At 46.8% G+C, this 288,358-nt stretch overlaps 3 protein-coding genes across 5 annotated transcripts; 2 read left to right on the plus strand and 1 right to left on the minus strand.

The window, feature by feature from the left end:
* Window positions 1-25,003: 25,003 nt before the first annotated feature.
* Window positions 25,004-239,313, plus strand: GALNT10 (polypeptide N-acetylgalactosaminyltransferase 10). 2 transcript variants are annotated; one of them, XM_060093700.1, is made up of 13 exons: window positions 25,004-25,268; window positions 105,449-105,535; window positions 122,264-122,366; window positions 124,993-125,131; window positions 147,202-147,368; window positions 197,260-197,445; window positions 201,718-201,901; window positions 207,324-207,441; window positions 222,831-222,938; window positions 228,071-228,292; window positions 231,496-231,612; window positions 234,418-234,567; window positions 235,276-239,313. In XM_060093700.1, the coding sequence occupies exons 1-13, from the start codon at window positions 25,110-25,112 to the stop codon at window positions 235,432-235,434; spliced, it is 1,899 nt and encodes a 632-aa protein (XP_059949683.1). In that variant the 5' UTR covers window positions 25,004-25,109; the 3' UTR covers window positions 235,435-239,313. The 2 variants fall into 2 exon arrangements, with proteins under 2 accessions (XP_059949683.1, XP_059949684.1); XM_060093701.1 differs by lacking the exon at window positions 105,449-105,535 and having other exon boundaries at window positions 25,007-25,268.
* Window positions 239,314-250,847: 11,534 nt separating this feature from the next.
* On the plus strand, window positions 250,848-260,119 carry SAP30L (SAP30 like). 2 transcript variants are annotated; one of them, XM_060093703.1, is made up of 4 exons: window positions 250,848-251,559; window positions 255,926-256,048; window positions 258,243-258,341; window positions 259,876-260,119. In XM_060093703.1, exons 1-4 carry the CDS (start codon window positions 251,362-251,364, stop codon window positions 260,002-260,004), a joined length of 549 nt encoding a protein of 182 aa, XP_059949686.1. In that variant the 5' UTR covers window positions 250,848-251,361; the 3' UTR covers window positions 260,005-260,119. The 2 variants fall into 2 exon arrangements, with proteins under 2 accessions (XP_059949686.1, XP_059949687.1); XM_060093704.1 differs by lacking the exon at window positions 255,926-256,048 and having other exon boundaries at window positions 258,258-258,341.
* An 18,654-nt stretch (window positions 260,120-278,773) lies between these two features.
* Window positions 278,774-281,267, minus strand: HAND1 (heart and neural crest derivatives expressed 1). The gene is made up of 2 exons (XM_060092094.1): window positions 280,716-281,267; window positions 278,774-278,878 (listed from the first exon to the last, which is right to left on the minus strand). The coding sequence occupies exons 1-2, from the start codon at window positions 281,265-281,267 to the stop codon at window positions 278,774-278,776; spliced, it is 657 nt and encodes a 218-aa protein (XP_059948077.1).
* Between the last annotated feature and the right edge of the window lie 7,091 nt (window positions 281,268-288,358).

The raw sequence follows: 288,358 nt of genomic DNA on the forward strand, positions 1-288,358 counted from the left end.
GCTGTCCAGCCACCTGAAGAGGATGTTGTAAAGAGAAGGGAAAGGTTAGACTTGGTGGCCTTCCAATTCTGAGAGTCTGAGTTTCTCATCAGAACAGGAAGTGTCTGTTTTTGCAGCTCTCCACTCCCATACTCCTCATTATTTTTCCGGGAAATCCCATGAAGCTTGAGAGTTTTATCTGCAGATCCAGCCCTCACACTCTAGCCTATTGACTTAAGAACCAGATTTCTTTGAGATTCAAGAGGCTGGGTTTTAATACTCTTTCTACCTCCTATTCTCTACATGATTTTGGGAAAGAAAGTTCTGTAGTTTGTACCTGCCCAGCATCAACTCCCATTCTCTGCTAACAGTTCCTCCATCTCCTTTGGGGACCACTCCTCTCTTACTCTCAGTCCATGTGGCTCTAGTGAGATTGTCTCATCTCCATGGTCAGCACGTGACCTAGGTCTAACCACAGAATGTTCTGGCTCCCTGGCTACAGTAATTGGTTCAGGAATGGGCATCTGATTCAAGTTGGAGCAATCCAAATCCATCCCAAGACTTTTGCTACAACTGCTGAGAAAGAGAGGCTCTTTTTCTGGAGGTTGCTAAGCCGGTAACATGCAAGTCTCGATTTTCTGGGGTCTACACAGGGGCAGAGCCTGCCTGAAAATGAAGTCAACACAAAGCAAAGCAAAGCTAAGAGGTAGTGAGAACAAATCCTAATGACATCGTTCAAATGCCTGAATCCAACAGTACCTGAAGTTAGACCTACTTCTAGAGTTTTTCAGTTATGTTAGCCAATAAATTCAGGTCATGTTTGGTTTTTAAATTTTTGGTTACTGAATTTGTTTGTTTATTTCTTGGGTACATTCGACTTGGATTCCTACCACATGTAACCAAGAGTTCCAACAAACAGCTATCACAATGTGCTAGAGTGAGGACTTCCTGTAGAACATGAGTCTGGAGCTGCTCTCTTCTCTGTATCAAGGTATACCTAGTAAAATCCTTGGTAAAGACTGCTAATTATTATTTTTTCTTTTTTTTTTTAAGACTGCTGATTATTTAATGTGTCACTCTGTGCAGAGAGCCATCAGGATCTTAATCAGAGCCATCAATACCTTAACCAGAGTGAAACTTGGGACCACTTCAATCACCGTCATAGTTATCTCTCATACTCCATATGCAGAACTCTAGTTTTTACCAGCATTTCCAGGAATTGCCCCCAACCCCGCTTTTTAGTGAATTCAATGACCATTCGTCCACCAAATATTAAAAGCACCTATTATGTGCCAAGCGTTATAACAAATTATGTTTGGAATACAATGATGTGTAAGATACTAAGAAGCTTACAGTAAAACCAGGAGGTGGCATTTACAGGGAACTTTTATAAAACCAACCCCATGTGTCTGTCGTTTTACTAATTTTTTTAAATCCCAATTTCATATAGATTTGCTATTATGAATAGAATGTTTTTTCTTTTACATTTTCTAATTGGTTATTACTAGCCCTTAACTTTTTTTTTAATTTATGTATTTATTTATTTTTGGCTGCGTTGGGTCTTTGTTGCTGCGGGCAGGCTTTCTCTAGTTGTGGCGAGCAGGGGCTACTCTTCTTTGCAGTGCGCAGGCTTCTCATTGCGGTGGCTTCCCTTGTTGCAGAGCACAGGCTCTAGGTGCACAGGCTTCAGTAGTTGTGGCACGCGGGCTCAGTAGTTGTGACACACGCACTGTAGAGCGCAGGCTCAGTAGTTGTGGCGCACAGGCTTAGTTGCTCCACGGCATGTGGGATCTTCCTGGACCAGGACTTGAACCCGTGTCCCCTGCATTGGCAGGCAGATTCTTAACCGCTGCGCCACCAGGGAAGCCTCCTTTTACTAATTTTTTAAACTCATAGTAATACTTTATTAATTTCCTATTGCTGCAGTAACGAACTACCACAAACTTAGTGGTTTAAAACACACAGCACAGTCCTGAATATCAGAAATCTGAAATGGGTGTCACTGGGCTAGAATTGAGGTGTCAGCAGAGCTGTGTTCCTTCTGGAGGCTCTAAGAAGAGAATCTGTTTCCTTGCCTTTTCCAGCTTCTAAAGACTGCCTGCCACCATCTTCAAAGCCAGCAGCACAGCATCTTCAAATCTCTCTCTCCCCCTCTCTGATTCTAACATTCCTGCCTTCCTCCTGGAAGGACCCTTGAAATTATATGGAGCCCACCTAGATAATCCAAGATAGTCCCCCCATGTCTGGGTCCTTAACTTTATCACATCTGCAAAAATCCCTTTTGTCACGTAAGGTAACATATTCACAGGTTCTAGGGATTAGGATATGGACACCTTTAGGGGACCATTATTCTGCCCACCACAGATACAAATAAGTAGGTATTATTATTACTATTCCCATTTTACAGAGAGAAAAATTAAGGTTTAGAGAGGTTAAAGTAACCCTCCTGATAACTAGTAGGAGCCAGAGCCTTGATTCGTCCACAGCGGGTCTGATTCGGAGTCCACATGCTTATTCACTGTCATACTCCCTGCCAACCCAAATGATTGTGGATTTTAAAGTCACACAGACCTGGGCAAGTCTCGTAACTATGCTGTGCCTTACTTTTGTCATCTGCAACATGGAGCTACTAGTTTTATGTTTAGGAACAGTTGAGGTTATGCATGTGGCACTCTTCGCTGCACTGTGACTGGCACATAGTAGATGCTCAATATGTGGCCATCATTCCTACAACAGTTTTTCAAAGGTGTCAGGGGCCTGAAGAGACAGATTCAGTGCCCTTGAATGGGGAGAGCGGCCCTGTCCCAGGAGGAAATGCTCACCTTTGGCTCAGAGGTATTATGTCTCCAAGGACACCTGTGGAGCTCAGGTTGGGGGAATACTTTCTGCTGGCTTCTAGAACACTGGTGAGAAGAGAGCTAGCCAGGTTTAGACATCTGGGGAGCAAGCCTAGGGCCAGACACAGGTGGGGTGTGGGCCTCTCATTGCCCATTGGTGGCCAGATGAGCAGATAAAAGAACCTCCTGCTCTCCCGCTCCCCTGACTACTCTCTCACCTCCTTAAGAAATGGCACATCAACCCATCTGCTCAAACAAATGACTGGCTAGGCCCCTCTTTGAGAGAATGTACTTGGGGGGTGACCACACACCCCAGTCCCCCAGAACTTGACTGTTGGGGGCGCCCTCTGCCCTTGTCCCCGGCTGAGCTGCTTTGCTGCAAGGGGCGTCTTGACAACCGAAGGACAGCCGAATTCATCACTCTCCTAACTTGTCCATTTGTCTTCGGCTCAGAGGGTCCTGATGAGGGAGTTTCCAGGGGCCGCACTGAAGCGCACATGATTTCTTGACAGAGACACATGGCGGTGATTACACGCGGCGTTAGGCACAGTCACTGCAGCTTGGCGGCTCCAAGTCCTCTCCTGAGCACAGTCTCAGACTGCCTCCACAGCCTCCCTGGTGTCTAGCTCCTTTTCTAAACCATGTGTGGGGATGGAGAAGGGGGAGAGGCGGGTGGTCAGGGGGTACAAGAGGCCGGAGACAGGGCTTTCCTGCCCAGAAGTCGAGATGAGGGGTCCCTCTGTCGGCACAGTTGAGTGGGGCAGCCTGGAATGAACTTCCTCGCCAGCTTCCTGTCCAGGACACAAACGCGTTCCTTCCATTCTCAAGCATGAGACTCGAACCCAGATTGCCCTGGGAAAGGGAGCATGGTGACACGGTATGAAGGATTAACAGAGCACTTCCTGACATGAAAAAGAAGATGGAGAAACAAGATGGAATCTCAGAGGTTTTCATGGCCATAAACTCCAATTCCTGTGCTAAGGTTTGAGTCCTTGTCTAACTCTGTCAGGTATTTATTTGGCATTTTCTTGCACACCTTCCTTGACGGGGGCTCACTTCTTAGGGCAGCTGATTCCATTCGTGGGCACCTTTGACTCTTAGAAAAGTGCTTCAAATTGAACAGGAACCTGTCTCCTAGAGGCTGCTCTTGGTTTGGCCTTTCAGTCTACTTTCCCAATCACAGTGTTTCTCCAAGAGATGCCTCTTTTCTGAGAATCATATGGGGAGCTCATTAAAATGCAGATTCCTGGACCCAGCCCTGACCTGGTGAATCAGAATCTCTGAGGCAGGAACCTAAGGATCTGCATTGATAAGAATGCCTGATCTGTAAGATGAGCATTGCGGGGCCCCTGAAATGAATTCAGGGCGGTGCCCACACACAAAGAATGTCCAAAGGGAAAGCCAGGAACCCAGAGGACAAACGTTTTCAACTCGTCAAACTCTGCCAATGCTGGAGTTGACTGGGGAGGAAGCCACATCAAATAGGGATGGACTAACCCAGGAAATCCCAAATAACAGCTAATACTAAAAGGCTTTGACATAATCCCTCTGTGTGTACGCACTACAGCTACCTCCATTTAACAAGTAAGGAAACATGTTTAGAGCGGTGACTTGCCCAAGGAAATATATCTGGGAAGTGGCAGCGTTGAGGTTTGTCTGACTCTGCACCCCTGCCCACCATCTGCCAACTTGATGGGAACGCCAGATCTAAACCTCCCAGGTCCAGGCCCCTTCCTTGATCTCAATGAGCAGACAAAGTTGTTGTCATTTAAGTGTGGAACCTGTTTTCACCCACACCTCCAGGGTGAAATCTCTCCAGGTGCTTTTGAGGGGTACGGGACAGTCCCAAGGAAGGCAGGGGTACCTGGGGCTTCCAGGTGATGATTCTGGCCCTGGGGAACAGCACAGACCCTTAGGGAACAGTCCTGCTTCCACAGGCTGCTCACCTTACCCTGTCACTCCCGCAGTCAGGCCCACCCCAAACATTTGCAGGGCCTGAGCAAGGGTATAAATGGAGGCCCACATAGCACATGTCTGAATAGTTAGACGTTAGAAATTAAGGTAACAAACTGTAAAAAACAAACAAACAAACAAACAAACATGTTCTATCTTCCTGTCTTGACAAATATTCTTTCATTGTGACCTGGAAGGCCAAATTCAAATTTAGCCTTTGAAGGAGCTCCTCCCTGGCACTTGGCAATGTGCGGAGAGCTGGCCCCCAGCCCTGGCTCCTGGCACGGCCCCCTTTCTCTTCCACACTTGACTCTGCCCCACACTCCGAAAGCCTCACACACACGTGTGAGGACCACAGGCTGCACATCCCAGGTCTGTCTACGTGCCCTGCAAGCAGTAGCACCCTGGCCCCCCTGGGGCTGAGTAGAGTCATTCTGGGCAGCCTGCTTGGGTCACGACCCCTATCCGGCTATCTCTGCCCCCTGAATCCATTTGCAGCAAGAGCCGATCATGGGGGCTGAGATAGGAGAGGTACACTGCATTAGTATGCCAGTCAGCATCCTGGGGGCTGCAGTCCCCTCTCTCAGCCTGGCACTGGGCCTGGCAGAGGGGGCTGGAAGGCAGCCCCTCCCACGGCAAATGAAGCACTGGACAAGGAAATGAAATCTTGAGCTATCACTCCAGCTTGCAAATGAGAGAGAGGGAGAGGGAGAGGGAAAAAGAGAATCTTATACTTTAGGCAGGGAAGGAGGTCACTAGATCATGAGATCATATCTGCTTTACGCCTCACCTAAAATTTGCTTGTTCGATCTTCTTATCTTTGGATTTTAAAAAGAGTGTGATGCATCTCACTTGGGGATGATATCAGCTCCAACCCTATAGGTCAGTGATTACCAAAGCACCCTCTTGAGCAGCAGCAGCTTCACCTGTCGTTAGACATGCCAATTCTCGGGCCCCAGTCTGACCTACTGAATCAGAAGCTCTGGAGGGGGACCCAGCACTCTGTGCTTAACAAGCCCTTCTGATGATTCTGATGCTCACTGAAGGCTAAGAACCACTGATGCAGGCCAAGCAGAGCCATTGATTGTTTCAGAGCAGAACAGTGATCCGTGAGAGCTGTGTTCATCAAGCTGTATTCATTCAGCAAATATTTACTGAGGGCCCAACACTGTCAGGCACTGGAGATTCAAGATACCTTCTGTGCCCTCAAGTTGCTCACAATCAAACTCAAGAGCAGGCTAGTAAACAGATCAGTACGCTAGGATGTAATAAATGCTAACACCAGACAGGTGGAGAGTGCTGTCCCGTGGAGGAGTGTCAGATAAGACTTCTGAGAGGCAGCTCTGAGGAAACTTGGAGAAGCAGGCATTGTCAGGCACGGAACAGAGAGCAGTGAAATGTTGCTGGTGACAAAGGCTCTCTCCTTGACCAAACTTTCGTCAGGCCCCTCTTAGTCCTCTTCTCGACTAGGCCGTGACCTTGGCCCCCATCCTGTCTTTGATCCACCCAGCCCAGTCTTAGCAAAGACTCCTGCCAAGTCACCCTTGAGATCTGATCAAATTCCTCATCCCTCACCCTTGATGTCTAAGCCCTTGGCCTGACTTTAGTGAGAATCCTGTTAGGCCAGTTTAGCAAGAATCCCCCTACCCTTGACGCCTCCTCTTAATAATTTTCCATACATTGACCCCTTTGCTCTGCTCATTGTTTATAAATTCCCAGCTGCCTGTTGTATTGTGAGTTGAGCCCTAGCTCTCTCCCCTGTTGCAATACCCCTACTGCAATAGTCCTGAATAGTCTTTCTTATCAGTTTAACAAGTGTCAGAATAAATTTTTCTTTAGCACTGGACAGGGCAGCAGTTGTGCCGAGACTTAGAGGAAGGAAAAAATATGGCCCAGCCTGTTTAGGCCCTTAGGCCAACAAGGAGGTAAGCCTGGGGAACAGGGACTTGGGAGGCTCTCTGAAACTTTGGAGTTTGTCCTGAAGGCAGTGGGAAGCAGGAGGGAGTTTTAAGCAGAAGCATAGCATAATTAGGCTTTCATTCTAGAAAGATCTCTCTGGCAGATTGCTTCATGGTGAATGGATTGAGAACCCCAAACCTGGAGCCCTGAGAGACCAGTGAGGAGACTACTGTCCCTGAATCAGAAACTCAAGCATCTGAATGTCTAATACCGTTCCCTGGTCAGTCAGCCGCAGCCAGGGCTGAGAATCACTGAAGTAGGAGGTGAAAGTGAAGAGACCAGAAGAGGGCAGGAGCAACGGAGAGAAAGGAATGTGTGTGTATTCGGGGGGGTTGGGAGGATGTCCCCCAGGAGTCAATGGGAGTCATCGGAGAGTCACTGCATTTTCAGAAGGCAAATCATGAGACTGAACAGGGGTGGTTAGTGTCTGAAAACTTCATCCTCTTTTTTCTAGGAGCAAGAAAGATGCTGGATTTTGAGGAAGCTAAACCTCCCATAAATGAACCATTTGACTTAAGGAGTTTAAGACTCATTCATTGACTCTTTCATTCATTCATTCATTCATTCAAGAAATGCTTACTGAGTACCTACTGTATCCTGGGTGCTGTGCAAGGTGTTGGGGATACAGCAGTGAGCAGAGATGGTCCCAGTCTAGTGGGTGAGGATGACTTTATACAAGTAATGACTCTAGTAAATGTAAAATTACAACTGTGCTAAGTGCTATGGAGTGAAAATACTTAAAGGATATGTAATAGGGGATGTGACCCAGCTGGGGGGATCTGGAAAGCTTCCTTTAGACCGTGTCCCCTGTCCTGAGGTGCAAAAGATGAGTAAGAATTAGCTAGGCTAACAGGGAGGGGTGCTACAGGCAGAAGGACAGCATCAAAGGCCCTACGGCAGGTGGCCTTTAGCATCACCTGTTGGGCTCTTCACAGGTATGCGGGCCCAGATTCTCCAGTCTATGGGAGAAACCTCCCCAGGCTGTAACCCCTGACACCCCTTTCGGAAAGCCCACTGTGGAACTGGTGCTAGCAGAAAACCCCATGTTTCCCACAAGGGGCAGATGGCCAAAGGCCTGTGTGAGTGCCCTGGTGGCCTCCCGCAAGCTGGCAGGAGAGGCCCAGGTGTGTGAGCCCAGACAACCTTGCAGCGAGGTCATCGCTGTCTCCCATGGGGGAAGTGCTTCCTGACAGCTGCTCTGTAGCGATTCTCCTTCAATTTCCATTTTATAGCTCCTTGTTCCCTCCTCAGTGGGAGACCGTGTCTCCAAAGAAGTCAGGCTGACATTGCAGGCTGCAATTATCATACCCTTCCCCTGGCTGAGATTGCCTGGTCATATCCCACCTTCGGTACTAAGTTTCCCTGCATTTATTCTATTGCACAGATATTTATCAAGTACCTGCTGGGTGCTACAGCAGATGGGAATGGATCCAAACAAAATTTGGGATGGCCTTTCCATCACCCAACTCACAGGTGACCCCACATAGCCCATCAACAAATGTTTGTAGAGATTGGGATTGAAGGATTAAGGTTAATGAGTATTATTTAAAGCCCCAAAGGTACCCACAAGAGAACTAAATATTGCAACATATCTATCGAAGATTTGTAGGCAGAAGGCAGAAGGGGTAAGTGAGCTAAATCCTCATTAATCACATTAAGAAGTCAATAGATACTGTCTAGAGTTGATAAATCAAGGAGCACAGGTAATAAAACTTTGACAGGAACAACGAGAGGACGAAGATTAGGAGCCCTCAGGTGTCTGGAGTGTAACATCCCGAGATGAAATTCCATTTCTGTTGCTTACCAACTGTGTGACCTTGGACAGATCACTTAACTTCTCTACACCTTAGTTTTCCCATCTGTAAAATGGGCACAATGATGGTACCTACCTCATGGGGTTATGATGAGCACTTAGGGAAACAATGTACATAAAAGGATTAGCACAGGGCTTGACACACACATGGCACACACTCAATAAATGTTAGCCAAGGCTAAAAGCAGGAACAGTTTAATAAAGGTTGGTCTCTGGGGAATAGGACATGGGTGGGGGGTGGTGTCGGGGGGGAGAAGGCAGCTGCTGTTTATTATAAGTTCTCTGAACTGTTTAATTTTATGACCATATGCACATACCTCATTGCTGAAAATAAAATTTTTAAACATTCATACAAACTGGGTGATTACTATAGAAAACTGGATGTCGACTGAATTTTCTGGCTTGAGTATCTCTGTTCCCACAACATTCAAACTCCTCCCCTTCCCTGTCCCATTTTCACCCTCAGTTGCCCTCATCCCCACCCCTTCTTGTTCCCTTAGTTTCTGTTTGTCTCGATTGTCCCTACTCTTAAGTGCTCTCTGTAGCACTTGGTGTCTGTATTCGTTTGTTGGGGCTGACATAACAAAGTACCACAGAGTGGGTAGTTTAAACACAGAAAGTTATCTTCTTCTGGAGGCTAGAAGTCCAAGATCAAGGCGTTGGTAGGTTTGGTTTCTGCTGAGGCCTCTCTCCTTGGCTTGCAGATGACCGCCTTCTCGCTGTGTCCTCACATGGCCATTCCTCTGTGCACCCATCCCCGGTGTCTCTCTGTATGTCCACTTTTTCTCTTCTCAGAAGGACACCAGTCACACTGGATTTGGACCTACCCTAAGGGCCTCATTTTAACTTAATTGCCTCTTGAAAGGCCCTGTCTCCAAATATAGATTCTGAAGTTCTGGGGGGTCAGGGCTTCAACATATGAATTTGGGGAGCATGCAATTCAGCCTATAACAATGTCCTTGAGCCATTTGGTGCCCTGGGGCCCAGGAGCCTGTTGCAATGATATTATGAGGCCCAGGGCCAAATATTAGGCATATATCTGGGGTAGACAGTACCACCTGTGCTAGCAGGCTGTGGCATCTGCCACAAGGTGAGTGATCCCAGGGGTTCCTAGAAATGTGTACATCCCTCTCCAAGCCCTTTATGCAAAGTCAGATGTGTGACTGCTCACCACATAAGGGTCCTGGGACTCAGGGTGCCAGGGCTCCTCCTGTACTCTGATACCATCTCGTTGTGTGACTGTGGACAAGTCACTTCCCTTTTCTGAGCCTTAATTCCCTCCTCAATAAAATGAAGAAGTCGTTTGTCCTAAGAGACTTGCATTCTAATTCCTGCTCCTCCTTCCTCAATCTTTGTAGTCTAGAAAGCTTGAGTGCTTGTTTTCTGGTCTCTGAGACAGCGAAGTATATCCAACTCATCTGGAGGCTCCTCCACCCCGCATGAGACAGATGCCCTCCCCATCCTCCACTGCTTCACGATCTGGGGGTCTTGCCCAGCCTGCATCTGTCTATCCTTCCTCTGGTTTTCCTTTGGGGCAGGGGTGAGCCAATGAGACTCAGTCCTGGGATTTTTAGTGAAGCTATTTGAAAAAAGAAGTCAGCTTCCCCTGGCATTCCTAGCTGTCAAGATAATGTAAACCTGGAGCTACCAGCAGGCACCCTGTCACCTGGGGAGAGTCAGCTGCCTGAGGGCAAAGAGCATATAAAGATGAAGCAGACTTGAGAAAGTTTCTGGGGCTTGATGACATCTTTAAACACCTGGATCTTGCTGTGCCTGAAGGCAAACTACCCTTGACTTTTCAGCTAAATAAGGCATAAATTTCTTTCCTTCTTTTTCTTTTTTAAAAAAATTTATTTATTTTTATTGAAGTATAGTTGATTACAACATTGTGTCAGTTTCAGGTGTATAGCAAAGTGATTCAGTTTTACATATATATATTCTTCAGATTCTTTTCCATTATAAGTTATTACAAGATACTGAGTATAATTCCCTGTGCTATGCAGTAGGTCCTTACCATTTATCTATTTTATATATAGTAGTGTGTATATGTTAATCCTAAACTTTTAATTTAACCCTCCCTCCCCTCTCCTTTCCCCTTTTGAAACCATAAGTTTGTTTTCTAAGTCTGTGAGTCTATTTCCGTTTTGTAAATACATTCATTTATATTATATTTTTAGATTCCACATAAAAGAGATATGATATTTGTCTTTCTCTGATTTACTTCACTTAGTATGATAATCTCTAGGCCCATCCATGTTGCTGCAAATGACATTATTTCGTTCTCTTTTACAGATGAGTAATATTCCAATAAATATATATATATACCACATCTTCTTTATCCATTCATCTGTTGATGGACATTTAGGTTGCTTCCATGTCTTGGCTATTGTAAATAGTGCTGCTATGAACATTGGGGTGCATGTATCTCTTCAAACTGGAGATTTTGTCTTTTCCAGATATATGCTCTTTCCTTCTTTTTCTCTTTATTTGTTTATTGCCCACATTTAAAAAAAATATCTTTATTGGAGTATAATTGCTTTACAATGTTGTGTTAGTTTCTGCTGTACCCACATCTTTTTTGAACTGGTTTTCTGCTACTTTCTGAGGAGGAATCTTGTCCTTGAACATTGTTTAACTTCAAGAAAATCTTTCCGATGTTCCTTCTTTTTCTTAGCAAACTCCTACACAACCTTCAAGATCCACCCAAACATCACCTCCCAGCGACCTCTCCCATGGGCCCCTGAGAAAAATGAGAAGTTCCCTCCTCTGGGCTCTCATGGCAGCCTGTACATTGCTCCAATAAAACACTTAACAATTTATATCAACTTTTTGCATAGTTGTCTGTTCAGATCCCTGTATTTAAATGTTTGTTCATCTTTGAACCCTCAGTGCTTGGATCAAGGGATGGCACACAGTTTGCGTTTGATGAATGAGGGAATGAATAGTATATAACCTGAATCCTTCTGCTGTGACATCAGCCCTCATTTTCATTGCTCAGAAGAAATAGAAACCAATTTGTCACTCTGCTCTGCGTGGATTAGTCACAGTTTAATCAACTGCAGAGTGGCATGATATATTTACTAAGCTAAGTAAATGCTAAAAAAAAAAAATTCTAATTTTAATGCTGAATTGTCAGTGCTTTTATATGCTTACCCTCCCTTGCTACTCACCCCTCTTTTACTTACTCTGGGGGCCACATGGTGTAATAGACTGGGAGGTTGGAGAGCTGGGTTCTAGTCCCCAGTTTTCTCTAGGAATGTGTGGAGCTCATCATCATGACAGGGGTGGACCACATCAGGAGTTGAAACTTCTAAGACCCACAAGGACTGTAGTGTCAACTTGGCCTCAGTGACCACTCAGCCCTGGTTTGTTATGACCATGTAGGAAGACAGGTCCAGGGCTGCCAGATCTTGCAGCTTTTAAGAGAAGTTGGGAGTGTAGGTTTTTATATAGAATGAGTACTTTAAAAAATGTATTATGGGGCTTCCCTGGTGGCGCAGTGGTTGAGAATCTGCCTGCCAATGCAGGGGACACAGGTTCGAGCCCTGGTCTGGGAAGATCCCACGTGCTGCAGAGCAACTGGGCCCATGAGCCACAACCACTGAGCCTGCACATCTGGAGCCTGTGCTCCACAGCAAGAGAGGCCGCGATAGTGAGAGCCCCGCGCACCGCAATGAAGAATGGCCCCTGATTGCCACAACTAGAGAAAGCCCTCGCACAGAAACGAAGATCCAACACAGCTAAAAATAAATAAATAAATAAATTTATTAAAAAAATAAAATAAAATAAAATGTATTATGTACACCTAGGCTGTGAAGATTCAGGTGCTCTCATACACTGCTGATGGGAGTGCAAAAAGATTGGACCCCTATGGTGGGGAATTTAGCAATATCCTTCAAAACTACAGATGCATTTACCCTTTGACCCAGCAAATCCTACTTCTAGGGATTTCCGCTGAAGATTCACCTCCACGCTACAGAACAAGGTAGGCACAAGGTTATTCATTATGACATTAATAGCCCAAAATTGAAAACAACTTCAAATCTCCTTTTGAGATTTGGGGGACTGTTGAACCTTGGTTTATTCACACACTGTGGAGTAATTTGCACCTGGAAAAAAAAAAGGGGGCAATCTCTCTGTATTTTTATGGCAAGATCTCCAGGATCATTTACATGATAAAAGCAAAGTGCACCACAGTGTATAGAAAGTGCTCTTGAAACTCACATCCCCCAGCTGAGGACAGAGAGCCTTTGCAAAGCCTAATGCATTGGTTCTCTCCTAGCTCTCCCTGCAGCTGGGGGTATGGGCTGTGTGTGTGTGTGTGTATGCCCATGCATTTAGGCCTCCCAGGGTAAGTGGCGGGGACCTGTTTACCGCAGACCTCCTACAGGGACAAGCACTGCCCAGAGAGACATTGGCAAGACAAATATCCCATTAGAATGGCCTAAGACTGTTGGACTGGATTCCAACACTATTAATTTCTAATATCAGTTCTGCCCCCAACAGCCATTGAGGACCTTTCTCCTTCCTCCCACAAAATACAATTGTTATTTGTATTTTTTTTTTTTTTTTTTTTGCGGTACACAGGCCTCTCACTGTTGTGTCCTCTCCCGTTGCGGAGCACAGGCTCCGGACGCGCAGGCTCAGCGCCATGGCTCACGGGCCCAGCCGCTCCGCGGCATGTGGGATCTTCCCGGACTGGGGCACGAACCCGTGTCTCCTGCATCAGCAGGCGGACTCCCAACCACTGCGCCACCAGGGAAGACCTGTATGTTCATTTTTTCCAATGCCTTTTCTACCGCTGGACCGTGAGCCCCGGAAGCCCATGATTAATCTGTTTGCCCACCACTGAAACTCTAGCACTTGTCATAGTGCATGGCATGTAGTGGATTCTCAATAAATAACAATTGAATGAATGACTAAATGACAAAAATGGGTGATGGACATAAAGAACATAGTCCCCAGGCATGGTTCAATTACAAGTGGTAGTAGATTATTTAATGTTAAGATGGTGGTGATTACAAGTTGTATGACTTTAGGCAGATTGATAAAATCCCAAGCCTTGGCTTTCTCATCTCTATTATGGATACAATAATACCTATTCCCAAGTGTTGTTATGGGTGTTAATGAGATAACATAGGCAAATCACTCAGTGTCTGGTTTGGCACATAAAAGATAATAAGCAGTGGTTCTTACTAGAGAGGAACAGCATAAACCAAATAAACTGAAGAATCAGGCAAATCCCTAGATTGATGTTGAAATGCAAAGGGCATTGCACAAACAGGCTCTCTCTGCACTCTCCACCATCCTCTTACGTAGAAGAGCCATCCATTCTTCAAAAAGTGCTGGTTGAACAGATACCACGTGCTGGGCACCATGCCAGCTGCTAAGAGTAGCAGCAAAAAATGACTCATTAACAAGTCTGAGTTTCTTCTCGGGGTGATGAAAACATTCTAAAACTGATTGTGATGGTGGCTACACACAGCCCTGTGACTGTACTAAAATCCATTGAACTGGACACTTGAAATGGGTGAGTGAAATGAGTGGCATGTGAATCATATCTCAGTAAAGCTGCTGTTAAAAAAGCAAAGAAATGAACAGCAGACTTGAGTCCACCCCTTCCTACTGAGGCAGGTCACTTCACCTCTCTGCTTCAGTGTTCTCTTCTGGAAACTAGGAATAAGAATCAAGCCGCCCTCAGAGGGTTTTGGTGAGGATTAGAAGAGAGGATGTTTGTAAAAGGCTAACTTAGAGTTTGGTATGTAAGAAGAGCTCCATCAAAGTTAGCTAACGGCATCCCCATCATCTTTATCAATATGTAAATGCTAAAATAGAAATTACACAAGTAGCGTGGGGAAAATTAACCTAGTAGTATGGGCTCTTAGCTCCACTGGGTGGCAGGAGGAAGGAGTCAGTCAGGAGGTGAGAGAAGAGCAGATGACAGTCAAGCCGGCTGAGAATGCATCCGGAGGGGCAGCCTAGAAGAAGGAACAGCATGAGCAAGGGCATGGGGGCGAGAGACCACAGGGTAAGGAACTACTAGCAGTTTTGCACAGAGTTCAAGGCCAGCAACTTGAACTTTATGGTGAAGGCAATGGGGAGAACACCAGCAGGAAGCAACATGGCAAGTCTGTGTACCAGAATAGTCACTATGGTGGGGAGGATGGACCTTAAGAGATGCAGGACTGAAGCGGTGGAGGAGTTAGGAGACCTACTGTAACAATTCAAGTGGCAGATGATAAGGGCTTTAACTTGGACTCTGAGACTAGGGTATCAAGGCGCCAAGGCTCCTTTGATCATGAGGGACAGAAGCTCACTCATAACTTCAAGGAAATGTTATACAACAGGAAACCCCACAGAAGCCCTAGGGCAGGGATCCGGATCCGGGCAGGCATCCCAGAAACAAGGACTTGAACTAGGAAGCCAGGAGCCAGGGCGGTTATTTTTCATAATTAACTCTCTTAGCATCTCTATTCCTTGCACCTCTGCTCATTTTCTTTTTCTGAACGAATGCATTTCTTGTGTTATTGATGGTTTCTGCTTCCCCATAACTTCTCCTTGTGTGTGCCCAAAAAGTAATCTCCACCCTGATGCCCCCTGAACTTCCACATTCAGGGACCACGACCAACTGCCTTCGTCCCTCTGTGCCACTTGATTCCAATTTCTGAGACAGAATCTGAGTGGCTCTGCTCATCCTTTTGCTCCGGGTCAGGTAAATCATAGGCCAAGGGCCAGCCCATAGATGAGGGTCCACAAGGTAGAGAATTTGGCCATTTGAGGTAGACAGTTTTGATCAGGGATTCTTCTTGCAGGCACCTGAAATATGTCTCATACAGTAGGCCTAGAGGGGAAGGGATACATGTACAATGTATTAGGCAATAAAATCAGCATTATTAGGTAATTGTTTGAATGTGGGAGGTGAGCTGGAGTGGAGGCAGGGATGACATCACGGGTTGGCTTGGGTAACTGGGTGATCTCTCAGCTCCACTTTCCTCTGTGTTGGTGCTGTTCTCAGGTTCTCTGGAAGCTTCTCCACTTGATTCAGTCAGGGTCTCAGCAGAAAATGCATAGTTCTCCCACGCTGGGAAATATGAGGCACGTTTACTAAGAGGACAATGAGAAGGGTATAGGGTAACAACAAAGAACAGAGCAGTACCCTGGGGCTAGAATCCGTGGTGTGCTGTCCAGCCCTGGCCTGAAGGGGGAGGGGAGGGCAGTTCTCAGAATCCAGAGAGGGAGGCCTGCCTGACAGCAGCTGTGGTCTTTAGTGGTGGACGCAGCCAGCCTGTGACATCATCCCAGTAAGGAAGCTGGGAAAAGAGACACCCTGACCTGACTCTGCTCCCTCTTTTTGGTGTCCTGCCCTGGCTCCCCAAGGGCTAACCCCAACAGGAAGACAGAAGGCAGGGAAGCCCACTGATGTATGCTATATAGCATCCCTGGGGCGGCGAGGAACAAGGGTAAGACATCCAGTCCACTCCTCATGGTGGGTCTGGAAGGGACCACTGCATCCTGATAAAAGCCACAGAATTCAAATGCGATTGTTCTATTATATTTTGCCTTGGGTAGGTCAGGTATCCATCCCTGGACTGATCACTGTAGCAGGAACAGAGAGCATACTGTGATTGGCTAAGCCAGAAGCTGAGGGTGGAGTCAGCTCTGATCCAACCTCCCAGCTGAGATGCAGGAAGGTAAATCCCCAAAGAATAATCAGGGTGTTGTTAACTGAACAGATTAAAAGAACAGATGTTGGGACTTCCCTGGTGGCGCAGTGGTTAAGAACCCACCTGCCAATGCAGGGGACATGGGTTCGAGCCCTGGTCCGGAAGATCCCACATGCCGCGGAGCAACTAAGCTCCTGTGCCACAACTACGGAGCCTGCAAACCACAACTATGGAGCCCCGTGCCACAACTATTGAAGCCCTCGCGTCTAAAGCCCATGCTCCGCACCAAGAGAAGCCACCCCAATGAGAAGCCCAAGCACTGCAACAAAAAGTAGCCTCTGCTCGCTGCAACTAGAGAAAGCCTGCACGCAGCAAGGAAGACCCAATGCAGCCAAAAATAAATTAAAAAAGAAGAACAGATGTTCACTACTGCCCATAACGGGACTCATCGAGGACTTCTGAGCGAGGGTGGGAGGTGCGGGTGGGGAGTGGAGGGCGGTGGTGTTCCTGTTAGACTGATTAGAGGGAAGAGACCAGGGTGCACTGGTGAATGAGTGAGCCCGGTAGTAAGGGATGAAGCTGTGCCCTCTCCACGCCTCAGCTTCCTAGCAGGGACGAAATTTAACCTTCTGTGGCTCCAGCGCTCACCAGCAAGTTGTTAACAAACAAGTTCAGCCTCTCATCAAGAGTGTAGATGTCGCCAGTAAAGACCACCAAGTCTTGCTTTCCAAATTCATTCCTTGAAGTTAGACTAGGACGAGACCTCTCCGGACCCACTGAAGTTTGCTGGAAGGTGCCACCTAGTGGAACATCCAATGACATGCCGCTTAGACCAAAGGAAACCGTGAAAAGGGTTTTCGAGCCGAAAGCCAGTAGTTCGTTCAAGCTTGGAATCACCTAGAAATGGCTGAGTCCTACCTCCAGAGGTTCTGACTTAACTGGTCTGGGGTGCCGGGTGGGCATCCGGAGTTTTAAAAGGTCCCCAGGTGATTCCATGTGCAGCCAAGGTTAAGACCACTGGATTATAGAGTACCCAACCCTTTATATTACAGAAGTGCCCCCAGACAATGACACTCCTCCACGAGCCTCAGACTTCTAGGAAGTCTCCTTCCACTGCACCCTACCACCTCTCTGTTTGTATTTTGTACAACTTTCTTCTTTTATGCAAAAATGAAAAGTAATTAAACAGGAAGCCCTTATATTTATTTTAGCGGCAGTGCCAGGAGGAGGGTGGCTCCTTCTACATGTGATATGTGCATCTGACCCTTCTGACTAATACTCTGAGATGTACCCATCCAACGACGTAGTATATTGGCTCTTTGAGACGTATGGCCTTCTCTGTTTGCTTTCAAATCGTCGTATTCTACCTGAGGCACCTTCCGCCTCCCCTGTCTTGATTCAATAGCATTCCTTTATAGTTGGCAGGATAGGTTTAATTGGCATCTCAGTGTGGAAATGACAAAGTAGACTCCAAGTGAGAGACAGGCAATTTTCTGTCTAGAGGTCATTTCAAATAGGCATCCTGCAAACCCTTTCTTTTTGTTCAAACCAGGAGCTGAAATGCCACTAAATGCACACACTGGCCTGAACCACCATGTCTGGCTCCCCCTTTTGCAACCTACCTTGCAAGATTGAATCCCAGAATTTTAGAATTAAAAAAGACCTCAACAAGCATCTGGTTCAAAGGCTTTATTTAATGCAACCATATTCTATATTTATCTAGACAGCTCTAATTCCTGTTACCACATACATTCCTGGATCCCTTAATGGTAAAAGTGATGCTCAGAGAATTGGAGTGACAGGTCCAAAGCTGCACAGGAAGGGAAGGGCAAAATCTGGACTGATCCAGGCTTATCAGAGCCATGTGGGGAAATTTCAGCTCCAGGACTTGGGTTCTCTTGCTCTATGTTTAGAAGTTTGAACCTTGTTAAATGACCAGCCTGGTAGAGCAATTTGGGTCACTGACACTAGTGTTAGTGAGTTTCCTGAGGGCAGGTTTTTGTTTTTTTTTTTTTTTTTTTTTTTTTTTTTCGGTATGCGGGCCTCTCACTGCTGTGGCCTCCCCCGTCGCGGAGCACAGGCTCCGGACGCACAGGCTCCGGACGCGCAGGCTCAGCGGCCATGGCTCACGGGCCCAGCCGCTCCGCGGCACATGGGATCCTCCCAGACCGGGGCACGAACCCGCATCCCCTGCATCGGCAGGCGGACTCTCAACCACTTGCGCCACCAGGGAGGCCCCTGAGTGCAGGTTTTAAAGAGGTGAGTGATTCGTTTCCCAAATGTTTGTTGAGAACCTATATTGGGCCAGGTACTGTATTAGGCATTGAGGATATGCTGGGGAGGAAAACAAACAAATGAACAAAAACAAAATGATCTCTGCCAGTGGAGCTCACAGTCCAGCGGAGGACACAGTCCAGTGGAAGACACAGATATCAAACAATCACCCTGTAACTGGAAACACTGTGACTGTTAAGGAAAGGCACTGCTAAGGGGAGCTTTTTCTGTTCAGGGAACTCAGGCAGGCTTCTCTAAGCGTGTATGACAAGCTTGACAATCTCCAAGAAGAGGAGGAGCAAGAAGGCTTCAGGCTTGCACACACAGAAGTCCAACACTCAGTTTCTTGGGTTTTCCTGAGAGTCAAGCTGATCTCTCTCTCTCACCAGCTTGGAAATTATTTCATTACAGGGTCACGATTATCCTCATTTTACGTATGAGGAAACTGAGGCTCAGAGTAGCTAAGGGACTTGGCCAAGGTTAAACAGTGTTAGAGGTAGACTGATTATCAGGCCAACACCTCCTGACTTGCTGATCCATTCCGCTTTCACACCCCCTCAGCTCAGGCCTAGGCCAGACCAGCCAGAGGGTAGAGCCCTTGACAAATGGGGCCAACCATACTGAGCAAGCCAAGGTAAGGACATCTAGTAGGAAAGGTTTTCGTATCCTCATCAGGAAGGCTGATGGCCTGCACCTGTCTTGTTGCCTCTCTTCCAATTGACCCTTCTTGCTGAAGGATGTCCTGGGGAGACTGAAAGTTCTGCCTGTTACTCATGACAAGTGGAAAACTGAAGAGTGAGCAAGACAATAAGCAGATCATAAAAATAAAGGAAAAGAAAAGAAAGAAAAGGAAGTAAAGATGGGAAGATGGGGGAAGAGAGGAGATACTTACCATTCATCAAAAGTGTGCATTAAACACTTTCTATGTGCCAGGCACGTATGTTCCAGGACGTGGGGATGGAGCAAGAATGATCAGTTGAGATCTCAGCCCCATGCAGCTGACATTCTATTTGGAGGAGCTCAATAATAAACAAGTCAACAAGCAAATACATAAGACTATGACCAAGAGGGATATGCATTATGAAGAGAACAGAGCAAGATGGAAAGTACAGAAGAGAGCACTTTGGGTGGGTGGTCAGGGAGGGTCTCTGTGAGGAGAGGATGTTTAAGCTGAGATCTGAAAGCTGAGAGAGAGCAACAGTGGAGGAAGATCTGGGGAAACAGCATTCCTGGCAGAGAGGCCTTGGGCCTGGAATGAGCATAATGCATTCAAGGACCAGGAAGAAGGTGGGTGTGGCTGGCTTGGAGGGAGTGACAAGGAATGTAACAGATGAGATCGGAGAGGCTCAGGCCAGAGGTGGAGGTTTTTGCCATGCAGCTGAAATCTTGTTCATCCCTCCTTGGTGCTCTTATGGGTGGTGGACTTTTACTTCACCCACAGTTACTAGTTACATTAGGCCAGCATCTGCGGTAAGCCCTTTATGCGAATTATCTCATTTAATGCCCACAATAGGCCTAGAACGGCTCATTCTGAAAGCAACATTTCTTTTTATTTTATTATTTTATTAAAAATTTAAAAAAAATTTATTTTTAAAAAAATTTTATTGAAGTACAGTTGACTTACAATGTTGTGTTAATTTCTGCTGTACAGCAAAGTGACTCAGTTATACACATATATTCTTTTCCATTGTGGTTTATCACAGGATACTGAGTATAGTTCCCTGTGCTATACAGTAGGACCTAGTTGTTTATCCATCCTATATATACTAGTTTACATCCCAAACTCCCAATCCATCCTCCCCCACCCCCTACCCCCGGCAGCCACAAGTCTGTTGTCTTTGTCTGTGAGTCTGTTTCTGTCTCGTAGATGTGTTCATTTGTGTCGTATTTTAGATTCCACCTATAAGTGATATATGGTATTTGTGTCTTTCTTACTTCACTTAGTATGATAATCTCTAGGTCCATCCATGTTGCTGCAAATGGCATTATTTCATTCTATTTTTATGGCTGAGTAATATTCCATTGTGTATATGGTGCCACATCTTCTTTATCCATTCCTCTGTCTACGGACATTGAGGTTGTTTCCATGTCCTGGCTATTGTGAATAGTGCTGCTGTGAACATAGGGATGCATGTATCCTTTCGAATTACAGTTTTGTCTGGGTATGAAAGCAACATTTCTTGTTCAATTTCAGTTGATGACTAGATCAGTTTTCCCAGGAAAACAGCCTGCGCTCACGTGCTGCTCACATGTCTCCAATGGTATTGTCTTGGTGTGTGAGATACAGCACGGAGAGGATCCCTCACACCCAACCCCGGGCCCCACCACCCCATGCCCAGTGCACCCCTGAGATTAAAGCTGGGTTCATGGGCTAGAGTTTCTGTTGAGGACTGAACCGGCTGGTGTGCAGCTTTGATCAACAAGTCACTCAGGTAAGACATAAGAAACAGCTCAAATCCAATTTTGTGCAGGATCCTCCTGGGAGCTGGAAGGGGTGGGGAGGAGAGAGACACGGAAGATTTTCCCATACATGACCTCAGCTGCTATACTTCGCTCAACTGGTAATTATTTAGCACCTACTGTGTTCCAGGCCTAGAAGAAGCCACAGCTTAGCTTCATATGGTAGAGCAGGAGTAGGAGCTGAAATACATGTGCGCTGGCGCCGCTAGCTCTGCTTTGGCCCAGGGGGAGATGGGCACCCTTTTTTCAAATTCCTCAACCTAGAAGGAGCACCAGTTTTCTGATTCACAAAAAGAGAAGTGTATGCTAGCAGAGGCAGGGCATAATGCAGAAGACAAAAAATTACAAAGTTCCTCCTTGCTTGGAGCTCACATTCCAGAGAGGGAAACCAAAAATGATACCTGTTCTGAAGAAAAATCAAGCAGAAGGAGATGATGGAGGCGATCTCTGGTATTTTATCGATAGATCAGCTGGTGAGGGAAGCTCTCTCTAAAGAACATTTTATTTGGTTCCTGAGAGATGGCAGGGAGAGAAGCACGCAAAGGTTTAGAGGAAGAGATGCAATGGCACAGCAAATTTGCAAAGGCCCTGAGACCATTACCAACCTGGTGCATTTGAGGAATATAGCAATAAAATCAGTGTAACCAGAAGGGAAGGGGAGAGGGCACAATCTAGAAGTCAGGCCAGATCACTGAGGGCCTCATGGGTTGTGGTAAGGATACTCATAGACTATTCTAACTTGAAGGGAAGTCATAGGCCAGTTCCCAGGAGCAGAACAAGCCTCGTGTTTGTAAACGGATCACTCTAGCTACTGTTTCTAGTACTGTGTGTGGTGCTGTGGAGGTGCATGAAAGTGTTGCCACATTGTTTTTCCCTCTATAAACTTCCACTTTTGTCAAAGAGACCGGATGGGGCTTCCCTGGTGGCGCAGTGGTTGAGAGTCCGCCTGCCGATGCAGGGGACACGGGTTCGTGCCCTGGTCTGGGAAGATCCCACATGCCGCGGAGCGGCTGGGCCCGTGAGCCATGGCCGCTGAGCCTGTGCGTCCGGAGCCTGTGCTCCGCAACGGGAGAGGCCACAACAGTGAGAGGCCCGCGTACCGCAAAAAAAAAAAAAAAAAAAAAAAAAAGAGAGAGACCGGATGGAAATTCAATTACAGAAACACTACAGCAACTGCAGGATAAAAACCACAGGCTATTCAGTGCAGTATTATTCACCATAGCCAAAAAGGTGAAAATAATCCAAATGTTCATCCATGGATGAATGGATAAGCAAAATACGTATATATATGCAATGGAATATTATTCAATCTTAAAAAAGAGTAAAATTCTGACACATGCTACAACATGGATGAATCTTGAAAACATTATGCTAAGTGAAATAAGCCAGACACAAAAGGTCAAATATTGTATGATTCCACTTATATGGAGTACCTACAATAGTCAAATTCGTAAAGACAGAAAACAGAATGGTGGGTGGTTACCAGGGGTTGAGGGGAATGGAGCAGGGGTGGGAATTGGGGAGTTAGTGTTAAACGGGTACAGAGTTTCAGGTTGGGAAGATGAAAAAGTTCTAGAAATGGAGAGAGGTGATGGCTGCACAACAATGTGAATGTATTTAATGCCACTGAATGGTTAAAATGGTATTTTTACCACAATAAAAGAATTTTAAAAGGCATAGGACTAGGATCTAGCGATGGAAGAGTGGGTATTCTAGGCAGTGGTAATATCAAGTGCAAAGGCCAAGAGGCAGGAATGTGCCTGGTGTGCTCTGAGGAACAGGAAGAAGGCCAGTGGGCTGGGGCACAATGAAGAGAGTAAAGGGTGAGGGCTGTTCATAAATAGCCTTGTAGGACCTTGTAGTTCCTTCTAGGAATCCAGTGGAAGTTGCGAAGCCATTGGAGGGATTTGAGCAGAGGGATGATCTTACCTGATCTTTGTTAAACCAGGAGCATTCTGGCTGCAGCTTTCTTTAATCTGAATCTCACTTGCAAACAAGGATAAGAAAAGCATTTACCTCACAGAGTAACTGTGAGCATTAAAAGAGGTAACGCTTGCCAAGGGTTTAACATGGTGCCTGGCATAGAGTAAGTATTTCAATAAAAGGTAAGCACTACTGTGACAAATCCAAAGACAGCAGCCCCTTGAGGAGGAGTTTTGGAGGACTTCATGGAGGAGGTGGCAGTTCAACTAGACATAGAAGGATGGACCAGGTTTCCACCGACAGAGATGGAGAAGAGCAGGCTTTCTGGGTGGAAGGAGCTGCGTGGTCCACAGCACATGAAGGAAAACAGCCAGCAACTGGCAGGGCAGAAAGCAGGAGAGAATGTTTGATCAGCTCTAGCCTAGGTGATGGGAGTTGGTTTTTTTTTTAAAATTAATTAATTAATGTCTGTGTTGGGTCTTCCTTGCACGCAGGCTTTCTCTAGTTGCGGGGAGTGGGGGCTACTCTTCACTGTGGTGCCCAGGCTCCTCATCGCGGTGGCTTCTCTTGATGCGGAGCATGGGCTCTAGGTGCGGGGGCTTCAGTAGTTGTGGCACATGGGCTCAGTAGTTGTGGCTCACGGGCTTAGTTGCTCTGCGGCATGTGGGATCTTCCAGGACCAGGGCTCGAACCTGTGTCCCCTGCATTGGCAGGCGGATTCTTAACCACTGCGCCACCAGGGAAGTCCAAAGATGGGAGTTTTGAAGGTTTTATAGCAGATGTCAAGATCCGAGCTATGATTGCAGAAAACTGAATCTCCATTGCTCACCCTGGAGCTGGAAGAACTGGGAAGCAGGACTCGTCAGGATGCTGGTCCAAGGCTGGGGGGCTAGCAGCTAGCCAGGCACGGGGGTCAGCGGCTGGGCTGGAGACCCAGAGAATCAAGAGAACGCATGTGGGGATGGCAAAAAGGAAGGCAACCAAGAGGGCGCGTCGTCCCTCGGCATCAGAGAGGAAGCAATTAAGTGAAGAGCATTGTAGGAGCCAAAGGCATCGCCATCGGAGGCGGGCCCCTTGGCGGTCCGTCCGCAGAGCCCAGACGGCCCGACTTCCTCAGAACCTTCACCACGGTTATAGACACATTCGCTTGTCTAATGCGATTATGTGTTTAATGTTTCTGCTCCCGGATGTCAGGGCTCGAGCCTGTTGTCATTTCATCCCGGTGCCTGGCACAGTTTGCTGAGTAGCTGAAGGGGAGATAAGAACCGACAAAAGGTTTCGAGAAAGGGCTCCGTGAGCTGAGTGCCCAGAGGCACACGTAGGACTGGAGGGCATTCCAACTCCAAGGAGGCTGTATTCGCGCGAGAAAAAGTCCTGCAGAGAAGCTCCGGGCACCTCCCCGCCGGCTGGCAGGGACAACAGACAGGTGGCGGGGTGGCGGGGGACAGCACCCCCCAGTTTACAGAGGGCATTCACACCTACTGCCAGGAATTCGGAGGGAAGAAAACCAGGGTCCGCCCCACAGAACCTCGCGCGTGCAGCGCAGCCGCGGCTCCTTTTCCCGCCTGGGAACGCCGAGGCCCGGGGGGCAAAGGAGGTCCGCAGGTCCTCGGGACCGACGCTCTGGGGGTAGGAAGTCACAGTCCTACTCCCAGGCGCGGAGTGTCCGGCCGGGCTCCAGCACGATTTGCATATCCCTGGGGAGCCCGAAAACTCTCGGCTGGAGTCCGGAGCCGAAGTGGCCAGGCGGGACTTTGGGGTCCCTGGGAGCGCGTCCCAGCCCACACCACTTAGCGCCCAACTTGCCAACTCCCCGACTTTCGCAAAGCTCCCGCGGGCGGGGGAGCAGCGGAGGAGCGGGCCGTACCATCGCGGCCCGAGAGGGGGGATCGGTCTGCACTGGGCCCTCGCCGCGTCCGAGCGGAGCAGAAAGAGCAGCGAGAAGGCCGCGGCTCGCGGCGTATGGCTCTCGACAGCCGACCCCGAGGAGGCGGGGTGGGACGCGCGGCTCGGCAGGACTAGAGGGCGGCGGTGTTGGCGGCGACACCCCCCTGCGGTGGCGGCGCGGTGGCGGAGTCCGGCTCCCTGGCCTGTGAGCGGCGGAAGTGCCGCGGAGTTGGAGCGGGGCCGGCGCCGCGGTCGCTTCTCTTCGCTGAGGTACTGCCGCCGCCGGGCGGTCGGGCGGACGCGCGGAGCTGGGGGCGGCGCGGCGGGGCCGGCGGGGCGCGGCGGGGCTGACCGGCCCCGATGAGGCGGAAGGAGAAGCGGCTTCTGCAGGCGGTGGCGCTGGTGCTGGCGGCCCTGGTCTTTCTGCCCAACGTGGGGCTCTGGGCGCTGTACCGCGAGCGGCAGCCCGACGGCACACCCGGGGGATCCGGAGCAGCGGTGGCCCCGGCGGCCGGACAGGTGAGTCCCCCAGCTGCCATGCAGTTGGAAACACGCTCTTCCTGAATTCACATCTGGCCTTCGGTTCCTTACTTCATTGGCCCCTGTCTGCCTCGTCAGAGTCAGGTCCAGAGACTCCTCGGTTCTTCCCATTGTTTTAGATGGGAAAATTGAGGCTCAGGGAAGGATAGAACTTGTCCTACGCTATTCAGAAACCGAACCAACTGATGCCCAGTGTGATGGTCTGTTTCTTACCATAGGTTACCATCCTCTTTTCTGTCCCTGTCTGGTGTCCCCTCACCTCTTCCAGCATCCCTCTCTTTTGGAGGATCCTACAGCCCTGTATCCCAGGATGACTTCTTCTTCTGGAGATGTTGGTCCTTCTGTTTGGTGTCCAGGTCTTTCCCGCTTTTCCCACCTGCTGATCGCGATGTTTCCTACTCAGGTCAGCTCCTTTTCTTGTTTACCCATCTGCCCAAAGAGACACCTGGGCCTTCTTTCTCTCCACCCTCCTTCTTTCCCAGCCGTCTTTCTTTCCCAGATCCTGTGGATTCCTCGGAGGATGCAAGGATCACGCTCTCCTTGGAGCTTCAGGCTCTGGGGGATGGTGGTGGAGCTCCTGGTCTTTGAGGGGCCTGCTGCTTTTGACTTTCTGGGAATCCAGAAGTGGGGGCTGTGGTGGGAGAACCCTCAAATTCCCCAGAGGCTATTTGTGCCCAGTGCTCTGAGGATAGAACATCAGATGCTTCCCCTGTCCCTTCTCAGAGTACCCATGACCCCTTCTGAACTTGTCCAGGCTGATTAGCTGTTGTGTTTCTTGCAGCCAAGACTGAGATCTTAATTATTTTTGCCTCCTCTGAACTCCCCTGTGTACATTTCTGTGTGTGTGTGTGCTTGTGTGTTTGAGAGAGAGAGAGAGAGAGGGAGGGAGGGGTACATGTAGACTGATAGCAAAAGCTCTGTCACATCGCTCCTACTGTCCTAGCTCCTAGGTGCCAGTGAGGCTATATATGCATGAACTGTTTCTCACAGTGGGACATTTCAGGTTCTCTTGTGGGATTTGCTCGGTCCCATGGCAAGTGGGTAAGTTGTGCATCAGGGTTGAACTTGACAGATGGTCGGCCGGATAAGGGAAGAGGTTGACTTTGGATGGTTTTCCTTTCTCTTCCCAGGATCAGGCTGCTGTCTTGAGTACAGAGGGCTCTTTGCGACAGGGCTGACCAGTTTCAGGGCAGCCTGTCATTCTGGTAATTGTTGCAAACCATCCTGGAGGACCTGGTTAATCCTTTTGGTAGAAAGTAAGGCCCCAACTCCTTTCCTAAACCCCTGGTTCAAACCCTGACAGCTGTCTTCGACACCTCTCAAATTCTGTATCTATATGGGTTTTTCCTTCATGAAATCTGTTCCCACCCTGTACTAGCATCAGGGTCAGGAGTTCAGGGTTCTGTCCTCAGCTTTACTATTAACTTGCTGTGTGTGTCCTTGACCACCTCCCATCTCCCTCTCTGAGCCTCCCTTTCTCCATCTGTAAAATGTGGTTACTGGTCCAGCTCCAGCTTTCTGTGATACCGTCAGTGAACCAATGTGGAGGACAATGGCCACTTCTTTTTCCTTTCCTGAGGCAGGAGCCCCTTGTAGCATCCCTAGCTGTGAGGACTCCTTACTGGACACAGCTCCAGATCAAGGGGGCATTGTCCTGCCCAAGTGCAAACTCTCCTTTGGAATAGCTGTAGCCAGTTCTGAAAAAGCTCCTGACATTCTGCCTCTGCCTGGAGAAAGCCCTCGTATTTCATTTGCTGTGGATGCCAGAGAAATCCTGATTTTCATTTTCTATAGACCCAGATGTGTAGAGAGAAGGTCAAGGTTAACTGCCAGTTTGGCCTGAGCTTTCAAAGTAAATTAGTCACTTGCACAAGAGGGGATTGATGGAGTAAGGCAGCCTTTTGGGCAGAGAGAGAGGGGAGCAACAGCTGGACGCTGCTCGGAGCCCTTAACTGAAAGGGACAGAGAGGCTCATCTGGGAAGGTCTAGTTCTTGTTCATTTCTTTTTCTCTGGAATATCATGAAGGGGAAGAGGAGAAAGAAGTGGTAAAAGGGTTTGGTGGTGGTGGTAGGGGGTGCCAACTGATGATCCTTGCTTTAAAGAAAATATCTTAGCCTCCTGGGAGCAGTAGAATGGAGCTGTTTCCCCAACGATCAGCTCTTCTAGGTGCCATAGGATTCAGCATTCATCTGCTGCCTTTCAGGAACACCCTGCCAAATTTCCACACAGCCCCTTTTTGTTTCACTTTCCTGCAGATGCACAGCACTAGGCTTGGCCTCGAGTCCTTTTGAATGTCAGCTGGCCTCAAGGGAGGAGGCTGACTTCTCAGAGTGCTGGTGTTCCATCCCTCATCCCAGAGCGCTGGAACGTGCACGTACCACATCAGGCTGCTATCTGGGGAATCTGGCATCTCAAGCACACAGAGCTTCTTTGACAGGGCTGACCAGTTCTGAGCTCAGCTTGTCACTCCTGTAATTGTCGAGAATTATCCCAGAGCACCTCATTGATCTTTCGAGTAGAAATAACTGCAGAGGCTCTGGAGGGAAGTCAGACAACAGGATTTTATCCAAATGAAAACTATATTCCTTGTGGATTTGAGAGAAGTTTCCTTGATGGTAACATACTCACTGTTTTAGTCCTTTAACTCCTTGGTTTCTCCACTGGATTAAAGAATACAGGATTTTAAATTCAGAGGGTTTATCATCTGCTAGAACGTTAAGTCTGTGTAACTTATGCTAGCTTATGCTTAGTGTCCTACTGGAGCTGGGTAGGGAAGCTGATTTGTAAAGGACACATAAAGCTTCAAGGATTTGAGCATTCATCTGGTCGGACAGCTGGCTCCTTGGAAAGTTGCAAAACCAAGCAAGAAAAGCCAGTCTTGAAGCCACCTTCATTTTAATTTGGGGGTTGCCTCTCATTTCTAGTCCCAATCTGCTTAACAGCTTGGTTTAATTCTCTGGTCTGTTTCATATTCCAGGCTTGGGAACTGGCTATCAAAAACGTGTTAAAGAAATGTGACACAGTGCCTCCCCATTTCCAAGCCATAATCTCTTGTGAAAATGACTTCATTGGGTAATAGCAAGCATGCAATAGAAATTGGTGGGATAATGGAATACCAACGACTTTAATTTTCAAATATCAAGAGTTTTTCTCATTGTTTCAGAGCTGAACTTTATTCTTAGAACATCCAGAAATCAATACTTCCCTCCCCCTGCCCCGTTTTTTTTTTTTTTTTTTTTTCTTTTTGCGGTATGCGGGCCTCTCACTGTTGTGGCGTCTCCCGTTGCGGAGCACAGGCTCCGGATGCGCAGGCCCAGCGGCCATGGCTCACGGGCCCAGCCGCTCCGCGGCATATGGGATCCTCCCAGACCGGGGCACGAACCCGTATCCCCTGCATCGGCAGGCGGACTCTTAACCACTGCGCCACCAGGGAGGCCCTGCCCCGTTTTTTTATTCTTCCTGGTGGCAGAGGCTGACCCATCAGAAAGTTGAGTACTACAGAAATGTAGCCATGGAATGATTTGTTTAATTTTCTACAGAGGGGTTGGGATACTTTAGATTGCTAATCACTTCTCTGTCTGCTTGCCCAACTGAAATCTGATGCCACTGGGGAAGGGTTGTTGATTTACCTGAGCAAATCTGACTACCGGCATTCTTTTTTCATCCTAGGCTTGCAGTTTCCTAGGGAGCCCAACTGAGAAAGGTCTGGGAACAGAGGCCTGGGTTTTAGTTTATTACTCTCTTGCCCTGAACTCACTGTGTGACCTCAGGAAAGTGGTTTAACCCCTCTGGGCCTTAGATTCTCCACCTGTGAAGTGAGGGCTTAGATTCAGAAGGTGAAAGGTAAATGTGTGTCAGAAGAGTGCTTCCACTCCCCTGGCCAGGGCAGACATTGCTAATCAGTCACTTTCCCTCAAAGCCCAAACTTGGCCTCCGACTGTTCCTCAACACTGCTACTCAAGTGGAGTTAATGGCATGTTGAATCTTATTTGCAGTGTAGGGGATAGATACTTTGTTAGGACTTTCCCAACTCCAGCATCCTGGGGTTCTGTGAGTTTGGAAGCTTGTGTTGGAAAGGCCTGGATAGCAGAAGTGTGTTTAAACAGGCCTCCATATCTACCTTGTGATGAGACCACTACTTAGGGATATGTTTATACTCCAATGCCTTCTCTCAGGCTGTGTTCAGCCTTTAATCTGTTGGCTCCAGTGACATGATAACAAAGAATGGAATCAGGAACGTAAAAGCAACGGCCCATTTAAAGGATAACCATCTTGCTTGCTAATTGTACCTTGTCCGCAGTCAGCTCTTACACAGAGATGGCATCAGGATCTCATCACTAAAAGACACCCTGAGGCAAACTTGGCAGCCAGAAATGTGTCCCGTGGCAGCTAAATGCTCACAAGGTGTTTGCAGTGGGCTCTGTATTGTGCATATATCTGACTGTATGTCATGTATGTGTCAGAGCCAGCAAGGGAAGAGCTGATGCCCCCTTGCCCCCGATGCCCCCAGGAAGACTTAAATAATTTGATTCCTGCTTCTCAGAGAACCATTGTCCTCATGCCCAGGAAAGGAGGTAGCCTATACATGCCTGATTTCCTGTGGCTAAGGAGTGCATCGTGGCCTCTCCTCCTGGAAATGTCTTAGAGTAGAAACCACATCCTCTTCTAGCACATAGCTTAAGCCTTGGCACTTGAAAGACAGTCAGAACGTGTTTGCTATAGGATCTATGCGTGTCAGAGCAGGAAGGGTGCTACAGAAGTTATCTAGTCCAAGCCCCTCATGTAGTAGATACGGAAACTGAGGCCCAGGAGAGGGGAAATCAGTTCTCTGAGGGAGGGAGGCAGACCAGAGCCCAGTTCTTCTCCAGGTTCTTGCTCTGTTTAACTATGCATGTTTTTTTCCCTTCACATCCTAATATTTGATCCTTCTCTACGATTATATGCCTCATGAGCCAAGATTATCACTCCCAGTTTTGGAGGCCAGTACGTATTGAGACCGATTATCTGCTGGAACTTACCGGGCTTTTTTGCAGATCTATTTTTGTAAATTTTCTTTCTGAATTTTTACAGTTTTAAAGCAAGTGAAATGTATTAAATTTTAAGGTGGCAGTGGGATCCAGCAGGGCAATAGAGGAATTAAAAGGATGCATAGCATGTGGCACCATTACTGTTCCCCATGGCAGACAGAGCCAATCTGAGTCTAAGAGCCACCTCAGATTCTCTCAGTTGCAGTTAACAGAAGGAATTAAGCCACGTAGGCTGAACTGAGTAAGGGAATATATTAACTCCTCTAACTGCAGTAGACTTCAGGTGTGGTATGATCTAGAGGTTCACATCGTAGACTGAGCCCCCAAGGTAGCAAGAAATGGTTGTAGCTCTTTCTCACCTCGTATCCACACCCAGATCCTACAGGAGAGAGTCTGCTTCTTCTGGTAGCTTCTTTATAAGAGAGTGGAAACTTGTTTCCTATAAACTCTAGCAAGACTCCTTAGGTGTTAATTGGCCCAATTTGGATCTAACCATTCACACTTGTCAGGAGGATGAGCTATGCTGATTGACCTAACCCACCCTGCAGCTAGGGGTGAGGTCAGGCCACCCAAATCATAGGAAGAGCAGTTTCCAGCAGAAAAATCTGGATGCTGTCATGGGGAGGAGGGGAAATGAAATCTAGGGATGAAGCCAACAAATGTCCACTCCAGAATCCTGCTGACACAGTGTCCCGGGCAGTCACTGCTGGGCATCAGACCTGGGCCTTGAGATAAAACCTCTCTGCCATCTTGGACTCAGTTTTAGTTACTGAACCTGCAGCCTGGAGGTCCGTATTGTCATCCCAGCTCTGCCACCCCCTGGCTGAGATGATTCACTCTGTGGGCCTCAGTGTCCTCCTGGGGAAAGCCCGGGCACAAATGCTTCCAGCACAGGGTAAGTGGAGGGTTAAGATAAGGAGCAGTTAAAAGCTGCTTTTATTTAATCTTATGAGTCCTGCTGCCACCTTCCTTTCCCCTCACTGGTGCTCTGAGAGCTGTCCCTCTCCCCCGCTCCCACACCCCCCATTCAAAGGCAGTTCATTGAAAATTTGTCTCAAGCTGAAAAAGAACTTCTGTCTCTTCAGCTTCGACTTTTTTTCTGCCTGGCCCTTCTTAGCTGGAGGAGGCAGAGTGTTCATACTTTGGAAGCTAAACAATTCCACTTGCTGTGGTGGGTGGGTGTGTATTTATGAGTGTGTAGCTTTCTCTCCATGTGTCTCTCTCCTCTCTCTTATCTTTGGATGGTTCCTGTTTGCTGCCCTCTGCTGAGTATAGATAGGAGAGGGAAGGGGAAAAGCAGGCCCATTTCTTCCTTCTCTTTGGTTTTGAGAGAATTCTGAGCTTCAGATGCTGAATGGTCTTCAGATTTCCTAGGTGATAAAAGCCACAGTATGAAATGACACTAACAAGAAAGATGATGATGTAGATGATAAGATGGTAACGTCAGTAATAATTAATAGCAGCTACCATTTATTTAGCACTTATTCTGCTAGGCATTGGACTCATAAGCCCTTTACCTGTATGTCTTGTTAAATACTCACAATTATAGACAGGTGGGAGCCAGTGAGGGAGTGGAGGCTCACAGAGGTGCAGGTATTTGCCCAAGGATGGCCCAAGGATGCACAGCGTGTGGTTGTGGAGCTGGTGTTTGAGCCTGTGAGTCTCTGACCCAGCGCTGAGGCAAGAGAAAGACCCTGCTTTCCACACCGCCCCTCCACCCCTCCTGTGAGGCTGCCATGGGAGCCCAGATGTCTGCACAGAGGGGAGTGACCATTGCTCTAAGACTGAACTTCCTCGGTGAGCCCAGAAGGTCATTTGGTGACCTTGAAGAGGAGCCTTCGCCCCACCGCTGCCGAAGCCCCATTGGCATAACGGCTCCCCAGTCTCACTAGATTGAGACACTGTGGAGCAACGTGTAGGGCTTTGGTTTTGGAGCTACACTGCCTGGTTCAGATCTCTGGCCTTGGGCAAGTCACTTGACCTCTGTGCCTGGAATTCTTGGCCTGTAAAATGGGCATAATGTTAACTCTATGGGGGTGGGCATTCTGAGGGTTGGATGAGTCACTGTGGGTGAGACCCTGAGCACCAGGCCTGGTACAGAAAGCGCTCAGTGAGTGTGGCAGTGCCTGGCTTAGAGTAGGGATCCATTCTTCTTGGCCTCCCTGTGGCGGAGGTAGGGAGGGATGCTTATATTGTCTCTGTCTGGAAGGTGGAGGATAGGTGGTTGGCCTCATGGCACAGGCTGCTCTTTGTACCCCACTCCCTGACTCTTTGGAATCTGAATCAATCATTGGGGGTGCCCACCTACTTCCTCCCCGAGGAGAGAACACAAATCCTCTGCATCCTTCTAGGCAATATTCTTTGCCGCTTCCAGGAAGTATTCTTTGGTCACTCTAGCCCCCAGGGGTCTCTCACCCTGCTTTAGTTCCCCTGAGCCCCCGGCTTTCTCTGCCCATTTAGACCAGAGGCCTTTCCAGGAAGGCATGGTCCTGTCTTTCTTTCTGCTTCTCCCTCCCTGCCCCGTCTGTGTGTTCTGTGAGCCTCTGGACCTCCACACGTGTTGCTCCCTCGCCTCTGACACCCTTCTTCCCTGCCATCTTGCCCCTAAACCTGACTCACCCCTGCTGGGGCAGCCTGGGCTAGCGGTCTCTCCTCAGGGGTCCAGAGCCCCTTATGAAAACATGCAGTGTAGTCATCGTTTTTGATCTGTCCAGCCTGTCTGCTCCTGAAGGAACCTCCATCCCAGTCACCCTCTCTTGATTGCCCAAAGTATTTGCTGAGGGACTGAAGGAGCAGGTGAGTGAGTGAATGATGTGTGGGTGCTCGGTGACTGCTGGCTGAGTGCAGGAAGCCTGGCCTCAGGAAATGGTTCTTCTGGAACTGCAGGGCGCTTTGGCGTCCCTGAGGAGCCTGGTAACAGTGGAGGCTCCAGGACCCGTGCCCAAGGAGCCTGCTTGGGCCAGTCTGGGGTGGGCCAAGGAGCCATGTATTCAACAGATCCTACTGAGAATCCAGCAGGGAAATCTCTCCTCTCTGCCCATGTCCGCAGCTTGTCAGCACCCCAGGAGGCAAACCTTGCCTTCCTCCCCAGGTGCTTACTCTTTTCCCCCCAGGAGCACTTCGAACATCTATTCCTGGGGAGTGTGTTTAGCTGCAGCTTCCCCAAGTTGCCAGCCAGCTCTCCCCAGGGGACTCTGGTGCCTGTTAATAGTGGCACTGTGTCAAATGCAAACAGCTCAGAGTCTGGGATTGGCATCTGGGATGGGCCGTGCATTTTGCAGATCCCTCTGTAGTGGGCCACAGGGACTGTCTGGGGCCCTAAAGGTTTGCTTTCCGCTGGTGCCTGTGATCTGTTGCCTTTCTCAGATGGGTCCTCTGCCTTCCTGCTGTGGGGGCAAAGGTGAGATGCCCACAGAGGGGGCAGGTATTGAACTCAGGGTCTTCCCAGGAAGGGTCACATTATGGAGACCCTAGGGGCCTATCCTTTGAGTTGGAGAGAGTGTGTGATTGGGAACTGAATCCCTGATTCCCAGTCCCAGCTCTGCCTTCTCCTAAAATGAGCACAATCAGCATTCCTTCGTCTTGTCGTGGTGATGATTAAATTACATTAAAGGTAAGAAAATGAGCAGAGAGGTTCCATGACGTATCCAGGGCCACACAGCTGGGAAGTGATGGAAATAGGGTTCCAGCCCAGGTGTCTCCCTCGAGCAGAGCAGAGCTCACAGCCCAAGGCTTCCTCCTGCTGCCTTGCCATCCTCTGACCTTGAGTGAGTGCACTCTCTTCCCCAGACGGACGTGGGAGGTTATCACTGAGAGCCCCACGAGCCTGGTTCTTGGATCCATTGTGTTGGCTCTGGAATGCTCTTCTGCGAGCCGAATGCCTCAATGCAGTATTGCAGCAGGTCCCACAGGCCGCCTGGGAGCCTCACTCCTGGGCAGCTTCCCAGTTAACTGGGGTTGTATGTTTGGGCTGGTCTTGCCCTGTTACAAATGTCAGCCTCCTGGAAGAGGGAGAGGCCAGGGCTGCTGAGCAGAGGGGGCTGGCAGGGCTTTGGAGGAAGGTGGTTTCATAAAGGGAAACAGGTTGGAAACATCTTGGCGGGGGAGTGTGTGAAAATTACTTCCTGCTGCTAAAGCACATTGTATGTGCTCAACTGAAAACTGTTATTTTTGCATGCCTCCTCCTGAGTATTGATCAGTCGGCTGCTGACAGTTAAAATGCGTACCTGTGTGCAGGCATCTGTGAAATAACCAGTTTCTAAATTCAGCATCTAACTTTACTGAAACATTAGTGACTGTTTTTGGGGCACCAGGGGCTATAGTTTGAATTCCTGGTTGTTTTATTGGTAATAAACCTTAATGGCTGTCTCCTTCAGATAACTTCTTTTATTACTTTATTTGACGTTTGTATTACTTTAAAAAAAAACAACAACCTTATATGGTATTTAATTGGAGGTTGCAAACTGGTGGCCTGTGGGCCACATGTAGCCCAGAGACATGTTTTGTGTGGTTCATCCAGTGCTGGCCCATAAATGGTTGGATGTCTTTATTTTTAAATGTTAGTAAGTTGTTGTCAGTACCTAAACATTGGAGTATCTCACATTTTAAAAAATTATCTTTTCTGGCTTTTGGGGGAAAATGGAAAGGTCTAGCAGCTGGGGCCGGGTTACAGCATCACAAAAAGTGGCTGGATCTTGAAGCTGCCCCGTCTAGACAGTCTCCGGCTCTTGAATCGGCCATGGTCCCCCGCCACATTTTGTGATCTCAAACCTGGGTTCCTCACCCTTTCCTGTAACTGTGCTGGCCTCTGGAGACATTTGAGTTTGGGAGCCCTGCTTTATAACCTGTGTCCAGTTTGTCACTTGACAGATGAGCCAGCCGAGGTTCAAAGAGCATAAGTGACAGGACAAGTTACAGAGCCAGTAAGCTGAGGCTGGTCCTTCTGACTGTAAGCCTAATGCACTTTCCAGGGGGGAAAAAGGTGGTTACTTGGAAATGTAAAATATAAGCCTTAGGCTCTTGAACAGACTCACTTAAGTTTATATCTGGATGATTCCTGCTCTATGTGAGACTAGGAACCATTTGCCTTGCCTCTCTGTGTCTCTAGGGATTCTGAATCTGAGGTCCACCCTGTCTAATAGCTTGTTCCAGCTGTGTCAGGGGCGTGTAGGTTCATTAGCAACGACGTAAGCACAGAGTCCACTTTGTTTTCTGCCTTGGCATGTCGGGGAGCCCCAGTATGTACACTCCTGTTACAGGGGGAGTGTTAGGAGTCTGTGAAATGAGAGGGAAGATGGCTTTCCCAGCAGAAACGGCACATGCCTTTTGTGTGTGTGGGGGGCCTCAAAGGCATCCGGAGGGCACTTCTGGGAAAGAGCCTCTGTGAAGGCAGTTCAGCTGCATGTAGCCACCCAGGTCTCTGAGGACAGGGCCCTTTGCCAGGGCAGGAGTGGCTGCAGCTCCATCCCCCTCCCTACTGGAACCTTCCCTTAGAGGTTCCAGGTGGCCGCTGGTGCGACAGTGGGGTGTGGAAGGACAGGGCACAGTTGGCGTGGTGGCCAGTCCTGGGCTGAGACTTCCGTCACTGTTTCCGCCCTGGCACCACAGAGGTACCAATAACCCGCATTAATCCTTGTACTCTTGCTGCCTGCCGTGCCTGGGGCCCACCTCATTTCTCCACTGTTATAAGTGCCCTTACTGTGGTCATTTTGCAGATGGGAAAATGGGGGCTCAGGAAGCGTTAAGTAACCTCTCGGGGCTGCAGAGGAAACAAGTGAGTGGTGAGACTCAGACTCAGATTTCTGACCCTCAAACTTTGCTTAACTGCCTCTTCACTACCACGTTTTACCTCTCTTGGCCTCCATTTCCTCATCTGTAAGGTGGGGATAATACCTTCCTGGCATGTGAGCAGAGCACAAGTAAAAGGGCCTCGTCAGCTTTGAGACCTGAACCTCTTCCTGCGCCCCGCACTTTGGGCAGTTGCCAGATCTTGCCATCTGGTGTGTTCACTTTCCCACTGGGGTCTCCCCGCGGGGTCATCCCTGTGCGTCTGGGGTGTGCCTCTCCGGGCCTCCCTCCCCAGCCTGGATCCTGGCTGGGCCGCTGCTCTTCCCCTCCCCTGGCAGTGGGAGAGGCAGCCAAGAGCCCTGCCAGGGAACAATGGGGCACATTAAGAAGGCTGCCAGGTGCCAAGCCAGAGGTATTAAAGGGACATTTGATTAGTTTTAACTAATTGTCAGGGTTTTGCTCTCTCTGTTTTTCCTCTGTAGCAGTTAAGGAGGCAAAAAGCCCTGGTGTGGATTTCCTCCCTCCGTGGTTTGTGTGGGCTCTCTTTGGCTTCGGGTGTGAGTTCGCCTCTTTCACCCCTTCTGATTCTCAGCCCTCTCTTTTCTCTGTGTATGTCTCTCTCTCCCTCCACCCCGACTCCCTCCCTAGGTGTCTCCCCTCTGCTGTGTGTGTCTCTCTGAGCAAATATGTTGAGATATGAGACTGAAGAGGCCATCCGCCTACCACTGTGGAATCCACAATTCCGAGGGACTGTCTTTCATCTTGCCCTGTCTCCCACAACTGCATCCCTGCCAAATGGTCAGCCATCGTTGGCTTGAACACCTCCAGTGATGGGGAACTCACTTCCTTTAGCTGAGCAGAGTCCTAGGTAATATGCTGTGGCTCAGTGTGGCCTAAAGGATTTCTTGAGAGTCCACTATTCATTTTTGCAGGCTCCTCTCAAGTCTTTCCCTTCCCAGAAAGTCTTCTTTGACCTTCCTGTTAGAACTAATCTCTGTCTCTCAGAAATGCTTATAGAATTTAATCTGTACAGCTTCAGTGGCACGAATGTTGTAGTGCTATGTTTTGCCATTCCTCTAGGCAGAGGGAAGTTATATTGAAGGAGCTTTCCTAGCAGGACAGCTGAGAGGGCTTCCAGCTGGAGAGAAGGGGTCCCAGAGAGCTGCCATTTGGGCCTAGGCTTCCTCCTGTCTCTAGAAATTCCACCCCCAAACGTGGCCAGTGTATTTTATGTATTCTTGTAGCCCAGAGACTATTTTAGGCTTTGCAGGCCATATGATCTCCGCTGCAGCTCCCCAGCCCTGTCATTGTAGTGTGAAAACAGCGGAGACTACGTAAATGAATGGGCATGCCCTGTGCCAGTAAAACTTTATGTGCAGAATCAGGCAGCAGACTGGTTGGCAGGCCCTGGTTTGCTGACCCCGTGTTCTGGTGTTTTCCTGGTGGAGGAAATGCCTTCACTTGCTGTGTGACCTTGGGCGGGTCTTTCTCCAAGGACCACATCTCCCATGGATGAATGGACTGCTGTGGGTTGAATCATGTCCCCCCCGAAAAGCTACGTTGAAGTTCTAACGCCAGGCCCTCAGAATGTGACCATACTTGGTCGTTGCCGATGTATTTGGTTAAGATGAGGATGTGCTAGAGTAGCATATGGCCTTGTGTGACTTAATCATGTGTGACTGCCTGGTGTCTTTATAAGAGGAGGGACACAGTGAAGGAAGGCGGCCCTGTGAAGTCTGAGGCAGAGATGGGAGCTGTGCTGTGTAAACCAGGAGGACTGGGGCGACCAGCAGCTGGAAGAGGCAAAGGCACATCCTCCCCCAGAGGCTTTGGAGGGAGCCTGGCCTTGCCAACACCTCACTTCTGAACTTGTAGCCTCCAGAACTGTGAGACAGTAAATTTCTTCTTTTAAGCCACGTAGTTTGTGGTAATTTTTTCTGGCAGCCCTAGGAAATGAATGCATGGACCATTTTCTCGTCAGATTGTTTTATGTGTGCTCATGAGTATGTTTATATGTTGTGTTTGTGTGGAGATGGACAAAACACTGTTGGCAAAGGCAGGGATAATTGTCTTAATCTCTTCCAGCTACTTCAATTCCTTTTTAATTCATGGGAAAAATCCTCACTTCCTGTGGAGGATTAGCTTATTACCCTGCACATATGTATTCTTTAGCTAAAGCCATTCTCCTTGTTAAGAGATCAACCTCTTTCAAATTTTTTTTTTAACACTTAGCTATTAGCCTTGAATACCAATGAGTAAACACATGTTACATTCTGCCTTTTACTTAACTGCATTGTCTCTTTTTTTTTGAGTTCCCACTACAGTGGTTTCAACAATTTGTTTTTGTTCTGGGTCCCACCTCAGTTGATTTGGGGCGGGGCTCATTACTATGTGATAGTACAGAAAACAGCCCCTGCCTTCAGAGAGCTCCTAGTCTACAGGGTACATAGTCAAGTTCACAGTGATGTGGCGCACAGGCAGAGCAGCCTAAATACTGAGGGAGGGGTCAGCCAGGCGATGCCAGGAGGAAGAGGTCAGGAAGGACTTCTGAAAGGCAGTGACTTATAAGATGGCCCTGAGGAAGGTTAGAAATTTAGCAAAGCACCCATACTGGGATCGGGGTCTCTCAGGTGGCAGAGTCACTGCACCTTTGGATGCCCTTTAGAGAATCACTGCAGGGAGTGAGGGCTGTGTCACAGGGGCTCTGAATGGGACTCTGGGAGGCTAGTCCTCAGGACACAGGGAAGCCGGGGATAGAGTTTGCACAGATGATGGCCTGATCCGAGATGTGCCTCAGAAAGGTGGAAGTGGCAACGCAGGAGGCACCGGAGGCCAGGGCAGCAGGTTGGAGGCTATGGGAGTGGAGGGAGAATGAATCCGTTCATCCATACACTGCACCCTGCTGTAGAATGAATCCATTCGTCCGTACGCTGCACCGTGCTGTGGACCAGATGCCGTGCCAGGTAGTGAGGCCACCAAGCTGTGTGACTCTCAGCCACTGAGCTTCAGACACTCATGATGGTAACTCCTTTGCAGGCTGCTTTGGCCAGACATGGTTTTAAGCACCTTACATACATTATTGTTCTTAATCTTCATAGCAATCCAATGGCAAACACGCTATAAATATCCCCATTTTATAGATGAGGGCACTCAGCACCAAGGAGATGAAATATTGCACCCCAGGTCACACAGCTGGTCACTGATGGAGCTGTGGTTGGCCTGCAGGGTCCTGAGCTTTCACCACCACACTTGGCTCCATGCGCCAGCCGAGTCACTCGGGATCCAGTGGGATCTCGCTCTGGTGGCCGCAGGTGTGGGGTTATATGTGAGCACAGTTAGCCCAGTTAGCCCAGATGGATGGAGGGGGAGTGCGGTGGGAGCAGAGAAGGCTTCCAGAAGGAGGAACTCCTGACCTAAGTTTTTGAAGGCAGGGGCAGGGCTGGGGAGGGGTGGGGAGCATAGGGATTCCCAGCAGAGGGGAAACACAGTCAAAAGCCCAGAGTGGGGAAAACCATGCGTCGTGTGCAGGGTCTCCCAGGTTCAGCGTTGCTGGCCCCTAAGGAGTAGAGCCTGGAGTGGGCCTGGGAGAGGCTGGGGTGTTGGTGAGGCCAGGTCCATGGGCTGGACTCCACATGGCGGTTCCCAGAGACGTGAAGGGTGTCGGGCAGAGAAATCATGTGATCAGACTTGCTCTCTGACGAGTCTGGAGGTCTAGAGTTGAAAAAGACCTAAGAAGTCATTTTGTCAACTGCTGTCAGGTGTCTGCACGTGAGGCCAGGCGGGACAGAGGAGCTCCCAGGACAGCACTTGCGGGGCCCGAGCGCTCCAAGCGCGGGATGAGACCCAGGAGGCTCAACCTGTGGTTCAGCTGGCTTTGGGGCCTATAGTTCTATTTCGTTCAACATATCATTGATCCAGCAGACTTTGACTGAATCCTGAATGTGCCCAGGAGGGCTCTCTGCTAAGCACTGGACATTCCAGGAGGAAAGGACATGGTCTCTGCTCTCGTGCCCTTAAGGACCTGCTGGACCTCTAGGCACACAGTTCCAGGGCAGGGTTGTGAGCAGTTGGTGGAGTGGGCACGGGGCCCTGAAGGCATGATAGAGGATGCACAGTAGCCTTTGAGCTGATCTCTGTGCTGCCCCCTCTCGCCTCGCTCCCTCCCCACCTCAACCGCAGGCTTATAAGGCCACAGGTTTGCCTGGGTTTGAATCCCAGTTCTGCTCTTTACTAGCTGTGAGACTTTGGGAAAGTTATGGAATCTGTTTCCTCTGTTAAAATTTTAATTTAAATCAGGATTAAATTAGTTCACAAACACAAAGCACTTGGAATAGTGCCTGGCATATAAAAAGTGGTACATAGATGCTGTTATTATGTCAGATCCAGAATCCCTTAGCCTAACCCCTCTGTATGAGGCATATTTTAGGATTCACAATTATGTTAGTCAGGGTTCTATCAGGAGAGAGAAACCACCCAGTAATCTGGACATGGAACTTTGAGTATAAAGAACTATTAACTGTGACAGGAGATTGGAGTAATGAAGGATTGGCTATTACGAAGTGAAGAGAGCTCTAAATATGTTCTAAAGAATGTGGGAATAGCAGATACAGGAACAGCCACTAGCCCTCGGGCAGAGATCGAACAGCAAGAAGCACACCCCCGACTCCCGTTGAGATAGAATTCCTAAGGAAGATCTCCCTCCTGGGCCGAGATAGAGCTCTTAAGGAAGAGGGCTGAGATCTTGACTTTGTTGGGGAGGGAACAGCTGTGCTTACTGAATGGCAGAGAAGTAGCTCTGGTGCTACCCCAGTGAAATGTGCTGGAGAAAGCTCTTTGTGGTGGGGTAAGCTGTTCTTGGTGAGGTGTCTCATGGAACACATTTAGCTACCAGACCGTCCAAGGGAGTAGGTGTTAGGGGGAAGCTGCCAGCAGCTGGATGCTGCTGGTCACTGAAGCTGGACGATGGAGAAGGTGTGCTTGCTACAGGAGCCTGGACCGGAGAAGTCATCCATGCTGCCTGCCTGACAAATACACCAAAACCAGGATGAAAAACAAAGAAACAGAAAACCCGTCCTTCTGCAGTGTCTCTCTAGCATCTACTGATCACTGTTAATATCATGTTATCTGGCAAGGGAAAAATGTTTAAAGGGCCCAGATCCATTTTCGCACAGCTGTCAAAGAAGGTGAATTTGAAGTTGAGAGGCAACAAATTGTCGAGTGGCATAAGAATCTTTCTGAATTAGGAAAGTTAATACAGTGTACACACTGCATTATATAATAGCCCCAGCAGGGTCTATGGTTGCGCCCTATAATCATAACACATTTTTTTCCCTGTGGCAAAAATGTGAGAATATTCACACTAAGTGAACAAATAAAAAATAAAGACTATAAGTAGCCTCATGTCTGATCAGGTCAGGTTTTGTCATTAAACGAGTTCTAAAAAAAGCTTTTGGATTCTGAAATCAAGGCTAAGGGATTGTTGACCCATATTATTTTCACTACCTTTCTCCAAGTGGCAGCCAGAGTGGTCTTTTGGAAATATGAATCGTGCCACTGGCTCTCCTCGGACCCATCAGTAGCTTCCTGTTGTTCTGAGATACAGACTAAACTCCACTCCAGGTCCCTCCCCACATTGCCTTCCCCCTCTGCCCTCCATTCTACTGACCTTCAACAAGCCGTGCATTCTCCTGCACAGAGTCTTTCTCATCGCATGGGTGCTCTGCCAGTTACCCTACCACACACACACCCCATGCCTGCATGCATGCAAACGGCTTGGTTAATGCTGCCCCACCCTTTAGATCTCAGCTCAGGTGTCCCAACCTCAGGGGAGCTTTCTAATCCAACACCCCCAGCACCACATGCACACCCGCCAACCCTCACCCCAGTCGAGGCTTTTTTACTTTAAAGCACGTGTCTTAGTTTGTGATTACACAGACTTAACTGTTAGTGTGATTATTTGATTAATATGTCTCCCTACTAAACTATAAGCGCCAGGAGGACAGTGGCTGTGTCTGTTTTCCCCCTCATTATTTTATCCCCTGTGCTTTACCCAGTGCCTGGCATATGACATATTTGATCAGTGAGAAAATGAATGAACAATCTTGGATTGGATCCTGAACCAAAAAAAAAATTAGCATGAAGGACATTACATCAGATCAATTGGCAAAATTTGGATATTGACTGTAGATTAGATAATAGTGTTGCTTCAGTGTTAAACTTCCTGATTTTTATGTCCTTAGTCACAGGAAATACACACCAAAGAATTTAGGACTCAAGGATTATTAAGTCTTCAACTTTCTCTCAAATGTTTCAGAAAAAAATTATAGATACAGATAGATGGCAGAGAGGGGGAAAGAAAGATAACAGGAAGGTGGAAAATGGTGAAAGCAAACATGGTTGAAAGATTCACTGTGCTTTTCTTGCATCTTCTCTGTAAGTTTGAAACTATTTCACAACAAAACATTTTTTAAAATTTGGTGAATACAATGGACAGATCATCCAAAATGAAAATAAATAAGGAAACACAAGCTTTAAATGTTACATTAAACAAGATGGACTTAATTGATATTTATAGGACATTCCATGCAAAAACAGCAGATTACACTTTCTTCTCAAGTGCTCATGGAACATACTCCAGGATAGACTATATCTTGGGTCACAAATCAAGCCTTGGTAAATTTAAGAAAATTAAAATCATATCAAGTATCTTTTCTGACCACAATGCTATGAGACTAGATATCAATTACAGGAAAAAATCTCTAGAAAATACAAACACATGGAGGCTAAACAATACACTACTAAATAACCAAGAGATCACTGAAGAAATCAAAGAGGAAGTAAAAAAATACCTAGAAACAAATGACAATGAAAACACGACAACCCAAAACCTATGGGATGCATCAAAAGCAGTTGTAGCGGCTTCCCTCGTGGCACAGTGGTTGAGAGTCCACCTGCTGATGCAGGGGACACAGGTTCGTGCCCCGGTCCAGGAAGATAACACATGCCGTGGAGCGTCTGGGCCCGTGAGCCATAGCCTCTGAGCCTGTGCATCTGGAGCCTGTGCTCTGCAACGGGAGAGGCCACAACAGTGAGAGGACTGCGTACCACAAAAAAAAAAAAAAAAAAAAACAGTTCTAAGAGGGAAGTTTATAGCAATACAATCCTACCTCAAGAAAAAAGAAACATCTCAAATAAATAACCTAACCTTACACCTAAAGCAATTAGAGAAGGACAAAAAAACTTCAAGGTTAGCAGAAGGAAAGAAATCATAAAGATCAGATCAGAAATAGATGAAAAAGAAATGAAGAAAATGATAGCAAAGTTCAATAAAACTGAAAGCTGGTTCTTTGAGAAGATAAACAAAATTGATAAACCATTAGTCAAACTCATCAAGAAAAAAAGGGAGAAGACTCAAATCAACAGAATTAGAAATGAAAAAGGAAAAGTAACAACTGACACTGCAGAAATACGAAGGATCATGAGAGATTACTACAAGCAACTATATGCCAATAAAATGGACAACCTGGAAGAAATGGACAAATTCTTAGAAAAGCACAACCTTCCAAGACTGAACCAAGAAGAAATAGAAAATATAAACAGATGAATTACAAGCACTGAAATTGAAACAGTGAATAAAAAAACTTCCAACAAACAACAGCCCAGGACCACATGGCTTCACAGGCGATGTCTGTCAAACATTTAGAGAAGAGCTAACACCTATCCTTCTCAAAGTCTTCCAAAATATAGCAGAGGGAGGAACACTCCCAGACTCATTCTACAAGGCGACCATCACCCTGATACCAAAACCAGACAAAGATGCCACAAAAATAGAAAACTATAGGCCAATATCACTGATGAACATAGATGCAAAAATCCTCAACAAAATACTAGCAAACAGAATCCAGCAGCACATTAAAAGGATCATACATCATGATCAAGTGGGGTTTATCCCAGGAATACAAGGATTTTTCAATATATGCAAATCAGTCAATGTGGTACACCATATTAACAAATTGAAGGAGAAAAACCATATGATCATCTCAATAGATGCAGAAAAAGCTTTCAACAAAATTCAACACCCATTTATGATAAAAACCTTCCAGAAAGTAGGCATAGAGGGAACTTCATCCTCAATGGTGAAAAACTGAAACCATTTCCTCTAAGATCAGGAACAAGACAAGGTTGCCCACTCTCACCATTATTATTCAACATAGTTTTGGGAATTTTAGCCACAGCAGTCAGAGAAGAAATATAAAAGGAATCCAAATTGGAAAACAAGAAGTGAAACTGTCACTGTTTGCATATGACATGATACTATACATAGAGAATCCTAAGGATGCTACCAGAAAACTACTAGAGCTAATCAACGAATTTGGTAAAGTAGCAGGATACAAAATTAATCCACAGAAATCTCTTGCATTTCTATACACTAGTGATGAAAAATCTGAAAGAGAAATTAAGGAAACACTCCCATTTACTACTGCAACAAAAAGAATAAAATAACTAGGAATAAACCTACCTAAGGAGACAAAAGACCTGTATGCAGAAAACTATAAGACACTGATGAAAGAAATTAAAGATGATATAAACAGATGGAGAGATATACCATGTTCTTGGATTGGAAGAATCAACACTGTGAAAATGACTATACTACCCAAAGCAATCTACAGATTCAGTGCAATCCCTATCAAACTACCAATGGCATTTTTAACAGAACTGGAACAAAAAATTTCACAACTTGTGTGGAAACACAAACGACCCCGAATAGCCAAAGCAATCTTGAGAAAGAAAAACGGAGCTGGAGGAATCAGGCTCCCAGACTTCAGACTATACTACAAAGCTACAGTAATCAAGACAGTATGGTACTGGCACAAAAACAGAAATATAGATCAATGCAACAGGATAGAAAGCCCAGAGATAAACCCACACACATATGGTCACCTTATTTTTGATAAAGGAGGCAAGAATATACAGTGGAGAAAAGACAGCCTCTTCAATAAGTGGTGGTGGGAAAACCAGACAGTTACATGTAAAAGAATGAAATTAGAACACTCCCTAACACCATACATAAAAATAAACTCAAAATGGATTAAAGACCTAAATGTAAGGCCAGACACTATAAAACTCTTAGAGGAAAACATAGGCAGAACACTCTATGGCATAAATCACAGCAAGATCCTTTTTGACCCACCTTCTAGAGTAAGGGAAATAAAAACAAAAATAAACAGATGGGACCTAATAAAACTTAAAAGCTTTTGCACAGCAAAGGAAACCATAAACAAGACGAAAAGACAACCCTCAGAATGGGAGAAAATATTTGCAAACGAAGTAACTGACAAAGGATTAATCTCCAAAATTTACAAGCAGCTCATGCAGCTCAATATCAAAAAAACAAACAACCTAATCCAGAAATGGGCAGAAGACCTAAATAGACATGTCTCCAGAGAAGATATACAGATTGCCAACAAACACATGAAAGGATGCTGAACATAACTAATCATTAGAAAAATGCAAATCAAAACTACAATGAGGTATCACCTCACACCATTCAGAATGGGCATCATCAGAATGTCTACAAACAAAAAATGCTGGAGAGGGTGTGGAGAAAAGAGAACCCTCTTGCACTGTTGGTGGGAATTTACATCGGTACAGCCACTATGGAGAACAGTATGGAGGTTCCTTAAAAAACTAAAAATAGAACTACCATACTACCCAGCAATCCCACTACTGGGCATATACCCTGCGGAAACCATAATTCAAAAAGAGTCACGTACCACAATGTTCATTGCAGCTCTATTTACAATAGCCAGGACAATGGAAACAACCTAAGTGTCCATCGACAGATGAATGGATAAAGAAGATGTGGCACATATATACAATGGAATATTACTCAGCCATTAAAAGAAACGAAATTATTTGTAGTGAGGTGGATGGACCTAGAGTCTGTCATACAGAGTGAAGTAAGTCAGAGAAATACAAATATCGTATGCTAACACATATATATGGAATCTAAAAAAAAAAAAAAAGGTTCTGAAGAACCTAGGGGCAGGACAGGAATAAAGACGCAGATGTAGAGAATGGACCTGAGGACACGGGAGGGGGAAGGGTAAGCTGGGACAAAGTGAGAGAATGGCATGGACATATATACACTATAAATGTAAAATAGATAGCTAGTGGGAAGCAGCTGCATAGCACAGGGAGATCAGTTCGGTGCTTTGTGACCACCTAGAGGGATGGCATAGGGAGGGTGGGATGGAGGCACAGGAGGGAGGGGATATGGGGATATATGTATATGTACAAATGATTCACTTTGTTATAAAGCAGAAACTAACACACCATTGTAAAGCAATTATAGTCCAATGAAGATATTTTAAAAAATTTGGTGAATAGAAATAAATGAATAAAAGGGGAGAGGGATGTAGGAGGAGGACACATGCCCCCCCCCGCCCCCCCAGGTGGGAAGGCAAGAGGGCAGGAAGAGGGGCTTGATCCCTTTGGGGGAACTTTGAGGAGGGCTTTGTAGCTGGAATGTGCCCTGGGGCTGGGGAAGGAGTTGGGGGGATGGAGCTGGAGCCCTCATCTGGTCAGCCTGAGGGAGTGAAGTGCTCAGCTGGTCAGCCAGCCTTACCTTGAGTCATCCACATCTACCCCCTCTACTTCCCTGTGGTGATTTCTGAGCAAAAACCTGCCTACCTGGGTCTCCTATCTGATTTCTCTTTTAGTTTAATAACAGTGAAGCTCTCATCCAAGTATGAGGATTACTCCTACCCTAAAACTGTAACTTTCCTGTTGTCTGCTTGCTGTTAAACTCACCATGTGGTTCCTGTTTTGGTTTTATATTAACACATAACAAATTATCCCAAAGTGTGGTGGCTTAACACAATATTGATTACCTCACAGCTTCTGTGGGTCAGGAATTTGGGCGTAGCTGGGTGGCTCTGGCTCATGGTCAGTCTCTCACGAGATTGCAATCAAGGTGATGGCTGCAGTCCCCTGAAATCTTGACTGGGCCTGAGGAGTCTGCTGCTAAGGTGGCTCACTCACCTGGCTGTTGGTGGGAGGCCTCAGTTCCTCAACTCCTGGACCTCTCCCTAGAGAAGCTTGGGTGTCCTTATTGCATAGCAGCTAGCTTGCCCCAGAGCAGGTGATCTGAGAGAGAGAGCAAGCAGGAAGCCACAAACTTCTATGACCTAGTCTCTGAAGTCGCACGTTGTCAGTGACACTTTATTCTCTTAGTTAGAAGCGAGTCACTAAGTTCGGTCTACATGCAAAGAGAGAAGAGTTAGACCCCACCTTTTGAAGGAAACCATCATACAGTTCCTGAAGGCCCTACTGTGTGCTTGGTACTGTAGGTGGTTGAAGGGATCCAAGGCATGGATCAACGTCTGTCCTCTAGAAGTTTACATCTGTTTAGGGAAGTAAGACATGCTCTGAAACTGGTCATAAGAACCAAACTATCCTTGGCAAACCAAATCAGACTGGATAGCAAAGGAGAGCTCTTTGGAGCAGGTGACACCTGGGCTGAGCCTTCACGGGTGAGCAGTAACTCCCTAGGTTTCTGACCATGATTGTTGGCACCATTGTACATGATAATGAATACTGATGGTAGCATTTGGTGCTTTCCCCATGACAGGCACTGTGCCAAGCAGGACTGCCTTATAGCACATCTCCATTTGTGAACAGCATTCCATAGAATTGTGAAACGAAGCAGTCCTGTTGCCAGGCGCTTCATTTATGTTACCTCGTTTATTGCTTTGAACTGCCTTATGGTGTCACTGTTATAACCCCCATTTTACAGATGACAAGGATATGGTTTAGAGAACTTAAGTAACTTATGCAAGATCACACAGCTGGTAAGCGGCAGGGGGTTAAACCACAGGTCCTGTAGGTTTATTTTTAATTTATTTAATTTACTTAGTTTTGGCTGCGTTGGGTCTTCGTTGCTGCGCACAGGCTTTCTCTAGTTGCGGCGAGCTGGGGCTACTCTTCGTTGCAGTGTGTGGGCTTCTCATTGCGGTGGCTTCTCTTGTTGCGGAGCATGCGCTCTAGGCGCACGGGCTTCAGTAGTTGTGGCACGTGGGCTCAGTAGTTGTAGCTCGCCGGCTCTAGAGCACAGGCTCAGCAGTTGTAGCACATGAGCTTAGTTGATCTGCGGCATGTGGTATCTTCCAGGACCAGGGCTCGAACCCGTGTCCCCTGCATTGGCAGGCGGATTCTTAACTGTGCCACCAGAGAAGCCTGGCCCTGTAAGTTTAACTTCCAGCTCCCCTACTTTAAACTTTCAGAGCCTCAAGCAAGCGACTTTAACCTTTCTGTGTCTCAGTTACCTCATCTGTAAAATGCATATACAACTATTTAATGTTCTCCACGCAGGGCCTGGCATGGGGTAAGCATTAGCCACCACTGCTGTCATTATCAGCTCGGAGTCAAACATACAGCTACGCTGTCCTCAAGTTCTTCCCATTAGTTTGTTGTAAAGGGTTGAGATGAGAGACGCAAGTGGTGACTACAGCCACCCACTCTTCATGTGCAGAGATCATGAATTTGAATGGAAAAACAACTCGTCCAGGCTGAACATGCCACCAGGGCTTAAGTGACTGATTCTGCCATTTCCGCTTTATTTCTGTGAGAGAGTGACTGCTTCGAGAGGGATACATGCTTGTTCCCTCCTCTATGTAGGAGGAGGGCCAGGTAGTGGCCAAGCTGGGTTTTAGGAAGCTGAACTTGAGTTGGCGACTTTCTTTGGAAGTGCTTTCCCTGTTGGGAAGCAGTGAGCATCGTATTGGATATAGGTCAGCATATAAGTCTGTGCTGTGTGTCCTTGAGCCAATTATTAAATCTTTCTGGGCTCCAAGGGCCTCTTTTACTGGAAGGGCTTGGCAACCCCTCCTCTCCAGGGTTCTCCATCAGCAAGAAGATGGAGAGGGTGTTTTGAAACCCATAAAACTCAGGTGCTAGGCTTTGGGACTCTTCATTCTCTTCCAGCCGTTTGAGGACTTGTGGCTGCTTTAAGCGCTTGGAATACAGAAAGGCTGTTTGATGGGAGTTACTCCCCACCCCCGCCCCCCAGCCATGCACACCCTCTTTGCTGAAACATTCTAGAGAAAAATCAGTTTCAGTCTTAATTCTGAGGATCAAAACAGCCTCCAAACAAAATCAAGAACCAGGTGGTTCTCTTTTTGAAAGTTCAAACCCGATACCCAACCTAGGGGACTTATCTTTTAGAATTAATCTTTTTTCTTCTTTAACGAATTGGCATTTGTCTTCTGTGCCTGTTCGTTATGGAATTTATCCAAGTGCTCCATTCACTGTGACTCAGAAGCAGTGTGCACTCACACCGCCCCCCGCCGCCCCCCGCCCCTGTGAGAAGGGCAGAACCTACTTTGAAAAAAAAGTCTTCCTCCTTTCATTTTCTCATTTTAGACTAAAACGCTTCCTTTTTTGTAACCTTAAAAAAAGGGACTAATTTTCTCTTTTTAAAATTCGGATGTGCACGCACCAATTTTTAGAAGGATCATTGCACATCTCAATATATTCATTACCTGCCGAGGTTCTGAGTGAGTCTCCTCTGAATCATCTGGTGGCACAAAGTGATGGCAGGGGCGTCAGGCAGTTACCTGTACTGGAGGCTCCTTCTCAGTGTCTCTCCTCCATTTTCTCCCTGTTAAACTGTACCAACCATGAGACGAAAAGGGGAGAAGCTGAGGAAAGAGGAGGAGGGAGGGGGAGAAATGTCAGCGAGGGGCTGTCAGGATTTCTGCTCTCCCGCTGTATGACCCCAGAGCAATTACTTAAACTCAGAGCCCCGTCCCACCTCTAAAATAGGGATAATGACAGCATTCGCTGTGTCTCAGGACCGTGGCCATGATTACCTGGGAAAATACATGTGGGAAAAACGCGTGGTGAATGTATTATACTGTAGCTGGTAGAGTTGGGGCTGTGTAGACGTATAACTCATGTGATTAAAAAAATTTTTTTTAAGGGTTGCTTTTATTTTTAGAAACAGAGTTTGAGTTGGAAGGGAACCTTAGGAATCATTTAGTACGACGTCTCACCCCAGAGAGGAGTCCTCTCTGCAGCAGCCTTCAAAGGTAGTTGTCTAGTCTTGGCTTGAATAGCTCCAGGGATGTGGAGGTCACCACTTCTCCCTTTTCTTCTTTCTCTTCATCATCCCAGCCCTTTCGTTCTTCTAGATACAGGATATACCAGTGATTTTTCTTTTCCCTAAAATAGACAGCAAAAGAATAATGTCACGGTTAAAAATGAATGAGCGTGCCGTGGCGTGCATTATGCAGATCTGCTGTCTGTACACATGGCTGCTGGAGGTATAGTCACCGCTCTCCGGAGTATTTGAATTGCTTGTTTGGGGTGGGGGAGCGGATCTGGAATTCTTTTTACCAGAAGCTACTGAGTTATCAGGACTAAGGTTGTGGCCTTGCAGCAGAGGGAGGACCGGGTAGGGCCCTCTCTGCTCTGTGCTCTGAATCCCTTTCTCTTTTTCAGCTGGTGGTTTTTCTGGCTCTAGGTAGATACAGATTTATCTGAGAAGTCTAGTCTGTGGCAGTAATCGTTACCTTCTCTCCTTCCCCTCTTCACTTTCCCCTCTGAAATGGGAAAGCGGGGAGCACTTGGTGTAAAGCCCCTTTGCTTCAGGCCTGCTTCTGCCACTGGGGTTCTCATACTTTTCAGTTTAGGATGTAATGGTGAGGAGGCAAGGGCCAGAGCTGGGAGGATCTCAGACATCATCCCAGCCAGCACTTCACAAACTGTGCAAGTCCAAGTGGGTGCTTCGGATTCTGTAAACTTTGCTTCAAATTGTGTTAATTCTTTTTAAAGCTGTAATAATAAGGAAAAAAAATAATAAAACCACTCATCTGTGGGGTTTTTTTTTTTTTTTTTTTTTTTTTTTGGCTGCGCTGGGTCTTCATTGCTGTGCGCGGGCTTTCTCTAGTTGTGGCGAGCCGGGGCTACTCTTTGTTGTGGTGCGCGGGCTTCTCATTACGGTGGCTTCTCTTGTTGTGGAGCATGGGCTCTAGGCACGCGGGCTTCAGTAGTTGTGGCACGTGGGCTCAGTAGTTGTGGCTCGCGGGCTCTAGAGCGCAGGCTCAGTAGTTGTGGCACATGGGCTTAGTTGCTCCGCGGCATGTGGGATCTTCCCAGACCAGGGCTCGAACCCATGTCCCCTGCATTGGCAGGCGGATTCTTAACCACTGCGTCACCAGGGAATTCTCTTATCTGTGTTTTATACTACATTTTTACATGTCGAAGATTACCAGCTTATTCTTCCACATTTGTTTGATTGAAGAGAATTCTGACGTTATAGGGCAGGTTGCATTAAAAAAAATGCATCTACTGTCCATTACATCAGAAAAATTTTCTCAACATTGGGCAACTAAAGCAAAATAGAGAAACGGTACTTTGAGGCAGGTGTAAGCTGCAAGCTGTTATCTCTAACTCCTGAGGTCAGATTATTTATATTGATCAAAACAACCTCATTTGTCCCATTGGTTAACTTCACAGTAAGGAAATGTTATTAATTTGAAATTTTTAAATTTATGATAATAAAATGTAACTTCCTAGGCTTAGTAATGAAAGATGTTACTCATTGAAAATCTACCACCCTTTCAAAGAACATAGAACTGGCATCCCTCAGTGTAGTTTGGGATGTCCATCATCACTTGCTTATTAAATTATGTCCCAGGTAGGTTGGATAACAACATGATATTTGTATTAGAAGGCCTGCCTACTGGCAGCTACATTCATATTTTCATGTTCATGTGCAGGCAACTGCTTTTTACTTCTGAGTAGACCCTGGCAGATTTTCCCCTTCTAAATTTTGTTGACGTCTGAAAGAGAAAAATTCCCCTCTCCTGTCCTCATGCATGAGAAATTCTTTCCTCTGCCCAGCACCAGGTGGTCATGCTTTAATTATAAGGGCAAAACCTTTTACCTCTTATCTAGTTTCTTTCCCATGTACTCAGAGGCCTGTTGGGCAGTTTGCCCATAAAAGTCACTCCAGCAGCCATGGAGCACCTAGGATGATAAATAGATCACCCCTAGGCCTCCTGGAGGCTGAGCAACCCCAATTTCCTACCTCTTCCTCCTTTCACTGGGTCACTTTTCCACCCTTTTGGTCTGTCTGGCAGACCTCTCTGCCCCCACTCCTCTCCTTCCCAACCTTTGTGAACTACAGTGGCCCAGCCTCAAGTCCCGTTCTCCATCCCAGTGATGCTGATGGAGCCCAAGACTTGTATGTTCTGTGACCCCTGTGGAAAATGAGGATATCACCCACCCTTCCTGCTCACAGGGTGTGTGTCAGGGGCAGGGGGGCAGTGGTGGTAGGGGGCACTGAGGGCTGAGGGGCTTGGAGGTTCTGCTGCCTCTTCTCCATGGAGCTGGTATGTGTGCTCTTTAACCCTTCGGCACCCCAGTCCTGTCTGCTGGCATATCCGTTCCCTCTCTTTCTTATCCCAAGAAAACAGGCAGAAGAGAAAGGAGATGGAGAGAGTTCCAGCTTGCCTTCTAAATGAAATGAAATCAGTGAAAGTTCCCCCCCCACACAGAGTCAGCACATTCCCCCGCCCCATCATCAAAACAAAGCTGGTTAGGGGACCTCTCCCTCAGATATCACCCCCTCCTCAAGCGGAACACAGGCTCAGCAGTCACAGAAGCCTGGATTTGAATCTTGGCTCTGTCATTTTTTATAGTTGTGTGGAACCACAAGGAAGATGCTTGACCTTTCTGAGCCTCAATTTTCCCACCTGTAAAATGGGGATAATAGTTACCAACGTCATAGACTCACGCTAAAGATTCACTGTGAGACTATATAGACAGGGCTGTGCCTGGCACCTTGTAAGGGCTCAAAAATAACTATTAATTTTTTGGCGATAGTTGACGTTTGGAGCCTGTTTTCCTTTCTACAAATAAACTGTACAGTGTTAATTTACCTGTCTTGCCCTGGATAGAAATGTTGGGGTGAGTGTAGAAGAAAGGGAAGCATACCATGGGATTTGTCCCTTTACTCCTCCTGCCAACTCCCTTTTCCCCGGGCCCTCCTGTTTGATCAGGAGCAGGACTGTGCCAGTCTCAAGAGCAGAGAAGGGCCAGGGCTGCACATCTAGTCTTCTTGGAGCGGGTGTTTTGCAGCCAGCGATGCCATTTCTTAACGTGCTCTTGGCATCTTCTCCCTCCCCACCTTGTAGGTCCCTCTCTCATTTCAAAAGCCCTCCCAGGACTTCAAGATAAAACACTTCCACCCTGGGCAAATCGTTTTCATTGAATTCTCCAGTTCTCTGTCTCCAGTGCTGAAGAGAGACATTTTAATTAATTACAGTCCCTGTGGGCTCAAGGATCAATAGCAGTAAAGAGCCGTGGAGTGAATTTCTAGCCTCTGCTCTGTTTCCAGCTCTCTCTGTGACCTTGCACTAGTCGCTCAAAGCCCTCCAGGCCTCGGTTTACTCCTCTGTAAAATGGGAGTACCTGTTTTTTCCCGGAGTGCCGGGAGCCTCCAAAAAGGTAGGGTGATCAAAAGTATTATAAACTGTAGCGTGCTGGGCACAAGTAAATTAGTATTGGGATTGTATTTATTCGAATCAGGGATGTTTCTCTTCTGAGCCATTTCTGGAACCTTCTTGCTTTTGTTTCTTTGATGAGACCAGCTGGTAGGCTCCATCTCTCTTTCTGAGTCTGAGAGAAGCAAGCAGCCCAGACAGAATTAGGCAGGTGGATGTGTAGAGAGGGTCCTGCTCTCCCAGCCCTAAGTTTCTCCAACAAGGAAGGGTGATCATACTAGTGGGACCTGGGATAAGAAGCCAAAGCCTGGGATTTTTCCGAAGAGTCCTGGCGCCCAACTGTTCTGACATTCACTTCTCTGGCCACCTCTGGCACTGAGCCTTTATAACCATGGACAGAAGCCTTATTTATTCCAGCCTCTTCTTCCTTCTTCCTGCAGTGTATTCTAAACACAGCAGCCAGGGTGATCTTTCTGATGATGTACAACCCTGCTCAGAGCCCTCCCACGGCTTCCCACAGCCTTTAGGACAAAATCTCGAGTTCTTGGTGTGGTGGCCCAGGCTCCGCGTGACCTGGCCCTGTCAGCTTCTCCAGTCACCATCTCCTGCTCCCCCTCCAACTCCCTTGGGTCCAGCGTAGCCCACCCACCGTCCCCAGACACACATTCTCCACCTGGTCCACAGGCCTCGGACATGCTGCCCAGTGGGAGTTCCCCTGGCCTGGTCCTCCACATGCTTCGGGTCTCCGCTGAGACGTCTCCTCCCCCAGCAAGCCTTCCCTGACCACCCTGCCTTCCCTCAGTCTGGGTGGGTTCCCCTGGCACCCTGTGCTTGGGGAAGTCATGGCCCCATCCGTATCCCAGGACAGTTCCTTTCCTTGGCAGTTTCCTCTCACCTTGCCTACTCCCTACCAGGGCGTGAGTTCCTTGAGAGCTGTGCCTGTATGACTTGTGGACTGTCATAACCCGGGGGCCCTAGCATGCCTCGTGCCACAGAGTGCATACCAAATAACAGAGTGAAGAGTGGACTTAGAATGTGACCATTGGATGAGAAACCTGGGGGTACACCATCACCTGAGCACTTCTCAGACACCAGCTTCCTGACCCCACCCCAGCACGGATGCAGGTTCCTGTGGGTGTGCCAGGAATCTGCGTGTTTAACAAAAAGCACACACGCAGGTGGTTCTGATGCAGATTTGAGGTCCTCTCAGCGATCTGGTCCAAGCCTTGCATTTTACAAGACAGGAAAGTGAGGTTCCGAGATAGACAGTAAGTGACTCCTGCAAGATCTCAGTTCCCACCCCATCCCTCCCTCTCTTTCTCTCTCTCTCTCTCTCTCTTTCACACACACATTTTTGTGAGATAAAGTAAGGGTCCGCACTTTTTTCACTCCCAAAATGTTGATCTTCAAGAAAGCCATGGGAAGCACAGGAGAGAGAATTTTGTCTTTTGTCCCTGTTCTAACCTTAGATCTGAGCTAGGAAACTTTGGCATGTTTTTATTTCCTTTCCATAAAAAGTACCTACCTCAGAATATGGGCTACTTATTTTTAAAATTCGAAACACTTACTTTCAGTCTGAGATGTATGTGATTTTTTAAAACGTAGGAAATCCCTGATGTTTCATTTTTCCCGTTTCAGAGGTGATTTGTAGAGAGTATGAATTATCCTGCCTGGTGCCACGAGGTCTATTTTTATCCACATGGGGATGCTGCGAGTAAACTGAGAGGACATATTTACTGTTGCTTATAGTACCCAGTGAGGCTGCCTCTCTTTAAAGCTCGCTAGAGAGAAGCCATGTAGCAACATGTGTTTGTAATTCATTCCATCAGCTCATTAGGACAAAATGGGGAGGAAGGCTCCACCACCTCCACATGGGACAGATAAAGTGGAGCGTGTTCAGGGGAAAGCCCTGGGGACGCCAGGGAGTGAGGAAGGACTAAAGAAACTGGATGTTCAGGTTTTCATAGAACCAGAGGCTGCAAATGCCTGAAGTGCTGGGATGGCAGGGAGAGGGCATGAAAGGCAAGGAGAACCTGGACCTGAGGGTGGGAAAGGCCTTCCACTGGAGGACAGGGAAGAACTTTCCAGCAGTGGAATCCTGCCCGTGAGTGTCCTCAAAGGTAATGAGTTTTCTCATCAAGAGAAATGTTCCAGGCTGGGGCCGTCTTACGCGCCTGTCACAGGATATCTTGGGTGAGGGCTGGTCCGGACTAGATGAAGTGCAAGTCCCCTTCTTGCTGACTGGAGAGCAGACCCAAAGGCACCCAGGCCACCCAGGGAGCTCAGTGAGGGAAGGGTTCTGTGATGGAGGCTGTGGGCAAGTGAGATAGTTGTTCATTCCTCAGCTCCAGCTGATGGCTTGGGAATGTGGCGCCTGTTCTTCGGGTTTTTCAAGAAAAGACAGACTTCTGGATTTTTTTTAGGTGGACTTTGCATTTTAAATATTGCACGAGCCAAATGAAGCCATCTGTACCTGCTGGGTCTCGGCTGTGGTCTGCCAGTTTGACCCCTCAGTTCCAGGATTCTCAGGGTTATGTGCGCTTCAGACTTTGGGGGGCGGATGGGTGTGAACTGAGTGGGGGGTGGGGTGGGGTAAGGATTATCTCTGCTTCCAGCAGATGGGGAAACAGGACACCTGGAGGTTCAGGGGCTTCCAGAGAGACCCAGTGCAGGGTAATAACAGTTGAGGGCTAGAACTGGGCGAAGCAGGGTGAATGGGCATGGTCACAAGTGCAGTTTCCTGACTTGCCCATTCTACTGACATTTCACTTTTAAGCTTCTCTCTTAAAATAATGTTCGATGAAGAGAGCACTAGGAAGGCAAATACTTCCTGGGGGTAGGGCTGGAGCAGGGAATCCAGCCTCCCAGGGCTACTTTCCTTCCTGGTCCTGCACCCTGCAGAGGCACCACCTGCTTCACAGGGACTATGAATGGCGCCCCTGGGGTTGTGCTGTGCTCAGTCTGCACGTTTGTGCCTCTCCTGTCCCCCAAGGATCTGTGTCTTTAGGCCTCCAGCCATGCCTGAAATCTCCATTATAACTCTGCTTTTGGGTGAAGGCGTCAGGGCACTCAGAAGTCTCTTCTGAAACGCACGCAGGAAAAGAAGAAAGCCCACAGGAATGCAACCTGACATCTGTCTCAGGCTCGAAGTACTGGACTGCCAGGGACTTGGGCACTGAATAAATTAGCTTTGCCACGAAGCCAGCCTCAAAGAGCCAGTCATATCCAAACCACATTTATGGCGCTCCCCACTGCAATTCGAGGCCTGTCTGCCTCGCTTCCTGCCTCTATTTTATGCTGAGATGGCACTTTCAGGAGCAGCTTTCAGACCAACTTTAGGCTTTGCTCCCTTTGCCCGTGAATGGCTCACTTGCTTTATTTTGTTGTTGTTGTCGTTAAGTTTTTTTTTTAAAGTATCAGTACTTTTTTTTCATACATCTTTGTTGAGGTATATTTGAAGTACAGTAAACTGCACACTTTAAAAGTGTGTAACTTGATCAGTTTTAACATATATATAAACCTGTGAAAAGATCATCACAGTCATAATAAACATTCCTATCATCCCCCAAAAGGTTCTTTGTGCCTCTTTGTAACCTATCTCTCCCTCTGTCTCCACATAATCACTGACCTGCTTTCTGTTTCTGTAGATGAGCTTGCATTTTTCTAGAAATTTATATAGAGGGACTTACACAGTTTGTGTTCCTTTTTGCCTGCTTTTTTTTTTTTTTTTTTTACTAAGCATGATAATACCGAGATTCATCCCATTCACCTGTTGAGAGACATTTGAGGTACTTCTAGCTTTTGGCTGTTACAAATCTAACTCTTTTGAACATTTGTGCGCTAGTCTGTGTGGATATATATTTTTGTTTTCTTGAGAAAATACCTACAAAACAATAGAATGGCTGGGTGGTATGGTAGGTGTATGTTTAATTTGTTAAAAAACTACCAAATTGTTTTCCAAAGTACTTGTCCCATTTTGCATTCCCACCATCACTGTATGATAGAGTTCTTGTTGCTCAGCATCCTTGATGGTACTTGGAATGGTCAGTCTTCAATTTTAGTTGTCCTTATGGGTGTGAAGAAGTGAAATTTACATTTCTCACATGTAATTTACATGCTCTCATGAAGAGTATCTCTTCATGTGTTTATTGGCCATTTTGTATCTTTTGTGAAATGTCTATTAAAATCTTTTGTCGGTTTTTAATTGGGTTGTCCTATTGAGTTTTAAGAGTTTTTTAATATATATTCTGTAATACAAGTCTCTTGTCTGATATATGTTTTGTGAATATATTCTCCCAGCCCATGACTGTGCCTTTTTGTTTTCCTAAAAAGGTGTCAGTATCATCTAATAAAATCTGGAGCATATAGGGTTTCCAGGGATAAGAAAGACATTGAATGTTTAACAAATGTGACAAACCTTAAGAATTCTGTAAAATCTTAATGTGGTACCAACATGAATGAAAGCATCTTTAATATCACATTAATTCTTGATTTGGAAATTATTTTGCATAATTTGAAAAAAAATACCATACTAGGTGCTAGAGGAGATAGAAAGGTAGAAACATCATCAAACATGGATACTCTTCTCGGGAGACTCATCCATGGCAGAGGGGGTATGACACATGTATTCTGATAATAATTATTGTTATAAGCTATGGCTTTACTGGCATGATCTTATTCAATCTTCAGAATAGTCCTCTGATACAGATTCTCCCCACTTTGCAGATGAAGAAACTGAGGCTTAGAAAAGTTAAGTAACTTCCTTAGTTCATACAGATAGGATATGGCAGACCTGGATTCAATGCCAAGTCTGTCTGACTCCAAAGTCCATGTACCTAACCTTTAGGCTAAATTGCCTCCCAAATAGAGCATAAGATAGGATGTGTTAAGAATCATAAACAGTGTTGTAAACAGGGTGTTACAGAGTAAGAAGTGAAAAAATTTATTTTTGGCTCTGTACCAGGAAGCACCATGGAAGAGTTAACATTTGATTTGGGCCTTGAAGAATGTACCCAGCCTCAGTAACAAAGGTGGCAGAACGGGAATGCTTGAAGGGAACAGTGTAAGCAAGGACTCAGAGGTGAGAATGGTCATGGGATCTATTGACTAAAGCCTAGTATTCTTCAAGGATAATGGTGAGAGAAAGGGTGATGAAAATCAGTTCTTAAATGGCCTTGAAAATCAGGCCAAGATGTATGAATTTGATTCTGGAAGGCAGTTGTGATCCATTGAATCATTTGAGCAGGAGGGTGGTGGGTAGTGATTTCATGGTGGCTGTGTATCATGATGGGATGAAGTCTAGTCTAGATGGACAAGGCTGTAGAAGAGGGACAGAAAGCAGTTGAGGACCTTGTGGTCCCTACTGTAGGTACTGAGGGCCCCAACTAGGGCATTAGCCATAGAAATGGACAGGAAGGGATAATTACATAATTCAAAACTGGAAGCTATCTCCCATCCATACATGAATTTTTAATTAATTAATTAATTAATTAATTATTCTTGGCTGCATTGGGTCTTTGTTGCTGCACTCGGGCTTTCTCTAGTTGCGGAGGGTGGGGGCTACTCTTCGTTGCGGTGCTTGGGCTTCTCATTGCGGTGGCTTCTCTTGTTGTGGAGCACAGGCTCTAGGCGCACTTGCTTCAGTAGTTGTGGCATGCGGGCTCAGTAGTTGTGGCTTGCGGGCTCTAGAGCGCAGGCTTAGTAGTTGTGGCGCATGGGCTTAGTTGCTCTGTAGCATGTGGGATCTTCCCAGACCAGGGCTCGAACCCATGTCCCCTGCATTGGCAGGCATATTCTTAACCACTGCACCACCAGGGAAGCCCTGTGATTTTTATTCTATCAACTTTTCTGTAATCTGGGATTAATTTGTCCCAGTCCCTTGCTGCCTCCTCCTTCTTTGTCCATCTGTATCTTGCATACTTCATTGCTCCCAGACAGTGGCCAGGGAAAAGAGAGAAACTCCATTTGTCCTGTCAGTAATTTGTTGGCTAATTCTGATAAATGAAGTGGTGCCTGGGTGCCTGGAGAAGGCTGAAACTTCTGGCCAAAATGAAGCTTTATGTTATTCATACATTTCTGTATTCATTCAGTTAACCATGTTCATTCATTTACCATTCTGATGTGTTTTGTCCAACACCACCAAGCAATTCTCCAATTCTTAGTGGCACTGAGTGTCCTACAAATTTAACTCAATTCTGACACTTTTCTACCTAGAGTTAGTGTCAGATGCCACAGGTTAAGGGCTCAGTCCCACAAGACTACCCCACTTCAGATGCCAGTCACAAGTCCAGGTTGTCACCTGTGCTTCTGACTATCTAGCTATAAATCAGAGGTTCCCATGACCCCTTCCTCGGGTTCAATTAATTTGCTAGAGCAGCTCACAGAACTCAGAGAAACATTTACTTATGTTTACCAGTTGATTATAAAGGATATTATAAAGGGTACAAATGAACACCCAGATGAAGGGTAAGGTCCAGAAGGGTCCTGAGAGGAACCAGGGTATGCCACCCTCCTCTCATGTTTACCAACCCCCAGAAGCTCATCAAATCTCCTTATTCAAGAGCTTTTACAGACATTATTCTGCAGCAGCCCCTTTCCCCTTCCCAGAGGTCTGTGGGTGGTCTTCCTAGTGATCAGTCCTGTCCCAGGGCTACCTGGGGGGGTCCCACCCTAAGCAACCTTATTAGCATAAGCTCAGGTATACTCAAAAGGGCTTCTTATGAATGACAGAGGACACTCCTATGACTGGAAATTCCAAGGGTTTTAGGAGCTTTGTGCCAGGAACCTGAGACAAAGACCAGATATGTTTTTTATTATACCACAACCATCCATTCATCCAAACATTTACTCATTCAGCAAACTCTCAGTCATTTGATATTTATCAAAGTGTCTACTATGAGCCAGACACTATGATAGGTGCTGAAGATACAGTGGATAACATAGCACAGCCTCTGTCCACAAGAAGTTCACATTTTAGTGGAGAATTATTACTGCCATCTTCTTCTGGACTTTCTTATTGTCTCACCTTTTCATGTTTTTTTCTCCCCCTGCCCTTTCTTACCTTCTTTTGGATTTTTTTTTCTCATTTTACTTTTTTCTTCTCTTCAACTAAGAAAGTTCAGTATTCTGTTTCTACACTTTGAGTAGTAAACCAAGAAATTTTTTTTTTTTTTTTTTTTTTTTTTTTTGCGGTACGCGGGCCTCTCACTGCTGTGGCCTCTCCCGTTGCGGAGCACAGGCTCTGGACGCGCAGGCTCAGCAGCCATGGCTCACGGGCCCAGCCGCTCCGCGGCATGTGGCATCCTCCGGGACCGGGGCACGAACCCGTGTCCCCTGCATCGGCAGGCAGACTCTCAACCACTGCGCCACAAGGGAAGCCCTAAAGTTTGGGTTTTGATTAATTTTGGGTTTTATTTTTCACCATGGGCGTATTAGAATGAGAGTGAAGCCCGCTCTCTTGGGAGGAACGAGGCCATGGGGGGGCAGTACCTTGGTCCGTCATCTCAAAGTCATGCCCGTGTTTTCTAGGTCATGGTTTTGGTAGCAGCCTTATTGATAGCATATCTCTTCCGTGTACACTTTTTAGTTCTCTGGGATACAGATAAGTCCTTTGATACTTGGATGCTTGCCTTTGCATTCCAGAATCCTAGAAACCCAGGTTTTCCTGCCCATCAGCTTTTCTGCATAGGATTCTGGATACTTTGGGTTGTGGATTAGCTTCACTCCAGAGAGGCGGTTAATTCACATTCCCTTGCAGTATGTCAGCTCAAAGAAATGCTGCAGGCATGGGTGGCTCTCTGCCCTCATGGGAGGGAGAGCCAGAAGGCTCAGCAAACAGCACAGTGACCTGTGAGAATCTTTAAGGCAGTGGGAAGAAACTGAAGGAAAACTATTTTAAGCAGATTTTTATAAAATGTGACAGTATTAGAAAGCCAGATCACGGGTGAGTTCAAGGTCTAGCTCCATCTTTTTCATTGCTGTATGGCTTCAGACAAGCTGCTTAATTTCTCTGGGCCTCTTATTTTTAACCTTAATAAAAGTAGAAGGCTGTTATCTGTCCTTCTTCCTATATTTGATTGTTTGAAGGTTATTTGGCTATTGTATGTAATTTGGTTATTATAAATGAGCTACTGTGGGCTATAACAGTGGTCAAATGCCAATAAGATTTATTGATTTATTCAGCGCACAAGGCATAGTACTATGGGATGGAGGTGCACTGGTGCAAAAACCACTCCCTGCCTTCAGGAAGCTTGCATTCTAGTGGAAGAAACAGACGATAAACAAGCGAAAAACATTAATAACAAAATGATGATGGGTGCTGTGAGGAAATAAACAGATTGGTGTAGGAGAGTCAGGGAGAGGGTTCAAGGAAGTTTCTATGAAGAAGTGATGGTCAAGCTGTGACCTGAAGTCTGGAAAGAAGCCAGGAGAAGAGTTTTAGGCAGAAGAAACAGCAAGGACGGGGCCCTGAGGCCACAGAGAGCTGGCTTGCTTGAACACTAGAATGGAGTGCACCATGGCTAGAGGGTGGGACTTGTACTGGATACATGGTTAATTTTATACAGTGTGCAGCAGCTTCAACTTCCTTTCACATTTTTTTCCCTATTTTTCAAGCTTATTTGTCTTGGGAAACAAAAATTAATTTGTAGATATGTTCTGGATATTAAAAATCATTCCTAAAAATATCTTTAGAATGCAGAAGGGAGAATACTATGCGGTAGAGTGTGGGCTGTGGAGTCAGTTGCCCCTCGGGTTCTCATGGGCTCTGCCACTTAGGAGCTGTCTGACCTTGGACAAGTTACTCAGCCTTCCTGAGCCTCAGGCTCCTCATCTATAACATGAAGATAGTAAACCCTGAGCTCCATCCCTCAGAGGAATGTTATGTATGTAAGATATTTTAGAGGAAATGATAAATATGAAAATGTGTGGAGTGTTTAAAGAGCATTATTAATGGGAGAGAGCATGTCTTGTCTCTCGGTTGGCTCTTTACAAATCCCACGCTTGTTGGGCTGTCGAAAATAGACAACTCAGAAGCCATGTGCCTTGGCTGGGGTGAATCAGTGCTAGCGCGCAGGTAGGTGGGAAGTCCATTCCAGGGCCGAGTCCTTCGCGTGCTGCAGCAGCAGTATTACAAGGAAGTAAATGAATAATAAATGAAGGGCTCTGAAGTCAGGCTGCTCCTGTAAGATTTCTGTGCTGAGGAGACTCAGCAGAAAGGACACGGCCTCACTGTGCCATCTCTGCAAGGAGAGGCTGGCTCTCTGCTGGCGGCACTGGCAGAGCCAAGGCTCTGGTCTCTCTGAACACAGTGTGTGCCCCCAAGGCGTGGAGGCCTGGCTGTTGCCCTGGGTTGTCCAGTGGGTTTTGTGGCAGCGCTGAGATGGGGCTGTGGCTCTTCAGAGCCCCACCCCAGTGCTCGTGGCACCGTGGCCCTCTGTGTTTGGCATTCTGAGATGCTTACTCATTCAACAGCGCATGGTGTTGCGCACCTAACCATGCTTCTGATACTGTGCTAGCCCCAAGGATACCGGCTAGGCAGGGCCCTCCCTCGTGCCATGCCCAGCCTCATTGAGAGCCAGGTTGTTAAGTACTGTAATGGCAAGAAGGTGACAGAAGCGTTTTTGTGGGTCACGTGGAGGGTGCAGTGGGAGCACACAGGTGCCAAACTCGGATTTGTTTATGCTTTGGGGGGCCCTGGGAAAGCTTCTTGGGAGAAGTACCGTTTAAGCGATTATCAAAGGATGAGGTTAGCCAGGTTTGGAGTATGGGGTGAGGAGAGGATTCCAGACAGAGCATCCTGCTTGTCTGACTGGGGCTTGACCTTGAAGGGTTGAACAGTAAGGTTTGGGACCAGAAAGCATGGGTGGGGGTCTTGGAAGGAAGATGTGCTCCGTGCTGAGGAGTTTAGATTTTATCCCAATGTCGGTGAGAAGCCGTTGTAGGGTTTACATGGTCAGGCTTGCATTCTGCATGGGTTGCTGCAGCTGCTATGTGGAGACTGGCCAGGAGGGGACCAGGGTGCCAGTGGAGCAGCCATCTGGGAGCCGTGAAGCCCAGGCAGGGGACGATGGAGAGGAGTAGACACCTTCAAGAGACAGACATTTAAGGGTTGGAATCAACAGGACCTGGGACTGTGCCTCGCTCCTTAGGGAGTTTACTTTTCTACTGAGTATCTTATGCAGACATCATGAGTCATGGTACCAGCATCAGGTTTACCGTGAAGCTTCACGGCCCCTCCCCTCCACGGCCCTGGGAGGGGCCTAGCAACATGTTCCATGGTCATATGTTCTCTCAAAATTTGCAAAAGCGAGATGGTTTAACCACACCCAATTAAGACCGCTGCCTCTCTCAAATCTGACCCCCCCTCCTGGTCCGTGGTATTGGGGTGACCACAGGCATTTTTAGGATCCTGCAGTGAGAAAATTGAGTTGGGACTACATCTAGCAACATATAAAAAATACGTCATGTGCCTGTCTTCATTTCATATTCTTTCTCTTAAAGAGACTCTCCTCACCCCTATCCTCACCCCCCAAAACACAAACATCAGGTCCCACAAAACTGGATCTGTCCATGATGGTGGCTGTGATTGTTCCTACCTGTGCCCTTAGTGTCTGGCAGTGGTGGCAAGAGCCAGAAACTCTGCTCCAGGTAAAGGGAAGGCTTACGAGGCTGTAAGCACCGTGTGTAGATATCAAAAGTGCTAGCGTGGAGAATGCCATATGGACTTCTTTTTCTTTCCGTAGTTGCGTCTTGGGCACAAAAATGATGGCGTTTACTCTGTGCCAGGTTTTGTTCTAAGCCCTTCACATCGTGACTCATGTCATCCTCAGAAACAAGTTTCTGAAATAGATAGCATTACCTTCATTTTACACGTGAGGCTAGTCCTGGTTAGTAAGTGGGATCCGAACCCTTGGAATCGGCCATTAGAATCAGGCCACATGGGCTGCGACCAGTGCAGTTATCCAGGGCCCTGTGCTTAGAAGGGCCCTGCACTTGGTTCATTGCTCTGCTCTTGCCACCTTGAAATTCTTAATTTTTGAACAAGGTCCCTGTGTTTTCATTTCGCCTTGTCATTAGACCTGGGCAGGGTCCGTGCTCTCAACCTCTCACTACATTATTCAGAATATGGAACAAGCTGCCTCATAAGGTAGTGTGTTCCCCGTCCTTGGAGGTGTTCAAGCAGAGGCTGGATTACCCTTTGGCAGGAATGCTTTAGAGGGGACCTAACTGCCAGATGGGAGGAAGGGGTGGGGGTGGGAGGTTCAGGTAGACAACCTTTAGCATCTAAGATCCTCTGAGCTGAGATTCTACGACTGTAACTTTCCTTTCTACAGCTTTATGAAAGTCAGAAACTAGAGGAAACAGGCCCTGAGGGAAATGGCTTAATGCAAAGAATTTTGTGAAAATGTGGGACAGTTCCCAAAGGAATGAAATTTGTGGAAGGACACAGAGCCTGGAGACATGTCCTTAGACAGCTGGTGGTGGCACTGGGCCACAGTCCCCTCACAGCCCAGCACAGACCTGCTTCTCTCCCCATGCTCATCAGAAATGTCCCTGACCAGCTGCACATAAACCAAATAAGCGTGAAATGGGGGGACCTCTTGGTCTTAATGATGGGTCTGCAGGTTCCACCCCTGGGTCACAGGCCACAGCGGCAGCTGTACACACTGCTTAGGGCAGAACAGATGGGCTATTTCTGACACCGCAGTGACACCTGTCCTCAGGCCGTGCTCTTTGAGGAACTACCTCCTGGAGACAGGAAAACTGATTTGAGCTCCATCTCTCGGGGGACCTGTAGGGGTGACTTCCTTAGGAGGTCTTAAACTGTGTTTTCTGGAGCCCTGGGGCGTGTGTGTGTGTGTGTGTGTGTGTGTGTGTGTGTTGGGGACTGAGGGTGGCAAGTGAGAATGGGAGGAACAAATAGCCCTCCAGATGCTCTCTTGTGGCCGAGCCTCTGCCTCTCAATTCCGAGACCCTGAGCAAGTTATCTCATCTCTCTGAGCCCCAGTCTCTGCCTCCGTAAAGGGGGACAGGAGAGGAGGCGTGTTAACGCTTGACTTGATCCATTTTATCTCGGTGTTTTCATTAACAACACAGTTTGTACAGTGCCTTGGGGTTTTCAAGAAGCTTTTCACATATGTGATCTCACCAAATTTTCCTAACTGCCAGAAGGTCGTATAGCCCTCATTTTATTGATCAAGGCACGGAGGCTACAAAGTCAGGCCTAGAAGTTCACAGTTGCATGAAAATAGGGATCCGTTGTGTTTTCTAAATGTTTGCCCTTTTGTTTGTTGTGCTGATGACAGGGTCCCACAGTTTGACATTTACGTACTCCCAGGCCTCTCTGAGTGCACAGTGATGTGTGTTGAGATTTGGGAGCCCTCAGTGTGCTCCGTCTTAGGTCTGCTGTGGCTGGAAGGGGACTGGCAGGGCCCTCTGGATCCCGAGCTCTAAAGCTAGACCCCGCGTGTTCACAGCTCCAGTCTGTCAGTCACCACCTTGCTGCATGACCTGGGACAAATGGGTTAATCTCTTGGAACCTGAATTATCACGTGTGTAAAATAAGGACAGCCATAGACCGACCACATGAAACTCTTGTGAGAATTCAATAAAATAATCCAAGTAGGATGCTTAGCCCAATGCCTTACCCAATACATCTTAGCTCTTGTCATTACTATTATTGTAATCATTAGCACTTTCACACTAAATGTCTCCATCTTCAAATGAGCCACTTTCCATATTTTGGCCATTATACATAAAGCATTTTTTTTTTTTTTTTTTTGCAGTACGCGGGCCTCTCACTGTTGTGGCCTCTCCCATTGTGGAGCACAGGCCTCCGGACTCACAGGCTCAGCGGCCATGGCTCACGGGCCCAGCTGCTCTGCGGCATGTGGGATCCTCCCGGACCAGGGCACGAACCTGTGTCCCCCGCATCGGCAGGCGGACTCTCAACCACTGCGCCACCAGGGAAGCCCCATAAAGCATTTTTAATAAACTTGCTTTTAGGTTTGAAGTGGCAGGCTTTTCTGGTTTTCTTTTTAGCATCTGTTAGAAGTATTTTTAAAAGCTCTGTCTGAATTCATGGGGAGCCCCTGTAAATCCACTTGAAAGCAGATCTTATCACTAAAAACCCACAAAACACCTACGTGAGAATGGAGGAGTTGGACCGTAATTTATGGCGTCCGCTTCTCGCTGCCACTTGGCATTTTGCAAACTGCCACTGCCATTAGCCATCACTTTTGGTATTTATGATCTTGTGGTTGGAGCACTTTGATTCTCATAACAGAAACAGGGTCATATTTAGAAAATGTACCCTATGCCGAGCTGGAAAATTAGATCCCTGAGGGTGGCTGACGGATGGGGCCACACAGGGGAGTGTGGCCTGCCAGCCAGGCCGAGGTGTGCCCTTTCCATACACCCCAGTTGGATGCTGTCTTTGTGTCTCAGGCCTCAGCCTGCCAGGCCTGGGCTTTCTGCTTGGCAGTGACCTGGGGCTGGGGCAAAAGATGTGTCGCTAAGTACCAAGCCATTTTCCACGTGGTTGCCCTTAACTGCCTTGAGGTTGGCAGAGATAGAGGTAGGATTTGGCCGGAATTCCTCCATGGCCCTAAACTGGTTCTTCACATCCAGGTAGTGCAGAGCGTTTGGAATATTGCAAGTGAGAAAGCGTGAGTTAAGTGTGGCAGCAACGTACTGCACTAGCAATAGGCGAGACACTGTCTCCTACTTTGGGCCTCAGTTTTTCTTGTGCTCAATGGGAAGATGTGATCTGAAGGAGCTCTGAGGACCGTTCTTCCAGCCCACTGAATTTCCTGATTCCCATGGGGTGCTTGCCCACCAAATTTTACAGGACTTTTGGGCAATAGAAGTTGAGGGTTGTCAGAGGAGGGAGGAAGTCTCATCTAAGTTGCAAATTAAAAAGAAAAAATCAAGATATTCACTGTGTATGAAAAGGAATACAAGGTCCATCATTCTTTAGTACATCAGCATGCTTCTGAGAGTCTGTCCACCTGGAGGGTCTCCAAGACCTTGGACGGGTCTCTCCTCCTAGACCCATTTCTCCCTCTGTAAAATCCCTCTAGGGTATGACGTTACATTAAATATCCATGTCTACTTAGGCTCCTCTTGGCTGTGATGGTTTCTCAGAGTTTCCTTGTTTCTGATGACCTTCACAGTTTCTAGGAGTCCTGGTCGGGGATTTTCGTAGAATCTACTGGAATTTGTCTGATGTTTTTCTGATGTTTAGACGAGAGTTATGGGTTTTTGAAAGGAAAACGACAGAGACCTAAAGTGCTATTTTCATCACATATATCAAGGGTACATACTATCCATGTGATCTATCACTGCTGATGTTGACCTTGACCACCTGGCTGAGGTATGGTTTGTCAGATTTCTCCACAGTAAAGTTACTCCTTTTTTCTCCTTTCCATACTGTACTCTCAGGAGGGAATCACTGTGTGCAACCCTTCCCCTCCTCTTTTGGGGTCATTCATGTGTTTCGTGACACTATTGACTACCCTCTACGTGCCTGGTGCAGCACTGGGGACCGGAAATAGGAAGGAACGGAAGATGGGGCCTCTGCCTTCAGGAAATTCGGGGTCTAGGAGGCAAAACAGAAAGTAGGCTTGCAGTCACAAGCCCTTGTGGTAAGCGAGAAGGTTCTGCAGGAACACAAACGAAGTCCCCTCACACCAGGCTTTCCTATTTTATGTTTCTGTGCTTTCAGTGAATTTTCTTAATTGCCCTACATTTCCTTCAACCGTAAAATTTTAAATGTTAAAAAAGAAAAAAGAGGCCAGCTTATTTCCTTTCCATACTTACCCTGTGACTCCTGGATGTTATTTTTTTAAGCATCCACGTCACACTTTCCCTGTTGAAAGCATTTTTTAGTCATTAATTAGTAACCCACATTAATATGCAGATTGAATTAATCTATTTCAGGCAGAAGTTTGTCTTGAGGAAGCAAAATAGCTTAAGTGTTATTCCTCCCCACCTGCACCTTCTCTTTCTCCCCAGCCTCCCACCCTGTACCCCGATCATTATTAGAATCATTGCCGTGATTATTTAATGCTGATGGGGTACCGCAAGTGGCTGCTGTGCTTCCAGGAACTCGGGGGAGGGTGCGTCCCTGTGATCTGGACTCAGAGCTGCACAGAGGCTGCCGTGGGGGGTTCATTAGCTCTCAGAAGCTGAATTTGGCCTCATAAATAGTCATCCTCAGGAAACGGTTTCGGCTCTCCTGTTTTTGTTTCAGTTGCACTAAGCTGAATTCCTGTTTGGCTCTGTTATTGTCTGAGGAGACTTTTACCTTCAGGAAAAAAAAGCGTATCCTCCATAATGTACCTTACCATTTATTGAGTTCTCACTGTGTACCAGGAGCTCAGCACACCTTACTATGTACCAGGAGCTCAGCACACCTTATATTCGATTCACAGTAGCCTCCTGGGCGTGGCTCTGTTGGTTTGCCTCCTTGTAGAGATGAGGCAGCTGAGGCCCAGTGAGGTGAAGGCTCAAGGCTGATAAATGTCAGAGCTGGGACTTGAACCCTAGACTGTACGGCTCCAAAGCCTTCCCTCTTCATGCCTGTCTTTGGCCTACCTTCCAAGGCCTTCCCAGCCTCTCTGCCCACTTTCCCCCATGTCACCATGTCCTCCTCTTCTCATTGTGTCAGGTCGGAAAGGCTTTCCAAGGCTATTTCACTTCTGTCTCATTAGAACTCTGCAGGGTATGGGCTGGCTTCATCCCCACTATAGACGTGAGTCTGGCTCAGGACCCCTCTCCTTGCCCAGCTCAGAGTCACCATCCTGGGCAGGAAACGTCTCTGTCATCACCAGCCACCTGTGGAACACCATTTATTGGCTCCTGCTGGGGTTGTAGATGTAAACGTTCCTTCCCTGCCCTCAATGAGCTCATATATTCTACTGGGCAAACAGAACACCTGGAGTTCCAGGTGTCTCATTTAATTGGGCACTTCTGTTTCCAGCCTTGGAGAAATAGATGTCTGCTTTAATAGCAATTACTACATGCCATACCTTTTGCTCAGAGATGGCTATCCCTGACTCTTGTTCATTCCTCATACCCTCCCCAGGAGGTGAGTTTGTTGGAATCCCCATATAATAGGCGAGAAAATGGAAGCTCAGAGAAGACTGAATTGTTTAAAGGACAGACACTTAGGACGTGGAAAAGCTTTTGTTCAAACCCAGATCTGGCTGAATCCAGAGCTCCTTATTGAGTTACCTTGACTGCTTCCCTTTTAGTATTGCCTCTTGTGTGTGTGTGTGTGTATGCACATCCATATGCAAGCTTACACTTACGTGTATGAGGTACAGGACTAGGTCAATGAGGGACACGATTCTAAACAAGATGTGTCCCTATTGTTTTGGGCCTACAGGCTGACGGGATGACAGACCCCAAAAAAACCCTCAAGTGCAACTGAGTATGATAGATGCTACAGGGCAAGTCCTGGTTCTGGGTGACCTTGGGCAAGTCTCTCAACTTAGCCCCAGTTTCCTCACCTATAACATGGTGAGGCATATCTCCCAGGGTTAAGATAAGGTTTAGAAGAGAGGAAGTACATAGAGCACTTGGTATGTGGTAGGTCCAATGAATGGTAGGCCTTCCTGCTGAAGTGTTAGTGAGACCCTAATCACTGGGTCGACTACTCAGTAAGGGTCAGCTGGACACAATTTTGGGGACCTCTCAGTCTGTTGGTCTTGTATCTACAATGAGATGTTAGGATGCTTAAGGACATGGACCATTTCTGATAGTTTTTTTAAGGACATGGACCATTTCTGGGTTGAATGTGAGCCTCCCTAGCACACAGAATAAATGCTCATGGATTAATTGAAAACAGTCCTATTTTGTGGCTGGGGAACAGAGTCTGAGAAGTTGTGAAAGGGGTAGCTGTCAGTATTTTATTTAGGAATCTCAAGTGTTGACAAGAGTCCAGCTCCATGGATGAGGAAAGGGAAATTCAAGGCCAGGTACACCGAGGTCTACTAAACCATTGAGAAGATGCTGTTTCACTGTGTGCAGCAGAGTTAGACTTGGGGTTGAGTCCCTTTGGCTCCCTCCTAGCTATATGCCCGGAGCCAGATACGGCAGAGCCTCAGGTGTCCTCACCCATGATTTGGGGGAAGAATACCGGCCTTGCAAAGTTGTGAAGATCAAATAAGATAATGATCAGAATACATTTAGCATAGCTTTCCTGGGCAGGGCAGCGCTTAAATGTTCAGTATACGGCTGGAGATGTTACTTTGAGGAGGGCTCCTTGCCAAGAATCTGAGCCCCACAGAGTTCTGCCTGAGGGATGGTCTATTTCAGACACGCGTCATTCTCACTTTTGACTGCGGCTCTTTCTGGAAATGCCCATGAAAAGAATGTGTGTTTGCCAGTTAGATGAGGCTCCTGTGGAGAAGCCCCACCCCAGCCCATTCCTGAGGAGTCTGAGCTTGGAGTTTGGCAATTTCTTGGAATGCTGGGCCAGAGCTGGGAAGCAGAGCTGCAGGCTCAGCCAGCCCAGAGTTCTTGGATTGTGGACAGAGACATCTGGGGGGAGAGGGAGGGTGTTGCAGAAGGCTGCAAGATACAGGCAAGCTCAAACACAAAAAGGTAATCCTCAGGGATTATGATCATTCAGAGACAACCACAGTTATATTGTAGTATCTATCCATTCACAGTTTGTTATTGTTGTTGTTATGTGTCTTAGTTCAGGCTGCTATAACAAAGTACCAAAGACTGGGTGGCTTATAAACAACAGAAATTTTTTCTCACAGTTCTGGAGGTTGGAAGTCTGAGATCAGGGTTCCAGCATAGTCTGGTTCTGGTGAGGACCCTCTTCCACATTGCAAACTGCCGACATCTCGTTGTATCCTCACATAGAAAGACAACCAACGTGATGGTATTTGGAGGTGGGGCCTTTGGGAGGTAATTAGGTCACGAGGTTGGAACCCTCTTGAATTAGTGCCACTCTTGAAATGCCTTTAGACAGCAGTACTCTTTTCCCAAAGGAAGTTTGAGAAAACATAATTATTTTTGTCTAGTGCTCACTCTGAGGCAGACCCTATTTAAGGAATTAACTGTGTTAACTATTTTAATCCTCACGATGACCCCATAAGATAGAACTGTTATTGGCCCTGTTTTACAGATGAGAAAACCAAGACACAGAGCAGTTAAGCAATTTGCTCAAGGTCACACAGCTCCTATATGACAGAACCAGGAGTCGAGCCCAGGTTGTCTGATTCTGGGTTGTGCATTATTAACCATAAGGAATATTGCCTCCTTTGGTTAAATCCCAAAGCAAGGAAAAGTTGTTTATATGGGAAAACATGGCTGACTCCAGGAACACTCGGGTCCTCATGGCACAGGTCCTAAGTTAAAGGGTACCTGGGTGAAAACAGGAGGAGTCAAGTCATTTGTTCAATGAATACAGTATCTCCCATCTGTCCCCTCTGTGAACTGCCAAGTGCTCAGGAGGGAGTGAGGGTGGAAAGCGAGAGTCATCCCTGCTCTCTTCGAATAAGCAGCATTTAAATTTCTGAAATGCTCAAGTTCTGAGCTCTAAAGGGTACTTAGGGAGCTTCTAGTCCATAGCCCTCGTTTTACAGACAAGGATCAGCGACCCAAGGACGGAAGGCGTTTGCCCAGCAAGCGAGTGGTGGTGCCGGGAACCAGAAGCCACGTCTCCAGCCCAGTGCAGGACCGTGATAGCAAGCTCTTAGTTTCCATTGCCACATTCCACACCAGCTAGGGGTGAGAAGGCTCATTTTCTCCTGAACGGGGGCTTTGACCATCCTGGGCACTGAATGGCTTCCTGGTGATGGATAGATGACAATAGTTAGATATCATGCATATGGCCTGCTTTACGTATTGCATGATCACAGCCACATTTGAATCGTGAATTATTCCAACCTGCTTCATCAAGAGATGGATTTCAACCCCTCAGGGGCTTTCTTGGGGACTACAAGAGCAGGTTTGTTCTGTGAGCCCAGAGGGCAGCGCTGGGACTGGTGAGACTGGGGGAGTCCAGCACTTACCCATTTAATAAATAAGTTTAGAATGCCTTTTCTATGCCAGGGAGAGTGCTCAGGAAAGAGTGACAGTCTGGCAGACAGCAAGGGTGGCAGATGTGGAAACATGTCCAGTAAAATGGAACAGGTACTGTGAGAGAAGCAGGTAGAGCAGCCAGAGAGGGCACAAAACAGGGACAGTCACTTCCGCCTGAGAACAAGACTTTAAGGAGGTGCCAGCTCTGGGCTACGTCTGGAAAGATGAGTGTGGATTTGCCAGGCAGATGGTTGAGCATTCCTGGCTGAGGGAACAGAGCACAGTGGTGTGAAAAGTCCACAGTTTTTGTGTCCCAAAAGTAGTTAGGTGTGGAGCATGCGGTCAACTTGGGGGGAACCCAGGTGTAAGATAAAGATGGGGTGCTGATCCCCAGGGACCTTGTGGGTTCTGCCCAGGAGCTAGAACTCGACCCTGAAGATGTGGGGACTTGGGAAGCTCACGAGGAAGAATGAGCAGCTCATCTTTGCAATCTAGAAAGCTCACTGGACTGTAAGATGTGGGGACTTGGGAAGCTCACGAGGAAGAATGAGCAGCTCATCTTTGCAATCTAGAAAGCTCACTGGACTGTAAGCCCAGAGAGCAGACTAGAAGGGGGACTGGAGGCCAGGAGACCCTTTAGAAGACTTGTGTGGTGGTGCAGGAGCACGAGATGAGGACCAGAACATAGTGTGGCAGTGGGGATGGACATGCAAAGACAGAGAAGAGGCCAGATGTGGGAACAGTCAGAGGTGGAGTCAGCACGACTTGGTTGTTAGGGGGTCATGGGGAGGAGGGGCAAGGTGATGCTGAGGAGAGCAGTGACAGCTGACATGCATGGATTACTTAGCTGTGTGCCAGGCGCAGCGCTTAGCACCCAACACAGGTTATCTCATCTCAGCCTCACCACAGGCGTTGTCCCTGTAAATACGCCGTCCTCACGTTAACAGCTGGGAAACTGGCTCAGAAAGGTGAGAACTTGCCCACAGTGACAGAGAACGAGTAGCGTAGCTGAGGTTTGCCCCCAGGCAGTCTCCTTCCAGCTCCTGCTTTAATTATTCTGGACCACAGTTGTTGGGGTCTCTGGCTTCTGTCACTGGGTGAACGTGGGCACTATCCTCTGCTGCCGGCCACATAGAGGAGGCAGAAGTGGGTAGGGTGCCCTGGTCTTACTGTCCCAAATTAGAGCTCCAGAGAAGCTGTCGGGAGGTATGCAGAAGCACTGGGAGTGGCTGAGCATGGCTTTGAAAGAGCTTGCAGCGGCTTTGCGGTGGCACAGCTTTACTTTCTTTTCTGATGTTGTGGGAAAGGCTCTAGACTGGGAGTCAGACTAGTTTAGCCTCTGCTGCTTTTCAGCCACAGGACCCTAAGTAATAAGTCACTTCAAGTCCCTGGGCCCGCCCTTTACCTCCCGGCATAATGAGGTTGTTGGTCTGGTCTTCCTGTGCATGAAAATCACCTGGAGGGCTTGTTCAAACACATATTTCTGGGACCCACTCCTAGAGTTGTGATTCAGTCGGGCGGGGCTGGTAGGGCCTGAGAATTTGCATTCCTCATCACTTTCTAGGGGATGCTGCTGCTGCTGGAGTGGGGACTGCACTTTAAGCACAACTGTCCTAGGTGCTCCCTCTGTCCCTTGAGCTTACTGCTCCATCCCCGTGGACAGGGACACACTAGGTAAATGGACACTCTCACATTAATACCATAGAACATTCAGTCCACAGCACAGAGCGTCAAACCAGTGAAAGGAGTGGCATTTTGAAATGACAACAGGGTACAATTCACCCTGCCCTTCCATCTTCTTCTACTCTTGTTTAACCTTTCCCCATCACCAGTCACCCCAAGTCCAGATCCTTCGAATAACTTGTTTCACTGTGTGGTTTTGGGGATGGATGTCTCAGTGGAGGAACCCTATATACCAGCTATTGTCAGGGCTAAGACACCTGCCCTGAACAGCTGATGGGTTGAAAACACCCAGGTTGGGCATAAACTCCTAGATCCTAGGGGCTCCCCAGCTTGAGAGATCAAACTCCTAATAGGGTAGGTAGCCAATAGGCTAACTTTCCACCTTGGTTTCAGTGGCCTGTGGCCTGAGCTTTGCCACTGGGGCAAGGAAAGGAAAATCTTCTCTCTCTTGCTCTCCACCAGAGCACTCATCTTGGCCCCCTTGGCCTTCAAGGGCATATAAGGGAATGTTTTTTTTCCTGATCAAACTCCAGGCATGAGCAGCATCACGCCTCTCTGTGACCACAGGGTCACAGAGAAATTGAAGAAATTCCAGGGAAACAAATGGAGATTACATGAAAATCAATAACACGCAGCTGGTGTTCTCTGCAGGCAACTGTTCAATTTTATTTCCTTTTCATTTTTCTCCCCATTCCCTGGGATCAGCTCCTTTAAGAGCTTGATACCAGCTAGACTTGTGTGATTAAGTGGTAAACTTAAGCTGGCTGCTGGAACCTTCTGTGTGTTTCTGCAGAAATGGGAAATTGATTGTTCAGGGCAACCAATGGGTCATGAGTCCTCTGGACCACTCAGAGCATGGGGACTGTTTAAAGGTATTTCTTGGAGTGGTCTTTTTTATGATTTCCTCTTAACACTTATAATTTGGGCTGCTTTCAGCTGCACATAATGATATGGAGATTCATTATCTCACATAACAAGAACCCTAGCAGAAGGACAACTGTGAGATTAATTAATTCAGTGGCTCAGCAACATTATCTGAGATTTGTATTCCTGCCATCTTTCTGCTTTGCCATACTTGGCATGTTCTCCTGAGGTTAAAGTTCCTCATTGTCTCAAGATGGCTGCTGTACCTCCAGCTATCACCTGTAGAAACAAAAACCTGCAGGATGGATAACTGGACAAAAAAATCAGAGCTTTGTTAGGAAGGAGGAAGGGGTTGGAGTGAGAAATGACCACCAGGCTTGCTCAATCTAGGAGTCAATCCTTGTTCAGAAACATTTATCCTTTCTCCTCTGCCTAAGACTAATTAAGTACAGACATCTTGTCCTGGCATGATGAATCTTCCACAGTATGCCCTCAACTTATATTTCTTGGTTTTATTTCATACTGTTCTCTGTGTAGAACCATTGGGCAGCCAAACAGGACCATTTTCTGTTGCCAGAATTTGCCACAAACCTCATTTCTACCTCCTTGCCTTTGCTTAGGCTGTGTCCTGTGTCTGGAATACTACTTGTCTGTGATCCTTGTCTCTCAACACAAACATGTCAAGGGAAAGGTATAGAAATGGAGCCTTGGGAGTTCCTTGGTGGTCTAGTGGTTAGGATTCAGCGTTTCCACTGCCGTGACCCTGGTTCAGTCCCTGGTTGGGGAACTGAGATCCCACAAGCCGTGCAACATGGCCAAAAAAAAGAAGAAAAGAAATGGAGACTTTCTCTTCTCCTTCCCATCCCTATCTTTTAAAAAGTCTTTTTAATGCAAAGTAAAATACAAGATACAGAAAACCACACAAAACAACTTCAAACTTAATGAATTATTATGATGACTCTCCTTGCAGTGACCACCTGCCAGAAAATAGAACATTGCCAGTCCCTCCAGAAACCCTTCTTGTGCCCAATTCAATCATCATTCCCTTTTGCTCCCTAATAGTAACCTTACTTTTACATCAGTCACTTCCCTTCATTTAAAAAATAGATTCATCACACCACTGTGCATCCCTAACAGTTTAGTATTACCCATTTTTAAATGTGATGTTTTTATAGTCTCTTTTAATCTACAGGTTTCCACTCCAGTCCTTTTTTACTTATAATTTATCTATTAAGAACCCCGGCTGGTCAAGTTTCCAACAGTCTAGATTTTGCTGATTGCACATTCGTGGCTCAAGTTATCATGTTTCTTCGTTTTCTTTATTTTCTGCAAATCGGCAGCTGGATCCAAGCCTCAGTCAGACTGATGTTGATCCCTCTGGCAAGAATACAGGCAATATTGGGCTTCCCTGGTGGCGCAGTGGTTGGGAGTCCGCCTGCCGATGTAGGGGATGTGGGTTCGTGCCCCGGTCTGGGAAGATCCCACATGCCGTGGAGCGGCTGGGCCCGTGAGCCATGGCCAGTGAGCCTGTGCATCCGGAGCCTGTGCTCCGCAATGGGAGAGGCCACAGCAGTGGAAGGCCCAAGTAACGGCAAAAAAAAAAGAATACAGGTAATATTATGTTTCTTTGTCAGGAAGCACATAAAGTCTCTTGGTATTCTGATTCTATCATTTCTTCTTCATTTATTCGTTGGAAGTCTCTTCAAGTTGGATCCCGAGTCCTGTGGCATGCCGCACTAATCTTTGATAGCTTCCTTTCTCTCTGCTATATAACGGTTTCAGATTCATCTGGTACATTTCCTCTCTTGGACCTAGAATCAGTCATTTCTCAAAGAAGCCCTTTGATTTCTTATAGTAGGGAATGATATTTTAAGACCATTATATGGAGACTAGAGATGCTCTTTGCCACTGGACTTGCTCCTGACCTTTTCATTGGACAGGGGTGGAAGATTATAAATAAGTTTATATTTATATTTTATTTACATTTAAAGATAAAATACCCAATGACATTGGAAATATATGTTTAATTTAAATTCAAGATTCTAGAGGTTTTTTTTTTTTTCTTCTTTTTCTCTATTACATCTGTTATCTCCTTTCTTTTTTTTTTTTTTTTTTTTCGGTATGCGGGCCTCTCACTGTCGTGGCCTCTCCCGTTGTGGAGCACAGGCTCCGGACGCGCAGGCTCAGCGGCCATGGCTCACAGGCCCAGCCACTCCGCAGCATGTGGGATCTTCCCGGACCAGGGCACAGACCCGTGTCCCCTGCATCGGCAGGTGGACTCTCAACCACTGCACCACCAGGGAAGCCCTGTTATCTCCTTTCTTTACATCAAAAACCCAGGCTTTCAACAACATGAGATAGTAGAATTAGACTGTTTTTTCTTATCTCACATTATATACACAGCAATATCAGAATAATAATATTACTAAAATATGATTACTCAAAACCTAAAAAATCTTTTTTGCATATACACTCCCCATTCTCACCCCATTTTTTTTTTTTTTTTTTTTTGCGGTACGCAGACCTCTCACTGTTGTGGCCTCTCCCGTTGTGGAGCACAGGCTCATAAATGTTGAGGTTATGCAGAGAATTGTTCCTGTTGGCAGAAGAAATATTTATCTGGAGGTATTTGTTTTATGCAGCCCTTTTGTTAGCAAAATTTCTGTGGAGTGTTTTTGTCTTCAGACAACTTTTATTAACTAAAAGGGATAACATCCAGTCAGGAATTATTTACTGGCATCAATGCCTCTTTGAAAAATGTACATAACCCTAGGAAGACAAATAAATTTTTATGTCAGATGGTGATTCTCATTGGTTGATAATGACTTTCTGAAGCCTTATGTTTAAGAAACAGTCTAAGACCACATCACAGCTCTCCAGGTTTATAAGTTAGGGTGCTTTGGGCTGCAAGTAACAGAAGGTCAACTCAAAATAACTGAAACAGTAAGAGGGTTTAATATATTGCAATAACAAGGAGTCCAGGGTTCAGGCTGCTTCAGAGCTAGTTAGTTTAACAGCTCAAAGATGTCATCAGAGACCTGTTTTTTTTCCATCTTTCTTTTCTTTCAGCCTCAGCACGTCTGCTTTTTTTTCCCTCAGAGATGCAAGCTTCCTACAGGAGCTCCTGCCAGGAGTAGAGAAGACAGTGTTTTCTCCCTGTCACCTTTTAATCAGTGAGGAAATCCTTCCCCAACCTCTGCCTCTAACCCCAACAGACTCCCTCAATTGGTTCTATCCTTGAACCAATCCTTAGTAAGGAAAATGGGACCACCAAGATTGGCCCAGACTCACCAAGATAGATTCCTCAATTATGTGAAGGAAATATGGTAACTATAACAAAATTAGGGCTCTACCAGCATGGCATAAGGGGAAAAAGGCTCTTAGATAAGCAGCTGCAGTGCTTGCTACCATGAGATGTTCATGATTGATTAACTAGCCTACCATGGGCATAGGACAGAGATGCCGGTGTCCTGGCCTGTATTTGTTACACCTGGCGTGACCCTTTACAATTTACAAAAATGCCTTCTCATCTCTTTTCTCTCCTGTTGGTCTAAACTACCCTTGATCTAAGCAGATCAAGGATTATCAATCATCCTTATTTGATAGTAGTGACACTGACACCCAGAGAGGCAAATTGCCCCACACAGCCAGGAAATGACAGAGCAGGGCTTCCAGACTGCAGATCCAATGTGCCTTCTACCTTCTCATACTTTCCAACTCTTGTTACTGGCTGAAAACCAGGTTCCTTTTCCACAGGCAGGAAAGAGCCACTAAAAGGGAACCTGGGAGGTTACCAAGGCTAGGCCTTGTTAGTGTTACAGTCTAGTCAAGACCTTGCCCTACAGGAAGCCTTTGTTTCTTCTTCTTTTTTTAAACAGCTGTATTAGGGTACAATTTAATAAATTTACGATACCATACCATAAAGGTTGCCATTTTAAAGTGTATGTTTTAGTGGGTTTTAGTATAGTCAGAGTTGTGCATCCACCACCACTAAAGCCTTCATTTCTTAGTAACCTTTGCCTCTGGAGTGGGTCAGTTGACAGAGGAAGAGCCTTATGATGGCTCCCTGAGGTCTCTGAGCTACTTGTTTTTCATGGGTAACAAATGCAGATTCCTGAAGGGGTTCTGAAGGCTCCTTGCATGAATAATGCCTGGCTGTGTAAGGGAGTGGGGCAGGTTGGGGAGAGTGTGGAACACACCCCCTCTAGTGGGGCCTCTGCTGGTTGCTTAGCTGCTGTCAAGAGCGGCTATGCTGGGTTGCCAGGTCTTCTGGTTACGCAAGAGAAGCTGGACATTTGGATCTTTCAGAGAACTTTCTGGATTTCTGGTGGTTGTCAACATATGGTTTTGTCTTTAAAAAGCACTGTGTGTGGTCCCTTGTATTATAGATTGGAGGTGACCTTAGACCTCTAGTTTGAGACCTCTTTTCTTTGACTGTGTCTCATTTAATCTATTTTCATTTTTTAACTCATCTCTTTCATCTACTTATTATTTCATATCACCAAGGGAGTGAGGTTTTCCTTGTGGGTCACAAGAGCCAGCCAAGTACCAGGTAAGCCCTTAGAAGTTCCATTAGCTGAACGTAATTGTGTTCTTAAATGTTAGGAGTAAACAGTCGCATGAAAGAGGGAGGGTTTATGATGATCTGGTTCTTGTATTTGTCTTCAAACACTGTCACACTGTTTGGATGAGGTGGCTTGGTTTCCACCCTTGTTTAATAGTCAGCCACTGATGTTTTTGATGTTAACACTTCTATGTGGGCTTCAACAGCTGTCTCCCCAAACCCAGCTGCTCACGCCATCCCCACCCATCTTATCTTGCACCCTAGCAGAGGAAAGAAATGATCGTGTTTGATTGGGCAATGCTTTGCTATTTCACCTCTTTGTGTTTTTTTTTTTTTTTTTTTTGCGGTATGTGGGCCTCTCACTGTTGTGGCCTCTCCCGTTGCGGAGCACAGGCTCCGGACACGCAGGCTCAACGGCCATGGCTCATGGGCCAAGCTGCTCCGCGGCATGTGGGATCCTCCCGGACCGGGGCACGGACCCGTGTCCCCTGCATCGGCAGGCGGACTCTCAACCACTGCGCCACCAGGGAAGCCCCTCTTTGTGGTTTTTACACTAACCCTGTGAAGTTGTCACTTCCATTTTAGATGTGTAGAAACTGAGGCCCAGAGAGGTTCAGCAAATGCCCAAAGCCTCTCATCTGGCCACTTACAGAGTCAGTTTTGAATCCTGTCTGCTGACTTCAAAACCAGTGTTCTGTTGACTCTATGCTTTCTTGCCCTTAGGATTGTACTTTTATCTGAGTGAAGCTGCCTGATGCTAAATCTTAAAGTTGAATTTTAGAGGTTAGCAAACCTCACTTCATCTCTGCCTTCCTAATATTTTCTATTTTTTTAAAGATGTTTGTATTAGGACTCTTTGAGTTGCAAGTGACAGAAACTTCTCAAACTGGCTTAAGCGAAAAAGGGAATTTATTGGATTATGTAACTGAAAAGACTGGGGATGCACTGCCTTCAGGCGTGGCTGAATCCTGGGGCTTCAGTGTCTTCAGTAATCTATGCTTGATGCTGGTTGCTTCTCCTCACACTGGCTCCCGCTCCCGCTCATGGCGGCAGGAGGCCTTTGGCAGCTCCAGCAGCAGGAGAAAGGCCCTTTCCTGATCCTTGTACTCATAGTCCCTGAGCCAACCTCCTGTGTCCACTCTGGTTTATGACTTATCTCTAAACCTTTGTTTGTAGTCAGGAGGAAACCATACTCTGGTATATGAGTCAAGTCGTCACTTGTGGAACTGATGGGGAGGTCAGCTCCCTAAACCTCATGCACTTACAGTGGGGGAGGGCTGGTTCCCCAAGGTCAGCGTGTAGCTTCTAGAAAAGCAAAGGAATGAAGATTGGGAGGGCAGTTGCCTGCTCTTGTATTTAAAACAGCAGATATTTTAATGTTCATTAAGTGTGCTTAGGACCAGAAAACACTATGGATAAGAATCGGGCTTTCCAAGAAAAACGGGCCAAATACAGAATTTTAATAGCCCTTCAAAAACAGGTAATATGTTATAAGCTATTCACATATACTCTTAAAAAAATAAAAAGACCATTGGGACATTTGCCAAACCCATACCTTTCATAATAGAAAAAGAAAGGGCAAGCTTTATTTCCCCACGCATAACTAATATGTGTACAATATAGATTTCCTAGGGTCTTAACACAGCTTCCTAGCAGAGCAGTGCTTCATTTTTCTGGCATCATTAGGGAGTGAGGTTTTGTGGATGAGTGGATTTTACAGATATATTTGTGCTTTTAAGATTTAAATCTGTAAAAGATGTATTTCTTAAAACACTTCTTTGTACCAACAGAAAATGCTGATACATGAACATAAATAAACGTTTTCTAAGCCATTTTGCTCCACGCTTCCAGAAGTTAGGGTATATGTCAGTACGTATGAGAATCCACAGAATAAACATGACCCTTCTCTGCTGGACATGATTTAGTAGTGGTGGAGATCGGGGGGATGACAATACTTATATGAAAATAACTGTGAGTACATTATGGAATAGAAGGCTAAATTCTTAGGAGTTTTTCAGAAGAAACCTGAGTTGATTCAATTGCTAGCTGGAGTCCATCTTCCCTCCCTACCTATCCATTTCTCCCATTCATGTCCATGTGTCTTGAGGGAGCAGTAGACCTCTAATGCATTCAGAGGCTACTTAGGCTCTTTGCCTCTTCACCAGTATCTCTAAGCTGCTTTTTGCTTCTTCAGTGTGTATTGTCTTGAGCTGTTCCTCATCACTGCTTGGTCTCAGGAATAATTGAACATTGCAAGGAGAGACCAGACAGTCAAGCTTTTAAAAATGAATAACATTGAAATTCACACATATACCTAAATTCATAGACTTGGCAAGACAGGCGTTCTGTTATTTTTCTATAAAATAAATCCAAGTGCTATGGGACTTGTTCAATATGGACCCATACTGGGAAGAGATTGGTGAAGGCTTTGGGACTCTGACCACCAGTGGCCTGGCTGTTCATGACTATTCAAAACTCATGGTTTTTATCATGAAGCTGAATAATTGTTCCCCAGTGAGGCCTGCCTCTGTCATATTTGATGACAATCCAAAAGTGCAATTGTTGTTTCTCTTGGATGGTAGTTTTTTAAACTTTATTTAGTTCAGAAACCTTTTTTGTTTTACTTTTTATTTTGAAATAATTTTAGATTTACCCCAAAAAAGTTGCAAAAATAATCCTTTGTACCCTTCGCCCAGCTTCCCCGAATGTTAACATCTTTCACAACCATAGTACACTTATCTAGACCATGAAACAGTATAAACCAATCTATAGACCTTATTTGAACCTTGCCCACTAATGTCCTTTTTTCTGTTTCCAGATCCCACATTACATTTAGCTATCACATCTCCTTAGTTTCCTCCAATCTGTGGCGTTTTCTCAGTCTTTTTGTTTTTCATGACCTTGACACTTTTGAAAAGAATAGCCAATTATTTTGTAGAATGTCCCCCAGTTTGGGTTTGTCTGATGTTTTATCATGATTAGTTTGATGCATTTGAGCAAAAGTACCACAGAAGTGACATGTGCTTTTCTTGGGGCATCGTATCAGAGGTACAGGATGTCTTATTACCAGCGATGTTAAGATCATGTAGGCCAGGTTCCTCTAGGGTAAATTACCATTTTCCCCTTTGCAGTTAATGAGTCTCTTACAGGGAAATACTTTGAGACTGTGTGAATGTCCAGTTTGGGACATTTTTCTTCAAGGGATGTTTTATGTGAAAGTCTAGCATAGAAAACAGGTAGAAGTGACTTGTTTTTAATGAAATGGACATGGGGTGGGGGCAGCAGCCCAGCAGCCTCTTCCCCTCTCCCTCCCAAACACTACTCCTGAGCCCACTCTCTTGAACCCCTAAGCATCTCTGGATGCTCTTTGAAAATCATGGCTCTGGTTTTGGCTTTTGGTTTTTACAATATGTACACATTGTATAAGCCCCTGCACTCAAAATATTCTGCAAGATGATATTCTTTCAAATTGAAATTAGCCAAGTTATATTGAACTTAACATGAAGTATCAGCAAACATTTATGTAGCACCTCTGTGTACCAGTCACTGTTCTAAATCTAGGGAATAGAAAAATCATAAAACACAGCCCCTACCCATTAATCGTGCATCTTTTCTTTCAGAACAGAGAGGACTTTATAATCTAGACCCAAGAAAGAACTGTGAAAGGAGGAAACAAACACACAAAAAATCGGCTTTTTGGTGAGGGAAAGATACTTGAGGATTTGGGGTTTGTGTTTTGAGTGAGTGCAGAGGCCACTGTGACCTAACTAGCCATCAGGCCTTGGTCATAAGCAGTACTTTCCCTCTGAAAAACATATGTACTTTAGTGGGGAAAAAAAAAGAGAGAGAAAGAGAGACAGTTCTAACCACTCCTGCGCAAAAAAGAGCCACTGTTTGGTCTTTCGATTCTTCTTCCTGTATTTGAAAGACTCCAAATTCTCGTCCTTCATGGATGAGGTGTTTTAGCTGTCCATAATTACATTATTATTCCAGACACTGTCGGAACGCTTCTTGCTGAGGAGGGAGGATTAAGCCAAGGAGGCTGGAGCGAGCGTGTAGCCTGTCAGCTGCCCCTCGCCTGGCAAAGGAGATTATGCCTCCGAAACGGAGGTTTCTGGCTGAGCCTTTGTTACTTAATTAGTCTCCTGTCTCTTTTCCCTTTATGACAGTGGCAGGATCCAGGACGCACCCCCTTTTAGACGAATGCAAATGCCTCTAACGAAGTTTTCTAATCGTTCCTTTTCAACAAATCTGAAAATTGTCAAAACCACTCTAGTCACTGGGAATTCAAGGGTGGAAAATAAGTTTTAAAGGCATATGTTTCTCAAGGGAGGAGAGTAGCAAATACCATCTCTTTAAATTCTGTTTAACATGAAGCCTTTATTGACTGCTGTCGATGGTTCTGCACAGTTCAATGCTCTTTTGAGTGAATATTTAGCTTCTTCACCAAGTCAGTGCGGCCTTGTGGATCTGTAAATTTAGATGCTGATCACCACCAGAAGTCAATGTATAAAACGGTTACAGTTTAATTAAGTGGTAATAGATCTTATGCAGTATCATGTTAAAGGGAATGTATAAATACTGCTTTATGAACCAGCTTCTGCAGAAAATAGACACCGGTTGCTCTCTCCCCTCTCTGTCTCATAGGATGAGTTACGGGATGGCCCTATTAACTGCACTGGAATGTGAGGTGGGGTGGAGGGGGTGACCCATTATTAAGCAGCCGCATCCAGCCAATGAGTCTTAATGAATTTGACTTCAGAGGTCGGTAAAGATTCGCGACACTGTTAATTTTATTTTATGAGGCACCATTGAAACACACCCACTCATGCCTTGTCTTTGGTTTTTGATGGAGAAAAGGAAGAGATGAAGTTTTGAAGGGTCCTAATAGATTTGCCCTAAAGAGCAAGCATTAGTTCAACCTGTTCATGTCACAAGTTGGGGACCTGGGAAACGAAGGCCCAGAAGGAGAGGGACCTGGCTCTTGGCGCTGTCCAGCAGCGTCACATGCTGCTGGTGAAGTCAGGGACCTCAGGGAGTTTACTCAGAACCTAAAATCCCTGACCTCTGGGCTCTTCAGGAGTTGAGGCCCTTGGGCACCGGAGTTTGCCCATTCCGCAGCTCTTTGTTCAGTGCCTAGGGAAAAAGTGTTCTGTTGCCCTTCTCCCACAGGCCAAGTAGGGCCCTGGCAAGAGTTTTATTCTTCCGACCTGAGGCATGTGGCTCCCTCCACCTTGGTAGACCAGAAAGCCCTGGACTCAGAGTCATGCCCTCTGTGAACAACACCTGAGGCAAATCACAAGCCCAGGTTAGGGGCCCTGCGCGGACTCTGCGGTTCCCTCAGCTTAGCAGTGCTCACATTTTGTTGTTGCTTATTTAATTGTTTGTCTCTCCCGCACAACTGAAAGCTCAGGATGGGACATTACCCCCTACCTGGCTCACTGTGGTGCCCCCAGAGCCTGACATGGCACCTGGCACGTGGTGGACCCCTCGTGATTGTTGTTCAAGAATGAATGAGGTCACCCCAGATCTGTGAGCCTGCATCTGCAAAATGGGGATAACTTGGCCCCTTTCTACCCTCTACGGGGACAAGTAAGATAACATACCTGGAAGAGCCATGACATGCTACAGAAATGTGAAGAGGTAGTTCACGTGAGTTACTGGTAGTAGTGTGACAGCACAGGCTGTAGCTGGATTGCATTTAGCTCCTAGAGATGAAAGACACCTCACATGTGTTCTCCTCCCCCCTTATAGATTAGGGAGGGCCCCAGAGAGGTTGATTTACCTGCCAGCATCATGCAGGGATTCTGACGCTAAGCCAAGACCTGGTTCCAGGTTCCCTGATTCCTTCCCCTCAGCTCGGTGCTCCAAGTCTTCACTCCTGCTGGAGAAACTGTGGAGTATTTAATTGGCTAGTCTGTGATGTTCAGCATGTCAGAGCTCATTACTGTGGTGGGGCTGGTGGGTGTCCCTCTCCAGAGCCAGCCCCTGTTGTAGTTCAGCGGCCCCAATTAACTTCAAAACTCGAGGCAGCCCAGCTGCGCAGGTGTCCCAGATCCCCCAGGGCCCTGAAGACGCGCCGTCCTCCACCTCAGCCTGACCTGCTGCCCTTTCCCTGAGCTCCTTGTTGATGCCGAACAGAAACATTTCCCAGTTAAGAGGCACGAGATCATTCTGCTTGGCACTGAGCTGGGCTCCCAGCCAGAAGTCTTAGCAGGCTGGGGTGGTTACCTCCCCGAAGGCTGCATGCTCAGTGCCCCAGGCTGTCAGTGCAACAGGTAAGAGACAGGTGCAGTGGGATCCACCAGAATCAGGGGTGAAGGCCTTCTCTGGACTAGGCTCTGTTTTTATTCCTTTATTTTAATGTTAACACCAGGAAAGGCAAAAGGAGGTTGGGGAATTGGCCCAGATTCAAGAAAATGAAAAAGACATGGGGAGTAAATACGATGCAAAACCGTGATTCTATCTTGGTTTGAGGAAAAGATACCTATACAAGCGGTTTGGAGACAGACAATGGCAAGTGTTGGTGAGGATGTAGAGAAATTAGAACTTTTATTCAATGCTGGTGAGACTAAAATGGTACAGCTGCTTTGGAAAGTAGTCTGCAGTTCCTCCAAACGTTAAACATAGAGTTACCATATGACCCGGCAATTCCTCTCCCAGGTATATACCTAAAAGAAAGGAAACATATGTTCACACAAAAACTTGTACATGAATGTTCATAGAAGCATTATTCATAGTAGACAAAAGGTGGAAACAACTCAGATGCCTGTCAAATTATGAATGGATGTACAAAATTTGGTGCATCCTTACTATGGAATATTATTCGACTGTAAAAAGGAATGAACTACTGAGCCATGCTACACCTTTATGCTAACTGAAAGAAGTCAGACACAAAAGGCCATTTATTATATGATTCCATGCATATAAAATGGCCAGGCTAGGCAAGTCCATAGAGATGGGACATAGATTAGTGGTCTAAGGGCCAATAGGGAGGGAGAGATAGAGAGGGACCGATAACGGTGCAGAGTTTCTTTTTGGGGTGATGAAAATGATCTAGAATTAGATAGTGGTAAAGATGGCACAACTTGGGCTTCCCTGGTGGTGCAGTGGTTGAGAATCTGCCTGCTAATGCAGGGGACACGGGTTCGAGCCCTGGTCTGGGAGGATCCCATATGCCGTGGAGCAACTAGGCCCGTGAGCCACAACTACTCAGCCTGCGCATCTGGAGCCTGTGCTCCGCAACAAGAAAGGCCGCGATAGTGAGAGGCCCGTGCACTGCGATGAAGAGTGGCCCCCGCTTGCCACAACTAGAGAAAGCCCTCGCACAGAAACGAAGACCCAACACAGCAAAAATAAATAAATAAAAGATAAGGAATGATATTAAAAAAAAAAAAAGATGGCACAACTTTGTGAGAATATTAAAACCCACTGAACTGTACACTTTAAAAGTGTGAATTTTCTGTTATATGAATTATGTGTCTGTAAAAAATAATTGGGGGACAATGGGGACATTTGAATATAGAGTGTATGTGAGACCACAGTTTATATCAATGTGGCGGTGGAATTGTGGTTATGTGAGAATGTTCTTTTGCTTGAGAGATTGCATGCTGAAGTACTTAGTGGTCAAGTGTCATGACATCTGCAGTTTACTTTCACATGATTCAGCAAAAAATACATAAAAGGTTGGTGAGCAAATGTAAAATATTAATAATTGGTAAACATAAGTGATGGGTGTACTGGTGTTCTTTTTACTAATTCTTACAACTTTTCTGTTGACATTGTTCAGATGAATAGGTTGACAAATAATATTTTTAAAAGGCAGGGAGGTGGAAATGTTAGGATTCTAAGGGACAGAGGTAAGTCAGAAGGCCTTTGGATGGTCCCCCTTGACCCTTTAGTCTCTGTCCAGGATGAGGCTAAACAAACACTTGTCTCAGCCTTCCTCGGGGGAAATGAATTCCATTTCTGAGCAGTACAGACCCCCACTCGGCTGTTCTTAGGGACACTTAGCCAAATGCTAAGGGCCCACGTGTTGACTGTGAAAAGAAGAGGCTTTCTTCTGCCCTCCCGTGGGCCGGAGAGACGGCCAAGGGGGCCTCTGCTCACAGCTCCCTCCCTGACCTCATTCCGAAGTAAAACAGAGTTTCTTCTCTCTCTCCGTGGGAGACGCTAAATCACCAGCAAGCATAATTTCTCCGGAGAAGGAGTTCTCAGTGAGTTTTCTAAACCTGACATGTTCTTCCCTTGTTGGCAATATTTAAATTTAGGGAACGATATAGGAAATCTTGTCAAGTCTTTTGTTTCTTGTCCCAGTCCTCCAAGTATGAAAACAATCAGCAGGGTCTCAGGCGGTCTTTAGACTCATCCCTTCCAGAACAAATGGTAAAACCAGTCATGGAGAACGTCAGACCTGGCGGGGACCTTGGAGCTGTCTCGTTTTCTTGATGCCTCCAAGGCCTTCCCCAAGCAAAACCCACCACCCTCACACCTCGTGCCCATCCAGCAAATATAGTCAAGAGCGCTTGCAAAAAAGAGCCTTTAAACCAACAACTGCTTTTACAGTGTGCAAACTGATTTTTCAATGTGCAGATTTGCTATGAATTTATAGAGTGTTTTGATTCTAAATTCACAATGTGCATCTTTAATGGCTCCAAGTTGGGATAATTTCATGCTGTTTATATCCTAGCAGCAGTGGTTTATGTATATTTCCCAAGTTATTACCCTCCTAGGAGAAGAGTGAACAACCTCCTTTTACAAAAGACAGTCTCATATGCCCTGGTTTAGTGCATCTCTCTTCAAAGACCATTTTGCATTGAGATGTGAGGAAAGCATGACAGCTGTTTGAGGCACCCACCCCACTTTGCACGCAGGTGGGTTTGTGGATTTCCTGGACCCTCGTACTCAGCTCCCAGATGGCCCTGCATTTGAGAATCACCAGTAAGGCACTTTGCAGTCTCCTGGAGTTTTCCTCTTGAGAAATTTTTCAACCTTATTTCTGGAAAAGAAAAAAAATATTGCCCACCTCCATCCACTCCCATCAGGGAAGAACTTTGTTATTGTGCAACAAGAACCTTTAAAAAATGATGTGGGAATTTTCCTTCTGGGAGTCCAGCCTGAGGAGGTAATCAGAAATGTGAGATGTAGAGGATGTTTATTGAAACTGAAAATAGTTTTTTGTTGTAGTAAAATACATGTAACATGAGAAAATTTTAATAGTAGAAAATTGGAAGCAATTAAACGTCCAGCAGCAGTGGATATGATTCATCCACGTATTAGAATATAATGCACCCTTTGAAAACACTTTCAAAGAACTTTTATAACAGAAAATTTCTCTTGACACAATGATAGGTGAAGAAAGCAGTTTCCAGACCTCCAATTAGGTCTTCAGATTTCAGACACATGCATTGAAACAAGATAAAAAGGGTAACCACAGAATTATTAACGGTGGTTCTTATTGGCTGGTGGGATTATGAAGGATTTTTTAAATTAATTTTTTAAAATGTTGAGATAATTGTAGATTTCACAGGCAGCTGTAAAAATATTTCAAAGAGATCTGGTATACCCTTTACTGAGTTTCCTATAGGGGGGTTAATTTTTTTTGTGTGTGTGCTTTTCTCTTTTTCAAATAATCTACGGTCAAAAAACAAAAAACACACACAAAAAATCTACAAGGAGGGAACATAAATTTAAGGACTATCATTTAAAAAAACCCCAACAACAACGTATTCATCTGTCTGAAGAACCTTGCTCCAAGTTGTAATCAATGTCCCCTTTGCTTGTATCCCCACAGCCCTTTGCCTGGCCTTTCGGTCCACTGTAGATCTCGACACCTACTAATATTGTAGTTAATTGGATCTTTGCCTATGTATGGGCTTCCATATGGTGAGTTTACGTTGGAGAAACAAGGCATGCCTTCCAGAAGCATCAGGTTTACTCACACTCTTTGGAGAAGAGAGGACAGAAACACAATAATCTTATATTAAAATAAAGTTAAGGGCTTCCCTGGTGGCGCAGTGGTTGAGAGTCCGCCTGCTGATGCAGGGGACACGGGTTCGTGCCCCGGTCCAGGAAGATCCCACATGCCGCGGAGCGGCTAGGCCCGTGAGCCATGGCCGCTGGGCCTGCGCGTCCGGAGCCTGTGCTCCACAACGGGAGCGGCCACAGCAGTGAGAGGCCTGCGTACCGCAAAAAAAAATAAAAATAAAAATAAATAAAGTTAAAATAAGACATCCATATTATAGAGTGGAAAGTAAGGTTTGAGACGCAAGATGAATATTTAAGACAAAGTCAAGTCGCTGTTTGGGAAGCACAGCTAGTAGCTGTTGAAGAAATGCTTCTTGAATTGAACTGTGCCGTCTGCTCCTTCAGCTGACTTCTTGGGGTTATGTCAGGGAACACACAGCACTGTAAGAAATCACTGGGGAAGAGAATGATTGGAGCCACTATCCTTAACTATAAAAAAAACTCTTTAGATTTTCTCTCTGCCCTAGGGCCACGTCTTGCTGGAGCGCACACTACCAGGGAGTCAGGGGCCTGGGCTTGGATTTTTGAGCCCAGCATTGACCTCGGTGGGAGCCTGGCAGGACATCACGTCTCTGGGCCTCCTTCTCCTCGCCAGCAGAATGAGCTGTTCAGACCATTGCTCAGGGCCCTCTAACTAAGGTCAGTCAGCCTGTAGCATGTAACTTTCCCAGGCTTCCCAAACTCCTTCCACCTAATTGAAAGTGCACAATGAACCTGCAAGGATTTTAGCATCCTCAGAAGTTAGTCTTCATTGATTTGAGTATTTCTCTACCTCTTTGGTGAACCTTCCTGTCAACAGTTCTCTTTTGTCATTAAAAAAAAAAAGGCTCATGAGAAGGAAGGTTGTAGACATGAACTAAGAGAATACCCCTCTTTTTTTCCCCCCTTTTCATTCCCCTAAAGATTATCTTGGGGATGTCAAAAGCAATTTTTATAGGCAGGTTGTTCTTTTACAAGAGATGTGTTTACAAAGCATGAAATTAACATTTTTGCACAGAGCCAAATAATTGCTTATAACATGGTGACTTTTGTAAGTTTACAGCTTGAGCAGCTATTAGCAAGGTCAAATGGTACATGCAATAATGCAATTAGCAGACCTCATCATCAAAGCAAAGTTAACCAGGTACCTTGTGAGGGAACAGGTTCCTCCTGAGGAGTTTGCCCACGAGGTCATTTCAGATATTGGGAACAGTACAGTCCATTCACACTGCAGTCCACCGAACACTATAGTGTTACAGGGCCACTCCACTCTTGGAGCTTCAGACTCCTATGAGCCTGCATACAAGCCTACACTCCCAGAGGGGCTGAAAAGGCTGACCAAGCAAGGTCCAAGCACTTTATTGCTTATGAGAGGGTTGGCTTCACCTTAGACTAAACATCACATTGGAGTTAGGGAGTACCAGATGACAGCATCTCTGGGGAAGAGATAATAGAGCAGACAAGTTCAGGCCAATAGCTTGCACATTCCAGTAGCAATTCCATTCAGGAAAATCCACTCAAGGAAGCATGTTGATGTGTGATTTTGGACATGCATTCTTACTGGTAATGTTAGGTGATACAACAGATCAACCCTGAAACATCAATGTCGTAACCCCACAGAGATTTATTTCTCACTCACAAGTTATACTCCGGCCTTGGTCTCAAGAGCATCCAGAAGAGAGAGGGAAGTCGGGGGGAGATGGAATTATTGAGAGGTTCTCGGGGAACTTGGCTAAAATTCATTTGGGAAAATATAAAGAATCTGAGGGGCTCTCATCTTTTTGTGGCTCAGGTCCAGGCATGTGGAGAGAAGAAAACTCTCTCTTCCTCTGTGTCCACCCCACTGGCAGAGTTTGTACTCTAAAACAAAGGGAGCAAATAACTGTTGGAGATGTCCTCTACTGCCTGGCTGGGGATCAACTTGCACAAAGCAAAGAGTACAAGCCTTGGAGACCTACAGACCTGGGTTTACCACTTGCTACATCTTTGGCTTTGGGCAAGTTACTAAACCCTTGTAAAATCCTGGCTACTGTCTGCAACTTGCAGATCATACTTGCACCCACCTCCTAGGGTTGTTTTGAGGATAAAATGAGGTAATGCACTGAGAGGGAATTATTCCAGAGACCAGCACATAGTATACACCCATCATCCATCCACTCATTCTGTTTATCCCGCTAACATTTATTGAGCACCTCTGTATGTCTGCTGCTGTGCTAGGTGTTAGCAAGCCAGGTGTACAGTGAGCTCCTGCCCTCCTGGAGCTTACAGCCCAGGCACAGATATGCATGAATTAAATAATCACCCTAAATGAAGGTTTCCTTACTAACTTGGTGCTCTGAAGGATAGGACTGTGCTGTGTTTGCCAGAAACCTAGGCTGAGAAGTCAGGGAAGACTTCCTAGACAAAATGGCATATGAGCTGAAATGTGAAGTTTGTTTGGTGGAGCAGGAACAGGTTGTGACAGGTGTCCTTGAGGAAATAGCATGTGCAAAGGTCTCATGGTAGGAAAAAGGGAGGTACCTTCGAGGAACTTAGGAAAGTGACTGGATCTCTGAGACCCAGGGAAGCATGTGGAGGAGGGACTGGAGAGGTGGGCAGAGGCCAGGCCATGTAGAACCTTATACGGCTGTTAAGGAGTTTGGTTTCATCTTAAGAGGCGTGGGAAGCCACTGAAGGTTTTTAAGCAGGGGCTCAAAAACTATTAAACTCAATAAATGTTAGCTATTATTGTTCCTTTCCGGGAACTTTTATCCTACGTCCCAACAATGTTAGCTCTCTTATAGGATTTTGTGAATACATAATTTTAAAAAGCCAACAAGCCTATCGATCTGTTTGGCGGTCTGAGAGCAGGATCTGTAATATGCCAGAGCCACTTGGTCCATTAGGATGTGCTTCCTCCTCTAGGTGGGATTGGAAGGGCACTAAAAGCAGCCAGCATCGAGGACAGAAATGTGACACTGTGAGAATTGGAGCAAGGCCAAGCTGGATGTGGCCAGGACCAGCAGACTCTACAGGCTGAACCGGGTAGGCTTCCACAGCCCCCACCAGGCCGCCTCCAGCCCTGTGACAGTGGTGGATACAGGCTGGCGGGAGGACACCGGTACCAGGGAGGGAGGCTGACAAGGTGAAAGCAAACACGACATCTGCCTTAGAGAGTCTGGGAGGGAGCTCAGGGCTGGATTGGCAGAAGGCAGGGGGAACTGGGCTGTGGGTCAGAAGACCCAAGGGAGACAACCCAGATGAAGGTGGGCCCTTGTCTGAAGGAGGAAGAAGTCTGGGCTCTGAAACTAGTATACGAAGTCCAAGTACCTGACCAACATGATGATGCTGAGTCCCCAAGTCTGGAGTCCAGCAATCCTACTCTTTCTCCTTCCAAGGGCCAGATTGATCCCCAAATCCAGGTGGCTTGGCTGAGACTCCTGGTGGGGATCAAGTGATCCCAACTCTCAGAACATATTTGACACTTTATCTGGGGGGCTCTTGTCCTTTATCTGGTTCAAAACTGGAGCCCCCAGAAGCTCTGCTGCCTAGTAAAACTTGTGTTTCACGTCTTCTGGCCTTTATCCACTCATCTGTCTATTTCCTGTGGTGAATCCTGAAGTTGGAAAAGGACAGTATGTGTTCCTCATGCCAGACTTCTATCTAGCTCCAGTCTAGTTGTGGGACTGGATAACCAGTTATAGAGTTCCCAAACTCAGCATCATTCTGCTGAAGAGCAAGGGCAGGGCTAGACTGGAGGATGACTCAGCAGGCTTTTTACAGAAAAGAAGTGGATGGGCAGAGCGACTTCTGCACTGGTTTCGTGGGTGACCCAGCTCAGAAGATGGTGAGGACTGCCTCCACGCATGTGGCCCTTCATAGTCACAAAATGCTTTCGTGTCCGTGGTCTCCTTTGAGCCTCCATATGCTGATGGAGTAGCGTGGGCAGCTGTTACCCTCCCCCCTTTCCAGGTGAAGAAACTGAGGCCTCGTCATGAAGGGTCCCATGTGAAATCACAGCTCCTGCATCAAGAAGTGACCAGTTGGGATTAAGCTGCTGGGAGGAGCTTGTGTTGCCCACTCTGTGTCTTAAAAAAGAAGAGAGAGAGAGAGCAAGAGAGAGAGGAGAGAGAAAGTGAACTTGGACTAGAGACTTGATGGGAGAAACAGTAGCCTGGACAAATGTTTAAATCCTGTAAATGAGGGCGGGGCTATATGTAACGTAGATAGTACTTCGTGTGGGGTTAACAATGGAGTCATGGGTTTCTTTGGATGATTTTGCTACATTCAGGCTTTCCAAGTCCAAGGGCATGTATGGGTCTGTCTGTCTGTCTGTCTTATGTCTATGTCTGTCTGGCGAGGAAGCTCAAGTTAATCTGTCTATAAACTTTGCATTCGTTGAGCCCTGATATATTTCAGACACTGGCCCCATAAGTGCCACATGTCCAGTCATCTGTGACTCCTTTAGGAAACTAAAACCCACACCAAGAGAGGGAAGGAAGAGTTGAAAGCCAGAGATGCAGGTAGGGTCCACGGCACATTCAGGTCAGCCGACAGAGCGTGTTCTTAGAAAACCAGCCCTCTGTGGGGTGAAGACAGAGACTGCCCCGTTCACTCTGCCCCCTTCTCGTGTAATTTTTAAAAGCATGAGAAATGAAATGGGGCCCTTCCCATCTGAGACAGCTATTTTCTCAGGTCTCACGCCTTCCTTTTTTTTTTGAATTTTTGAATTTTATTTCATTTATTTTTTTATACAGCAGGTTCTTATTAGTTATCTATTTTATACACATCAGTGTATACATGTCAATCCTACTCTCCCAATTCATCCCACCACCACCACCACCACCACTTTCCCCCCTTGGTGTCCAAACGTTTCTTCTCTACATCTGTGTCTCTGTTTCTACCCTCCAAACTGGTTCATCTGTACTATTTTTCTAGGTTCCACATATATGTCATGCCTTCCTTTTGAATAGCCTGAATATACATCTTATAATTATGCCCTGCCTGGCAGCGTGTTTCTGCCTTCTGAGTGATAGCTGAAATTTCTTGGCAAGTGAATGCCATCCACAACCAGCCTCTCTTTTCCCACCCTGGTTCCCAGTGGCCCCTCTGTGGCCGTCTTCCCATCCACACTGGCCTCCAGGGCTGCCTGCCCCACAGTACTTCAGTCATTTCATCAAGAAGGGTCTCCCAACCTCCTTGTTTATGCCAGGGGCACAGGGAGGGCTGAGCCCCACTCCAGAGGGAGCCATACCAATCTGATTAATGAAGGTAAATAGGGGCATGATTGGCAGTGGCTTAAGCTCCAGATGGGTAACTAGGCAACAGCAAGGGTCTGCACCTCCACTGGCAAGTCAAGTGGGATCAGTTTCTTCACAGGTCCATGGACTTCTCTCATGCTCAGAGTCCACTTCAGGAGCCTTGAGAAGGAGCTGGGCTGTTGGATAACAGGGGGAGGGGAATTGCTGATAGTCTGCCAGAGTTGCCATGGGTGTTTTATCCCCTTCAGGAACATGATGTGGGCAGTGTAATGGGCAGACATGATGTCAGAGGCCTCAGGGTCAAAGGCAACTCCCAGCTTTAGGAACTTGAAGAAGGCCCTCCTGAGCTTTGGGTTGATAATAGATGACGATAATAGTGTCACCTTCCAGGCTTGTGAAAATAAGACTTGTAAATTGCCTAGCATAGCCTGGCACATAGGAAGCCCAATAAACGTTGGCCCTCTGGGTTTTCTCTAGGAGAGAAAGAGGCTCTGAGTGATCTGTCTTCCAATACACTCTTTACTATCAGGAAGGAAATGGGCTCAGCTTGGAGATGGGTCCAGGATGGGAGGCAGATAGGAAAGGGGGCCACAGATGGGCATTGCCAGGGGAAACACTGAGGCACAGGAAGCAGACAGGAAGGTTGGCAAATGTGGGCGGCTGCCTGAGGGCCAGGAGACCAGTGGAGAGGTCGGCAGTATACCCAGATAGGCAGTGAGGCTCTTGACAGATCTCTTGAGGCCGAGGATATGGAGATGATGCCCCTTTTAGAACTTCGATTCAAGCCTGAGTTCCAGTCCAGCAGCCCCAACGGCTTGCTGAACATGCACTTTTTTAGGCTTGAACACTGGCCAGTTGAAAACGTGTTTCTGGTTATTTCTCCATCATGTGAAACAAAGACTGTGGGGAAATAGTCACATGAAAAAGACATGACATGAAATTTTCCTGTTCAGTGAATGAGGGCAGAAGATGTGTAATGTATGGTTTCTGAAGCTGCAGGTGGTTTAGGGAGAGAGTTTGCAATTTGGGGAGACATTTAATACTTTTGCAAGTTACAAAGGAACAGAGAAATCCCAGGAGCTAAATGTCCAAGATAGCCCTGGATGAATACTGTCAGACAAGCCAACCTCAGGGGCGCAGTTTCCTTATTAAAAATTCTGGAAGGGAGAGGGCAGACAGCAGAAGCAAGAAGAACTACCATCCTGCAGCCTGTGGAACAAAAACCACATTCACAGAAAGATAAACAAGATGAAAAGGCAGAGGGCTATGTACCAGATGAAGGAATAATATAAAACCCCAGAAAAACAACTAAACGAAGTGGAGATAGGGAACCTTCCAGAAAAAGAAGTCAGAATAATGATAGTGAAGATGATCCAGGACCTTGGAAAAAGAATGGAGGCAAAGATTGAGAAGATGCAAGAAATGTTTAACAAAGATCTAGAAGAATTAAAGAACAAACAGAGATGAACAACACAATAACTGAAATGAAAACTACACTAGAAGGAATCAATAGCAGAATAACTGAGGCAGAAGAACGGATAAGTGACCTGGAAGACAGAATGGTGGAATTCCCTGCTGCGGAACAGAATAAAGAAAAAAAAGAATGAAAAGAAATGAAGACAGCCTAAGAGACCTCTGGGACAACATTAAACGCAACAACATTCGCATTGTAGGGGTCCCAGAAGGAGAAGAGAGAGAGAAAGGACCAGAGAAAATATTTGAACAGATTATAGTCGAAAACTGCCCTAACATGGGAAAGGAAATAGCCACCCAAGTCCAGGAAGCGCAGCGAGTCCCATACAGGATAAACCCAAGGAGAAACACGCCGAGACACATAGTAATTAAATTGGCAAAAATTAAAGACAAAGAAAAATTATTGAAAGCAGAAAGGGAACAACAACAAATAACATACAAGGGAACTCCCATAGGGTTAACAGCTGATTTCTCAGCAGAAACTCTACAAGCCAGAAGGGAGTGGCATGATATACTTAAAGTGATGAAAGGGAAGAACCTACAACCAAGATTACTCTACCCGGCAAGGATCTCATTCAGATTCAATGGAGAAATCAAAAGCTTTACAGACAAGCAAAAGCTAAGAGAATTCACCACCACCAAACCAGCTTTACAACAAATGCTGAAGGAACTTCTCTAAGTGGGAAACGCAAGAGAAGAAAAGGACCTACAAAAACAAACCCAAAACAATTAAGAAAATGGTCATAGGAACATACCTATCGATAATTACCTTAAACATGAATGGATTAAATGCTCCAACCAAAAGACACAGGCTTGCTGAATGGATACAAAAACAAGACCCATATATATGCTGTCTACAAGAGACCCACTTCAGACCTAGAGACACATACAGACTGAAAGTGAGGGGATGGAAAAAGATATTCCATGCAAATGGAAACCAAAAGAAAACTGGAGTACCAATACTCATATCAGATAAAATAGACTTTAAATAAAGAATGTTACAAGAGACAAGGAAGGACACTACATAATGATCAAGGGATCAATCCAATAAGAAGATATAACAATTATAAATATATATGCACCCAACATAGGAGCACCTCAATACATAAGGCAACTGCTAACAGCTATAAAAGAGGAAATCGACAGTAACACAATAATAGTGGGGGACCTTAACACTTCACTTGCACCACTGGACAGATCATCCAAACAGAAAATTGACAAGGAAACACAAGCTTTAAATGACACAATAGACCAGATAGATTTAATTGATATTTATAGGACATTCCATCCCAAAACAGCAGATTACACTTTCTTCTCAAGTGCGCACGGAACATTCTCCAGGATAGATCACATCTTGGGTCAGAAATCAAGCCTCAGTAAATTTAAGAAAATTGAAATCATATCAAGCATCTTTTCTGACCACAATGCTATGAGATTTGAAATCAGTTACAGGGAAAAAACATAAAAAACACAAACACATGGAGGCTGAACAATATGTTACTAAATAACCAAGAGATCACTGAAGAAATCAAAGAGGAAATCAAAAAATACCTAGAGACAAATGACAATGAAAACATGGCGATCCAAAACCTATGGGATGCAGCAAAAGCAGTTCTAAGAGGGAAGTTTATAGCTATACAAGCCTACCTGAAGAAACAAGAAAAATCTCTAATACACAATCTAACCTTACACCTAAAGGAACTAGAGGAAGAAGAACAAACAAAACCCAAAGTTAGCAGAAGGAAAGAAATCATAAAGATTGGAGCAGAAATAAATGAAATAGAAACAAAGAAAACAATAGGAAAGATCATTAAAACTAAAAGCTGGTTCTTTGTGAAGGTAAACAAAATTGATAAACCATTAGCCAGACTCATCAAGAAAAAGAGGGAGAGGACTCATATCAATAAAATTAGAAATGAAAAAGGAGAAGTTACAACAGACACTGCAGAAATACAAAGCACCCTAAGAGACTACTACAAGTAATGCCAATAAATGGACAACCTGGAAGAAATGGACAAATTCTTAGAAAGGTATAACCTTTCAAGACTGAACCAGGAAGAAATAGAATATATGAACAGACAAATCTCAACTAATTAAATTGAAACTGTGATTAAAAATCTTCCAACAAACAAAAATCCAGGACCAGATGGCTTCACAGGTGAATTCTATCAAACATTTAGAGAAGAGCTAACACCTATCCTTCTCAAACTCTTCCAAAAAAATTGCAGAGGAAGGAACACTCCCAAACTCATTCTATGAGGCCACCTTCACCCTGATACCAAAACCAGACAAAGATACTATAAAACAAGAAAATTACAGACCAATATCACTGATGAATATAGATGCAAAAATCCTCAACAAAATACTAGCAAACAGAATCCAACAACACATTAAAAGGATCATACAGCATGATCAAGTGGGATTTATCCCAGGGATACAAGGATTCTTCAATATATGCAAATCAATCAATGTGATACACCATATTAACAACTTGAAGAATAAAAACCGTATGATCATCTCAATAGATGCAGAAAAAAGCTTTTGACAAAATTCAACACCCATTTATGATAAAAACTCTCCAAAAAGTGGGCATAGAGGGAACCTACCTCAACATAATAAAGGCCATATATGACAAACCCACAGCAAACATCATTCTCAATGGTGAAAAACTGAAAACATTTCCTCTAAGATCAGGAGCAAGACAAGGATGTCCACTCTCGCCACTGTTATTCAACATAGTTTTGGAAGTCCTAGCCACGGCAAACAGAGAAGAAAAAGAAATAAAAGGAATCCAAATTGGAAAAGAAGTAAAACTGTCACTGTTTGCAGATGACATGATACTATACATAGAGAATCCTAAAGATGCCACCAGAAAACTTGTAGAGCTAATCAATGAATTTGGTAAAGTAGCAGGATACAAAATTAATGCACATAAATCTCTTGCATTCCTATACACTAATGATGAAACATCTGAAAGAGGAATTAAGGAAACACTCCCATTTACCACTGCAACAAAAAGAATTAAATACCTAGGAATAAACCTACCTAGGGAGACAAAAGACCTGTATGCAGAAAACTATAAGACATTGTTGAAAGAAATTAAAGATGATACCAACAGATGGAGAGATATACCATGTTCCTGGATTGGAAGAATCAATATTGTGAAAATGACTGTACTACCCAAAGCAATCTACAGATTCAGTGCAATCTCTATCAAATTACCAATGGCATTTTTACATAACTAGAACAAAAAATCTTAAAATTTGTATGAAGACACAAAAGACCCCAAATAGCCAAAGAGCAGTCTAGAGGGAAATAAACGGAGCTGGAGGAATCAGACTCTCTGACTTCAGACTATACTACAAAGCTACAGTAATCAAGACAGTATGGTACTGGCAGAAAAACAGAAATATAGATCAATAGAACAAGATAGAAAGCCCAGAGATAAACCCACACACCTATGGTCAACTATCTATGACAAAGGAGGCAAGGATATACAATCGAGAAAAGACAGTCTCTTCAATAAGTGGTGCTGGGGAACCTGGACAGCTACATGTAAAAGAATGAAACTAGAACACTCCCTAACACCATACACAAAAATAAACTCAAAATGAATTAGAGACCTAAATGTAAGACTGGACAGTATAAAACTCTTAGAGGAAAACATAGGCAGAACACTCTTTGACATAAATCACAGCAAGATCTTTTCTGATCCACCTTCTAGAGTAATGGAAATAAAACCAAAAATAAACAAATGGGACCTAATGAAACTTCAAAGCTTTTGCAAATCAAGGGAAACTACAAACAAGCTGAAAAGACAACCCTCAGAATGGGAAAAAATATTTGCAAACGAATCAGCGGACAAAGGATTAATCTCCAAAATATATAAGCAGCTCAATATTAAAAAACAAACAACCCAATCGACAAATGGGCAGAAGACCTCAATAGACATTTCTCCAAAGAGGACATACAGATGGCCAAGAAGCACATGAAAAGCTGCTCAGGGCTTCCCTGGTGGCGCAGTGGTTGGGAGTCCGCCTGCCGATGCGGGGGACATGGGTTCGTGCCCCGGTCCGGGAGGATCCCACATGCCGCGGAATGGCTGTGCCCGTGAGCCATGGCCGCTGAACCTGTGCATCTGGAGCCTGTGCTCCACAACGGGAGAGGCCACAACAGTGGGAGGCCCGCATACTGCAAAAAAAAAAAAAAAAATGCTGCTCAACATCACTAATTATTAGAGAAATGCAAATCAAAACTACAATGTGGTATCACCTCACACCAGTTAGAATGGGCATCATCAGAAAATCTACAAACAACAAATGCTGGAGAGGGTGTGGAGAAAAGGGAACCCTCTTGCACTGTTGGTGGGAATGTAAATTGTTACAGCAACTATGGAGAACAGTATGGAGGTTCCTTAAAAAACTAAAAATAGGGCCTCCCTGGTGGCGCAGTGGTTGAGAGTCCGCCTGCCGATGCAGGGGATACGGGTTCGTGCCCCGGTCTGGGAGGATCCCATATCCTGCGGAGCGGCTGGGCCCGTGAGCCATGGCCGCTGGGCCTGTGCGTCCGGAGCCTGTGCTCCGCAACGGGAGAGGCCACAACAGTGAGAGGCCCGCATACCGCAAAAAGAAAAAAAAAAAAAAACTAAAAATAGAATTACCCTATGACCCAGCAATCCCACTACTGGGCATATACCCAGAGAAAACCATAATTGAAGAAGACACACACACACACACACACACGCACACACACACACACACACACACACACACACACAAAAGAAGACACATGCACCCCAATGTTCATTGCTGCGCTATTTACAATAGCCAGGCCATGGAAGCAACCTAAATGCCCATTGACAGATGAATGGATAAAGAAGATGTAGTACATGTATACAATGGAATATTACTCAGCCATAAAAAGGAGTGAAATTGGCTCACGTGTAGAGACGTGGATGAATCTAGAGACCGTCATACAGAGTGAAGTAAGTCAGAAAGAGAAAAACAAATACCGTATATTAACGCATATATGTGGAACCTAGAAAAATGGTACAGATGAACCGGTTTGCAGGGCAGAAATAGAGACACAGATGTAGAGAACAAAGTATGGACACCAAGGGGGGAAAGCAGCAGGGGGGTGGGGATGGTGGTGGGTTGAAGTGGGTGATTGGGATTGACATGTATACACTGATGTTTATAAAATGGATGACTAATAAGAACCTGCTGTATAAAAAAATAAATAAAATTCAAAAAAATTCTGGAAGGAATACTCAGTAAATGATTAATAGTGCTATTCTCTAGGGAGTGGGTCTAGGTGTTGGAAGTGGGAAGAGATTTTTATTTTTCATTGTATACCCTTTTGAGTTTTTGAATCTTTCACCATGTGCCTTTATTATTTTTATAATTGCAAATCGACTTACAGGGTTTGTCTTTTAAAAATGCAGTGAAGGGTTGGCTTAGATCACTGGTTTTCAAACTTGTATTTTAGCAGTAGAAGACTTGTCATATAATCTTACTTGGAAGCCTAATGAATGTAGGACGAAGAAGAAATCTGATTCCTTCTTGCCCAGGGTCCCCCGCCCCCAGCTCCTGGTTGCTGCATCTCTAAGCGATCCATTGAATGCAGTTTGGGAATAACAGATCTAACTGATTTCTCTCAGGCCCCTCCCACCTCCCCAATCCTATGCTTCCCTTCTGCTTAGCAAAGAAGCTGGGGCGTCCTAGCCCTGAGGTACAAGCTGCTGCTTCACTGCATAGCTGCAGATGCCCCCTACCGCCCTGGGGAGTCAGCACCTGGGAAGGCTGAGCTGTGCACTGGCTGAGTGTCATTCAGACTCTGGGGGACAGCAAACAGGTCACCCTTAGATGGGTTGAAATGACAGAGAAATGTTAACAGGTGGATTTTGCAGCTCTTCTAGATAAATCTGAACCTGGGGCTTTGATAGGCAGGATGCTAAGGGGACGGTGAAATGGTATGAGGTGGGAGAAGACTCATTCACCTTGTAAAAGTGTGATTAGGAATGTAGACCCACTGCTTGTTTACACTATGATTTTGGCGAACTACTTAGCTTCTCTGAGTCTCTTGTTGAATCTGTAGAAAGGGGGAATACTTGTGCCTACTTTCCAGGACTGTCAAAAGGATTAAATGAGATCATAGGTCTAAGTGCCTGCCATAGTGCCGTGAACATGGTAGGTGTTCAATAAATGTTGGTAATTCTAATCATCATCATCACCAAGTTCCTAGACAAGTCAGAAAATGGCCTTGCTATCTCTTCCTGTATATTCTTAGTTAAATCTTTAACCTCTCAGGACCTCAGTTTCCTTATTTATAAATTAGAGGTGCTCAGGAATTGCAAATTGGTGGCCCGCTGGACCAAATCTAGCGTGCAAACATATTTGTTTATCCAGATAGTATGTGAAAAATCAAGAAATAGTCTCCAGAAATCTGAATTTTCCAGACTCCTTTAAAAACTGAGCATCTGTTTTCACTGACCATCACTTGGCAACTTTTCACCAGCCTCCATCCTCTGTATTATCTTACACCTGGCCTCCCCTCTTCACCTGCAGGCAGTTGAGTTGGCAAAGCCTAGACTAGAAGGTTTCAGGAATTCTGTGGCTCTGCCACTTTTTCATCCCATGACCCTGAGTATATCCCTTCATCTCTCTGGACCACCACGTTACCATCTATAAAATGAGTGAGTTGAGCTTCCAGCCTTGGCTTTCTTTGAATGTTCTATTCAGTCCATAAACCTTTACCGAATTCCTGCTATTTCCAGGAATTTTACCAGGCATTTGGGAGGATGTAGAAAAGAATAAGAATGGGTGTGGCCCAGAGATCTTTTACAGCCAGGCCTCCCCAAGTGTAGACTGCAGAATGGCGCCAGTACACAGTGGAATAAACACAGAAATTGAAGACAAGCATTTAGAAACTTTTATGGCAGTTGGACTTTGCCACGACAGCCAAGTGCGTGCTCAGTGGACGTGCTTAGTTGAATAGATATGGATCAGTTCACGTGTTGTCAAATTCGTGGTGAGTTACAGGCGCAAGCTGCGTACTCAATTCAAGCTACTATTGCTGCTTTACAAACCGCCCCAAACCTTAGTAGATTAAAACAACAACTGTTATTTATTTGCTCACAGATCTACAGTTTGAGCAGGGGTGGACAGCTCAGGTCATCTCTGCTCCACACAGTGCCTGCAGGGTGGCTGCACCGGGGCCCATGGGTCCACCTCCAACATGGCTCACTCATAGAGCTGGCAGGCTGCTGCCTTGGTCACCTTTCCACGAGGATGCTTCTTCTGAGCAGCATGGCTGGGTTCCACTGGCCAGTGTCCTAAGGGAGCTGGGTGGAAGTGCATGGCCTTGTCATGATCTAGTCTCAGAAGTCACATTGCTTGAAGGATTCACAAAGTTCTACCCAACTTCAGAGGGAGGGGATCTAGATTCCATCTCGTAATGCGCTTGTGGAAAGGTTCTAGAAGAACATGTGGGACATAAGGTTTTGTTGCAGCCGCCTTTGGAAAATATAATCAGCCACTCTATATGGAGATGTATTTGTTTTCTGTTGCTGTGTAACAATGAGCACAAACTTGTTTTATTAAAGCTTACTGTATTAAAGCAATACACATTCTTTGGCTCAAAGTTTTATAGGTCATGACTCCAAGTTTACTCAACCGGGTTCTCTACTCAGGGTCTCACAAGGCTGAAATCAGGGTGTCGCCAGTCTGGGCTCTTGTCTGGAGGCTCTGGGGAAGAATCCACTGCCAGGCTCATTCGGCTTGTTGGCCGATTCAGTTCCTTGTGGTTGTAGGTTGGGGTCCCCATTTCCTTGCTGGCTGTCAGCCAGGGATTGCTCTCTGCTCCTAGAAGCCACACACATGGCCCCTGGATCTTCAAAGCTAGCAATGTCACATCAAATTCTTCTCACTCTTTGAGTCACTTTGACTTCTTGTACTGCCAGATGCAGAAAACTCTTCTTTTTTGTGTGGCTAGATTATGTCGAGCTGGATAATCTCCTTTTGCCACATAACATAATCAGTAGAGTAATAGCTCATCACGTTCCCAGGTTCTACCCACACTCAAAGGGGAGGGGAGTGTAAGAGGATGAGGGTGATTGGAAGGCATTCTTAGAATCCCGCCTGCCACAGATGGTTTGGTTCGCGATGAATTAGAAATTAAAATGAAGTGGTTCTTCATCACAGATAGTTTGAAAGCACTGGTTTAGGACCCAGTAGAGAGGAATGACGTGTATGCAAATGGCTGTAATTTGAGACCTTAAGGGCTAACTTCCCTAAGGAGAAGGGTAGAGAGGGCACAGTGAGAGGTCAGTGGGAGGGAAGATTATTGTGTAAGTGGAAGGGGATAGAATTAGGGTTTCTTGAGGATGTGGTATTTGAACTGAGCATTGTAAGACAGGTATAATTGGGATCTTTTAAAAATAAGGCAGGGTGGCAGGATTGCAACAGTTATATTTCTGTTTGGTGCCTTGGATGCAAATACAGAACTGACTGAATCTTCTGAATCCTCTTTAAAGTCATTTTATCGCTCTATGACCACAAACAGTACTACATGACAAACGACCCCAAAGCTCAGGGGCTTCAGACAGCAATCACGTGTTATTGCGTACGGGTCTACAGGTCAGTTGGGTGGTTTCTGTGGTCCCGGCTGGGCTATCTCGTGCATCTTGGACCAGCCGTCGTGGGCTGGGCGGCTCTGCTGGCCTTGTTGGGCTCTCATATCTTCGGGGGTTGGCTTGCTGTCAGCTAGTCCGGTATAACCTTGGTTGTTCTTCACACGGTTCCTCTTCCACCTGCCCCTCCCCTCCTTCTAGCATATACTAGCCTGGGCTTGTTCCCTTTGAGGAGACAGACGAACAAACACGAGGGTGGAAGAGTGCAGGTCTTAGAGGCTTGGGCTCAAAACTGGCACGCTGTCACTTCTGCCTCCTTCTTTTGTCCACAGCAAGTCACCAAGCCTGCCCAGATTCAGAAGCTGGGGAAACAGACTCCATCTCTCGGTGGGAGGAGCCAGAGGATCCCACTGCAAAGGGTATGGACACAGGGAGGGCTGGAGGATTGGGGTCACTCTCTCAATCTGTCTGCCACAGGCATCCTGAGAAATCTTACTAAATTCTCTAGATGAAAAGAACAAGAACCCCCTCCCGACTTCAACTCCATTGTTTCTCAATCTAATCAAAGGTTTTTGGAGAAATTTATGTGTGAGAAACCATCTGGAAAATGTACAGTGGTCCATTAACCAGAGTTATAAGAAGCCAGGCGTCTAAAACAGTCTGCAGTCTTCTGTGTGAGTAGAAGGCAAAAGAGGAAACTTTCTGGGCAACCTGATCACCTTTGCTTCTGTGGTACTTTCACCAGCCCACATTATACTCATCCTTCAATGCCCAGCCCCAGTGCTCTCTGCAGAACTGTTCCCAGAACAATTATTTTGGGAGAATAATTCTTTTCCCAGGTTCCAGTAGCAATTTTTAGAATGAAATGGTGTCAAATTTGGCCTTTGATGTAGACAAAAAACATTTCTTTTATGTTACTTCCTGAAGCACCTAACCCAAGACCAACAAATAGTATTTGCACAATAAACGATCATTAGATGAATAGATGAATGAACGGATGGCAGATGCTTCCGCACTTGACTGAAGCTTTCTTTTAAAAGAATCTGATATTATAAACTTTATTTCCTTCCCTCCAAATCAGTATGTCAACTTGAAATCTTTTGTAGTTGTTCCATGTCTATGTGCTTTAAAGAAAAACCCAGAAAACTGCACAGGGGAGGAACCCTGTTGTGTTCTCCCTCATAAACCCTGTCATTAGTAGCATAGCATTGCAAACTGAGGTCCATGGGTTCCCGAGGATATTAATCATTCTCTAGCTGAAGGGGGTGGCGGGGCGGGGGGGGGGGGGGGAACTTCTCATCAGATAAATTTGTGAAATACTGGATTAAACAGTGAGGCAGCTTTCTTTTTTGTGAGACTTCGCAGAGCCTTTAATATGCTAATATACATCTAATGTATCTCCAAGAGAGCATTAGAATATGTAAGCGTTGAAAATTGGAAGGATTACTTTTTGTGGGCGAGGCAGGGCAGGGGTGCAGGGAGGAGGGAGGTATAATTTTTTTATTGTGGTAATACATAACATAATACTTACCATTTTAACCGTTCAGAAGGGTACAATTCGGGCTTCCCTGGTGGCGCAGTGGTTGAGAGTCCGCCTGCCAATGCAGGGGACACGGGTTCGTGCCCCGGTCCGGGAAGATCCCACATGCCGCGGAGCGGCTGGGCCCGTGGGCCATGGTCGCTGAGCCTGCGCGTCCGGAGCCTGTGCTCCGCAACGGGAGAGGCCACAACAGTGAGAGGCCCGCGTACCGCAAAAAAAAAAAAAAAAAAGGGTACAATTCAGTGGCATTAAATAGATTCACAGCGCTGTGTAACCATTACAACTACGCCCAAAACTTTTTCATCATCCCCAACAATAACTCCATTTACACAATAACCCCCCCTTCCCGCCCCCCACCATTACCTCTCTTCTGCTTTCTGTCTCTGTGAGTTTGCCTATTCTAGATCCCTCTGTTGACTAAAAAAAAAAAACAAAGCACAACGTGAGAGTTGTGAGTTAAGTTTTATCTGGGGTGAAATGAGGACTATAGCCTGGGAGATAGCATTTCAGGTTGCTCCGAGAAACTGCTCCAAAGAGGTCGGTGGGGTGGGGGGGGAAGTTAGTATATATGTGATGTGGGTGAAGGGGGGTACATGCAATCAAGAACACATGTTTGCAGAAGGTAGCGCTGGTCACAAGGAGCAGATGTCTCCATTAATCATTTTAGTGCTCTTCTAGATATGAGGAGATGCAAGAATTAGGCTCGTAAAGTCTTCTCCCGAAAATATCTACCTGAAGACCTATTCTGCCATTTTTTCCCAGAGCACCAAGTGCCTCATTCCTGATCTCCACCCTGAACCGCTTTCAGGGTGTGTTGAAGGTCAGTGGCTGCAGTGGCTAGCTAGTGACTTCATCTTTGTAGAGGCAGATGGCAAGTGCCAATTTTTAGTTGGCACCTCATATAAGTGGAATCATATGTGTCCTTCCATGTCTGTCTTATTTCACTCAGCATAATATTTTTGATGTCCCTCCTTGTTGTAGCATATTTCAAAATGTTATTCTTTTTCTGGCTGAATAATAACTATTCCATTGTATGTATGTGCCGCATTTTGTTTAATCCTTTTATCTGTTGAGGGACACTTGAGTTATTTCTACCTTTTGACTGTTATGAACAATGCTGTTCTGAATGTTGGCATAACAAATATCTGTTTGAGTCCCTGCTTTCAGTTCTTTTGGATACATACCTAGGAGTGGAATTGCTAGGTCATATGATACTACTACATTTAAACTTTTGAGAAACCACAAAACTTTTCCACAGAGGCTGCACCATTTTACATATCTACTAGCAATGCAGGAGGGTTCCAGTTTCTTTGCCAACACTTGTTATTTTCCATTTTTTAAATTATGGCTCTCCTGGTAGGTGTAAAGTGATATCTCCTTGTGGTTTTGACTTGCATTTCCCTAATAACTAATGATGTTGAGCTGTAAGAGTCCTTTATGCATTCTGAATATAAGTCCTTTATCAAATGCATGTTTTGAAAATATATTCTCCCAGCCCATGGCTTGCCCTTTGAAGAACAAAGGCTTTTAATGGCAATGAATTCCAACCTACCCATATTTTACACTTTTTGTGTCCTATTTGAGAAACCTTTGCCTAAACTTAGGTCACTAAAATTTGCTCACATATTTTCTTCTACAAATATTATAGTTTGGCTCTTATGTTTAGGTCTGTTGTCCATTTTGAGTTAGTTTTTGTGTACGCCGTGAGGTGTTAGGGTTGAGGTTTATTTTTTGGCACATGATACCTAACTTTTTGACACCATTTGTTGATAAGATCATCCTTTCCCCATTGCATTTCCTTAGCACCTTTGCTCATAATCAGCTGATTATATACCTGGACTCTCCACCCCATTCCCATTGATCACATGTCTTCCCTTGTTCTAGTACCACACTCTCTTGGTCACCGTAGCCCTTGAGCAGGCCTTGCAATTAGGACGTATTAAGTTCTCCAACTTTGTTCCTCTTTTTCTAAATTGTTCTGGCATATTCTTCTAGATCCCTTGCATGTTAGTTTTACGAAGATCGCGTTGAGTCTCTAGATCAATTTTGAGAAGATTGACATCTTAACAATATCAGGTCTTCTGATCCATAAACATGATATATGTCTCTGTTTATTTAGATCCTTGATTTCTCTCAGCAGCATTTTGTAGTTGTCAGTGACTAGGTCTTGCATAGTTTCGTTAAATTTATCCCTTCAGTATTTAGTATTTTTGATGCCATTGTAAATGATATTTTTATTTCCATTTCCAACCTTTCGTTGCTGATATTTAGAAATACAATTGATTTTCATGTGACAACTTTGTATCCTGTGACATTGCTGAACTCACTAGTTGTACTAGTGCTTTTGTAGATTCCTTAGGATTTTTTAACGTAGATAATCATGTCATGGACAGACATTGTTTGACCTCCATTCTGCAGTCACAACATGGAGACCTGGAAAGACAAGGGCCCTGGCTGCTGTCTCACTGTTCATAAATGCAGAGACAGGAGCTTGAAACCTGGATCTTCCGGATCCTCCTTCAGGGTCCTCTCCACCACACCAAGTTGCTTCTCAGGGTTTCGGGCCTCAAGAAAAGAAGCTTGTGTCAGTTGAGATTAGATTTGAATGGCTTAAACACAAAAGAAGTTTATTTTTCTCTCACTTAAAAGTCTGGGGGTTTGCATCCCAGGGCTGGTATGACAGTTCTGCTTCATAAAATCCTCAGGAACCTAGGCTTCTTCCCACAAGTAACTTCACCGTCCCTAGGCCATGGACCTCCATCTCGTGATCCAATATGGTGGCATTTGCATTCTAGACAGCAAGATAGAAGGAGTAAAGAAGGAAAAGGTGCACACCAGTGGTGTCTTCAGGTAGGTTCCGTGGACTGCCACACAACACCTGCACCCACATCTCTTTGGATAGAACCCAGTTGGGCCACACCTAGCTGCAAGGATGTCTGGGAAATATCATCTTTATTCTGAGAAGTCATATTACCAGCTGAAATTTCTGTTACTGTGGAAGAAAAAGAGAACAGCCGCTGGGGGATAAACAGCAACTTCTGCCACAACCTAAAGGGTAGGAATCCAGAAAGGAAACAACTTGAAAATTGTTGACGAAAAATTAATCAGTCGATCTAAGAAAGAATTGGAAAATTTTTTTCAAGCCGAATTTGAGGATTATAACCGGGAAGAGCATCTCAGAAAGCTCTGAGAACTGTTCTGCCAGTTAGAAATCAAGGCACAGTTATATAAGTTTTTTGAGACAGAGGGCTGTGTATCAAATGATGTATTATTGACAGTTTACATAATCTAGATTTGAGCGTCATCCTGGTGGGTTGTGTGACCCCCATACGAAATCAGGAAGGAATGTTATCTTTTAAGGAGTTGTCTTGTTGATGGTAGAAGAATGTTGCTCTTTACGGTTGAGCAGGTATTCCTGCAGATGGGGGAGGTTTGGTCGATGCACAATGAAGATACACAATGCACAATGCAGATACACAATGCACAGTGCGGGGAGAGGGGAGGCCAAAGGGCAGAGAAGACTTTTTTTTTTTTTTTTTTTTTTTTTTCCCCGTACGCGGGCCTCTCACTGTTGTGGCCTCTCCCGTTGCGGAGCACAGGCTCCGGATGCGCAGGCTCAGCGGCCATGGCTCACGGGCCCAGCCACTCCGCGGCATATGGGATCCTCCCAGACCGGGGCACGAACCCGTATCCCCTGCATCGGCAGGCGGACTCTCAACCACTGCGCCACCAGGGAGGCCCCAGAGAAGACTTTTTATGTTTAAATTTTTCTCGTCTTGCTATAAAATATGAATTGTATTTCACAAAATGAAAGGAGGAAAAAGGTGGCAGAGTTCGAAGTCGGTTGCATCTTTTACAGATCGTTTTAGGATCAGGTGAGCCAGCTCTCTTTAGTTTTTATAGCCCGTTAAGTTGACCTGAAGCCGTTTAGTCAGAGGATAAAGTTAATCCTCAGAACGCCTTATGTTATTATATCCTTGTGACTATATCAGACATGTCTAATCATGGATGACCTTCTTTCATCTAGAAAAGATAAAACAAAAGATGTCTCCTCATTCATTTGGTCCACAAAAATTGCTATCTCCTACCCTCATGGACCTCACAGTTTGAGGAGAGATAGGCAGTAATGAAACAAGCACGGGAATGAATGTGAAATCACAAAGGAGCCATAAGGATATTACAGGGGCACACTCAGGGACTGTGATCTAGTCAGGGAGGTCAGGGAAGGTTTGCCTGAGGGTTTGGATTCATTTCTGCAGGAGAGGCTACTTCCATAGCAGAGTGGTGTATTCTGAGAAAACCATCCTCTGTGCCGTTGTGGTTACACCTTATGAATCCTGCCTGGGGCACTGTACAAGTAAGAGATCGTTATTTAAGAACAAGGATGCCAGAGTGAGAGTAGGGTTGGGGTAGGTGAGGTGGGAGGTGGGGGAACTGCTCAGGGACTTTGAGAGAGTCCTTTGTGGCTTACACCCCAGGAGAAATGGAGAAGAGGAAAGGAGTTCAGAGGTTCCAAGATGGCAGGTCGAGGAGGCCAGGATCATAGTCCAGTCAGAGACTTTCCTTGGGGGCCAGGAAGGAGCCCAAAGAATTCTGGGAGCCCAGAAGGAATTTTCTAATAACTGGAGTCACCTGTATGGAGGAAGAGAGCTTCCCATTCTCTAAGCACCCAAGCCAGGCTCAGGGACCATCCATGTGCCGTAACAAAGAAAGGGCTACTGGGTCCAGTGGACCATCAGGGGAGGTAGCATCTAACCTCCCACTCAGCGTCTAGATTCTGTGACTCTGAGACCTGGAACAGGGGAAGGTCCTAGCAGTTGTGGATGAGGGGAGGTCAGTACCAGAGGAGAGGCCAGCCATCCGTCACTTTCTGCTTCTCCACTTCCTCCTGCTTGGGGAACCTTTGCGAGCAGCAAGCAGCAAGAGAGCCTGAAGAAATCAGCCAGCAGACTGCAACCTACCAGGTGTACTTCCAGCTTAAGGCAGGCGTGGTAGATGGGTCCTGTCCTCTGGCCAGCACTGGTTAACTGGTAAGGGCCGCTTGGAGCACAGTGTTGAGAAGGATTCTTGGAGTCTGGGACCCATAAGGAAAAGTATTACAATAGGTTGGTGATGCCTGCCTTTATCCTAGTGTGATTGTGAGGAAGGAATGGGATGATATATGTAAAAAATGCTTTGTAAATTGCAAAGTGCTATCCAAATAGTAACTAATAATGGTAGCTATGATTTTAAGTGCTTCCTAAATACCAAACACTGCTAAGAGCTTTACTTCTCACAATAACCTTTATGTTAGATACTGTTAATATCCTGCCTTTTACAATCGAGGAACCACGGCTTAGAAGAACAGTGTAATTTGCCTAAGGTGGCACAGCTAGTGAGTGTAGAACCGTGACACAAGCCTAGGTGTTTCTGACTCCAAAGCAAGTGCTTTTATAGACTTTGTTTTGCTGTCTTCAGAATATAGGGGATTATAACTGTAATTATTACTATTAATAGAGCAACTATTCTATTACTTGGGGGCTCAGCCCTAATCCCCCAGCTAACGGGATGTGTTTGCAGCAGTTTTTTGGTCTCTGGAAAGGTTGGAACTTGCCTTCTGCTCAGCTTACCAATTCTGCCTGCCTTTCTCCTGACCCGTCCGCATCCGCTCTGCAGAGCAATGTAATGACCCTCTGTTATGCTCCATTCGCCGAGCCTCTTCAGAAGAGCACTTTTTCGCAGGCTGCCTGCGGTTGTTCAAGACTCCTCGTGAACAAGGCACAGAAGGATGATTCACTTCCGCAAGTCGTGCTTTCCTGAGAGCCGACTATGCTCCCCAAATCTTTCCAGGCACGGAGATGTGGGGAGCAGCGGGCCGACGTGTGGTAGGAACTTCTAGCTGTGATGATTACACGCATGGGGTGGTTGGCAGTTTGCAGAACACTTTCATATCGATTTTCTCTCCAGGCCTCAGTTTTGTCATCTACAAAGTGGATGTAATGACGATAATGATACAGCGAAGTCTCATCTTTCGAAAGGGTTAGGTTATAATAAACTTACCAGTTAAGGTGAAAATAACATAAAATCAGAATCACCCTTGACAATTGCCCATGGAATATAAAGACAAACCACCTCTCAAAAGCCCAACTGAGGCAGTTTTTCCTCCAGCATTGAAACTGATGACTGTTTCTCTGGTTGAAGTCATCACGATGCCTTCTGAGGTAATGAAAATACTTATCTTCCAAGAGTAGGCTCACTTGGCACCAAAGTGCTCACAGTACCAGAGGCCAGAGGGAACTAGGCCCCTGGGGACATCATCCAGGATACAGGCTCGCTGAGCGTGGGGACAGGAGGATCACCAGTCTCCCTAGTTAGGATTCCTTTCTCTTTCTTTTGGACCATGTGTCACTGAATTCCTGAAGCTTTAACTATATATATGATACAGTTCTATTAGGTCTGATTTCCTGACTTGCTGTCTATGAACAGGATTAAAACTTGAAAATAACATGTAATGAAGCAAACACCAGGCTGGGTGAGGGGAGATCTGGGCTCAGGCCCCAGGTCAGCCCCACCTGCATCCGTGGCATCTTGGGCCTATGGACCTTCAAGATGAACTTATCACCCGAGTGTCCAAGTCCTGAGGCTGCATTTCTTGACTGCAGACTTGCAGGACCCTCGTGACTCTATTTAAAAAAAAAAAAAAATGCTTATGTCCATCCCAGCTTCTACCTTCCTGCCTAAACTGGTGTCATCTCTGCCTGTACCACTGTGACGACAGCCTCCTCCCTGTATTCCACCCTTCCTCTTGGCCTCCTAATCCTTCCTCCAGTGGCTATAAGAGAGCTTTCCAAATGCAATCTGATCTTGCCACCTTCTATAAAATACTTCACTTCCAGATGCTTCTGGGGAAAGACAAAATTCTCATCCCTGCCCACCTCTCATCCCCACCAGGCTTCCCCTCCTTCTCTGCGCAACACACACCCTGCTCTTCTTCTTCTTCTTTTTTATTTTTCTTAGTTCATCTTCCTGATCATTTTTATTGATTTTGACTTTCCTGAGTTCTGGTTCACAAAAGTAAATGGCATATAATAATTCTGGAAAAACAGTGGTCTAAATGTATATGGTCCATCCTAGGAACGTAGGTGAACTTCTGAAGACTTTTGTATTTCTTAATGTATAACTCTTCTCTGTTGATATCTGAAAGATGCCTAGCTGGCCTGCTCTTCTTTTAGTCCCTCCGGTTTCATATTTTCCCAGGCAAATATGGGCCTTTGCACATCCTCACTTCACTCTCTGTCTGAAATGCTCTGTTCTCTCTCTGCTGAGTTTATTCTAATCATACTCCATCCGTTTCCTCAGGGAAGGCTTTCCTGACTTTTCTGTCTGGATAAGACCCTCCTGATCTGATCTGATCTGATCTGAGAGAAAAGGACTCTCTTTGCACCATGTATCCTTCTATTCTGCACAGGCCACTGTAACTATTTAAATTTATTTGTGGTTCTGGATTAAAGTCTATATTCCCTTCTGCCACACACACTACTATAAGCTCTATGAGAGCAGGGCCCTTACCTGTCTTGCTCACCAGTGTATTCTTTATACCTAGTACGGAGCCTGGCATGTGCTTGTATTCATTAAATATGTACGTGGATGGACCAATGGATGGGTGAGACACCCAAATGAACATTGTCAAATGATCAGTGTTGTTGTTTTGTTTGTTTTTCCAGTGATAAACTCTTTGGAAACTTCCTCTGAAGAAAATGGTACAAGTTGCAATCCTTCTTTTAGAATGAAAGAGAAAAGTTACTGAAGGCTCCATTTGCCCTTTAGATAGTAGGTATTACAAACAGCTTGGCTCTTTTTCTCTCTGCTGTTTAAAAAGTCTTTTAATGAGCTTTCACACCGTATGTAGCAAATGACCTTTTCTAGAGCCATCTGTACAAAACAAAAGGGTGAATTGGACTAGTGGGTTGCTTCTGCCCTTGGAAGAGCAGCATCAGCCTTTTTAAACAAGGGTTACTATTTGTGAATGACCTTACCCTCTTAGGGAATGGGGCCCCGCCCAGATTTCAGATTCCGACATCCTGGTGTTGAGACCACAGAGTTATTGGAGCGAGGAAAACTGACATGCCTGATTACTGGGTGGAACAGCAGGACTTGCCTGACGTGGGCCCGGCCGACTTCGTCAGTCTTGTGGTTGCTGGGTTATAGTGCCTCTGTCCATTCATAAACAGTGCCCTTTAGGGGCAATTGTTTTCTCATACTGCTTGGTCCTGGTTGTAGTGGAAGGTAGGTTTTCTCAGAACAGCGGCCTGCCAGGTGAGGGCTGGGCTTAGGTCAGCTCATTTCAGTCTGACCTCTGGAATGGTGGAGAGTGATCCTCAGCCTACAGTGAGGGTACATTGCTTCTGAATGAAAACAAAATCGTGTTTCTCTCGGCATCTATCCCAGGAAGAGGGGGACTCTGAGGTTAATTACACGTGGATAGGTAGTCACGTTTTGTTCTTGGGCCTCTACTCCAGCCTATTCCTTGCTCAAAGACCTTCTGTGGCTCCCACCTGCCAAACAGCTCAAATGTAAGGCCCTCAGATTCTGGTCCAGACTTCCTGGCCTCCTTGTTCCTGACTCTCTGTTGCATCCCACCCACCCCAGCCAAATCAGTCTCCTTGCCACTAAGGAAACAGGTCCCTTACTTTCTAACCTCCATCTCTTTGCACATGCTTCCCCTCCAACTGGGCTCCATCCCCCCGTGGCTACCAGTCAAAATCCTACCCATCCTTTCAGGCAGCTATCAAAGACCTTGCTTCTGCAGGAATTTTTCCCTGATGGTCTTAAGTAGAATTTAACCTTTGGCTCTTGTAAATACCTTTAGAATTCATCTGTACAACTTTCAAGGCACTCACATTACATACAGTGTTGAGTGTTTTTTCCTTTCTTATATCCATGCTGTTTGTTGAGGCCAAGAATTATCTTATTTTTCTTTATTTTCTCCACAGCTCTTTGGACCTAGTAGGTCCTTAATTCCTCAGTGGAGTCATTCTCTTTTATGAGGTGATTGAAGAAATAAAACAATTCAGCTTATGTCCTCAAAACTCATGAAGAAAGTACATTTATCAGTTGTCCAAACTCCCTTGCTTAAATTAAAGTAACTTTATGCTTTTGGCTAAATTAAGTCCTCCCTGGCCCTCTTTGAAGGATAACCTTGAAGGCAACCTTGAAGAAAATGCTTTGCTGTGTTGTCTGTGTGTGTGTGTGTGTGTGTGTGTGTGTGTGTGTGTGTGTATGAAGGTTATTAGAATAATCTACTTATCAGATAAACAAATGTTTGGAATTACATAGAGTCATTTAAGCCTCAAAGCAAAATCATTCCAGCGCCTTTGTAGGATTATTTGAGAGGAGGGTTGGGGGCAGGGAAGCTATCCTAAAATTTGCAGCAGAATCTAATCCGTTATAGTTCTCGGACCCTAGATGAAGCAGATGCCCTGCTCAGTTTTCCTTTCTGCATTGCCGTTTTTGAACATACAGCCCTTTTTCCATTGTTTTGAAGACACTAGCCAGCTCAGCCAGAGACACAAGTGTCCTCTCTGAGCGGTAGTTGCCGAGTCGGCAGCGCTGGGATTAGAGTATGTGCTTTAACAGACCTTTCTCCTTGGGCAGAATACAGCTGGCTCACTTCACCACCTTTCTTCCTTCCCTCCAAAGGATGCCAGGCACGCTAAATTGTGATTAAACAAAAGATTAAAATTCCGTGTGTGTGTGTGTGTGTGTGTGTGTGTCTGAACACTAATCGATTCTTTCAGTGGAATGTTAAGTAAAAGCATGCAGATACCAGAAGCAGTTATTTAGAGCGGCCAGTCAGAATCCATTTCCAATTTACTGTTTAATGTGATTTCCACCATCATTCTGCCAGCCTCCTCCCTACACTCTCCCTCGCCTCCCTTGCCCTGTGCTCCTTTCCAACCTCTCTGCTTCCTGTAGCAAACGGACATCTGGGAACAGAGGGGAAGGAAAGTAGCAGAAGATGGTTGCTGAAGGAAAATAATCACAGCTTTTATAGACAAATCTGTGAGTCTGCAGAATTAAAGAAACTTAAAATTACCTCTGGATTGACACCCAGACATGCTTTTTTGCATAACATGAAGTGATTGCCATTGCATAAGAGTCGCTGTCTTTTGAGAAGCATTGTTTGTGTTTTTCTTGTTGCGAAAGGTCTGTGGCATTTGTTTCTGCTGTAGAATGCCACTATTAACTAAGGACTTTCTTCTTTCCTCAAGAACAGCGAATTTCCACATGGGCACATAACCTGCTGTTAATGAGGAAACTCTCTAAATCCTGTTACCAGCAATAGCCAGTTGAATTGGCTCAGGTGTTCAGTAGGTCCTTCTGCACGGCTCCCAGTTTTATTATTAGATTCCCATCTCTCTCCTTTTCCCTCATACATGACCATCACATACACCAGATCATAATCCTTCTCCAAAAATAATGTATTAATAGTTGCACTCCTTTACCGAAGGGGCCTAACTTTGTGCCAGACACTGAGCTTGATGCGTTGTATAGATGAGTTCAGTTCATCCCCTCAGGTGCAGGTTAACCTGCAAGTTATTCTGATAATTTCCCCTATTTATCAGTCAAGGAAACTGGGGTCCACCTGCCCAGGAAGTAAAACCTATGTTTTTCCATCTCTGGAATCAGAATGCTCTGAATCATCCAACTAGACTTCCTGCCCCATTAATGAGCAATCATTCATTCTGTCATTCACCTGATATTTACTGAGGGCCTAAGGTATTGACCTAGGAACACACAGTGACAGCTCAAAACAGATGTGCCCCTGCCTTCAAGGAGCTCACAGTCTAACCCAGGGAGAGAACAGCCAGATCTGGTTTGGTCTTTTGGGCTGACAAACTATGGGATTGGGGGCAAGTCTGTTCTACTCTGTTAGCTGCAGATTTCATATCTGCAAGTGAGACAGCTGGATTTTGACAAATGGTTTTCCACCTTTATTGTGAGTCACATGGGGAATGTGTTTAAAGACATCTTCCTGGCCTCCTATGCCCAGATATGTTGATTTAATAGGTTCAGGGTGGGGTCCAGGCATTTGTATCTATAATGAGAGCTCAGGTCTCCCAGGAACCATCCTTTGAGAGAGACTGATCTGGTTATAAAGCCACTAGCATCTACAAGGGATCTGTGTTGTCATGCCTGTATCCCCACACACAGAGTAGATCTTGATAAATATCTGGCAATAGTTGGAATGATCTATCTGTGGGGTTTCCATGGGAGACTCCTGATCAAAATTTTCATAAAGGTTTCTGGATAGGATTCTAAGGGCCCTTTGGGCTCTGAATGCTCAGTGGTTTTAGGATCGAAACCAACTCCTTTTCTGACCAAAAGCTCAGACCTATTATTGGAAATCTTTTAAACTTGTATAGTAAAATTTGAGTCCTGTATCAAGGTGATTTGATGAGATGTCAATTTACAGTAGATTCTTAAAATCCTAAAGGAGTTGGTACCCACATTGATGTGTAAACTCTGAAAGTGCTCCCAATAACACAGTTTGTGATTTTTCTCAGTTGATCTGAAAGTACCTTTTGGGCAGGTAGTGCTGTCTCTGTTTTCCAGGTAGGAAAATCGAGGTGCCTGTGACTCTTATAGCTTGTCCAAGGCCACACTACAAGGGCTTTCTCCACTAAAACCCAGCGTGGGAGTCAAAGAACATAGCTCTTATTCTCTGGCCTGCTTATGTGGCCTTGGTTGGGTAGCTTGGCCTCTTTGGACCTCAGTTTCCCCACCTGTAAGATGGGAGACAGGTGGACTAATTGTTTCTGAGCAGCTGCGTAGCTTGGTTATTTGAGGACCCCCCTAGTAACATGTTTAGACATGCAGAAGTCCCTATGGCAGCAAGCTCCGAAGCCCTCTTAGTTTAGGGAGGAAATAAGAACTAATGAGACCACCTAAAACAGGCCACCTCTGCAGATCATTCCAGAGGGACATGCATCATTAAGGCAAAGGCAATGAAGTGGTAGAAGCTGTTAAGTGTGAAACTCCCAGAATTTTGGAATCTTAATTCTCTACCCTGTTGGTTCAGCAATTTACTGTTCATTCAAGGGAGTTTACCTCTATGCGGTCACAACTGTGAGATTCAACCCCGTGCCCTATTCCCAGCAGTGTGAGAAGACTTTCACAAACATATGGAGGAAACAGTGTCCTTTCTGGACTCTTAGACTCTTGAAATGTCCTTGTAAAGGTCGCCTCACCCTTGCTGCTCAAAGTGTTTTTCGGGGATCAACAGCATCAGCCATCCCCTGGGAGCTCTTTAGAAATGCAGAGTCTCAGGCCCAGCCCCAGACCTCCTATATCAGAATCCATGTTTAACAAGATCCCCACATGATCGTACTGCACAGGAAAGTTCGAGAAGCGCTAGTCCTAACCCCGCACTTGATTCCGCTCCTTCACATCCTGATGAACAGGCGAGCATCCTGTTCCTGGCCTCCTCTATCTTCTTCCAAGTGCCCCTGTTTCACCCTAATACCAGTCCAACTTTTAGAATTTCTTCTCTATCTTAAACTAATCCCTCAGTCATTCAGTAACTTCTGCCCTCGGCACTCACGCTAGCCTCAGGGCCTCAGAGAACAAGACAGATCCTCCTGTGTCCCCCATGGCTTCCCATCTCCCGGTCCTCCTACAACACAGTTTCTAATCTTCCTCACACATACCTGTATGTGGCAGCCTGTTGCAAACTCCCTGGGGCCAGGAAAGTAAGACAAGTGAGAGATGAGAGCCAGGTGAAATGCACTAAGGAATGGCAGGGGTCTGTGGCAAAGTGGAGAGCCATGTGCTGGCCCAGCTCGGTCAGAGCATTGACGTGTCTTTTGAGTTTTCAGGAGAAGCCAATGAATCTTGATAAAACAATAAGAAATCCCTCAATTTTTTTCATGCTGGCAGTTAAAAAAAAAAAAAAAAAGATCCTCAGAAGCCACCAGATTGTGTTTGCCAGTGATCACATCTAAGGTTTTTGTGACCATTGATGATGAATATCTGCTCAGCTTGGATACAATAGCCCAGGTGTAGGCTGACCAGCACAGAGGAGGCAGGATTATGGCCTCCTTCATTCTAGACCAGTAGTTCTCAAATGGGAGTGTGCATCAGAATCTCTTGGAGGACTTATTAAAACCCAGATTGCCAGGCCCCACCCCCAGAATTGCTGCTGCTACTTCCTGGGCAGGGTTTGGGAATCCACATTTCTAACAAGTCCCCAACCGGTGTGGTTGCTCCTGGTTCACGTTTTGAGAACCACTTTAGATTGGTTCCTCCCATTAAGGCAGCTGCGGTTTGCAGAACCTCTTTAGGTCCACCAGTGACCTAACGTCGTCAGTGGAAGTTCCCAGTCTTTGGGTAGCAGAAGAGGGAGAAGAAATTGGGAGGGAGGGCTGGAGGAAAGATTGCTAACCAGCTCTTGACCGACCAATCCTGACATCTAGAGGTAGAATATTTACTTCGGGTAGATCCCTGACCCATTCCAAGATTCAGTTTCCCTGTCTGTGAAATAGGGCAGTGGCCCCAGCTCAGTTTCCAAGTATATGTGTTCGCTAGTTCGGAGATTTGATTGTCAGTTTGTTTTTAGCAGAGGACCTTTTAAAAATGAAATCCCACATGGGACCCCGGTATAAAAAACAGACAGATGCGTTGCGGGTCTGATTGAAGGAGGGGAGACAAGCTCTTACTCTCAGCCTCCACCTTCCGAAGGCAGCACTGAAGGGTCTCCTGTAGAAATGTAGCTCACCACAGTTGAAACCTGCTGAAGGAACTTCCAGCTCAGCTCCTGTGATTTCTAAGCCTCCGAGAACTGTTTACAGGCATGTGACCTTTGTTTTTGCAGTTTTCTTTCCCTCTCTGACCACAACATCTGGCAGGCCCACTTTCAGGGTTTTCTTCTTGCAACTCAGAGAGGTCTGTAGGAGAGGGAATGCCAAGGATTGTCATTATCATTAGAGCCGTTGTGGAAAATCTGCTAATGTGAGAATCAGCCGGAGCCTTAATAAACAGGCGTGGGGATGATTTTATTCCAGTGGCTTCTTGTTAGTGCTAATGTTCCAGCACACCACGCATTCAGGGCCTAGTTAATTATATAGGAAATAGGACTAGTGGATTCTGCATGCCACAGTGACAAGAACAGGTGTGTGGGGTTTTTAATGGGCAAGGTGAGGTGGAAAACTGTTCTCATGTAGGTGAACACAGGTATTTAAACAGCCGTGTGGAGCAGTGTTACCTTGGGAAGACTCTTACTGAGCCCTGGGACCAAGTCCTTAGACTTGACTCTTGGCATGGGAAAGCATCTGGCACCATCTGATGACCCCAGACACTGGAATGCGGCCTCCTTTAATTAGGGGAACTGCTTCCTAATGGGCCCACCAACATGGGCTCACCTTTCGGAACACAAAATAAATGCCTTCCTCTCCCAGCCCCTGGGGCTGCTCTCCTGTGGCTGCTCTATATTCCTGTTTTCTTTCAGCCATCCAAGTGCTTGTTCAGACCTTCCACACACATTTGACAACTGTTCCCCCTCTTTGGGACTGGGCCTTCTTTGGGACTGCAGAGATGACCAAGACCCGGCTTCTCTTCCTGTGCTCCGTGCTCCTTGGGCCCAGCCCAGCCCTGCCATGCTCCACCTGCACCTGGAAGTCTATGCCCAGGCCATGTGCTCTGCCTGCCTCTCATTTCGCTTATCTGAAGCCCAACCCAAAGGCCCCCATGTCCATGAAACCTTCCCCAGTTCTCCCAGGCAGAAGCGAAGTCCTCTAGCACTTTCTCCAGACCTCTCACCCAAGATTCACTGCCTCTGCCCTGTCTAGTATGGAGCCACTAGCCACCTATGGCTCCTGAGCACTTGGAATGAGGCTGAACTGAGATGAACACAAGTGTGAAATACACACTGGAGTTTGAAGACTTAGTACAAAAAAAAAAAAAAAAGAATGTAGAATACCTCAACACTTTTTTCCACTGTGTGTTGAAATGACAATACTTTAGATGGAGTATATGGAGCTAAATGAAATATATTATCATAACTCACTTCACCTTTTTTTTTTTTTAATTTGGTTGTGCCAGGTCTTGGTTGCGGCACGTGGGATCTTTAGTTTCTTCATGCGGGATCTAGTTCCCTGACCAGGAATCAAACCCGGGCCCCCTGCATTGGGAGCACGGAGTCTTAACCATTGGACCACCAGGGAAGTCCCTCACTTCACCTGTTTTTAAAAAAATTTTTTAATGTGAATACTAGAAAACAAAGTTACATGTGCAGCTCACCTAGGTGGCTCACGTTATATTTCTGTTGGACAGCATCACACCTACCTCTTTCTCTCTTCCATGAAAGGAATGTCTGTCCATCTGTTTTCTCTGCCGCGGGTTTGTAAGTTCCAGGAGGGTGGACACTGTGTGTCGTCTTTCTGAACTTTGCACACCTGGCTGGCACGGAGCAGGACTAACAAAGCTATACTGAGGAAATTAATAAATGAACCAATGATGACAGACGTTCAATCAATACTGAAAGCTCCCTTAGGCAGTGTAATTTCTGGGTCTCTGTTATTAAACTTATTTCCCCTTTCCTTCTATTTCACAGTTTTTGTCTTTTTTTAAGGGCTCACACAATCAGCAAAAGAAGACCTTTTTCTTGGGAGAGGGGCAGAAGCTGAAGGACTGGCACGACAAAGAAGCCATCAAGAGGGATGCTCAGCGTGTAGGTACGAGAGCAGAGCGTCCTTGGACGGTCCCCTGGAGGGTGTTTGCACACGCGCATGTGTGTGTGTGCACGTGAATGTGTGTGTTTAACGGGGGTATCTGGACCTCCTGTTGACTCCCTGTCCGTTTGCCGTCATCCTTCCCCTGGTTCCTGGGATCCCCCGCTTCACCTGTTAGCTGACCCCTTTCTCCACTCACATCACCAGATCCACTGCCTTTGGGACTTTGCCCTGCTACCTCTGTGGTGATAGAAAATGTCTCCCTCCTCGAAGATATTTTACCACTAAAATGAGGAGCAGTAATCATAAGCGCCAACACTTACTGAACGCGTATGGTGAACAAGGCCCAAGGTCCACACTTTTGTTGGTGAAACTCCTAACCAACCTTTGTAGCGCATTTGATGAGAAGGGACCTGGAGCTCAGAGAGGTGGGGTAATTTGCCTATAGTCACACAGTGAGAAGGAGGCAGGCTTGGGACTTGAACTCAGGTCTAGAGGGCTGAGTTGATCCCTACCCAGCACCATAGCCACAAGGTTGAATGAATCTAGTGGGCTTCACCTGAAGTTTTCTTTGCCTAATTAGCCTTTGGAACTGTTCCTGTTACACTGCAGAGTTGGGAAGGGGTGGCGTGACTCGCCACATAATTTCTGTGGCGAGTCATCTCGAGAGAGAGCCTGGGCTAGGAGCCAGGAGAGCAGCTCAGACACCACCTACCAGCCATGTGACCATCAGATAAATTCCATACTCCTGGAACCTCAGTTTCCCCCTCTGTCAGCGGGGCTCCTGCTTCCTACTTTGATAACCTCAGGATGTTGTTGTGAAGGTGACAAGTAAAGTACAATTTACAATACTGGAAAGCACCACAGAAATATAAGGGATTGTATTTTATTCATTTTTATCTCAGTTAGAGGTACCCACCACTATTGATTTTTTTTTTTTTTTAAGTTATACTCTGACAAAACTAGATGACAATAAGGCTCTGAATAGAGCTGATGTAACAACTGACGGTCGGGGAAATCGAAGGCAGGACATGCATTTTTCTATACGCCAGTGATTTAAAATGAAGGGGAGGGCAGGTGCTGCCTAAATTAAGAAAGGAAACATTTGAAAAGAGCTAATTTTCCAGGCAGTTATACCGGAATTATTGGAACATGGGGCTAACTAGCCAGGAAAGAGTAAGCAGTGGCGACATTATTGAGAGTAATAATAACCAGCACATGTTGAGCACTCACTGTGTGCCAGGCATCTTGCCCTGCATTCCCTCCTTAATCATCACATTGAAGCTTCTCATCCCAGGGAATACAAAGGGCAAAACTCAAGATGTAGAAAGGCTGAAGGCGCTCCTGAGATGGCACAGCTGGGAGCAGCAGGGCTGGGCTTCAAACCCCTCCCTGCCCAGCTCCAGGGCCTGAACTCTGAATCACACTCCCCTGCACTGCCTTCCCGAAGCTTCCCTCCCCGCCCGAACAGATGCTTCTGCTCTTCTTTTTCTGCCTGTTGCATTTGTGTCCCTTGGGACCTGTGCTGGGCACTGGCCAGCAGTGTCTTATCACAGAGCAATGCAAGTTACAGGTGGCGGAGTCCTCTCTCTCATTGGGCTGGATTGGAGTAGACACCACCCCTGGGCTCCCCTCTTGGCTTGCACCTTCTCACCAAGCTGATGTTGTCAACATTTACTTTGCAAAGTAAACGGGGTGTTGCTCAGTCCATGGGCTCCAGAAGATGAGGTGATGTTGGATCAGCTGACTTTTATTACCCTTTCTTCCAGACCCTTGCCAATGGCAGATGCTTCGGCTATTATTGCAGGGGTTGGGGGACATCCCCACGTACCATCTGCACCCTGGGAACCCAGAGAGTAATTTCCTGGAGCATCAGGGACTCTTTCCCCAGATGGATTGTAAAGAGAAAGGAAAACTGGTACTGGATCCACCCAAATCCATTGCTCAGAACAACACTTTTCAGGCAATCCAGGCCTCGGCTAGGCAAATCTTAATTTGTTTGCTGGCTTAAAAAAAATCAAAACATCTTTGATCATTTGTGGCAGTTTTGATTTATGTATAAAGCTTGCCTTGCCTGGAGAGTAATCATAGTATTTCCTCACATGGTTAATAGGGTTTATAGTTTACAGAAAGCTTTCATGTATGCAGCCTCTCATTTGACTTTCTCAGCGTGGTGTGGGTACCAGACAGGAACAAGCTACAGTTCAGAGAGGTAGTACTGGCCCAAGGTTGATCAGCTCATAGGCAAGTGACCTGGCCTCCCGTCCAGGTGATCAGACTTCAGGGTCAGGGATGTTTGGGGCTCCTGGCAGAGTGGGGGAAGCATGGGCTTTGGAGCCCAGAGACCTGGTTTTATAGCCTTTCTGAGTCCTGGTTTATCTGTCTATAGAATGAGGGCTCTTATGCCTACCCTGACAGCTTTGCTGGGGACATTACATGAGAACAGGTCTGAAGTGCATGACACGTCCATGGCTGAGTCTCATTCCCCCTCACCTCTTTAGCCCTGCAAAATCTGGAGGAACACTGTATATCAAGTGTAAAGTTCTATCTTGGTGATTTAACCATGTTTTTCATCTTCCCTTCCCCACTCCACTTAATTGGCAACACTGACTTTGCTCTTTGCTCCTAGGAAACGGAGAACAAGGGAGGCCCTTCCCCGTGACCGATGCTGAGAGAGTGGATCAGGCATACCGAGAAAATGGATTTAACATTTACGTCAGTGATAAAATCTCCCTGAATCGCTCTCTCCCTGATATCCGGCACCCAAAGTGAGTGTAACATCTCTCATCTTCTGGGATCTAAGGATTTTGCCCTGGGCTCTTGTTGAGAATTAATTAAAGAAAAAGGTACATAAAGCACTGCTGGAGGAGATTTCCTCCTGTTACCCAGGGCCTTCATGTACAGCTTCGTGTGATCAGATTCTCCTAGAATTTAGAACTGGTGTGGCCGAGGGACAATATTGTCTCTCCAAAGGAGCTGGTCTCATTCCTCTTTTCAACCAGCGGAAACCATGACCTCTTTATTTCCTTTTTTGACTCTGGCCCACAGGGAAGTCCAGACCTCAATTTGCAAGACAGTTGCAGCAGCCGTTTCAACCCTCCCTTTTTCCACCTTCTGTGTGTGACATTTTTATTTTTTATTTTTTAATCTTTATTTTAGCTATCCTGTGCACCTGTACATCTATATGTTGGTTATAAGCTATCTCAACTAACTCACTTTGAGAGAGGACATATCATAATGATTATAAAGATAACAGCGGCAGCTAACATTCTTTGAACAGGTAGCGTGTGTCAGGCGCTTCGTTTGCATTGTCTCAGGTCCCTGTGATGTAGGTCCTGTGATGATGCCCATTTTTACGGATGAGGAAACTGAGGCTTAGAGGGGTATTATAACTCATGTAGGGCCACACTAAGAAGCTGAGCCAGTTCTTGAGCTCCAGTTCAACCGAAAACTATACTCTGGATCTTAAGCCATCCTGCCTCCCCTTTTTAATAGGAGTACTGTAGTGGTCATGGTGATTTTCTAGCAGAGGGGTACCTCTTAAAGTTGCTGTGCATTAGAATCACCTGGAGGGCTGTTAGTTCGAACACAGGACCTTGAACCTCACATCTATAACCCTGATTCAGTAGGTCTCGGTCGGGGCCCAAGAACTTCATTACAAGTAAGCTCCCGCGTGATGTTTGTGGGGTCACACTTTGGGAACCACTGCAAGCAGAAGATTTCAGAATTGTTTCTTCACGAAGGCAGTACTGAGTAGAAGTGGAGCATAAACTGTTTCGCTCAGGCACTAAGAAATTAGAAGCCGGGAAAGGATGATAACAGCTAACACTTATTAGGTACTTACTGTATGCCAAGTATTATTCTAAGCCAGCTGTTCTCAGAGTGTGGTTCCCAGGCCAGCAACAGCAGCATCAACTAAGAGCTTGTTAGACATGCAAACTGCTGGATCTCAGCCCAGGTCTACTGAATCAAAAGCTCTGCACAGGGGCCCAGCCGTCCGTGTTTTAACAAGCCCTCCAGGGGATTCCGATGCAAAGCTGAAGTTTTATATATACATTCTTTTTTTATATTCTTTTCCATTATGGTTTATCACAGGATATTGAATAGAGTTCCCTGTGCTCTACAGTAGGACCTTGTTGTTTATCCATTCTAAATGTAATAGTTTGCACCTACCAGCCCCAGAACCAAGGGTACTTTAAGTGCATTAATTCAGCCAAACCTTCCAGAAACCCTATAAGATAGGTACCTTTATTATCACTATTTTACAGATAAGGAATTGAAGCCAAAAAAAAAAAAAAGGTTAAATAGTTACTGTGAGATGATACAGCTGGTAAGAGGTGGCGTTAGAATTTACATGCAGGGAGTCTGACCTAGAATCATAAGTCATAAGATCTTTCCACCTATAATGACTCAGTTGGTAGAATGTAATAATAAAGAATCTTGATAGCATGTGTGGCTACTTACAAAATGCTTTCTGCCCACTTAACATCTTTCAGTTCCTGCAATAGTACTTTGAGGTTGGCATTTTTATTATCATCTCCACTTTGTAGATGAGGAAAGCACACAGCTAGGAATCCCCACCCGGAAGGTGTGCTGCTTGCCCAGGACGGGGCCCAGTTCGCAAGGATTTCTAGCAGTGACCGGGGCGAGCGAGGGCCTTGCAGGGCTTCCTCGGGGGTTTGCTCTTCGTTTCATGGTCTTCACTGTCAAACCCGGGATTTTTTTCACCTAAGTCTGAGAATGTAGTTCAGATATTACTGATGTTGTTGGATTCAGAACCGTGACCTGACTCTGAGGGTCAGAAACTCAATTTATATGTTTAGCCCCTCACAGAGTTCAGAATTCTGCACTAATTTCATCTTTCTAAGTCTGGGAAAGAAGTTTCATCTGGGAGCATTATTCTTACCTCAGCTACTGCTCTGTGGTTCTGTAGGTTCTCAACTCTGGCTATACCTGGGGTGGTTTTAAAAAAATACAAAAGCCGGGGCCCTACCCCAGCCACTGGAGTCTGAATCTCTGGAGGGATAGCCTGGGTCTGAGGATCTTCTGAAATCTCAGAACGTGATTCTCGCATATAGCCAGGGTTGAGAACTGCTGGTGTGAAATAAGGAATATTTTTACAGTGAGAGAGAGATGCTTTCATCCATTCATTCATCTGTTCATCCAGTAAATGTATATTCATGGTCTTCTGTGTACCAAGCCCTGTGCTGAATACCAGGAACACAATGATAAATGAGCCATTATTGCTGCTTTGGGCAAGAGCGGGGGTGGATGGCAGGAGCAGGTCATTACACCACAGGTGAGAACCAGTGAGGGAGTAGGCACAGGGTGCTTTGGAATCCCAGGGGACACCCCCACCCGACACCAGCCTCTGCGGGAGGACATTGCACGTAGAGGACTAAGCAAGACGGTGCTTTGCCTTAACTAAAGGGGCAAGTCTCCCAGCTGTTAGAGGGAGAGCCAGGGGCGGGGAACAAACCCTTTTGTCTCCCAGTGCAGTGCTCTCTCCCGACAGCCCAGAAGAAGAAAGGTCTTCATAATCAAGGCGTCCTAGGACCCACAGATAGGTCTGTGAATAGAATTCAGGAGGGTCTGTAAACTTGGATGAGAGCAACATTGCATTTTTCTTTTCATGAACCTCTCACTGAAATCTGGTGTTCCCTTCAGTTATGACTGTAGACAATGAAGCACCTATGATATTTTCACCAAAAGAAATCATTTACTTTCCCATCACTTTACAGATATCTTGAAATGTCACAGATACTCATCACTGCTTTGGAATGAAGGTAGTTTTTAGAACTTCCACTAGATCTTGTCATTTAATGTGTTAATGAAGAAGCACATTTATGACTCTATTTCAAATTCTTTTATTATTTTGATAACAGTATTTCAGTCTAACTGGTTTCCTTTACAAGCTCATCTATTTTATTTTATTCATTGTACACACTGTTCTGAGAAGTGACGATAGGCTTCACCAACCTGGCAGAGAGGTTCAGTGTTTGGGTTTAAGGGGAGGAGGCCCAGTTCTGGGTGGATGTGAATTGAGCCTAAGGCCCTCCTGTATTACCAGCCCACCCACCCAACCAGTATCCAAGTTATGGCAAAAGATGTCGCTAAATCCAGCGCTCCTGACACCCACCCTTTTTTAGAATCCCGTTGTGGAAGCTGACTTTTTTTTTTTTAATGGTAAAGATGGATTTTATAAAATCATTAAGCTGCTTTACTTTACAATTTGAGGGAAGGGGCTACAGTGGAATTTTGCAGAGCTAAGAAAATTGTTTACATTGCTCTGATAAGAAGCAATTTAATATGAACATCTATAAACATCCATTTCATATTTGCCGTAGTTTGCTGTTAATTTTTTCATATGAAAGTTTTGTTTTTTTGCTTTAAGTCTTGAATATGTATTCATTAAGCACTAGAGCACTAAAATTCCCTGATTTAAAATATCCAAGTTTCTGATTACATAACAAGACCTCAAATATTTGGCACCTATACAACTGGCACCTTTCAACAAATGGAATTCTAGGCAGAAGTTAAGAAGAGCTATTGAGAAAAGCCAAAGACACTGAGTTCAGAGAAATTTCCTGGTTGGGCAGGTCTCTGTAAAAGCAAAGTGTTCTGGGATTGATTGGAAAGACAAACATGCAGCTAAGCACACTCCATCCTGTAGGGTCACAGGGCAAATGAGCATTGAAGCTGAGCTGAAGAGGAGTAGGAGAGCAGTGATGAGCAGGCAAGAGAAAGGGCAGCAGGAGGAAGAAAAAATATCAACAGGAAAGGAGGGAAAGGAGGGTTAAAGCACGATTGGTATAAGATAGACCAGTATGAAGAACAGGAAAGGAGACATCAAGAAGGGAAAGAAGAAAGCAGAAGGACAAGGGTGTGAAAAAGAGGAAATAAAAATATGAAAGATCCAAACCAAGGAAAAATGGAATCTTATCCAGAATATCCTATTATAATACCTGAAAGTTAAGAATTAACTCTATTTAATCTGTATTAGTCCACACTGGCAAATAGCAGCACTTACTATCTTTTTTTAAAATTTATTTATTTATTTATTTATGGCTGTGTTCGGTCTTCGTTTCTGTGCAAGGGCTTTCTCTAGTTGCGGCAAGGGGGGGCCACTCTTCATCGCGGTGCGCGGGCCTCTCACTATCGCGGCCTCTCCCGTTGCGGAGCACGGGCGCTGGATGCGCAGGCTCAGTAGTTGTGGCTCACGGGGCCCAGCTGCTCCACGGCATGTGGGATCTTCCCGGACCCGGGGCACAAACCTGTGTCCCCTGCATCGGCAGGCGGACTCTCAACCACTGCGCCACCAGGGAAGCCCAGCACTTATTTTGATAAGATAAGAACTCAAATTGCTTACTCAATTGCAAGAAACTGTCTCACATGGATTATCCCATTGGGAAGCTAACTTTTCATAAATGAGTTGACAGATGTCTTGAAGAGCTTTTCTTTTTTTCCAGGGGAAGTGGGGTGGGAGAATCTTTCCTGCAGTTTGACAGCAGAAATGTGTGAAGAAGTTAGAGAAGTCAAGCCACTCAGCCCTTCCTGTTGCTTTTAGCTTAAACAGCTTCTCTGGCAGGAGCTGAGGTTTATGTTTGCCTTCTACTCCTTCAAACTGAATTTTGGCAGCAGCCTGTCAAGGACAGGACCAAGGGGCTGTTTGTCTGCACCAGCTGCATTTGCTTCCTCCAGAAGCTGCACCAGGGAGACTAGGTGGCCCGGCCCCACTTGCTGGGTTTGCATGTGGGAGGTGGCCAGCTGGCTCTGAGCAGGCCTACCCTCGGCCCCTCCTGCCAAGGGAACAGGAACAAGGATGGCTGGTGGGCTGGCCCACTTTTCTTCTCCCCAGGGGCCCTGCTGGGCTGCTTGGTAGCCACACATGGAGGCCCCCTCCAGGGCACAGAGCTGGTAGCAGCGGAGTCCCAACTGCTGGAAGTTGCCCGGGTCTAAAAGTTCCTGGGCACACCCCTCTGTTGGATGATCAGCTTCTTCCGTGCAAAGATTATCCACGGTGGGGGTAAAAGCAGCCTACAATCCTGACCTGCTTTCTCCAGTCCATGAATATAGCTTCCAGTAATGAATGAACCTGAATGGCATCTTTGTCACAAGAAAAGGCCCGAGTCTACCAGATTCCTGGTTCCATGTTCCTTCTTGATTTTTCCTTTTTGTTAAATTAACATGGTTACTTTATGGTATGTGCTCAATTTCCTCAAAAGAATTTATAAGCTCATATTATTATAATAGGCCTGGATTCTGTTGAGTGCCTTTACATCCCCAACAGGCTACAAAAGCAGCAAGGGATCTTCATTCTCAAAGAATGAAGATCACTGGAAATAGTAACTATTTGGGTAAATTTATACAATTTTTTCTTACTGTTTAAATCTTTCAAAAAGACATCTGACTGTGTAACCCAAAATAATAACATATCCTTGTGTTTAAAGCATAGATAAAAGTAAAATATATCCCACCATAAAGGTTAGAGGGGAGAAATGTAATATAGTAAGGTTCTCCTACTTACAAAGTGGTATAATGTCATTTGAAATTAGACTTTAAAAGTTAAAAGCATATAAAAGTATATACTATAAACCCTAAAAGGAGCACTCAAATGACAAAACAAAGAGTTGTAGCTAATAAGCCAACAAAGGAGATAAAAATGGAATCATGAAAAATATTCAGTTAATCCAAAAGAAGGCAGAAAAGGGGGGAAAAAAGAACAAAGATCAGAAAGGAAAAATTGAAAGCAAGTACCAAGATGATAGATTTTAACCTAACCATATCAATAATCACATTAAATAATCACAATAATTACTTTAGTGGAAAAGCAGCTTGTCCGATTAGATAAGAAAGCAAGATCCGACTGCATACTGCCTGCAAGAAACACACTTTAAAGATAAAGATACAAATAAATTAGAAGTGAAAGGATAGAAGAGATCTTCTGTGCTAACATTAGTCAAAAGAAAACTGGAGTGACTATGTATTAATATCAGTCAAATAGATTTCAGGACAAAGACAATTACCAGGGATAAAGAAGGTCATTTCATGATAAAGGTATCATTCATCAAGAGGACATAGCAATCTTAAATGGTTAAGCAACTAATAAGAGAGTTTTAAAACACATGAAGCAAAAACTCATAGAACTGCAAGGAGAAATAGACATAGCCACAATTATGAAATTTCAACACTTCTCTCTCAATAATTGATACAAATAGACAGAAAATCAGCAAGGATATAGTAGAGTTGAACAGCACTGTCAACCAGTGTGACCCAGTTGACATTTGTGGAACACTCCACTCAATAACAGCAGAATATACAATCTTTTCAAGTGCATACATAACATTTACCAAGATAAACTATATTCTGGGCCAGAAAACAAGTCTCCATAAATTTAAAAGGATTCAGGTGATACAAATTATGTTCTCTGACCACAGTGGAATTAAATTTAGAAAGCAATAATAGAATAGTGTCTTAAAATTTCCAGATGTTTGGGAACTATGTAACTCACTTAGGAATAACAGATGGGTCAAAGAAGAAATAAAAAGGAAAATTAGAAAGTATTTTGAACAGAATGGTAATGGAAATAGAATATGTCAGAATTTGTGGGATGTCACTAAAGCTACATGTAAGGGGAAATTTTGTAGCATTAAATGCCTGTATTGGAAAAGAAGAATGAACTCAAATTAATGACATCAGCGTCTACTTTAAAAACTGGAAAGAGTAAGTTAATCCAAAATAAACAGAAGAAAGGAAATTTTTTAAAAGATCAAAGCAGAGATCAGTGAAATAGAGAATAGAAAACCAATAGAGAAAAATCGGTGAACCCAAAAGCTGGTTCTTTGAGGTGGTCAATTAAATTGATGTCTTAGCAGCCTGATAAAGAAAAAAAAGAGAGAAGACACAAATTATCAATATCAAGAATGAGAGAGGTGACATAACCACAGATGCTATTACTGTTGAGAATAATAAAGTAATATTCTGAACAATTTTATTCCTGTAAATCCAACAACTTAGATGAAATGACAAATTCCTTAAAAGATACAAACTCCCAAAACTTACTCAAGAAGAAATGATTCATTTAAATAGCCCTGTATCTAGTAAAGAAATTGAAATTATATTAAGAACCTTCCCACAAAGAAAATTCTGGGCCCAAATAGATTCCTCGGTGAATTCTACAAAAAAATTAGGAAATAATACAAATTCTACGCAACTCTTCCAAAAAGTTAAAGAGGATGGAGTACATTCCAACTAATTGTGAAGAAGCCAGCATTACTCTGATACCAAAACCAGACAAAGACAACACAAAAAAGAAGATTACAGGCCAATATCTCTGATGAACAGAGATGCAAAAATCCTCAACAAAATATTAGCAAACGAAATTCAGCAATACATCAAAAAGATCATACAATTGTGATCAAGTGGAATTTATTCCAGGGATTTGAGGATGGTTCAACACCCACAAATCAATCAACATGATACACACCACATTAATAAAATGAAGGATAAAAACCATATGTTCATATCAGTAGATACAGAAAAAGCATTTAACATTCAACACCCATTTATGATAAAAGCTCTCAATAAAGTGGGTGTAGAAGGGACGTATCTCAACATAATAAAGGCCATATGTGACAAACACACAACTAATATCATACTCAGTAATGAAAAGTTAAAAGCTGTCTCTAAAATCGGGAACAAGACAAGGATACCCCTTCTCACCACTCTTATTCAACATAGTATTGAAATCCTAGATAGAGCAATTAGGCAAGAAAAAGAAATAAAAGGCATCCAAAACGGAAAGGAAGAAGTAAAATGGTCACTATTTGCAAATGACATGATTTTATATACCGAAAACCCTAAAGACTCCACCAAAAGACTATTAAAAATAATAGAATCCAGTTGGAAATGGATTTGTTGTCGTGGTTTGCTAAGCATTGCAGTATCCACAACATCCGGATAAAAGGGTAGGGACTCAGGAAGAGGGAGAGCACTGAAGGGAAATCGCTCCCTGGACCCAGAAGAGCTAGAGGCTGAGGACCTATTGAGGGACCACCACCTTCCTCCCATGATAGTGTGGTCTTGGTGTTGCTGGGGATTGAGAACCAGGAAAGCCTGATGTTTATAAATATCTGGAGAAACGGACAGGGAATCTTCTGGAATGGTGATGAAAGTCCAAGCAGGAAAGGCCTGGGATGTAAAAGAATCGAGTTTTTCTGGCCCAGAAGGCATCACCAGTTGTGCATTCATGGGACCCCAGGGGACCAAAGGAAGCTGTTGGCAGAGCTGCTGTCTGTGTTCTTGGGCTCCTGCTGCATGGACACCTCATGAATGTATTCAGAGCTAATTAAATCAGGAATTTAAGGCAACCGTGTATGTGTGTTAAGGGCTCCTTTCTCATTTCTCCACCCCCAATCTGTTGCCCACCTAAATGCAGCCTCCTCCTACTCATTTATACTAAAATGATGAAATGTCAGTCCCTGCCTTGAAGAGATCTCAAGCCTATTAGTCAGTTGAAACTTTCTCTGCAAGTCATTCACTCATTAATTGAGCAAATACTTATTGGGTGCCTACCATGTGTGCTTATTACTTACTAACCTACTAGTGTAGGCTACTAGCCTACTAGTGTAGGCTAGTCCCTGGGAAAACAGCAATGAACAAAATGGGCAAAATTTCCTTCCCTCCTAGAGCTTACGTTCTACTGGGCTGGGGAGGTCATAAACGAACAAATGAATATATTTATTTTCCAGTGATGTAGGGAAAGAAAGAAGCAAAGTAAGAGGTAGAAAAAGTGATGGGAGAGGCTTCCCTGGTGGTCCAGTGATTAAGACTCTGTACTTCCACTGTAGGGGGGCGCAGGTTCGATCCCTGGTTGGGGAACTAAGATCCCACATGCCGCGGGGCACGGCCAAAAAAAAAAAAAAAAAGTGATGGGAATAAGGTGTATTTTATTTCAGTGGTCAGGGAATGCTTCGCTGACATGTGAAGATGACATGTGACATGTGAAGATGACATGTGAACAGAGAAATGAAGAAGTGAGGGGCCTAGCAAGGCAGTTAACTGGGGGAAGAGCCCTGCAGGCAGAGGAAACAAGTACAAAGGCCCTGAGACTATCATGCTTGGCTGTGGTACCCAGTGAGCCAGGAGGAGTGATGAGAAGCAAGGCTGGAGGAGTGTCAGGGTCATGGTGGGGCTTTGGCTTTTACCAAAGTGAGTAAGATGGGAATCCCTGGAGGGTTTTGAGCAGAGAGCGCCATGATCCAATTTTCACTTTTGAAGGATCCCTTTGGTTGCTATGTTAGAATAGACTGAGGTGGCCAAGGGTAGGGACAGGGAGAATAGTTAGGGGTATATTACAGACTCAGACCACAGTGGGAATAGAGATAACCAGTGGCCGCATTCTAGATATACGTTGAATATGGAGACTACAGAATTTACTTACAGACAGTATAGATATGAGAAAAAGAAAGGAGTCAAGGATAACGCCAAGGTTTTTGGCCAGAGCGACTGGGGAGATGGGGTTGCCATTACAGAAACGAAGACTTTGGGAAGAGCAGGCTTGGGGGAAATCAAGATTTGTATTTCAGTCAAGGTTAAGATGTTCTAAAAACATCCAAATGATGATGTCAAGTAGGCAGTTGAATAAATGATGCCATTTGTGTTGTGAAACATGGAAGTGGTGGTGGGATCCTTTTTTGATTATATTATACATTATATTGTGGTTTTAATTAACTCACTTTCCTTGAATAGCCAGAAATGTCTGAGGCATAACAGATAGTAAATCTAAAAATGACCCAGGATCAGCTGTGGTCTGTGGTGTGGTGTGCAGGATGATAGTTTGTGTGCCACATCCAGGTCAAAGTGAGGGCGGTGCACACCTTCTGCCATCTACAATGGGAGTGAATGGCTGGAGTCTGTGCCCACCCATCTCCCACCCCCGACCCCCACAGTGCCAGGAGGTATGTCAGACCCTCTGTACAACAGTGACAGGCTTGGAAGATACGTTTAGTATGTATTAGCAGTTCTTACCCTTTTTATCTTGATTTGTCTGGTGGCGTAGGCTCCCTTGACACTTTGGTCGTGGAGTGCTTGAGTGTAAGGTTAGCGCCCCAGAGATCCTCAGGACGAGAGCGATCCAGACTCCCTAGTTTGGCAGGTTGTTAGCAAGGCAGTTGTGTAGGGAGGGGCAGGGGGCAGGAGGCTGTAGCCTGAATGATTTGTGAGCTGGGAAAGGAAAAAGTCCAGGTTTCTTTGTAGCATCACTGATTCTACAGGAGACTTCAATCGGCTCTCCTCTGAAATTAAATTTCTCTCTTCTGAGCAATAGTGTTTCTCCTAAGACAACAGTTATTGATCCATCAGACCTCATATTGGGATTTAAAGGTGCTCATAAGCCTTAAAATGAAATGGCAGCCAATAAAATTTCTCAAATTGACTCCTTTTCTTGTAATTTTTAAAACAGATTTCAGTGAATTCAGCCCTTTTGTTGAAATTACGGAGATAAATGGCTTATACACAAAAATGGCTGCCTGTCAACTGAAAATCAAACGGGCATGTGTCCCATATGATTTATGCTGGGTGAAAAGCACTCGACATCCACGTGAGCTGTTGTGTGGTTTGTGTTCTTTTATCATTTCTGCAAAGAGATGCGTTTTCTAAGTCTTCTTGAAATGGGTGCTGTGTTCTCCATGAATAATAACAATGCCTGCCATTTATCTAGTGCTTGTGTGCCAGGCATCGTGCTGAGCACTACACCAGCCTCAGCTCACTTGTTCCCACTTTGAGGTTTGGTGTGACGACGTTTTTCTTTCCTTTATGTCTCAACATCATCTTCTCATTTACAAAAACTCTGTCACAACTCTTTTGTGATTCTGGCCTCTCTGAAATCGTTTGTGTCTAACGGGGATTACTAGCTCCATTTTACAGATGCATACACTAAACCTCAGGGAAGCTGAGTTCTTTGCTCCAGTTCACACAGCCTGTAGAAGGCAAAGGAGACTCACACCTGGACCCCAGCCTGTGCTCATTCTACTGCATCACACAAGACCGAGACCCATTCCTCACAGGGAAGGAAGCAGACATTTTTACATTCGAATCCTTTGTGCATGAAGGTTTTTGGGCCAGGCGTAGCGAGCAGGGTTGGCTAGATAAATGGACACAGCCCGGACACTGCTTGAGTTGCCTTTCACTCCCGCTGCTGAAGGTAACATATGCCTGTCCAGGAGCAGATAAATCACCCTCAGTAAAATTGGTTACAGAGATGAGTTTGATTTCTAAGTGGTATTGCCCTCAAAAGGATTTAAGGAAAAAGAGAATAATGACTGGAAGATAAAGACAATTATCAATTCTCTCCCTTCATTAAGATGCTATCACGGGCAGAATGATGATAAGAAAAGCGAAGCAGCTCAGCTTAGGAGCAATGTGACATAGACTAGAACATAACTCCCTCCCAATTGTAAGCCTCCTTGTCCACACCTTTTTGGGGGACAAAATCAATAGTGCCCCCACCCAGCCAGCTACCTGCAACCCTGAATCTGCCCAGGTAGTGAATGGTATCAGTTTAGCATTCTGTAGACTTTTCCTTTGCTTATGCAACATATGGAGACATAGCAAGAGGTTTGGGGTTTTTTGGGTTGGGGTTTTTTTCTCCCACAAAAATGTGGTCATACTATATGTATTTTATTCTACATGTAGCTTTTTTTGCTTATATTATGGTCACTTTTCTAAGACATTTCTAATAGCTGTATAATATTACACAGGAATCTCATAAATTCAACCATTGCTCTGTTGACAGGCATACAGGTTGTTTCCATTCTGGAAACACTGGCAAAAACATCCTTGAACATGTTTCTTTACATTTTAGTTTTTTCTTTTCTCCTCTGTCATGAATCATGAAGAATCTTGATATTAAAGCCCATTTCCTCCTTACCTTGTTGGCCTGGCATCTGGCATCTAACGGGAGGTGTGGTCCTTATGGTTGTTATTTCATGCTGATAATTCCGGGCCTCTTGACCTCACCTACCATATTGATTAACCAGAGTTCCTCCTTCCTGCTGTCAGCCTGTGTTTAAAGTTTGAGTACGTGGAACACTTTGCATGTTACGTCTGCAGAAGGCCCAGTTTTATCATGTGGGACAGCCGTGTGAAGAAACTGTTGGGTTTTGCTGTGTGCTTTAAAAATTTTTGCTGTTGTTGTTGTGGTTTTTACGCCTGTCTCAAAACTAGATATGATCTGAACAAAGGGCTTTCCAAAATGTGAGTTCAGAGGGAGAGGCAAAGACTGCACAAACCAAGATCCTTTAAATACTGCTTGTACCTGAAGTCTCTGGTACACGTTAGGGGGCACAAAACTGGTGACGAACTGGTGGCGCAGAGGTGCATAATTAATACTAATAAACTTTGTTATTCTCTTAACTGCCTGTTGAGAGGAGGGAAGAGCAGGTGGGTGCAGCAAAGCCTCCTCTAAATGGAAAAGGACCTTCAAAAAGTTGTCAGCCTCAGCACATGTTGTCACACTAATTTTCCGGCTCCTCTGGTTCCAGCCAGACTGTGTTAAAGAGAAACCCACGCCTGTCTCATCCCCCACAGAGCGGGAGAGAAGGGCTGGGGAGCCGAGCCTCAGCTGTAGAGAAAAGGCTTGCTGTCAGGTATGTCAGGAGAGGGCCCAAACCTGCATCTGGAGGGATGATGAGGGTGAAAGGCAAGAGCTTTTCACACTCTGCCCACTAAGGTCCAGTTTCTTCCTTTTGTTCCAGAGCCTGGAGCTATTTATAACTTCCACTAAGCTTCTTGGGGGCTCCAGAGCCCCTAAGACATAGTCTTTCTGAGAATGTTGTATTATAAGGAACTGTCCTTTATACAAAATACAGAGGGGAGAATTTCAGAATTTTGAACTGAAACCATTTGCTGGAAAATGACCTACACCGTGGCCTCGGGGAAGTGGAAACTCACATGTCTGAGCCAGATGCTATACCAGGTACATTCACATATGGTATGTCATTTATCCCTTGGGACAGCCTTAATAGGAAAGAGTTATATCCCCGTTTTACCCACATAGAACCTGAGGCTTAAGGAGGCTGTGACCTTCCCCAAGTGACACACTTCTAAGTGACAAAGGTGAGATTTGAATCCGGATCTGAGGGTCTCTTCAGCTTATGCCCCTTCCCTTACCACAGTTTCCACCTTGGAAAGTACCCTTACCGAAGCCCCTTGCCCTTTCCTGGGATGGCCATCCCTGATTCCAAGAGGATTGAAATCAGGAACATTCTCTTTTCTGTGAGTTCTCCTCCACATTTACCTGTCTGCAAGGCCGGAGCTAGCTACTTCTCCCTCCTTGTGGCTGTTCTAATTGTCCATTCTCACCTAGTTCTCCTGTCATCCTCGTGGTGTTACCATCCCCACTTCACAGATGAGGAAACTGAGTCTCAGCAAGGGATGGAAAGCTGCCCCAGGTCTCACAGCTGCAGAGTAGCACAGTCAGGATTTGAACCCAGGCCCAGAGCACTCTTGCTCCCTTAGGCACATACAATATTGGGTGTGTTCATGGACTTGCACTTCTTTTTTTAAAAAAATATTTATTTATTTATTTTGGCTGTGCTGGGTCTTAGTTGCGGCATGCAGGCTCCTTAGTTGCGGCATGCAGACTCTTAGTTGTGGCATACGGGCTATTTAGTTGCGGCATGCAGACCCTTAGTTGCAGCATGCGAACTCTTAGTTGCAGCGTGCATGCGGGATCTAGCTCCCCCGACCAGGGATCGAACCCGGGCCCCCTGCATTGTAGCAGGTAGTCTTATCCACTAGACCACAAGGGAAGTCCCTGGACTTGCATTTCAGTTTGGTCTGTGGATAGTGTCCCATGTTAGGGAATTAAATGTTTTTTTTTTTTTATGTTCCCTTCAAAATGACTGGATTGTTCTTTTTCAAGGATGACTTGGAGAGAAAATTTTTGAAATGCTTCCCTTTGATTTTGACTTCTTTTCTTTTTTATTCTAGTGCTCCAGCATTAAGCCCTGAGGGTGCATGTTAAGGGCCAGTATATTAGATTCATCTTTATGCCCAAGGGCTCAGAATCCTTTAGGGAATATTCAACTGGGGGCTGCTCAATCCCCAGTGAGTCCTCCTACTGCCTCCCACCCCCGACCTCAGCCCTCAGCCCAGGCCACTTTCTCCTAGTCAGTGAATGATCAAAGTTCTCTTCCTGCAGCATGAGAGAGGCTGCCCCCTTCAGGTCAGAGGGAGCACCTGGGGAAGTTCCTGCCTCTGTCCTTCAAAAGCCATCCTTAGTTCCAAAACAGATTCATGTGACTGATGGGGCTTAGAGATGATCCAGTTATATCAGCAAGATCCTTAATAGTTACAAGTGACAGAAACCTAACTCAAACTGACCGAAGAAAAGACAGTGTATTGACTCACGTAACTGAAAAGCCCAGGAGTAGACGATGGCTTCTGCCACAGCTGGATCCAGGTCCCTAAATGATGCCAGCAGGAACCTCTCTCTCCAACTCTTGGCTCTGTTTTCTGTTCTGCTAACTTCATTTTAAGATAGGAAACAGTCTGTATGGTGGCCCCAGGCAAATCAGGCTTCTATCCTCCCACGTTCATTTTCAGCAGAAAAGAGCTTCCCCCTCTCTCAGCTGTCTCAGCCAAGATTTACTCTGATTTACAGGTGCCCATCCCTGAACCAACCACGGTGGCTGTGGAGCTGTGATGCTCTGGCCGAGCCAGGCTCTCTTGCCCACCCTCAAGGCAAGGCAAGGACCTCCGCCAAACCCTGTGAAATTGAGGGCTGGGAGATTCCCCAAGGAGAATCAGGATGCTCTTACCAAAAGAAGGGGAAGGAATACAGAGCAAGCACGCCAGACTTGCCCTTTGTCCAGCTTCCTTATCGACATAAGGGAAACCTGGGGTCCGGCAAGAAGATGGGACTTGGAATGTTGCATGGCAGAGCAGAAACCAGAAGCCAGGATTTCAGACTCCTACCTAGTTCCCTCAGTTTTTGTTTTTTTATCTATTAATTCTTCTTTTTGCTTGTATAATTAACAGTACATTGCCCCTATAAAGATATTTATGTATACAGAACAGAAGGGTTTCAATCCAGGCTCCAGCTCTTACCAGCTGTTTGACCTAAGGCAAGTTATTTGACCTCTCTGCCTTGTTTGCTCCCCATTGTAATGGGACTAATGATAGTCCCTACCTCATAAGAGCATTGTGACAATTAAATGACTTAATGCATAGAAAGTGCTTAGAAAGTGCTTATTATGCCCAACATAATAGAAATCCTTAACAGATACATTCTATTATAATCATTGTCATCTTCCAGCTTTTTTTTTTTGCGGTACGCGGGCCTCTCCCGTTGCGGAGCACAGGCTCCGGATGCGCAGGCTCAGCGGCCATGGCTCACGGGCCCAGCTGCTCCGTGGCATGTGGGATCCTCCCGGACCAGGGCACGAACCCGTGTCGCCTGCATCGAAAGGCGGACTCTCAACCACTGCGCCACCAGGGAAGCCCCCAGCTTATTTTTTAACTGCTATCAGTACTCTGTAGTTCGAATTTTTCATCATTTATTTAATCTTTCCCCATTGATGAACATTCACTCTGTTTCTACTCTTTTCACCACTTCAAAGTGTGTCAAGAAGCACCCCTGACCGTGCCTCTTGGGCCTCACGCCGTGAACCTGTAACTCAACTTTGTCCTGTTGAGGTTGGGACCTCATCAGACTGGGAACCAGATAACAAGGGAAGTGCTTGGGCAAGCGGTGGGATGTTTTGCACTCAGCTCATAGTCGTAAGGTTTGAAATACCACAGTTGCCTCTTCCTTGATGGTGTCTCCTGGGGCCAGAAATACTGAGCCAGGGGGGCACCAAGATTGACGTCATGTGATGGAAATGTCATGGTGTCTCTGCTTTGACCTTCTGTGAAGGCATCGCTCTGCCCGTTCCTGCCCCCGCATGGCCCCTTCTAAGTGTCTCTGGAGCCCACTCTGTATCCGGGGACCCATGGAGACTGGGAGGCCATCAAGTCAGTGTGCCATGTGCCGTGTTGTAGAAACAAATATTTGTTCGTAGAAGAGCTTGGAGGAAGACATACCCTAAATGTTTCACGGAGGTCAGCCCCCGGTGTCAAGATGTTGAAGTCATTAGCGGTTGTCTTTTAGCCTTTCTGTGTTTTCCAGCCTTTCACAGTGAGCAATTACCACTTTTGTCATCAAGAAAAATATTATAAGCATTATTTTAAGTAAATACTCTCTAGATTTGAGGCTTGGACCCAAGTCACTTTCCACTAGGGGCTCCATTTCCTCATGTGGAGAATGGGGTTAGCACTCCCAGGTTTGTCTCCCTCCCAGGGGTTGGTGCAGCTTAGAAAAAAGGGAGAGTGCTCTATAAACCGTCGGGCACAATGAACTGGGGAAGGAGGAGGTTCTTATTGTCTGGTCGTAGCCAAACCCAGCCTCTTTGCATTGGGAGCAGTGCCCCAGTTGCCCTGTCCCGGAGACCACACTCTGAAGGCATCGGGCAAAGGGATGCTTCGTGTTTATCACACATACAAGGACTGAGCATACTCTACTGTCCAGTGTTGAGATCTTAAGACACAACATGCAGACAGGTCTTAAAGGTGACAGCTAAGATGGGGGTGTCACTGGGGTGGGTGGTGGCCTTCTCTCTTCCTCCCTGCCACCCCCCAGGCCTCCTCTGCTGCGACCTGAGGCCTTATAAGAGGAGGAGAAATGGGGCTTTTCACACGGTCTCCCAACAGGGAGGTGGCCTGTGGGCGAGTCTGTGGAGCCAAGTTTCCTGCTGGATACTGGAGAGATTCATTTCAGCATGGCACACAATTTTTTATTTGAACCAGTAGACTAAGCTGGGACCAAACTAATGACTAGTGCCTGTGGCAAAAGTCGAAGTGCCATTTTGTGTTTATTTAGTAAATAAATGAGTGGATGGTTAGAGGAGGGAGAAAAAGAGTAGGCCCTCCTCGCCTCCCCAGAAGCACATGATCAAGGCTGAGCCTTTTATTTAAGTTCTGAATAATTTTTAAATTCAGGATTGGGTTAATCTAGAAGTGAATTTAGTCTGTTGTCGCATCGTCTGCTTCCCTTAGTACATGATGGTGTTTGTGTATCTAGCGGCAGGCTGTGGGCCCCAGCTCTGGGGTTCAAGAGAGCCAGGGCTCTCTGTGCCGTTTTAGCGCTGTTGTATTTTCACCCCATGGACTGCAGGCAATGTATTACAGCTAACCCCCGCTCCAACCCTGCCGCAGTGAGTGGGCCTCCTGCGAAATTGGATGGAAGGCAGGAACTCTTGTAGAAAACGAGATAGCACCTGTCTTTCTTGGCCACAGAGGGCGCAGCCAAATTAAGGGAAAGGGATTTTTGAGAAGAGGTGCTTTCGTTCATTTGTGAAGATCGACATAATGAAGTTGGAAAAGGCTCCCCCAGAAGACTGGCTGAAATGATCAAAGGGGTTAGAGAGGTGGGGGAAGGGGCGGAAGAGGGCCCAGAGGTGGGGCCTGGATAAAAGCAGCCCAGCCAGATGCAGGAGCAAGAGGGGACGTGAAAGAAGGGGAAGGAGAGAGACTGACCTGTCCATCAAAACTGGACTGCCAGAATGAGGGGCACCCTGTCCATGAAGCTGTAACTGGCCTCACAGCCACACACCATGGGTTCATTCCTGCCCTGTCCCACCCCCCAGCTTCCCTTGGTGCCACTAGCAGAGGTAGAATTTAAAGCTAAGGAGACTGTGGACCCTGACCTGTTTTTTTCCTCCCAGCATTTCTTTCTGAAAATTGTCAAACATACAGAAAACTTGAATGAATTGCACACAGAACACTCATCGAGATTCCCACCATCAAGATTCTGCAATTAACATTCCTCTAATGATTTTATCACATATATTATATATTTTTAACGATTTAATTTTATATATTATTTTTGGCTGTATTGGGTGTTCGTTGCTGCACGCGGTCTTTCTCTAGTTGCGGCGAGCAGGGGCTACTCTTAGTTGTGTTGCACGGGCTTCTCATTGTGGTGGCTTCTCTTGTTGCGGAGCACAGGCTCTAGGCGCGCGGGCGTCAGTAGTTGTGGCACGTGGGCTCAGTAGTTGTGACGCACGGGCTCAGTTGTTCTGCGCGTGTGGGATCTTCTCAGACCAGGGCTCAAACCTGTGTCCCTTGCATTGACAGGCAGATTCTTAACCACTGAGTCACCAGGGAATTCCCAAGGTGGGCAGTTTTGTTATTCCCTCTTGGCCTGCCTGGTCCTCGGCTCCCCTTTTCTGGGCCCTGGGAAAATCCCTAATATCTCTGTTGAAATATACCCCAAAGATGAAAAGAAATGAAGAACAAAAGGAATCTTAAATTTTCTGAAATCATATTGTTAGAAATAATATTAGTATTGCTTTTCTGAAACTGTTATATATCATAGGAAAAAAACAAGCAACTGTTAACGTTAAGAACCTAGATTTTTAGCAAAAGAGTTAGAATATGTAAAACCAGACAAAAACCTAACAAGAAGAGAAAACTACAGACCAGTATCCCTTATGAATATAGATGCAAAAATCCTCAGCAAAATACTAGCAAACCAAATTCGGCAACATATAAGGAGGATTATACACCATGACCAAATAGGATTTATCCCAGGAATGCAAGGTTGGTTCAATATATGAAAATCAATCAATGTAATACATTATATTAATAGGATAAAGAACAAAACCCATATGATTATATCAGTAGATGCAGAAAAAGCATTTGACAAGATCCAACACAACACTTCTTCATGATAAAAACATTCAACAAACTGAGAATAGAAGGGAGTTCCCTCAACCTGATAAAGAGCATTGATGAAAAATGCACATTAACATTATATTTAATGGTGAAAGATTGAAAGCTTTCCCTTCTAAGGTCAGGAGCAAAACAAGGATGTCTGCTCTTGCCACTTCTATTCAACATTGTACTGGAGTTTCTAGACAGTTAGACAAGAAGAAGAAATAAATGGCATCTAGATTCGAAAGAAAGAAGTAAAACTATCTCTATTTGCAGATGACACTGTTTTGTGTATAGAAAATCCTAAGGAATCCACACCAAAAAAAATATTATTAGAACTAATAAGTTCAGCAAGGTTGCAAGACACAGGCTCAATATAAAAAATCTATTATATCTCTGTACACCAGCAAGGAACAATATGAAAATGAAATACATATTTACTAGTCATTTCTCCAAGAAAGATATACAAATAGCCTATAAGCACATGAAAATAAGCTCAACATCATTCATCATTAGGAATATGCAAACCAAACTGTAATGAGATAGCACTTCACACCCACTAGAATGGCTATAATCAAAAAGATGGACAATAACAAGAGTTGGTGAGCATGTGGAGTTATTGGAACCCTCATACATAGTTGGTGGGAATGTAAAATGGTCCTGTCACTTTGGAAATAGTTGGCAGTTCCTTAAAAAGTTAAACAGGGGGTTACTTTATGGCCCAGCAATTCTACTCCTTGATATATACCCAAGAGAATTGAAAACATATGTCTACCCCAAAACTTGTACATGAATGTTCACAGCAGCATTATTCATAATAGCCAAAAGGTAGAAACAACCCAAATGTCCATCAGTTGATGAATGAATAAATAAAATGTGTTGTATTTGTACAGTGGACTATTATTCATCCATGAAAAAGAATGAGGTACTGATGCATGCTACAACATGAATGAACCTTGAAAATATTATGCTTAAGTGAAAGAACCCAGACATAAAGACCACATGTTATATGATTCCATTTGTATAAAATGTCTAGGATAGGAAAATCCATGGGAACAGAAAACAAATTAGTGATTTCCAGGGACTGGGGGCAGTGGATAATGGGTAGGGACTGGGGGAAGTGGATAATGGGTAGTGACTGCCAATAGATATGAAGTTTATTTTGGGGGGTGATGAAAATGTTCTGAAATTAGATAGTGGTGATGGTTGTACAACTTTGTGGATATATTAAAAATATATTAAAAATGACTGAGTTATACACTTTAAAAGGGTGAATTTTATGTTGAATTTTATGGTATATGAATTATATCAATAAAAAAGAGATACAATATAAAATTAAAGTTTAGTAAAACTGTAATTTTATGTTTATGAAGTTGTATATATATATGAAATTTTAGCATAAACTCATATCTATTAAAATATATTTGTAGTGCTGACCACTGTAAAGGCATAGAAGCCATAACCAACATAATAGTAATGAATGCACTTAGTGACCATATTGCAGCATCTAAATGGTTATGTTGATAATATTAAAGAGCCAGGGTTCCTTGGCAGAATGGTTAGAGCAGGAAACATACAAGTTGAGCCTGGAGAATCTTTTGATACCTTTTGTCAGAAAACAAAGAAGCTGTCAGTACTCTGTGACCATGTGCAAAGGACTAAGAGCCAACTTGAGAAGACTGCCTTGGGCTAAAAATAGGCTTATTTGGGAACCAAGAAGAATAATACTAGCGTTGAATTGAAACATATTAATTATGTTAAAATTTATGAGTTAATAAGGAAAACAAATAATTGGCCATCTTTGGAGGATGCTCGGGAACCAAGTTCTTCTGAAAATCGGTAAATTAAGAATCAAGAACTTAGCCTATCTTTCCTATACGTCAGTGTAGCCAAATAGTTGACATGGTAAAGTTTTTCTCCATGGAAGTATTCCAGCTAGTAAAGAAAGAAAGAGTTAGAAATCACCATTTTGCAAACCCCTGATGAAATAAAGGATTTAGATGCAAATCATCTTTGGCCACCAACATCACAAAAGGAGAGACAACTGGACATTATGTGTCTCCCAAGGAATGCTCACACCAGCACCTATGAAGAGGCTGCCAGAATATCTCATCGAATTAGGTCAAGCCTCTAGATCTAACTACCAGTTTACAGGAGGCAAAGTGGGGCAGACAGAGGAACATGTTGAGAGACACCACATCAACGCAGGAAGCAAAATGCAGACTGTGGGAAATACTATAGAACAAATGACCCAGTTTCTTAAACAAATGGTAAGGGGAAAAGAGACTTAGGAGATGCATCAGCTAAAAGCAGTAATGTGGGCCCTTGTCTTGATGCAGATTTAAACAAACCAGCGGTAATAAGACACAAAAACATCAGTTAAGTTAGAACGCCAACTAAATATTTGCTGATATTAAGTAACTATGTTAATTCTCTGGGGTATTACCATGATATTAAAGGCCCACAGGAACAGGGCCTTCTGCCCCCAAGCTTACCATGGGGCTGGGGAGAGCAAAGGAGAAAATGTGCCCTCTGCCCACAGAGCCTAGGGAGGGAGAGAAGAGGGGCCAAGCCAGTGAAGCCCAGTTTATTCTTCCAGGTTTAAGGACACGTGGTTTCTCCTCCATAGAGAGGAATGTGCAAGGGGTGGGGAGAGAGACAAGAGGGTTACCGAAGGGCTGTCTTCTACATGGAATCATGAGGATGGACAACCATGTTCCTATCACAATGAGGCATAAACAAGTTAGTGCATGTAAAGCACCAAACCCCGGTGCTGCTCCGTCACCGTTGGGGGTTGTTGTTCTGTAACTGCTCACGTACAAAGCTGGGTGGGGGGGTCGTGTGTGTGTGTGTGTGTGTGTGTGTATCCCTGTGCACTCTGTGTGCAGGGATTAGAGGCAGGACTTTGGGATGCCAAGTAGAAGAAAGTTGTGAAGTGACCGTGGTGTCCCCAGCTTTCACTCATTCCCTGAAGCCTGGAGAGGAAGTAGGAATTGCAGTTAACTGAACCACGTGTGTGAGTTCTCCTGGCAACATGAGAGCTGAACCTGTCCTCTCCCTGTCCCCCCGTGTCTCCCTCTAGCTGCAACAGCAAACGCTACCTGGAGACGCTCCCCAACACCAGCATCATCATCCCCTTCCACAACGAGGGCTGGTCCTCCCTCCTCCGCACTGTTCACAGCGTGCTGAACCGCTCGCCCCCGGAGCTGATCGCCGAGATTGTCCTGGTGGACGACTTCAGTGACCGAGGTAGGGCCCATTTCACCCAGCTTTCCACCCTCCATACTCCGTTCAGTGACTTGCCAAAGGGGTGGTAGGTTTTCCCATCTTCAGCAGCACCAGCATGTGGGCCACCATGTACTGATGCTTGAGGCCATGAACCTGGCACTGAACACAAGTTATCTTACTTAGTCCTCACAACGACCCATGAAATAGGTTCTGTTTTTATCCCATTTGTATCAATGTAGAAGTGCATTAAACTGCAAATAATAGAGAACTTTAAATAATAGCTCAAACAAGTAAGGGGTTTATTCATTTATTCATTCATTTGATAATGAGATCCAGGATTGGTACAGCTGCTCGAGTCTATCATTGGAGAACCAGACTTCTCTCTTCCCACTTCCTCATCTTCATGGTTACAAAATGGCTGCTGTACCTCTGGGAATTCTACCTTCCAAGCAGGAAGAAGGAGGAAGGGCAAAGAGAACAAAGCCTCTTCCTTTGAAGACTTTGCTTTCTTATTCAGGAAAGTCTCCCCAGAGACTTTTGGCCAGAATTCTGACATTTGGGCACCCATATCTGCAAGGGTGGCTGGGAATGTGAGTGTTCTGAATTTTGGCCTCTTTAGTAGAAATAGGAAAAGAAGTGGATTAGAGAAGGTATCAGGACAGCCCACCTACAGTATCTGCCACACCACTTTACAGATGCAGAAACTGAGGCTCAGAGAGGTTAAGTGACTTGCCTTTGGTCACACAGCTCTTAGATGGTGATGTGGTGACTAAGCCACGTCTGTCTGACCCCACGCGCATGATTTTAACCACTAGACCACACTGCAGGACCTCTTCGCTATGAGCCTCATCCATGGGTTTAAGAGACACAGAGGTGGAGCCACAAATGAAATCCAAGAAGAATTTGCCCTCCAGCCAATGGTCTCGAGCTTATTCTTTGCATCAGAGCTTTCACCACTTGCAGCAAAATCAAGAGAAGCCCTTTCCTCTCTCACTTTCTTGTAGAGGCACTAATAAGTAGTGAAGAGAGGGAATCTAAGTACACTCCAGAATAATCAAAGCTGAGCTGCTTGCCGCCCCGTTTTAGTACTGCACCCCACTTACATAGTGGGGTGGGTGTGTGTGTACACACATATACATGCACACACATTTTGAACTTAGTTCCTACCATCTCTAATTCTCCCCGTAACTCTTTTTTTTAATTATTTATTTTATTTATTTATTTTTGGCTGCATTGGGTCTTCATTGCTGCGCGCGGGCTTTCTCTAGTTGCAGTGAGCGGGGGGCTACTCTTCGTTGCAGTGCGCGGGCTTCTCATTGCAGTGGCTTCTCTTGTTATGGAGCACGGGCTCTGGGTGCCCGGGCTTCAGTAACTGTGGCTCACGGGCTCTAGAGCACAGGCTTCAGTAGTTGTGGCACATGGGCTTAGTTGCTCTGCGGCATGTGGGATCTTCCTGGACCAGGGCTCGAACCCGTGTCCCTTGCATTGGCAGGCGGATTCTTAACCACTGCACCACCAGGGAAGCCCTCTCCCCTAACTCTTGACATACACTCATTGTCATGAGACCCTTTACTTTTCCTTCTTTGCTCTTATAACATCAGAATTAAAATATAAATAAGTGTAACACGTGAGCATTGTGTGTGTAAACATTGGCCTGTCGTGTGTTTCCTCTACCAGATTCCACATTCTGAGAGCTGGGACCACCCCATCAATCTTATTCACTACATATCCTCAACTCCTTAGGCATATAGTAGGTGCTTAATATGTGTTTGACAACTAAATGATCAGAGCTCGTTTCCTCTGTTCCCTTAGCACTTCCACCATGGTTACAATAGCATCCATTATATGAGATTTATTTGTCCCTGAAGCGAGGTCTGTGAAGTCACCTGTGGGTGTGTCTCCTTGTGTCTGTAGCACCATTCTTTAGCAATAGTTACCTCTTTGATCCTGGCCCTGTCACTTATTAGCTCTGTGAGCTTGACCCAGTCATTTAATCTCTCTGTGCTTCAGTTCCCTCATCTGTAAAAGGGAATCTACCTCTTAGGTAGCTATGATTATTAAGTGGGTTAATACATGTCAAGTGGTTAGGACAGTACATGGCACAAAGTGAACATTAGAAATAAACATTTAAGGGCTTCCCTGGTGGCGCAGTGGTTGAGAGTCCGCCTGCCGATGCAGGGGACGCGGGTTCATGCCCTGGTCCGGGAAGATCCCACATGCCGCGGAGCGGCTGGGCCCGTGAGCCATGGCCGCTGAGACTGCGCATCCGGAGCCTGTGCTCCGCAACGGGAGAGGCCACAACAGTGAGAGGCCCGCGTACCGCAAAAAAAAAAAAAAGAAAGAAACATTTAAGCTTGGTATTATGATTATTACTGTTAACATTATTTATGGCTAGTTTGTTGGAGGGGGTGTCAGGGATAAATGTACAGACATGGAGGTACGGTCTCCCCCTTTCCATGGATGAAAGGGCTTTGCAAATTGTAAAGCACTAAAAAAATGTGCTATTGTCCCACCTTCCGCCTAAATTGTCTCCCCATCCATTCACCATTTCAGGGACTATTTCTATGTGCCAGGCCCATACATTATCTCATTTATTCTTGACGGCAGCCTCTGAGGGAGGCCCTGGGGTCTCTGTGTCTCCGATGAGGAGCTGGGGTCAGGAGACTTGCCCAGACTCACACAGCCAGTGAGCAGAACACCCAGACCCGTGGACTCAGAGCCCCAGACCCGTGCTCTACCGCTGCCTTTCCTGCCTTTCGTCCTTTACCCCTCCTCCTCTCCCAAATTCATCCTTCCCCCAGTTTGGACCCGCCACCCCCAGGCCACGGGCTCTCAGCCAGGTGGTGAAAATGAGCACATTGCTCAAGTCATTAACTGACGTCCATTTACTGTGCTGGGGCAGACACAGCCCCTGCTGCTCGGGTGAGCACCCAAGCCTTCCCTCAGGTTTTTGAGAGCCACAGCCGTGAGGGTTGCCCTCTGCGCTTTGCTCCCCTTCTTCGTGTACCAGCCGCAGCAGGGCCTTCTGTTCTGGAGCACGCCAGGCTCCATCCTGCCTTGGGGTCTTCTCGTGTTCTTCCCTCGGCCCGGATATCCTCTTCCCAGCGCCTCCCGCGGCGGGCTCCTCTCCATCTTCACTTCAGTCCCCCGCCCCTGCCGCTGTGCTCTCTTCTCCACGTGGGGTCACAGGGCTGTTTGCTGACCTGTTCATTATCAGGCTTCCTCATTAGACCATTTGTGGTTAATAAATGTTTGTGAACTAGTGAATGAATGAATGGGGGGGGCAGAGAAGAAGGGAAAACATATGGCAGCTACAGCTGTATCCACACACGGGGAAAACCATCACTCGCAACAGGGTCGTCTTCAGTCAGCAAGATAGACGTGGCTGTGGAAGACACAGCGGTTCCTTTGGTGACCGGCGCTGGCCCACGTCTTTGGGTTTCAGATTCAGGTCCCTGTCGCCTGTTTTCTGAAGCACGGGGCAGACCCATAACACGTGACAAGATCCATCTCTGAGCGTTACAAGGCATTAGTCCTCCAGAGGGAGAGTGAACCCGGCATCATCCAGATTAGAAACAGCAGTTCTACTTGTTGGGTTAGAAAAGAGTTTCAAGGTCATCCAAGGCTACTGGCTTTGAACATGTGCCTCTGAGCCGTAGGGAGCCCAGGAATGCGTCAGGGAGCACTGTGAGGGCTGTGAAGAACCTCACAGGTGCAGGTGGGGTTCACATACCTCTCCTGGCATGGTCTATATTTGGTTTCTGGAAAATTGTTCACTAAGAGGAACTCCAGTGCTTAAAAATGTGTGAAAATTGCAGATGTAACAGCCTACTCATTGTACAGATGGGAAACCTGAGTCCTGGAGCAGTGGACAAGCGTAACTAAGAGCACATGGCCAGCTGGTTGCAGAGGAGAGACAAGAATCCCCACTCTGCACTCCCAGTACAGCCTGTCCCTTCGTCTTAGCTGTTAATGTGAAACATCTGCAGAAGCACATTACTGTTTTCTGCCCCCCAGGATGCTTCTCAATACATCATTTTCCATTGTGCTAAAGAGCAAACTTCTTGCTAAAGAGAGCTCATTATCAAACACGACCAATCCTGGACCATAATGGTTTATGCTCCAATATCCCAATTTCCTCAGTGTTGTACTCAGTGATGAAAATAACGTGATTCCCCCTCCCCCAATAAAAAAAGACTGTAACAATCTTGAGAAAGAAAAGGTAAATTTTATAATGACACTCACCAAGTAACATCTGTTTCTCCAGAGAGCAAAAACATTAACCCAATGCAGTACCGTTCCCAAACCCTAATAAGATAGAGAAGAGAATGAATACTGCCCCATTTCACAGACAAGAATGAGAACTGAGGCCCCTGACTGTTGCCCTTTTTTCTCAGTGAATCGGGCATGGAACGCAGAGGAGAACTCTTACCTCTTGCCCCTCAGTCCTGCACATTAGCTGTCAGATTTTGCAACCTGCGTTCTTCAGAAAAGCAATCATTCTTCTTGTTTCAAGAAGAAATTCTCAAGGCAGCTTTGGAAGAAAAACTTAGCAGTGATTGTTTTAAAAATGAGATTTGAGAGAAACAACTTCAGAATTATAGAGAGGCCTGTCTCAAGTACGGCAAATATGGGCCATCGTGAAAGACGGATTCCTCTGGGCCACGTGAGCAGAGGCAGTTCTGAGTTGAAATTCATAGATGCTAACTGCAGGCTTGATTGGCGCTGCCTGGAAGAAGGCATTTTCCTCTGAAATGAGGCTCTTCTAGGATCCTCAGGGCAACTAATTTTAATTTGGCTGAGGGTCGAGACCTCGGGTAGGAGACAAAATTGGAGCAGATGAATTCTTGAAATAAGATCCAGAGCTTTGTGCAGGCAGCACTGGGGACTAGAGTGAAGGCAAACGTTGGCCCCGGAATAATCCTGGCCCTGCTTGCAAATAGAGCACTGCGGAGTTTTCCAGGGGGCTCCCAAGGCTCTTCAAATGTGGGGGCTTGGCTTGAGGATGAGGAGGACATAGAGGTGTTTTTACACTAGTGGGAGAAAGGTGAGAGTGTAGGGTGGCAGACCTGCCTCCAGATCACACTGCCCAGATAGGAGATCGTTATTAGGAAAATCAAGAGGGGTCTTTGTTTATTCGTTTCTTTCTATTCTCCTTCCCCTCCCCATTTCCAAACAATATTGGTTTTCCAAAAAAAAACAGGATATGTAGACGTGGATGGGATTATTGTCTTTGGATGAACTGTGGGCTGCCTGGAATGATGAGGTGCAGAAATGAAAGGCTCTGATATGATCTCACTGACATCATTTCCCCCAACTCAGCTTCCCATCAGCAAACAAACAAAAACATACACATGGAAGGGTTCCCTGAAAGGAGGTTTCTAGCAAGCAAGCGTTTGTGGAGCTGTCAACAGATTGTTGGCAGTGATTGGTGCTGGAGGGAGTATGGGCATTGCAGGGCCCATTAGTACACGTGGTAGAGGCTCTCCCCATTGAGACCAAGGTCCCAGCTCTTCCCTCTATGATGGGCTTATTAACTCTGACCTGTGCTGTCACACCACGCCAGTCCTGGAGACACGTCAAGGAGATCCGTTTGCCCTGACCTGATTTGCGTTGCAACATACCACTCTTGACACGAGCCCATCAGCATCTGTTCCTCGTTTCTTGTCATCTCTCTCGAAGCCTTAGTTTGCTTCCAGGACCACCACAACTGTCGGGATGGCCATTCCCCACTTTCACCATATGGTTTGGGTTCTCTTCACCTTGAGTTTTGTGCTGCTGATTTTGTTTTTCTCTACATTTGTCCTGATTTCATTCATATTCGTATATTCAGCAAAATTCATGAAATGACTCTGCCCATCGCTGCAGCAGGTGCTGGGGCTACAACGGGAATAAAATAGACTTCTAAGGCTCACATCCAGCAGGGCAGACAGACAAGGTAAGGGGCAATCGTAAGACCATAGAGTACGTGCCCCTTGGTGGAGGTCCAGGTGCTGTCGAGCACGGAGAAGATCAGGGAAGACTTCCCAGAAAAAATTGCAGCTGAGCTCGATCCTAAGGATAAGCAGATACTTCTCCTTGGGGTAGGGAAGGGAGAAGAATATTCCAGGCAGAGGGAACATCATGAGCACAGGCTAGGAGTCAAGACGGCAATGTGGAAAGCGCAGAAAGAGCCATCCATAACCTCATCACCTGGAGGCAATTACTGTTAACATTTAGGGTTCTCCCCTTTCCCAGTGTGTGTGTGGTTTTTTTTAATAGGCCTTATTTTTTAGAGCAGTTTCAGGTTCACAGCAAAATTAAGCTGAAAGCACAGAGAGTTCCCATCCACCCCTCCACCCCCTACACATATCCCCCCACACCCACTCCCTCATCAGTGTCCTGCACCTGCATCAGAGGGGTACATTTGTTACAATGGATGAACCTACAGCAACCCATCATTATCGCCCAAAATCCATAGTTTATATTAAGGTGCACTCTTTTTTTTTTTTTTTTTTTTTTTTTCGGTACACGGGCCTCTCACTGTTGTGGCCTCTCCCGTTGCGGAGCACAGGCTCCGGACGCGCAGGCTCAGCGGCCATGGCTCACGGGTCCAGCCGCTCCATGGCATGTGGGATCCTCCCGGACCGGGGCACGAACCCATGTCCCCTGCATCAGCAGGCGGACTCTCAACCACTGCGCCACCAGGGAAGCCCAAGGTCCACTCTTGGTGTTATATATTCTGTGGGTTTGGACAAATGTATAATGACATGTCTACCATTATAGTATCATATGGAGTAGTTTACTGCCCTAAGAATCCTCTGTGCTCTGCCTATGCATCTCTCCCTCCCTCCTAACCCCTGGCACCCACTAACCTTTTTACTGTCTCAGTAGTTTTGCCTTTTCTAGAATGTCTAATAAAATTGGAATCAGACAGCATGCAGTCTTTTCAGATCAGCTTCTTTCACTTAGTAATATGCATTTAATGTGCCACCATGTCTTTTTATAGCTTGTAGCTCATTTCTTTTTAGTGCTGAATACTATTCCATTTTCTGAATGTACCACCATTTATTTATCCATTCACCTACTGAAGGGCATCCTGGTAGGTTCCAAGTTTTGGCAATTATGAATAAAGCTGCTCTAAACATCAATGTACAGGTTTTCGTGTGGACGTAAGTCTTCAGCTCACTTAGGTAAATACCAAGGAAGGTGGCAGTTGCTGGATCATGTGATAAGAGTATGTTTAGTTGTGTAAGAAACTGCCAAACTGTCTTCCAAAGTGACTGTGCCATTGTGCATTCCCACCAGCAATGAATGAGAGTTCCTCTTGCGCCACATCCTTGCCAGCATTTGGTGTTATCAGTGTTTTGGATTTTTGCCATTGAAATAGGTGCGTAGTGGTTTCTCACTGTTGTTTGGATTTGCACTTCCCTGTGACATTTGCTATTGAGCATCTAATCTGCCATCTGAACATGTTCTTTGATTCCCAGTGTCTGTTCATTTCCATTTTCTCTTTCATACCCTCCCAATCCCCCTCTAGTTGCAGGCCAACTGAAGTAACTCACGTCAACAGTCTGGTGTGTATCCTAGACCACTCTGCATCATAACACTAACGTGTAGTAACAAGAGCTAATACCTACTGAGCATTCGTGTTCAGTGCATTTACCCATTCATCACTTCAGCACTGTTGTGGCTTCTGTCATTCCCAGTGTGAAAACCACTGGACTCAATGATCTCAAACCTCCTTTTTCTACTTAATAAAGGTAATATTTTATCCCCATTTTACAGATGAGAAAACTGAGATACAGAGGGGTTAAGTAAATGGCCAGTCTACTTAGAACAATGAGGCAGAACTTTGATTCAAAACCATGCATTCTGATTCTAGAACTTTTGCCCCTAATCTTTACAAGTTTTTTTCTCCCCCTTTAATGGGATCATACTGTATATATTGCTGTTCTTTTTTTTCCCTGTTAATGACAGACATCCCTCAGGTCAGTAGGTATAGTGCTAACTCATCTGTTATTTACTAGCTAGACAATAATCCATAATGTGAATCTACATTTAGACCCTTTACATTACGCTTTGTGTAGTGGACATCCAGTTATATTTAACTTTGTATCCAGGTTTCTTCCACTAAGTTTTCTACAGTCATTTCCCCCTTGTCATTATAAAGTGACTATCACATCTCTCCTCCTCTGAGTCAATTGTGAGATAGAGACAGGATTCACGTGACTCCAGAATATTAGGCGTATTGTTGGAGAGGCTGATCCAGAGAGCACAACACGGATCTGTCCCTACTACTTTGCTCCTGAACTGACTGATGCAGGGACAGGCTGAGCAGCGAGGAGCTGTGGGCCTCCCTGGCAGGGCAGAGCCTGTACCGGTGAGTTCACCACAGCAGGGAAAGCATAACTTAGCAGGCCGTGTGGGCAGCATGAGCATTCGTACTTTGGCCTGCCCTGTGTCCCCTCTCCTGGCCACCCCAGAAATGAAATATTGTTCCTTCTTTGGAACTGTGAAGGCAGGGGAAACAGTTCCATCTTACAGATGACAAAACTGAGGCTCTGAGAGATCGATGGGGGGTGTCCTAAACTGCTTACCTGCCCTTAGAGGAGTCTCCTCCTGGTTAGTCATCCCATTTGACGGGAGGGATCCGTCTGCCCCATGATGCGTTCCGTAACCTTAAGAATCACACTTCCTATGTATCAGTCTCTAGGGTGTCTTACCACTAAGAAAATCCACAGGTTTCTTGATTCTCTTCTCCTTTCATATAACATCCTGAATGCTTCTCCCCTCAGACTCCAAAGGAGACAACTGCTAAGAAGATTAAAGCTGTTACAGACTATCAGTTAGTTTATAATGGGGGAAATCTATAAACCTTTTGGTGGCTATCTGGCAAGAACACAGCATGCAGGAGTCGATATGCTTATGGTATGTTTTGTGCATCTTAAAAAAAAATCCAGAATTTTGTGAATCAAGCACTATATAAATGATTTACTGGCACAGCAAAAAAAAAAAATCAAATAAATCGCTCAGATTGCATCTGAAGCATCAAAAGCTCTGATGTTTGGGAAAGAATCGTTTCTGTGGTGGAAAATAGCTGCATTATATTTTCAGAAAGGTGATGCTTCTATAGCGGTAGGCGAGCCTTCTATATTTTAAAAACTTGGTGCAGCAAAACTGTGCTAAATTGCTGATACTCTCCTCATTTTCTTGTGAGGATTAAAGTCTAACCTTTTCCACTGTTTTAGTGTTCCCTTAAAAACTAAATGGGGGGAAGCAAAACCCAATGAAGCAGGTGACTGGAGGTCCTTGGAATAAGGTCCCCAGGGAGAGAGCAACAGAGCTGCCCCCCTTCTGTCATAGTCTTTCTTCAGAAAGCTCCTGGGCCTTTCTGCCAGCTTAGGTTTGACGTGAATTGCTATTTACTCAGGGCCTAGAGGGAAATGAGATTTGAGGCTGAAAGAAAAGAAGGAGGTCCCTTAGTATCTCACTTGATCGAGTGCAAACCATCCAAGTCCTGTTCCCACCCTTCTTTTAGCTCAGTAAATGGGGAGCTGAAAGAGCTGGTTTTGTCTGCCTCATAGAGGGGAAGAAGCAGTAACAGCGCTAATAATAATTCTGTGTAACACCTAGATAGCACTTACCATGTGCCAGACACTGTTGTAAGCAATTTAAACATATTATACTTAGTTTTATTGGGAGCCTCTTAGCCAACGTTTGCCTAATGGGAAAATTCACATTTAGTAGAAAATTCAAACCCAAGTACAAGGAATTCACCTCCTCTCCATATCCCACCCCCTAAATAAAACAACTTTTAGGTAAAAAAAACAACAAAACTGCTAGGTAAAGATATGAAATGCTCAGTCATGACATCTGATATACATCCATATGTCTAAGGAAGTATGTTCTGCTGTTTTCATTCACAATCAGTGTAACTGGACAGGGCTGGTACCCAGCTCAAGTTCAGCTGCTTGCCGCTCAAAAGGCAATACTCAGGAGACAAGTGTTGGCAGGAAATAAAAAGTCTCTTTATTCAGGGGCCAGCAACCTGGGAAGATGGTGGACTAATGTCCTAAGACCATCTCCAACTTGCCGGTTAGGAGATAAAGATTTTGAAGGCAGTGTGAAGGAGGGGACTGCAGGGTGCATGATCAGCTCATACACAATTCTTGGATGGGTTGGCATCAAGATGAAGCTTCAAGCATCACCCCTATTCTGGTTTCACCCGGTCTGAGGTCTCTGTGCTTGCTGTCAGCAGTTTTCTGGTGGAGGTCTGCTTCCTGTAAAAACAACTTAGGAATGTGTGTCAGGCCTTTATCTGTATCTTTCAGGGACCTGGGAGTTCAGTGACTCTGGGGCTGATTTATAGTCTCAATTGTTACCAGTTTCCCAGACCAACAAGTATTGTTAGTTTCTACGTCTTCACATTTCCTAATCATTAACTCCTGAGCCAGCCTTTTGAGACTCAGGTGGGGGGCCTGGGAGACTAAAGCTTTTCTACAAAGAAGAGGCAGGTGGAGGACATGGTTGGGGGGTGTCAGGGGGTCTGTCCTGGGAAGGCCCCATAGGGTCCTGCTTGGTTACATAAATATTAGCCGGCTCCTCTAAATAATATTGGTTCTAGCAGGTTAACGAAGCACGTCAGCCAAAAAGTAGGCATCAGCTCTAACCTACTGACCAACACCAGACCCATGGGCAGCTGTGAAATGACTCATTGGCAAAAGGTATCAATACTTCAGGAGTTCTTTCCAATTTCCTTGCAAAACTTCCAGTCCCGGAAAGGTTCAGTCACGTCTTTATCAGGCAGCCACAGCTCCAGAGCCAATTTTGGTTTGATTTGAATCCAGAGGCACCTTCAGATCTGTAAACACCGGAGGCTTAAAATGTTACCAGTTTTCATAGCCAAAAACAGGCAATGCTTGACAGTTCTAAAGATCAGGAAGGCCAGATCCAGACATTTATACATCTCTTATTTATTGAAAAAATTAAAAGGAGAAGATTGCAGCACTGTTAATCAATATAGTGTTCGTGGGCATTGAAGTTTTCATTTCTCTTTTCTCTCTTTATTCTCCTGCTTTCCTATCTGAAATAGAAAAATCTCATGAAAATGTAATTCTTGCATCATTGTATAGAACAAAGAAACAGGCATGCGAAGACCATAGTAACACTCTTTCCTCTTGTACTATGTAGGGACGTTGGGTCCTGTAAAGTGTTAACAGATGCAGACTGCCTTTTTCAACCTTTGGGATCCTTGTATACACTCAGGTCCTTCTCCTGAAAGACCAAACTACTCATTCCTCCCAGAATAATAAACATATATATATTTATTTGTTAGCTTCATGAATGCAGACCTCTTCAGAGATGCCCAGATTGTTTATGAGCAACCGGGAATCTCAAAATAATTAATAACTCCCACCATCTACTGTGCTAATTAATGAATGGGATTTATTGGGCATTGCTAATAATATGTAGTGAGGGTGAAAACAGGTGGAATTATAAGGCTGTTTTCTGCCCAGTCTTCTCAGAAACTTTTAATTTTTTTTTTCTGTGTGCTGTCAGAATATATGGTCTGGAATATTCTAAATAATAACTGCACTCCAGTCTCCATTAATGGAAAACTCAAACTAACAATTACCTTCCCAGAAACCTCCACAGCAGCCAGCAGATCTGGTTTTTTTTGTTTTGTTTTGTTTTGCGGTACGCGGGCCTCTCACTGTTGTGGCCTCTCCCATTGCGGAGCACAGGCTCCGGACGCGCAGGCTCAGCAGCCATGGCTCACGGGCCCAGCCACTCCGTGGCATGTGGGATCCTCCCAGACTGGGGCACAAACCCGCGTCGCCTGCATCGGCAGGGGGACTCTCAACCACTGCGCCACCAGGGAAGCCCAGCAGATCTGTTTTAACCAGGCAGGAGGAAAGACCAGCCCTGACCTTTCCCAGAAAACATGTTTCTGCTTCCTTATGACAGAAGAAGCAATACTTTTAACTCATGAGTGAATGAAGATGACCTGTAAATAGACCTTCCTCCCGAGCAGAGTTGACTCTCAGCGTTCTTTGTCGTAGACACAGAACCCTGTCGCCCCCATCTCCCACCCTTTCCAGCTGAGGGAAGACAGGGTGGCGTAGTCAGTTTGGTGGACTGCTCCTCACTGACCACTCATTCCTTGTGATCTTGAAGGGACAGCCGGTTAGTAATACCACCCAGCCATGAAGGAGGCTCCAGCCCACCTGGCCAGTGCTGTCCCAACCCCATGGCCACGGTGATTCATCCAAGGCGCCAGTCTGTGATGCCAGCTGAGCCTGACCTAACTCCAGGCCAGTTCCGCCCCTGTCCTTTCCCCTCCCGTGAGCCAATACACCGTCCTCTTGCATAAATTCATTGCGTGTGGGTTTCCGTCACTCCCAACCCACGAGCTGTAACTACCATCCTCCCTTTCACGGGTCAGGTGAAGATTAAGTGAGGTAATGCACTAGAGATAGCGCAGGGCCCAGCCCACGGTCGGCATTCAGTAACGGTGCTTACCAGTGACCCTGTTGTGGTGATGGGGGTTATCATGACTGTCCACAGGGCGGTGAGCGCTCAGCTACCTCATCTACCTCAGGAGTCTCATTACAGGGATTAGATGAAACTAGAAATGTGATGAAAGAGCCTAAAGAGCTCAAAAGTGCCATAAAGACATAGAGGAGGATGCTGATTTCCACAGAAGGCAAGAACCCTGAGGAGACCCCTCCAGTCAGGTGGCCAAGGAGAAAGTGACCTCAAAGGCAGGCAGTCCACGCCGGGAGTGTGTCCCACACCGTCTCTGGTTCCAGCTAAGTTCACGTAGGGCTTCTTAACTCTTATCCCTATCAGCACCAACTGAGGAGCTTGTTAAATTGCAGCTTACCAGGGCCCGCTCACAGAGATTCTGATTCGGTGGTTCTGGGGTGGGCCCCAAGAATCTGCATTCTCAACAGGCATCTCAGATTACTTTGATAGAGTTGAAATGCTGCTCAGACTTGGAAAACACTGGATTATAGGAATAGAAGACCGTATATCACAAATAAATGCTTTGTGATACAGTTGGATGGTGATATCTTTGGATGTAGGTCCTGGATTACCTTAAGTGCAAAACTGCATGGCCCTTATCGGAGGAGCTAAGTTAAGATGCCTTCAGCCTCAGTCAGACCCCTGTTTTTCAGGATGCCTTGTATAAATAATTGCCTCACTGTAACAGGCCTGTGCGGATTTATGGTCCCACATTTAATTTCAATCGCTCTTCATTACTCCTGATGATCTCACTTAAATTATTAAGCAGTCATACTCCAATTTCGAGGGCACTAATTATATCCTTGAGAGGCTGTTATTATCTGGATGATCACATGCACTCAGCCAATACTAGACTGTTTTCTCCCCACTCATCAGAATTTTATACTTTTTCAGGATTTTGTTAGTTGCTGAGTGTGTGTGTTTCATATGACAGGATCTCACTGCTGAGGAGTTATGAAATATTAGAGCAGGGGTTCTCAAATTCTGGTGCACATAAGAATCACCTGGAAAGTATGTTTAACATACAGATTCCCAGGCTCCACCCCAGCATGAGTCCATGTTCTCTTGTCTGGGTGGAGGCTGGGAATCTGCATTATAACCAGCTCTCTGGGGATTCTGATCCAAGCAGTCCTGGGAGCACTATAAGGAAACTGAAGCCCAGAGAGGGGAAAACTCTCATTCACAGCCCCGCAGGAGAGCCACAACGTACATCTCTGGCCTGTTGTAAGGACCAAATGAGATAATAGAAGGGAAGGCACTTTGGAGAGTATTCAGCACTCTATAAATACAAGGAGGCACTATTGTTTTCAAGCTGGAACGGCTTTGTGACAGAAATGGCTTGGCACTTTCCCTCTAAATTACCATAATCACCTGTTTGAGGCCCCAACCAAGCCCATAACTCTAAATTCACCAGACGTGGAATAAATTCCTCCTGAAATGTCCAATAAAATGTTTTTTGATGTGAGAATGTGCTTGGGTCCCTGCCTGGTCCTCAGTCAGAAGCACCCTGCCTTCTCCACTGCTGTCCTATCTATTCTGGGGTAGACCCACATCTCCAATTTGGGGGTACCTGGCTTAAAAGCCCTGCTTTCCAGCACATGGATTTTGATCTTTCCTGGGACATTTAAAACTTACCAGTGAACATTTTTGCCCCCAAAAGTGCTTTCTCCGTATGAGCTCACTTCTAACCACTTTCATAGCCTTAGAAATAGAAAAACTCAAGTCAAGACAGCCGGGTTCGGGTTCTTTCAGCTCAGGGTACTCACCTGCTTATGTGTGCTGGAGTGACCCGTAAGGCCGGGTCAGTAATTCTGAGAGCTACCTCTGTGCACCTGTTCCACGTCTGTCCTGCTGTGTCATGATTAACTGGACAGCTCTTAGGAAAGCGTTTCCTCATATTGAATTATACTTCTCCTCGCCACACCCATCAACGGAGTCTACCTCTGCCCTGATCTTCCCATGACTCCCTCCAGGTTTCTGAAGACCCTGTTTGTATCCCTACCCCCAACTGCCTCCCACTGCAAAATAAGTTCCTAAAAAAAATGTGGTAGAGTGAGTTCAAGAACAGGCACTCCGGTTCTATTCACATTTCAACCTTTATTTTTAAATATTTCTTCCACACTCCCGTGGATCCTATCTCTCAGCAAGCTCTCCACATGTAAAACCTCGAGTTCAGGCTTTGCAAGTTACACACACACACACAGTCTATTTTTAAATCTGGAAGAAATCAAGGCTTTCCACTGATGGAAGAGAGCTTAGTGTTCCCAGGCAGCATGACTTCAGAGTTCAGGGAATCTCTGCCCTGCTTTCTGGAATCTTCACCCAGCCTCTACATTTTATAGCGGAGGAAGGGAGGCTCACTGGGTACTTCAGTCAGGTGACTGGTTCATGACCAAGTCCTGCTCCCAATCAGGGAGTGCCTGTGGCTGGCGGGGTGCAGTCCCCACAGCTGTCTGGCGCCTCCAGAGGTCAGGCACACAATCACAGCCCTCGGTCCAGACTGTTCCCGGTCAGCAAGACCATCCATTGTGCTCAAAGGGCAAGGCTGCAGCAGCAGGTATAGACACCCGGTTTGTCCTTTTGTTTTCCTTCACTGACTTAATACATGAGCCAAAGCTCATCCTTGAATACATTTCAGGCCCAACTAGTGCAGTCAAGTATCCACCCCATTTTAACATTTTAACTGATTGCTAACACAGCATATACACTGCACTCTTTCAACAAGACTGGACAACAGTTTTAGTCATCTAACAAAGGCATTTTCCCTTTTGACAATTTCTTTGGATGCTCGCCAGTGTCTATAGCTAACTTAATTACCCAAGCCCACCTTGGCAGTACCAGGAACCAAATTTTATGGCCACTAACTCCCCTGTAGATACAGCATAAAATTATGCATGTGCAAATTATTTTTGAAAAAACTAGAGGCAAAACTTTAAGTTGTTTGGGCTTTGAATCCTTGGGTTCTAAGCACCCTAGGTTTAGAGTCAGACAGTAGGGTGACATTGAATGAGTACTTAACCTCTCTGTGCCTCAATGAGTAAAACTGGGCTACTTCCTTCAAGAGTTATGCAGATTAATTGATATATTGCTCGTGGAGGGCTTAGAACAGTGGCTGGCTCAGAGTAACCATGGGTTAACCATACCATAAGCATTAACCTGGATGCCATAATATTCCTTGATTATGAAACTCTCTGTGTTCATCTGTTCCTTCTTTTTCCTTCATCCCCCTTTGTATCTGCAGCTTATGGACCCCAAAACTTAAACTTCATTATTAATAATAATAATGTATGAGAACAATAGTAAATGCCACTCTTTATTAACACTTAATATGTGCCAGGAAGTGCTAATTCATGATCTCACTGAGTCCTAGGAGATTGGCATTATTGTCCTGATATTACAGACGGTAAGACTGAGAGTTAGAAAGATTCAGTTCACACAGCAAGCAAGTGGCAGAGTCAGGGTCCAAACTCAAGTTTATTTGGATCCAGAATACTACACTATTATGTATTATTTCGTCTATGATTGTAGGAATAGCATGGAAGGATTTTATGCTTTATATTTTCCTATTTTATTTCTTATAGATTCATTCACTCTTGACTCCTTGACTTTGAAAATCAGGGGGCAGGTTGACCTGGGATGGAATATCCACCTATCAGGAAAATGAATGAAAAACTAGACATTTTTCTGCCTGAATTCCCACATTTGATTTGCTAAGGAATTTTCCTCCTCTAAAGCAAAGTGTGATTTTCTTTCCCTTCAACCTTCATGCCTCTGGAAAATTTTAAATTATTCAACACATTGAAGGTTTATTATCTACTGCAAGGCGGTAATGTAATTGCAAGGTATCATTTAAAGAGCTGTCTGTCTGTATGAACCACCTTGTTCTGAATGCCTCCTGCTCCTGCTTAGAGTGAGAAGATGTGTGTTTATCTATCAGCGGTGGTTTATAACTGCCTTAGATCAACCGTATTATTCTTTCTCCACGGCCCAAGCCCCCAAATAAATGTCTGGTGATGCACGGAGCATTGAAATCATTTGTGTATCATCAGTGGTTTATTTCTCTTCTGTCATTTGCATCTTGATGGACAGCCATGTGTTTGAGGGATTTCATTTTCGTTACAGACTTCGATCACATTGCCCGTGTGTAATACCAATTTGGATATTAACCACCCCAATTAGGGAATGCTCTTTCAAATATTATATCACCCCCAAGTCGTGCTCTTCATACCATGTTCGTCATGAAGATATAAATGCCAACTCGTTTTATTCTTGATTTTGACACCTGTTTCCATATAGAGAGGTAGCCTTTCCCAGTGTTAATCATCAGTGACAAGAGAAAATATCTTCATGTGGGCGTGGGTGGGGAAAATACATCATTTTTTCCTCCGTAAATGTCTCATCAATTCAGTGGCATTATGGAGTAAAAAGTTCATCAAGTGACTTTTCCAGGTATTGATATGGAACAAATAGACCAGCTTTGGTTCCAGCCCTGCCGGTAAATAGCTTTGTGACCTTGAGCAAATTGCATCATCTCTTTGGGCTTCAGTGTCTGCATCTATAAAGTATGGATGACTTCTAACATCCTGTCAAGCTTTAAATCCTAGAACTTTAGGATGACTTTCCTCACTTCTTCCTTAGATTTTAAAGTTAGAATTTGTTGCCTTATAGTTGTCTTAATGAGTATCAGTTATTAGATACAGCATTTCCCTTAAGAACAGCTGAGGTCTGGAAAAGTATTTGCCCTTGCACAAAATGACCCAATGGCTCTGCTTTCAGAAACCCAGGTTTGGTATTTATATTTTTTTCTAAATCTTCTTCCTTGTTGCGTGACTCTTAGGTGATTTTTACTTCTTGTCACTTCCAGTGTGTCTGACCCTAGGAGTCTTTTCCCCTTCTAATTTCCTCTTTCAAGTCAGCTTTGGAATCAGAAATCCAGTTATTAAAGTTATTAGAATTTTATCTAAAATGGGGGTAAATAGGTCCTATGTGGGTGACTCAGGGCTCTCACCTAAGCCATGATCGTGGGCGCCATGTTTAGTGGCCTCACAGAGGGGCCACTTAAATTCACATTTAATTCTCAATGGGAACAATCAGAGAGGGCTTCCTAGTGGAGGTATCATGGCCTAATGAAGGGGGTTCCTGGTCTAAGGGAACAGCATAAGCAAAAGCACAAGGGCAAGATGGTCTGTCAGCAATAGATTGATAGTAGTGATTATGGGGAGACTGCCCTTTGAGTGAACAACTTCTGTGCTTCTCTGCTGAGCTGGGAGCTCAATATTTCTCATTTCCTACTGGGACATAATCTGACAAAGGGGTCCATTCCCTACTGGGACATAATCTGACAAAGGGGTCCACACAGGAAATACAATCCGGGAGATTGTAATTTAAATTCTGAAATATCAGAATTTCCAGACGTTTAAGAACCAGCATGTCCGTGTTTCTGGGTCAGTGGGAACAGAATGTTTGAAAGCAGAGCTGGTGCAAATAATGCAGGATCTCAGGTCACCATGATTATCAATTACAGAAGAACCATAAGTCACAGTCCCTCCTGAATCCCTAGAGCAGTGCTAATACAGTAGCCACTAGACTACTATTTAAACTTGAATTAATTAAAATTCAATAAAAGTAAAAATTCAGTTTTTCAGCCACACAAGACACATTTCAGGTGTTCAACAGCCTCACATGACTAGTGGCTGCCGCGTAGGACAGCACAGACACAACTCACAGAAAGTTCTACCGGATAGTGTGTCCCTCTAGACCTTCACCCCCACAGAGCAGGAGGTGGAGGAGGGGAGGGTGGGAGGCGGAGCTTCGTACACAATGTCAGGATTTGCCCCGTTCTTCAGCATGGCCAGGGCTGGTGCAGGATCCTGAGTCCACAGTCCACAGCTCCAAAGTCCACTGTAGCCCATGCAGGGGAAGCTGGTGGGAGTGTAAGCTGACCGTGTGAATCAAAACTCCTTAAAAACATCCTTTGGGCTTCCCTGGTGGCACAGTGGTTAAGAATCCGCCTGCCGATGCAGGGGACACGGGCTCAAGCCCTGGTCCGGGAGGATCCCACATGCTGCGGAGCAACTAAGCCTGTGCACCACAGCTACTGAGCCTGCGCTCTAGAGCCACGAGCCACAACTACTGAGCCCACGAGCCACAACTACTGAGCCCGCATGCCACAACTACTGAAGTCTGTGCGCCTAGAGCCTGTGCTCTGCAACAAGAAAAGCCACCGCAATGAGAAGCCCGCACACCGCAATGAGGAGTAGCCCCCGCTCGCCGCAACTAGAGAAAGCCCGCACGCAGCAACGAAGACCCAACGCAGCCAAGAATAAGTAAATAAATTTATTTTTTTAAAAAAATCCTTTGATCTAGCGGTTCCATCTCTAGAAGTTTTTCTGAGGAAACAATCAAAGACGTGCAAGTAGTTGTATGGACCTGTATGTTCACTGTAGTGTTGTTCATATAGCAAAACCGTATGGGACTAGCCAGTAGTGTGCTGGGAAAAGATAACCAGCTGGGGTGGAGGTGGGGAGCCCTAATTTTTGTAGCACTTGCTGATTTCTGTGGTGTGAAAACTCCTCCTGTAGCTGATTTCAAGCTACCAAAATAACATAGAGTTGAGAATATTTACACTTGCGTCTCATGAGCCTGTACAGCCCACTTCAGCACCCCACTGGCAAATAGCCTAAATGTCTGAAAAGAGGCAACTGATTAAATAAATCATGGTAGAAAATGCTGTGAAGCCACTGAAATCAATGGTTCTCAAACTGGAGTGATCATCAGAATCACCAGGAGGGCTTGTTGAAACCTCGTTGGCTGGGCCCCCCGTTTAGGGTTTCTGATTCAGTAGGTCAAGGTCTGGCTGAGAATTTGTACTTCTAGCAAGTTCCCAAGGAAGACTGATCCTGATGGCCCTGAGTCCACACTTGGAGAACTACTGTTGCAGAAGAAAATTTGATGACATGTTTGTTACCAAAAAGATCCATTTTGTAAATAAAAATTTTGTGAGTATATATGTATGTATAGTAATAATTATAATAATAGCTACATTTGTCGAGTTCTTAGAATGTGATGAGCACTGTGCTGAGTATTTTACATGCATGATCTTGTTTAATCCTATTATCTTATTTAACTGTTCTACAAAGAAAGTTACATTAATGTTATCCCCATTTTATGTACAAGGAAACAGGCGTAGAGAAGTAAGGAGTCTTCTCTGGGGTCACACATCTGGTGGGAGGTGGGACTGGAGTTTGAACCTGAAGCTGACCTTCAGGTCTGCCCTTGGACCACTCCAGTACGCTGCCTTGTGTACACTCGCTCGTGGTTCACCTGTGGCTACACGACACTGAAACACGACCCAATTCCTGTGGTTATTTCTAGACAATGGCATCACAGGAGATTTCTGTGTTTTCCTCTGCACTTTCATGTTTTCCAAATTGTCTACAGTGCAATATTTTTGTAGTCAGGAAAAATATCCCACTTAGTAAACAAATAGGAAAGGCCATTGTACCCATGGTTTACTGTGTATACACCTTGCCCTTGGCATCCTTTGGGCTGGGCATTTCCATTTCTCTTTAGCCCAAGGTCCTTCTTGGCTCTGCTCAGCCACCAGCATCTGTTTACCACTTTAGAGTTTACAAAGTTTCCACTTGGGGTAGCTTGCCTGATCCTCACGGCAAGCCTATGGGTTAAGACATTTGACTGCTTCCATTTTACAGATGAGACAGCTGAACCTTAATAAAGTAAAGTGACTTGTCCAAGGTTACACATCTAAATAGAATAGTTTTCCCTTCAGTTATGACTCGTTTATTTTCTGGTTCCCACTGCAAGTTCACAGTGCAATTTAGTAGTTCCCATTTACTGAACACCTACTTTATGTTAGGCATTTTACTTACAGAACTGCACTAACTTCCCAACAACCCTGGAAGGAAGATATTATTAGCACATTCTTAGGGATGTAATGGAGACTCAGAGAGGCTAAGTGCCGTGCACAAGAGTACACAGGCAGTTTTATGACTCCAAAGCCCATTGATTCATTTGGAGAACATTTGTAAAACACCTGCCATCTAACTTGCTCAGCAGATGCCTGAATTTCTGAGACCAGCCGGTCCTGGCCTGACTTTGTACCCAGCACGTGCACCTGGCAGGGCTCACAGTGGGAAGGCTTGCTCTGCCAGCCCTGGGCTCAGACCACTCTTAAGCACCCTGAACTCAACGCAGCAGCTCTGGTAGGAACAATTCTGGGTGCTGACAGCCCCTCCCCAGGTGAACACAAAGTTCCCTCTATAGGGGTGTTCACCTAAGGAGACTGGCCTTCGATTGAGTGCTTTCTGTGTGCCACGCTCAGTGTTAAGTCGTTTGCACTCACTTCTCCATAATTTTTCACAGCAGGCCTATGAGGTGGGGATAGTGTGATCCCCATTTCGCAAGTGCAAACCCTGAGGCTGGGAGAGGGGGAGTGACTTGCCCAAGATCACACAGCTGGTAAGTGTAGAGCTGGGAGCTTCTCTGGACTGGGCGGGCCCCTGATCCTTACCACTGCTTTCTGCCATGATGCTGCCTGCCCCCAGAGGCCTTGTCTGTCATTCAGGCAGCAGAATGGAATTGGCCTTGGACCTGTCACTGATACATGCCATTTTTTTTTCAGTTATGCCAATTACACGTCTGTTTTTGCAGACACCTGTTTAGTGGCACTTAATGCTATGAAGCCTTGTCCATGACTGGTGTCCATTGGATAAAGCCTGAGTTGAATGGCAGAGACACCAGCAGGTGTGTGAATGATGGATAGGCCACCAAGTACGGTGATGGGGAGCTCTGAGCCCTGCCAAGTGCCTGAACATGTCACGTCAGCCACCACAGCTGCACTGTCATTATTTTCTGGATATGTCAAGGGGCCAAACTTCCATAGCAGCTTAAGAAATTTTGTTCACAATTTTGGGTTGAAGAAGCCTCTGATCACACCAAGGTTTTATATTAGGACATAGTTATAGCGGGGAAGAAATTTCACAGGGCCTCCCAGTGCAGGCAGGCAAGCAAAAAGTAAACTTTTTTAAAGAACGGAATTTTCTTTTGTCATAAGCTCGGCGTCATATAAGAATGATGCTTGGGGGCCTCCCTGGTGGCGCAGTGGTTGGGAGTCCGCCTGCCGATGCAGGGGACACGGGTTCGTGCCCCGGTCTGGGAGGATCCCATATGCCGCGGAGCGGCTGGGCCCGTGAGCCATGGCCGCTGGGCCTGCGCGTCCGGAGCCTGTGCTCTGCAACGGGAGAGGCCACAACAGTGAGAGGCCCGCATACCGCAAAAAAAAAAAAAAAAAAAAGAATGATGCTTGGATCCAGGGACCCTCACCGGCTCTGACCCGCCCCCTCCTGTCTGGTAACTGCCCAGTCAGTCCCCAAGCCCAGGCTTGGGTTTAGCTCTGGGGAGAGGTGAGGGCTGTGAGGACTCACTCAGCGCATGTTCTTCCAAAGGTATCATCTCTGTGCCAGGACCCTGGCTTTGCCAAGAATTCTTACTTTTGTTTTCCGGTGTTGGTTATGGCCTCCGTCTCCAGGGGTGGTGTGGGCCATGGTGGTTTTCGTTTTGCTTTGTTTGGGGAAGGGGAGGTGGTGATGGTGAAGAGAGCGAAGCAGCAGTTGAGAGTAAAAAGGGGTAGCAGTGATGCCAGCACCCCCCAAAATAACCTTTTTTAGATATTATATTATCCTACCACACATGATTTAATCATTAACCAAATCCCGGGCCAAGGTTCTCACGGGAGAAGCACTTTCCACCCGACCCAGAGGAGTGGAACCAAGTTGCCGAAAGGCCTTTTCTCACTTCCCACCCTCCACCCGCTCCCTGGAGGGAACCTGGCTGTGGGGGATCGCGGTGGCCCTAGGCTGCAGTGAGCAGTGTCCCTCGGGCACACTGGCTGGAAGGGAGAGCTGGAGTCACTGAGCCAGGCCATCTGTGCCTCTCCATGGCTCCATGGTCTCCACTGGGTCCTTGCTGCAAGCCAGGTCTCCAGTGGGACTTTAGGGATATCCTGATAAACCACAAGCCACAGTCCTTGCCCTGAGGAGCTGGGGTCTAGAGGCAGATGAAGTCTGTGCTGCCAGCAGAGAATGGGCAGCAGGTAGTGGGAGTTCAGAGGTAAGAGTACCTTCTTCCCGCTCACCTTGTCCTCCTAGCAAACTGTTCATCCTTCAGGACCAAGCTCTGTGAGCCGATCTCTTCCCCCATCTCCCATCCTCAGACAAGACAGGGAGGGTCCTTACCTCCTGTCTGTGCCGCCCCTGAATCACTCAGCTGTCACACAGCACCTACCCCAGTGTTTATATGTCTCCCTTACTCCCTGAGGACGTGGACCACGTCTTAGTTACCTCTGCGTCCCTGGTACCCTGTGCAATGCCAGGCACCTAGCGACACTGTGAAAGGTCTGTGGAATTAACAGATAACGAGAGCGCCCTTGAGTATTTGAATCAAAACCCACCAGTGCTCTCTGTCTCCTCTCATTCTCTTCTCTTGTATTGGGACACCATGGGTTGGGATGTGTGATAAGCTGTGTTGCACACAAGTCATTTTGTTATTGACAACTCTTAAAGCACCGATGTTTGTGAGTGACGTATTTTTATTTTACAAAGTAAAGCAAATATATGGTTATTCTTTGCCTTACTTGGCCACTGTCCTCTAGAAAACAGAACCTAAGCTATGATTAAGGCGTTGCAAGCCCAAGGCAGTGAGAGTAAGGGTAAAGGGAGGAAATGAGGCAAGAAAGGAGAGGCCATTACAGCAGTGGCTTCCACTGCACAGTGACCTCCAGCATCAGCGGGTGTGCTCTCCCTAGGGGGACCTCTCCCATGGGTTGCAAACAAGGAGCAACATCTTGGTGTAGTCTATGGATGAGAGAGAAGGGGGGGATATTTTTCTACTTGGCTGTCTCTCATCTCCTGTTTCTCATGGGGCCAAATTCAAACTAACTTCCAGCCCCTTGGCAGCTGTTCAGAAAGCCAGATTCCATTCCCTGCTTTGATTTATGAGGTTTCATCTAAGTCTCCGTGTGACCTGATGTGGATGGGGCAGGGGATTGGGAGAGAGTGTGAAAGAGAGAAGGGGAGGGGAGGGGAGACAGCTAGGGACCTCTGAGAAAGCACACAGCTTTGCATCCAGTATATCCTTATAATAATGGCACTCACACACCTGCCACCCCCATGCTTTCCTGGGTGGGAGAACAAATGGTGGCATCACAGCCCTTGAGAGCTCCGGCCGTGGGCATTGTGCCTGACCCTGGGTGTATCCATGTGGTTCCGTCACTTCATGAACGTCGTCAGTCATGAGTGTTATCATTTCAACTTCAAGTCCACCTGATAACTTGGGCGTTGTTTTTGCTTGTCTCATTCTCGTCTCCCCAACCAGACTGTCGAGTTGTTGTGGTGCTGTCGGTGGATCGTGCTGAATTAGGACATGTGCGTGATAGACGTAGGGCACTCCTTTGAGATGTACTGAGCACATGCTGTCTGTCTGGCACTCTGTATGGCTGGGCTGGGACAGAGGCTGCAGGTCAGGGTCACATGTCTGCCCTCACACGGCAAGATCCGACATGGCCAGGAGAGCGAGGCCCAGAGCCCAACCTACCTGTCTAACCTCACACCCCCCCAGGGCCCCCCTCTCTCCTCATCATCACTTCCTTTCCGCCTCCTCCAATTCCTCCTCACCTTCCAAGTCCAAGGTGATCGGGTCCTCCCGCCTCCGAGAAGGCTTCTCTGATGCTCTAGCCCAGGCTAGACTCCCCTCCCCGGGGTCCTGAAGCTTGCATGCCGAGCCTGCAGGGTGGACCCTCAGTGTCTGGTCCCTCCTGTTCCAGGCCTGGCACCTGCCCCTCCAGCTGGAGAGTGAGCTCCTGAAGGACAAGGGCACAATGGGGGTGGATCTGCCAGAAACCTTGTTGGCTATATGAGCACCTGCTTAAAAATGATGTGTTTGAGGCTGCAGCTGCTGTTGAATGTCCAAGAGTTGATTTGGGGGTATCCTGACTTTTCTTTTTAAGCGAGAATCTCTGATCCATTCACTCCTCTCCCAGCATGAATAAGTTGGTTTGCTCCCATTTTGCAGATGAGGTCACTGAAATGCAGAGGGTAAGCGACAAACACATCACGTTGACTCCAGACACCATCCTCCATTTCCGCTCTCATTGTAATCCAGCAATGTTGGCTACATGGGAGTAGCCACATTTTAGAGATGAGGAAATTGAGGCCCAGAAAGGATAAATGTGTGGTCTGAGGTCACACAGCAAGTTCAAGGCCAGACTCACTCAGGCCCAGAACCGGGCCCACACTAAGGTCCACCCTGCCTCTCAGGAAGGGGAAGCCTTCCTCCCGTCACAGACCCAGGGCCGCCTTCAGGCGTTCAGCTGCAGGACTGAGGGAGACCTCGTCTCCCGAAAGCCTCTGTTCTGATGTTTAGAACAGGAATGGACTCTGAATTCATTTCATCTTTTAGCGGAAGCATAAAGATGTCTCCAGCTAAGAAGATTACGTCTGCATTTATAAGACTTGCTGAGTGTGCCAGCCCCTTCTCTCACACGTGCTGGAGACCCCACAGCTGTGCACATCTCTGGGAGGTTGCCAGTGTTCGGTGTGGAGACGCCCCCAGATTGCCCAGATTGTCCCTTGAGCTTTGTGCCTTCCCATCTGCACGTGAGAGGAAATACATGGGAAACCCTTGAAACTTGAAGTACCTGATGCTTCTTTTAGGGAGAGCAGGGAGATCAGGCAGGCAGGAATGGTGTGAGGGTTCAAGGATGAGAGGGAGAAAGGGTCTGGGAGGGGAATCCAGGGCATGGGGCCGAGGGAGGGAGCCCAACCCGTGGGGAAACAAGTCCTCAGGCCCTACTGTCGCTGACTCACTAGTCACCCAGCCAGTCCTGTCCCTCTCTGGGTCATAGTTTCACCCTCTGTGAAGTGAGGAGAATGGCCTGTATCTATGATTTTCTAAATTTTTCTCTTTCTTCAGTAATGAAACTTTTTTAAATTAAATAAGTTTCAGGTGTACAGCGTTCTAGTTCCGCGTCTATATGCACTACAGAGTAATCTCCACCGCAAGTCTAGTTACCACGGGAAAACTTTTTTCAAAGGAAATTTTACCCAAGAGCCTGATGTGAACATGTTTTTAATTAGAAAGTTTTTAATTGAAAAATTTTAAATATATTTTAATTATATTAATTAAAATAATTTAAAGTATGGCTTCTCCCCCATGAAGGTGGGAGGAGAACCTGGGTTCAACTCTAGGGCCCACAAGTGAAAGCCATTGACCTCTGTGGTTTCCCAGCCATGGGGTCTATAGGGAGGAAGGGCCGGCAGGGGTGGTTCCAGATCAAGAGGAGCTTCAGAGGCTGAACTCACAAGGGCCTCGGGTTCCAAGGCACCACTTGTTGTGCCTGAGACCAGTGTTTCTGAAGCTGGGGTTCAGTGGATCCAAGAGTTAGGCAGGTTTTATTTAATTTCCTTTTTCCTTTTGGTTTTTAATCTTTTAAACTATTATTTTAGCAACTGTAGAGACACTTTGCCGGGAAAATTCACACTTGGAAGTCAGAAACCTTGGTTTCCTTGGTTAGTATTTCTCAGATAAATCCTTGGGTATGTTTATGGAAGAGGTCTCCGTAATATTTTTCTTTTAAGAGGTATTGTTCATCACTTAAATTGGAGAATCCTTGGCTCAGTTCGTGCCAGAAAAACTGCCGAGTGAGCACATTTTGACCGGGAAGAGGGCTTGGTGTGAGAGAGTGGCCCAAGGAGGAAAGGATGCAAAGGTGATTGCAATATAAGGGTAAGCGCAGGAGAGCAAAGGCTGCACATCAGTGTGTGCGTCTGGGCCCGTTCCTATGCAATATAAAAACCAAGCAAAACATCTGTAACCATATGTTTTTTCCCCCAGTGCTTGGAAGTATATAGATCCAAGTGGTAATAGTGGCCTGGGTGGTGGAATTACCCATGGTTTTTATTGTCTCTCTTTTCTGATCCGTTAAACTCCTTTGGTCTTAGAGAACCCCATTTGGTAAATTACTGCTCCTTTGCTCTAGGTCATAAACTTCTAGCTCTGAAGAGTTTATGTTCCTTTCAAGGTGCTGGATACAGCCCCATAGACCTGCTTGTTTGACCTTCAAAATAATTTTTTAAACCTGATTGAATTGAGAATATTTAGAAGTTAGGAGAATTCCACTAAAAATCTGGTACTCCGGTTCTCCTGATATCTCTGGGCCCACATTCCCATGTGACCCCAGCTGGGTTTGTGGGTTTCCATCTGGTCCCTGTCACACACATCCCTCAGCTGCCTGGCCCTGGAAGCACGTGGGCCCCCTCTTGCCTCCATCCTGGGACCCTTTAAGCATTCCGTAGGGTCTGCTCCCACTGTGAGCTGAGGTGGAGACTTACGTGGGGCCCAGGGTGCTCCAGAATTTAGGAGTTAGGGGCAGTGACTGGGTTGGAAGAGAAGGTTTTGAGACCCTTTTGTACAGTGCTTTACGTAAGGTGAACGGGGGAATAAAACAGTGTTTGGGGGAGCTTCCTCTGATTATATCCTCAGTAAGTACTGAATATTAGACCAAAAGCATCAGTGAAGTGTTGGTACCTCTACCTAGCAGTTCATCTTTCTGAAAAGGCCAAATGGAAAACTGTCTTGACCATTTTTCTCCTGAGATGAAACTCACAGAACCCTGGGAAGGAGTTGCGTTTAGGACAATCAGGTGCACTCTGGCCTTGATAAAACAGAAAAAATGGAATTCGAAGTGTTGTGTGTGTGGAGGGGGTGTCTTTAGAAGATGTAAATTGGGGAAGTGGGGTTTCCTTGGGGTCTCCAAAGTAGAAGCCCTTTTTCCTGGCTTTTGGTGTAACCACAGTAATAATAACTATGGCTAACAGTGTTACTACCCAGGGCTTGCTGAGCACTCGCATATGTGATCTCGTTTCATCCTAACACCGTAAGAGAGGAGGTTCTATATTATCCCCACTTCTCAGATGAGGAAACGGAGGCTCAGAGAAATTTAAGTGACTTGGCAGCACTGGTCTGTAGAAAAGCAAGACATTCGACCTAAGTCTCCCTGATTTGGAGCCTGGCTCTTAACCACTGTGCTGTATGTACTCCCACTCCCACCTGTGTGTCCCCTTTCATTTTCACAACTGCCAGTAATGATGATGTTCCCATTCTCCGCATCTTTAAGCACCCTCTTATGTAAACAATCCTGCCTGGTGAGCAGGAAGAGAGTTACTATCCCCATGTAACAAGAAAGTGAGGAAAGCGACATTTGTGGGGTCCCACAGCTATTCCTAATTCTAATTCCTCAGAGCATTCCCAGGACACTGTCCCCTTTGGTGGTGGCCATGCCCTCCCCAACAGTCCCGGTCCTTCAGAACTTGTTTCCACAAGCCTCTGCCTCATTGGATGTGCAGTCGTCAGAGTTGAGTTCCCCCGGCCCTGTTTTCTGCCTGTGTGTATGAGCCTTGCCACCAAAGCCTTATTAATCATTCGGAGTTGAAGGTTACCAAGAAGAATATGCCAGAGCGTGACAGGCCATTAGTATTTGTGTTGTAAGGAAACCAGTAATCATCTTAATTGGTGCACACTTCAGAGCAGAGCCGGGCTCTGTTCTGAAGGCTTGTCTCCTCCTTCATATACCATTAACGCATCAAAAGCCACGGAAACACGCCTCCCTAACCACCACTGTCCCCAGAGGCAGCTTTCACCCCTGAAGTTCTGGGCTGGCCAGGTTAGACAACCTTCTTCAGTCAGACCAGCTGAGCGGCAGTGTCTGACCCTAGGAGAGATTTATGAGGTTGGTGGAGGAGCCCCGCCTCTGGGGAATTCAGGCCCAGCCCTGTGGTTTGGTTGGTGACCAGATTTACCTCCTAAGATGCACGTCTCCCCGGAGGGCAGGAGCAGCCCGCAAAGGGAGAGCTTAGTCCCCCTCCCCTGTTCTGTTCTTCCCAGCAGTTATTCAGTGATGACCGCCCCCGCTCCGCGCGCCAAATCCTAATAAGGTTCTGGGTTGTTTTGTTTTTCTTTTCTTTTTCTTTCTTTTTTTGAATATTTACTTCCCTTTAAAAAAATATGCAAGTCCTCTCCTTCCTCACCTCTCTCACCAGAGACTCTTGGAGGAGCAGGGCCTGGCCCACTCTTTGAGAGCATGTCTTTTATGTATCACTCCCAAAAAAGATGTTGTCCAGCCCCACTTTATCTAATCTGTATTATGACAACAGAAGCGATTTTTCTAAATCATTATTTTATTATATCCAATATGCCATTTAAAATATACCCTCTCTCCTCTCTCCTCCCTCCACCTCACCCTCCTTCCCAAGAGTCTCACCATTCTAAACAGGAACTGCTGGGGGGACAAAAATTGGGAATTCCACTTTGGAGGGAAATTTGGAAGTACCAAAAAAGTTTTAATGTGCACATCCTATAATGCAGGAATTCCATTTTTCGGTGTCTGTCCTAGAGAAACAGTCACCATGTCTATACCACGAGGCACATACAAGGATGCTCACTGTAGCACTGTTTGTAATAGCACCAAATTAGAAACAACCTAAGTGTCCATCAGTAGAGGAAGGAGCATAAACTGTGATGTATCACTAATATGGAATATGAGGCAGCCATTAAAAACAAGGCACGGGATCCAAATGACATAAACAGAACTCTAACATGTACTATAAAGTGTAAAGAAAGCAAGCTGCAGAACCATTTATTTATAAATGCACACACAAAAGCAATACTTTATGTTTTCAATGTGTATGCATATGTTTGAGTAAACATATTAGAAAAAGGCATGGAAGGATATACTCCAAACCGCTAACAGCCATTACCTGTGAGGCAGGGAAGTGAAGTAGGATTAAGGATCATAGCAAAAGAAACTAAAGAAACTTTACCCTCTTGTATCTGTAGTTTTGGGGGTTTTTTTAGCAAGGAGAATATGTGTATTATTTCTTATTTAATTAAAAAACAATACTGTCTTAAAGAAAAGAATTTGGTTGACCCAGCGATTTATTTCCTGAAAGGTTTGAGAGATTTTAGCATGTTCCCTTTCCAGGGTTCGGGGGAGGGGCGGGGTGGGAGGACGTTTATGTCTTAAGCCTTTATAAGCTAAATTTTTGTTTCTTAGCAAAGCCTCTATTTGATACTCATACATACTTAAGAAATATCCCTTTCAATTGAAAGAAATCATGCATTACTTCTTCAGTGTTTATTAACAAGATTTTTCACTGGTGAGAAGACAGTGGACTCTGTATAGTTATGTGGATATACTCGACTGTTTAAGGCTCTGTTTCCCTTGCATGGTTTCTTTCTACCTAGGATGTCTTTCCCCACCTCACCACCCTAATGATTCCTTTGAAACTCTGCTTGGGAGACCTCCACTCCCCTTGGTCCCCTCCCCAACATTAATCCAGTCCTCGGGTGCTGCTGCTAATGTTTGCACATGCTTCCACTATTAAAGGAAGGCACGGTGGTTAGGAGCACATGCTCTGGAGTCACACAGACCTGGATTCAAGTCCTGCTCTGCCGCTTACTAGCAGTGTATAAGATCCTCCAACTCTCCAAGCCTCAGTTTTCTCATCTGTAAAATGGAGATGACAGTCCACCTTGTAGGATTGCTGTGGGTGTTAAATGAGATAATACTTGTAGGATGCTTGGCACCATATCTTGTACAGAATCACTGTCACTGTGTGTCAGCTGTTGATGTTATTCTTGTAGCAGAAATATCTTCCTTGATAGACCTGAGGCCTGAGCTTTGTTGTCTTGGCTTCTCATCTGCTCATGCCCTCCCTGGCAGATAATGGAGGCTCAGTTAAATGTTATTTTGTGCTGAACTGTGCAATAAGGAATATGGAGGAATGGTGTTCCGGACCACAGGGATTTTCTACGAAGGGGACACGGAAGCCCCAACGAACATAAAATATTAAAAGAGGCCACCAAGACAGTGGGTTAATTGGTGATATTTCATTTATTTTCACATATCTGATTTGCAAAATGAGCACGTATTGTACACTTTTTAAAATGCGTTCCCGTGCCTAGAGGAAGGCAATGGTAACCCACAGGAACGGGGCCACCAGTCGGGGAGAGGCAGGCCTGTGACAGACCCAGATAGAAAAGGCACTGAGGAGCCAGGGGCTGTTGCTGTCATGCCGCAGACCATACCACCTGGCTCCTGGGGGATGCCAGATGTCCATGGCTTTGCAACCCAGACGGCCATCTGGGTCTCTGCATGGGAACAAGATGCCTCACCAGGGTTGAGAGCCTCTTGCCACAGCGGTCCTAGGCCAGTGCTTTCTCTTTGGTCTTAAGCTTATGATATCCCAGATATAAGCAGCTCCTTCTATTCTCCCCAGCAGTAAGCATTAGAGGTGTGTGTGTGTGTGTGTGTATTTGAGCACAGATTAACAAATCACATACATGCATCGAGCAGCTCATACACAACCAGAGTACTGGAAAAATCTGTCCAGTGCTGCTCTGGGTTCAGAATACACAAAAACCCCAGCCCATGTTGCCTCATACATACCCACCCTGTGGAGTTCCCTTGAAGGCAGCATTCCATGTGTTTTCTAGCCCTTGACACACTAAAAAAAAAAATACAACAGTGATGTTTAGAGAATTCATATGAAAAATTTAATGAATGAAATCATATTGTGTTTAATATTAGGTTCAAGCAGCTTTGCCAGTGGTTGATTTTGAGAGTTTGGGTTTAAATGAAATAAGATTGACTATGAGCTCGTCATTGTTGAAACTGGGTAATGGATACAAAGAGAGAGTTCATTAGATTTTTGTGGATATTTTTGTATATGTTTGAAATTTGCCAGAAATAAATTGGTTGATTTTTTTCCCTGAGGTTCAGATTCTCCTTTGAGAACATGTTTTACTTTAATTTGTACTTTTTAAAAGGCTTGTTGGTGGTGGGAAATAAATTCTTAATGAAACCTTTACTGATTTGAGGGTAAAATCAAGATTATCTTCTGTAATAGGGACATACAAGTCAGTAAATTGATTAAAAATATCTAGTTCAGTTTAAACAACAACAACAACATTGAAAGTACAAGTTACTCCACTGGGGCAGGGAGACAATTACAGGGGCAGATAAGATATAGGCTAGAGCTTATGGAAAGAAAACCACATTCTCTCCATGCTGATTACTAAATGCATCTCAGAAGGAGCCACTGGGTTAAAGGATTAGGTCCACAGAGCTGGATCTTCACCAGTCTTAGAGGCTTTTGTATGGACGGGCAGGTTGTATTAACAGGTATGTCATCTTGGAACCATAGAATCACACAGTCCCAGGGCTGGAGGGGGGCCTTCAAGGCCATGCCATCTTTCTCCAACGTTTGAGTTTTTTCTATGGTTTGCATTATAAGTTCAGCCTCTGAATTCTTCCAGTTATGGACAGCTCACTGTCTTATGAGCTATCTCATTCCTTTACTGGACAGCTCTTATTATTAGAAATCTCTTTCCTTACTTTGAGCTGAACTCGCTGTCTGCAAACTTTTTCTTCTGGATCTAATCCTTTCTTCTGAAGGCAGACAGCACAGTGTCAGAGACAGGACATGAGCTACAGAGGCAGAGAGCCTGGTCTTCTAGTCTACCAGTTGTTGACTTTGGCCAAAGTACTCCATCTCTCCCAACCTTAGTCTCCATGTCAGGCAAAATGGTGCTGCTCCCCTCACCTGGGTTAATTGGTAGATCAAGAGAGATAGTAGGAAAAAGGTCATGATAGATCTACATGTACTGATACAGAGAGATGACTATGACATATTGTTAAATGGGGGGGAAGAAAGCAGGTTTCAGAAGAAATAGATAAATAAGCACAAAAACACTGGAAAATTGGGTGAGCAGTACACTAAACTATTAAGAATGGCCATCTTTAGTGGATGAGACCAGAGCAGCTTTTTACTCAGATGTTACCTTCCTCCATGATGGTTAAAAAAACTTTTTTTTACAACAAATGCATCATATTTAGGATCACAAAAAATTAGTAAAGACTTCTCCATTTTAGAAAGAAAAAGATAAAACATTCAGAACACTTTACATCCAAAAATGAAGTCTACCTGTATCAGTTGCGGTGTTTTTTTCCCTGCGGTCTGTCTGAATTGTTGAGGCATGCCCTATCAGGATTCCGTGCAAGTGTCGACCTACAGGAAATGGCCTTAAACATTAACCATTGTTAATGACTGCTTTAGGTTCTGCGCCCACCTGCCTCAGGGCCTTTGCATTTGCTGCTCCCTCTATAGCACCTTGTAATCAGTTTGCATTATACTGAAGGATGGTCACACCTGAAACACAGCCATCTCACAAGCAGACTTGGATATGACGGGCAAAGATACACCCTTTCATTACGTGGGGAGTGATATTTGAGTGGGAATTTCATGAGTGGTTAGTTCACTGATAAACATCAGCTGTGAAGTTGACTTTTGCTTCCCGATGCTACCTCCTATGCTTAGAGACTCACAAGTGAATACGTAGATGGCAGTGCCCCCTGAACATGCTTGATGTCTTCCCTTGGGTGACATGTTGAGCCATGTCATGGTGATATGGATTTTAAAAAATAAAAGCAGCAAATCACAAGGAAAATATATCAAGCCAGGATCACTCACCAGACATCTTTTAGCACCTGCTACATGGCAGGTGCTGTGAGGGATGGGAAAATAAATCACACTCAGTCCTTCCCTCAAGAAGCTTGCTGCTGGGCAGAGAGACACAAGTCCTGAACCCAAACGTGCATGGAAAGCAGAGCACGTGCTACACTCAGTGGCATCAGAAGAGCATCGTTCGCACGATTGCTAATTCAGGAGCACTTTGAGCTGATCCTGGAGGGAAGCATAGGATTCCATGGGACAGAGAAGCAGAGAAGGATGCTCTGAGCTGTGAGATTTGCAAGAGTAAAGGAACAAAGGCAAGAAAATTAGTCAAGTGGTGTCTGCAGAGAGAGGATTGGGTGCAGGGTTGAGATGGGAGATGGATCTGGAAAGGTGAGCTCTGGATATTGCTGGGAGGCCTGAAATGTCACCAGATGACATCAGTAGACCTGTGCTATGGCAACAGTGTGGATGGGAGGAGAGGTAAGGGATTAGAGGCCAAGATGACCTCTGTGCCCAGGTTAGTTCCTGATGTGGAAGTTTCTGTGAATAGCTGAAGATACCACGGTTCCTCCTCCGGTGCTAACCAATTAGGAAGCAGAGAGGGAAGAGACCCGGATGAGGTCTCAGGACTCCAAAAAGCAGAGGTTTCCAGAGGTTGGGTTGGGATTTTGGGGGATAGGGAGCAGTAGTTAAGCTGGTGAGGAAAGCTTTCCCTTCCTGCGCACTGAGCAGGAAAATCTCCCCCAGGGGAATACTTTTGCCCTTTAACAAATACGAAACTGACGGGCTGACACTGTTGCTAAAGTGGAGATTTTTTTTTCTTTTTTAATAACATCTTAAACGATAGGCATGGAAGCCGGCATCCTAAATGAAACACATGTTGCTCTCCAGCACCTGACAACCTGACATAATTTAAGAGCAGCTACCAAGAACACACAACTGGAATTGCCCATGAATCTGCTCCCCTGGATGGGCTCCAACTGGGCGAAAAAGTGGGGGTGGCCAAGTCCAAGGGACCCAGCCTTGTCTTCTCATTTGTAGCTGATTGGTGGGGAGTGGCTTTCAGAAAACAGGGGATGCTATAATTAACTTGATGGTGGTAGTTTCTGGTATGTTTTTATTTGGCATCTGATTATTAAACAGATTTATGGCTCTACCCACCCACTGAAAACGGACCAATGCATTTAGTTGAAATTAAAAGTGGAGATAAGGCTGCCTGTTTAGATAATAGCATCTCTTTTTTAATAGATTACTCATCTTCTGTGAAAGAGGGGAGAGGAGTTAATTTGTGCGATGAAGTGCTTTCTATTTCTGGGAGCTGGCTGGTGGATGTGATTGCTTGAGGAAGGAGTGTAATTCATTCTTGAAATCACTAAAAGCATGTTCAGGCCAAATACCTGTGCCCTGAGGAGTGGGGTAATTTGTAATGTGATACCAAGGAACAGAGGGGCTTGTGGTTTCAAAGCAACTGTTTGGGGAAGGTGTACAGTTAGTTTGTCTTTAGGTTGGAGGTCAAATTCCCATTCATTCTCAGAAAAGCGCCAGAGAAATACAGGCAGATCTCGGAGGTACTACAGGTTCAGAAGTGAAACACATGGGGGCTTCCTTGGTGGCGCAGTGGTTGAGAATCTGCCTGCCAATGCAGCGGACGCGGGTTCGAGCCCTGGTCTGGGAGGATCCCACGTGCCGTGGAGCATCCGGGCCCATGAGCCACAATTACTGAGCCTGCGCGTCTGGAGCTTGTGCTCCGCAACAAGAGAGGCCGCAAAAGTGAGAGGCCCGGGCACCGTGATGAAGAGTGGCCCCCACTTGCCACAACTAGCGAAAGCCCTCGCACAGAAACAAAGACCCAACACATCCATAAACAAATAAACTAATTAATTTTAAAAAAAAAGAAGTGAGACACATGAATTTTTTTGGTTTCCCAGTGCATGTAAAAGTTATGTTTACACTACACTGCAATCTAATAGGTGTACAATAGCAGTGTGTCTAAAGAAAACAATGTACATACCTTAATTTCAAAAGTATGTTATTGCTAAAAAATGCTAACCATCATCTGAGCCTTCAGTGAGTCATAGTAGTAACATCACTGTTCATAGATCACAGTAAAAAAATATGAAAAATGAAAAAGTTTGAAATACTGCAAGAATTACCAAAATGTGACACAGAGACACGACGTGAGCTGTTGGAAAAACGGCGCCGACAGACTTGCTTGACGTAGAGTTGCCACAAACCTTCAATTTTGTAAAAAACGCAGTATCTGCGAAGCTCAGTAAAGTGAAACGCAATAAAATGAGGTTTGCCTGTAAACCTAACAAGTTAATCTAAGCCATCAGACCAAGAGGCCACTGATTGTAAGGGATGGTGAAAAGAGACACATTAGGGCTTGAATTCAGAGAAACCACCACTAGTTGTGTGATCATGGGCGGTGACAGACCCTTCCTGAGTCTCAGTTTCTACATCTGTAAAATAGGGTTACCCCTCATAGGGTGGCAGTGAAAGATGTGTGTGGGATGAGCCAGCCAAGTACCTGGGACAGCTCCTGGTGCCTAGTAGGTGTAAACCCGAGTCTGCTACCCCCTTGGCTTCTGGCTTCTGCTCAGGGACTCACTCTGTTTCCACTCTGGTTGGAGAGCGCCCGGAAGAGTCCATGTGCACAAAACTGGAGGGCTTTAGACTTTACTGAACACTTGATGGAAGAGGCAGAGGAGGGGTTTACATCATGTATGCGCTTTGCTCTGACTTTTCCCGCCACACGACGCCCAGCCTACTGGTTCCCCTCTCCTCCTCCCAAAGGTTCCCCCCCCGAAATGCATTTTGTTACTGGAACGTGCCCATGTGCATTTCACCCAACTTCTCCTCCCCTCTTGCCCACTACCACTCGGAACAGCTTACACACATGCCTCCCCAAAGTGAATTCTCTCCCCTCCCCAGGTAGGCCACGGTGCTGACTTTTCTAGGAACACATGTATGTCAAGGGAAGATTTGCTTGGGGGGGTTGGAACGCCACCAAGTGTTATCCAGTGTTTTAGGCAATTACATCAACAGCAGCGCTGATCATGGTACCTGAGTTGCCTACCCACTTACCTGTGCTGGTCTGTAAGGTGAACCAATATGTGTTCAGTATATGACACCTATAAGTACAAGTATTTGGCTACTTCTTTATCTTCTTGTAGCAATTCCAAGCATTTACATATTGAAAAACATGTTACTTTATTATTTCTTCTTTATATCACAGTTGGGGCATTATATAGAATTCTCCCCAATTGGGTATTAAGCACCTTGTATTATTTATGAATTTTATTTGAAGATATTAAAGGGGACCATACAGAACAACTGTCACATAAAGGGACATTGAGTAGGATAAGGTTGAAACCCCTGAATCAGAAGATGTTGGCGCGATGTTGGCTTTTGATAAAGGGTTTAGGCCCAGTTCCCTTAAATTTGCTGTGTCCTTGATCTTTTCCAGCTGCTTGAGACAATAGGCCCATAGATGCAAAAGCCCCCATACACACAACTTCCCGGCAGCTCATAGGGTGAAAGGAAAGACACCTAAAATATGCTCTCTGAAGTTTCTGGTAGAAGGAAGTTGGCCATTTGGGAGTAATGACTTTTCTCTACCCATGTGGTGTTCCAGAGATCTCAAATCAACACACAGGAATTCTAGTAATGACCTATCAAGGTAAGCAGTGCAATTACAATCTTGCTTATAGAACTGGATCATGGGTGCATTTTTGTACATTCTCAAAAGCCCAATAACAATAACAATTAACAACAATGGGGTGTTGTGCAAAGAGCACTAGCCTCGGGTCAGGGGCCATAGCCAAGGACCTCAGGGTCAAGTGGGGCATCTTTTTCTAATGGTGTAGGTTCCAGACTGGGCCCTAGGTCAGGGTTTTTCACACTGTAGTAGACTCATTACAGTGTCATGAAATCAGTTTCTGGGGTCATGACCAGCTTTTTAACAAAAGTGAAATCCAAGAGGATAGAATAGAAAAAACATATCCGGGTGCATCACACCTTGTATTTCAGTTATGTGTATGTGTACCAGCTCATGATGTAAAATGTACTTCTGTTTATGGGTCATAGTCAAAAGATTTGAAGGCACTGTTCCCCGACATAGGGAATCAGAATCTCCAAGGCTGCCCAGGTAGGTGTGTGAAAACCAGTTCCCCTAGGGATTCTTAGGGCTGTGGTTTGAGAAGCCTTGCTGTGAGCCGCTCAGGAGGTGCATTCGTTTGTCAAATCTTTTCTCACTTGAAGGTGAGAGGAGGGTCCTGGTGGGAGGTGAAGGGGAGTCCAGGCCAGGTGGGGACCACTGTGAGTCTGAGGAGGAGGATGAGAGGGCACCCATCCCCTTCACAGTTTTGCTAGGGTCAGGAAATTGTTTTGGATTCCTTGGAGAGCTTTAGTTTTTCTGTTATTCTAGCAGGAAACGTGGGGTTCTGTCTCTAATCACTTAGAGATCCTAAAACAGTCATCCCTTGGTATCCATGGGAAGATTGGTTCGAGCACCATCACCACCACACCCTGCCCTCACAGATACCAAAATCCCTGGATGCTCAAGTCCCTTTTATAAAATGGCGTAGTACTTGCATAAAACCTATGCTCATCCGGACGCTTTAAATCGTCTCTGGATTACTTATAATACCTAATGTGATGTAATGCTATGTAAATAGTTGCCACAACACAGCAAATTCAAGTTTTGCTTTTTGGAGCATTCTGGATTTTTTTTCTGAAGATTTTCTATCCATGGTTGGTTGCATCCCCAGATGCAGAACCCGCAGATGCAGGGGGCAGCTGTATGATCACAATTGCCTAGGTTTATTTCTCTGAGGTCACCGTCTGCATTACGTTGGACTTGGACCAGTGTCCCTCAAATGTTTACATGCGTCAGAATCACTTGGAGAGCTCATTAAATTCCAGATCGACAGCCCCACTCCTCTGATCCGGTCAGTCTGGAGTGAGACCTAAGAATTGGCATTTCTCGTAAGTTCCCAGATGATGCTGTTGCAACTGGTCTGGGGATCACATTTGAAAACCACCCTGTTAGATCAACAGAAAGGAATGTGCCCGGCAGAGTTCCTGACACACAGCAGGAGTGCAGTAAATGCTTTCTTGATTAAACTGAACTGAATTCTCCCTGGCAGAAAGACCTTCACTAAGGGATGGTTGGTTCGCTACTTTCAGCAGTACAAGAAATGGCTCCTTGGGGCTTCCCTGGTGGCACAGTGGTTGAGAGTTCGCCTGCCGATTCAGGGGACACGGGTTCGTGCCCCGGCCCGGGAAGATCCCACATGCCGTGGAGCGGCTAGGCCCGTGAGCCATGGCCACTGAGCCTGCGCGTCCGGAGCCTGTGCTCCGCAATGGGAGAGGCCACAACAGTGAGAGGCCCGCGTACCGCAAAAAAAAAGAAAAAAAGAAAAAAGAAATGGCTCCTTGATAGTGAACTGTGTGCTTTTTAAATGGGTAAATTGTATGGTATGTGAATTATATCTCAGTAAAGCTATTATCAAGAAGTGGGGCAGGAGGGGAAGAGGGAAGGGAAAAAAAGAAAGAAATGGTTGTTTTTTCAAAAACACACATCAAAAGTGTCTGTTAGGGGCTTCCCTGGTGGTGCAGTGGTTGAGAATCTACCTGCTCATGCAGGGGACACGGGTTCAAGCCCTGGTCTGGGAGGATCCCACATGCCACGGAGCAACTAGGCCCATGAGCCACAACTACTGAGCCTGCGCATCTGGAGCCTGTGCTCCGCAACAAGAGATGCCACGATAGTGAGAGGCCTGCGCTCTGCGATGAAGAGTGGCCCCCACTTGCCACAACTAGAGAAAGCCCTCGCACAGAAACGAAGACCCAACACAGCAAAAATTAATTAATTAATTAGTTAACTCCTACCCCCAACATCTTCTTAAGAAAAAAAGTGTCTGTTAATGCCTTAGAATGTATTATAAGAGGACCCGTGTCAAAGGAGAATGTAAAAGGCCTTCTAGCTGAATTCGGAGGCCCCTTTCAGCTCTGCCACTCTCTGAACTTCCTGCTGGGACTCTGGGCCAGAAAAAGGATGTCTCTCCTGAAGGGCTCGTCTGCTTTCCTTTCCTAAACAATAAATGATGCCTAAATACCTGTACGTTTCCCCCGCCAAAGACCCATCCTGGTGCAAACATAGCTTTCCTTCCTGACCTCTCTTTTAAATTTTCCTGCTATTTATATTTACCTGTCTGCAAGTTTTCCAAGCAAGTGAAAGCCCTGGACACCCCAAGGGGTAGGAGATAGAGTTGAGGTTGTGGGATTGGAAAGTGTTACCCACCTGGCAGAATGGAGAGACCAGGGACTTCGAGGGGTGGTGCAGTTTCATGGTTAATAATGCCCGCTTTGGCATCAGAAACACCTGGTCTGATTCCTGGCTGTCACCTCCTAGCTGTCTGAACATAGATTGGCACAGAACTTTTCTAGGCCTCAGTTTGCCCTTGTCTAAGATACTTCACACTGCCTGCCTTAGAGAGTTGTTGTAAGAATGAAACGAGACAGTGTGTGTAGGTAACAGTGCTTAACACAGGCCTAGCACACCCAGCAGTAACCATGACACTGACGGTGACGATAAAGATGAGAGGGTCTACCTTATGTTAACAATTGTCCTTTGGCTAGAAGCACCTGAGTATCAAAATAGGACAAAGGGTTTTGCCTGCTGTTGTGAACCCTGCCCACCTCCAAGTGGATTGACAGTGCCTTAGAATACAGTGGCTAAGACTTACAAGTGAATAAATCAATCCTGGAAACAGATGAGCTATGACACTTTAATAGCCAGAAGCCCAGCGGAGCTGAGACGTGACAAGACCCAGAACACCTAGAAGTCCCAGAAGCCAGCCCAAGCGTGCGGAAGGCAGCCTCTCCCGCTGCGACCTCTGCACTATTGACAACACCCCCGAGGCCAGAGAACCAACAGGGATTGGTCTGGTTTGTGACTTGTTCCTTACTTCCCCCCTCCCCTTCTTCCCCCTCTCTCTCCTTCCCCTCTCCTTCCCCCTCCTCCTCTTCCCTTGGGGTCCCATCCACGGGGCCCTCTCCCATATGCTTGGTGTCCTGCCAGCTCTGGCGACACACAGAGCTCCTTTATTTTGGGTGCCCCTCAGCAGGAGTCTCTGCAAGGCTCGATGGCACCAGAGATTGAAACTCTGGACTCTCCTTGGGAATTAATTTGATTACACACAGCAGTAGAGCAAAGATTCCTGAACAGACTGAACTGGATTTGAGTCCTGTCTTCACCACTTACCCGGCTGGCTGTGTAACCTTGGACCAGAAACGTCTTCTGAACTTGACTTCCCTCATTTTGCAGTGAGGATGATGAGCCGTGACCTGCTTCCTTCACAGGGAAATCACATCAAATCAAATCAAATGAAACGATGGAGGAGGAAGGCGTGTGGATTCAGCGGGGATTTACAGATTCCTCTGGCCCCCCACTAGGCACGAAGGCTACACTGGCAAGCAGAGCAGTTACAGAGCTCTCCCTCCTACAGCCTAGAGTGGAGGGAAGCAGACTAAGTCAATCCAAGGGTATGGAACCATGATCCGAGCTGAGCGGCATGAAGGGCAAGGTCCAGGACTTCTGTGGCTATCTGCCCTAGGGACCTGCTGTGGTCTGGGAGGTCAGGAAAGGCTCTAGTGAGGAGTCGGAGGTGTGAACCAAGGTCTGAAGGCTGAGCAGGAGTTAACTGGGGGGATATGTGAAGAGGCTTAGACCTCAGCAGTCCAGATAGAAGGGCCGGCTTGGATACAGACGCTGAGGCAGAAGGGGTGGGTCATCATGGGGCCTTTGGACGCCTGAAAGAAGATGACATGGAGCAGGCAGGAAGGAAGGGAAGGGCAAGATGAGGCTGAAGAGGGGGCAGGACCCACCATCCACAGCTTGTCATCCTTGGGAAGGATTTGGGACCTTCTTCCGAGAGCCACGGGAACCGTGGAAAGGTTTTAAGCAAGAGAGCAGAAGGGTGCCACGGTGCAGTCCTCTTCTCTTCCAAGAGGCCCCCTGGACTGCTGCGTGCAGCCTGAAGAGAGACAGAGTGGACGCGGGGACAGCAGTCGTGGCTCTTTTGGTTGGCCACAGACCACAGTGGTCCAGACAAGAGACAGCGGTGGCCAGAACCGGGGCCATGTTCTTGCTGTGTCACTGTTTCGATGCCAGTGCATGAGAACCTCTCTTCTGTCTCGGCGTCCTCAGGCTGCCGCAACAAGGCACCACAAACCAGTGGATTAAAACAACAGGAGTTTAATCCCTCACAGTCCTGGAGCCTAGAAATCTGAGATCAGGGTGTCGGCAGGACGATGCTCTCTCTGCAGGTTCTAGGAAAGGATCCCTCCTCGCCTCTCCCTAGCAATGCTTGGTGTTTCTTGGCGTGTAGAAGCATCACTCCAGTCTCTGCCTCTGTGGTCAGTGGCTTCTGGTGCATCCAAATTTCTTCTTCTTATAAAGGATACCAGCCATTGGATTAGGGCCCACCCTAAATCAGTATGACCTCATCTCAACTCGATTACAGCTGTAAAGATGCTATTTCCACGTAAGACCACGTTCCTAGGTACTAGGAATTCAGCAAGCCTTTTGGGGAGGACACAGTTCAACTCTCAGCAACTCCTCTGAGTGCAACTCCTCGTGTGCAGCCCACCACGGAGAACCATCCTCAGAGTCCTAAGTGCCCTTCCGAGCAGACAGGAGGGAAAGGCTCCACTAAACACAGGAACCAGGGAGGCTGCAATTCCCGGGGAAGTATGTGCATTTTCAGGTGGGATATACAAGGAGGACCAGGGAAGCACAGGCCTTGGGTTCTGGTCCTCACTCATACCTCAGTAGCTGAGAGACTTAGGGCAAGGCCTTCCCTTTGCTGAGCCTCAGTTTCCTCTCCAGTAACACCAGAACTGACGATACCTGCCCAGAATCGGTGACTGCGGGGAGTCCAATGAGATAATCAGCAAGAATTTGCTGAGAAGATACTGGGTGCCCAACATTGGGATAACTCACTGGGCGTGTTCCTAGGAGAGGGACCGCTAGTCCAGAGGAAGCTGTAATATCCTTCCACGTTAACCCCCCACGCTTCTCCCCTCTAATGGCACGATGGTGACAGGCACAAACTCCATCAGCGCCCATATCATCCAGTGGGCAGGGGCGGGGATGAAACGGGAGAGGCCAGCAGTGACAGTTCCCAAAGCTGAGTGATGGATCCCTGGGGCTTCGTTATTCTATTCTACGTTTTAAAAAATATGTTTGAAATGATTCTTAATTAAAAAAAAAAAGTTTAACAAAGAAGCCTACAGACTCTGGAGCCAGATTGCCTGAGTTTAAATCCAAGACCTGCCACTTACTGTGTAGACCTGGGCAAAGTTATTAATCCTCTCAGTGCCCCAGTTTCCTCATTAGTAAAACAGGGATACCAACCTGCCTCGTGGAGTGTTTGTGAAGATGCGATGCGTAAATGCATGTCGGGTGCTTGGGTTCATGCCTGGGAGGGAGTGTACTAAACACATGGTGACCATTATTTACAGAAATAACGGTTCCAAACATCATCGTGTTGCTAATCCAACGTCATCACCTTCAAGGGATCACACCCTCAGCCTTGCAGATCCTCTAACCCATGACTGCCACTTGGACACTGTCTTGGTTTGGGTTTCCTGAAGCAGATCCTGAGACAGGATTTGAGTGCAAGGAGTTAGTCTGAGAGGAGATTGCAGGAAACAGAAGCAAGAGAGTGGGGAAGTGAGAAGAGGAAGGGGAGACAGCCAGGAAGGGTGCCTATGCCGGGCACCACGGCAGGCAGCCACGGTGACCCCACTGGGAGCCAGCACAGAGCACGTGCTTGGGGTTAACCCGCCTGAGGGACGAGGGAGCCGGGGCGGTTGTGCACACACACGACGGCCCTCAGTCGAGGTCTACCACGTGGATGCCAAGCCCCAGGCAGTGGCAGGTGCTGGCGGGTTGGAGGCAGGCAGGCAGAGAAGAAAATGCTGAAGGGCTGTGGGCAGGGCACCCAGAATCCACCTGTGAGCACTCTGGTCAGTGCTCTTTGAACACCTGCGTAGAGACTTACCCTGAGGGGGACTCACCTTCAGGATCAGCCTCACTGCCCCCATTGAATGGCTCTGGCTCCTCGTGAGATTAGGGATAATAAGGGCGAGAGCAATTCTGTACTGCTGTGCCATCAGAGCAACCCCTGCAATGGGAATAATGCGTCTGTGGCATTAGGACAGCTGCCTTCCTGCTGCATCAGGGCAGACATCTCTCAGCCCTGGCATTTGCACGCTGAGCCAAGGTATAGCCTCAGAGTCTTTCTTAACATTGCTTTAGCTATCCATTACACACCTGTGAGCACAGGCACTTCCATGAAGCCTGTTTGCTATCCCTGCCTTAGGGCTTATGAAGGTGGGGGGAAGTCCCGGTGTGGAAAACGCCATGCCACAGACTCACTGTATGATTCTGGGCAAGACCTTTAACTTCCGGTCCTAGCCGTCCCTCTCTGGGTAGAATGGAGGGTCTGACGGGAGTGAGGCGGAGATGGGGTTTGGTGCTCTCTTACAGTCAGGCAGGGATGGGTTTTAGACCTTGGCTCCATCATTTATAAACTGTGCTCCTTGGGCGGGTGACACCACCCGCTCTGAGCCTCATGGTGTCTTTTTGTATAAAAGGTGCCATAGTACCCCATTTGTAGTGGTGGTGTAGGCAACAGAGATTATGTATATACAGTAGAGAGCTCCGTGTGTGAGCAGGGCCTCAGGAATTGTTCCCTGTAATTGTCATCGTCAGAACCATCATCATCTTCATCTAAAGCCCGTTCCAGCTCTAAAATTCTATGACTTTACAGACTGTCCTCATCCAAGAAGACAGCGTGGTAAAATAAGGCAACAGTCTTGATTTTGTGTAAATGTTCTTTCTAATAAGGACAGGAGGAGCATAATTGCCCCTAAAGAATTGTGCCGACTTTGCCACAAGCTGTCAAAAGGCCTTAATTGGTCCATCTGTAATGACTGCGGCCATCTGTGTTTGGGGTGATTTAGCGATGGGGCTCTGCCCGAGCAGGGCCCTCAATGCTTAGAGCCTGACGGGGATATATCTCCCTCTGTTGGGAGTAGTGGTGTGTGGTATAGGAGATTATCTCATCCTCGTGTTAATGACCTACCAGTTGAACCCAGCCAAGAAGAAGCGCTGGTCACAAGACAATGACTGTGGATTTTTTTTTTCTTTTCTTTAAAGATAGTGTTCCTGCCTGAACAGCAGCCTATCTGTAGCGTGATCATGCCTCTTGCTATCTTGTCTCACTGCCCAAGAAAGTCTCTTTTGGAAAGATTTAGTCCTTCAATTAGGGCAAATTGATTTCTGCTCTCTACAGAGCCACTGTTCCAAAGAGAAGTGGGAAAGGGCCGAAGAAGCCATATTAATCTTTGCAAGCAAGCAAGAGGCGACCTGGAGTATTTTTCAGCCTTCCAGCCTCAGGTTGTATATGGAGTTAATCTTTCCTCTGTATATCTTTTAATTGCTCCGACTTGCAAGGTACCAGACAACACAACACAAAACACACCTCATCTCCACTCTTTAAGTTTCTGGAGACTTAAGTGTCTGGAGCAGTGTTTCCCCAAGTGCGCCAGCACAAAAGTGATTAAGTGGTACCTAAGATGATCTCAGGTGGCCCAGAGACTTTGCATTAAGTAACATTGGCTCATGGGGAGAGAATGCTTCCTCTTTTCAGCTCTCTTTCATTTCCTCTGATTACCTCAGATGGAAGGTCTTGGCTGGCTGCCCATATCTCCCTTCTTGACAAAGAGGGAGGCAGGAAGGTCTGGCTAAAATCTAGTAACGTCGCTTTACTCTTATTTGTTTGGGTTTTTAAATTTATTAGCTCTTTATCACAAATGGTACCGATTTTCCATTTATAGTTTTTAACGCTTCCTTTTAAAATAAATTAAATTTTTAATTGAAAAAAAGTGAGCTGGGACTTGCCTGGTGGTCCAGTGGGTAAGACTCCACACTCTAATGCAGGGGGCCCGGTTCAATCCCAGGTTGGGGAACTAGATCCTACATGCATGCTGCAACTAAGAGTCCACATGCTACAACTAAAGATCCCTCATGCCACAACTAAGACCCAGTGCAGCCAAAATAAATAAATAAATATATATATATATATATAAATTTTTTTTTTGCGGTACGCGGGCCTCTCACTGCTGTGGCCTCTCCCGTTGCGGAGCACAGGCTCCGGACGCGCAGGCTCAGCGGCCACGGCTCACGGGCCCAGCCGCTCCACGGCACGTGGGATCCCCCCCGGACCGGGGCACGAACCCATGTCCCCTACATCGGCAGGCGGACTCCCAACCACTGCGCCACCAGGGAAGCCCAAATATATATATATTTTTAAGTGAGTTGATTTAAAAAAGAAAATCTTAAGTAAATTGTAGTGAGGTAGGCAGGAGTGGCAAAAATCGTGCCAGTAGTATATGATTATGAGAGATAGGGAAAACACAGCTAGAGAGGGGAAATCCTCATGTTTCTACAGAGAACCCAGCAACTTACTGGCTGTATGACCGTGGGCAAGTTTCTTAGCTTCTTTGAGCATCAGTTTTCTCATCTGTCAAATGGGGAGAACTGTAATGCAGAGTATGATTTTATGAATCAAGGGAGATAAAATATGTGAAGCTCCTTTGCAAGTCATAATCTGCCTTACCAGTGAAAATGATTCATTTCTATACAGGTTAGAAAAATAAAAGGTTCAGTGGGTTCTGGATCAAGCAGTCAAGGGGCCCTGGCTCTACTGTTAACTGTTGCACCTTCCCTTCTCTGGACTTCAGCGTTCTGTCTATAAAATGAAGAGACTGAACTACTCCAGTGCTTTCCAGGCCTAGCTGTACATCAGAATTACCTGTGGGTCAAGTAAAACCAAAGATGCTGATGCTGCCTTCAGTTTACCAAATCACAGTCGCCTGAGAGGATGCCCAAGCAGCTGTATTTGCAGCCAGCTCACCAGGTGATTCAGCCACAGTCCCTGAATTAGGAGGGCCCTTCCAGCTCTAACTCCTGATGGAGTGAATTCAGAGCAGAATTGTCTGACTTCTTTAACCCAGCAGCCTCGTTCATATTATTGCAAAAGCTCATTCTTTTTCATTGCTGAATAGTATTTCCACTGTATGGATATACTACATTTTATTTATCCATTCATCTGTTGATGTGTATTTGGATGATTTGATTTTCAATTTGGGGATATTATGAAAATTGCTGCTATGAACATGAGTGTACATGTTTTCATGTGGACATATATTTTCATTTCTCTTGGATATACACCTAGGAGTAGAATTGCTGGATTGTATGGTAACTGTGTTCAACTATTTATGGAGCTGCCAGACTGTTTTCCAAAGTGGCTGCAGCATTTTACATTCCCACCAACAGTGTATGAGAATTATTTCTCCACATCCTTGTCAGCACTTATTATCTTACTTTTTCATTATAGCCATCCTAGTGAATGTGAAGTAGTATCTCGTTATGATTTTGATTTATATTTCCCTGGTGACTAATGATGTTGAGCATCTTTTCATGTGTTTATTGGCCATTCATATATCTTCTTTCAAGAAGTGCCTATTCATGTCCTTTACCCATTTTTTTAAATGGAGGTAAAATTCACATAACATAAAGTTAACCATGTTAAAATATACGATACTATGTTAAAGTATACGATTCATTGGCATTTAGTACATTAATAACGTTGTGCAACCATCACCTCTATCTAGTTTCAAAATATTTTTACCACCCCAAAAGGAAACCCCATACTTATTAAGTAGTCACTCCCTATTCCCCTCCACCCCAGTTCATGGTAATTACTGATCTGCTTTCTGTCTCTGGATTTTATTCTAGAATTTCATACACGTGGAATGATATAATATGTGACCTTTTGTGTCTGGCCTCCTTTACTTAATATGATGATTTCTAGGTTCATCCTCACTGTGGCATGTATCAGTACTTCATTTCTTTTTTGGCTGAGTAATATCCCATTGTATGGATATATTCCATCTTTGTTTATCTATTTATGAGGTGATGGAAATTTGGGTTATTTTCACCACTTGGCTATTGTGAATATTGTTGCTATGAACGTTCATGTATAAGTAATCAAAACATTTTTTAGGGACTTCCCTGGTGGCGCAGTGGTTAAGAATCTGCCTGCCAGTGCAGGGACATGGGTTCAATCCCCAGTCCGGGAAGATCCCACATGCCTCTGAGCAACTAAGCCCACGTGCCACAACTGCTGAAGCCTGTGTGCCTAGAGCCTGTGCTCTGCAACAAGAGAAGCCACCGCAGCGAGAAGCCCACACACCACATGAAGAGTGGCCCCCGCTCGCTGCAACTAGAGAAAGCCCACGCGCAGCAACGAAGACCCAATGTAGCCATAAGTAAATTAATTAAGTTAAAAAAAGAACCCAAATATTTCAGAGAGAAGCAAAAACAAAAAAACATTTTTTAGCTGTCCTGGATTCCTTGATCCCTTACATTTACATAAAGTTGAGGATCAGCTTGTCAATTGTCAATTTCTGCAAAGAAGCCATCTGTGATTTTTTTTTTTTTTTTTTTTTTTTGCGGTACATGGGCCTCTCACTGTTGTGGCCTCTCCCGTTGTGGAGCACAGGCTCTGGACGCGCAGGCTCAGCGGCCATGGCTCACGGGCCCAGCCGCTCCGCGGCATGTGGCATCTTCCCGGACTAGGGCACAAACCTGTGTCCCCTGCATTGGCAGGCAGACTCTAAACCACTGCGCCACCAGGGAAGCCCCATCTGTGATTTTTTGATCACATTGAATCTGTATATCAACATAGGAGGTATTGCCGTCTTAACAACATTAAGTCATCTGATCCACGAACGTGGACTGTCTTACCGTTTATTTAGGTTGTTCATTTCTTTCAACAGTGTTTCGTAGTTTTCAGTATACATTTTTTTGTGTGTGTGTGTGGTATGCGGGCCTCTCACTGTTGTGGCCTCTCCCGTTGTGGAGAACAGGCTCCGGACATGCAGGCTCAGCGGCCATGGCTCACGGGCCCAGCCACTCCGCGGCATGTGGGATCTTCCCGGACCGGGGCACGAACCCGTGTCCCCTGCATTGGCAGGCGGACTCTCAACCACTGCGCCACCAGGGAAGCCCCTTCAGTATACATTTTGTACTCACTTTGTTAAATTGTAAATGGTATTTTTACTATTTTAATTGCATTTTCAAATAGCTTTCTTATTTGCTAGTCTATAGAAAAACAGTTGATTTTTAAATGCTGATCTGTATCCTGAAATCTTGCAGAGTTTTCCTATTCTAGTTTCTTTGTAGATTTCTTAAGATTTTCTGTGTAAACAATCATGTCATCTACAATTAAAAATACTGCTACCTTTTTCTTTCCAATGTTTATGCCTTTTATTTCCTTGTCTTACAGTTGCACTGGCTAGGAATTCTAGAACAGTACTAAAGTGTAGAGAAAGTGGACAGCCTTTCTCCTGCTCTTAGGAGAAAAGCATTCAATATTTCACTATTAAGTAGGATATAAACTATAGGGTTTTTTTGTAGCCATACTAGAGTTTTCATAAAGGGCCGTAACCCTGATTAAAATCAAGAGACACTAACGTTAAGGCTGGCACTTTTAGTAGAAAGAGACTGTCTTTGAGATTTATTTATAACAGCTTTTCCAGGCGTGGGCCAGAAGCCAGCCTACATTAGAATAAGCAAAAAGAGGAATTGGCTGTTATGTGTAATAAGAACATCTGGGAGTCTCTCTGCTTCAGGCACAGGGGGATCTGGAGAATCAAAATGTTATCAGGATAATATCTCTCTCCATCTTTTCACTCTCTTTTTACATGTTGACTTCAGTCTCAGCAGATCTTCCCACCACCTCTCATCACCTCATTTTGCTAAAGATGTCACAAGCAACTCCAGATTTAGGGCCAAACAACCTAGCAACTCTAGTAAGAAAAAAGGGCCTCTTTTTTTTTTTAATTTATTAGTTTCTGCTTTATAACAGAGTGAATCAGTCATACATATACATCTGTTCCCACATCCCTTCCCTCCTGCATCTCCCTCCCTCCCACCCTCCCCATCCCACCCCTCCAGGCGGTCACAAAGCACCGAGCTGATCTCCCTGTGCTCTGCGGCTGCTTCCCACTATCTATCTACCTTATGTTTGGTAGTGTATATATGTCCATGCCTCTCTTTCGCTTTGTCACAGCTTACCCTTCCCCCTCCCCATATCCTCAAGTCCATTCTCAAGTAGGTCTGTGTCTTTATTCCTGGGGGCCTCGTTTTTGAATAGTTCTGAAAACGAATTCTCAGGATTCATTGTTTGGACCAATTCAGACCACATGTCCATCCCTGAACCAATCACTGTGGCCAAGGAAATGGAATGCCCTGATTGGTCAGGCCCAAGCCACATGCTCCTCCCCCTTGGAGATGCAGTCAAGCCCACCCAAGTCTGAAGGACTGAGAAGGGGAGGGGCAGTTTCCCAAAGAAAATCAGAGTACTGTTGCTAGAAAATGAGGGAATGGGTCCCCGCCAGACATAAACCACAGCTGCTAACGCCCTCGTACAGAAGGTCTCTCTGTGTTCCAGGTCTGGCATTAACACTGGACCTCTTTAAACTTCAGTTTCCCTCTTTGCAACACACATGCAGTTATTCCTGCCCTTCTTGACCCTATCTGAAAGGTCCAATGAGACAGTGCACTGGAAAGCTCTATCTAAACTGTAAAGTGCAGTGCACATGTAAGGAAGGGGTCACAAGAATGATTACTCACCCATCTGTCCATCTGTCCTCTTCTCTCTCCCTCACAGAGCACCTGAAGAAGCCACTTGAAGACTACATGGCCCTTTTCCCCAGTGTGAGGATTCTCCGAACCAAGAAACGGGAAGGGCTGATAAGGACCCGGATGCTGGGGGCCTCAGCAGCAACTGGGGATGTCATCACATTCTTGGACTCACACTGTGAAGCCAATGTCAACTGGCTCCCCCCCTTGCTCGGTAAGGGAGGCTTGCAAGGTGAGGTAGGCGGCCTGGAGTGAGCCACTGGCCTCCGGTCCTGCTTTCTGCAGGGAGTCATCTATACTACAAGGCTTCCCTTGCCTGCTTGAGATGCACCCAGCACAATGCCAGGCACCACGAGGGTATCAGGCCCTCAGGGGTGCTCAGAGCAGCCTTAAAAGTTCTGTCCCTTCATTTTACAGAGGAGGAAGCTGAGCCTCGGAGAGGGGAAGTGACTTGCCCAAAGTCATAAAGCACATTAGTGTCTAGTGACATGATTGCTTCTCCCAGGTTACTTCAGGTGTTATTGGAAAGCAAGCCAAGGCTGCCTACTGCTAAGAGCCAAATTGTAGGGAACACCATCATACCAACTTAGAACAGTTATCATTCACTGCACTGCTGCTGTGAGCAGGGAAGGCTGTAAGCTTTATCTTCAGCCCTCACAAAACCATGCCAGGTCGAAAGTGTCCCCTTTTTATAATAGAAGAGACTAAAGTTCACAGATTTTGAGTGACTCACTTGTTCCCTTGGGCAATAAGTGTCAAAGTCACCATCTTTCTGGTTCCAAAGTGTATCTTCTTTCAGGATTCCACACTGCCTCCCTAAATTCATTTCCTCTTTGGAGAGTTTCTGACAGCTGTCAGGTAAGGGCTCCAGACAGAGGGCAGCGTGATCCAGGAGTCGTCCACATAGGCTTGTGGACAGAAGGGAGACACGAGGCCTGGCTGCTGGGCAGTGAGGTGCCTCATGGCTGGTTGAAGAACCAGGTCTGAATCCCTAGGCTCTGAGCTTTGAGGAAGGCATTGAGCTGCTGCTGACATGTGGATGCTGAAGAGGAAATGTCCTACTGGGGCTGGGAGTCAGATGAGGGACAGAGATGGAGGCAGGGTGGGGAAGATCTGTCAATCCAGAGAGAAAAGTGAACGCCTCAAAATTGGATGGGTATACTCTCCGTAACAGAAAGCATAGGGAGCAAAGAGGACTCGAGTTTAGGGCAAACTTGAGTATGTATCAGAATCACCTAGAAGACTTGTTAGCACACAGAGTGCTGAGCCCTGCTCCAGAGCGGTTGGTTCAGGAGGTCTGGGGTGGGGCCTTAGAAGCTGCATTCCTAACAGCCTCCGGGTGGTGCCAGTGCTGCTGGTCCAGGGACTATACTTCGGGGAGCACTGGTTAGGCCCCCATTCAGAAGTGAGGACAGAAAGCAAAACCCACACGGTTTAATGGGATAACCTAGCAAGTTTGTTTCCTAACACAGATCAGCATGAAACTAATTAATATCAGATGATATGCTTCTGACCCCAAGGGTCCACGATCCCACTGGGTTAGGAAAAGGATATAACTCAGATCTTCTGGTAAACTGTTTACCTAATTAAACGAAGAGATCTGCATCTGCCTCTCATGACAGAAAGAGAACAAAAAAGAGAAAAGGCTTCACTGTAAATCACCTAATTGGGACTTCCCTGGTGGTCCAGTGGTTAAGAATCTGCCTTCTAATGCAGGGGATGAGGGTTTGATCTCTGGTTCAGGAACTAGGATCCCTCCTGCCATGGGGCAACTAAGCCCACATGTCGCAACTAGAGAGCCCACATGCCACAACTACTGAGCCCATGTGCTGCAACTAGAGAAGCCCGCATGCCATGACAAAAGATCCTGCACGCCATGAGGAAATATCCTGCGTGCCGCAACTAAGACCCAATGCAGCCAAATAAGTAAATAAAATATTTGTTTTTAATTTTAAAAAAATAATAAATCATCTAATTTATAGTCCTGAAGGAACATCACGTTTTGGGGGGGGGGGTCATTCAGTGACTCATAAAGAGACTGAAGTGGTAGAACACGAAGCTGAGCTTGCGGTTAACAAGCCTTAACCCTTGTGTTAACAGCCTTAACTCTGTTTCTATGGAAATATATGAGGGTAATTTTCATAATCTGCAGCCATACATGGAAGAAATATTCTTCCTCTACTTTTTCCCTTTTTCCAATAGAAATGTGAACCACTGGTCTAGATGTAAAAGTCTGTCCCTGCTAATATGAGCAGCTGGCTGAGCCCATCACGGCTTTTGTCTCTGAAACCATGAACATGCACAGTTCACTCTGCCTTCTTTGGAGAGTAGGCATTTCTGAGCCTGAAAGGGATTCAGCTCCCCTGAAAGGAAAGCCACTGTTGTTCATCATTTTCTTCATCTCTGTCACCACCATCATCACTGTCATCATCATTATCATCATCGTCGTCATCATCATGCCTCTGCTAGTCCCTTATCTTTTTTTGATCACAGCCCACATTTGAATGTGACTGGTAAAGCGGACAGGGCAGGCCTTATTATCCACATGTTGCAAATGAGAAAACTGAAGGGCGGAGAGAATGAGGGGGATGCTCACCCTTCCAGCTCCTGCTTCTGAGCTGCTTTCAGCGATCCTGGGCACAAAGGTTGCCAGCAGAGGGTTGGTCAAGTGCTCGAGGCTAGGCTAAGCATCTTGGCCCCATCATCCCACTTGGCCTTCACAGAGATCCCAGGAAATAGGTGCTGTCTTCCTCCATTTTGTTGGCCAGGAAACAGAGGTTCAGACGCATCAGATAACCTTTTCCAAGGTTATACTGTTCATAGATGACAAAACCAGGGTTTGCACCTGGGCATTGTGTCCTCAAGTGAGTACAGCACCGTGGAATGCTACCTGTGATACCACCGCCTTGACCTTACACCTCCCCCAATCAGCCAGCATCCGGCAGAGCACGGTGTCCTCAGCACACACCCTCTGTGGAAGGGAGATCCCTCACGTGGCCATGAATTATCAGGAAGGGAGGCCCTTTTCTAGATCTTTCCCTGGGAAGATTCTTCTGCTTCTTTAATCCCTAGGGAGCATGTCCACAAGGCCGATCCAGGCTCCACCCTAAGAGATCCTGATTCAGTGGGCCTGGGGCAGGCCAGCCCTAGGGGGTTTTTTTAAACACACCCTCGGTGCTTCTGGCACTGGTGACCCCAGATCTACACTTGGGGACACAGCATCAAAAGCACCATTTCTCAGTTTTTTGACCATGTGCCACAGAAATACATTAGACATGTCAATTCAGTACACAAATGTACACACTGATGCAGTATGACTGAAATACTTCCCAAAACTACCTTCCCTCATCACCTAGAATGCACCCTGACATTCTTTTTTGCTTCACTACAAACACACACACACACACACACACACACACACACACACACACACACAGTTTCATGACCCACCTATGGATCGTGTCTTGCAGTTTAGAAAAAGGCAAAACTTTTCTTTGCTTTCTCTCCTGGAAGAAAAATCTGCTATAGCTTGATGAAGCCTGGGCCCTAGGCAGCTACCCGCCTACCCTGGCCCTACCAGGCTCCCCATTCCAAGACTTGGACTTGACTCCTGGCCCAAGCAGCCAGGCACCCAAGCACAGCCCACTTGCCCCTCATGGCAGATCATCTGCCCCAGTCAGTGGCACCTGCTGGCTGTAGTCAGGGCTTCTTGGCAGGAAGCACACTGAAGGGCAGAGAGTGAATTTTATACAATCAGCCTCTCCCTGGCTTGAAAGGGACATAGAGCCATCTAGGTTAAGACCACCATTTGCTATCTTCAGTCACCTTGCCTGCAGCATTCCTGCAGGGCAGAGGTCCACCAGGCCCTGCTTGCACACCTCCAGTCCTGAGGAGCTCATGGGATAGTCTGTTCCCTCTTCAGTAGTTCTGACTGTTGGAAAACATGAGCTGGACTCTCTTGCAAGGACCATTTGTTCTCTGACAGCAGCTAAGAGGTGTTGGGGAGCTTCAGGGACAGGCAGCCATGAGGGGCAAGTGCTGGAGTGCCTGGCTGCTGAGCCACAGGTCAGGTTCAGGACTCGGAATGGGGAGGGCCAGAACAGGGACCCTCCCAGAAGGAAGTTAATCTCTTTCCATAGCAGTGCTGAGCATGATAGACACCTGTGCTCAACACCTTCAAGCATTACTATATCCAGTACTCCTGCAACCAGACCCTCTTCTCCCCATTTCACAGAGGAGAATGCTGAGGCTGAGATGTAGCTGGCCCAGATGTAGCTGGCTCTCGTGGATGGCAGGATGGGCTGGGAGCCCTGGACCATCTTGCTTAAAGCTAGTGTGCTTTCTTCCTCACGGATTCTCAAACTCGTGTGTTAAGAGAAATCACCCAGGAAACATGTTAAAAATGTGAATAAGTTGCAGAGCAGGGTCATGCATGTAGCTGCTCTCCCATCCGGCCTCCTTAATGGGCATCTCTTGGCTTCTTCAGACCGCATTGCTCGGAACCGCAAGACCATTGTGTGCCCAATGATCGATGTGATTGACCATGACGACTTCCGGTATGAGACGCAGGCGGGGGATGCCATGCGGGGCGCCTTTGACTGGGAGATGTACTATAAGCGGATCCCGATCCCTCCAGAACTGCAGAAAGCTGACCCCAGCGACCCATTTGAGTAAGTACAAGTGACCCAGGCCGGTCCCAGTGGCTGACCCCAGGGAGCCCTCCCCAACACACACAACTCAGGATTGCCACCTCCCCCAAAAGTCCAGTGCAGGGGAGCCAGGGCAGACGTCCCCAACGGAAGCACAGTCCCTCCCAGCTTGTCACGGAGCCTTGGCTCACGGACCTCCAAGCTGATCACCTCTTCCTTGCCCACCCCGAGGACTGCCAGCCGGGGGTGGCAAGCCTAGCACCCAGTTGTAATCATCATCATCATCATTGTCATTGTCATTGACACCACCATTTGTTGCACACTTTCTAAGTGCCAGGCGCAGTGCTGAGCACCCTATGCGGTGATCTTATTTAACCTCCAACAGCATATGTAGTAAAAATTAAGATCCATGTTTTCCAAATGGGGACACCAAGGCTCCATAAGCAGCCTGTCCAGATCACACAGCTGTGAAGCGGCAAAGGCTCAGTGCCTTGCAGGTCTGTCTGCCTCTGGAGCCGACTTTCCCATCCATCAGCTACACCCTCTTGGAAGTATCAGGGAAATAGCTTGTCTCACGGTGGAAGTGTGGGGTGCGGGTGTGTGGATCGGACCCGTAGCATCCTGGAATGGCAGAGCTAGAGGGAGCCTACAGGTAGTGGACTCCAACCTCTTGCAGATGAGGAGACTCGGGCTCCAGGACAGGGAGGGGCTTCCCTGGGGACACAGTGGGCTAGTGGCTAAGCCAGAAACAGAGCCCAGTGCCCCTCTGGTACCCCAAGCTCCCACAGTGGGCTCGCCATCCCTGCAGCTGTCACGTGAGCCACTCCAGCTCTCCTGCCAGAGGTGTGGAAAGACCTCTGGGTACAAAGCCAAAGTCCAGCCTCTCCAGCTGTATTGGTTTCCTGATTAGTTTCCTAATTGTCGCTGCAGTAATAAATTACCACAAGCTTACTGGCTTATTAAAACAACACAGGGACTTCCCTGGTGGTCCAGGGGTTGGAGCTGCGCGCTTCCACTGCAGGGGGCGCGGGCTCAATCCCTGGTCAGGGAACTAAGATGCCGCGCGGCACAGCCAATAAATAAATAAATAAAATAAAATGACACAGCTTTATTCTCTTAAAGTTCTGGAGGTCAGAAGTCTGAAAGGGTCTTACTGATTTAGTGTTGGCAGTGCTGTGTTTCCTCCTGGTGCCCCAGGAAGGGATCCATTTCCTTGCCTTTTCCAGCTTCTAGAGGCTGCTCACATTCTTTGCCTCATGGCTCCCTCCATCTTCAAAGCCAGCAACATAACATCTTCCAGTCTTCTCCTCCTCCCTCTCCTTGTCTCCCCCTACACCTCCCTCCCCCTTCCCTCTCCCAGTCTCTTGCTTCCATCATCACGTCTCCTTCTCTGACTCTGACCCCCCTGCCTCTTTCTTCACTTATAAGGACCCTTGTGATTACATTGGACCTATCCAGGTAACCCGGGATAATCTCCCCATCTCAAGATCCTTCACTTAGTCACCCTTGCAAGGCCCTTTGCTGTGTAAGGCAGCAGAGTCACAGGTCCCGGGAATTAGGACATTGGCTTCCTTGGGAGGCCATTATTCTGTCTACCACCCCTGCCTAACAACGGCTTGGCCCCAGTGAAGTCCAGCCACTCTGCCTCACCCTCCCCATCTGAGAAAGAGGGGCTGCTGCCGGCTCAGCCATCTTCATGGGCGCAGTGCACCCAGGGTTTCTGGGGGGCCCCTAATGCTGTGAGCCCCAGGGAAGGCTCAGAGGTAGGAAGAGGTGGGCTTGCTTGAGGAAATGGAAGGTGACCGGGGCAAGAGAGTAGCATGAGCTGAGAGTGGAGGGCGTGAGTGGATCCCCTGTGTTTCCTCAGCAGGCCAGACGTTTGTGCTCTGGTCCTGACCTCTTGTATCCTAAACATGGTCAGACACTACTATTAGCCCTTCTTAGGCCACAGATACGGTCTAGCCAACACCACATCGTGCAGCCAGGTCCTACCCCAGTATGCCCCAGAGTCAGCCCCCAGTTGTCCTGAATTCTTGGAGAAGAATGCTAATAACAGGAGTAACTAACATTTGGCCTGACTTGGCAAAGCAGTTCCAGCTGACATGACCGTGCTTGATTCTCACAGCATGCCCTTGGGTGTTGGTGGACCTCTCTCCACTTGACTGATGGGGATCCTGTGGTTCAGAGAAGAAGCGACACTTGGCCAAGGTGACACGTAGCAGAGGCTGAGGTTAGGCAGGCTGCTCCAGAAAATGGGATTTTTAGGGTAACCAGAACCCCCTTTTATGGTTTGAATCTTTGCCATAAGCCAACTCATAGGCCCTAGATTTAAAAGGTACGTAATGGTGGGTCTTGGCCCATTCAGTCTCCTCGTTGCAGGATATGGGAGGAGTGGGTGCAGGTCGTGCAGCTGGTTAGAAGCAGAGGCCCAGCTAGTTTTGTCTGCAGTCACAGTCTCCTCGTCTGGATATTAAAGGGGTTGGCCCAGCCCTAGAGCAGGGACTCTCAACCCTAGCTGCATGTTGCCATCACCTGGGGAGTTTATTTAAAACAAAGAATAATAAGATGATAATAATAAAGTTATTAAAATAAAGTTAAAAATAAAAAGAAGCAGCAGCAGCAGAAGAAGTATAATAGATTCACTTTGCTGTACACCTGAAACTAACACAACATTGTAAATCAACTGTACCCCAATAAAAATTTTTTAAAAAGAAGAAGAAGAACCACCCAGGCTGCCCCTGAGTCCAGTTACACCAGAGTCTCAGGGTGGGGAATTCAGGCGTCAGTTCCCAGATGATGCTGACATATGGCCAAGTTTGAGAGCCACTGGCCCAGATGCTTCCCGAGGGACTCTCCATCCTTTGTACCCTCCAGTTCCTTCCAGAAGTCTCTCTTCTGTGTTGCACTCGGACAAAGCCCCAGGAACAGGCCACTAAGAAATCCTGGTCATTGTCTGCACACCTCCCCATGGTGCTCGGCAAGTGGTCTGCAGGCACAGAGCCGTGTCATGATATTTGAAAGACACAGGCTTTGGTGGCAGCTCACCCACTTACTAACTACATGCCCTTGAGCAGAGCATATAGCATTTCTGAATTTCAAATTTCTCCATGTGAAAAGAGGGCTAGTAATAGGGCTTTGTGAGAGCTGGTGATGTTGGTGAGGTGAGTGGCACACAAGAGATGCTCAGAATTGTTGTTATTATTACTGTTGAACACAGCAGAAAACAGACCAGGCTAGGGGAGAGGCCTCCCTCTGGAGGTGAAGCCTCAAGCATCCAAAAATGCCTTACAGCGAATATCCTACCTATCCTACCACGGCCCCTGCCACTGGCTTCCACCCAGGCTGATGTTTTTGTGCAGAGTCTTAGGTTTGATTTCCCATGAAGCACCGAGCCAGAAGCACTCTCTGGCCCTCCAAGCATCATGGCTCCAGCCAGAAAAACCGGAAACCCTACAACCTTCATAAGACAGAAGAAGGTTGATACTGCTAACACCTTACTTTCCTATAGTACTGGCTACTTTCAAAACTGTACTAGCAGTGTGAGCTAGCAAGTGTAGCTCTACGTCCCTGTGTAGATGGGGAAACCAGCTCAAAGAGGCTAAATCAGCACCGTCCTGTAGAAGTATAATGCGACTCACATACGTACTTCTGAATGTCCTCATAGCCACGTTAAAGAAAGGTAAAGGGGAGCAGATAAAATTCATTTTAGTAATGTATTTCATTTAACCCAGTATATCTAGAATATTCTCATTTTAACATGTGACCAACGCTTTCAAATTATGAATGAGATCTTTTCTGTTCTTTTCTTCACATTAAGTCTGGGAAATCCAGTGTGTATCTCACACTGCCAGCACCTCTCAGTTCAGACCAGCCACACTGCAAGTGTCAGTAAGCCGCATGTGGCCAGTGGCTCCCGTACCCAGCAGCACAGGGTTCCGGGGCTAAAATCTTCACCCCAGGCCCGACCACAGGTTTGGGGAGAGCTGAGGTTGCAGTGAGGATTTTCCCGTTTCTAATCCGGGCTCATGAGGTCAACGTGAGGAGTAAATTCATTTTGGTAGTAATTTAGTTCAGTCCACGCCTGGCAGATTCAAGGCCTCGGTCAGTGATCAAGGGAGTCCTTTCTAAAGGGGTCCCCTCCTGTGCTATCAGGGCCCACCTACTGCAGGAAGCCTCGCAAGGCGTGTGGGTTAACTCACCTCTTTCCAAGTCAGTCCACTTCCCCTGAGCGTGCGTTTCCCCAAGCCAGGAGGGGCCGCGGAGGTTGCTGCTGGAATGGTTTTCCTTGGAGGGTTTGGAGTTTTCCAGTGGAGTCAGGCAAGGCCACAGCCACTCAGAGAGCTTTTCGCACAGAAAACACTGGTGGCCCCTCCCAGGTGCTGGCCCCACGGGAGGCGCCGTGGGGAACTTGGGCAAGCCACACCCCACGCTTGATCATCTCTGCCCCCGAGCTCGTGCTTTCTCCTCCTGGGTGCCTTCCCCTCCCCCAAGCTCCCACTTTGTTCCTAGCCACCTCGAATGCCACCCTCTGAGCATCCTTCCTTGACTCTTGCCCCAGCTTCCCTCCTCACCCCAAAAACCTGGAGGCAGACGCTCCCTCCTTTCCCTAGTGCTGGCTGCGCCTCCCAGAGGTCCTTGTTACACCCCACCTGTCTTCTGGGTCCTCCTCTCCTGAGGTGGCTGCCCTGCCATGCTGGCATCCCCTGAAGATTCCGTCTGACCCTGATTTACCTCCAAATTCTTCCAGCATCTGCTTCTCAGCTGGTACTCGATGAAGAAACAAATGAGAGAATGAATGAGCGGAGTTAATCTTATCCCAGTTTAACTGAAAGAACAGTGACTGTGGCTTCTTCTATAAACTCTCAGCAGAAAAAAAAATATCTATGCTGGGATTACAGAGTGAGAATCATCAAACAATCTTATCCAAAAACACAGACTCCTAAGCTCCATTCCCCCAGAGAGTTTTATAGGTCTGGGGTCGGGCCCAGGAAGCTGTATGTGTTTTCATCTCTCTAAGACATTCTACAGCCTAGACAGGCTTGGAAAGACCTGATTCAGATCATTTAACCAATGGGAAGACTAGAGATTAGATATAGATATGTATATATATATATATATATATATATATATGGTACAGCTACAAGGCTCACAGGGAAAAAGCACTATGATTTCATTTCACGGGTATTCTTAGGTGTTAACCACGTAAAGGAATTTTGGGTCCATTGGTTAAAATGTAGCATTTATGAAGAAGTATAGGCAAGAAGGAAGAAAGCCAGGGGCCTCACTCAGAAGGGCTTTGGATTCCCTGCTGGACAAGTGGGCTGTGTTCACAGAGTAGCGGGGAGCATCACCCCTGGGAGAACAGCAGTGTCCGAGAGCAGGATACCCAAGGAGTGCACGGCCAGGACGTCCCCGTCTTCACACCAGGTTCTTCTTCCCGCAGGTCTCCCGTGATGGCTGGCGGACTGTTCGCTGTGGATCGGAAGTGGTTCTGGGAGCTGGGCGGGTACGACCCAGGCTTGGAGATCTGGGGAGGGGAGCAGTATGAAATCTCATTCAAGGTGAGCTCTCGGGAAGCCCCCTTGTTCTTGGCAGGGTGCCCGTGGCGCCTGTCCTGGCAGGCTGCCTGCTTAGCATCTGTCTGAGCTTGGTGAACAAGTCAGGAGCCGCCAGCCACTGCTTGCTGTGTGTGTGTTGGTAGCGGGGGCGGAGCGGAGGTGGCAGCATGGAGATCCTCAGGTTGCCAAAGGCTGGCCTCAGCCACAGCTCTGGCTGGTGTTTGCCTTGCATTGTCCCTTCTCAGATGATAGTGTTGGAATAAGACAGTGCTCTCTCACTTCCACTAGAGATGGTGTGTCTCCCATTGAGACGCCCAGCAGACCAGCAGAGGGGAAGAGAGAGCACAACGGCCGAGCAAGACACGTGGGCCGGCAGGAAGCTCTGCTGTGAGAATGGTCCCCTGGCCTCACAGAAACCAACTTGTCTTTAATGGTTCCTGGCCACCCCTCTCGAGTCTTCCCTTTGTATCTGTCTCTGCTGGAGTTTGATGTACAGAGACCAGGGGCTAAGAGCTTGAGTTGTGGAGTCAGAGAAGCCTGGGTTCCAATCCCAACTCCATCACTCAGTAGCTGTGTGACTTTGGGCAAGTTAGATTACCTCTCTGAGCCTTCTTCCCTCATCTAAGAGAATAATCATACCTACTTTACAGAGCTTTTGTGAAGATTAAATGAGATAATATCTAGAAAGTGGTTAGCACCCAACCTGGGGACACAACCAATTAATAACTGGTAGAAATTATTAAAGGGTCAGTGAAAATATATTTACTATAACCTATTAGACCAGCCCATGTGCTGTAGAAGCTTCTGACAATGGTGGTGAAGGAGGTGATGGTTACTAGTTAACGATGCAAACTTCTGAGGCCCCATTCCTCCCCTTTTTGTGGGATTTTTGTATTGATCTCAAGTGAAGAACAGAGGCTTAGTCCCTCTGAGGGGAAGGTTAGCTTGTCCTGTGCCCCTGTGGTCGGCCAGGGCCTGCTTCTAACACTCTTAGAACCCCTGGTAAGGCATATCCCCAACCCATGAGGGATGGCCAGCAGCATAACTGGGCTGAGCCCTGTGAATACGCAACCCGGATGCCTGCCAAGTCGGGCATCAACTTCTTATGCAAAGGACCGTTGTCACACACGGCAATTAAGGTTTCGGCGCTGGGGTTAGATTGCCTAGGTCAGGTCGTAGCTCTGCTACTTCGTACCAGCTGTGTGATCTTGCACAAAGAATCCTTAACCTCACCGAGCCTCAGTTTCTGCTTCCATAAAATGGGTTTAATGATACTTTAATTCTCACAGGGTTGTTGAGAGGATTAAATAAGTCCATTCTTGTTAGGTGCTTCTTAATAAATATCCTAAAAATTATTTTCATTATTGTCATTGTCCTTGTGTATGCCACTGGGTGAGCAGTTCAGAACTGGGGGACATAAATTCTTGATCAGCAAGAAAGCAACCTGGAATTCTACTGAAACATTATTTTGGTTTGAAAGGCAGTCTATGTCCATTTCACCTTCAGACTTCTGAAGTTGTCTCCCATAAGGGGGCCAGCCCCCTAAATAATGACACAAGTACCAATCAGTCAGAGCGGATGCCAGCTGTCAGCAACTGTGCATCCACCCTGGTGTGCAGCAACTCAAGTCCAGCCATGATCAGAGCTGGCAGGACCCTGTGTGGAGCCCTTCACAAGTATTGGCTTATTTAATCCTCAAAGCAACCCTAGGAGGGTGGTATCATTATTATAAACACTTCACAGGGGGGCAAGTGGAACTCAGACCCAGGTCCCACACAGTTGAAACTAACAGAACCAGGACCTGAACCCAGTTCTGCCCAACTGCAAAAGCCCATGCTCTCACCGCCGTGTTGTATAGGCCTCTGCAGGGACGTGAGAGCACTTGAGAGGAAAACTAGCCTAAGAGGTTGGCTGTAATCTCTTGCTTTTTCTTCTCAGTTTTTGCCTCCTCCTGGGGTTAACTTACTAGGATATCCTGCAGCCTCTCAATGAAGTGAACTAGTAACAGTCTAAGTCAGAAATAGGTTTGCTCTCCCAGCCAACTCTGATCCATTAGTAGGAGCTGCCCCAGTTCTGTGTTAATATGTATTGCGAGGCTGTGTCTGAGCTTATCAGAAAAGGAGTGGTGATTGATTAGTGATGTCTGCCCTGGGTGCAGGTTTGGCGAGTGATAGCACATATGACATTTATTTAGTATCCCTAGCCCATGCAATCTAATTTTCCAAATGTCACATCCTTACAGTGGAATCACATACAAGGAATCAGAAGAGTTTTGACTTCACAGTTCCTCAATCTGTCAATTAAACAAACTTAATTTATGAAGTTTTCTACTAAGTTTGTTCCCAGAAATGGGCACATCAGTGTTCTGAGTTCTCACCAGACTGTAAACTTCAGTAGGGTAACCATCTTTGTCTGTTGTATCCCAAGAACCAAAAGGGTTGCCTGACAGGGAGAAGGCACTTAATAAATAATTGTTGGTTGAATACTCAGAGCAGGTGTAATACTGGCCAGTACCAGCCTCCTTGGTCAGGAAGTTCCCCTTCAGAAACTCCCTGTGTGGAGAAGAGTGATTGGAGAAAAATGAGCACAAAGGAGCTTCTAAACCCAAAATGATTTCAGTCTGTGCATTTCAAAGACCCATTTGATGATGCTCATCAGGCAATTATGGCAGAACAATTGGCATTTTCCCACCACAGTTTATTTACAAAAGACACGGTAATGAAGCCGTATTGGAAGTCTCTCATCGGGGAGGGGAAGGGAGGCTGGCTTCTGTTGCCATTTGATCCAATTATCTCCTTCACTCTGGAGAGGAGATGAGACAGTGTAACGAGGAGTCCCCCAGGTCTGAAAGGGAGACATTTCTCCCTGGGCTTTCTCTCTCCGGGCTTTGAGAGTGCCGAGTTCCTGGAGCTGGCGGCAGCCCCTCTGCCTGTGCACTTTCCCCCGGGCTCCCGCGGAAGGCCTGCCCACAGCGCTGAGGGCACAGGAGAGCCCCTTCGTCTTCGTCTGCCGGCGACGCCTCCCTTGAATGCCGGGCATTATGTTTCAGCCAGAGCAGGGCATTTACAAAGGGCCAAATTCCCTCTGATTAACCTCTGCTGAGATCCCTTTTCTTCTTGGTGACAGAGAAGAGAGACTGGTCTGAAAGACATGAGTGTATTTTCAGAAATTAAGATAAATTGATACATTAAAAAAAAGGCTGGGCCTCCCTGATGGCGCAGTGGTTAAGAGTCCGCCTGCCGATGCAGGGGATACGGGTTCGTGCCCCGGTCTGGGAGGATCCCATATGCCGCGGAGCAGCTGGGCCCGTGAGCCATGGCCGCTGGGCCTGCGCATCCGGAGCCTGTGCTCCGCAACGGGGGAGGCCACAACAGTGAGAGGCCCGCGTACCGCAAAAAAAAAAAAAAAAAAAAGGCAAATTGATACGTGCCATCAGGGCTGATGGATTAATAATTTGGCTCCAATTTCAGACCAGGCCATCTATCCTGACGGGAAAACCCCAGAAAAGATGTTCCGAAGGCTCTGAAATTTCTAGGAGAGTCATTGACTCTTTTTTTTTCCCCTCTCTCTCTCTCAGCCAACAGAGCTTCTGTTTCCAAAAGGCACGGTCACATATGAGAGTTCTCCTGCTTGGCAGTTAGATTCTTCCCGGTTCTAGTGGTCGGATAAATCTCTAACCCTGTGCCTGGCTTACACCCACCTCCACGAACTGCTTACCGTCCCTTGCTTTCTCTCCACTCTCCTCCGCATTGCGTTAGTCTGGACTCTTGGTAACAGGTCACCAAAATCCTGGTCAGTCTGACCCCAGTCTGACTTAAGCAAAAAAATTAGAATTGATTGGCCCACATAACTGAAATTCCAGGGTAGATCCTCCAGACCCGGCTGGATCCAGGGACTAACCCATCTCATCTAGGCTCCATCTCGCTTAGTCCCTCAGCTCTGCTTTCATCTGGGTTGGCTTTCTTCTCAGGCAAGTTTTCCCTTGTGGAAATACCCAGCAGCCCAGTGGGAAAAAGAGTTTCTATTTCCCATCATTCCTGTCGTAAGTCCCCAAGTCGAGTCTCATTGGCCTTCTGGTCCCTTGCCCCTCCCTGAGCAATGTTCTGATCTGTAAGCTGCAGCCTGAGTCTGATTGGTCCCATGCCCATCCTGGAGCTGGGAAAGTGCGATGAGCTGGCTCCCTAAAGGAAAGCCCAGGCATTGTGTGCAGAAGGGGGAATGGAGGCGGGGCAGGGCAAACCACCGATGTCCACCTGACCCAGCCATACCGAACTGCTTACAAGCCCCAGGCTCACATGCCTGGCTATCTTTGGAGGCACGCACTGTCCTGAAATGCCCTTCCTTAGTCTGGCCAGCCCACAGTCATCCTTCTGGGTTCAGCTCATCTATATGGCATCCTCTCAGCCTTACCTGAGCTCCCTGTGATGCTTAGGGACCACCCAAAAGTCACTCCCAGCATGGCACCCAGTACCTCCTGTTGACAGGACCCAAGGGTTGGCCTGTCTCCCCCACTGCACTCTGAGCTTCCTCGAGGCAGGGAGTGGGTTTTGTCCATCTCTATACCCCAGTTTCTGGCCCAGAATAGGTGTTTTAGATAACTGTTAGTGGCATCAATTCCTATCTGATACAACTTCCTTCATCCTGCCCTTCCCAGGCTTATATCTGCATCTTTGGGTAATGGTGATGTGGCGGGAAAGGTACTCAGTGAGAAGGCAGGGCACTGGCTTCTCATCTCTGCTCTCTGTCCACCTGGAGACCCTGGACCAATTGCTTGATCTCTCTGGCCCTCACATCCCAGATGGTGCTGATAGAGTTTTCCTTCCTACCCAAGAGAGGCTCAAATACGGTGCTGTGGAGAAAGCCCTTGGCCTTACATGGACGCAAGGGTGGTTGGATTAGAGGTGGTGGCGGCAGGACCAGCAGAAAAGGGACCTGCACAGTGTCCCCAGGAGGCTGAGGCGAGGATGTCTTCAACTATGAGGTCCAGGAGAGAAGTGTCCACGGGACAACATGGCTGAGCTGGCGTGAGAAAGATGTGGGCCTTGGCGCAATGTAAGTGGATATATCTTTTGTTAGCAATTTGGCAGAATCCGTTACATTTCAAAGCAAGCACATTCTTTTACCCAAAATTTCACGCCCAGGAGTTTAGCCAAGAGAGACAGACCAAAGATTGAGGTAGGAGCTATCTGTTGAAGCATGACTTACGAAAGGGGAAGACCGAAAATGACCTAAATGTACATCCCTAGGGGATAAATAAGTTAGAGCACATCCCAACAGTGAAATATATGTAAAAGAAGTTAGATGCCTCCAAAATTCAGTTTTAAAAAAAGATGTGAAAATTTTGTTTTTATGTATGTATATATAGTCCCATGTTTAATCTTAAAAATATGACAAATGCAAACAAACAAACAAAAAACTGAGAAGAATCTCTTTCTACCAGCTAACGTTTACTGAGCACCCACATGCAGTAACGTGGGGCCCCGTGCCTCCCCCCCATTTTATAGATGAGGAAACTGAATCTTGGGTTAAATCCTTCCACAATGTCACGTGGTTGGAACAGAGCTTTCAGCCCTGCTGTCTGACTTCAGACTGATCCTTTGCCTTGATGTACTCTGACCCATGGCGTGACCCATGGCGCCACGAAAGCTTCCCGTCCCTTGGGGCATCGGGGGTGGAAGGGCTACAGTGTGGCTGTCCCTTTCTGCTTCATTGTTTCTGTAACATTGAATGTGTTCATCATCAGTACATATCACTTCTGTAATCAGGAGAAAAATTAATATTTTTTTAACCGAGAAGAAGGGAAGACTGTTGTTTCTTCAGCCTCCCAGCCCACCCCCTCCCCCGCCCCCATACACATCCCAGTGCTTCGTTTGGGCCATTTGCAAGTGGGATGAGATTCTGCCCTAAGTGAGGTCTACAGAGAAGGGAGTCACGGTGAGGAGACCCCCAGGGAAGGATGGAGACCCCAAGCGCACCTCTGCAGGGTCTGTTCCAGGAGGCAAGGGCAGCAGCCTGCTGCCCTTGGAGAGAAAGATGGAGACATTCAGAGGGTCCCTTGGGGCAGGCTCGCTTGAGCAAGGGAGTGACAGAAAGCCACATGAGGGAATGAGGGAGAGCCTTGTTCCGAGAGGGAAACCCACCACATCTGAGCAGAGGCAGGAGGCCTCAGTGGTGGGTGGGTCTGCATAGTCCAACACTGTTACAGTTACCAAAGGCCAACCCAGCCCCATACTGCTGTGGGCAGATTTAAAAACAGGAAACTCAGATTTTCCTTCCTTGGAACTCACGTGTCATCAGGAGGGTTGAGTGAAATAGGGTGTATGAAAAGAAAGTAGCATGCACACCAGAAATGGGTGAGGAGTGATGTTGTGACCTGATGCCCCAGGTTCTTAGGGGACAGGGCCAGGGTCCCTCAGCTGGAAGGTGGCAGAGCCAGGGCTAAATCCCAGATGTCCTGCCTCTAAGCCCAGTGCTCATTTCATTCCACCTGGTGGGAGGGGGCAGCCTAGAGAGAGGCCACTGCTACAGGGAGGCCCCAGAAGTCAGGACCAGCCCTGAGGGGGTTAAGTTGCCACCCAGGAGGGCCTTCGGGGCCGCCACGCAAGTACCAGCCTGCCATCGCCTCTCCCCATCCCTTCCACCACCCCCTCCCAGCCCCCTCTGACTCAGACCAGCTGCAGTGTCGCTGCCGGGAACCCGGCGCTAGCTCCTTCCTTCGCTGGGTTATCCGAGGATGCTGGGATGGAAACTTGCTCTGCCGCATGTAGCATTTTCCTCCCAGCCACATGTACCCAGGCTTTCTAAGAGCTGTCTGCCAAGAACAGGGAAGGCATTCTGCTCCTGACTTTGAGCAGCCATTTGAAACTCCATGGGTGTCTCTGTCTGTGGGCACCTGCCCCTCCCACCATTCCTCCAGGAAGATGGCTCGGAAGCACGGGAAGCCCGAGGGTCACCTGTGGTACATCACTCCCTAACCAGCCACGTGCCCATCTCTTCATGCCTCGGTCTTTTATCGCTAAAAATGGAGATAACAACTTCTTCAGAGGTTTGTTATAAGAACTAAATGGTAGGGACTTCCCCGGCAGTCCAGTGGTTAAGACTCCGTGCTCTCAATGCAGGGGCACAGGTTCGATCCCTGGTCAGGGACCCCACATGCCACAAGGCGAGGCCAAAAATAAAAATTAAAAATTAAAAATTAAATGGTATAAAACGTTTGTTTAGCCTGGAGACAGACAAAAAGAAGGCAGTCAGTGAGTGGTAGCTGTTTGGATCAGAACCTTCGTGTTAAAAAAGGAGGCAGAGGGCTTCCCTGGTGGCGCAGTGGTTGAGAGTCCGCCTGCCGATGCAGGGGACACGAGTTCATGCCCTGGTCCGGGAAGATCCCACATGCCGCGGAGCGGCTAGACCCGTGAGCCATGGCCACTGAGCCTGCGCGTCCGGAGTGGGTTCAGGTGAAAGCTCCATCAGCTAGTGTCTGTGTGACCTTGGGAAAGTGACTTAACCTCTCTGGGCTTCTTCATCTGTAAAGTGGCAATAGAATGATCCTTATTGCATAGTGTCAGTGTGAGCATGCTATTAATCAAAATGTGTTAAAAGCTTAGCTCAGTGCCTGGCATATTGTAAATAATCAATTATGATAGCTATAACGTCGGCATTGTGCTCGATGTGTATGGGCTGCAGTTGCAGGAAGACAGGCGTGGAAGGAGCTTTGAGGCTGGCAAGACAGAGGCCAAAAACCTTGGCTCCGGGCCCAGCTCTGGAATGAACTCTGAGTGAGACCTGGGACAGTTCACCTGCCCTTTCTGCTGAACCTTTACTTCCTCATTGAAAGGACACTAATAACCCCAAACTCACAGGGCTGTCTAGAGACACAGTGTGAACTGGCAGGCACCACTGTCCTGAGAGGGGCTGTCACTAATCCAGGAGGCACTAGTTCTCAAAGTGTGGTCCCCAGCCCAGTAGCACCAGCATCACCTGGGAACTTGCTAGAAATGTAAATTCTCAGATCCCACGGAGACCTGCTGAGTCAGACATCCTAGGGGTGGGACCCAGCAGTCTGTGTTTTAGCAAGCTCTCTGGGTGATTCTGATGCTCACTCAAGACTGAAAATCGTGGCTGTAATCAGTAGGTAAGGTCTTGTACAGAGTGGATGCTCAGGCTGGGGTGTGGAAAGATAGAGTAATGGGTAGGTTGGTTGGCAGGTTGGCCCACAGGTACCAACACCTTCACCCCACTTTCAAGGCTGTATGCCATTGGTCCACCCTTGGCTGCCAGTTTCTGTTCCATCTCTTCTTTTTTTTTTTTTTTTTTTAATTAATTAATTTATTTATTTGGCTGTGTTGGGTCTTCGTTTCTGTGCGAGGGCTTTCTCCAGTTGCGGCGAGTGGGGGCCACTCCTCATCGCGGTGCGCAGGCCTCTCACTGTCGCGGCCTCTCCCGTTGCGGAGCACAGGCTCCAGATGCGCAGGCTCAGTAGTTGTGGCTCACAGGCTTAGTTGCTCCGCAGCATGTGGGATCTTCCCAGACCAGGGCTCAAACCCATGTCCCCTGCATTGGCAGGGAGATTCTTAACCACTGCGCCACCAGGGAAGCTCCCATCTCTTCCAACAGGGTTTTAGAGCAAGACTGACCAATGACCAGGCTATGTGTGAATGAATGAATGAATGAATGAATGTTTGTACTGGGCTGCATTGTTCATGGAAAGAAAAGCACATGTGCCCAAGAGAGTGAGTGCACTGCAGCTGGCTCCCAGCAGCATCCACATGTGGTGTCCAGTGGGTGTGGAGGGGATCGGAGGTGACCGGAGCAGGGGGCAGAGGCCTTGACTGCAAGCCCAGGGTGACCCCTTTGTCCTGCAGATAATACAAGTGCCAAGAGGGGTCTTTGTGGAAGACCATGATAGGGTTAGGACCAGGCTTTAGAAAGATCAAAGGTGCAGTCTCAGATCTGCCTAGTTCTGGGGGCCCCCACCCCGGATTCCACTCTGGGCTCTGCCACTTTTGAGCTGAGGAGCCCTGGGGAAGGCACTGGACCTCTCTAGGCCTTGCTTTCCTCATGTGTAAGAGGCATGCCAGTACCTCCCTCACTGGGTGGTTGGGAGATTGTGCTATTTCAAATATGAGCCAAAACCTAACAGATCCTTCAACTTAAGTGAATTCATTTATTAAAGAAAAAAAAAGCCCTAATGTAAGGCAACCACCCCCCATTTTTTGGCCAAGTTGACTATAAACACCTCAGGAGGGCTTCCCTGGTGGCTCAGTGGTTGAGAGTCCACCTGCCGATGCAGGGGACACGGGTTCGTGCCCCCGTCCGGGAAGATCCCACATGCCGCGGAGCAGCTGGCCCCGTGAGACATGGCCACTGAGCCTTCACGTCCAGAGCCTGTGCTCTGCAATGGGAGAGGCCACAACAGTGAGAGGCAAGCGTACTGCAAAAAAAAAAAAAAAAAAAAAAAAACCTCAGGGTATTGTTTTTCTTTTTTTAATTAATTAATTAATTAATTTTTGGCTGCATTGGGTCTTCGTTGCTGCACGTGAGCTTTCTCTAATTGCGGTGATCAGGGGCTACTCTTTGTTGGTGGCTGCTCATTGCGGTGGCTTCTCTTGTTGCAGAGCACGGCCTCTAGGTGCGCGGGCTTTAGTAGTTACAGCACGTGGGCTCAGTAGTTGTGGCTCGCGGGCTCCAGAGTGCAGGCTCAGTAGTTGTGGCACATGGGCTTAGTTGCTCCACGGCATGTAGGATCCTCCCGGACCAGAGCTCGAACCCGTGTCCCCTGCATTGGCAGGTGGATTCTTAACTACTGTGCCACCAGGGAAGCCCCAGGATATGTTGAAACAGTCAGATATTCAATTTATTAATTTAGATACACATATGCTTAAAACTATATTATATAAAATCATATATTAACCTAGAAGTAAATTTAAATGGATTTTTAAAAGAAAAATAAAATTGGGTTTTTTCCTGCTCTTTTACCAACTGTACCCTGTAACCAGTATAAGCATCTAAAATGAACATGAGTGAGATCCTTTCATGCTTGTGAGACTTCCTGAAACAGCATCTTGTTGTTCGAAACAAACTAATATGTTCAAAATCATATGAACTTACAGAGGACATGGATCCAATGTCATTCCTTCTTTTCTAAAGGGAAACTGCGTGGCATATTTGTGGCACCCACCACCCGTAGCGCCAGCCACCATGTGCCCAGGTAGCACCATTAGGATTGCTCAGAGTCCTCTGTGCTTCAGAATTACCTCATTCCAGCCTCATCACAACCCTAGGAGGGAGGCACAATAATACATCCCATATTGCAGGTGAGGAAACGGAGGCTTTCAGATTCATGAAACTTGCTTAAGAGCCAAGCTCATCACGGCTCCCCTGTGTTCTTCCTAAGCTCAGAGATAATGCAGGATAATTGGTGATGATTATTCTTTTAATTGCATGTTAATGGTGCAACTGAACAGGGTTTGGACTTCATCAGGGTCCTCAGCCAAGCTGCCAGCCGCAAAAGCCATGCCTGACTGGTGTCTTCTCCCCTCCCTGGGCAGGAGGGTGCCCATCCATTACTGATTGGTTTCCAGGCAGCCGTTTCCTTGAGAGAGAGGTTTCGCCCCACCCCTGCTCACTCGCAGTCCCCTCCGCAGGACGGCCCCTTTGCCACGCACTCACCGGGGCCCACTGTGTCTTCCTGATGCTCATCACCACTCGTTTCTTTCCTCCTCAGTTTAGGAGGTAAGAGCGAGTAATTGTCTTTTATAGACACTGTAATGAAGCCTGTCATCACACAAAAGATGTTTGCTAATAAAATAAATCAAAGCAGCAATGAAAATGAATGGGGAGCAAGCTTTTACAATTGGATTTATACTTGTCTAGTGGCATGGTGCTTCCAGGGAGAAGACTGCTCCACAGGAGAAAACAGCACCAAGGAACGAGATGGCAGGGTGTGTCTGGAAACTCCTTATGGTGGAACAAGGCTCCCGGAGCAGACAGCTGCACCCCCTGCAGGGATGGAGACTAGGAAGGGCATGGAGGGGAGGGAGGGAAGAAAGCTGACAGCAGAGAGGGGCTGCAAGATGTCATCTCAGTGGCCTGTCTTTGTCCCCGTCCATACATGGTGGGGTCCCGGCCAAACACGGTTGCAGCTGCTGCCAGCTCTGCAGCTCCCCTTCTCTCTGCCACCAGCTAGGCTCTTCTCCTGCCGGTGTATTACTTGGGGGAGAGGAGAAGACCCTCGGGCAACCAAGCCCCGTGACTGTACCCCACCCGCCTGGCACTGTCATTCTCCTGGTCAGTTGCAGGTTCTGCCACGAAGTCTGTTTGAAAAACTACATCATGTCTCTGAGCTTCACTTTATCCATTTGGGAAATCAGGCCATAGGATAAAAAATACCATGGTGTTGGGCAGAAGGGCAAATACTGTATCATTTCAAGGTGCTGGTATTTCTCGTTCTTTCGCAAATAGAAATGACTAAACGTTAATCAGGTTTGCTACGGCCAGGCATCAGGCTGAGAGCTCTTCACAGCTTGTCTCAGTCCATCTCAGCAACCTTGCAAGGTAGCAGTGACTGTCCTCCCCAGGTCACGCGGCTGCACTGGTGGCGTTGGGATCGGAAAACAGTGTCTGCTTATAACCCCCCGTGCTGTGGTTTTTGTGGGTCTCAGGTGGCTGCTGCCTCAGCTGTGAAGGGAGGGAGGTGGGGGGCCTGAAGGTACACAGGTAGGTGACATGGGCCATGAGCTGAACCTGGAGTCCAGGACCAGATCTGCCCAGCTCCCCAGCCCACGGCAAGTCATGTTGTAATTGCATGCCTCCAGCTTTTATCATGTCCCGGGATGGAGAGTCCCCTCCAGTCTTGGGATCCTGCTAGATAACCAGCGAACACCATGGGGGTGGTGCCTGCTGTGTGTGTATGATGTGTTCTGGGGGGTCAGAGGGAGTTCTGAAGGGTTGAGTGTACCCTGAGCTGGGCCCCTCTCAGACTGCTCAGGTGCTCCCAGAGGACTCAGGGCTTGGCAGCAGCTTTTGCTGAACAGGTGTGCGTCTCTCTAAAGGCAGTTCGAGTTCTGACTCAGCCGTCAGAGAGTCATGTCCAGGGCAGGGAAGCCGTGGAGTAAACCCATTGTCCAAAGCCAGCACTCCTCCTGGGCTGCAGACATCCCAGGAATCTGAGGGCATTTTGGATGCCTCAAACCTGTGAGTAGATCAAGGTCACCCTGGTCCCTCAGGAACCTTCCGGCTGATGGCCAGCGTGGTCAGGGCCAAAGAAACCCGAGGTCACAGCACAGGGAAGGATTTGGAAATTGATAATCTGTCTGCATAAAGGAAGGTTCCCTGCCAAGCAGAGCCAGAGACACAGCCTCATTAGCTAATGTGAGTTTAATATGGAGTCGAGAGAGCTGGACACCGGCCTAGTCAGCTGCCCAGGAGACATTCACAAATAGAGCAGGGTAAGGTGTCCTCCACCTGCTCAGTGTTGCTCTGCCTTCCAAAAGGCAAGGGCAGCGCAGCGGCGACCTGGGCAGTATCCACCAGACAAAAACATTGCTTCCACATCAGTCACTTTGTATAAAGGGAGAGTTATTGTTACAGGATGCTGGCGCCTGATCAATGTCTCCTGCTTTGAAAATAAACTTCTTGGCTCGGCCTTGACATTAATCTACCATCAGGAGCCCATTATCTCAAGACCAATGTTCTGTTCTATTGACTTGCTCGATTTTTTTTTTCTCCCCCAAGATCAGAATATAATTGCATTTCTCCAGGCAGCATTTCCACTAATTGCAGCCCCACGCATACCTAACCCTTGTGGGGAGCCCAGGACAGAGTACATCTGGGGTGGGGAGGAGACAGTTGCTGGTGGGAAGTGATGGGGGACTGAGGCCCCTCAAGTGTGCAAGGAGCCCTTCTAGAGCCCCTGAATTAATCAAGATACGGAGCTGAATCCCCGGAATCCTGTCAAGCAGTTCAAGGTGGAAAAGGCGCTTTTGCACGGAATCGGGGTTGTAAATATTCCCACTCCTGCTCCTCACTCCACAAATGAGGGAATACAGTAATGAAATTAATAATAAATGTCCCAAATCCAGCCATGTCCCACCATCGCCACAGTCCCACAAACCCTAAGCCATGACTGCTTTGTATCTACAAAAGCCCCCGAGACCTTCCCTCCCCCAATCCTGTACCCTACAGGCCATCCTGCACTCCACAGAGTCATCTTCGTAAAAGAGAGGTGGATTGTGTTGTCTCCCTCACTGAAGACTTTCAGTGAAGACTCCTAGTTCTGCTGCAAGAGACCCTTATGACTGTCCCACTCACCTCTATGACCTCCCCTCCCCTCACTCCTGCCTTTGCTCCCTCTGCTCCAGGCCTCTGGCTCCCTACCCCAGGGCCTTTGCACTCGCTCTTCTCTCCACCTGCTCTCTCACCCTTCAGATCTTTATTTTATTTTACCTTCTCATCATTTAAGTCTCGTCTCAAATACTCCCTTCTAGGTGAGGCTTTCCCTGACAGGTGGGGGTAACTCAGCATCCCATACATCCATCCAGTGAGTCCATCCAGTTACCTTGCTTTGGCTTCCATAGATCACACATCACCATCTGAAAGTCCCTGTAGTAGTTATCTACTGCCACAGGAAAAGATAATCTTAAAGCCGTAACAGACAGTTATTATCTCAAAGTTTGTGCAGGTCAGGGATTTGTGAGTGGCTTAGCAAGATGGTTCTGCCTGGGTCTTTCATGAGGTTATAGTAAGGGTATCAGCCAGGGCTGTGGTCATCTGAACGCTTGACTGGGGGTTGGAGGAGCCTTTTTTTTTTAAATTAATTTATTTATTTGGCTCACCAGGCCTTAGTTGCAGCACATGGGATCTTTAGTTGCGGCATGCGAACTCTTAGTTGCAGCATGCATGCGGGATCTAGTTCCCCAACCAGGGATGGAACCCGGGCCCCCTGCATTGGGAGCACAGAGTCTTAGCCACTGGACCAGCAGGGAAGTCCCTGGAGGAGCCACTTCTAAGATTACTCATTCACATGGTGGGAAGGTTAACACTATTAGCAGGAGGTATTAGCACCTGTACCTCTCCATGGGGCTGTTTGAGTGTCCTCACAACATGGCAGCTGGCCGCCCCAAAGCAAGTGACCCCAGGGAGCAAGGTGGGAGCCACAGTGTCCTTCATCATTTCTGTAGTATCCTGTTGGTTACACAGGTCAGTCCTCATGTGCTTCATTTGGGAGGGTGCAAATACCAGGAGGCAGGGATCACTGGGGGCATCTCGGAGTCTGGCCACCACACTCCGCCTCCATGAGAACAGGGGCCTTGGCCAACTTATTCACTGCTGTATGTGCCCAGCAGCATGTGTGGCATGTAGGAGGCACTCCATAAATATCAATCAAATGTATGAATCCATCATTTGTAGTATCTCACACTGCTGTGACTGGGTGCCAGGTCCTGTGCTAAGCACCTTACCTACAATACCGCATCCCCTGAGCCTGCCTCATTTAATCCTTTACAAGTGAGGAAACTGAGCCTCAGAGAAGTTAGGTGCCTTGATCCAAGTCACAAAGCTGTATAGTGGCTGAGTCAGGATTTGAACCCAAGACTGCCAGAGGGGGTCTGTTTAGGCTGGGCCCCTCAGTGGGTTGACTGTACTTGTTAAGAATTCCCACACTGTTGTCAGACCAGGGTTCCAACTCAGGAGATCTCTGTGATACCGGTTGTGGAGGGAGACACAAGGAGAAGCATCAGCTCCCACACCACAGGCAGCCTTGCCCGTGAGCCACCCTGCAGGAGAGTCAGGGCAGGGAGGCAGGGGACTGCTCAGGGTGACCCAGCAAGATCTAGAAGGAAACAACTGCATTTAATGCCAGAGTCGGCAAATACACAGCTTGTGTGCCACCTTGTCCCCCGTCATACCTCCAGACAGCACCACGAAGTGATCATCACAGTCTTTCCCACAGAGCCCCCGCTACCCCCTCACAATTCTCACACTTGTCCAGAGCTCAGACTCTAGAGTCAGCCCAAGCTGGCTCTGAATTCTGGCTCTACCATGTACCAACCCTGTGACCTTAGAGAAGTTTCTTAGCTTCTCTGAGCCTCGGTTTCTTCATCTGTAAAATGGAGCTCCGTTACTACATACTTTATGGGCTTTCTGACGAGGCTTCCGTGCACCTGTACGTGCGAAGCCCATATCGTAGTGTTTGGCCATGAGTAAGCACTCGATGCCGTGAGCTGTTTTTACTGCTGTTGTCACTGCTGTGTTTTCCTACATCCCTAGTTCTGTGAATGGGGGCTTTAGTACACAGTCCACGCCGATGCTTCCGATGAATGCACAAAGGAACGCTGCCCTTTGAGGAGGCCTTGAATTGGAGGCAGAAATATCATCTTCTCTCACTTCTCACCCTGCAGGTGTGGATGTGTGGAGGCCGCATGGAGGACATTCCCTGCTCCAGGGTGGGCCATATCTACAGGAAGTACGTGCCCTACAAGGTCCCCGCCGGAGTCAGCCTGGCCCGGGTAAGGTGGTGGCTTCCCTAGGGGGTGAGAGGTTGGCCTACGACCATCAGCAGAGCAGAGACACCCCATATCCTAGGCCTAATGGTCCCTAGGAGTGAGGATGTGCCCCTCCCCCCACCCTCCAGGTGAAATCCAGTTTAAAAGAACTTACTTACGCGAATTCCTTGGCGGTCCAGTGGTTGGGACTCCACACTTTCAATGCTGAGGGTATGGGTTCAAGCCCTGGCCGGGGAACTAAGATCCCACAAGCCTCGCAGTGTGGCAAACATAAATAAACATAGAAGAACTTACTTAAAGCCCTGCTTAATCACTTATTAGCTCTATGACCTTGGGAGGGTTGCTCTAAGGCTCTGTTTACTCCTTTGCTTCAGGGAAGCTCATTTTTTCCAACTCTTAGCATGGCCGGGAGAATTAAGGAGATAATGCAGTTTCCCAAAGTGTGACCAACGAGGTGATTTTAGCTGGTCAACTTTTTTATTTCCATGTGTAGAAATTAATGTGGATTAGAAATTAATGTGGATTAGTGTAGCAAATTCATGATTTCACAGACATTATTACTTAGGATAAAGCTAAAGTAGGTACAAAGTTAGACTAGGGGTGATTTAAAGAAACACGTTGGATAAAATTTAATACAGGTGGAGTGGTGTGTTTGGGGAAGTCTGAGATGGCATTTAAAAGCTCCTGGCAGGCTTCCCTGGTGGCACAGTGGTTGAGAGTCCGCCTGCCGATGCAGGGGACACGGGTTCGTGCCCCGGTCCAGGAAGATCCCACATGCCATGGAGCGGCTGGGCCCGTGAGCCATGGCCGCTGAGCCTGCGCGTCCGGAGCCTGTGCTCCGCAACGGGAGAGGCCACAACAGTGAGAGGCCCGCGTACTGCAAAAAAAAAAAGCTCCTGGCACAGCGATGGTTAATAAGTGTTAGCATCTTTCTCTTCTCCTCACCCCCTCTCCACTTTCATGCCAAAAATTCTGCGTCAAACTGTTTTAGTGCCTTAAAATGGTTTATATCAGTCATTGGTCGAATTAAAGTGGCACTATCTACAAATGGAAATGTAAGCCAGAAGTTTTTGTTTTGTGTTATTAATATTTCACTAAACTTAATAACAAAATTTTAAAATCTTAAGGGTCTTGAAAAAAATCAAGGTGACCCCAAAAGAACAATGAAGGGGTGGGAGGGCCCCCAGAGGGTAAAGAGAGCCGCAGGGAGGTTTGGTGGGATCTGGAAAGGTCACCACACAGATTTGCCTGTTGGAGACGCCCCACCTCAACCCGTGAAGACCCCTCCCGACAGCGCCCACCCCTCCACCCCCCCGCGAGCCTGTTTGGCTTCAGTCCACACAACTTCCTTCTGCCCAGGCCACTGCCCCCGCTCCCCCATCACCTGACAATCAACGACATGCAGAATTGTAGCCTCTGGGTCTCGGAAGGGCCCTTGTCCTGCGACTTACAAGAAAGACCAAGAGGCTCAGAGAGGCAGCTGTCTCCCCGGGCTCCATCCAAGGGTGGGATGCTGGGCTCTGGAGGCGGCCGGGGCTGCTATGGGGACCGGCGTTGCTATGGGGACCGGCGTTGAGGAAAAAGAGAACCAGCAATGCCCTCTAGTGGTCGAAGATTCCAACGACAGCCATCCGCGTTTGGAACAGCCCTCTCTTACGCGGGGTGCGAGGTGTAGTTCAGCAGGAGAGGCCGGAATCACGTTTCATCTGAAATACCGTTGGCAACTCCAGAGGAAGGAGCCACGCGGGAAAACCGCAGAGTCGCTCAGTAAGCCCAAGACTGCGACTCTTCCAACTACTAGGGACTGTGGGACCATTAGGACACCTCTGACCCCTGAGCAGGACCACTCCCAAAAGCATCCTTTCCCTATCCAGAGCTGTCACGTATTGATATAAGATTCGCCCGGTAAAGACACACCACCACCTCCTGTTTATAGATCCACAGATGAACTGTAGTTAACACATTAAAAACTTCCTGAGCCAGGCATTGTGAAAAGCATCTTACATACTTATCTCATTTCGTTTTCACTTGTTTTTAATCCCCATTTTAGAGATGAGGACAGTGACATGTAGAGACACAAAGAAACTAGAGCCAGAATTCAAACCCACTTAGGTCTGACCAGTGCCTGGCACAGAGTGGTTGTCTCTTAAATAGCGACTGCTATTGTTATTAGCAGTATTAGTGTCAGCATCAATATTAGCAAGACTGGAAAGTTGATTTCAGTTCTTATCTGAACTCTGTTTTCACATTTTAACTCCATTTTTCACCTGATTTTTCACCTGATTCAGACTGAATCAGTCTCCTGTTGACTTTAAACCAGTTCAGTCTGAGCAGTGCCCATGTAGGTTGGTAGGACCAAAGGTGCCTGAATCAAGCTCTCCTAACTTTTTATTACAGTATCTAACTACCCTCTCTTAGTTGCACATCATATTTTACATGTTTGTTCAGTGTTTTAACAACCAGATCCTTCTAGAGTATTGTCTCCTAGAACATCGTATTGATAGATTTGAGGAGAGGTATCCTAAAAGCCCCAAGAGAGCCAGATAAAGAGGGAAACCAAAGTCTTACTAAAGGTGTACAGATTCCAGAAGGACAAATAGCCAGGGAGCAGTGGAGCAGCAATTCAGGAAGGCTGAACTGGCCCCCAGCTTGCCTGCCTCAAGAAGAAGTAGCCAGTCTTTATTTACTAAATTTGCTAAGATCCTTCTTGTCTGTGCCTCTGGGCAACGGGTCTTTGGGAAGGCAGTAACAGAAACCCACTCAAACTTGGCAAAACAAAAGTTGATTTTTGTTTGGAGACTTATTCCAAGATTCTGGACAATTCTCTGTGATCCAAACTCAAGAAAAGCAGGGGGGGCCTCAGACAGGACTGGGACCCAGAACTAGGAAGGTGTTAGGAGTAGGGATAAGAGGAGCACACCACCTGCTAAAATCCTAGAGTCTTTTTCATGACTCTACCAAAAGTAGGTAATAGAAATAAATGTAAAGTCCCTTACTTTGGCCCAGTAACTGTACAAAAGTTCAAGATCTGGGAGAAATGACTTACTAAGCCATGTCTGGAAAATGCAATATTCATTAAAATAGTAATTTAAGTATCATTTATAATTAGAATATTATTTGATTTGATCCTTTAAAAAGAATCCTGGTGAATTTCAACACCTTTCCTTGGTCAGACTGGCCATCCTTGCCTGTGGTTGGAGAAGAAACCACAGTGGTCTCTCATCGTCCCTGTGGCTTGAGCAAATCAGACAGTGAGCCAGAGGACCTGGGTGGCAAGGCAGGAAAAGGAGACTCTTCAGATGTGCCGGCCCCCTTAGGCCTTCAGCTTCCTCTGGGCACAGTTTTAAATTAAACCCAGCCTCTGCTCTGCAGGGGCCTGGAGGGGATAACAATGTTCCTGAACTGATTTCTGACCCACTGTTGACCTCTTCAGCACTCAGAAAACACGAGACAGCGTCAAGGAAGTTTTGTAGTTTCCCGGTCCCAGACTCAGAGCCAGCAAAAGTGAGGAGTTGGTGGATTTGGGCTTCGATACCAGGGCCTTCCTCCTGTGAGCTTCCTTCCTCCTTACTCAGGAGTTGGCAAACTATTTTTGTGTGACCTGTAAGCTAAGAATGGTTTTTACATTTTTAAATAGCTGAGGGGGGGAAAAAATCAAAAGAATAATAATATTTTGTGACACATGAAAAAATCAAATTTCAGTGTCCATAAATTTTGACAGCCACACCCATTCACTTACATAGTGTCTAGGGCTGCTTTATAGCTACATCAGAGTTGAGACCACGTGGTCTGCAAAGCCTAAAATATTTACTGTCTCACCCGGTACAGAAAACATTTGCCAACCGCAGCCTTACCTTCTGCTTCTAGGGCAGTCATTTACACTAAGGTGTGAGTGATTGATAACAGCCTCAAGTGCTAACTCGCTTTTACCCTTCATAAGGAAATCTGGATTGCAGTAGGGGGAAAATGATATGATAAAGCCTAGAGAATTAAAGCGGGGGGGGGGGGAGGTATCCTGGCAACAGCCTGGGGTTGGAGGAAGACGTTGGGAGCAGGGAATTTCCCCTGAACCGTGATGCTTTGCTCTTCCAAGAAAAGTAAGAGGTTCTCAGCAGATGGGATCTACACTGCAGGTGGAGTGAGGGATTTTCATCACAGTTACACAGAAGAATTCACTTTTCCTCTTTCTCCAAGTCCTCTCACAAACAGGATATTTCCACACCTGCTGCTGCCTCTACTTGCCAGTAATATGGTTGTCATTTTTTATTGATTATCTTTGTGTTTTGTAATCACAGTAGCAACCTTAACACCTCAAAGGGTTGTTAAAAATTCCAGCTGCTGAGGGAATTTTACCTTCTGGTTGCAAATTATAATTCGTTTTTACCAGGCAACTTGGGCAGCACTCTTAGCTGAATGTGACAAAACCCAACGCAAACTGGGTTAAGCAGAAAGGGAATTTACTGACTCTTGTAAATGGAAAGCTCTGAGGTAGTTCTGGCTTCAGACATGGCTGGATTCAGGAACCAAAAGAAGCAATGTGTTCCTGGCTCTAACCCTCAGCTCTGCCCCATTCTGGGTTGACTTCAACCTTGGACAGGCTTTCCAAATGCACCAGCAGCTCTCGGCATCTTACCCACCAGATCTTACCCAGCAATTCTTCCCCATAGTTACCCGGAAAAAAGAAAAAAAAAAAATCCGGGACTGATGCCTCTCGATTCTGATTGGCTTGGCCCAGGTCACATGCCCACTACTGACCAATCCCTATGGCTGGGCTATCTATATTCCCATTGGCCAGGCTGGGTCACATGCCTTTCCTTCAGCCACAGGAGATCATAGTGAGGCAGGGGTGGGTCCCCAAAGGAAAATCAGTGGGAGGTGATCTGTAGAAAAAGAGGGGATGCAAGATGGGCAAGAAAACCAGCAGCAGTGTATTATTCAACCGTAAGTTGTAGAGTCCTTAAAACATGCATAAATAATAAACAGAAATATAGAAGACTTAAAAACACAGTGGGGCTGTGGTCCTTGATGCAGCATAAAATAAGAAAGGTTGACCTCCACCTCCAGGACCCTTTGTACCCACTTTTCTCCTCGGCCCTTTGGAGACCCTGACCCTTGTACCTGCCTATCCCCTCCAGAACCTGAAGCGAGTGGCAGAGGTATGGATGGATGAGTACGCGGAGCACATCTACCAGCGCCGGCCCGAGTACCGCCACCTCTCCGCTGGAGATGTAACTGCCCAGAAAAAGCTCCGCAGCTCCCTTAACTGCAAGAGTTTCAAGTGGTTTATGACCAAGATCGCCTGGGACCTGCCCAAATTCTACCCACCTGTGGAACCCCCGGCCGCAGCGTGGGGTGAGGTGAGTCTGAAGGGCCAGGCAAGCCACATAATTGGGGCTCGGCGCAAAATGCACGTGTAGACCCCAGGTCCACAGGTCAGAGAAAAAAGTGCCGGTAACACAGCATTGTAAATCAACTATATTTCAGTAAAAAAAAAATTTTTTTAAGCAAAAACTTATCGTCATCTAAAAAGTGCCAGTAGAGGTATAAAGTATAAAACTTTTTACTTTCTTTCGGTGGTCTCTCTTAGCCTTGTGGTGGTGTTTTTGTTTGTTTGCTCTTGAATGTTATAAGTAGAGAAAAATTAAAACTTTAAATTATTAGTGTGAATTTTACCATTCATCTTTATATTCTGCAGTGCCAGTTTTAAAGGCAATGAGAGCATTTAACTCGTGCACAGTTGGTGAAATTTCACAGTCTGTATTTCAAACCTTGTCCATGCGTTTGTATTTTTTACCAGAGCAGTGGAAACACTGCACAAAACTAACTCAGCTGTTTCTGTTTCACTTCTTGATAATGTGCACGTCCTATCAACAGTCTCTACCTTGGGCTTACTGATGAATGAGAAAGAACTGAAAGGAAAGGAACTGTGGGTAGCCCCCTCCTTCCCTTTGCTTCTGTGCTGTTATCTGCTGCTGAAGTAGTTGGCTCATCCAGGGAAGCATCACAGAAAGGACATGATAGGGATCCCCAGTCCCTCCTGTGTCTGACCAGCATTCCTCTTTGTGCAGCTGAAGCCAGTTCTGATTGGAAAGGAGGGCGTGGCCTCTGGGACATGCCAGCTCCCCCACTGAGTCACAGCCACGACACACTCACCCTGTTCTCCCCTTGAGTCCTGCTGAACTCCCCTGCATGTGGAACTCCAGGATTCTGTGCTTGCAGGGACTCACAGTCGCTGTCTGTGAACTTGGCAGAAAGGAACGGCAGATGCTCATAGAGCATGTGTCACCTCTGCTCACGTGCATGCTCTATTGCCCCATCAGATTTCACTTGCAGGTTTCAAAGATAAAATTACTAGAAAGTTTAAGACAGTGACAGCAGAGCTTTAAACCAAACACAGGACTTCCCAGGTGGCGCAGTGGTTAAGAATCCGCCTGCCAAGGCAGGGGACACGGATTCAGGCCCTGGTCCGGGAAGATCCCACATGCCGCGGAGCAGCTAAGCCCATGCACCACAACTACTGAGCCTGCGCTCTAGAGCCCGCGAGCCACAACTACTGAGCCCTTGCACCACAACTACTGAAGCCCGCGTGCCTGGAGCCTGTGCTCCGCAACAAAGAGAAGCCTGTGCACCGCAACTAGAGATAGCCTGCGAGCAGCAACAAAGACCCAGCGCAGCCATAAATAAATAAATGAATGAATAAATGTATTGAAAAACAAACAACAAACACAGACTCTCAGTGAGAGACCCTGTGCCTTTGCCCTTGTCACACACCCATGAAGCTGGTCCTGCTGGAGGAGGCAGACAGTCCGTCACCACACCTTGGGCGTGGCTCCTGGCTCCAGTTGAGAGCACCCACTCACTTAGAGATGGATATATGGGGGCTTGTGGAGGGGGAGTATAAGCATTAGCGCTCCTGTTTTAAGTTACAGAGGTCCATTTTAAAGTGAAAAGGGGGGATTTATTGATTCTCATAGGAACCTTGGATAGCTGTGGCTTCAGCTGTAAACACCTGGATCCAGGGAGCTCAAATGATGTCAGTCTCTTTTTCTCCTGCTTAACTGTGCTTCCTTTTGTGTTGGCCTCACGCCGCGAGTAGCAAGATTGGCTCCCAGAAGCTTCAGGCTGAGAAATCCCAAGCTTGGCCCAACCCAGCAGAAAGTAAAGACCTCTTGCCCAGTAGAGCCAGCAAAGGTCCAGGATTGAAGTCTTCTCCTTGGATCCTGCACCAATCACTGTGGCCATTGGAAGAAGGGGGAAGCAAGGGTAGGATGGATGCTCTGGCCACGGGATGGGCCAGGAGCAGTGGCGCCGTGGAAAATCAGGGCATTTTTACCAGAAGAGGAGAGACACGCGTTGGGCCGGCAGAAACATCAGATGTTACTTGTACAGATTCACACAGCAACTTAGAAGGACTGTTCCCAACTAAGCCATCTGCCTAGCCCCGCCCGACACCAGCACGAGTTTTCTAGACAAGGTGTCATCTTGATTTCCCTCATGAAGCTCTTCATTTCTTTGCCACTTTATTGGCTTTCTCCCCCATGTTAGTTTAGGTCCTCTGAGAAGCAGACACCAAGATGGGACTAAACATGCAAGAAACTTACTGGGGCAACGCTTGAGGAAAGAATTGAGCAGGGCGGCGGGGAGAGCCGTCAGACCGTGATGCTGGGGAGGAAGGGTCCCAGCCTGCAGTGAGGCTCTGTGGAAGTCTGGCCATGTTTAACAGGCAGTCTTCTGGCCAAATCAACTACCAGAGGAGCGTGCATCTCCCGGGGGTGGGCCTGCCTCCCTGAAACGCTGGCTGGGGGCGGCGCCGGGGAGTGTGGCCTCCTCTCGGACACAGTGGTGGATGCAGAACACGGCAGCTGGGTGGTCAGACCCCTGCAGCCGGACATTGGAGTTGATCTTTTCTGAGCCCCGACACCCGCTACCCCTCAGTCAAACGAGGAACCACGTCTGTGAAGTAGGAGCTGCACGATGTGATGCCAGCACCTGGCACGGTGGCTTGCCTGCTGTCCGTACTGCTGGCCACGCGAGGGCCGGGGCCTCCACACTCCCACGGTGTTCTTCCCCGCACACCACCCCCATCTTAGTGAGACCACTGTTCCTCTTTGGATCCTCCCATTCACCCGCCCTAAAAGGCAGAGTCTCCAAGGTCCAACAGCAAAGACCCTACACCTTTTCTAGAGTGGTTTTCAAGGCATAGTCTCTAGATCACCTGGAATGAGGGAAAAATTTTATCCCTAGACCTGTTGGGTCAAATTCTCTGGGAGAGGAGCCAGGGAGTCCTCCTTTCAACAGTGCCTCCCCGCCAGGCACCCGCCACCACCCCAGGACTCTGCATGCTCTAAGACAAAGCAGGGTTTAGCAGAGCGGCTCTCTGTGTTCATTTATTGAGAGGCTCAGGGCCCACCCACCAACCCAGGACAAGCTTTATTAGGACAATTCAGCACTCAGCCCATGTGATGCCTCTGCCTTGTTTCCCTCCCCCGGCCCCAGCCGGGGCCCAGGCAGGTATCTCGAGGTGGCTCACTGGTCCACTCTTTGCTTCTTTCTTGTCCAGATCCGCAATGTGGGCACAGGGCTGTGTGCAGACACGAAGCATGGGGCCCTGGGCTCCCCACTGAGGCTGGAGAGCTGCGTCCGGGGCCGAGGGGAGGCCGCCTGGAACAACATGCAGGTAAGGGGCGCTCCTCAGGACCAATAGTCGGGCTCTCTGTGCCATCGCGGCCTGCAGTGCTCACATGGTCAGGACTGGGAGGGAGAGGCCACGGGTCAACAATGAGTCTCGGGACTTCCCTGGTGGCACAGTGGTTAAGAATCCACCTGCCAGGGCTTCCCTGGTGGCGCAGTGGTTGAGAGTCCGCCTGCCAATGCAGGGGACACGGGTTTGTGCCCCGGTCCGGGAAGAACTCACATGCCGCAGAGCGGCTGGGCCCGTGAGCCGTGGCCGCTGAGCCTGAGCGTCCAGAGCCTGTGCTCCGCAAGGGGAGAGGCCACAACAGTGAGAGACCCGTGTACTGCAAAAAAAAAAAAAAAATTCTACAGCTAACATCATATTTCATGGTAAAAATCTGAATGCTTTCCCACTAAGATCAGGAACAAGACAGGGATTCCAACCTTATTATTTCTATTTGACACTGTTCTGGAGGTTCTAACCTGTGGCAAGAAAAAAATAATTTCATCCAGGTGGGAAGTAAAGAACAAAAACTGTCTTTATTTGCAGAGTATGTGATCATCTATGTAGAAAATTCAATAAAATCTACAGAGAAGCTACCAGAACTAATAGCTGAGTTTAGCAAAGTTGCATGATACAAAAGGCAGTTGTTTCTCTATGTACTAATAATGAAGAATCAGAAGTTAAAATTAAAAACAAGCATTTACAATGATAAAAAATATGAAATACTGAGGTGTGAAACTGACAAAAGATGTGAAAAACCTGTGTACCGAAAACTACAAAATATTGCTGATAGAAACTAAAGAAGTTCTAAATAAATGAAGATACATGCCATGTTCATAGGTTGGTAGACTCAATAATTGATATCAATTTTATCCAAAGAAATATATAAATTCAACAGAATCCTAACATTCTAGTAGGCTTTTTTGTAAAAATTGAAAAACTGATTCTAAAATTCATATGGAAAATGGACAGGACCTAGAATAGCCAAAACAAAATTTCAAAAGAAGTACAAAGTTAAAGACTAACACTGATTCAAGATATATCATAAAATGTCAGTAATTAAAGGTGTCATATTGACATAAAGAAAGATAAATGGAATAGAATAGAGAGTCCAAAAATAGACCCAGACGTATGTGGACAACCAACTTTTGCAGATGTTCAAAGGAAATTTAGTGCACAAAATATAATCTTTTCAACAAGTGGTGCATATCCATATGCAAAAAAATTTTTTCAATGAATACCTTAGACTATATACAAAAATTAACTCAAAATGGAGCATTGACCTAAACATAAAACCTAAAACAAAATATTTTAGAAGAAAACATAGGCAAAGTGTTTGTGACCTTGGTAACCCAAGCCACGATTTCTTAGATACAACACCAAAAGACAATTCATAAAAGAAAAAAATTGATAAATTGGACCTCTTCAAAATGAAAAACTTCTGTTCTTTAAAAGGTACTGTTGAGAAAATAGAAAAGCAAGCCACAGACAGAGAGAAAATGTTTACAAAGCATATGTATGATAAAGAACTTATATTTAGAGTATAAAATTTCTCAAAACTTAATAAGAAAATAAGCAATGCAATTTTAAAATGGGCAAAAGGTATGTACAGACATTTTTAGCAAAAAAAGGCATGTCAGTGACAAACACATGAAACATGCTTAACTTCATAGTTATTAGAGAAATGGAAATTAAAATGATAATCTATTAAAAAGACTGACCATACCAAGGGTTGGCAAGGATGTAGATGAATTGGAACCATGTACACACTGCTGGTGGGAATGCGACTGGTACAACCACTTTGGAAACCAGTTTGGCAGTGTCTTGGAAAGTTACACATGGATCCAGGCATCCCTTTTCAAGGGATTTATCCACGAGGGAAGAAATTATGTATACATCCATACAATGGCTGGTACACACGTGTTCATAGCAACTCTATTTGAAATAACCAAAAACTGAAAACAACCCAAATGTCCAAGGACAGGTAAACTGAGTACCATGCAGTGAAATAATACTTGACCATAACAAGGAATGAACTACTAATAAATGTTGTTATAACATGGATGAATCTCAACAGAATTGTGTTGAGTGAAATAAATCAGACCAAAAAAATACATAGTCTGATTCCTTTTATATAAAATTCTAGAAATTGTGAACTAATCTCTAGTGATGGGAAACAGAGGAGTGATTGCCTAGGGGCATGAGGAGTGGAGAGGGACAGGAGGAAAAGATTACAGAAGCGCCTGAGGGTGCTTTTGGGGTGATGGATACGTTCACTACCTTGATGATGATGATGGTTTCACAGGTGTCAACTATGTCAAAACGTATCAAACTGTACACTTTAAATGTGGGCAATTTATCTCATGCCAAATATTGTTCAGTAAAGCTGCTGAAAAGAAAGTTTATCGACCAAATACCATATGTGAACCTGGTTTGGATCCTGATTCAAACAGACTGACTGGGAAAAGAGGTATAAGGCAGTCTGAGAACACTTGAACTCAAGATATTTGATGACATGGAAGATTCTGTGATACCTTTTCATTGTTATCATGGCATTTACTGAAGTCATGACACCTGGTGTGGTAGGATGTCCAGGATTTGCTTCAAAATAACGTTGTGGGTGGGATATGGTGAGGGGAAGGCTGTAACAAGATTTGCTGTGAGTTGGTAATCCTCGAAGCTGGGTCACTGGGACAGGTGTGGTCAATAAACATTTTTCTGGACTCCTGTGTTTAAAATTCCCCATGATTACAAAAAGAGTCCCCTAGCTTTGCTATCTGCGTCACGATGTGCCTGTGTGTACAGGTGTTCACCTTCACCTGGAGAGAGGACATCCGGCCTGGAGACCCCCAGCACACCAAGAAGTTCTGCTTCGACGCCATCTCCCACACCAGCCCCGTCACCCTCTATGACTGCCACAGCATGAAGGGCAACCAGCTGTGGAAGTACCGCAAAGTAAGACAGGGTGTGGGGGGAACAGGGAAGCCTGCTCGATTTAAAAAACAAAAAAATGGGGCTTCCCTGGTGGCATAGTGGTTGAGAGTCCGCCTGCCGATGCAGGGGACACGGGTTCGTGCCCCGGTCCGGGAGGATCCCACATGCCGCGGAGCGGCTGGGCCCGTGAGCCATGGCCGCTGAGCCTGCGCTTCCAGAGCTTGTGCTCCGCAATGGGAGAGGCCACAACAGTGAGAGGCCCGCGTACCAAAAAAAAAAAAAAAAAAAAAAATGTGGTGCCTCATTCCTGCTCCCCAGAGCCCCTCCCTCACGTGTTTGTTCCACAGACCTACCATGCCTGACTCTCCAGTCATCAAGAGAAAGCAGAAATTCAGCTGTTTATTTGAAGGCTCTGGAATCTTAAATGTTGGCAGCTGAGCCCATTTCTTTAAAAAAAAACCACCTTGAAAGCCAATGAAATTTGACTGGAGATGGGCAGTGATTAGGGCCCCGGCCTGGAAGTGGCAGGCATCACTTCTGCCCGCATCCCAGCGGGCACAGCTCAGGCACATGACAAGGCCAGCTGCAAGGGAGGCAGGCAGTGCCCCCTGTGTGCTCGACAGGAGAGCCAGACAGGTCTGCGAGCCTCCCTGCCTCCCTGCTGTTACTGCTGCTGCTGTTTGTTCACCTCCCCAGCGTGGCCCGGCTGATAACCTGCCTGTTTTGCAGGACCAGACCCTGTATCACCCCGTCAGCGGCAGTTGCATGGACTGCAGTGAACATGACCACAGGATCTTCATGAACACCTGCAACCCCTCCTCTCCCACTCAGCAGTGGCTGTTTGAACACACCAACTCAACAGTCTTGGAAAAATTCAATAGCAACTGAGCCTTCACGTTCCCGTGGCGGGCCTGGCAGGGTCCTCTCCGGCATTCACTGCAGCCTCCCTCTCCCAAGAGAGGCAGGGCTTCTGTGGACTCCGTCACATAAAAGCTGCTGGCCAGCCGGGCCAGGGCAGAGGGGGCGCTTGAAGCTGGGCCAGGTGTCTGCCTGGCCCTGCAGGCCCCGAGTGGTGGAGGCGGGATAGAGAGCAGACCTCACAAGAGGCCCCGCTCAAAAGCAGAGCCTGCTGCACCCCTGGCGGCATCATGGAAATCCAGGAGAGCCTTTTCAGCTTTGTCACCACGTTCCCTTGAGCATTATGCAGGAGGACTGCCAGGGCAGCCCTAGACCACCCTAAAATGAGTCCTCCGAGGCTGCCTAGCCTTCAGGTGGCTCATACATGACAGTCCTGCAGAGAGAGAGGCAAATTCTGTCTGTAGCGGGGGCAGCTTTTAGCACCAGTGCCACCCATCTGCAGCAGAAGGGAAGAAGTCTTTCTCGGGGCCACTGGTTTCAGCCTTTGAATTTTTACCTGCCCGGCGTCTGTTCTCTGTCACAGCCCCAGGAGATGCAGTCAGTCGAAAGCCGTGCCTCGGGCTCTCTGAGTGTTCAATACTGACCACTGGCCAACTGCCAGGCCTGGGGGCAGCAGCGCGACCCGCAGATATTCCTTTGCAGCCGTGGACAGATGGGATGTCTCGCCTTGCTCTCAGGGTACTCGAAATGCCCATTTTAGTGCTCTCCGGGCACAAGGACAGCCCAGCCGCCAGCTTTTCAGGACTGTGTTTCAGATGGCCTTGGGCCTGTGGCACGGGCCCAGTAGAAAACCTCCAAACTAGAAATTCTGGCTGAATTTCCCTCGTCAGTGCTTCCATCTTTCTCTCTCTCTCTCTCTCTCTCTCTCTCTCTCTCTCTCTCTCAGCCAATTCCTCTCCTGGCTCAGGAGAGGAACAGAGGTGCGAGGTCCGGAGCCCTCCAGGGTGGACCGTGGGCGCGATGCCTAGCCTCTGACTCATTGTTCTGGTTCTCATACGGAATTCTAGAATTTTTAAAGAACTCTGTACTCTGATCACAAACTAAATGCCACATAGGCTTCTGGTATTCTAGCATCCAATATGGATTTCTAGGATGCTGTGATTAGCCAGCCAAGTGTAAAACATTTGAGGCAGCCCCCAGCCTAGAGACAATCTGTGAAGTCCAAGGTTGGTGGTGCTGGGGAAGGGGGAAGGGGACCCGTGTCCATCAGCTCATACCGGAGGCCTTGGTGTGACACGGTCCTCAGCCCAGATCTGAAGCCCTGCCAACCTGCCACCATGGTCACAGCTGCCGTGGAGAACAGATCCCAGTGTCCCATGAACAGACGTGTACCTAGCTCCATGCCAGTCCTTTGTGTTTACCTTTTGCTTTGTTAATTATGTGTCAGCCTCCCAGAGGGCTCCCAAACTAATAGGAAGTGTTTCTGTAACCAGCCTGCCACCCACTGATTCAGAAATGGAAATCGCAGTCTACAGCCCAAGGCTTCTGCCAGCTAGCCCAGGAAGTCCTTGAATCAGTGTTCCGTTAGAGTCGAGCCTCCCGATTGTGTAATTTGCCAGTGAAATAACTGAGACATAAACCTGGGAGCAGAGCCACGAATCTGCCTTTGAGATGCTGGCTGATCTCAAGGCTGTCAACTATCTGGGGAGGGAAGTAAACATTCCCGGCCACGCAGCGGGCAAAGCGTCACTTCCACTTCTGCCTCAGCACAAGGCCTGCTCTGGCCACCTACCCGCAGGAGAGGCAGCCCTGTGCTTACAAAGCCTGCTTGTCGACCCCTGGTGTCTTTTCCAAGGGAGTACTGTATCTTTAGAAGTGGCCCTCTGGAGGAAGGAGTCGAAGATGAGACCCCTTCCAGAATCTAGGATAACAAGAGTGTCGCAATTTGGGAGAACTGAGTTAGGATTCATCATCAGAGAGTAATTCAGCTTCATTAAAATAAAAACTGTGCCTTTTAAAAAGAAAAAATGCAAATGTACAGCCAATCCCTAAACTTGAATCATTTCCTAGTGCCTTGCTAGACATAAAGGGGTGGGGTTGGGGGGAGGGGAAACATTTTTGGTGGTGTGTGCAGTTCCTGTTGGATGAGTGTGTGTTTCTTAATGTCTAATTTTCAAGCAGGAGGCGTTGGGCCTAGAGCAGGATCTGAGACAGCGATGCCTCCCAAGGGCCAGAGGCCAGAAGCTATTCCATTTAATGCAAGTAACACCCCAAATTTAAAGGGTAACTGCATGGCTTGTTTAATCTGTGACCAAGAAGGGCCTCAGCAGCCCCTGAGAGAGGGCCCTGTTTGGAAGCCACGCCTGCAGCCCCCAATCCCACGCCCAGGTGGAGGGTGGAGCACTGGCTAGGTTTCCAAATGGTCCCACTCCAAGTGGGTGACAGGACGCATGTGGAAAGCAGGAGCAGTGGCAAGCAGTCCTCAGTCGTCCTCTTTTCCATCCTTTTGTTCTCCTTTTGAGTCTGGTTTTGCACCCTCAACAAGGGATGGGCAGGTCCTCTGAGCACTCTGGCATTTGTAATTGCTGATCCCACATCTGTAGGTGCCGAGACTTGACATAGCCTGTAATCAAGGAAGGAAGGAGAGAAGTCCATTTGGTAACTGGCCAACTGATCGCACATACTAGCCACCCATTGTTTGGTCTTCATTTTGGAAAACCACCTGGCTCAAGGATCCAGGTCCCTGCTCCACCCCGGCTGATGCTCAGTCAAACAGCCATGAGCCTGTGGAGGTGCTGTCAGCCAGGTAATGTGTGAGACTGTGGACGCTTTTTCCTTTAGAGCCTTTCTTCTGAGCATGAGGTCGCAAAACAGGGTGTGGCTAGAAAGTATCATGCCTGTGTGGCCCACCAGCAGCCTTTCCAAAGGGGGACTCCAGAAACATTTTGGAATGCAAAGAGCATCTTCACTGTCAGTACAAGGCCTTGGAGGAGGCGGCTAAGTGTGCAGGCACGTGTGAAAAGCCATTCCACCTTGTGCTTCCAGTTGGAGCTTTCAACTTTTAAAACAGTCCAGGAGCTATCAGTTCCCTATTTTTGGAAGAAATAGCTCAGAGGCAGAAGGGAGTACATCCACAAAAGGGATCTAATGGGAAATACGACCTTAGGACCTGGGGAGAAAGAGCAGTTCTTGTTGAAGATGTAGTTCTTGTTGAATCTTGTTGGATTCCCAAAGTCCACATTATATTTGCCACCTGTTGAATTTCTTTTTCTCCTTGAAGATGGCGCCATATTTCTTTCTGTGCATCCCTACTTTTTGTTTCTGAAGTTTCAAAGGAGTGGCGAAGCACTTTACAGTAGTAACTGAGAAATCTGGACTCCTTGCTTCAGGGATCTCTTGTTTGCACAGATTGGGTGATCCTTTGTAATTCTTAGAAGGCAATGCATTTTTAATTGAGTTTTCTGAAGATTTCTAAGTGCGGGAGAAGGGCAAGGAGTGAGTTCTGTCCTGGAATTCTTTTCTGCTTTCAACTGATGCATTTTTGTAAAAATCCAAGTAGTATGTTTGTTCAAACTTGATCTTGAGCCAAGGCCCACTGTCACCTTTGGGGTGGGAGTTGGACCTACCTTCCAAGCAACAAGGTCCTCTTAACATCCACTCCCGGCTTTGATTCAGCCATGCCAACCAACAAGGTCAGGGTCCTGCTCTGTTACAGGCTTGAAGGTGGATCCCAAAGGGATTACAAGCAAGGAATACTTGAGAAGTCAGACCTGGGATTCCATAGAGAAAGCTCGAGACCGCCAACCTCTCATCTCCTGCCTGGAAAAGTGAGCCTTTGTGAAGACCTGACTTACCATGTACAACTGTGATTGTGACTGTTGTTGAGTAAACCTCCAGACTTTTCTCTAATGTGGTCTCTGGCTAATTCCTTGTCTGCGCCATTCTCCAGTCCATCGTTCCCCGTGTATTCGTCGAGCACCCGCTCAGTGCCCAGGGCCTCTGCTAGGTCCAGAATAAATTCCCAACAGCCATCGTTCTAGAGAGGAAGGCAGACCTCAGACAACTCACCACGATGATTTCAGGTGTGAATAGGGCTATGAAGGATATAAACAAGGTATTTTAGAGACTGGGGTAGGGATCAACGTGAGGATAGTCAGGGAATGCCTGTGTGAGAGCTGGATGATATGAGGAGGGAGTATGAACCAAGAGGCAGTTTGGTGGAGGAGCATTCCGGGCAAAGGGAACAGGCAGTGCAAAGGCCCTGGGGCAGGAAGGAGTTCCCGTGTTGGAGGCACAAAAGGAGTTCACAGACTTAGGCGGGGTAGCCCACAAAGGGTCTTACACCCAAAGACCACACCCACGAGTGGAGGATTTCAGTGAAAATATGAAACAAGCTTAGCCTATGTCTTATGTTCACCCATGAGCCACAAGTCCCTGCTTACCAAAGCGTTGTGATGCTTCTGAGTATTCGATTATGTAATACCATGTAGTGGAAAGAACACTGGTTGGCCCGGCTCCGCAACAGACTCGGTGAAATCTTGTGCAAATCCTGCCCCCTAGCTAGGTCCCAGTTTTACACAGTGGAGTGTTTTTTGATGATGCTTTCAGCTCCACCTGTGCTCCTGTGGCTGAGTCTTCGGGTGGGGCTGCAGGAGGGCATGAACAGAAGCTATCCTGGTGCTGTCGTTCAGGGACCACTAGAGGGCGCTGTGGACCGCGGCTTGGAGAAGGCTGATTAACAGAAAGGGGTCTCTCATCGCTGGCCACTGCGGCAGGTTTGAGCCCTGGAACACGAAGGTAGATACTGTCTTTTGTAACTCGTGTTTTTTGTTGTTGTCGTTGTTTGAAAAATCTTTTACCACCCATGAATTCTAAACATTTTAATGGTTTCTTTAAAAAGATTTTACTAGGAAATAAAGGGAGGGAAGAACGTTCCAGGTGTAGGGGCAGCCTGGGCAAAGACCCTGTGGGGGGAGCATGACAGGTATGAAGGTCAGTGAGCTGGAGCAGAGTGGGAGAGACAGAGGAGACGAGAAGGAGGGGCAAACCGAGCCAGGCCCTGCGGGGCCTTGCGGGCCGTTACGGACGGAGTCTCTGATCTTTATTATTTATTTATTTATTTATTTATTTATTTATTTATTTATTTATTTTGCGGTACGCGGGCCTCTCACTGTTGTGGCCTCTCCCGTTGCGGAGCACAGGCTCCGGACGCGCAGGCTCAGCGGCCATGGCTCACGGGCCCAGCCGCTCCGCGGCATGTGGGATCTTCCCGGACCGGGGCACGAATCCGTGTCCCCTGCATCAGCAGGCGGCCTCTCAACCACTGCGCCACCAGGGAAGCCCCACTGATCTTTATTTTAAAAGCAGCAGGAACCATTAAAGGGTTTGGGCAAAGTGCGAGCGTCAGTTGTGCCTTTGACGGACGTCTAGAGCCAGGAATGAGTTGCTCAAGGTGCTAGGCACGTACTAGGCACCTGGAGCCCGCAGAGTGAGAAACAAATCCAGCGCAACTGGCCCTCAAGTGCTCTTCAAAGTCACTGACAGCTGAGGCGGGGGAGGGGAGAAGATCACGTTTCTCATCCATTTTAGTTCCTCATCCTCCCAAGTCTGCAAGCGAGAGGAGAATCCAAGGTAAAAATGCGCTTAGCGGGACACACAGTGGGAGCTCTTTTGTGTTGTTGGCATACTTATTGGGAAACTGATTTTGCCAGTGTGCTCAAAGGTTTGCATTTTCCTTTTCTCGAGGTGGGGTTGGGAGGTGGGGTTGGGACTTCGGGGCTCCTGGCACTTAGGACTCAATAAGTATTTGATGAATGGACAAATGGATGAATAATCTAGTTTCAGATTACACTTCAGGCCTTTTTTTCCTCCACTCTCAGCCCACCGATCCTATAGTGAGTTCTACCATGTTTGCTATATGCTATGTGCCCTTGAGAAAGTCCCTTCCCCTCCCTGGGCCTCAGATTCTCCTTGCAACCATGAGAAGAAGGGGAGCAAATTAGATAATGGTCAACCCGGAATCTTCTAGTTCCACAAATCTTGCATCCAGTATTTTGCAATGGCCCAGATCGTGTTAAGGATTTATTTTCCAAGTTCAGCTACGGGATGGGATCCCCTCCTGGTTCTATTATTGGTGCCTCCCACCCTCGAGCTTCTGGGCTTCTGGTGAAGTGGGTCCAGGACTCGGCATCCAAAGCTTCCTTCCTGCAGCTGCTCACAGCTCTGCCAATCTCTGGCCTCAGGCAGCTGGCTCCTCTTTTGTTCACCCTCAATGCCTGGGCTGCCCAGCTTGGCAATACCTGGCGTCCCGAATGGTGCTCAGGGCAGCCTGCGGCTCTTGCCTTCATGTCTGACTTGATTCAGGTTGGCAGGGTGACAGCCCTGGGCACACTTCACACCCACTCTCACACACACAACGCCATAGAAACAAAAGAACACACGGTGAGCCCTCAGAAAAAGCAGGTTTCTTAGCAACTTTACAGCCTTCGTTCATGAGCTACTTGAAATTGAAGCAGCGTCTGATCTCCTGCCAGCTCCTGCCTGGGGATGGGGAGAAGGGGATGGCGGGTCTGTCTTTGCTGGAACTGACAGCTCAGCTTCCCCACCGCTGGCCTGTCAGTCAGCCTGGGAGGCAGAGGCCTAAATTCCACATTTGTCCAGGTTCTAGGAGAGCCCTCGCTACGGTTGCTTCACAGCTACAGCTGCAGAATTCAATCAACAAACTATATGGAAACATGTACTGTGGGCTCGTCGTGGTCCATGCTCTGTGCCCAGAGTGGTTGATCCCAGCTCTGACCTCGGCCCTGGAAAAAGACAGGTAAATAAGGGACCACCTGCAACCTCTAGAGCCTAGTGATGAGAACAAACAAGGACACAGACAGGTGAGAAGAGAATAACTTGATTCCCGCTGCACTGCCTACAGGTTGCAGTTTGCACTATTTTACAGCTTGCAGCTTTACCCAAGGCCTTTAGAATAAAACCAAAACTTTTTAGCCAGGCCCAAAAGGTCGTTGGAGCTGGCCCCTGCCTGCTTCTCCATCACGTCCTATCAGGGCTTAGGTGCCCACACAGGCCAAGGCTTTCCCACCTCCAGACCCCGCTGGTCCCTCTGCTTGGAATGTTCTCCACCTGCTCTGCAGCTTCTTTTCACCCTTTGGGTCTCAGCCCAGCTGTCACCTCACCCAAGAGGCTTCTCTATCAAGAATAGACCCACACACATCATTCACTCATTCTCAGCACCTCTGTAGCTCCCCTCTTCACACTTATCCTAATAACACAGTCCGTTCTCGTGATTCACAGCAGTTTTGTTCTATGAAGTCACCATGGACACCAAATGAGCGAATACAGACCCATCGCTCCTAGGGGAAGCACAGAATTAGGCTCCTGCCAGCCTCTGGTCACCACATTTTCATCAAGCCATCAATACATAACCTTGTTTTATGTGCATTTCTGTTTAAAGACACTTCATTTCATATAAATCATTAATTCATTCACGTTGAACTCACAGCCAACAACACTATAACTCATGCCTCAGTGAGACTTATCTAACATATATCTTTTCTCCGTCAGGCACATCCCAGCCTTCTGTGCTTAGGAACGCTAGGCAGTTCCTCAGCACTATGCTTACAGAGCATTTTAAACCAAAGCCATCAACTAAAGCACAAAAATGTAAACTGCAACACAGAATAAGATGGCAAGAAGGACTTTTGTTTACAGTGCGAGAGCTGAATTGACCTCAGCTGGGAATATGCGTGGTGGGTGACTCCAATTTTTCTCCACTCTACACATGCACATGTCCAGAAGTGACCTCAAAAGTGCAGCAAGTATCGGTTTTGAGGTTACAAGTGCATTTTAGTGAGTAGGCAAATTTGCAAACACAAAATTAGTAAATGAGGATTATTTTAATTATTAGTTATTTTATTCTTTCATTTAGGTGTTTGATGTCTTTCTCCTCCACTGGACTTCATGAGGGTAATGCTCTTTCTGTACTGCTCACCATTTTATCCCCAGCTCTTAGCAGAACTGATTTGGACTTTGGAAATTGTTGAGCTATTGTTGAACCAAATACCTATCTCTGGAATTTTTGTTTTGTGAGATTTATTAATACTCATGATTTATGTCACTGTTAGTTGCATATTTAGTGAGGGCCAAAATAAAACAGCTTCCCAGGGCTTTTTCCTGACCACACTCACAGAAGATTGATAGATAAATCAAACCTTGATTTTTTCATGGGCATTAGAATTTTCCAGTGAGGCAAATAATTACATGCAGTTTCCTAGTCTCAGCTGAATTATTCCTTAGAAACTTGCTTGGTAACCTAGCATTAAAGAAAGAAGTGGAGAGGGCTAAGGGAATTTTTGCCTTCCCCATGACAGAGTATACACAGGCCCCTATATCCATACATAAATTCATTTCTGAAAATGTGGCTAATCTCAAAAGTCAAACAACAAATGCATTCTGTCAACAGAGCACATCTGTTCCTAGGTGATAAAATATGGTATAACTCTTCCAATTACACTTGCATTTTTGGACACAATCTTTGATGATATATATCCAGTCTTGGCTAATATAGCTTCAATTTGATTGTTTTCCTTCACAAATCAAAAAGCAGGCTTAAGAACATCCAGTGGAGGCTAAAGATTCATTCTTTTCAATAAATCTAGGTATTTCTCTTTTTTTCCAGTTTTAAGTCAGTAAAATGTTATCTTTTAAACATTTTTATTGGAGTATAGTTGATTTGCAGTGTTGTGCTAGCTTCTGCTGTACAGCAAAGTGAATCAATTATACATATATACAAAAATTACATATATACATATATAATTACACATATATCCACTCATTTTTAGATTCTTTTTCCCACAGAGGTCATTACAGAGTATTGAGTAGAGTTCCCTGCGCTATACAGTAAGTTCTCATTAGCTATCTATTTTATACATAGTAGTGTGTATATGTCAATCCCAATCTCCCAATTCACCCCTCCCCCCACTTCCCTCCTGGTAACCGTCCAAGTTTGTTTTATACATCTGTGACTCTATTTCTGTTTCGTAAACAAGTTCATTTGTACCATTTTTTGATTCCACATGAAATCTAATTATTTCTATCTTTATATCAATTATAAAGAGTTAATGATACACATACTTCCTTTTTTAAACAGCCTTATTGAGCTGTAATTCACCCATTTAAAGTGTATAATACAGTGTTCTTAGTATGTTCACAAGATTGTGCAGCCATCACCACTTCCTAATTCCAGAACACTTCTGTCCCCCTAGAAAGAAGCCCTGTACCCATTAGCGCTCACTCCTCACCCCGGCCCCCCCGACCCCAAGACCCTCAGCCGTTGGCAACTGCTAATCTTACTGTCTCTATGGATTTACCTTTTCTGGACATTTCACATAAATAGAATCATGAAATATATGACCTTTTGTGTTTGGCTTTCACTTAGCATAATGTTTTCAAGGTTTATCCATGCTGTAGCATGTATCAGTACTTGATTTATTTTTGTAGATGAATAATATTCCATATTCTGGATAGAATTTTGTTTATCCATTCATCAGTTGGTAGATATTTGGGTTGTTTCCATGTTTTTGGCTATTGTGAATAATGCTATGAACATTTATGTACAGGTTTTTGTGTAGATGTACCCTTTCATTTCTCTTGGGTAGATGCCTAAAAGTGGAATTGCTAGGTCATCTGGTAATTCTATGTTTTAACATTTTGAGTAGCTGCTAAACTCTTTTTCCAAAGTGGTGTCACCATTTTGCATCCCTCCTAGCAATAGATGCAGGTTTCAGTTTCTTCAGATCTTCACCAACACTTGCTGTTGTCTGTCTTATTGACTGTAGCCATCCTAGTTTGTGTAAAGTAATATCTCATTGTGGTTTTCATTTACACTTCCCTAATGATTAGTGATGTTGAGCATCTTTTCATGTGCTTATGGACCATTTGTTTGCGCTCTTTGGAGAAATACCTATTCAAACCCTTTGCCCACTTTTTAATTGGCTTGTCTTTTTATTATTGACTTGTAAGTGTTCTTTATATATTCTGTATACAAGTCCCTTATCAGATATATGATTTGCAGACATTTTCTCCCATTCTCACTTGCTTGATATGCACATGCGTCACATTGCTACTGTTGGTACTTTCACTTTTCCATTCACACAATTTTATGAGATTAAGATGCAATAAAATAATCAAGTACTTTCCCAATCATTGCTAGGCAGATGAATATGGAGACCGCCCATGCGGAAACTGAACAGTTGGCAGATAAGCAGTGCCACCCTGCCGTCTTGTCCTTTGATGTCTCTCCCTCACATGCAGAAACCTGAACTCAATGGGAAGCTTAGAGGTGTCATCATGTAACATATGAAATAATAACTACCGCTTATTGAGCACTTACTATGTGCAAGACATTGTGCTAAGTGCTTTACATTTATCACATTTGATTTTCACAAAAGCCCTATAAGAGAAGTACTATTATCTCATTTTATAGATGAAGAAAACTCAGGCTCTTATAGTTTAAGTTGTCAGTGGTTCTACAGCAAATAAATTGGCAGAGCTGGGATTCAAACCAAGTGCTTCAGAGTAGGGAGCCCTTGCTCTTATCCATGATGCCAAGAGCTGCGATACCTGTTAAGTGCTAGGCTGCAGACAAGGGCCAGAGCCAGAGGAATCTTTCACAGGTTCTCAGTGGAATGAGGAAAATAAGGCTAAATTTATTCCATTTAGATGACTGTCCTTTATTTTGAGATTCTTCCTACTTTTTTGGTATTCTGTATCACCTACTAATAGTACCAAAAGACGGTATTTTTCTTACCATTATTATAAAAGAAATATAGTCACGTGGTAAAATATTCAAATAGGAAAAAGTGTTATTAACTTCAAATTCTTTCTACCTTTCCTTTCTTGACCTGTAGTCTCCACCCATAGAGGCAACCACAATTACTAGTTGGTGTATCCTTCATACATATATGTGCATGAATGTGTGTATAAAATTTTCTCGAAATACAAATGGAACTTATACTCTACATACTGCTTTGTATCTTTTCTTTTTTTACTTAATATCTTGGTATCGTTGAATATATTTAATTTATTGAAAAAACGTTGACGGAGTCCTTACTCTGGTAGTCACCAGAATTGGAGAATTAGTGTTGTATGCACTCGAGCTACAGCAGCAAATAATACAGACATGGTCCCTGCCTTCATGGAGCTTATATTGTAATGGGAGAGACAGTCACACAACAAAAAGAATAATAATAAAAGAGATTAATTGCATATTGTGATGAATGCGAATAAGAAAAGACACTGAACAGAGAATAGATGGGCTCGGGAAACCAACTGCTCTTAATCTCTCCAGGGAGATGACATTTAAATTAAGACTTGAGGGATGGAGCCAGCCATAAAGGAGCAGGTGGAACAGCATTCCAGTCAGAGGGAACTGCCAGTGCAGAGGCCTTCAGATAGGAAGGAGCTTGGCCTTTTTGAGGAACTTACAGAAGAATAATTAGAGCTGAGGCATGGGGAGCAGGGCAAAGAGATGGCAGGGGGCAGTGTCAGAATGCACTGGGAAGCTGGTGAGGGGCCTTAAGGAGGGTGTGGCATGGTCTGGTTTGTGTAGATGCTACCTAGAGAACAAGTGACTTAGTGACCAGCTCAGAGGCCAGTGAAACCCTTCAGGCAAAAGATGATGGTGGGGCTTCCCTGGTGGCGCAGTGGTTGAGAGTCCGCCTGCCGATGCGGGGGACACGGGTTCGTGCCCCGGTCCAGGAAGATGCCACATGCCACAGAGCGGCTGGGCCCGTGAGCCATGGCCGCCGAGCCTGCGCGTCTGGAGCCTGTGCTCTGCAACGGGAGAGGCCACAGCAGTGAGAGGCCCGTGTACCAAAAAAAAAAGAAAAAGATGATGGTGGGCTGCGCTAGGCAGCTGGCTGCAGAAAATGAAGCAAAGAGGACAGATTCTAAATATCTATTGGAAATAGAAGAAAGTGCCTTGATGATGGGTTGGCTTGGAGTGGGGTGAGAGGGAGGGAGAGTCACGGGTGATGCAGGTTGCAATTTATGAATTTGGGTGTCAGAGAAGGTTAACTTGAACATCGTGGTCTGTGATGCCTCTGGAGCATTCCAAGCAAAGAGCTGAATGTTGTTATCTGGAGTTCAGAGGAGAGGTCTCAGCTAGAATTATAAAGCTGGGGGGTGTCAACCTGCAGTTTGAAATATCTGGGGGTAGGTTTGGGTATGGAAAAGAATGTTATAGTTACTGACTCATGTTGCCCATTTAAAAATGTAGCTTCTCCTAAAGGCTTTAAATTCAACTTACAAATCTTGTTATTCCATTATAAGTCTAGTAATTTTTCATATGAAGATAAGGACAATCACTTTCACTTGTTCTGATTACTATTAAATTAATTCTTAAGTTTAGTAGCTTCAGTCCTCAAACATTTAACAGACTTACAGCCTTAATTAATCAAATTTCCTTAGACATTTCAGACTACAGTTACAAAATTAATATGCCTGATTTTCTCAAACACTTTAAATGTCCAGTAGGGCAGACTTACAAATCTAAAAAGCCAGATCTTTCTAAGCACTTAACCATACGTTGTAGATTAATTACCTAACAAGTCAGATTCTCTGGGCCATTTCAAGAATCTTAAATCCTACACAAAGCAGAACAAGATCACAGAAACTTCTCTCCTGTATTCATTCCTTCAATATCTGAATATTTATTTATATCTCCTCTCTGGAGTTACAGATTTACTCCCCCCAGCAAGGGGATCAGAATTTTTTCCAAATATTACTATTTGGAACTAACCTATATAACAACAAGGGGAAAGCTTATGAGAAAGCTTTCCTTGAAGAAAGACTACAAAATTGTATGTAAAGCATGGTTAAAAGCATGTGCCCCACCCCCAAGAAAATACATAGCGGCTGGGGGTAATTAGGAGAGAAACCGCACAGTAATTTGAACAGGGAAAGGTTAATATAAAGATTTATTAATTGTAACAGGGGACTGTAGTAATGAGGCATTGCCCAGTAAGAAGTAAAGAGAACTCTAAAGAATACAGGAATAGCAGATGTAAGGAGCAGACAGTACTCCTGGGGCTGAGATAGAGAACCCAGGAGAAAAGACCCCCTGCCCCTCCCCCACCAGAAGGGTAGTGCCAGGGGAAGCTGGTGCTGAAGAAACTGTGTGTACTGCAGTAGCCTGGCGCTGGATGCAAATGCTACTTTGAAAAAAATATATGTGGGAAATGTAGGAGCTCTTATCCATACCAATCGAGTTTGAAAGCAACATCACACACTGCCTTGTACAGATACTCAGCTGTTTTCTGTGTTGATGTCTGAGCTCCCCTGCTAGAAGATATCCTCTTTGAAAGCAAGGATTACATTTCATCTTCCTCATGTGGCCAAGCCTGAAGTGAGTATACATTATATGCTCAATAATTTATTTTTGAATATATGAACTCTGAGGGAAGAATCTTACTCAACTTGCCTTTTTTCCATTAATTTTTTATTCTATGTTTTCCTACTGTAAAGGCAAGAAATATTTATTGGGGAAAATGCAAAGGTAGAATAAAGGGAGGAAAATATCCATCATAATTACTGTTGGTACTTTGGTGTATTTCTTAGGCACAAATAGTTGTTTTTCTTTTTTTAAAAACAGATGTACACACATCATATCCCATATGCAATGTTATATCCTGTATTTTAAACTTAACGTAAATAAAGCACGTCTCCAACTCATCAACTCTTTGTTGAAGAGTCAGTGGTGAATTATTTTATTTAGAAACGTTTACATTGATGGTATGAATGTAAATGACTGCAAAATATCTCATTCTGAAGATGTTAGGTTGTTGATCTAACCATGTTAGATGTTAGGTTGTTGATCTTCCCTTGTGAAACTTTTCGTTCTTTTAAAATCTTTCCTATTATAAATAATCCCATAATGAACATTGTTGCCTATAAAATATTCTCCGGTAGGCCGATTTCCTAAAATGGCTGCCCCACATGTGAAATTACTAGGCTAGTGGGTACAAATACGTTTAAGGCCACTGAGAAAAACTGAAGATCATAGGACATCTGCTTCTAAACATGAAAACTGGTAGCTTCCCGTTTTCAACAAGACACAAACCAGAAGCCTCTTCAATGCCACCTAGTACTACCAAAATAGGTACACGTGCTTAGCTAACTCTCTCAGTCCCCTCCACGCCCCTCCCCCTGAGAAAATGCTGCCCAGCCCTAAAAGACTGCATGACTGCATGACCCTCGGCTAGTCCTTCGGGCCTTTGGCCCTCATTTGTCCCCAGGCTACCCAGTGGAGAGGTGGCCTGACTAGGCGTGCCGAATTAGAGGATTTCCCTATAGCCCTGGGTGTGTGTTTGACGTCCTGGGCGCCGAACCCCAAGCTCCGGGCCTCCGCAGGGCGCGGTCACCTCGCGGGTAAACCCGGAGGCTTAAAGCATTAGAAGCTACAGTTTACAGAGCTCCAGGGAGGGCCCAAAGTACGACAAGCCCTTCTCCACGCCGAGATTGGCTCAGCCTTTTCTACATCTCCTGCGCAGCGCCTCCTCTTCCCTGCGGTTCACCTAGTCCACCCTCCAGACCTAATCCCGACTTCCGATTCTTCCCAGCGGAAGGGTCACCCAAGCCCCTTGGGTCCCCTTCCCTCTCTCCTTTACTTTCCGCGCCGACCAACTCAGTCCCAGTCTCCACAGTGGGGGGTCTCCGCCACCCTAAGCTTCTGACCACCTTGCAAGACCCGTCATCAGACCCCCATCACCTCTTCTGCACGTCTTTCCACGTTATCTGTCCCGATCGTCCCTCTGTCTTTCCCGCCACGACTGTCTTTCTATCCGATTTCTATCCCGCCGGTCTGCGGGTCCTCTGGCCGTGGTCCTTCCGTTTCACCCTGTCTGAACCTCTCATGACAGTTTCTCTATCCCCTTTAGGTCCCCCCTCACATGCCCCTCCGCGTATCTCTCCCTCTGAGTCCCCGCCCACGTCTGCACTTCTGTCCCCCGAAAGTGATCCTCCGTACCCGGAGTCGGGCCCTCCGTCCAGCCGGAACCCTGCTAACCATCCATTCCCGGGCCCGGAGAGTCTGCGGCCCGGTTCCCCTCCCTCACCCGGGGAACTCTTCCCTTTTCCACTTTCTCTACTTTGAACCCATCCCAGCAGAGTCCAGGAAGTAGCCAGGCGCCGGGGACTGGCGGCGATGGCGCCCAATGGGACGCGCCAGCGGCGGCGGCGGCCCCGCCCAGAGTGCGAACGCGGCCAATGGACGCGCGGAGGCGGGACTTCCGCTGTCCCGCGGAGGGCGGGGGAGCGAACTGTTGTGGTGCGGAGCGTTGGGCGGGCGGCGGCCGGGCGGCCCAGGGGCTGCCGCGGGACTCGGGGCGCAGCCGAGCGGCTGCAGGGGTGGGGCGGGCCGGACGCGCCGCGGGGCCCGGACGCCGCGGGTTCGAGGCCGGGCCCCGCGCGGGGAGGCCGCGCCACCCCGGGGGAGCTGCCCGGCGGCGAGTTTGCCCGGCAGCCGAAATAAGGCGGGAGCCGGCGGGGGCCCTCGGAACCCCCTGCCAACCCGGGCCTGGAGTCCTCGGGGAAAGGCTGCTTCCTGGGACGCCCTCTCGGACGTCCCCGCCGAAGGGTAACGGTTAAGGGCCCCCGGCAGAAGGCGCCTCCGGGTGACTCCCGGCGGGGCCCTGCGAGCCGCGGGAGCCGACCCCGGGGCCGCGAGCGGGGAGGAAGGGGCTTGGCGGAGACGCGGGCCCGGAGACCGAAGGAGCGGGAGCGCGGCGGAGCGGAGCCGGGCCTCCAGGGCGCGAGGCAGGGCAGCGCCTCGGCTGGAGACGGACTCTGGGACCCTCGAGTGCGGGGGCCTCGGCAACCTGCCCCGCGGGGAGCGCGGCCGCGGAGTGGCCTACGGGGGACCCTCCCCCAGAGGGGCCGGCCCGGGGCGGGGAGATGAACGGCTTTAGCACCGAGGAGGATAGCCGGGAAGGGCCCCCCGCCGCCCCCGCCGCCGCCCCGGGCTACGGCCAGAGCTGCTGCCTCATCGAGGACGGCGAGCGCTGCGTCCGGCCCGCGGGCAACGCCTCCTTCAGCAAGAGGGTCCAGAAGAGCATCTCGCAGAAGAAACTCAAGCTGGACATCGACAAGAGCGTGAGTCCGCCCCCGCCCCCGCCCCCGGCTGGGCCCCCGCACCGGGCCGCTCTCGGCCGCTGCCCCGGGCTGCGGGCGGGACTCGGGGGCCCTCCCCGCCCTGGGCCTCGCCGCCCTTTATCTGCAAACTAAGGAATTGGGCTTGCAAAGGCCGCTCGGCGCTGGTGGGCTCTGACTAGGACTCTGCCCAAATCTGGGAGGTTAGCGGCGGGGGCTCCGAGGACCCTTCCTGCCTGGGAAGATTTGACACCAGTTTTTAGCTCGTTTTATTGGTGTAGACATGGGAGCAGGAAGAGGTGGGTTCATTTGGTTGCCCCACGGAGGAGCAGGTATTAGGGAGGAGGTGATGAAGGGACCCAGCTCTTCTCCAACTTCTCTCTCCTTCTCGGATCCGTGTTATTCCTTCAGAAAAAGAAAGGTGGCAGTTACGTCTCTGTCTGGGGCGGCCTCAGCTTCTGCAGAGGGTCGCCGAGCTCGCTGCTCAGCAGGCAGCTGTGGGGACCTGGGATTTTCAAGGATGTGGCAGAAATAAGACCAAGATCTGGTCTCGGGAGGTGGCTCTGGCAGTCGAAGTGATGAAAAGGAAGAAAATCCATTTTTATAGGGTTAACTTCTTTACAAATGCCCGGAGGGTGGAGGTGGGTAATTTAAATTTGAATAGGAAACTTTTCCTGTGTGATTTCACCACTTCTAGTTAACTATTCTAAAGATGTGCCTATTGTCCACCAGTTAAGAACTGTTTATTTTGACATCTGTTGCTGCAAGCCTTAAGTGGCTGCCTGGTGATTAGGAATTGGAAGTTAGAGGGATATTTAATATTCAGGTAGACCAGCTAGGAGATTAGGTGGTTAACATCCATTCTCCTTTAGGACCAAAATTTCTCCACTTTGGGGGGAAATCAGAGATTGCTTGTTAAACTGAAAGGGCACCCACATTTCCATTTCTGATTTTACAACTGAAAGTGAGGCCCAGAGATAGGAAGTGACGGTGCCAAAGTCACACAGCACCTAAGAGGCTGGTTAATTTCTTGAATCCGTTGTCTGATTTACTTCCAAGCCCCATGCATAAGCCTTGATTAAGAGTTGAATAAGTAAAAAAATTCTTCCCTGCCCTTCCTTCTACGCTCTTCACTCTCACCCCCATTTTTTTTTAAGTTAACAATTATATTTGCAACTCTTGAATGGAAAGATGCTACTTTTAAGTGGTTGAGGGTGAGTTGATGGCTTTCTTAGTACAAATCTCTATCGATGAATGAATAAATGAATGAAAGGAATTCATCTAAGCAAACAACTGGCTAGACACTATCGTGGCCTGGATTAGGACATGTATGGAAATGAAATGCTTAACTCTAAGACAGTAATGAATTCATCCTCATGGAAACACTGCCCACCTTCTGTTTAGGTTGTTGGGAGCCTTTACTTGAGCAGCTTATAATAATATTTTACAGTACTAAAAAAAAAAGAAATTCCCAGTTCTTTTAAACCCACCATCGGAACAATTGTGCTGCCGCAACTGAGGCTCCATTTCCCGGTGACCCCACTGGAAAACCTGTGTTGGGCTATGTTGACCGTTTGACACACGCTGTCTAGAAGAGAGGCAGCCTGAGCCTGGTACTAGAGTTCCCAAAAGGTAATGCTTCTGAAGGAGTAGGATTTCAAGGCAGAATCACTCACAGTTTGTTTGAAGGTGGTGTTGTGGGTGGAGTCATTACTTCTGAAAGGGATTCTATTTCATTCTCACAGGCTTGGGCAGGAATTCAGTTCTAAGTAACTGCTGTGTTACAAGAATTTTTAGCTGTTGCAGAAAGTGAAACAGGAAAAAAAACACTAGAGCCTTTTCTACCACACTCCTTTCTCCACCCCCAGCTCCCTAAAGGCCACTGGGCTCTGAAATTTCTGAAAACCAATATGTACTTGAAAACGGTTAAGGAGGAATAATGACTATTTATCTTGTAAAAGGGTCTAGCAGAGAACCTTTTTAAATAATAGCACCTTAAATCCTACTCAGGCAGTTTAACTCCTTTCATGTAGACATTGGCAGTGTTCTGTGATTTATTAAGATATAACATCTTTCAAACATCCCTCCAATTGACATATATCTGCTTTCTTCTGGAGAAAAGTAGAAGTGGAGAATAAATAGAGTAAGGAAAACATTGCAGGAGGAAAGGACGTGTGCCAGGGGTTAGAAGGTCTGGATGACCTTGGCCAGGTCATTCCTCCACTCTAGGTGGCTTCAGGTTATCCCAATAGAAAATGAGATGGGAGCCAGGGGGGTTACACTGGTGATTGCTGAGTTGTCTTCCATCTAGGATTCCATTATTCTAGTGTCCTGACCTGAAATCTCCCAGCCACAGCTTTAGGAATCACATCTTCTGCCTGTTCTTTTTCCTAGTCTGTCACTCTGAATTTGAGGAACAGCTTAGTCTCTCAGACCTTACATGTGAAACTAGCTAACATGAGGGCCAGCTTCCTGTGAGGTATGTAGGGTATGCTGTGAGTGTGCTTTCTTTCCTCATAAAAGCACATCCAGTAGTCTATACATCAACTAGATGAGATTCTTTGGGACAGTGACACGTGCTGTGTCCGCAGGTCCTTTGACAGTTGAATTTGGCAAAGCTATTCCAATTTGTTGCCATATGTAAATGTGGCTTTTACTGGCCTAAGCTGCTTTTAGATGCAAGGGTATGGCTGTGTTGATGCAGCAGCATTTATTGATTACCTGCTGTCTGCAAGACACCCTCACAATGTAAACTTAAAACTACTCATGACTCACTGATCCAACCACATGAAAGTGCTCATTCATCTGAATAAAAAACAGTTTTCATTATTTTCTCAGTGAAAAGGCCTGAATTAATTACTCTGGTTTCCTATCAGCTTACTTTTATCTTTAAGCATTTGAGGAATAAACTCAAATTCAGAAGTCTCTCAAGAACATTTGCACAACATCTGGTTCAGTGTCAACAACCCCAAGTCATTTACAGTCATCCTCCATTCAACCCTGCTAGTTATATTCTTAATAAGAGCACGTTCTTCACATCTTAGCTGCTGTTGCCACCTTCACTTACTATTATAATAAGCCTCCAGCCTGCATTAGAAAAGCAGCAGTTGTATCCAGCTTCTTTTTTTTAAGTTTCTTATTTATTTATTTATATACTTTGGGCTGCGTTGGGTCTTTGTTGCTGCACGCGGGCTTTCTCTAGTTGTGGTGAGCAGGGACTACTCTGTTGCCGTGTGCGGACTTCTCATCATGGTGGCTTCTCTTGTTGCGGAGCACTGGCTCTAGGTGCGCGGGCTTCAGTTGTTGCAGCGCGCAGGCTCAGTAGTTGCGGCACGGGGGCCCTAGAGCGTGTGGGCTCAGTAGTTGCGACACATAGGCTCAGTAGTTGTGGCTCGTGGTCTCTAGAGCGCAGGCTCAGTAGTTGTGACGCACGGGCTTAGTTGCTCCGTGGCATGTGGGATCTTCCCAGACCAGGGATCAAACCCGTGTCTCCTGCATTGGCAGGCGGATTCTTAACCACTGCGCCACCAGGGAAGTCCCCCAGCTTCTTTTATGTGGTTCCATCTTGTGAGAATTTCTGCACCTCTTTCCACTTCTCTTTGTGGATTGGATGTGTGGTGATGCAAGAATTATAAATAGATACCCAGAAATAGTTTTTCAGAGGGTTGTCATCGTACAATAGTAACTGTTGTCAATGTAAAAATAGGATGTCCCGTCTACCATTACCACAGTGCCTTCTTTCTTGCTTTCCTGCTCCCGGGGGTAGTGCATTCCAGCGAGGTATAAGTTCCTAACTCCTACAGGTCTGAAAATGTCACGTCTCTCCCTGCTTCAAAAACCTTGGGGGACCCTGTCTTGTTTGATGGAAAGTCTAAGCTGTTCTCATGCCCCCGACCCCCGAATTTCTCCTGATGCTCCTGCACAGGCAGTCACCTCCATCTAAGTGACATGGTCTCCTCAGGGCCTCCTCACTCACGCCTTCCATCGGCCTCATTTGAAACTTAAGTTGTGGCTTTTCCCATCTGGAATGCTTCCTGACTACCTGCAAATCCTCCCTTCCGGTCAGGGACCTCCACTCTAGCTAGTTCAGCCGCAGGGCCTTGCCCTTTGCTGTATCCATACCATTTGTTGTATTTATCATTCGGGGGGACTTGGTTTATAACGCACTTCCCGGTGTGATGTTAGCGTTCTCTTTGAGGGGTTCTCATTGTGCAATTCAATAGGAAACTTGTGGAAGTGATGGCTTGCATCTTGTTCTTCCTTTGGTCTCTCCAATGCCTCGCAAGGGAGAAAAGCCCCATAATTTGACAGATACCTGTTGCTATTTCCATGGAATTGGCAACTCTGACTTTAATTTGCTTCCCAACAGGTAAGACACCTGTATATTTGCGATTTCCACAAAAATTTCATCCAGAGTGTACGAAATAAAAGGAAGAGGAAGACAAGTGACGATGGTGGAGATTCTCCTGAGCATGACACTGACATTCCTGAGGTAAAGGTCCAAAACTTTACCTTAAGAAAGCTGGGAGAATGGATTCTAACCTGATCCTTACCTCTGGCCTGGCCTAAGAAGTGATTTTAGTCTCCTCTTTGTTGCTGTGGTGTATTTGAAAAGTGAAGCATAGAATCTTAGTAATATGGAATCTGAGAGCTTAGAAATCAACTGGTCTGACTGCCCCACAGTTTTACAGACAGGCACAGACACTCAGGGTCACACACACAGTTTGGGAGCCCCAGTCCAGTGCCCTCTCCAGTAGGCTGTGCTGACTTTCTTCAGAAACCCCCTGAGAAATACTTAAATACAACCACAATGTCAAGTTTTTAAAAACTTTGTTTTTGCCCTTAAAGTTAGAGACTGAGTATATATGGATTGGGGGAAGTCATTTCCCCTCTGTTTTCTGGTCTGCAAAATGAAGGTGTAAGTTGTCAGGTCACACCAACTCTGATTTTCTATCACTCTCTGATTCCTGGTCCAGGCCTGTTCCCAAATATCTATTCCAAGGTCAGTTACACTGGCCCAGGGTTTCTCAACCCTGGCACTGTTGACATTTGGGGCAGATAATTCTTTGTGGTGGGGCCGTCCTGTGCATCGTAGCATGTTCAGCAGCATCCCTGGCTTCTACCCACTAGGTGCCAGGCACACCTAGTGTCTCTAGACATTGCAGGTGTCCTCTGGGGGGCAGGATCATCCCCTGCTGAGAACCGTCCCACTAGATGATGAGCCCTAGGCTTCTCAAACCAGAAGCCTGCCTTTCCTTCAAGGTGCCAGTGTCTATTATGCAAGGCTACAGGGAGGAATACCGAATTTTCTTTCTATCTAAATTGTTTTCACTTAAGACTCGGCAAAAGAAGAACCGTTTATAATGTACACTGAATATTTGATGCATGAATATTTCATAAGGCAACCGCCTGTTAGCACTCAGAGTGAAAATGACTGTGTAGGACTAGAAAGAGTAGGCGGGCCTTTGTCTGCAGACGTGGAGGAAACCTTTGAAAATATGGCCCTCTCCCTCTGCTCCTTCCTGTGTCCCCTTTTCTAGCATTGGGTTACAGTATCTTTCTAATGCTTTTAGCATTTTTATTATTATTTTATGAAGAAATGGATGTATTTACTTTCTAAATGCTTTTCACAAAAAAAAAAAAAAAGGTTTGAGGAATGTTTGAAAAGAAAGAAGGACTTTGGTCCCTCATATTGATCATTCATTTTGTTTTTAAGTGCTGTCCACCTGCCTGAAGCAAGAACATCTCTTTTAGAGGCAGGTAAAGGCAGCCCAACTTTCTGGGCCTTCAATATTTCATGACTGTGCAGCTTTCCTCTCTTCCTTTGTTAGAAAAAAAAGGGAGGGTCCTTTCCCCTCTGTTACCCAGTCATCTGCAGAGACCCTGCCCCTAACCTGCTGATTTGTACATTTGCTACAGTAGCTTTGAGCTTTCTCTGGAAGGCTGTTAAGGATCCTAATACCCGAAGGCTGAGCCTAGGGGAGAACTACTTGAGAATATCAGTACTTCCCACTGTCCTCCGTCATGCCCCTCTATCTACTCTGTGCCGAGCTCTGGCCTGTCTTCCTCCAGTATGTCTGTCTGCTTTTACCTTTGCTCTCCATGCCTGCTACCCCGTCTAGCATCAGCACCCCTGCAGAGCTCAACTTCACCATCTCATTTCTGGACCATTGCTGCAGCATCTTCCTCTGCTGTCCCTCCACCCCCCAGTCAGTCTTCCCACAAACCACCACAGATCCATCTTCCTAGAACAGCGCCCTCCCACCTAGGTTCTCTCCTTCTGCTTGTCAAGACATGCTACCACCCAGTCTCACCTTTTAAACCCATCATGAGAGCCTCTGACCCCTAGCCCATATGTCCTCTCATGGCTTTCCGAACCCATGGCCTTCTCGCTCATTCCCTACTCTAGTTCTTTTCCTCACTGTCTCTCTAAACCCTGCCTCTCCTTAGCGGAAGCTTCACGACCTCCATCAGCCTTCTGGGACCACCCCTCCCCCGCCAGAACTCTGCTTCCACTGTTGTTTCTGTCCTTCCAGCCAGTTATTAGTCCTTGGTGGACCATTTCTAAGACTTCTTTGTAGTCTCTCCATCCCCACCCCTATAGTGTAGTGCTAGGCACACAGTGGGCTCTCAGTGAGTCGTGGCTGGTCAGGTGATGGATAATGTGTTTCTCCTCTTCTCTCTAGGTTGATCTGTTCCAGCTGCAGGTGAACACTCTCCGACGTTATAAACGGCACTACAAATTGCAGACCAGACCAGGCTTCAATAAGGCCCAGTTAGCAGAAGTAGGTAGACAAAATTGCGCTCTAAAGAGGGAGAGCCAGCGTTGTGCTTCTGATGGTGACCTTGATTCTCCGTGTGTGTCTATACATAAACCCTTCCATACCTCTGGAAGCAACTTCCTCTTTCCTCTTTTGCACAATTTAGAATCCCCCAGCTTTAGACCTAGAAAGGCCTGATTTCCATAAAAGAAACCAGGGCACAGAGAAAAGAAATGACTTGCTTAAACCATACAGCAAGTTGGTAGCTTGGAATCTCAAGACTCCTGATTCTAAGTCCTGAGTGTTCTTTTGCTTGTTCATTTGTTTGAATCTTGTTTTGCAAGATTCTTTCTAGATATGTTCCATTCTGCACATGAGGTGTGTCTGATTAATCATCCCCAAACCTTTACTCATGTTCTGTAGGAGCTATTTTTCTTTCTTTGTTTTTTTTCCTTGATTTCTTCTACTCTGATGTTGGTAATGGAAGTATTTATTATAGTGAATGGAGCCTAAGAATGTTTTCTCCTGCCCTGAGTCCCCAACACAGTTCCGGGCATGGGGTGGGGATGCGGGTGCTCCACTGGCCATTATTTTAATATACTGACAGCCTGCCTTGATACTTCTGTCCTGTTGGCATTTGTGTGGGTACCCTGTCATCCTTCTTTTCTAAATGTGTTTTTCTGTCTACCGTAGAAAACTTGGGAAATGATGAAAAATGCAATCCTACCATTCAGAGACAACCGCTCTATAGTTCTCGTTCTCTGACTCCCTTTTTATCTGAACCGGCGCCCTCGGTCCATCCAGAGATTTCCTTATGGGGTCACATCCCTGTTGGTTTTTGGTCTTCCCTTTAGAGCTTTCTTGCCGATCCATCATTTTTCCTTAAACCTCTCCTTCACCAGCGTCCAGATAAACCACAGAAGCACACAAACCTTTCCTACTTCAAGATAACATTACCCTTGCCAGTGTCCACCCCTGGTGGGAGGGGTGGGATGAGATGGGGCAAGAGGAGACCTGCATTCTCAGGACTTGGAAATAAAGTATCGGGAATACATAGTAAATGATGAATTTTTCTTCAAATCTCATGTCTTTCAAGAGGCAGTTATGTACTATTTAGATGGTTTTTTGGGTGAGACACTTACATCTGTTCAATTGGCTATTTATTTGACAAAAATTTAAAAGGACACTTTTCTGCCCAGTTCCTGGGCCTGAGAGGTTATGGTAGCAGCTGGTCAACCCTTGCAGTCCCAGTCTCTTGCTCCATGAGGATGACCTTGAGACTATGCCGTGATGGACAGTTGGCTGCCACTGAAACAGAACCGCACCTTAGGAGTGTTGTGGAATAAAGTGTTGCTTTTGGAAGCCTGGAAACCAAATCACCTAAACCTGGGAAAAAAGGGCATTCTGCATTCTGTAGCACTGCAGGAAGTTCTGCAGTAATCATAACCCCTTCCATAGCTCTGGGAGCAACTTGCTCTTCCCTCTTTTGCACAGCTTAGAATTTGTGGCCCCGCTGGTTCACGTGGTTTAATGGACTCTGGTTTTCCTCCCTGTGTAGACTGTCAGCCGACACTTCAGGAACATACCCGTGAATGAAAAGGAGACGCTCGCTTACTTCATCTACATGGTGAAGAGTAACAAGAGTAGACTGGACCAGAAATCAGAGGGCGGCAAGCAGCTTGAGTGATGATGAAGCACATCTTCAAGAAATGAAGTATAATGCTTAATGCACAGGTGATATCTGCTACATTTAAGCCCGTAAAGACTGTTAAACTTTATTGTAAATAAAAAAGTTTGAATGATGAATACTGTAAATCTTTTCGGTCAGGAGGATTATATTCTCATGATTCATCATGTTTATACACAGACTTTAAGGCAACTACTGGACTAAAAAAAAAAAAAAAACAAGATCGGAAAAAGAATGAAAGAAAAACAATGTACTGCCACATTCAGCAAAGCATTAAGTCAGTTCTGCTGGAAATGTGGGATGACAAATATTTTGGTAGTCACCTTGTAATTCCATGCTGCCACATGTGAGGTGTAGCCCTGGACCAGCAGCGAGGTACGGCTTGGTGGGGAGGTACATGAGCAGACCCGTCTGCTGGGGACATAGGCGCCCCTCTTTGTTGCAGGCTTTGTCGCTTATCAGCAAATCCGTTTGACACTGGTCCCTCGCCAGCCCTGTGCTTTGCACACAGTAGGCACCCAGTCAGGATTTGCTGGTTACTCCAGCTGTCACTAACAGTGCCAGCCCTGTGCTTCCCACCTCTAGGTATTGAGGCCTCTGCCGTTTCTGTTGCTCACCACTTAACGTCCGGAGTGTGAGGAAATCCTGATGCACCGACAGGATATTTCAGGTCAGATGAGGACTTCAGGGCAATCTCATGTGCCAAGCTGTATCTGTGGAGGTTCCAGAAACACTGAGGCAGAGCCCCTCCCGGGAGCCACGGCTCTTTGTTCACGCCTTCATGCCTCATGCTTCAGGGTCAAGTTATGTATTGTGACTTCAGCCATTCTCCTGCGCCAGAAATGCTTTGACAAGTGAAGATATTTAGTGGTTTGGGGCTCATGTTCTCAGAAGTACTAATCCTTAATTCACAACCACAAGAAAGCTGCCAAGGACCATGTGGTTCCTGCTCCAAAGTCCAGCTCTCGGATAGAAGGTCTGACCAGCTTTGACCTCCTTGAGGGTCAGCAACAAATCATGGGTTTGAGCAACACAGGTCAGTGCCATCCGATGTTCATTTTTGTGAGCAATTTGCCTCTCTTTTAGGGGGGACGATTGCTAAAGTTTTTTAAGTATTAACAATTACCTGATTTTTTTTTATGTTCAAAAACTCAGATTCCTCTATCTAATTATATCAGAGCCAAAGTATCCTTTGAAAACAAAGCTTTATATCCAAAAGTATGCTTTTGCAAAATTTTCTAGTCAGTGTGTTGGGGGGCAGAGGGTGTGGACAGGGAGTGGGAAGAAAAGAGAAGAAAGGACTTGAATTCTAATTTCTGACCATCTTGACATATATTGTGGTCAAAGGTATCACTTTCTTACTCAGTTTTCATTCTGAGTTCTTTCTTAAGCCTTAAAAAATAAAAGCAGGGCTTCCCTGATGGCGCAGTGGTTGAGAGTCCGCCTGCTGATGCAGGGGACACGGGTTCGTGCCCCGGTCCAGGAAGATGCCACATGCCGCGGAGCGGCTAGGCCCATGAGCCATGGCCGCTGAGCCTGCGCATCCGGAGCCTGTGCTCCGCAACGGGAGAGGCCACAACAGTGAGAGGCCCGCGTATGGCAAAAAAAAATAAAAAATAAGTAAAATAAAATAAAATAAAAGCAGCAGTGGACAGCCTGGCCTGGCGGAGCATTTTAGTGACTCACAGACGGCTTAATCTGAGCATCCACGCAGAGAAGTCAGAACAAACCCACCCCCCGGCCCCCAAGCACGGTGGTGGAGTGGCCAAAGGTCTCAGTTCCGTGGAGCATGCATTCTGTGGACGGGGACAGGGCCACCACTCTCACTAAATAAAACAATGTGTGTTCGCTGCAGCCAAGGTTTCACTAGTGTTCACGATGCATGTCTAGCAGATTGCAGCCTTTTAAAATATGTATAAATGAATGTACATAGAGCATACTCTAGACTATGAGGGGATCTTATTTTCATATACCTGGGCACGTCAGGGTGCTCTCTGCGTGTTTTTAGTTGTGCAGATTCAATAGATATTTAGAGTGTCTCGCTACTCACAGCTGAAGGCTGTTGATGTGTGAGCATCAAGAAGGCTCTAAAGTATGTGGCTTATGTCGGTTTTTTCCTGAGAAGCTGAGTTAGAAAGGCTTTGAAGGTGTCAAAACACCAAACCCCCTTTGTCAAGGGGAGTGTTTTCTGATCAGGCTGGAGTTTGGGGACAGGTGGGGTTAAGGCACTGGTAACCTGCTCTCTGGAAATGTCCACATCTTATTGAGAAAAAAAGTGTATCTTTCTGATGTTTGAACCAGAATTGTGGGTGTGTAAGTCTTGTCACTGTTTCTTCAATAGCAGATCTGTGTTCCCAGTTGAGAGACAGCGGTATGCTTCTGTACAGGAAGCTGTGGTGTTAGGCTCCGTCCGTTCAAGTGTGTCTGTAAGAGTGCTCTCATTCCCGCGTGAAGCCTGGGGAAACTTACCCCTCTCAGCCAGATGCTGTGTGCACTCGAGTCCCAAGCCGTCTTTCCTCTAAGGAGAGGGCCTTTGGAAAGTGGAGGTTATGGGTGTCTTTTCAAGTGTTGAAAGCATGTCAGGTGAGAGAGAAGACAGAGCTCTCTGAACTTATATTTTCCTTGTGTGCAGACATCTATTCTTTCATCAGACCACTAAGCCACTGGCCTTAGCCTCTTCTGCAGTCTCCCATGGCTTGATCTGGGGCAGGTGACTTCTGCCTGTCAGAGGTGGCCGACCTTCCAAAGCAACCGGATCTGGCTTCGGGGAGCAGTGGGGCTTGGGAAAAGCAGCCCTCATCGTGGCTGCCTGCTTTTTATACCACCTATCAAGGACTCGTGTGTCTCTCCACCTGTAATGTTGCAACATTGCCTTCTCTCCTCTTGGTGCTCCTGGGCAAAACTGGAATGTGCAATCCAGAACTGGCAGTGTCTTAAACAGCACAGCTCCTGCCTCAGTTTCCAGCCTGCTGTGATTCTTTCATATCCCCTGAAGGGTGTCACATGGAATTGTCAACATCTTGCCATTTATGTTGCTTCATTTTAAGGTTTTTAAAAAACGGACAAACTTCTTATTTCAACGAACAAACCCTTAGGTTGGCAACATCATGTGAAAAAAATCATAAGCTGAATCCCTTGAAAGATTGCAACCAAAGGATTCAAGACGGCTGGTGTAAAAGGAAGAGGAATTTCATTTATGTGATACAGCCGCCAAGTTGGTAGACGTTCCTGTCATAGCTAAATAGTCACAGCTAGTCTTCCAGAGAGCAGATATTAATAATTGTTTGCAGCTGGAATGTTGCATCTAACCTTGGCATTTCAGCTGTTTATTTTGTGGGAACTTTTTTGTTAATATCCTGGAGGGCACCTGCCTGGTAGAAAGGAGAAAGTAGGAGAGGGAAGTTACTCAGGGGCCCGGCCATGGATCCCAGAGTTGCTGCACAGAAATCATCTGAAGGCTCTCAGTCATTACCATGACAAGATCCAGAAGTTGGGAAAGGACCCTTAAGTCATCCAGTCCAGTCTCCCCATAGGTGCTGGCATTCTGCCTACAACCGTCCCACCAAGGTTTGAGCAGTCTGGGCTTAAACACCTTTGAGGACAGAGAACTCACTACCTCCTGGGGAAGGCTGTTCTATCTTTGTAAACCTCTGGCTTTTCTATGTTCTCTGGAATTTCCATCTTAGTCTCTGCCTAATGGGGGCCAAGTTAGTTGGCCAAGGACCTAATTGCTGCACTGCCCCAGGGCGTAGTGTTTGTCTCTGGGGAAGGAGCAGCTAGCATATAGACACTTTGGTGTCCTGGCTGTCCTTCCCCCCGAGTATTAGTTCCTTATTGGAGATGTTGAGGAAACCCCAACGTCTTCCTGCTGGGATGAAGTATAACATCATTATACTCCCTTGATCTTGCTAAAGCTGATGGAGGAGGTCAGGGTAGGAGGGAGTGCTATCAGGCTGCTAAAAAATATACCTTAAGACAGAGGAGGCCTTAGTTCTGTGCTTGCCTCGCAAAAACTGATGCTCATATTACTTAGGAAAAGTTTTAGCTAGAAAATTTCAAAATATGACCATTGCTCTGTCTGAAGTTGAACGGTTATAGGGCCCCTGAGGGCTTGTACCTTAAGATTCCTGCAAGTACGTCACACATTGTTTTTATGGAGAAAACAAAGCTTGGAAACTTGGGAGAACCACATGTCTCAGTGACAGAGAAGTGCCATATTTTCAAGCTGGAAAGGCCTTTGAGGTTGCCATTGCCCAGTCATTGATTTTTAGAGACGGGGAAACTGAGATTTGAAAAGACTTGCCTGAGTGCTGTGGCATCATCTGGACCAGCCTTCTGTCCTCCTGACGCTTCGGGCGCTCGTTCACTTTCCAACTTGCAGCATAGCTGTAACCCAGTCTGCAGTGAGCTGCCCTCAGAACCTTGAGACCTAGCCACTGAGCAGAGGTTCCCAAGGCCAGCCTGGCTCTCAGGGAACCAACCTGTAGAACTCAAGGTTGTGAGACAGGACTGGGAAGGCAGTCCGTTGAGTTTTGCAAAATGAATGGGAGGGGAGAACAGAAGGAGCCTATAATTTAAGACCAAGGTTCCAAAGTCCTGGCGGGAAATGTGGTGGTGTCCTAGACTCTAAATTCTCACTAAATACACTTGCCTTTCAGGTGGGTCAATCAGGTGACCCTGACTTGAACAGACACAGCTCTGTGGCCCTGCCGTTTGCAGCCCCCATCCCTGTTAGCGAGAGAGGCAGTTGAACTGAAGGACAGGTGAGCTCAAGATCATGCCCTGGGAAGCATGGTGCTTTAAGGATGCCTTTGTATTCCTTTCACTTTATTACAGACTGTTTTCAAGTTTATGGTTAGGAAGGGTAAAGTTGATCCCATTTTTTTGAGGTGGAATCCAGCCGGGGGCAAGGTGGGACCTTTTCTTAGAGTAGGAATGTCTACAATCAGTCATTTCATCTAGCTTGCATCTTCAAATGCAAACCCTTCAGTGGCTTTCACTTAATGAACACATCTTTGCTAATGACAGAGGCTTGTACAGGATCCCTGTTTTCACATGTGTATTATCTGTTATTCCCGTCAGAGTGTTTTGGGGGTGCAGGTTGGTTTGGGTTTTTTTTCCATTTTGTAACTGCCTTATCGAAAAGCAAGTGCCCTTCCATTCCAGGCTTCCTCATATTGTACATGTTTCCTGCCAAACTGGGGGGATCATTTGTATTTTAATTTTGTAATCTATGGCTCTGTACTGTTGAAAGGCTCTCAATTCTGTGGGGTCTCCTTAGTATGTATGTGACTTTTCATGTTGCAGTATCACACAGATGGGATGGCCCGACTTTCGCTCTTAATAAACGATCTGAATGAGAAACAAGAGACACACTCTGTTGTACCCTTTGAATGTCCACATGGAGCTCAGATGCTTTCACTTGCACATTCGGCCCCTGGCTGTGTAGGACAGTGACTGGGGACAGCGATCTGTCCTCCACTCGCCCTTCCACTCCCAGTGCGCACCATGTGAGTTCAGCTCACAGAAGTGTGACCCTGCCTTCCCACTCACTCCTGTGCAAAGAGATTGGCTGTGGTTGGACGGCCCGAGTCGAGCCTGAGTGCTGCGTAGCGTAGCAGGTACGCTGGCCCCAGAGCTTCACTCTGGTCTTCAGTTATCCACCTATAAAAGTTCTAAGTAAACTGGATGGACGGTTGCAAATTAAAATGCCTGTTGGGGGCCGGGGGGCGGGGGAGCTGTAAACTGGAGAATCCAGGTCCCTTCTAAGGGCAGCCACCGCTGAGCTCCAGCCCGTTGTTGCCACGTGGGAATGCCAGCCCTGTGTGGCCAGTTCTCACGAGTTCTCAAGAGGAACTGGAAATACAGACCTTTATATACATACCTCAATGTTTCACTGTCCCAAAAACTTACATTTAGCAATGTATGAACCGGCGTTTCTTCACCTACAGTAGAGCCTTGGTATTTAAAGTTGGTCCGTCATCTGAACGCTTGTTAGACCCGCAGAATCTCTGCCCTGCCTCGCCCGCCAGCAGGCTCCTCAGTCCGAGGCCCCGGCACGGTGCCTGCTCATGCTGGGCTACCTGACTGAGCTGATGGGCGGAGGCCCCGGAGGCCTCTGGGATGAAGCCCCTTGGCCAGCCAAGCCTCAGACACACAGGCCCTTCATTTCAGAGCTGTTACTAGTGTAACTTTTCCACGTCTCTGTCCTCAGTAGCATGAAAGGGGGAAAATGCAGTAAATATTTCTGCTCGTATTAGTTGACTAGTAGTACTGCATGCTAGCTCTGAAATTTTAAACAGAGATTTACAAAGTACGGTTCTTCCCCTCAGTACCCTCACCCTCTCCCATTCCGCTCCCACGTAAATAATGTGGAGGTTGACTTTTCAGGAGGCATTTTAGGGGACGAGGAGAGCGGGGAGTCTTGACTGTCACTGGGAGCCCACAGGGTCAGTGACGGTTTGTTGCCGAAGGATGTCTGAGTCATCTTCCTCTAGAAAGCAAAGGAAGGTCTCGTCTTCATACCATGTTGCCTCTTGATCTGAGGTATAGCATAAATAGTTCCCTTCACTCCTCTGTCCGCTGCCCTCCCTTTCTTTCATATGTAACTGCTGAGGGCTGCCTTGAACCCCTCACACACCGAACCTAGGAGGGGTGCTTCGTTGCCAAGCTTCCCCCAAACTGGCCAGCCCCTGCTGGAGTCGACCTCCTTTGAGGATCCACAGATATTGATTGTGATGGAAGGAGGAACCCATATCTTACTATACTATTAGGGCAGAAGTTCCACTAGGAACCGGACATCCTTTTTTCACCATAGACCTTGAGAATATTGAATATCAGATCAGCTGAGGTCCAGTCTCTTTGAAAGGTGGCACTTGCCACCTCCCACCCCCATCAGAATCCCCTACGAATTCCGTTACAATGCCAATTCCTGGGCCCCAGCCCAGATTCTCAGTATGCAAAGCTCAGGGGCTGAATTCCAGGAATATGAATTTTTAAAATTTCCCCAAATAAGACTTAAGCTCATTACAGTTGAGAAGTACTAAAGTGGTCCAGAGGTTTCCCAATCCAGCAGCTTCATCCTGATCAGGAACACTGGTTAGAAATCCCCAGTAAGACCTACTTAATGAGCATCTCCACAAGGGCGGCCCAGGGAAAATTCTCCTGGGGACTTTGCACATCTAGGTTTAGATGGCACTGAGTCCAACCACCTTAGGCCCAGGAAGGGAAAAGAGCTACGTTCAACCTCAAGCAGCTCAGAAAGGTCAGAGCCTGAGCAAATACAGTGACATGCACAGCCACAAAGACACTTTTAAGATGAATCATTGGAATAGATGATCTTCCATCTGGAAAAAAAAAAAAGCAGAATGAAAATAATCCACAGTTCCCACCACAGTGCCTGGCATATAGGAGGAAACAACAAATGTGTGGAATTGAATCTTCCATTTACTTAACAGTTTTTTAGTTTGTAAGGATCTTCCACATCCCGATACAGTAACAGCCATCAAGTGCAGGGTGCGTGCCAGACAACCTGTCACTAGTTTTACATACATTGATCCATCGTCATATCAAACAGGAGCTGTTATTAACTCCGGTTTATGGAGGTGCAGATGCACGCTCGGAGAGGTTGAGGAACTGCCCAAGTAACAGTGGGAGCTGGAGGCACTCCTGGGAGCGAGTCCCCCGGTCATCCGACCCTAGGGACACCTGTCAACTCCACCATCAAAGAACTCTGGAGCACCGCGGTTTGAAGCAGTGCAGCCGCAACAGTTCCCCTTGCCCTGATCAACTGGATTCACTGAACTTCAATGAGGGATTCCTCGAAGTCACTAAGACTCTAGTTAGGAAGTTTAATAACGTTTAATGGAGGTTAACAAGGTATATCCAACTTTGCAGCCAGGTTTTAACTTACCAGAGCTGAACAGAGATTAACAAGCCAGGAGGTGTAAAGGCACCTGCATGATTTAATGGGGTTAATGAAACTGTCAGAGGTTGGCCGAGAGGGACGGAACTGGAGCATGCCTCTGTTAACGAGTCCATCTGGTGGAGGTCAACAGACATTTATTAAAGAGCAGAAGCTTGCCCCGGTTCGCCCTGGGCACCACAGGGGTAGCAAGGAAAAGAAGGCCACAACCAACATGCCAACCATGGTCCGTCCTGGTTGGAGGGATTTGGAATGCTGCTTTCTTCTTTGTGCTTTCTTGGTGGTGTCTAAATTGTTTATAATGAGCATGAATCATTTTCACCAAGACTGTAAAATAGCAAAGCAGTTTTTTTAAAGTGCTCTCAAAGCATTTACTCTCCACTCGCATAGTTTGTTACATATTTCTAAAACCTGTAGAAAACAGTAAGAGAAGTAAAAACAACTATAATAGTCTTAAATTAAGGCAGCACTTAACTGTTATAAAGGGCTATCACCTGTTACCTCCGTGGGTTTTTGTCACACACTACAGAATAGGAATGTACAAAGTCACTGGTCAGTGGGGAAAGCAAAGCCTCCTCTTCTGCCTCCCAGACTGGTGCAGTTTTTTCACTGAGCACTTACTATGTGACAGGTCCAACAATAAGCGCTTTACTAGAAGTACTATTATCCTCTCTATTTGATAGATAAGGAAACAGAAGTTTAGAAGGGTGAAATGGCTTTTCCAAGGTCACCAGAGAGTGGTGGGTGGGGATGAATCAAACACAGGTCTATCTGACCCCAGAGTCCACTGTGTCCTGCTGCCTACTAATTGGATAAGCTAGCAAGCAATCTCATGGGAGCATTGTTTAGACCAGTGAAGAACTGTCAAATATGTCAAATAATAGGTGACTGGTTTTAAAAGTGTTATACTTATGTCAAAATTGTAAAATATTTAATGACATAGAAGCATGTTCCTATCAGTTTAGAAATACCAGATATGTATACATACGTACACGTATTGTATGAATATATATATGCGTGTGGATATGCATATTTAGATATCGTATGTATACCCTTGGCCCTCCATATCCACAAGTTCCAAATCGAGGATACAAAGGGCCAACTGTACCATGACATTTTATATAAGGGACCTGAGCATCCATGGATTTTGGTATCTGTAGGGATCCTGGAACAATTCCCCTGTGGATACAGAGGGACGACTGTACACACTGTATGTGTGTGTGTATATATATATGTGTGTGTGTGTATTTATATATGTATATGTATACATACATGTGTATATACACACACATTCCTGAATCTGTGACTATGGGTGTATCTGTAGGTATATCAAAATATCTATCTACCAACTCCATGTATGGCCATACTATATCTGTATCCATATTATTCAGAGTAAGGGTGAAATGGTCAGGAAGGAAAGGGCTTTCTGAAAATCAAGGGAGCTTCCTGGAAGAAGAGGCTCCTAAGCGGGCCCTTGAGGGAAATGGAAGGTTTGACAGGAGACAAGGGTGAGGGGAAGTCCAGAGCAGAAAGCCCCACATGCCGGAGTGAGGAGTTTGTACTTTGGAGTCACCAAATCTGCTATCAGTAAAAATCAAACCAAACAACAGAATGTGGTCAAGAAGATGTTTGAGTGTCTGAGCCAGGTACCTGGGGGAATCTGGAAATGGACTCTGCCCTCCAGGAGCTGGGAATTTCAGAGGAGTTCATACCTAGACAGGGGTGGAAGGCAGTCCTTCCACTGCTGAAATCCTAGGGCCCATGAGGAAGCCTTGGAGCCCCTGAGTTCTGATGAAGGAGCCAAGCGTAATGAGCTCTGCCGTCTTGGAGAAGCCAGTGAGGCTTAGCAAATGTAATGAGCTTAATTAAGCTGGGGCAGCTAATGAGACTTCCTGAGGGCTCACGGCCACCAGCAAGGTTAGACTCTGCTAAGTGAGCAGAGGGAGGACACCTGTGCCCAGCCAGACCCCTCTGAGCAACCTGCTCAGGAGACAGGGGGTGTGCAAGAGTGGCCGAGCCCCAAGGAGCAGTGCAGTCTGAGGAGCAAGGGTCAGACCCAGCCATGTCAACAAGCAACCGCGTGGAGTGACATCATCTGATGAAGCTCAGCACCGCCCAGAAAATGACTGAGAGACCTCAGCCTTACTGGGGTTTAGCTCAGCTAGGGGAAGTTGAACTTGACTGAGCCGGTTTTAACAGTCCAAGGAGGCCCTGACATTTTCAATGATAAGGATGTTTTCTTTGTGGTTGCTAATGTCATCTTCAAATGCATACTATTCATGTTTCCATCTAGGAATATTTCCAAAGCTGGACATGAAAAAGTGGTCAGGATGACATACCTGCAGCAGTGGTAGCTTTTATTTGTTAAACACCTACTAGGTACTGGACACTGGGCTAGAATACTTATGTGCACGGTTGTAATCCTCACACAAACCTGCAGAGAAGCTGTTATCATCCCTAGTTTTCAGATGGGGTAACTGAGGCTCAGAAAAGTTAAATAGCTTACCTGGGGCCTTATAATGAGCCAGAATTTGAACCCATGTCAGTCTGACCCCTACATTGCATCATGAAACCTCTACCACAGAAGGAAGTAGAATATTGGCTGTGTGGGGGAGATGGAAGAGTAGTAAAAGCAGTTAGAAAAACTCAGGATCCCAGCAGTCTAGGGTATTTAGGGGGAAACAGCCCTCTGCATTCCATTAGCCCAAAGCAATAGTGACAGAAGGATTCTGAGTTACCAAGAGAAAATTATGTTTTGTTCAGTAGCTCCTATCCAAAGAAAAAGAAAGGAAAAAAAAAAACATACATATATGATGCATTTTAGACTTTACATAGTAGGGAAACACAGACCCCTGCCCCAAGGCACCTTTAGGGGATCTTGGATTGCAAAACCCTAATTTCCCTCGGGAGTTAGCCTCATGCCCAGGACTCCTGGCTCTGTGAACTTTCTGGGTCCCCTCTCTGCTCTCATCAACTGCCAACAGAAGTTAGAAAAAGTGTGCCCTGGGGCTCTGGGGTCACTGCACGGGGGAGAGAATCCTGGCAGATTCTCTACATTGAACTCAGAGGAGGGAGGGTGGCCACCAGGTGGCGCCCTCCCCTTAGTCAGTGGCAACCCCAGGCCACCTGGGAAGGAAGGCTCAGGGCTATTTTCTGTCCCTCTCACAAGCTGTTGTGTTTAGTGAATGCCTTGATTCATAGCACTGTAAAAATCTGGACAGTCAAAGCAGAAAGGGACTTAGATCTCTGGTCCCAACCCCTCATTTTACAGATGACAACAAGGTCCATTGGGAGCCAGGAAGTGCCCAAAGTCACAGAGCAGGCTGACCCCCTTCTCTTGACTGGTGGGCCTAGTGCTTCTTCCACCACGCTAACTGTTCTCACACTCCCCCAAACACCTCCCACACCCCACCTTGGACTGCCAGAACACTACGCTGAGCCAGAGCTGGTTCAGCTTCCCTGCCATTCCCCGTTGCTTCCTAACCAGGCCCTGGAGTCCAACCCCAACTGCTACAACAGCAGCAGTGATAATAGCTCATGTTTACCACTTCCTACTCTGGGCCAGCCTATAAGCTTCCCACTCGTTATTTAATCATGATTGGATCTTCACAATGTCTCTGCAAGCTATTCTGCTTTCCTTTTTACAGAAAAACACTCAGAGAGGTTAAGAAACCTACTCAGTGCCACACAGCCCATCTAACAAGCTCATCTGTCTGTGAGTACAGGCCTGCGGGCCAGTCCCAACCTCCTTGTTGACATTCACCCCGTCTCTTATGCTATATTCTCTGTTTCAAAACACTGTCAAAAGAGCTTTTTCCCTTTTTGCCCGACAAGAGTTCAGTGGGGTGAGGAAAGGTATTGTTAGCCCATCTTAGAGGTTAGAAAACTGGGGCCCAAGAGGATAATTGATCTGAGGTCACCTGACTCATGTGAGACTTGGATCTGGAACCTAAGGTTCCACCACTGAGCGGGACACTCCACATCTCACTGCCCCACCTACAGCCCTGCTGATGTCCCTGGAAATCATGGAACTCAGCGGCTAAAACTGCAGGTTTGGGAGACAGCCAGGTCTGGGTCTGCCTGCCACGTATTAGTCATGTGACCATGAATAAATTACACACATACCCTCTGTGGTTGTTGGGATGAGTAGATGTGTCCATATAGGTTGAGCACTGCTGTTGGGTACACAGGAAGTGCTCAGTAAATGGTGGCTACTTATTGATATGACTAACTAAAGCTTCATATTTAATATTCCTGCTACGTGATCCGTTAGACCTGCACTGTCCAAATGGTAGCCACCAGCCATGTGTGCTTGCTTTTGCATGCTTAAAATATGGTCCAAACTGAGATGTGCTTTAAGATGTATAAAACACACCCCAATTTCACTCAGTATGAAAAAAAATGTAAAATACCTCAATAATAATTTTTATATTGACTACATGTTGAGACTATATTTTAGGCATATTGAGTTAAATAAATATATAAACATTTAATAATAAGTTTAATATTAATATATATTAAATTTAATATGTTATATATTAAATTTAATAATAAATTCACCTGTTTCCCTTTATTCTTTTAATGTGCGACTAGAAAAGTTGTAATTACACACATGGCTCCCACTGGTGGCTTGCATTAAGAGAAATATACTACTATATTCGTATATTAAGAGCACCGTGCTAGTTAGTGCTGCCTTGGACAGTTTCAGAAACTCAACTGCCTCAGCCTGCCTGCCCCTGGGTTTGTCTTAATGATGTGGGATATAAGAGCTTTGAACCAGGGATCCACTCACTGGCTATGTGCCCGTGGGCAGGTCACTGCAACCTCTGTGCTGATCTTTCCAAAACAAACAAACAAGCAAACCAAAATAAATCCTCAGTGCCTCACAAGGCTATTGCAAGGATTAAATAAAATAATAAAAATAGCTCTGCCGTGGACACCGTGTTAAGCGCTCTGCATGCCTTATCTCATTCGACCCTCACAGGCCCCAGGAAGTTGGGGCAATGATCTCAGCCATTTTGTAAATGAGGAACTGAGGCTCAGAATTGTTCAGTAACTTGTGCAGGGTCTCCTGGCCACTGTCAGGTTCTATGCCCTGCACTGGAAGGAGAGGGGTTAAGTAGACAAGAGGGAAAGAAGAGTACAACTCCCCGTGTGACCTTGGGCAAGTCCCTGCCCTCTGTGGGCTGCAGTTTCCCCTTCTGTAGAATGAGGGAAATGTCTGGATGGTAGGTAAGGATTTTTGAGGTTCCAGTGTGATGGGACGCTTTGAACAATTCAGGGAACATAGACTTCTGGAACTCCTCAAAAGTCCGATGCCTTCCATTGTCCATTCTGTGGGGATAAATGTGCATTTCTGTTTGTTTTAATAACATTTGTAGGAGCTTTTATGTAGTGTCTATGTCTGCTTACATTAGACGCTGTGTAATATTGTTAAGAGTCTTTCACATTTTCCCATATAAACCTTTTTTTTCTTTAATATAAATTTATTTATTTATTTATGTCTGCCTTGGGTCTTCATTGCTGTGCATGGGCTTTCTCTAGTTGCGGCGAGCGGGGGCTCCTCTTTGTTGCGGTGCATGGACTTCTCATTGCAGTGGCTTCTCTTGTTGTGGAGCATGGGCTCTAGGCGCGTGGGCTCAGTAGTTGTGGCACGCAGGCTCAGTAGTTGTGGCTCACGGGCTCTAGAGCACAGGCTCAGTAGTTGTGGCGCACGGGCTTAGTTGCCCCGCAGCATGTGGGATCTTCCCAGACCAGGGATTGAACCCATGTTCCCTGCATTGCCAGGAGGATTCCCAACCACTGAGCCACCAGGCAGGTCCCATATAAATCTTGTTTTTTATGGGTTTGGGAGAGCTCAGCTGTAAAAACTCTCTTGGCTGAAAAAAAATTTTTTTTCAAACAAATTAGATTTAAATCAGGAGGCTGGTTTCAGATAATATAGAGCCTGCATATTTTTTCTTAGCAGTCACTTTTCATTTAAAAATGAGACTGGCTGATTTCTTAGCTTCGTTTCTTTTATGAAGATTTAGTAAGACCACAAACTACACTGCTGGTTGCCTGAAGAGAAGGATCCAGAGCCGTTTCCAATAGAGCCCTGGGCCTGGAGTCTGCTGACTGCCAGCTAATGACAACTCAGTCTTTGACTGCTGTGTGACCCTGAGCTGGTCATTTCCCTCTCTGGGTCTTCTTCCATCCATGGGGAGCATAATTCCTGCCCTTCTCCCTTCTAGTTTATAAGGAGAAAAATGTGCTCAAAGAAGTGAAAGTACCAAGGAAAGGTGAATGCACTATACAAACATCACAGGCTGGTGCAAAGAATAAAGTGCTGAGTTTTTCACCAGCAGAAAGTATATCCCTAGAATCAGTTTTACAGTTAGGAAAGAACCTAGAGGTCAAGGAGCCCACCCCTTCCTCATTGTATAGATGGGATCCACTCTGATCCAGGACAGAGGAAGAGGGTTCCAGGGGAAGGCTGGAGTTAGAATCCCAGATCCCTTCACAAACCCCCTTCTTTCTTCCTCTACTTACTTTGGGGACCAAAGAAGATCAGACTAAGAGAGGCTGTATTTGTAAACACACACACACACACACACACACACACGCACACACACAACTTGGAGGTGCTCCAAGATGTGGGGAAAAGCCAAGTCTCTGGAGGCAGCCAGACCTGCCCTTTCATCCAAGCCCAGCCTGCCTTTTACCTCCTATGTATGACCTTGAACAAAGTTCTTCACCTCTCTGAGCCTCAGCTGCCTGAGTATTAACCTCGTACAATCCTTGTGAGGCTTGAATGAAATAATACATGCTAAGGGCTTAAATAAATTTCCTTAATAAAATACAACTTTTGTTATTATTTCATGTATTATAGGTTTTAAGTGTGAGAAAAAGACTACATTTACTGTGTGGAAGGAATAATAAACCCTTCAAAACAAATATTTACTATTGTATATTAATTGATAGTAATTATTAGGATTATTTCTTATTCATTATTTATACCCACAGTGCTGAGCACAAGGTGGGCACTCAATTAATGCATGTTGAATAAACAGCGTACTGAAACTACACTGGCCACAGGAGAAATTAGAAGGAAATTTCAGCTTAAGTTTTTATTGCAAAAGTAATATTCACTGTAGTGTGTATATATATATATATATATATATATATGGCTAAGTAGGAGGAAAAGTCAAAATTATCCTTATTCCCACAACTCAGAAGTAGAGGTGTAAATGTTCTGATGTATATTCTTCCACTTTTTCTCCATGAATGATATTTATGTATTTATTTTTACATAAAGCAGGTCACTGCCTGCCTTAGTAAGCTGAGAGGGTTTTGTTTTCCCTCACTTGTATCAGGAACACTCTCCATATCAATTACCACATTTTTTCTAGGGGCTGAGTAGTAACCCACTGATGGATTTATTTAAACAGTTCTGTAATTATAACACTTTGGAGGTCCTTTTATACTTTTTAGTAGACTAGTCCTTTAGTTAAAGCTTCGTAACTGTCAGTTAGTATTTCCTTACGACAAATTCCTGGAATTTGCTTTGAAGTTAGTGATCATTCCATTCCCCGACCCCCCAGATTTAAAAAAAAAAGTTATGTCCTTAATTCAAATGAATAATGATACCATCTGCCACAGCCAGGTGGAGGTGGGTTTCGGACAAACCGCGTTGAAACCTGGGAGAGAATAAGAAAGTAAAAGGCAGGCTCTAAAGCTATTCCATGGAGGGAGAGCTAATGACGGATGAAAGGAGTTAGAGCCCGGTGCGGGGAGAAGATCTGGACCCCGAATCTGGAGCCCTTGGCGAAAACTGGTTTGTGAAACCGGGACCAACTCTGTTCTGCGCTGGGGGCTCGGCTTTTGCAGTCGGGGAGTGAGGGCTGGAAATGTGGCACGGGCGTTCCAGGCGGTGAAGTAAGTCTTGGGGAAACTGGGAAGATATCCCGGTGACCCCCTCAATGGGCACTGGCCCCCTGTCTCAGCTTCTGGGTGCTAGGTCTGAGATCAGGACCAGACATGGCTGGGACCGAATGTTAGGTTCCTCTGCTGTCTTCTCCAAGAGGGTTTGCACCCAGCCGGATGGGGTTTTTGGAGGAGGCCTGCTTATATGCCAAACTTGGCTCTGGCGGCCACGGGCGGTACCCCTCAGAACCCCTCTCTCCTTTCACTGGCCGGGGCTACAAGAAAGCAAGACCCGGGTGCGCATTCTTCCCGTGCCTGGGATACTTCATGGTGCTAAAAATAGTCGCGGTCGGCGTGCTCTGTGTTTAGCCAGAGAATGGTCTGTAAACTAAACTCGAGTCCTGGGTTCAAATCTAGGAAAGGCCCCCTCCGTGCTGGGTCACCTCAGTCGGCTTGCTCCCTGAGTCTGTTTCTCCGCATTTCTAAGGAGCTTCCCAGCTCTTGGAAAGAAAATGAAAAAAGGAAAAGTCGATTTTTCTTTTCTGCTCCTCCCGGAGAGGCCTTGGGGCTTCGGGCCGGGTACTGAGGCCGGGGGAGGGGTGTGCCAGGACTGCTCATTACCGCGAGGTGTTGCCCTAGTTAAATCGCGGGCCTGTTTGATCTGGCGGCGGGTGGCGAGAGGGAATAAAGGAAAAAGTAGGGGGTCAGAGTAGAGAGAAGCTCATACCTCTACCGCCGTTTCCTCGCGCCCATAAAACACCTTTTATTAACTCCTTCGCGTCCGGAAAGGCCCGCGTGGCCGCTCAGCACTGCCACGGTGTTTACAGCCCAAACTAATGGGGCCCCATATTCACCCCGATGCCGGGACGAGGCGCCTGGGGCACGCCTGGCCCCGGAGCTGCCCAGGGTCTCCTTTCTCGGCCCCAAGCCCGGGCCTCCAGCTCCGGATGTGGAGCGAGAAAGCGCCGAGAGACCCGCGCGCGTCCTAACGCCTCGCTCGCAGCGCGCTCCGGGGGCCGTGCAGGCACCGCAGACCATGAGCTCCCTCGGACGATTGTGCAAGCTGTTAGGAGACATAAAAGCGTTTAGCCTAGAGCCTCGCACACGGTTGCGCACAAACCACACTGGTTGTCCGTACGCTGTTATTCAGGGACACAAAAACGCCTGCATTTGCCCGCCCCAGTTCAGCCCAGCACGCACCCGCGCCTTCACAAATGCACCCGCTTTTATTCACCCCTACACCTAGCCGTGGGTGCGCAAGTGGGAGGCTCGGAAACTGCTCTCCGCACATTTCTTAAGTGCCCGAATTAGCCTGCACATACCGCCCCCCCATCCCTTTGCACAAATCCATATACTCTCACAAATACTTGAGTGCTTTGTTGCTAAAGAGAAACCTAAACGTCTCACTTTGACCATGAGCTCTCTCAAGCTTCTTTCACTCATGTATAAAATCATAGCTGCTGCGCCTTGCCGAGTCCTTACCGTGTGCTGGGACTGTGCTCCGCAGCCCCTTGTTGGCCCCCGCTCAGCCACGGGGCTCCGTGTGAGTTCCTGCACCATGACACGTGCAACTACAGGTTCAGAATTTCACATACGCGGAAGTATTCCCGAGGGCATTCCCCTGTTCCGAGCTACCCCGCCCTCTCATTGTCCTTCGTTTGTGTGACAGACCCCCTTCCCAATAACCCCAAACCGCGGCCTGCAGACACCGATGTGCCTACTAACCCACAGACAGGCCCAAATGCTGACCCACAAAAGTCCTACCTCATCCCCTCTGGATCTAATTCGTTTCCAGTTTTCTGTTCTGTGGGTTCATTAAATCTATCCTGTCCCCGCCCCCCCCCCCATTATCTTCTAAGGAGAACTTTACTCTTTGTTCCAGGAGTAAATCCTTTATCTGCCCCCTTCCCTTGATTTGATTTGCAGTTTGGCTTGGCATTTATCAAAAGAGAAGTAGAACAGGAGGTGCTCCAACTAGCAGAAACGATGGAGCGGGGTGGGGATACCCGCCAAGATACCACACAGGCTTCTGCTGATTTCAGAAAATGTTTTATTAGTCAAGAGCATAGATACTGCTTTGCAAAGGGAGGGGGCAGTGAGTGGTCATATAGATTTGAGGTAGAAAAAGGGTGAGGACGGGGGATAAACAAACACCTGAGCGCAGCAGGCATGGTAGGTAGTTTAATACATAAAAACTTTTCAACCAAGGGAAAAGTTTTTATTTACAAAGGAAGGAAGAACGGAAAGGAAGAAAAAGAAAGAAAGAGAAAGGAAACAAGAAGAAAAAAGAAAAGAACGCAAGAAGGAAGGAAAGAGAGGTAAAGAAAGAGCCATTTCCCTTGTAACTAAGTAGGAAGTGCAGCGACAAAACTAAAATAAAATAAAAAACACCACTGTTCGAGGGAGGACAACAACAAAGGCAGCCCTCCGTCTTCCTGGTTCGGTTCTCTTTCCCTGGCAGAAAACTATTGATTCCTCTTATTGCATTTTAATTAGGAAGGAGAGCTCGAGGAGGGTTTTGACGCGAAGCCGACGGGGGGGGTGGCGAGAAAGACAGGCAGACAGTGTAGTGAGGAAGGCGTTGGGGGTTCTAAACTCGCCCCAGAAGGGTTGGAAGGGTACGTCTTAGCGTGCTTGGATCCCGCAGTCCTTCCTTTTCGAATCGTGCAGCCACGAGCCTCCCTCTCGGTTGCAGGGGTGGGGGTTTATATATATATTTCTCTTTCTCTTCTCGTATTAAAAACAATTTCAAATGACATTGCACGTGCGATCCAAATGTGTAGTTGCAGCCAGCGACCTGCCAGCGCCCCAGCAGAGGATAGGCGGGATGCTCCCCATAAGCCCCTGGCACCCAGAGCCTGGCACTCGCCTCCGCCTTCCTCTGCTCCCGGGGCTCCGGGGTCGAGCAGCCGTGGCGGGGTCCTCGACGCAGGCCTCGGCTCACTGGTTTAACTCCAGCGCCCAAACTTGCTGCGGCCAACCTGTGCGCCCTTTAATCCTCTTCTCGCCTGGGCCCAGGGCAGGAGGAAAGCCTTCGTGCTGCTGCTGCCAGAGGACACACACAAGAAAAGAGGCGAGAGAGACAGGTTTAAATGTTTCTGCTCCACTCGCCCAGGCGTGGGGTAAAAGTGGGGGTGGGGTAAAAGGTGTTGGGAGCAGTAACTGGGAGCCTTTAAATAAGTGACGAATTTCTGTTTGTGAAATAGGCAAACAGGCTCATAAATTTGCCTTTATGCGCCGAGTTCCCGGGGCGGGATTGGGGGGCGCGGAATGGGCTGGGCAGCTTCTGGGGGTTTGGTAGTGAGAATTTTCTGCGGCTGGTGAAACTAAGGTTTGGCTTTATGGCGCCGAAGGGAGACTGCAGGGGTTGGAATGGGAGGGGTGGGAATCAACAGCTTCCTCGCTCGCGGACATGCTCCCCGCACACATCCCACTTTCCAACCTAGTTTATAGCGCCTGGGCTTGGATACAGGGTTGGGTCTCTGCAGCCGGCTCTGGGCACTCAGAAGGCTACGCGAATGAGCGGGGGAGTCGGCCTGGCTTAGCATCCCCCTTCCCCGCTACTTGAAGGAGGCGGCAAAGTGCAGGGAGTGGGGAGACGCCCAATAACTACTTCCAACGAGGGCGTCGCCCGGGCCTGCATGTCCTCCAGCCCAGGGCGGCGGTTTAGAGACTCGATGACCACGGTCTTTCCCAGTCTCCTCAGGTGACTCCCCTAGTTTACCACAGCCCCTGCGGGTCAGATAAAACCCAGAGGGCTCTCCAGTCTCCAACGCGCGGTGTTCCTGAGCGCACCAATCTAGAGAAACTAGTTCAGTTCCCCAGCTTGGAAATCACTGACTGCTTCAGAGGTCCCAGAGCCCTGCGCCAGCGAAACTGAGCTCCAGAAGTGTCGTCTCACTGGAGAGGATCGAAAAAAGCCGAGTAGGAGGGCCTCCCTGGTGGCGCAAGTGGTTAAGAGTCCGCCTGCCGATGCAGGGGATACGGGTTCGTGCCCCGGTCTGGGAAGATCCCACATGCCGCGGAGCGGCTGGGCCCGTGAGCCATGGCCGCTGGGCCTGCGCGTCCGGAGCCTGTGCTCCGCAACGGGAGAGGCCACAACAGTGAGAGGCCCGCGTACCGCGAAAAGAAAAAAAAAAAAAAAAAAAAAAAAGCCGAGTAGGGATTGCGATCTCCAAAGCCAAAAGAAGTGAGTGACTTGCTTGTCGGCGTTTATACACAAAACCGTCAAGGTGGCCCTAGGAACCAGCCATGGGGAGTGGAGCGGTGAAACATCCTCCAGATGTTTATTCCTCCAGGGAATAAACTGACTTGTTTTACCCAAGTAAACAACTCCTCGGGTAGGTGGCCTTCACATCCTGTCCCGTTCTGGGCCTCAGTTTCCCTATCTGTACAATGATGAAAGTAGACCAACCTCTCTGGCAAAGGCCCTTTGAAAACAGCAGCGGAGCCCATATGCATCAATTCACATTCAGGCAAATTAAAGTAACGTACTCCTACAGCATTCTTAACCTGGCTTCCAGGAGATCCCAGGGATGAATCAGGACCCCTTGAAACTGGAAGTGAAATATATGGTGTGTGCATTTTCTCGGGGTCTGAAGCTGCCAGTGGATTCTTAGAAGGGACCCTATGAGCCTGTCCGAAAAGTGTAAGATTCTGTCTTCATTCACAGCCTTACAAACACTATCTACATTACAGATGAATTCAAATATGAATCTGCCTCCCTCCATGCACACAATCCCACATTTCAACCATCTCAGAACTCCCCGAAGCCTCTCAAAATCGCACGAACGGCAACGCAGACTCCTTCCCCTGCGTACTCGGCCTACGGATGCTCACCGCGCCCGCGCCCTTGGCTAGAGCGTATGGGACCCGGACTTACCAGCTCTCTTTTCCGCTTGCTCTCACGGCCGCCATCCGCCTTCTTGAGTTCGGCCTTGAAGGCCTCGGGGTCGCCGGCCTGTGCGTCCTTGGCCAGCACGTCCATCAGGTAGGCGATGTAGCTGGTGGCCAGGCGCAGAGTCTTGATCTTGGAGAGCTTGGTGTCAGCCGGCACATTGGGGATGCACTCGCGCAGCTCGGCGAACGCGCTGTTAATGCTCTCTGTGCGTCTCCGCTCCTTCTTGGGTCCTGAGCCTTTCCGCCGGCCCAGGCGGCCGCCGAGCGCCTCCAGCCGCCCGGGGCTCTGGCCGGCCCTGGCGTCTGGACCGTAGGAGGCAACGGCTGCAGCGGCTGCGGGCGGTGGCCCGCCTGCGGGGAAGTCCGGGGCAGCGTCAGCGGGGCTCAGCAGCCAGCTCTGGAAGTAGGGCCGCTCCTGGTGACAGCGCGAGGCAGGGCCGAAGAGGAAGGGCTCGTGGAGCATGGGGTGCGCGGGGTGAGGGTGGTGATGATGGTGATGGTGGTGATGGTGTGCGTAGCTGCCCACGAGGTTCATGTTGGAGCGGCCCCTGGCCTGCGCCGCCAGCCCGATTAGCGCCGCCCCATGCGCCCGAGACTGCCGGGGCCACCCGTGGGCTCTGGGGCGGCGCTCTGGTGGGCGCCGGCTTTGAGAGATTCTGGGGCAAGGCTGAAGATGACACCCGCAGCGCGTCTTCTGGCCGGCTTCTGTTGCAGGCGAGGACGAGGTTGCCGAGAGACCTGTTTAACCCTTCTGCGGCCTCCCCTTCAGGGTCTGGCTTATATAAGGCTGGGGCTTTGATGTCAACCTCTCCCTGGAGCCAATGGCAGGGGGGCGGGGAGGAGGAAAGGGGGATGGCCGTCCCTGGTTTTAAGCTCAGATAGTGCTACTCGACTCAGGCCGCCTGCGGGGACAGGGAGGCGGCCCCGCCTCCGCCCCTCCCCGCCCCCCAGTTCCCGACTTGTGGGGGAGACGGGGGCTAGTACTTGAGACACAGGCCTGTCAACGCCCAGGACGGTGTCTGTCACCCCCTCCTCGTGGGCCCAAGAAAAGGAATCTAGAATCATGGAGCGAAAAGGCCTTCACCTAGATTTTACAGATAAGGAAACTGAGGCGCAAAAAAAGAGAAAGGTTCTTGTTTCTAGACCTTCCAGAATCCAAAATAGAAATCCCAGAGGTTCCCAGTCCTGAGCGCATCTGCTCTACTTGGTCTCAGAGCCAGAAAAGGAGAGAGCGCTGCTGGAGGCAAGATAGGCCCCTAATGTTCCCTAAGCACCCCCAGCCCTTAGTCACCGGCCCATTCTGCGGGACTGCAGCAGGTCCTGCACCCGGTAGAGCACCCACCACCTCTGGCCAAGTCTTGTCCTCTACGGCGCAGGTGGCCACCCACTGGGGAAGAAGCCGGGGACAGGAGGTGGGAGGAGAGGGGCAGCGAGTAGGGGGACGAGGGCTCCAAGCCCACAGGCATTTACTGGTTTGTTCCGGGCTCCAGAGCTTGAAGTCCACTCTTCTCGCCTCCTGGGCGCCTGATCCAGTCCAAAGGCCGGCCAGGCTGATGCAGGGGCAGCCTCCTTCCCGCGGGACTTGAACGGAGAGCCCGGAGCTCGGCTACGCTGGGCCACCCCATGCAGGTTATCACAGTTTGAGAATGTTCGATTCTCGGCGCCAAAGGTCACACTGCGAGAAATCAGCGTTTGGCGGTAAACACACACCGAGGAGGCCACGACCTCCACACTCTCCGAGAGGCTCACGCAGCCGGAGAAACTTATCGCCTGGCATCTCACACCCACCGGCATAGAGACGCGGTCCTGGCCGCGCAGACCTCCGCTATTTCCACTCCCGGCTAGGGCCCTTACGCTTGTCGGATTCTGTCCGCGGGGGCCTTTCTCTGGGCTGGCATTGGAACCTGGGAATCCCAGGGTGGCAGCGCTTGCGGCTGGAGTTCTCTCTGTCTTACCTCCCGATGGGTAGCTTCCCAGCTGATGTCCTCATACCTGGGTCCCTCCATCCTCACCAACCTTTCCCAGCCAAGCCCCTTCCCTAGGTGGTCTGTCAACGCCCAGGACGGCATCTGCCACCCCTCCCCATGGGCCCAAGAAAAGGAATCTAGAATCATGGAACGAAAAGGCCTTCACCTAGATTTTACAGATAGGGAAACTGAGGGAGTGTGCCCTTCTCTCAAAAGCACTGTGGAGGCGAGGGTGAAAGGAGAAGAGAAATACATGACTGCTCTTTTTATTTTTTTTAATTTATTTTTATTTTTGGCTGTGTTGGGTTTTCGTTGTTGCACGAGGGCTTTCTCTAGTTGCGGCCAGGGGGGCTACTCTTTGTTGCGGTGCCCGGGCTCCTCATTGCGGTGGCTTCTCTTGTTGCGGCACGCGGGCTCAGCTGCTGTGGCTCATGGGCTCTAGAGCACAGGCTCAGCAGTTGTGGCGCACGGGCGTAGTTGCTCCGCGGCATGTGGGATCTTCCTGGACCAGGGCTCAAACCCGTGTCCCCTGCATTGGCAGGCGGTTTCTTAACCACTGCACCACAGGAGAAGCCCCCATGACTGCTCTTTTTAAAGGGCAAATTCATTCCTTTACCCATTTCTTCAACAAGTATTTACTGACCCCCGATGTGTGCCTGGCACACTTAGCAGCCCAAAGGCAGGGGCAGAAAGGTCAACCTTCTCATTTTACAGATGGGAACAGTGAGGCCCAGAGAAGATGAACAATTTTCCTTGGGGGTCCGGTATCCAGTGGGTACGCGGTTTTCCCCTCCCGTACAGGAAATAAACAGATGGCGGCGGGCGGAGGGGCGACGACACTGCGAGGGAGAAGCCAACAAATGCTTAGTCCAGAGTCGTTTCCCCTTGTGGGAGCTCGGCTGGGCTGTGGGCCCTAGAGGTGCGTGGGGGGAGGGAGGTCCTTGTTTCCTGCCTGAGGCGGCTGGAAACCCGCTGCTCTCCCGGGCGCCTGGCGCCAGCAGCGCTGGGGTTGGGCCGAGCACAGAGCCGGAGGCTCGCGGGGAGGGAGCACCCGGCGCCCGGTTGAGCCGCGGCTCCGCGGGGTCCCGCGCCTCCCTGGCCTGGAGGCTCTCTGGAGTGCCGGTGTGTGGACAGAGACAGTAATCACTCTGTGGAAAAGGACCTAAATCCTCGACACACATCCAGCCGTGGTCCTAGTCTGGCAGGATCTCCACCGGCAGCCCCTCAGTCCCACCATTACACATGCACATATATATGTACACGGCCTCACAAAAAATCACGGGCATACATGAAAGTCCATGCATTCGTGCAAACGCCACAACATATGTGTATTCTCCCGGTAACCTATTTACACCCATGCAACACATGGCATTTCAATATTCGTGCATTCCTAGGATTTTACACATTATCTCTCTCTCACCCACAGGGCACACACCTCGCTTCAGATGTGTTACAGCTCTGAGCCACTCCCAACCCTCCATGCAGGCATGCATACAGATACCATCACAGCAGAAACACATCAATTCTACACAAATATCACAGCTGCAGGGCTTGACACATACTCTTTACTGTCACACTTGTGCACAGGTCCAACCAGTTTGTGTCAGTTTCTTACAGTGTCCCACAGTTGTATTCACAGCACAGACTTCTGAAAACCCCATTCCACATTTCATGTGTTCTCAGTTACCACAAACACACACAAGTACACAGCCACAAGTACTACAGTATATGCACAGGTGCTCAGAAGTAGAAGTTTTCATATGTTCGCCCATTACACACAGGCACACAAATTCCAAACACTCAGACAAGTTGAAATCCATTCTGTCTCACCTACAGTAGTCACAGTCACAAGCCCTGGAGATGGAGTTGAAACAATAGTATGCACAGTATCACATACCCCACCCCCAGGAACGAGGAGCACGGGATAGACAGGTACGTGCAGTGACCCACATACTCACACCCTCAGAGCTCCAGCACCCACCCTCGTGTCCCAAGAGTTTTCCAGGGTTACACAGATCACTCAGGGCCCATAGAGACCCTCCACATATCCAGCCTGCTTAGTGTGGTAGGGAACGCATTATCAGTAGTGGAAGATGAACCCCAGTCCCATGAGCAGCCTTGAGGGCCCCCAGATCCCCCGACAGTTCCCCGTGGGTGGTTAAAGAGCAGGGTGCTGGCAGTCCCCTGGGCCCCAGAAAGCACTGCTCTCCACCCAGAGTCACGGAGTCTAAGTAGTTCTCCAAACAGTGCCTGCTGTGGGAGCACGGCCCTCGAGGACCACTGGGGCTCCAGGCTGGGAAGCCTCCAGTGGGATGGACGCCAGGGAGATGGCCTGTGTAGAACACGAGCCGCCTAGGCTCCAGACCCGGCCTTCTGAAAGACCCCAATGTGCTTTTAAGTCCAGCGTGGCTCAGGTGCATTTGGAACAACAGTGGGAACCCAGTAAAGGTGTTCTCTCCCTCCTTCCCAGGCTATATGGTGTGGGAGGTCTGGGGCCCAGGAGTTTGGCCGAAATGTTTCTAAGCTGAGAGGCAAGAGATGTGCCTTGAGTTCTGGCTCTACCTAGCACCTTACTGTGTTCCTTTCCCTCTCTGAGCCCCAGTTTCCCCATTGTCAGAAAAACGGGGACTGATAGTATGGAGTTCTGTAATTCCCAGTTCTGGGCTGTTGCACGGCTCCCCTCTGGTTCCTCTCTCCCAGCTCTGGGACTTCGCACTTGGCTCTGGGGCCCGAAGACTCTAGCCTGCCCAGGCCCACGAAAACAGACTAAGGAGCAGGAATCTGGGACTCCGGGGTGGGGCAGGGCATCCTACCTACCAGTCTCAAATCCCCCTACCTCCCCTCCGGACCCGCATCCCGAGGTGCTCGTGGGGACTGCGCCTTCACAAGGTCTGGCGCTCCGAGTATTTGTAAACGCACGCTTCTTCCTCCAGTTATGCTAGTGAGGTCGGGCCAGCACCCTCACCCCATTTTACAGGCTCTTAAGCACACAGACGTTAAAACTTTGTATTAAGGGAGTGTTTAAGAGAGCCTCGCGGAAGAATCGCGCCCACCCACCGGGACTGAAACTCAGCACTGGCATCCTGCCCTGTGTGAACCGTCGCATCCTCGTCTCCCTCCTCTGTAAATAAGGGTGCAGTAACACCCGCCGCAGAGGGCTGGTTTAAGATTAAGCGAAATTATATAGGTGAAGCTCTTAGCACAGTGACAGTAAACCTGGATAAATGGTGGCTCTGTTTTTAAGAATACTAATTCCACAGGGGAAGCAATGGAGTTCCATGAGTCGTGACTACATAGCCCTGGATAGGGAGGGAATCCAGGCATCCCCTTTGCAGTGCTCTGTTCTGATCTGACCGCTCCCGTTTCGGACCGCATCGAGTCCTCTTCTTTCCCCACCGCCCCTACAAAACCCTACTGTCAGGAGGCTGGAGATGGGGGAGACCGAGCATCGCCAGGTGCGGGGGGATTATGTTGCCAGAGACCTGAATTCCAGTTCCAGATCCCACCCACCCGCATTTCCTTTGCTGTATGGTTTGGGGGTGTAGTTCCTGCCTCCTCCAGGACTCAGTTGTCCCATCTGTACAGTGGACTGGCTGTACTCAAGCCTCGGACGCCTCGGGGTCCCTCTCCGGACTGCCCCGCTCCTCCCCTCACTCCCGCCCCCAGGACTGGCAGGCCTGGGGGAGCCCGTGCCCCGGCGCCTACCGCAAAACCTTCTCCCGCCGCGTCCCGTGACCTTGACGCCACCAGCAATCCCCGCACCGGACCCCTTATCTAAATAGGGCCGTAAATCAAGGAGCTGTCAGGGCCCGGGTAATTACAGGAACTCCATAAAAAGGACCCGGCCGGCCGCCTGTTTATATTAGCGCGGTGTAAAATATTCTCGCTGTCTTGGGGAATCGCGTCGCGCAGTAACGCGCCATAAATCAGCCCGCGGGCCATTTACCCCGCGGCTTGAGCGCGCAAATCCCTTAAACATCTCTGCAGCATCTAGAGTGTCTAGGACTTTCCAATCTGGCCCAACCTGCTCCCCGGGGCCAGGAAAGCGTGGGCGGGGCTGGGGGTTTGGGGGACAGTCAGGGCAGGGAAGAGACAGAAAGTGGCTCGATTTCCCCTATAAGCTCGTGGGGTGAGAGGCCTCCCTGCCTTTGCCAGTATGTGAGAGTAGCAAGTCTGCTGAGATTTCGTATTAGTACCTACAGAGGAACCGACCTAGGGAGGAGGGGAAGGGGCTTCCCTAAGGACACAGCCAATGGGTGGCAGAGACGCAGCTAGAGCCCAGACACCTCGTGGAGACCTGGGCTCCACGGCAGCCTCTGTCTTCCCCTATTTCCCCCTTTCATGGGATGAGGAGTGGACTGGCCAGAGAGGGTCCAAGCCACAAGCTGATATTCCATTCTCTACCCTTTAGCTTCGGGAATCCCTGAGCTTTCTGCAACTGTGCACAGAATTATGTGTGAATGATATTGTGTGTGGGGGGGAGCTCTGATTCCTAGTCCCGCCCCGCCTTGTTTTAAAGGTGGCAAGCAGGCCTAGAGGATGGGGCACACAGCTAGAAATTGAAGACCCTCCTGCTGAAATAATCCCTTCTGGTTTATCTCCCCCACGTTCTTTCCTAAAGAAAACCTAAGAGAGAGAGATTGTAGGTGTGTGTGCATGGGGTGGGGGAGTGAGGGGTGCAAGGCTGTCCGTTCTTAGGTTTGTAACAGCCTCAAAATTACAAAATCTGTTTAAGGTAAACCTGATGCTGCCCGTTGTATAATGCATAACACAAATCAAGCTTATGGAAAAAGAATATTAAATTTTCCATGTTTTCTCTCGGCTCTGGGACCTGAGGATTCAAGGGAGAATTAAACATTTTCCTCCCCCATTCCCTTTCTCTTACGAAGTCCGTAAATGACAACGTGTTTACACAAGTTTTTATGTCGTCTGAGCTTCGTCCCAGCTCCGCTTCCTCCTCTGTGTATTTTCCGGGCAGAGAGATGTCTGCTTCAGGACGCGTTCAACCTAAACAGAACCCCGTCTGATTGGAAAATGTATTTATTTGAAAAATCGTAACTCACAGCTTTGGTGAAAACGGTCCCCAAATTTATGGGATGGCTTGGGGCACGGCGTTCGTAAATTAAAAAGCACTGGACAAACCCCCCTCCCCAGTCCCTGTCGAGTCCCTGCAGCAGCACCAGTCAGGTTCTCGGAGCTCTGGGAGAGGAGCCCCCTCCCGGCTCCACCCTGCCGCCCTCTTCAGCCTCCCTGCTGCAGTCCCTTGCCGTAGTTTAGTGATGTGTTAGCAGGCAGGTGGATTTCATTCTGGTTCCTTTCACCCAGTCAGTTTGCTTTCAGGCAATTTCATTCAGGGCAGCCTCACAGCCATTAGTTTCAGGTGGTCGGTTAACAGTGTTGTGTTGGTGTTGTGCACCAGTCTGTTTTAGGCATATCAGGTTTTTTCGTTAAGTGCACGCTGGTAAGTTTCGTGGTGCTGGGTTGCATGTAGTGGCTGGTTCCCAACTGATTGATCAGTTGTGTGCCAAACTGTTCCATGCCAAGTGGTTTATCTCTGGTCAGTGTCATGAAGGTCAGTTTCACCGCCTGACCGTTGCTTCCCAGGTCAGGGAAATTTTTTCCTTTCAGTTTTCAATCTGAATTCCGCAGGAGGATGGAA

This window comes from Mesoplodon densirostris, chromosome 3 (assembly GCF_025265405.1).
Source record: "Mesoplodon densirostris isolate mMesDen1 chromosome 3, mMesDen1 primary haplotype, whole genome shotgun sequence".
Taxonomy (NCBI): Eukaryota; Metazoa; Chordata; class Mammalia; order Artiodactyla; family Ziphiidae; genus Mesoplodon; species Mesoplodon densirostris.

Coding starts and splice junctions, on each gene's coding strand:
- SAP30L (XM_060093703.1), top strand. CDS start 251,362: ATGAACGGCTTTAGCACCGAGGAGGATAGCCGGGAAGGGCCCCCCGCC. Junction 256,049..258,242: donor ATGACACTGACATTCCTGAG/GTAAAGGTCCAA, acceptor TCTTCTCTCTAG/GTTGATCTGTTCCAGCTGCA. Junction 258,342..259,875: donor ATAAGGCCCAGTTAGCAGAA/GTAGGTAGACAA, acceptor CTCCCTGTGTAG/ACTGTCAGCCGACACTTCAG.
- GALNT10 (XM_060093700.1), top strand. CDS start 25,110: ATGAGGCGGAAGGAGAAGCGGCTTCTGCAGGCGGTGGCGCTGGTGCTG. Junction 197,446..201,717: donor CTGGCTCCCCCCCTTGCTCG/GTAAGGGAGGCT, acceptor TGGCTTCTTCAG/ACCGCATTGCTCGGAACCGC. Junction 207,442..222,830: donor AGTATGAAATCTCATTCAAG/GTGAGCTCTCGG, acceptor CTCACCCTGCAG/GTGTGGATGTGTGGAGGCCG.
- HAND1 (XM_060092094.1), bottom strand. CDS start 281,267: ATGAACCTCGTGGGCAGCTACGCACACCATCACCACCATCACCATCAT. Junction 278,879..280,715: donor GCAAGCGGAAAAGAGAGCTG/GTAAGTCCGGGT, acceptor GTCCTCTGGCAG/CAGCAGCACGAAGGCTTTCC.